The sequence below is a fragment of the Crocodylus siamensis genome, chromosome 4 (genome assembly GCF_052110815.1).
Source record: "Crocodylus siamensis isolate JL-2025a chromosome 4, ASM5211081v1, whole genome shotgun sequence".
Classification (NCBI taxonomy): Eukaryota; Metazoa; Chordata; order Crocodylia; family Crocodylidae; genus Crocodylus; species Crocodylus siamensis.
Genome location: NC_143398.1, coordinates 160,358,772 through 160,640,916, shown reverse-complemented (window position 1 = coordinate 160,640,916; position 282,145 = coordinate 160,358,772). Strand labels below are relative to the sequence as shown.

Here is a 282,145-nt window from a genome sequence, read left to right as displayed (position 1 = left end):
AAGACCCATCACACTCACATCACAGAAGGGCCAGAAGTCCAGCAAGCTGCCACCTCAGCTACTTTCAAATCACCCCTTCAAGCCTACCTTACCTGTGAGGCCTCCAACCTCCACTGTTTGGCAGTGAGCTATGACCAGCTTTTCTACTGAACTCAGCTCAATTTACTGTTACCAACCTCTAAGCATTGTTCACCCCTGCAATCTGCTTCATCCTCTTCCAGGAATAAATAGAGAGCATGGATGAACAGACTAACAGGCAGCTCAGAAGTGAGTTTGCAGAGGACATACTCCAACAAGGAGAAATTCAGAGGCCACTCTGCCTCAGGACTTGGCCTCAGCCTTGGCACCGATCATATTAATATGTTTGACAGATATATTTAAAGGGCCCTGGAAGTGATCTATTTATAGATCTCAGGGGTTGTAACTATCAGAGCAGTGCCCTTTGGATACTTTCTTCTGCTGGATGCGATTAATTTTGCCAGCATCTAAGAGGGGACAGCCTTTCGTTATCAGCTTCCTCCCAGGAACAAAGGGACCATAGTCCATCCCTATCAGCAGCAGATGTAAAGGACGCCATCCTTTCCCCATCCCTGGGATGTACTGATGTGATAAGAGCCTCAGAGAAGCTAAGTAAACAGAGAGGGAGCTGGGAGGCAGTTTGGAAGGCTTGTGTCAATAGCTTAGTGCTAATGAGCCTCTGTACAACACTTCAAGGCTTGGCACTGGGCAGAGTTACCATAGTGCCCGCTAGACCCCAGCTGTGCTGCCACAGCAGCAGTAAAGGTGACTGTACCTGGCCCTGAATAAAACTCCAGTGTTAGTACTAATGAGGGAGCACTGGTACTGGACTGTGTTCTTTACAGAGTCCCAATATGCACAGCAAAATCCTGCCTGTGGGGAACTCATAACACACTGGCTAGGTACATGTAATGTCTGTAATGGCTGGGTCAAACAGAAAAGAAAAGCCTACCCTTGCTACTGCCTAATGGAGTTACTCCACATGGTTCAAAATCACATTGCCAAAGGCCTCATGTTGCATTCCCATGAATGGTAGGTCACTGCACACCAGTGATTTAAAGAGAAATCAGAGCTGTCACAGTCTTCAGAAGTTTCCTTAACAGGGGACAGGATTGAACATACTGAAAAGGGGGTGGTGGAGGTGGTGCTCTCTGGTGGTTGATACAGGTAGTAGATAAAAGCCTAATAATGTTAACAGAGAAGTCTGCAAGGAGGCTTCAAAGTTCACAGGAGAGTTTTTGACATAGGGGACAGGGGGAGCTGTTCAGAGCATGGAGCTATGGGCACAAAGGACCCAGCAAGTACAGGGAGCAGAGGGCCTGTGGGAGAGGAAGTCAGAGAGAGAGAGAGAGAGAGAGAGAGCAGAGGGTGGGTGAATCTGCAGGGTAGAGTAGAGAAGAGTGATCTTAGCAGCTGCACTCCGGGTGGACAGCAAAGGAGACAGCAGGACCTTGCAGACTGCAGCAAGCAACTCATTTGTTTCTCCAGCACCCCCAGCCCCTGACTTGACACTGACTCTGCCAGTTTCCCCATAGCTCAGGAGGCTGGGCTGCTGCAAGCTGGTTCCTAGCCTGGTACTCACTGACCCTAGCTGCTTTGAGAGAGGGCTGAGCTGGCAGCTCTACCAAGTGGCAGAAAACTTCTTGGGCATGAGGCTGTGAAGCCGCAGACTGAGGCCAGAACTGAGGCAGAAGATGGTGTTGGCGTTATGAGCTGTAACTGCCCTCTGTCCACATCTCCCTAGCATGAAGCACCAGACCAAGAGCCAACCATGACTTTGAGCTGGAGAGGGTGGCAGGCAGGGAGATTGCTGAGTATGGTGATGCAGCTGGGGTGGTTCTCTGCCCAGAGCTTGCCCCTTAGAACCATCCCAGGAGATGTGATGGGCAATGTGACATCCCCATGGTGTCAGCAGGGTGGATCCAGAGAAGGTGGGGTTCTGCAGCCATATCCCCCTTTTTTGACCACACTGCAGGAGCAGCAGAGACTCTTCTTAAGTCTCTGTAGCAGGTAAGAATCCCCCTCTATTAGCACCCACCATTCCCCTCCATGTTCAGCAGTACCTTCCCTCGCCTCTCGTTCCCTCTTTCCCCACATACTGCTGCCACTACTCCTGGCTGCCCTGGGAGAAGGGGAGCTTCAGAGCTGCTCCTGCCTTGCTCCATCTGGGGGGCTTGAGAAACCAGACTCAGCCCGAGATAGCAGCAGTGGGTCCAGGTGGTTCCCCCCCTCTTCTGGATGTAGAGCGGAAGCAGCATGGGGTGGTGGGTGGCAGTGGCAGCTGCTGTGTGCCACCTTTCCCCCACTGTGGCTGGCTGGCGGGCATCTGTGTCACCGGCAAAGGGGCGCCAATGCCCTGGCCTCTCTCGGCCCTGCTCCTGGTAGATGGTGGCACAGAGTAGTGAAACTCTGTCCCCACTTGCCCATGTGTATCCCCTAGGCCCTTTCCAAGTACTCTGGGGGTATGTGGACCCCTGGTTGACAACCCCTGCTCTACTACATAATGCCATTCAGAACAATTTCAGTCTGAAGAACAGATCAGTGCAGCCTGATCACTGATTTCAGCCCAGTAATTTTTTTTTTTTTTGAAAATTTTTAATGTTCCAGGTCAAATTAGCCAGATCAAATCTGAATCCATTTGAATCATTCAAGAACCATACGTGACCCTGCTACTGGGCCAGTATCCTCCACCCCAGCCTGGAGCTTCAGATGCTTCCAAATCCTTTGGTAGTCATCCTATGTGCGGACTCAAACCTGGAGGCTTGGGGTTCCACCCTCATTTCATTTGCCTTCAGCCATATGGCCACAGGAGCAAGCTAGGGAGGAGTTCTCATTTCCATAAAGTCGGCGCGTAGCCGAGATCCTCCCACTGGAAACTGGCCAGTGGGAAGCTAACTATAAGGCTGTCATAGGAAGCCCTGTCCGCAAGCAGACAAGGGTGCACCCTCCACTATACAGTGCCATTTTTAACTGCATTTTCAGCTTGGGTATCAGACCAGTGTAGCTGAAAATGCAATTCATTACAGATGTTACATGTTCAGCTACACTTGATCTTAGCCCAGCATCACCAGCAAGCAAAGCTAAACCCTCACTGCGTGTTTGCCCAGGAGGAGACAACCAAGGCAGCTGGGAGCAAAGTCCTGGAGAAGGTGGCAGCAACAAGGACTGGAGAACGTTGCGTTCAGTCTTCCCACACCCGCCAGCACCCTACTGATGCCATGAGGGGGTGGGAGCCTCTTTGGCCCTGGCCTAGGAAGCAACCCCCCTAACTCAATCAGCCTTGTTCCAAGAGCCTTCAGGTTCCCAAGGGATGAGGCAGGGGGGCTGTGCCCCTCCACGGGGCCCGGAGCTCCCTACAGCGGGCTGGAGCGCTGCACACCACCCGTTCGCACCCAGGGCGAGGGCGGAAACGCCCATCACACCGGCCCCACCACGAGGGGAGCGGGAAGAGCCCCTAGAATTTTCCACTCGCGCAAACCCCGCCCCTTCCGCGGGTGGCTTCCGCCTGAATCCCACAGTGCACCGCGCGGCAAAGATGGTGGTTCCCGTGCAGCGCGGTTTGGCTCGGCTGCCCCTCCGGTTTTGCCTGCAGGTGGGTACGGGGCTTGGTCGAGCTGCACCTCCCCCATCTCCTCCTGCTCGAGGCTGCCCTTGGCTGGGGCTCAGAACATGCCACCTCCTGGTTTCTGTTTGCCTTTTGCCTGCGGAAAGGTAACAGAGCCGTTTTCCCCCCTGCCAAGACCTCGGGAAGAGCACAACAGATGGGGAGGCTTTGGGGCAGCCTGTGTGAAATCCCTGGTGTTGGGCTTGTGGATTGTGTTTGTGACCTAACAGCGTCGGTAGGATCTTGGGGGTGCAGGGTAAAATCACTGGTTGGAGGGAGGGTGGTCCAGTATTGGAACAGGCTACTTAGAAAAGTTTTGGACTCTATCCCTGGACATGCACAAGAGCAGGTGTTGTTTGTAGCCATGTTGGTCTATGATCAGGGTTCTTTGGGTTGACGTGATATCTTTTACTAGACCAACTAAACAGTTGGGAAAATTGTTCTTTGCAAGCTGCTGGGCACAAATGCCCTTCTTCAGGCATAGGGAGAGTCTGCTGTTGGCTTCTACCCCACCCAGGAGAATACAGACCAGCAGCAGACTCTGCCTATGCCTGAAAAAGGGCGTTTGTGCCCAGAAGCTTGCAAAGAACATTTTTTCTAACTGTTTAGTTGGTCTAATACAAGGTATCATATTTACCCAAAGAACCTTGTTTGCCAAAAGTAGAATGAACAGAGACTTGGCTGGGATGGCTTAGAGGAGTAGCTAGCTGTCTTAGTCTGAAGTCAGTCAGAAGGCACCTTTATAAGCTAATTAAATAAGATGTGCATATAAACAGAGAGATGGATGGAGAGCGCACTAGGTTTCATGAACCCAAGTTCTAAGATGGAAAGTTCCCTTCTAAGATGGGAAGTTCCCTTCTAAGATGGGAAACTCCCTTTTTCAGAGCACAGAGGCAGAAAGGGATCTTGGAGTCACTGTTGACTCCAAGATGAACATGGGCTGACAATGCGAGGTCACAGTTGGCAGGGCTAACCGGATCTTGTCGTGCATCCACAGGTACATCTCTAGCAGGGCCAAGGAGGTGATCCTCCCCCTCTGTGCAACACTGGTCAGGCCACAGCTGGAGTATTACATCTAGTTCTGTGCTCCCCACTTCAGGAGGGATGTGGACAACATTGAGAGGGTCCAGAGGAGGGCCACCTGCATGATCCGGGGACTACGGGGCAGACTCTATAATGAGAGACTGCGGGACCAGAAGCTGTTCAGCCTTCACAAGAGAAGGCTGAGGGGGGACTTGGTGACAGTCTATAAATTCACTACGGGGGGACCAGAAGGGTTTGGGTGAGACCTTGTTTCCCCTACCGCCCCCTGGCATAACAAGGAATAATGGCCACAAGTTGTTGGAGAGTAGGTTTAGATTAGACAGCCGTAAGAACTACTTCACAGTTAGGGCGGCTAGGATCTGGAACCAACTTCCAAGGGAAGTGGTGCTGGCTCCTACCCTGGGGGTCTTTAAGAGGAGGCTTGATGCCTACCTAGCTGGGATCATTTGAGTCCAGTTTTTTTTTTTCCTCCTGCCCTGGCAGGGGGTCGGACTTGAAGATCTATAAGGTCCCTTCCGACCCCACTTCTATGATTCTATGACTTTACTGGATTCTGTCTGGAACGGTTTAGTCAGGAACCATCCTCCTTTGAGCAGGAGACTGGGCTAGATGAGCATTTCTCAACCCGTGGGTCACTACCCAAAAGTGGGTCATAAGAATATATGAAAGGGTTCCGAACAAACTTTAAAAATGGATTCTCCTTTAAAGGAGAAAAATGCAGGAAACCACGGCTTTTTCCTTGCTGACTGGCAGAGTTCCAGTCTGCAAGGGGCTGCTTGGGGCCCCCCTATGCCTCACACAGCCACCCCCTGCCCCAACACACTGGGGGGTTGTGGCAGGGGGCAGTGAGTTGTGGGGGGGGGCACTGGGTTGGGACTGGCCATTGATGTTTACAAATGGATCCTGGTACAAAAAAGATTGAGAACTTCTGGACTAGATCACCTTGTGAGGTTTCTTCCAGCTCTACTTTCATATGATCATAAGGTCACAAACCAGTTAGTATGGTTATCGATAGCAAGGCCCCCTGCGGTAATACAGCTAGGCACTGAGAACTTACCTTGCTTTGTGTGTCATCAGAAGGTGATAATGTGTGGAAAAGTATGCATTGTACCAGGCGGTCTCTGGGGCTTACCATGATAGATCTGCTGGGATGGGATGGATTTGTCATCTTGCTGCTTGGAAAGGCCTGAATGCTTATTTTATCTGTATCTCCTCCTCAGGGTGCAGAATCCTTACTCAGTCCTATCCGGCTGGCTCAATCCTCTCTTGTGGTCCCAGTGAGAACAAAGAAGCGTTTTGTTTTCCCCCCACGTGCTAAAACAAAATATACAACTCCACAAGAACGTGAGAGGAAAATCAAAGCACAAGGGACTGTGATCCCTCATGAGGAACTGGAACGCCCAATAACTCTGGCCTGCACAGGTAGTAACAGAAAATTGTACTGGTCATCCTCCTAGTGGGTTTGATAATGGATGTGGGGGTATAACCTATCTTATTCGGAAATAGGACCTTTATTGATCTAGTTCATCAAAAAGGGCTTTTAATTTTGTTTGCTCACTTTACATCCCCCTTTGGGAGAATAGCCCTTTTGCTTGACTTCTGGCTAGTTCTCAGGGAAAGTCCCAGACTTTTAGTCTGGGTGACAGAAATCCTGTGCCCAAGGAATGGGAACAGCATGGGTGGTGGCATGGAAAAATCTCTCTACAGCAGCATAACATATTCTGATTTTTTTGGGGGCTTCCTCCAGGATTCAAAGTGTCTAATATCTAACCCAGTAGCTCTCAACCTTTTTAGACTTGAGGCCCCTTTGGTAGGTGTGAGGCACCCCTCAGAAAATGCCATCTCTTAGTTTTCATTCATTTTTTTCAGTACAGAAAAACAATAGAAAAATTCATCTGTTGCAAACACTTCAGAAAGACTGCAAGTCAGAATGGTTTTGACACTATGGATTCTTATTTGCGATCCCTGCTTTAATCTTAAAGAGTCACATTTGATTCACAGCACCCTGGTTGAGAATTGCTGATCTAACCCATTCACTTTTAATCTATCAACAAGTTGTTTATTGGTTGGGGGAAGAGGCCATATGTTGTGGAACCTGGATTGAGACCCACTCACTGAACACATTTCACACGGGCCACCAGAGAGCTGTCAGATGGCAATAGCCTTAGCTCAGAACCTGAGCTGGCTTTGAATTGGCACTCCACCAGTAAGAAGTTACCCTTCTCAATCCTACAAATTGTCAATCCTGTTTATTTCTAACTTTTCCTTTATGATTTGGGGTAAAAATATATTGAGGGAATAAATCTCTCCCTAATTGTCTAGTATTTTATCTATTTGTTTTGTTCAGTAATTAATATTCCTTTAAGAACTTAACTTGTTGCTGCAGTGTTGTACTCTTCCTGATCTCTCTCTTTCTTTCCAATACAGCTTCTATTTTTGACCCTTACATCCCTCCTGAAGGTGATGCTCGCTTGTCTTCCCTGTCCAAGGAGACGCTGAAACAAAGGACAACGCAGCTCAAGCAAAGTACCATTTCACAATTAGCGTGCGTATCTCCAGCTCTGTTCACAAGTGGCTTCTGGGTGCCAGCAGTTCCACTCAGTATTTCTTACAACAATTATATGCCATTTTATTTTCCATCTTATCTCTTTTAATATTTGAAGTGTCCCATGTCAGTACTGTTCGCTGCTGTCATGTGATGGCAACAGATAATTGTGTAGAGGCCATTGGCTTTCTCATAAAAAGTATTTTATCCTCAGGTTGCCATCTGCTTTGATGTTCAGTCTCCTGATGGACAGGATTGACGCAAATGAGACTCCCTGTTCTTGTATGTGATACAACAGTGTACAGGCCCCAGGCAGGATTGATGCCTTACTTCTTTAGGTATTCTAGGGATATTTCTGCTCCCAGAGAATTTACAGTCTAAATAGACAAGGCAGACAAGCATGTATTTTGGAGAACTGAGATTTGAGGAAAGCAAATTACTTCCTTAGTCAGGCAGGGAGTTGGAGGCAGAGGTGTGATTTGAACACAGACCTCCTGAGTCTCAATCCCAGGAGCTTCACCCCAACGCCAGCCTTACTCTTACTTTCCTTTTAGTTCCTGTGACCTCAGCTTTTAAAAGTAGAGTACTTTGATGGGAAGCTTAACTTTGGGTATGGAACAACCCTAAGATTACAGTGAGTTAAAAGGTGCTGGGGAGGGGATTTATTGCATGTCAGCTGCTCTATGCCAGATATCTATATGCCTGCTTTTGCTCTGTAGAACATGAAAGCTAAACAGGCGCATCTTATCCCTCAGAGAAGTACGGCCAATCTTCTGCAGTTTAATTTTCAATCATTGATGGGTAAGACCAGGCCCACAGTTATGGAGTAGGTGGGATGCCCCGTAAGTCCCTGCCTCCTATTGCTGTTAATTTGTCCATGCCCTTGATATGGACATGAGTTCAGAGCATGAATTGTAGGGCAAACCACTAAGCCTGTGCTGTATTGTTGTGTTGCGTATGGTGAATGGTTATTCAAAATCATAGGACAGAGCTGAGTCATAGCTTTTCATGAGTACAAGGGTACCTTACATCCCCCTGGGTCTGGCCAGGTGGGTGGTGCCTGTGTGGCCTGCAGAGGGGACCTGCTGCCCTTGCTGCGCCCCTCCCCCCCCCGGAGGCAGTGGCATGGGGTGGTGGGTGGTGGTGCTCCATTCTCGCCTTCCCATGCATACCCCCTAGCCCCTTTCCAAGTACTTCTGGAGGTATATGTACCCCCGGTTGACAACCCCTGCCTTACAGTATCAGGGAGTTTCTGATAGTTTCTCTTGGAAGCTGGGGTTAAATTGAGTGGTGCTGTCTAACCTGAGGGGTGTGAGGGATTCTGCATTATTATTTGCTTGGGGCACTGTATTTGCTTGAGATCCGTGTTCTCTGTGGGTTTAAGTGCAACACTCTTAAAACTTTACCTACCCTTGTCTTTGCAGGGTACGGACGGTGAAACAATATGATCCCAACTTCAGCGCCAAAGCCTTCCCAGAGATGGCGCAGGAGATATTTATTGAAGCCCACAATTGCCTAACCAAGTAAGATTCTTCCTGCATGTTTGGTGTCAATGTGAAGGATCTTCCTTTGCCCTGCATTCTTGTTTCATGTTTCTTAGTGTCTCCTGAGTTTTGTGTTTTCCTTTTAAGCTCTGTCTTTCCTTGCTGCTACTTCCAGGAAGAAGATGAGGTGTAAGTCACAGTGGCAGGCCAAATACTTTAATTCCAGCCAACAGGAAATTGAAAATACATATTGCCTCTGCTTTCCAGAGGTGCTGAGCACTTGCATACCCTACTGAAATATTTGAAATGGAACTGCTTGGATACTCTGGAAATCAGGTTGCTGAAACTTGATTTGATCCTAAATATCGCAATGGAACATTGATATATGCTGCTTTCTAGAGATTCAACACAGTATCTTTCAGAATTACATTTTAGTTAGAATTTCAAGCATCAGTGTAGCAACTTGAGTCAAGTGTGGTACATTTCTTTCACAGCTGCCTGTCAGGCATGTTTAAATTTGCACTTTCCTCTTCCTCTGAAATCACAGTCCAGTGCTCAGCCCTTTGCGTTTATTGGTGGATGTTTTGGAAAAGGCAGATTGCCAGAATGGATCTCTTTTCAGTATGTACATTTTGGTAACTTGATGTATTTTTCACTTGCAGTTTTAACAAGAACAAGCTTCATTCTTTGGTGACTGAACGCTGCTACCCGGTAAATAATTTGTCTGGATATTAGTACATCCTTGAAAAGGGAAGGGATCTTTAGAAACCATTTGATGACTGAACAGTGAGCTGTCTCCTTTTATTAATGTCCCTGATAAAGGCAGAGAGATGAGATAAAGCACAGCTCTAACTGGGGATTAAAGAATAGATACTTCACAGCATATGGTATATATTCCTTATTTATTTCTGCAGGGGGAAGCATAAAAGTCTTTGTAGATGCACTACTTTGGAAGCTGATTGGAGTTAAAGGGTTGCTACTTTGCTATAAGGCCAGAATTTGTTCTTAAAAAGATAGTTCAGTGGACTTTTTTTGTGGGGCCCACATGTAGGGCTTACTTCTCCCCATGAAGAGGACTTCTTGCTTCCCTGTTGATTTCAGCAGGCTCCAAAACACCCAGCCATTCATTCAGCTCTGTCACAGTAACTACGACTGGGTTCTTTGGTCAGTTAAGGAAGCTAACAAAACCATGTTAATTTTTCTTCCAATGAATATCTCCTGCGCCATCTCTAGGAAGATGCAAAGGGGTTGATAAGAAGAACAAACGAATCAGTTGGGAAAGCCATGTAGTTTTTCCTTTCCTTGAGAGGCTATTGAAGCAATGGTAGGGGACAACATAACTTAAACCTTGTATTCTTTTAAAGTTTCTCTTTACTTGATCAGAGAGAGATTGTTAGCTGTTTTAATCTGAAGTCAGGCAGATGGCAGGGTAAATGTGCACTTTATAGACCAACTGAATCAGAGATGCATAAGCAGCTCATTTCATCAGATACTATGTGGCTTACAAAAGCTTTATGCATCTCTGATTCACTTTAGTCTGTATGGTGCACTTCTTCTTTGCTTTCTGCCTTTACTTGGTTAGTAAGAGAAATACTTTTTGTATCACTGTGGGAAACAAAGAGCCCTTTAGGAAGCCCTGGTGAGATTGCTGTGCAGCAGCACTCAACACCACTCCTAAAGGGCCTAGGAATCTTATGCTTCTGCTCTCTGTTGCTGCCCTCTTCTCCATATGAGCAAAAGAGGAGCTCTAAGATAGAAGGAGGCAGAGCTTACCTCGCCCATGACCACTGGAGATGATTGATCAACTAATCCTCACACTGATCAGTGACTTTTTATTCCCTCTCTGGTAGGAAATGGTACATGGGAACAGATACAAGACCATCCGTTGGAGCTTTGTGGAGTCGTTGGAGCCTCCGAGGACCGTTCAAATCCGACATTTCACCATGGTGAACAAAGGCAACCTGTATGGGCAGGTGACAGTGCGCATGCACACCCGACAGGTACAGTCTCAGTGTGCATGGTGTCTCCTTGCCAGTTGTGCATGGATGTCTACATGATGAGTTTCTTGGTTTTCCCTACAGACCTTGGCAATTTATGATCGGTTTGGACGGCTAATGTATGGTGCAGAGGATGTGCCAAAAGATGTTCTGGAGTACGTTGTATTTGAGAGGCACTTGGTCAACCCTTACGGCTCTTGGCGGATACATGGCAAGATAGTGCCATCCTGGGCTCCACCAAAGGATCCCATTATTAAGGTAATAGCTCTGAGATCAGGCCTGCAGTTTTGTGCTCTGTGAACCATGTGATAGAGCAGTCTTTTGTGCACGACTGACTAGGGATATTGGATTTTCTGAACTTTCTGCAGTGAGATGTGGGTAGGTTTGTCTGCAAGCTGCAGCTCTTATGGACAAGAGACGGCCCATACAAGAGGCTATTATAGGACATGCTTACCTAGGGACTGGACTCCATGTTTCAAGACATCCCCTCCAAGCGTAGTCACTCCTGTCATTGTAGATGGGTCTGATGTTTTGCTCTGTTAGAGTTCTTCTGACTGGTGGCAGGCAGTCTGCTTTCCCAGGTGCATGGGAATTTGGATCCAGGGCTGTGGAGCTTCCAGAGTTGGACAAATGCTAATACATGGATTGAGGGCAGACAAGGTTCTCTGGGTGAATCTGATATCTTTTATTAAACCAACTTAGATATTTGGAAAAAAATTTTTTAGCAAGCTTCGGGTTTAAAAACCCTTCATCAGGCCAAGGAAGCATCTACAGTTGGTGTGTGCTCTTCCATTCAGGCAGACTGGTGCAAGGGTGCTGCTGCTTTGCCTTCTCCATTGCTGCAGGAAAGAGAAGGAACCATAGCAGTGCTGTGGATGCATCTCACTACAGTGGTTTCCTCTTCTGGTGGGAGGGCTGTGCACTGCTCTAATGCTCTGCTTGCTTCCGTGTTGCCTTGAAACTGCGGTCCCTGTCCCTCTGCTTATTGAGTGCAGAGTCACCCTGTAGTCAGTTCACTGCCAGGCTAATCCTATGTCTTGGTCTTTCAGACGGTGATGATCCCTGGCCCAGCCCTGGATCCCTTACAAGAATTTGATGAGCTCCAGCATGAAATTCCAAAGCCTGAGCAGATACAACAATACAAATAATGGATGAAGGGCATGGGGGCAGAGAGTGGAAACACAGTGGGCTGGAGATGGGACTGCTTCCCAGCTGTGCTATCAGCAAGTAACCTGTCTTTAGGCTTGGATTGCACCTATGTGCATGTGCCATTGGGGGAGTCCCTGCAGGGCTACTTGGAGCAAACAGAATGCTGTTCAGGGGAGATCTTCTCCATACCTACCACACACAGTTCAATGAGATGTTCCTCAAACCTTGTTATGCTTTGGAGACCCAGTACTTCAGGATCCATCACCGTGCAACCATCAATGCAGGAGCTGACTGTACATCATTGGCAACAAAAGCAACTATGGGCTGGTGTGCAAGACTCTCTCTCTATACCCTTGTTGCCTCCTTATCTTAAGTGAAGCTTTTATAGTAAGCTTATAGTGATGGGGCATGGTCACCTCTGAACACCCTGATCCTGAATGCCTGTTCTCCTTTCTTAATCTGTCCTCTCACTCCTGTGCCCCAAATCCTCATAAATCTGTGGGACTTCAGCAAATGTATTCCTAGGTCAGATGTTGGAAACTGTCTGTAGATTGTCATCTGCTTGTCCTGTCCCCACTGATGGTGATTGTTTCCAAGAAGTCTGCAGTATTTTGCTTGTAAAATAATAGAGTAATTGATTCTAAAGTTGTTGGTGTGTAAATTGCCACTTGTTGCTCAGGAGGAAGTAACTGCTGTTCAGTCTATTTCTGGAATCTATGTGACTGATAACCTGAAATTTGATCATGAGATATCGCCAGAAAGTGGTTGTGGCAGGAATAATATATCTCACATATAATTCACGTATCTTCACTCTTATAAAAGCATCACAGCACCATTTCTTTGTAAGACTGCCTTGCCCTTCTTTGAGCAAAGTAACACATTTATTTCCATTTCTCCCATCAGGTGCATGTATTAGGGGCCTTTTAGCTCCTTCCTCTTGGGACTGCTTTTCTGCTAGCTTCTCCCTGTCTTCCTACTATGTGTTGGCATTCTGCTAAAGCTGATCTTATGACTGTAAAACCCCATGATGGGCAAGTTAGGTACTGAACACACTGGAACAGCCAGGCTACAGCATTCTCTTTTGTAGGTAAAAATTGCCCTGGCAGCCACACTCAGAAAGCAGTAAAGCAAGCTTCATGGTTTAAATCAGCCATATATCTCCTATTCTAGTTGGTTTTCAGACAAAGGAAGAAATGGGCAAGTGAGTCAGAGCATGGGAGAGGAGAATTATAACTTCAACCACTTGAACTGTTTCATCTGTCCTCTCTTCGGCAATAAAAGGAAGTTTAAACTGGGTTAGATTTAACCCTGAATAAAACTGGATTATCTTACTGTGGTTTAACTGCAGTTACTGTGGGATAGGAGTGGACATATGAGCTAATTACAGGGGATCAGTTGATGTACCCTTCCAATTAATAAGTTTCCCCCTGCTGTGAAAATAGTAGAATCATAGAACATCAGGGCTGGAAGGAACCTCAGGAGGTCATCTTGTCCAACCCCCTGCCCAAAGCAAGACCATCTTCAAAAAGCTTTTGTCTAGCCGGGTTTTAAAAACCTCCAAGGATGGAGATTCCACAACCTCTCTGGGTGACCTGTTCTGGTGCTTCACCATTCTGCCTCATGAGAAAGTTCTTCCTAATATCTAACCTAAACTTCCCTTGCTGCAACTTGAGACTATTGCTCCTTGTTCTGTCATCTGCCGCCACTGAGAACAGTCTCGCTTCATCCTCTTTGGAACCCCATTTCAGATAGCTGAAGGCTGCTATTAAATCCCCTGTATCTCCTCTAAACTAGATAAGCCCAGTTTCCTCAGCCTCTCATAAGTCATATGCCCTTGCCCCTAACCATTTTTGTTTCCCTCTGCTGGACTACCTTCAATTGGTCCACATCCTTTTTGTAGTGGGGTGCCCAAAACTGGACATAGTACTCCAAATATGGCCTCACCAGTGCTGAATAGAGGGGAATAATCATTTCCCTTGACCTGCTGGTAACACACCTACCAATGCAGCCCAGTATGCCAGTAGCCTTCTTGGCAACAAGGACACACTGTTGGCTCACATTAATTTTACTGTCCACTATAACCCCCAGCTCCTTTTCTGCACAGCTGCTGCCCAGCCAATTAGCTCCCAGACTAGCAGTGAATGGGGCTCTTCTGTACTAAGTGCAGGACTTTGCACTTGTCCTTGAACCTCATGAGATTCCTTTTCGGCCCAATCCTCCAATTTATCTAGGTCACTCTGAATCCTAGCCCTACCCTCCAGCGTATCTACTCTCCGCAGCTTGGTGTCATCTGCAAACTTGCTGAGTGTACTCTCAGTGCCAACTTCCAGGTTGATGAAGTTACTGAACAAAATCAACCCCAGGACTGACCCCTGGGGCACTCCACTTGATACCGGCTGCCAGCTAGACACTGAGTACCACCTTACAGTCTATTCATACAGCCCATACTTCCTTGGCTTACCTGTTGGAGAATGTTGTGAGGGACTGTATCAAGAGCCCTGTTGAAATCAAGGTACACCACATCCACGGGTCTCCCTACATCCACAGAGCCAGTCATTTCATCATAGAAGGCAATCAAGTCGGTCAGGCCACCCACCTCACTGTGCCCGACCACGTTCCAGGCTCCGAGTGCTTCCCTAGGGAGGCCTTGCCTCCGGCTGACCCCCTTCCTGGAGCACACTCAGTAGCCTGGGGGTAACGTAAGCTGCCACCACCCTGAGAAGGGACTCTCTCAGCCCTGTGTCCTTGGGGAAACACAGGCCTAATAGTTCTACAGGTACTCAACCCAGTACAGGCACTTGGGGCACTTCCCCAAGTTGGGGGCCAAAAAGGAAAGTCTCCCTTAGTCGGCAGACATAATTTAGGCATAATTTAGACCCACCCCTCAATAAGTCTCCTACACTGGTCACAAAGGAGAACTTTATTGATTATAGGGGGTAGGGTGAAAATAGGGTACAAGATAGAGCAATATCATAGAAATCCCCTAGAGCAAAACAGTCTGGCTGAGGTAGCCTTTTGATCACACATCTGAGTTACTGCCAGCTATATATCTAACCAGATCTCAAGTAGCTTACAAGCATCATCCCGAGGCTGTTGGAGATTCCCTCTGGAGGCAGGCCGTTCCTAGCTCATGAGTTTTGGGAGAGAGAGCCAGTTTCAGATGGTAAAACTCCTCTCTAAGTCTTGAGTCCCCCACATGGCTGCTGCCCCCTCCTCCTGGGCAGTCTTAACTTATATAGCCCCTGTGATCTCATTCACCTGGTCCAATGGAGGCCAGCACCTGTTGGCTGTCGGCCAACCAATTAGAAATACATTAGTACTTGCCGGGCAGACACTAGCCCACCAGGTAGATGCCCCTCACCCAGGTAGCTGATACCAGTCGTAGGCAGAGGGAGCAGGTTTCCCGCCTCCCTCAGGAATGTATCCAGCTAAGGTTACCTAAAGAGATAGGGTAAAGATGTGTCTTCTCTGCTGGGCCCATCCTAATCAAATTGTCACAGCACAGAGATTTTGGGGAGAAACAAAGATGGCTTCCTGCCACACCACCTTCTCCTTCAAATGCTTTGAGAGATTACTTGAGGATCTGCTCCATGATTTTTCTAGGGACTGAGGTGAGGGTGACTGGTCTGTAGTTCTCTGGATCCTCCTTTTTCCCTTTCTTGAATATGGGTACCATGTTTGCCCTTTTCCAATCATCCGGACCTCTCCCAATCACTATGAGTTTTCAAAGATGATGGCCAGTGGCTCTGCAGTCACCTCAGCCAACTCCATCAGCATCCTCTGGTGCATCCCATCCAGCCCCATGGACTTATATATGTCCAGCTTTTCTAAATAGTCTCTAACTTGTTCTTTTTACCACTGTTGGCTGCTTCCCTCCTCCACAAACTGTGCTGCCCAGTGCATTAGTCTGGGAGCTGACCTTGCCTGTGAAGACTTGAGGTGAAAAAAGGCATTGAGTACTACAGCCTTTTCTGCATCCTCTGTCACTAGGTTGCCTCCCATATGGAGTAAGGGACCCACACTTTCCCTGATCTTCCTCTTGTTACTGACATACTTGTAGAAACCATTGTTTCTCTTCACTAGCTAGCAACTCCAATTGCACTTTGGCATTCCTGACTTTATTTCTGCATGCCCAAGCCATACTCTTATACTCCTCTGTAGTTGGTTGTCCAAGTTTCCACTTCTTATAAGCTTCCTTTTTCTGATTTAGCTTACTGAAGAGTTCCCTGCTAGGCCAAGCTGGTCTTCTGCCATACTTACTAGTCTTCCTGCACATTGGGATGGTTTGTTCCTGCACTCTCAGTAAGGCTTCTTTAAAGTACAGCCGGCACTCCTGGATTCCTCTCCCCGTCAGACTGGCTTCCCAGGAAGTCCTGCCCATGAGTTCCCTGAGTGAGTTGAAATCTGCTTTTCTGAAGTCCAGGCTCCTTACTCTGTTCTCCATTCTTCCTTTCCTCAGGATCCTGAACTCGATCATCTCATGGTTGTTGTTGCCAAAGCTACCATCTAATACTTTCCCCACCAATTCTTCCCTGTTTGTGAGCAACAGGTCAAGAAGAGTGCGGTCCCTAGGTGGCTGCTTCAGCACTTGTCCCCAGCACTGTCCAAAAACATCCTGGATTGCCTGCGTGTTGTTGTATTGCCCTCCCAGCAGATGTCAGGGTGATTGAAGTCCTCTGTAAGAATCAGGGCTTGTGATTGGGAAACTTCCACTAGCTGTTTGAAAAAAGCCTCATCTACCTCATCTTCCTGGTCTGGTGGTCTATAGTAGACGCCCACTACAACGTCACCCTTGTTGCTCTCTCTGACCCTAACCCAGAGACTTGACAGGCCTATCTCCAGTTTCACACTGAAGCTTTGAGCAATCATATGGCTGTTTTAAGTAAAGTGCAACTCCTCTTCCTCTTCTCCCCTGCCTGTCCTTCCTGAACAGTTTGTACCCATCCATGACAATGTTCCGGTCATATGAGTTCCCACCAAGTCTCTTATTCCAATCATGTTATAGCTCTGTGACTGTGCAAGGACTTCCAATTCTTCCTGCTTGTTTCCCGGTTTCCGTGCATTCATGTACACTACAGGCACCTAAAGTAACTAGTCAATTGCCCCAATTTCTTAGGAAAAATGAGAACACCTCCTCTCTTGCTGCCGCTTGCTTGCTCTTCCTCCAGGTCATCCACTTCCCCACCTAACTCAGGGCTTTGGTTTCCATCTCCCAGTGAACCTAGTTTAAAGCCCTCCTCACTAGGATAGTGAGCCTGTCTGCAAAGGTGCTCTTCCCTCTCCATCAGGTGGATCTGATCTCTTCCCAGCATTTCTTCTTGGAACATCATCCTATGGTCAAAGAAGCCAAAGCCCTGCTGGCAACACTACCTGCACAGCCAGGCATTGATCTGCAGGATGTCTGCTCCTGCCCAAGCCCTTTCCCTTGACTGGAAGAATTGAAGAGAATATGACCTGAGTCGCAGTCCCTTTCACCCTTACATCCAGAGCTCTGTAGTCGCTTTTGATCTGCCCAGGGTCTCCCTTGGCAGTATCGTGGATGAGCAGCATGGAGCAGCAGTTAGAGAACCAGATGAGTCTTGATAATCCCTCCATAAGATCTCTGATCTGGGCTCCAGGGAAGCAGCAGACTTCTCGAGACAAGAAGTCAGGTCAGCAGATGGATCCTCCATCCCCTGCAGAAAGGAGTCTCCAACCACCACCAACTGTTGCTTCTTAGTGTTTGCTGTCTTGATCCTTCCCACCTTGGGGAGGCCTGTCCCGTCGTCTTCCACCAATGGAATGTGCTCCTCATCTTCTGTTGCTAGGGCTCCGTATCTGTTCTTTATATAAACTGTTCCCCCCAAATGGGACCAGGTGGAGCTGAAGACTTCTGCTTGCTGACAGAAGTCACAAGCTTCCAACTTCCACCCTCCCGGGAGTCCATGTCCTCTCTCTTCTCTAGTGCTGCCTCTAGCAATTCTTCTTCCACAGTCCTGAAGGTCTCCTTCAACATCGAATTGATGAACTCATGGTGGAGGACGTTTCAGAGCCTCACCACCTCTTCCTGTAGCTCTCTTGCTTGTTCCCTGAGAAACACTACCAGGAGGCACCATTCACACTGCAGGCACTCTCCCACCATGGAGAGAGTGGTTCATCTGGCCACCACTGCAAAGACCCTGCAAGCTGCAGTCCTCACAGTGCCAAACCTGAACCTGGGTAGAAGCCTCGATGGTGAACGGTCCTGCCTGGACAGAAACCTCATAGATAGGCAGTAGCAGTGGCTCTGGCATTGTGACATCCTCCAGCCATTTTCCTGGGTTTCTTAATCTGCCTCTTTGGTCCTACTGCCCTTCTTCCAAGCACACGTTAGCTAGCAAACTTGTCTAGAAGCTGGCTTGTTTACTGGTCCTTGGCCCCAAAGGGTTCCTATTTCCCTGCTTCCTAACACCAAACTGAAAGGCTTTCGGGGGCGGGGAGGGGACAGCAAACTGACCTGCAAACTGCTTGCCCTGCTTTCTCTGATTTTTTTATGGGGGTGGACAGAAACAAAGTGTGATACTTACTAGGGTTTTTCTGGCTCTTAGCCCTCAGCATCCTCCCATTATTTAGCCAGAGTTTGAAACTTGAGCGCTTTTCCAGTTTTGGCAAAGATGCTGACACCTTCTTTCAGTTTTAACTCTTTAAAGGTGAACAGTGTCAGAGAATCTTGCAGACATTACCTGCAATCTGTGACAAGCACATGGCAAAGGAGAATCTTTTGTAATCTATGCAAGAAAGACAAGTGGGTGAGGTGGGGAATGGAGCGGAAGGTGCCTGCCTTAAGTCAGATGCAGCAGATCAGTCGCAGAACTGGGGTTTAAACCCAAAGTCTCCTGATACCCTGTCCAGTGCCCTGTTTGCTAGGTAAGGAGTTAGCAACCTATGGCCCATGGATTTGTTCCAGCTGGCAAAGGTCAAACTCAGCTCAAGGAAGCATAGGGGGGATAGGATGGCAGAGACCTGTGCTAAGTTGCCTGTCCCTTCTGCAGCACTATCCTCAGCAGCTCTCCCTGTTGCTGTCTTGTGCCTGGGCTTCCCTTCCCCTTGGCAGTGAGGGTATCTGTAGCAAGGGTAAGCACAGGAGGCTTGAGCTTTCCTGGGGATGGATTTGTGGGTGCAGCAGGGTTGCCAACCCCTGTGCAAGACAATGCTCTCTAGTAATGGATATTTGTCAGTTGCACTGACTGCTGTTCATACAGAAGCTCAGTGTCCTTTCAGGAAAACCTGACCTGGGATTTCTTCAATTAATGAGTGTCTATGAGCACTGGGAATTAGATTTGATGGCCCAGGAGGCCCCTTCCCTTCCTAAGATCCTATATTAAATGTCTTTGTGGGATGGGAGGTGGGGAGGAGGAGGGATAAATGGCCTGAGATGAGTGTTGTGCATTGAGAAGCTTCCACTAGCTGTAGAAACTGCCTGGGAATAAACTAGGATGGATGAGCTTTCCAACTGATGCTCTTTTTGGACATATATAATGCGTAAGCAACCACATCTTCCCTCCGCTTCCAGCATCACCAAATCATTAGATGCAGGGGTAGCAGTGGACATAGTCTTCTTGGACTTCCGGAAGGCTTTCGACACTGTCTCTCACCCCGTTCTCATTAAGAAACTGGGGGACTGTGGTGTCAACACCCAAACAGTCAAATGGGTCACCAACTGGCTGGAGGGCTGCACCCAGAGAGTGGTAGTGGATGGGTCCTTCTCAACTGGGAAGGACGTGGGCAGTGGGGTTCCACAGGGCTCGGTCCTCGGGCCCGCACTGTTCAACATCTTCATCAGTGACTTGGTCGAGGGGGTAAAAAGCACCCTGTTCAAATTTGCTGATGACACTAAGATGTGGGGGGATGTGGGCACACTAGAAGGAAGCAACAGGCTACAATCGGACCTGGACAGGTTACAAGGGTGGGCGGACGAGAATAGGATGGGTTTCAACACAGACAAGTGCAAAGTGATGCACCTGGGGAGGAACAACCGGCACCATACCTACAGATTGGGGAACTCCCCTCTTGTCAGCACAGAGGTGGAAAAGGATCTTGGAGTCATCATTGACTCCAAGATGAACATGGGCCGGCAGTGTGGGGAGGCAGTCAGGAAGGCCAACCGTACCTTGTCATGCATCCACAGATGCATCTCGAGCAGGTCCGAGGAGGTGATCCTCCTCCTCTATGCGGCACTGGTCAGGCCGCAGCTGGAGTACTGCATCCAGTTCTGGACGCCGCACTTCAAGAGGGATGTGGACAGCATGGAGAGGGTCCAGAGGAGGGCCACTCGCATGATGAGGGGACAGCAGGGCAGGCCCTATGCGGAGAGGCTACGGGACCTGAACCTGTTCAGCTTCCAAAAGAGAAGGCTGAGGGGGATCTAGTGGCCTGTTATAAACTAGTCAGGGGGGATTAGCAGGCATTGGGGAGTCCCTGTTTCCCCAAGCACTGCCAGGAGTGACCAGGAATAACGGTCACAACAAGCTGGCAGAGGGTAGATATAGGCCAGATATCAGGAGGTGCTACTTCACGGTCAGGGCGGCTAGGATCTGGAACCAACTTCCAAGAGAAGTGGTGCAGGCTCCTACCTTGGGGGTTTTTAAGAGGAGGTTAGATGAACACCTTGCTGGGGTCATTTGACCCCAGTACTCTTTCCTGCCATGGCAGGGGGTCGGACTAGATGATCTGCTCAGGTCCCTTCCGACCCTAGAAACTATGAAACTATGGCTTTAACCACTCTACCATAAATTACAGTCAGTTACTCTGCCCATGTCTATAGATAATATTCTTTATTCTCTGTATATACATTTTCTTACATAATTGGATGATCTCATTGTTTGACATTCAGTGCTGAGCGAAGTCACAGACTGCACACTACAGCAATGCCACTTCCTAAGGACAGAGTGGAAGTAAAGGACAAGTTTGACAAAGAGAAGTGGGAGAAAATCTCAGTGCCCAGCAACAGATCAGGGATGAGGCTGAGGTCTTCACTTCTGTTTTCTCTGGTTTTTGCTGATCCCATCTGAATGGGACCAGAGGCAGGGATAACACACAGAGGATGCCGCTGTCCTGAACAGCCCTTAAACCCAGAGGGAAGGAGAAAGGGACAAAGGACCAGGTAGCTATGTCAGTAGAACCTGCATCTCTGTCCCAACCATTCCCCTACAGGCTCCCATGTGTATATGTAGAGCTACCTGCAAATGCCACTAGAATCACTGGTGAGCAGATCATTGAACTGGGACCTGTAAAATCTAACACCAGCCCCTGCTCTTCCATATTTCTTTCCTACTGGGTAAAGCTTTGCTTTGCATTTCCCTTCCTGCCCTGTTGGCCATAATCATCTCACATTCCATTTGCCACCACAGCTGAGAAGTACCGGGTCTCTGCCTGTGGAAGATCCAAAAGGGAGGAAGATAACTGCCTTCCTCTGTGTAGTTCCCATGCAGTTTGGGGGTAGGCAGCAAACTGTGGTCCTAGTGAAAGGGAGGCTCTGTCTTGAGACAGGCACAGGGTGCACAGATAGGCACTGTGCTGACTTCCCATATGCATGTCTGCCAGGGCACCTTGGTTCCCACCCAACAGCATCTCTGATCTCCTATCCCTGGAGTTTTTCTGACTGCATATTGCAAATGCACTTGCCCTATTCACTTGTGTGAACCCACTACATGCACAGCTTGAGGAGTCCTCTCATTGCTCCTTGCATTTTTGCTCCCAGAATGCTGCTCTTCCTTCCCTCCCCTACTTCCATCTGGAGCCTTCCCTCAGGCTGTGGGATGAGGTGCTTTTGGGGCTGTGCTTCCTAATGGCAGGTCTCGCATCTCCTCCCCACAAAGATTGGTAACAATGTGTGGATGCAAGTGTAGAACACAGGGCAGTCAAGGCATCCAGCATAAGGACATCATCTGGATGCTAGAAGTGAAGGCTTGCTATAGACAGTGAAAATACTGTTGGTAAAAGCTATTACACTTCCTGGATAGATTATAGTCTGACAGGAAGTTGACTGGAACCCTAGGCATCTTTGCACAGACTGCGAACACACACACACACACACACACACACACACACACACACACACACACACACACACACACACACACACACACACACACACACACACACACACACCCCCCCCGCCCCCAAACTGGTAGTGACAAAGTGCTTTGGAAAGTTAATGGTTTGTTAGTTAAGACCAGATCCCCTTATGGTCAAATTTCTGCAATAGTAACAACAGTGCCATGTAGCTAGTCCTTAACAGAGATTTCTAAAAGCAAAGCAGTGGAATGACCCAGGGGCTAGTTTACTTCCTGGGAGGATGGGCAGAGAGTTCTGGCAACAGAAAAGAGAAGCAGCTTTGGGAATCACTGAATTGCAGCATTCAGGTTTGGGGCCACCTTCATCAGACCACAGCAAAACAAAACTGGCAGGTTTGTTTTGGATCTGTGGAAGTCCCATGTGGGCAATTTAAAAATAACCACCTTTGAATCAGGGAAACAGACTGACATGGGATGGAGTCAGAACACAAGCAGCAGCTGTTCATCCCAAGCTCTAGAGCCTGACTGGCACTAAACTGGATACCTGCAATTGCCCTTCATTAAAATTAAGATAATGGCAGCACTGGAGGAGAGGGCAGGCTGGTTGTAGGCCATGTTGTAAAGCAGCTTTCCTCCTCTCTTTAATGCCATCTTTACACTCAGTCTTTCCCTGCATATCATTGGAACTGTTGTTTCACTTGACTCTGCTCAAAGAACAATATAGAGTTTGATGTTTGGAGCCTGATCCTGCCAATGATGACCCAGGATCCTCTATTTCCATTGGCTTCAAATCATTGCCCTACCAGTGAGCTGAGGTTGCTGTTTGGTAGATGATTCCCCTATTGCCCCTATTGCCCCATTCTCCCTGACCTTGCATTTTCTCCACTTGTCATCTCAAGTCAGCTGGTAATGATAGTTCTTTACTGCAAGAACTGCCTCCTTTCACGGGTCTGTATACCACCTTGCACTGTGGAGCACTGATCTTGATTGGCGCCATACTCCCCCTCCCCCCGACCAACCATAAACAGTAGCAGTCAATAGAAAGGTGCTCAGCACCTCGTTGGAGATGAGCATTGCAGGATGGGCCTTATACGTACGAGCGGAACAGAGGGTCGGTGAATTGAGGAAACAATAGAAGCATCAATGTAAATAGCTCAAGGGATCATTATGGGTCCCCAGAAGGTGAGGATGTGGCATTTTGTGTATAAGGTGCATCTCAATCTCTGGTTTCATTTCATTCCCTTTCCTGGTTGGACCCATTCATTAAATTTCCAGTCATTCTACGTATTTCAGACCATAACTTAACGTCAATGTAGCTGTAACCTTAAACTGGTTCGAACTGTATGCATAAGGATATGCAAGTCACTCTTTGTTGTACTGCAGACACGAGTCTCTTCCTTTGACTCTCTCTCTTGGATGTAACGCTATTCAACTTCTTGTTCACCTTGTGGTCAAGACTTTTTGTTTAGTGAATTACAGATTTTGCATCACACGAGTGGTTGGTGAAAGCGGGTGAGGCTGGTTTTGAGGATGGTCTGGATACTTTGATACCATGGGTTTGACAAAGGCAACTTTACACTACCCTGCTGCTACATGTTGACAAACAGAAGATGAAATGTGCAGAGTATCACAGCTGGTTTGGGTTTTTTTCTGTGAAGGCAGAAAGTCATGACTGTCCCTTGACAGCAAGTGGTCCATAGTGTGACTTCAGTCCCAAGCATGGTTCATATCCTCTGACTGAATTGACAAAGGGTAGCCTCATATGGGACATTGTCACACGTGCAATCTACCTGTAGTTTGGAATTCAGGTGCAGCCCTAATCCACATTTAGTGGACAGGCAGCAGGCTGTTTTAAGAATTGAAGTAGTCACTGGCTGAAGGCATCTTGCTGTCTTTTATAAAAAACCACCAGCCATATCTAGCTTCCCCCTGTGTGGAGCTGGCTACTTATAGTCCCATGGACAGATGTCTGTTTTGCTTTGGCTCAGGCCCTTGGCTTCCTCTCTCATTTTTTCTGCTGATTTGTTCTTAGTGTGCATGGCATGGATGGGACTAATGTCTTCGGCTTCCCAGGGACATGCCTTTAAGTTTTGGCTGGTTTCAGTGTGATCTGTCAGAGCCCCTTCCAGTATCCATGGACAGACGTCAGCCACCACTGTGCTGCCTTTGCTGAGATGTTTGGCCATGACTGGAGCCCCTTGCCAAGGGAGCACATCCACCATTGCATTGCTGCCTCTGCTCAGGGCCCTCAGAGACTGGGAGTCAGGCAGGATGCGATGAAGCGGCTGATGTGCAGCCTGGACTTGTCTGCTTGTGGGTTTGGATAGTTGGACTGCTGATGTCTCAGGGCCAGTTGCACTGGCTGCTTCTACAGCCTGCTTCTCCATCTGAACTGATGAAGCATCTGCTACATCCCATGGACATACTTCCTCTTTAATGCTTTTTTTTCCAACAGCTCCTGGCTCCACTGCTTCCCAAGGGCAAATATCTGACCTTTTGCTCTCAGCATTGTCAGATCTCTTTGATATGATTGCCCCAGGCACGGCTTTTATAGAGGAGTTGTCCATATCCAGGCTTTCCCAAGGGCAGATGGACTCTTGCAGAGTCTTCTTCTCTAGGTTTTTATATGTGATGTCTCCAGTTTTCCGTAAACCTGGTGTGTTGTTCTTTTTGGAAACCCTATCTGTATCCTCTCTCGATTGCCCTTGATCTGAAGAAGCCCCAGTCACTTCCTGGAGGCAAATTTTGCTTTTAATGCTGGACTCAGCCTCCTCAGTTTCCCAGGGACAAACCTCTGCCCTGTTGCTATCCACACTAACTGATTTCTTTGTAGAGCCTTTGGTTGGGTCTCTGTTTTTAGGGCTGGGTTGCACAGAGGATTCTTTCATGTCCAGGCTCTCCCAGGGGCAGATGACTTCCTGCTGGCTGCTCCCCTTCTCCATGGTTTTAGAGGGACCTGTTACATTTGTAATGCTCTTGCCCCCATTGGAAGATCTCTCTTTGTCTGGTTTTGTGACTCCTTTCTCAGGAGGAACTTCGCTCTCCTCCCAGGGGCATATTTCTGTTCTAACCTTGGAGTCTGCCTCCTCCACTTCCCAGGGACAAACCTCTGCCCTTTTGCTTTCAAGACTCTCCGATTTCCTTGACCCTGCTTTACTCAGAGCAGGGCTTTGTGCCCAGGGGTACGTAGACAATGCCTCCAGATCCGTGCTTTCCCATGGGCAGATGGCCTCTTGCTGACTCATCAGCTGCAGTTTTTTAGTTGTGGTTTCTCCAGTTTTCCTTGAATCTGGCCTTTTCAGTGCATCTTTGAGGTCTTCTTTGGTATCCTCACCTGTGTTCTTTCCAAGTTTCCCCTTACCTGTTAGAGGCTCCCTTCCTTCCCAGGGGCAATTAGTTTTTCCAATGCTGGTATCAACCTCTTCTGTTTCCCAGGGACAAACCTCTGCTCTTTTGCTTTCAGCACTCTCTGATGTCTTTGAAGCTGCTTTACTCAGACCAGGACTTTGTGCCTTAAGTTTTGTAGACAATTTCTCCATGTCCGGGCTCTCCCAAGGGCAGATGGCCTCTTGCTCACTGCTCCCCTTCTCTGGCTTTTTCAATATACTGCCTCCAATCTCCTTTGCCCTGGATGTCTTTGGGGAGATATCTTTGCTGGTTTTGGAAGTTCCATCTTTATCCTTTTTTAATTTTGCTTTATGTGATGGAGCTTCAGATGCTTCCCAGGGGCATATTTCTGCTTGAATGCTGGACTCCAGCTCTACACTTTCCCAAGGACAAACCTCTGCCCTTTTGCTCTCAAGGCTTTCTGATTTTTTGGAGATATCTTTGGACAAGAAGGAGTTTCTGGACCCTGGTTTCACTGAAAATTCGTTCATGTCTGTGCTCTCCCAGGGACAGATGGCCTCTCGTTGGTTGCTTAACTTCTCCAGTGCTGTAGAGGAACTTGCTAAGGCTGCTTGTGTTGTGATGCTCTTGTCTTCTTTGAAAGCTCCACCTGTGTCCTGCTTTCTCTCTCTTTCCACTGATGGACTTTCATCCATCTCCCAGGGGCATATTTCTGCTTTTATATTTGTGTCAGCTCCTTCCATTTCCCAGGGACAAATTTCTGCCTTCCTGCTCTCAGCACTTTCTGACTTCTTTGAAGGGATTTTAAACTGACGCTGTCTTTTTATGTTGGGATTGATGATGGAAACTTCCATGTCTAGGCTGCCCCAGGAGCTGGTTGAGTCTTGAGGGCTGGACCCATTCTTCTTTTTCAAAGTTGTGTCTTCACTCCCCCTAGATCCTTTCTTTTCCCCTTTTGAAGCTCTACCTATCTGCTGTTTTAACTTTTTTTTATCTGATGGGGTCTCACTCCCCTCCCAGGGGCATATTTCTGATCTAACCCTGGAGTCCACCTCCTCCATTTCCCAAGGACAAATCTCTGCCCTTTTGCTCTCAATACTCTCCGATTTCCGTGACCCCACCTTATGCAGACCAGGGCTTTGTGCATCAGGCTTTGCAGACAATGCCTCCATGTCCAGGCTCTCCCAAGGGCAGATGACCTCCCGCTGGCTGCTCCCCTTCTCCATGATTTTAGAGGGACCTCTTGCCTCTGGTGTGATGCTCTTCTTCCCTTTGAAAGGTTTCTCTTTGTCTGGTTTTGTAACTCCTTTCTCAGAAGGAGTCTCACTTTCCTCCCAAGGGCATATTTCTGCTCTAGCCTTGGAGTCTGCCTCCTCCACTTCCCAGGGACAAACCTCTGCCCTTTTGGTCTCAAGACTCTCTGATTTCCTTGACCCTGCTTTACTCAGAGCAGAGCTTTGTGTCTGGGGGGTTGCAGACAATGCCTCCATGTCTATGCTCTCCCATGGGCAGATAGCTTCTTGCTGGCTCATCAGCTGCAATTTTTTTTCTCTTGGACTCGGCCTTTTCAGTGTGTCTCTGTGGTCCCCTTTAGCGTCCTCACCTGTGTTCTTTCCGAGTTTTCCCTTACCTGTCGGAGACTCCCTCCCTTCCCAGGGGCAATTTGTTTTTCTAATGCTGATATTATCCTCCTCCATTTCCCAGAGACAAACCTCTGCTCTTTTGCTCTCAACACTCTCTGATTTCTTTGAAGCTGGTTTACTCAGACCAGGACTTTGTGCTTTAAGTTTTGTACACAATTCCTCCGTGTCCAGGCTCTCCCAAGGACAGACAACTTCTCGTTGGCTGCTCCCCTTTTCCAGTCTTGTAGAAGAACCTGTTGCTGCTGCTGGTAGGGGGGTGCTTTTGTTTTCCTTTGAAACCTCACCTTTGTCTTGTCTTGACTTCCCTGGATCTGGTGAAGCCTCAGTCATTTCCCAGGAGCCTATTTCTGCCTGAATGCAGGTTTCAATTTCCTTGGTTTCCCAGGGACAAACCTCTATCTTCTTGCTCTCCAGCCTATCTGTTTTTTTTGAAGAGGCTTCAGATAGATCTTGGCTTCTAGTACCAGGTTTTAGTGAAGGTTTATCCAAGTCCAGGGTCTCCTGGGGGTAGATAGATTCTTGGCTGCTCCCCTTCTCCATTGTTTTGCCTAGACCTGTTGTTGCTTTTTGCATCACGCTTCTGTCCTCTTTGGAAAGCTCTTCTTGTTTTTTTGATGGCATTCCAGCCCCCTGCCAGGGGCATATTTCTGATTTAACACTGGGTTTAGCCTCTGCAGCTGCCCGAGGCTGGGCTTCTGCCTTCTCGCTGCCCACATCTGGATCGATGTTGGACTGATCAGAGATTTTGTTCTTGGACTTGCTTAGTTTTTCTGGGACTCCATAAGAGGCTGTGGACTCCTGGGGACATGTGTTTTCCCACTGGCTTCTCATCTTTTCCAGATTGCTGTCTGTGGTATCTCTTGTGTCTTTCAGACTCCTCCTTTCTGTTCTGGCACTCCCTTTACTAGATGCTGATTCATCCTGGGGACCCTCTGGTTTCCCTTTGCTTACCTGTAATGGGCATGTTTCAAACCCTTTACTGGAATTATTGTTTTGCTGGTTTGGGATTGTCTCCTGTTCTTCCCAGGGGCAGATGGTTGCTTGCCTAATGACCATTTTCTGCTGGCTTTCATCGGGCCCTTTGGCTCTGTCATTTTGCTTGGCTGTTTCTCTGATAGCTACTGCTGATGTTTCTACCACTTTGGAATTATCTCTCCTACTGCTTCGGTCTTTGTCTTTCTTTTTCTGACTCCCCTCTCCCTCCTTCTTTCCCTTAATACTGCTGTTTGCCTTTGGTCGGTTAAGTGCTTTAATGGCAAGCCCTAAGCTCTTGAAGGAGTTTTTCCGGCACAGAAGTTTCAGATTTGGGGGGGCTGCTGAAGAGGTGCTTGGTTTCTTGGAGTCTCCTGGTTCAGTGGGCTTATCATGTTGATCCTGATTGCAAGCCTCTGCTTCCCAGGGAGATATTTCTGCAGCCACAGAGGATAGAGTTGTCAGTTTGTTCTTCCCTGTAGTGGATGACATTTGTGCACTGCCTTCTCTCTGCTCACTTCTTCCCTTGTCTGCTATTTCAGCTTTCCTTGGCAGCTTCTCCACCTCCCAGGTGTTTAGGAACTCCGGGGCCTCTTTTGCATCCTTACCACCAGCATCTGTAGGAGACTGCTTTTGCTCCTGGACGTTCCAGGGAGCCACCGCGCTCTTTTCAAGGCTGTGAGACAAGCTTTGGTACCTGATGGGCGGCTCTGGCGGTGTCCTCTTGCTGGGAGGGTGAATCCTCCCAGACAAGTGAGAGCTGTCGACACTGATGCTCTTTATAGGAGCATATGTGACATGTTTCTGTGACTTGCTCTCTGACACGGGCTCTTCTACCTCCCAGGGGCAAACTTCAGCTTTATCGAAACTGTCTTGTAGGAGAGTGCTCAGAGTCCCTTCTGATACATTCTTGCTCTCTGGCTGCTTTGTGGTCTGGTTGGCAGCCTCCCCACCATCTGTATACCTCAAGCACTGCATTTCAGGAGTGGAGGCTCCCTCTTCTATCTTCTTCTCTTCTCTAGTTTGTTGGTAGCTGTCTTCCAAATATGCCCGGCTAGGCAGCAGCAGGGCCTTTTCTTTTGCACTGGTGATGACACTGAGAGATTTCTGCAGTGGGGATGGCTTTGGGTGAAGGGGTCTTTTGTCTGCTGAAAGGTTGTGAGCACTGGCAGACTTGTAGACCAGGGGGGCTGAGTCAGGGGAGTCACTGTTGGATCTCTCTGAGGCTTTTTTGGCTAGATTTTTCCTCATTAAGGAGTCCAGCAATGAGGGATCTTTGCAGGTGCTCTCTCTTCTGGGTGGGGAGCTGTCCTTGGGGTCCTGTACATGGTCATAAGTGCTGTGAGACTTCCTCAGAGAGACGGGTTTGCGCTTTGAAGGATCATCTTTCATCTTCATGCTCGAGCTGCCAGAGTCTAGAAGTCTCCTTTTGTAGGAACCTGAATGACTCCTGCTGCCTCCCGTGAGGGAGCCGTCCTTCTCTTCTTTGCGAGACATGGACTCGGGTAACTCGGTGATGCGCCTCATGAAGGAACGACCCAAGCCCTTCTTGGAGCTCCTCTTTTTCTGAAGGTGAGGGTTGTTGGCAGTCATCTTCTTTGTCTTGTGGACCTCCAGTTGCGTGTAAAGCTTCTTCAGTTCCTCCTACAGGTTATGTGGATTTAGAGAAGCCAGAGCAGAAAGGAGAAAAAAGGCAACACACACACACATACACAAATATATATATATATATATATGTTAGCTCCTCTTCAATCAAAGGGTAATAATACTGTGGGGTAGGGGTGTCTGTGAAAACTGGGCCAAGCACACCATCCCAAAGTGCAGGCCTCAACCTTTTTGAGGTGAGGAACCACCTCTGAAGGCGGTAGACGACCCAGGCCTCTAAATGGGATCTGGGCAGGGGAGGGCAACAAAGTGTTACATTTTTTACGCAAATTCCATCAAATGTTGGTCAAAAATTTTATCAAGAGAAAATATGCATTTTTCAATGGATGGATTTGCATGTTGTTGTTGTTGCCAACAATGCATGTTTTCATTTTTAAAAAATGCTTGGAAATGAAAGCATTCCAATTTTTGGGCACAAAACGGGGAGCTGTCTGTCTGATGGCTGCCACACAGTTTCTTGGGAGTTGTTGGGTTGCCTTATGTCTGTTCTCCCAAGATCCCCTGCAGCCACGCTACAGCCAGGATCCACCCTACCAAGACTATGGTAAGAGGTGGTCTGGGAGATCCGGTCTGACTAGGGAGCTGGGCCTATGGAGGAGACTGGGAATCTGCAGCAGCGTGGTGTCAGGGACTAATTTTGCTACTGCTGTTTTTGACCAGAACGTTAGAATTTTGTTTTTCAACATGTCAATATTTTCCACCGATAATTGATTCATCTTCTGATTGTCTATGGTTACAACAGCAGGGATTGCATTTTTGGAACCTTCTTTACCAGCCCATGACTTGTCCAGCTGCTGACAGGGTGGGCTGACCCAAGGGAGGGCTTGGTATCTTACTTCAGAGAGTAATGCAACTTCCCAAAGTGAGATAATACATTTGATCCAACTCAGGACTGTGCCATGTTTGCTTCTCTCTTCTCTCCAGTGGGCATTGCTAAGCCCTGATTTCCAATTGCTTGGCTGAGCTTAACATCACTTTAAGTGATCACATTAGATACCCAAATCCTATTGGAATTCAAGAGGATATTTGAAGTGCCTATGAATATCTCCCTGTCCTCCAGAAGGCACGTCATCCGCAAGACTATTTTTCCCTGTGATTGGGATTTATATAGAGGGCATCTGATGTAGCTCTGGATTTCCCATAGGGAAGGAGAAGCTCAGCTGAGGTAGCATACGGCTACCCATTGTAAAAGGCCCATTTATTTATCCAGGATATGAACCTATTGTTAAAACAAATAATTAAGGAATGAAGGTGCTGAGTCCACATGGCTCCTGATAAAGCCAACCAGACTTAGACCCTTTAGATGCTTTCTGTGTCTGAGAAGAGATTCCTTGTCACGAACCCCACCAGCTGTACAGAAAACCCTTTGCTTTTGAACAGATGCAGTGCTGTCTCCTTGAGCAAGGCAGACATTCCCAAAAGGTCTCCAGACTTGTCCTGCAGCTGTTAGGCATGGAAACAGGCCAATGGGATGCCAAGATTAAACCTTGAGGGAAGTTTGAACTGACCTGGTCCTTGTCCCTGGCTGTTAACTCTGGAGAATAATTAGCCTTACTAATTGCTTCATGACCAACCATTCTGGGACTGCTGATAGAGACAGACTGAGCAAGGTCCCCTCCCCTACTACTCCTCCACCCCACCACCACCTCACCCGAAGGGCCTGTATAACCCTCTCCACCCCTTTGGTTTTGCTTCATGAGAAAGACTGCAAAAGGCAACTCTTACTCTGCACAGTTCTGTATAGCTATCGTCAAAAGAAGGTCCTGAGTGTGCCACCCACCCGAATGTCATCGGGGTCGAGGCTGTGCTCGCTCCACGCCGATGTGATGCTGCTGTTCAGGTAGGAGCCCGAACGCCTCATGTCCAGCTCGTCCTCGTAGACTTCCGCTGCGATCTCCTCCCTCAGGGGTGATCCTGCATGCAAGAACTGAGGGCAGAGGTTGGTTATGGGAGCTTGGAGCCCTTGGTAAGCTGGTAGATGGTAGTTTCAGAGGGGTCTGAAGGATGGAGGCACACATGCCATTATGAGGGGCTGGCATCCTTTGGAAGCTCCCATGTCACCTCATAGACTTGCCTCTAACTGCACAGAGCAGGTGTCCACAAATCAACCCACCACTGCCGACCCTCAAGACTTTTCATGGACTCCCACTCCTTACATCCTCAGCCTCAACCTTTTAATTGAAAACACTTTAACAGTGTGCAGGGCTAGTGTGAACTACAGATCACTTAGCAGGGCCACTGGTGGCCTATTGACCACCCTTTGGGAACCAGTGATGCCTTTGTTCCAATGATATTGGTAAGGCCAGATCCTGTTCCATTTATGAGGTACTTAAATGTAATCCTAGCCTGCCCTCCTTAAGTCTCGTAGAAAACCATGAATGCACCATGCTGCCATTTTAGTTTGAAGACTAAGTCTTCAGAACCTAGCCATGTTTTGTCATAACTTTTCAGGGACTACTGCACCTGGCAGCACAGTTTGGGCAGGAGGTGAGCAGCCAGCAGTGGCAAAAGAGCAGGTTAGGGACTATTTAGAAAAGCTGGATATGTACAAGTCCATGGGGCCAGATGGGATACACCCGAGGGTGCTGAGAGTGTTGGCTGAGGTGATTGCAGAGCCACTGGCCATTGTCTTTTAAAACTCATGGTGATCAGGAGAGGTCCTGGACAATTGAAAATGGGCAAATACAGTGCCCATGTTTAAGAAAGAGAAGGAGGATCCAGGGAACTACAGATCAATCAGCCTCACCTCAGTCCCTGGAAAAATCATGGAGCAGATCCTCAAGGAATCAATTTCTAAGCACTTGGAGGAGAAGAAGGCGATTAGGAACAGTCAGGATGGATTCACCAAGTCATGCCTGAACAATCTGGTTGCCTTCTGTGATGAGATGACTGGCTCTTTGGATGTGGGGAGACCAATGGATGTGATATACCTTGAATTTAGCAAGGCTTTTGATACCGTCTCCCACAGGTTCTTGCAAGCAATCTAAGGAAGTAAAATCTGGATGAATGGATTGTAAGGTGGATAGAATACTGGCTGGATCATCAGTCAGAGGGTAGTAGTCAATGTTTCGATGTCTAGTTGGCAGCTGGTATCAAGTGGAGTGCCCCAGGGATTGGTCCTAGGGCTGGTTTTGTTCAATATCTTCATCAATGACCTGGAAGATGGGATAGAGTGCATCCTCAGCAAGTTTGCAGATTACACCAAGCCTGGGGGAGTAGTAGATACACTGGAGGGTAGGGCTAGGATTAAGAGAGACTTAGAGAAATTGAAGGATTGGACCAAAAGAAATCTCATGAGGCTCAATATGGAAAAGTGCACAAAGTCCTACACTTAGGATGGAAAAGTCCCATACAACGGTACAGGCTGGGGACTGACTCACTAAGCAGCACCTCTGCAGAAAAGGACCTGGGGGTTACAGTGGACAATAAGCTGAATATGAGCCAACAGTGCACCCTTGTTGCTAAGAAGGCTAATGGCATACTGGACTGCATTGGTAGGAGGGTTGCCAGCAGATCAAGGGAAGTGATAATTTCCCTCTATTCAGCACTGGTAAGGCCACATCTGGAGTACTGTGTCCAATTTTGGGCACCCCACTACAGAAAAGATTTGGACAAATTGGAGTGAGTCCAGTGGATGGCAACAAAAATGGTGAGGGGGCTGGGGCACATGGCTTCTGAGGAGAGGCTGAGGGGACTGGGCTTATTTAGTCTAGAGAAGAAAAGACTGAGAAGGGATTTAACAACAGCCTTCAACTACCTGAAGGGTGGTTCCAAAAAGGATGGATTGAGACTGTTTTTAGTGGTGGCAGATGCCAGAAACAAACAGCAATGGTTTCAAGTTGCAGCAAGGGAAGTTTAGGTTAGATATTAGGAAAAAACTTTCTCACTAGGAGGATAGTAAAGCACTAGACCAGGTTATCCAGAGGGGTTGTGGAATCTCCATCCTTGGAGGTTCTTAAGACCTGGTTTTTAAGACCTGGCTCATCCTTGGCTGGGATGATCTAGTTGGTGATGGCCCTGCTTTGAGCAGGGGGTTGGACTAGATGACCTCCTGAGGTCTCTTCCAGCCCTCATTTTCTATGATTCTATGACTAGGATCACACGCATGTGCCAAATCCACTTTGGCATCTAAGAAGTGCAGTAGGATCTGGCCTTGAGTTTTTCCTCCTCACTTAAGTCCCATCCACACACCACTTTGCTTGTGTGCAGAAGTGCTGGCAACTCAAGTTTGTGTGGCTAAACTCTGGGTAATGGGCTAGCACTCGTTTGAAGCCTAGCTTGTAAATGGTCATGAATTTCAGTTCAGGAATTCTCTGATGAAGACAGTGTCCTTGACCAATGCTGGTGTGTTGAAACTACAGTATTTCACATAACTGTGTCCCTTTCAACAAACTCCTGATGAGGCACAAGCAGGGAGATTGCTCCAATTTCCTGTCCACTTACTGGGCAGATAGCTGCATAGCCTGAGCTCTCAAGGTTCATGCATCTGGCAATTTAGTTTGTCTTGCAGTTGTGAAATGTAGGGCTTCCAAACTGCTTGCCACACAGAGCGTGCCTGGGAGACCCAGCTCCAACCAGCCCTGCTTCCCCGACTGGAAGCCTGGGGAACTCGGAGTCAAGCACTGTAGCTCCATGCTGTGAAGCTCTCGGGGCTTCCTCCTCCCTATGAGGCTCATAGTGAATCTGCTGCTTAAGCTCCAACTCATTGGGAAATGAACTACACAAAATGTTTCAATCTGGAGTAGCTTCAGCTTTTCCTTTTATGTGAGATATTTCAAAATGTATGAAGTTTTGCTCCAAAATAGAGCATATTTCTCTCCCCTTTGGAATTTCCTCTGTAACAGTAATTCTAACTCTCAACTACCTCTTAACACAGCTGCCCTGTCCTCTGAGTAGCACCACTCCTGTGCTGCCAGTCCTCCAGGATCTTCCCACAGTTCCCCTGTGCACCCAGAAAAGACGGGTTCTCTTACAGTTGACTAGGGAAGAGTTCCTAGAGTGGCTCAGCTTCCTGCAATGCTAAGAAACTGCAGAGCGGTCTTTGCTGCTGTAACCTGCTTCATTCCCTCCAGTCTCAGATTAGGGAGGCAGCACAAGGATATATCTGCCCTGCTGTTTCCAGCTTCAGCTTCTGCAAAGCATTTACCCCTTATGGCAGGGCTGTTCCCAGCCTGCAGAGCTCCTGGTGGGCCAGGACTTCTAAAGCAGGTCTTGTTGGTGGGGGAGTGAGGGGGCTGTACCAGAATCCAGGGCTACGGGGCCCCACTGAGTATGGCCATTGGCCGCAGGGGGCCAAGTGATGGCTGTGCCAGCACATCCCCACTTGCTCTGCTGCTGCCTGCCCTGCTGCCATAGTCACAACCTCCTGTACCACTGGCCCCACTGCCATCAGGTCCAGACCTGGCCCATGGGGAACCCTGCAGTCCAGGTCCAGCCCAGGGGACAGGGTGAGTTTGACACCTGGCTGGGGTCATCTGACCTCAGTCCTCTTTCCTGCCGGGGGCAGGGGGTCGGACATGAGATCCGTTGTGGTCCCTTCCGACTACAATCTATGAATCTATGAAATCCTGCCTTACAGGAAAGTATGTTCACAAGGAGCAGGCAGCTGTAAAGGGTGAGCTTATAAAGGATGAGGATTAGAGGGAACCCACCCCAGAGGGAAAAAGGCGAAAAAGCAGTGTTGCTTTTTTCAGCCTCTACAGGGGAAATACTGCAGGAAGGAGGCCAGCATAGGGGTTGGGGAGCACACAGGAGGTTACCTTCGGGATGAAGAGCAGTGCCAACGTCATGGTGATCGTGACATGAGTGTGGATGAAGAACAGTAGCAGCGTCCAGTCGGGGTGCAGGGAAGGGACCATGACAAACCTAGAGAGGGACCAGGGAGAGGCCATCACTTCCTGTTTCCTCCCTAACGCTTCAGACAGTAGACTCCTACCTGCAGTAGGTGTTATGCAGCAAAAGGCCCAAATCCCAAACCAGCTGCAGTCAAGGGAAAGAGATTGGGACTCTTTTTATTTGATCAGGACTTCAATGAGGCACAAAAAAAACTTTGGTTCTGATTCCCTGTCAATCTCCACCTTGTGCGGTCATAGACATTGGGGCCCAACATTGTGATGCCAATCTGCTAGTGTATAAATGCAAGCTATACAGCAGTGGTGAATTGGACCCCTGACATTGAAATCTGGATATTCAGTCCCTGGAATAACTTGTCACTGTGGTCGTATTAGTAGGCACCCTGAATCCCCACCAAAGTCCCATAGATTTGTATACAAATCACTTGGGCGAATTCATTGTCTGATAAGGCGTAATGAGTCATTTACAAACGTGCATGCCTACTAGATCTCAAGGAAACTTAAGCCTAATAATTAGTTGGCTTAAAGGGTCCTGACCAGCTGATGCTTGCAAAGCACTGCATACTCTGTGGCTCTTCTTGGCTCAACAAGACATAGATGATCAACTGTTCAGTGTTGCACAATTGTCTTTTTTGTTGGGATTAAGTGCAGATCAGAATGCAAAGCAGAAGTCTTTGATTATTTTTCCTCCTCATAGTCATGTCATACTTATACAGTGAACACTTTGCATTTTTTAACCCAAAAATTGCACACTAAGTATTATCTACAGAGTCAAACCATTCTTATATATAGGGAGCCAGAATGGGTACAGTTTGCATTTGGAATTTTTGTAATATATTCTTTTCTTTATTACAAATACTTTATTGTAATTTTTTTCTGTCCTGAGCCGGTGTGCAAAAGACATTGCATGAACAGCTGGAAGTGACTGAGTGCTGATAATTAACCACATGTAGATAATCAGTCACCATTCCAATCCCCTTTAAAGTGATGAGTTAACAAGATTTTACTGTATGGGTATTTCTGTCTCATGAACTGCAAACTGATTAATGAATATGGGAACAAGTCCTAAAGCTCCTCATCAACTGTAACTCAGCCCAGCTCCCATTGCAAATGTTCCCACATCTGCTTCTGTGGAACTCTGACCTCTGCCCCTGGAATGGCAGCCTGTGGGTGCAGGCACATCTACTCCAGGACACTGGAGTAGATGGATCTCAGGTTCTGATCTAGCCTGACTTCCTATGTTCAGTAAGCCTGATTCTTTCTTATGTGAATCAGAACTAACTCCAGTAAACCAGCGGTATACACTGAGGAAGTGCAACAATGGAGGCGAGAATGAATCCCAGTAAGAGTTCTATCCAATTCAAAAGCAAAACAAGTGAAGTCAGCAGAATTGGGTGTGTTTCATTAATGTATTGTCAGGCTCCTTCACTGGGCAAAACTGGGACAGCCAATCCAGTCTGGGAAATGCCCCCAAAATGAGGACAACCCCCTCCCCAGCCTGTGCTTACTCTCCTGCTGATCTGCATGTATGTATACTCAGCAGAGATTAATATCAAGGGCTTTTCATCAGTAGGTTTCAGAGTGCTTTAGAGGTGAAACTGAATCACTGACTCTGTTTTGCAGATGGGGAAACTGAAGCACAGGGGTGGGAAGTGGGTGTTTGAACTTGCTCACGTGGCCAGTAGCATAATTGGAAATAGATAACCTGCCTCCTGAGCCCCAACCCACTACTGTACCAGAAAGCCACGGTGCCTGTCTTCTTTAGATAAGAATCATCTCAGAACCTCTCCCTGTGTAGTGCACAAGGAAGCAAAGTGACTTGCCCATGCTCAGTTGGTGATGCCTGGGGACCTCCATTCCCTTTTTCTACCCATGGGAGAGCCCTCCCTCTTTTTGCTGAGGATAGAACCAAGATAGGCTGTACAGGAGGGATAGGACAGGGAGGAAAGGCGGGGGTGTGGCGCTCTACGTCAAAGAACAATTCACATCCTCAGCGAGCAGTACCAGGTCAGAGGAGGGGAAGACTGAAATGCTCTGGGTCTGAATACAAGGGGGTTGTGGGGAAAGGGACTTAACGGTGGGGGTCTACTACAGACTACCCAACCAAGGGGAAGAGCTGGACTGGGAAGCAGTTAAGTCAAATTGCGGAGGCAGTTAAGTCAAGGGGATGTGGTCATCATGGATGACCTAAACTATCTGGACATCTGCTGGGAAGAGCAGTCAGCCAGATCTGACTGCTCACGTAGGTTCCTAACCGTGTTACAGGACCTCCATCTAACCCAGGAGGTGCACAGTCCCACCAGGGGAAATGCCTTGTTAGACCTGGTCCTGGCCACAAGCGATGACCTGGTGAGGGCACTGTGGGTGCTCGATTACCTGGGTGACAGTGGTCATCTCCTGCTGGTATTCACCATCCAGCACAGGGTGGCAAAGGCCTGCAGCAAGGCAGCAGCCCTGGATTACAGGAGGGCGGATTTCATTGAGCTAAAGAGAGTAATTGGGGAGGCACTGAGGTCCCGGGGGGGAAGGGGAGTTGGGAGTCCAAGAAGAGTGGTCGTTTCTGAAGGAGATGGTCCTCCAAGCCCAAAGGGTGGCAATCCCCACAGGGATCAAAGGGGGCAAGAGTGCTCAGAAGCCCCCATGGCTCACCAAAAGCATCCAGGAATGTCTCAAAGCTAAAAAGGAGGTGTACACCCAATGGAGGGTGGGGGCGGCCATCACCAAGAAGGGCTATTCCTCTGTTGCTTGGGGCTGCAGGGGGGCAGTCAGGAAGGCTAAGGCGGAGATGGAACTGGGACTAGCGACCTTGATCAAAGATAACAAGAAATCCTTTTTTAAATACATAGGGGGTAAAAAGAAGGTTCCAGGTAATGTTGGGCCTCTGCAGGACACACTGGGAAATTTGGTGGTCCCACCAGATGACAAAGCTAACCTATTTAAGAATTTCTTTGCCTCCATTTTTCTGAGCAGGGACCAGGTCATTCCCCACACCGGGATCCCCAGTGGTCCCAGGGGAGGTGCTGCCAGGCACAGGGTCAGAGAGGACCTAGTCAGGGAACTTCTGGTGGGTCTAAACGTGTTCCAGTCAGCAGGTCCTGACAATCTCCACCCCAGAGCGCTGAGGGAATTAGCAGAGGTCATTGCAGGACTCCTGGCACAGCTTTACGAGCACTTGTGGTTCTCTTGTGAGGTGCCAGAGGACTGGAAAAGGGCCAAGATGGTCCCCATTTTCAAAAAAGGGAGGAAGGAGGACCCAGGAAATTATAGGCCTGTTAGTCTTACCTCAGTCCTGGGGAAGCTCTTTGAGAAAATTATCCAGGTGCACCTCTTGGAGGAGAAATCAGGGGAGTGTATGCTTAGGGGCAACCAACATGGGTTCATTAGAGACAGGTCCTGTCAGACCAACCTGGTGGCCTTCTACGAGCAGGTCACAAAATCCTTGGACGCAGGTGTCGCAGTGGACATAGTCTTTCTGGACTTTAGGAAGGCCTTCAACATTGTCTCTCACCCCATTCTTGTTAAAAATTAAGAGATTGCAGTGTCAATGCCTACACAGTCAGATGGGTCGCCAATTGGCTGGAGGGCCAGAGCGTGGTGGTCGATGGGTCTTATTTGACCTGGAGGGATGTGGGCAGTGGGGTCCGCCAAGGCTCGGTCCTCAGACCCACACTGTTCAACATCTTCATCAGTGACTTGGATGAGGGGGTGAAAAAAACCTTGTTCAAATTTGTGGATGACACTAAGATGTGGGGAGAAGTGGGCACACTAGAAGGGAGGGACAGGCTGCAATTGGATCTGGACAGGTTGCAGGGATGGGAGGATGAGAATAAGATGGGATTCAATACTGACAAGTGCAAGGTGCTGCACCTAGGTAGAAACAACCAGCAGCATACCTACAGGCTGGGGAACTGCCTTCTCAACAACACAGCAGCTAAAAGGGATCTTGGAGTTATTACAGACTCCAAGATGAACATGGGCCGCCAATGTGGGGACACAGTCAGGAAGGCCCACTGCACCTTGTCATGCATCCACAGATGCATCATGAGCAGGTCCAAGGAGGTGATCCTCCCCCTCTATGCGGCACTGGTCAGGCCGCAGTTGGAGTACTATGTCCAGTTCTGGGTGCTGCACTTCAGGAGGGATGTGGACAACATTGAGAGGGTCCAGAGGAGGGCCATTCGCATATCAGGGGGCAGCAGGGCAGGCCCTACGAGGAAAGGCTACGAGACCTGAACCTGTTCAGCCTCCACAAGAGAAGGCTGAGAGGGGATCTGGTGGCCATCTATAAACTGGCCAAGGGAGACCAGCAGGCAATGGGAGAGTCCCTGTTCCCCCGAGCACTACTGGGAGTAACAAGGAATAACGGCCATAAGTTGATGGAAAGTAGATTCAGGCTAGACATCAGGAGGTGCTACTTCACAGTCAGGGCAGCTAGGATCTGGAACCAACTTCCAAGGGAAGTGGTGCTCACTCCTACCCTGGGGGTCTTTAAAAGGAGGCTAGATAGACACCTTGCCAGGGTCGTTTGACCCCAATACTCTTTCCTGCCCGTGGCAGGGGGTCGGACTTGACGATTTGCTCAGGTCCCTTCTGACCCTACAAACTATGAAACTATATTCTGACTCTTACCCCTCTGCTCTAACCACTAGACTCCCTTCCAAGCACCCATGGTATGTGAGAAGAGTGAGGATCATGGATTCTGCTATATACTGCTGCTGGAATGATTCCTCAGGGCTGGGGTTTTTTTTCACTTGGAGTTAAAGCAGATGGGATTATTTTTTATGCCTCTCAATTGGTCAGAGTCTTATGAGGTGAACTGGGAGATCAGAAGAGAAGGAAGAAAGAGCAGCTTGAGGAGGTGACCTGGTTTTGAAGGTGTTCAAGCTGCCCCTCGCTCTTGATCTGCCTACAGATATTGAAACCACTAGGGGGTCCTCATGACTGGCCTCTATCACACAAGGCACAGCAGGTGTGTGAAACAAAGCAGCGGGTATGCAAAATCAAGGTCCAGCCCAAGGTGGGGAGAGACAAATATGTAAATCACCAGGAACCAGAATGATAAAGTCCTTTAGAATTGTACTCCTTCCCTCTGAACCAAATGTGTGGTTGTGGATGGGGAGTGGAGCAGGGGGGAGGTTCCTAGATAGACAGAGCAATGGATCAGTATAGCCAAGAGGCCCTTTCTCCCTCCCTTTCCTCACCTGATGACATGGAAGGCAGTGGATATGATCAATTCATTGTGGAGGGCAATGCCCATGTAGCGGGGCTCATGGAAAGCAGAGGGCACCGTCCGGGTGGCATAGCACAGGAAACTCCCCCAGAGTAAGAAGAGCATTTCAGCTGGCAGAAAGAGAGAGAGAGACAAATCAGCAATATTAAGTGCAGCACCTTTCTCTCTAGCAAGTTTACATTTTATAGCAGGATGCTGTGGAGTCCAGGTGGCACCTGGTTGATGAGAAATGGTTTAAGATTAGCTAATCCCATTTCTTTGGCTACCAAGGTGCCACGAGCCTTCTGTTCACAGGTTGGCTTCCTTTCTTGCCTGCCCTCCAAACACTGTCTCCCTCAGCTTTGGATGGACAATAAAACACAAGTGGGAATGTGCACTTGTGTTTGGGGCTACAGCCCAAATGGCCTCTGCTGCAATCCCAGGATGGCTGCCAACTAGAAGAGATCTTTTTTGGGACCGAGGAGGAGGGGGCTACCACTGTTCTGGAGTCAGCATTACAAGCCAGGCTCTGCTCCAGAGCCATCCCATGTTGATGGATTCAGGGCCAAGAAGGTGGAAAAGAGGCAGTGCCAAGGGCTTGCACATGGGTCTCTTGTCTGCCATTCTGCTTGTTTGTCTGTCCATCTGCATCTCTCTAGAGCAGGGGTGTCAGCCAGCATGCAAAGGGAATCAGAGGGCCATTCCAGTGCTAAGGTGCAGCCTTCATTGTGGTTCCCGGGTGGCTCTGACCCTACCACAGGCCAGATTCTGACACTTACCAGTACTATGTGGCACCTCAGAGCTGGAATGGTCTCACTGGTATCAGTGGGAGCCATTCAGGGACTATAATCAGCTCTGGTGTGAGTAAGGGGGTGGCAATCTGGCCCTGTGTGGTCTAGGCTGTGGCTATCCTCTCCTGGCTGAATACCCCTCTGCTCCAGAGCTGGTTCTAGCCAAGCTGAGAGGAAGGAGCACACTGAGTCTCCTAAGCTCTCTGCTTGGTGTGTGCTTGGGGCTCTTTGACCTCGTGGAATCCAGGACAGCCATCCATGGGCAAACTAAACATGTCCCCACACCTCCTTTTCTGTGACATCTGGAGCCCTGAGAGCAGAGTCTCACCCACAACCATCATGTAGTCCCACCGGTCATGGTCACAGATATAGAACTGAAGGCCCCGGGGAGTCTGGGAGCGGATCACCAGTGGGATGTTCTTATCAATGTTCTCCAGCATCCCCACTGTCCAGGCTGCCAGGAACCAGAGCACCAAGAGCAGGATCAGCCCCAGCATCTTCAGCACCCGCCCGCTGGTCATATAGGGGACTCGCTGGGCCGTACGGGAGAGGAACACCTTCAGGACCCTGCACAGCAGAGGGAGGAAGCAACACTAGCATCCAGTGGCTCTATGACCAGCTGATGACTTAACAAAGGCTTAATGTGGTTCCCAGGCTTTGTGCTGGTGCTTGTATAGGAGTGGATTTCACCCTGAGCTTTGGTATATTGTGCTTGTGCAGTTACTCCACTAAAGAAAAATCCATCTAAAGGAAGGTTATTAGAATATGAAATGCATCAGGACTAAGGCCATGCAGGTGATGTTAATTTAACTTCAAACTCCCTACCGGCAGTGAGTTCAGTAGCTAAAAAAAAAAAAGGCCCTCTACTGCTTGGAGCAAGATCAGTCACAGTATGTTTCCCTTGGACTTGACCACAAGGAATCTACAGCCTCATGAGCTTCTGTTGAGAGGAGATCAATTGAGGAGGACTGTACCATTCATAGCTTGAAGCTGGATCTGTGGGAAGTCACTATGAGGCTGACTCAGAGCGGGACAGCTGCTGCCTCAGGAGTGTGAAGGTTTTGCCTCCTGCGTTTGTACATTCAGGGCAAAATCCATCCTGGGGGTAACTCCACTGGCAGAGGCAGGGGCCAACGAGCCCCTCGTGCCATTACCTGTATAGCTTGAGGGTGATGGTCCCATAGACAATTGCAAATCCAAGCATGCGCACCCAGCGCAGGACGATACAGCGAAAAATACTTGGCTTGAAGTACAGGATAAACACCTGAGCATAGAGAGGGGAGAGAGAATGAGAGAAGTAGCTCCACACAGCTCAGATCTCTGTCCTGGGAAGCTGTTGTTTCCACTTTTTACACCTGCCCCTGGGTCTTGTTTACAATTAAGCCACCCCTAGGCCATGTGGGCAGGATGCTGGAACTTTCAAGGGGGTATGGATGACTTTGTAGGCCATGATAAAGTCCCAGAGCACCAGAACTGGATAAAAAAAAACACGTGGCTAGTCTGCACTGGCACAAAATTGCACTGTTAGGTCCTCACCTTTTTTCTTGGTGTCAATAAAGCTTGAGTGAAAATGAGACTGCAGCCCTAGGAGAATATATATATACTAGCAAAAGCAGGCAATAGATAAGAAGGATCATAAATGCTCTGGCTTCTCCTGGGAATACCATTATTCCTTGACTGCAGGGTTTCCTGCACCTGTCCCTGAGTCAGATGCTCCTAGCTAGGGTTAGAGGTAGGGGACTAGATAGATGGTGATTCCTGAGAACCTGGCCACTCCTCCTGCTTGTATCTGTGTGCTGGCATTGCCTTGCTCAGGCAGACCCCATATGATGCCCACAGGAAAACAACTCACTTTTACCAAGGGAGAAAAGGGCCTGCATTGTTGTGTCTCCTGGTGCTGTATCCTGTGTAGCTGCCAGCACATGCAGACAGGGAGGTTGAGGCACAGATTGATGACAGCCTCCCCTCAGACAATGATTCACTGTGGAAGCCAAACTGATGTACCAGAGTGTCTGACTCATGATCCCCTGCCTGAGCAACAAGGACAATACTGCCTCAGATGGAATATGACCTGGTTAGCAGGATATGTTAGAAGGGACCAGATCTGGATATCACACTGATGTGCAGCCTAGAAGCACCTAAAATGAGAACAGAGTAATGGAGCTTGGGTGATAAATTTCAGGCTCTAGTTGAGGTCCTCTAAGCCCCTTATCTGTGGCTGGATTTATGTTTTTGGGGGTCTCACACAAAGGTCTGGCCCTGCACTGTAATCTACCAGACAACCAGGCTAAAATGTGCAATGAGGATCCAGGGAACAGGGAGCAGGCTGCGTCAGAAACCAGCTAAGAGGCTTGAGGATCAGCTTCTTTTCAAAAGGTTTGTTCACTGCTCTCTGCTGTCTCTATGGCAGATGCTGCAAATCTTTCAGGAGAGAGAAGATTTAGAGGAGGATTAATTCTACTGGTCATCAGGAAAAAAGGGTTTTCAGTCCTCAAGAAGGTTTCTGCTGTGGCTGATGAAGGCCAGACTGGTGAAATTAGCAATTGGATGCCCAGGGCAAGGTCAAATTTTATGCTGCTGTTGGTGCAGAGGAGAAATCCATATTCCTACTTAGGAAGCAAAAGTGAAGGAAGCAGTCTATCTAGCAAGCACTGCTTCCAGTGCCTGTTATGCACAGCACACAGCCTTCTCTCTGAGGTGCCCCTGATTTGCATTCTAGGCTTTCTAAGGTTGTAGGAGCACCTCTTGCCTTCCCATGCAATGGCAGTATGGCGGATCCCAGGAATTGAGGAGCCTTTGATGTCAGCGGTCTATGTACAAAATGGCCCCAGTGGAATTGGAGTTGACCTGGATCTTTACTGGGCTTTTCCTAGCTACTGCTGCATCTACAGAAGTCTTTGAGTGGAACATGGGGTTTTCTCTGACAACAGACTGAGCCTTCCCACCCTGCACAAATGGGTTCTCATGAGACAGGAGGAGTGGATCTCATCCCCAGCGGGGATGGAAATAGAGGTCTTTGTCCTTCCTCTGCTGAAACAAAGGGCTCTTATCTGTCCAGGTCAGTATTTTTTAACCTCTGATAAATCAAAAGTATGTGACACTTACAATTCAAAGGCGTCTGCACCTCCATTTGAAATTGCTAAGGGGTCCGCAAATGAAAAAAGGTTGAAATCCACCTGTCTAGGTGTTTGCACACTCTGTCTTCATCATGGTACTACCTGAGTGCTCTTACAAGGCAGCAGAGGCACTGACTGTAGAAACTAGAGAGGCAGAAGAAATTGGGACAGTGGTGCAGCTTCTGAAGCTGCAGCTTGGTGATGAGTCTGCAGCAGAGCACCAGCAGGCAGACTTAGAGCATGGCCTGGGACCTGTTTTGGTAAAGGAGGGGTTTGCGTCCTGGGGTAAAAGCGATCCATGATGGATTCGACCCCATGTGTGTGACTGAGATGGAACTGCTGGGGATCTCAGGTAATATGGCACAGGGGGGGCACAGGAAGGTCTGAAAATGGGAGAAGATGAACCTACTCCCATCCAGCCCAGCCTCCTCCTTGGAGTTGGAATTACCTAGGGGAACAAAGGGAGAGAGCATTGGCATCCATGTACAAGTCAGATACTCACAGGGAAGTAGAGAAGCAGAGATCCAAAGAGGATAGTTTCTAGCAGGATAACTCCTGATGCACGGATCCTCTAGGGAGAGAAAGAGAGAGAGGCACACACACTCACATAATAGAGGACCCATGTGGTGGGGGAATGAATCATTCAAGGGCATTGTGCCAAGGCAGAGGACAGAGCAGAATGCAAACGACATATTCTTGAATGAGCCTGTGCTGTGAGGTGCAAGGTGTTCCCAGCACCCCCCACAGGTCACCTTGTAGTGGTAGGAACATGTCTCAACAAATCAGGCTAGTCTCTATGTTACAGCTTGATTCTTGGAGTAATCCCTGGGGAAAATGAAGTGAGTTGGAAGGCATTGGGAGTGGAATTAGCCTAGTGGGATGGGTGAGACAGCCCGCCAGCAGGAGGCACCTTCTCCTATCGGAACTAAAAGTAGAAGTGTGTGGAAACCTTTCGTCTTCTAGGGGAGATCTGACTCTAAAGAAAAATGGAGGTAAGTGTCAGAAGACCAAACCGGCAACAGTAATAACGAATGAGAATGCACAGCACTTCTTAAGCATTTACGAGGAATCACAGGCTGACCATAGGCCCCTCCCACCATGAGTGGAGTAGGTCAATATTTTTATCAGCCCCATTATGGAGATATGAAAACTGAGGCTTGGGGAGGAGACATGATTGATCCAAATTTTGGGGACAGAACTGAGGTCATGTGACTTCCCCTCCTGTGCTTTAACAGCCATCCAACTGCAATGCTTGGCTGTCCTCACCTTAAAGGGACTTTGGGTTAAATTCATCCCTGTACAAGGGGCCAACAAGAAGCCTTCTGCAGAGCTGGTTTGGGACCTGAGGGGTGGGAAGGTTTGGGGTCATTTTGCCTGCATAGGGGTAAATGCCCCCTTTTCTATACAGCCAGCTTCTATGCCCCCAGCCCTGGGCCTGGTAAGTGAATTACGGCAGACATTTTATGGAGAATAAGGAGCAACATGACATGGGCTGTCTTAGTTTTGGGGGCCCAGGTGAGATACTTGTGGTCTGAATTAGTAAGGGGTGTTGACTGTGTCTAGCTTCAGTTGAAGTCAGGGCTCTGAAAATCATTCCCAAGAGGGCTCACGTCAGGTACCCAACGTGACTTGGCATCAGAGCACAGGTGGGAACATAGCTGTCTCTGCCCCCATGCCTGTGCTCAGGCCACTACACAAGGTCTCTTTCTTGTAAGGTATTGAGAAGAACTCAGGCCATATGCTCTGTGGGTCCCACAGGAGGCACCGCAGAGAGGTGATGTGCCCAGGGCTGAGTATGTTTGAGTCCCTGATAGCAGAGCATAGGGGCGCCACAGTGAAACCCAGTTCCTCAGTGAGAGCTTGTTGCCTTGCCTTGCTCTTTCTAAAGTGGTAGGAGATCAGCATACTGAGAAAGACAGCCAGCATGCAGAAGGCTTGGCAAGAGAGGACGGCAGCCCGCAGGGACCAATCCTCCTGGATCAAACACGGGGTGTCGTCCACACACGTCACGCATCCCTCCTGGCAGGGGCGGCACTCCAGCAAATTCCCGGGACTCACTTCTCCATATTGAGATGAGCTTTTCTCTATCCCTGGACAGAAAGGGAATGCGTGAGAGGCTTACAATAGCTCTGTATGGCTTTTATCTCTTGCCATCAATTTCACTCAGACAACAGAACTCAGGGCTGATGTTCTTGCACCTTCCAGGACCAAACAGGGGTAAAATCCCGCTTTTCAGAGCTGGGGGCATTTCCCGCTTCCTTTGCAATCCTTTTGCATGCATGGTGCATGGTGTTTAAGGTAAAAGAAGGTGATTTGGCTTTTCTTCTGTCTTTGGCCTCTCAAGGATGCAGTGTGCATACACAGGTCCTTCCACGTGTGATGTGAAGTTGGCTTAATGAGTTTGGTTTAATTTGACCCACTAATTCCTACCTCTGTGTGTGCCTGCAGCTCTTCCTCCCTCACTGGAGTGCAGGGAGGGGCTCTGATTCTGGGCTAATGTGGGAGGTATGAGAAGCACGTTCCCCCAGATAGCATTTGGGTGGAAGATTGACCCAGGGTTAAGGCTAAATGAGGAGGTAGATCAGGCAGAACCCCAACATCCGGTCTCTTCCCTTGCATGTCATTCCAGCACATGGAATTGCAGCTGTGAGAGGGCAATACATTGGGCATGTCAGGTGCTTTGAATGCCTTGTGATTGCTAGGTATGATGCTCTGGACTTGCCGCATGAAGCAGCTGGGAAGGAAGGCTGGTACTGTGGCTAATAAGGCACTAACCAGGTGCTGGGAGGCATGGGTTTCAAAGTCTGATGCAATACTGATGCAAGTCCTCTACGGGATGAAAATGCCTAATTCCCATGCACTTCAATGGGCACCGCTGTAACCTGACAAAAAATCTGGCCCTTCCCCAGCTTTGTGCCTCAACTCCCTACTAGTAAAATGGGATAACAGCACTTCCTCCCCACCTCACCAAGGTATGCGTGTGTTGGAAGAGGGCTCAGATACTGCTGTAAGGTGGAGTGGGAAGAGCTGAATATCTAGTTTTGCCACTATATTGTAGGTGTGACTTGAGAGCCAGCCAAAGCCCAGTTGACAGGACAAGACAGAAGGCCGGGGAGAGTGGCTACCTACCAGGCTGGGCAGTGATGGGAGACCTGCTTGCACCGTAGAACCCTGGCTTGCACAGGCAGAGGTACCTTCCAAGAACAAAGCCACGGTTTTCCTGGGGGACGCACTAAACAGAGCACATGATAGCACGTAAGTTTCATGCATCCCCTGCCCTGTACAGCCCCATGCACCTAAAGGTTGAAGCTCTGGCCATTTCCAACACCTGCTGGGTGTTCCCACCTCCTAGGCACCCTCATGGACTGCCCCACCCTGTTCAGTTCAGCCCCAGTCTCCCTGCCAGTTTATTTCTGGAAAGCAGTGGTTAAACATTTAAGAATTAAAAGCAAAAGCCCAATGCTCAAATCCCCTCCTAAAACCTAAATGGACACCTAATGCTGCAAAGCACACTAATCCCCGAGAGACAAATCCCACTGAGCGATTGCTAGCATGACAGTGAAAGCAGGGTGCCTGCAGCCTGCTGAGAGCTGCCCTGCTAATGCCAGGGGGCTGCAGACCCCTTAAACCTAAGCCAACAAAGGAGAAGTAGGACAGCCTGTCTGCAAGGGGAGAGCTGGGAGTGGTTCAGGAGCTGAGGAAAGGGCTGGTGGGGTAGTGGAAAGCCCACTGCTGCTCTCATAAACCTCCAGGCAGAATAGCCGTGGGTGGTAGGTCTCTCTGGCACTCATACAAGGAAGAGGAACTGACCTTATGAATTCACACTACAGGGGTTGTGCTTCAGAGCTCCTTTGACCTTTTGGCTAGGGGCACGTGAGACTAGGTGGCATGTGAACTCCAAGGCCTCTGGGCTTGGGGCTTGCATGTAGGATGCCTGTCATGGATTTGGGAGTATCTGAAACCCCAGGCTGAAGAGTCCAGGAGGTAAGATACTTGCCAGTGGTAGCACCACACAGATGTGAATAATCAAGCTCTGCTTAGTTGACACAAGCTGGAACTAATTTGGCCCGAGATATCAAATGAAAAAAAAAAAAAGAAAGAAAGAAGGGAGGGAGGTGGTAGTGGAGGCAGAGGTAGGCAGGGGTGAAGTGGGGTGCAGTTTGTGATGAGAATGGAGACTGGAAGAGACCCTGAGTTAGACACCGAGTATAAATCTCTTCTCTAACATGCCTCCTTGCTGCTCAGCTGTAGTCTGTTGATCCAGTGTACCTGACTCTGGCATGGGGCAGAGGACAGTCTCCCCCACAACCGCCTTTATCTATTCTCTTTCCTGGCTTCTTTCCTTCCCTGCAGATCAACACCTGGTCCCCACACACTTTGGCAGACAGTTGCACTGCTGGCTCACAGAGCCTGTGGATACTGCTTTTTCCACACAGCAATTCTGCACTGCAAGGCTGAAGTCAATCTGCCCTCCTACTGCGATGGCCATGTGTCTTGTGCCTTGACCTGGCATGAGGCAGAAAGGGAATTAGGTCTGCTTAGTAATATCCAATTTCTTTTGCCATCCAGGCAGGGTCGCCTGTGCTATAAATGGAGCTGGCCATTAAAATGTTCATTGAAGCATCATCAAAATACCATTTTGCTGAAACTGAAGTTCCCTGCCAGATCATGTCCCTTTGGGTGAAATTTTCCACTGCGGGGGGCAGAGGAGGGAGGAGGATGTTTGCAGTTATTTTGACAGTGTCTTTTCTTCCAGGGAATCTTGACATTTCCCAATTTGCATCTGCTCTAGAACTGGGAAATGTTAAACTTTCCTACTTGAGAAATTCCAAATTTCAACCCTAGCTCGAGCAGTAAACTTACACCTTTTGAGGAAGAGACTATAGCAGTAGTTCCACAGCCCAGTGCAAAGCCATCATACAGTTGCTTTTGATCACTGGTCTGGAAACTGGAAACGAAGGTCCTGGAGCTCTCTGCTTTCCATCCTAGGGCTCTTCCTAGCCATGTCAAGGGCCCCATCTGTGATTTCTCCCTTGAGATATATCCAATAGGATATAGGGTCTTTGTTACCCTGTAAACCCTTTTGGGCAAGGTGGCACCTTCTAACTAGTTCAGAAAAACAAGACCTTGTCATGGCATCTGACAAAGTAGGCTATGAAAGCTTAAGTCTCTCTGAGTGTGTTAGTCTATAAGGTGCCACCCTTCCCTGCATTCAGCCTAACTTCAGGGCTAACTACCTGTCTGTGTATCCCCTTCTGTTCAGGTCAGTGTGTCAGTATGTGTTGTCTCTCTCTCTTCAGGGACAGTGACTGGTTCTCTGGGTCTGCGATTACAGAAGTAGCATTTTAACTTGTGGAACTACTTCAAAAGCAGACAGGAAACAGGGAATCTAGAACAAGCCCTCTATGCGAAAGCAGCTATAGGTGCCTCTGGGCAACTAGGTCCCAATCTCAACCCCCTGAGTCCACCAGAAGAGATGCAAAAGGGGGTGTGAGAGAAGTACAGACCAGATGGGGGGCACTCAACCGGAAACCAAGATGCCTGGGTTCACACAGATTCAAGAATTGTAGGGCTGGAAAGGACCCCATGAGATCATCTCTTCCCTCAGATCTGTCACTGCTCTGCTATGTGACTCTGGGCGAGTTGCTTCTTCTTTGTACTGCACACCCAGCAATTCAGGCCAGAGACTGTCTCTTACCACATGTTTGTACACTTGGACCCCTGGTCTCGGCTGTGGATGGTACTCATCCACTTTTGGCAATAGCAAGCTGGGGACTATCAGCTTTGTCCTGTAGCTTCACACACTGATCATGGAGGACTATGGCCACACAGGTAATTGGGATGGAGCTGTGCCATGAGTAGGAGGAGCCAAGTAACCACAAAAAAGTGTTGGCAGAGGTTGAAGCCATGGATAGAAGGGAGTGGATATGCTGGCAATAAACCATACTCACTTTGTGCGGGGTGCGGGGGGGGATGGAATAGGGGCCAGGCATAGGGGCAGAGGAGCCATGACAGACAGGAGCAACCATAGCTCATGAAATACTCCTGGGCTGTATGAACAGAGATGTCTGAGCTGTGGTGATGAAGGGCACAGGCAGGGCGGCAGCACTCTTACCCTGGGGTTCCAAAGCCCCATATGCCTCCCGCCACCTCCACCCCTACCCCGACACCCTCACTTTGCTCTTGGGTGCCCACCATCTCCCCCTCCTCTGGTATCCAGGTTCTGCGCTTTCACTCTCTCCCTGGTGGTGGTGGTGGTGGTGATGTGTGTGTGTGTGGGGGGTGTTAATCAGAGTGCATTAACCCTGCAAACACTATTAGGAGCCTTTACATAGCATTGCAGTAATTCAAAGGAAGTCTTTTAATTACACACACACAGGGATCTACAAGTCTGTGGTATTTACCCAGCATGGGAGAGAGGAGGGCGAAAAGAGAAGCAGGGCGAGGTGCAACTCATTAATTAACAATGCTAGGCCGCTTCCTTTCTTTATTTTAATGTATTATTAAATGTAAAGAAAAGGGCCAGGGATGGGGAGGGGGCACCTCGCTGTGCTCATCAGTTACCCTGGAGGCTTCAGGAGACCAAATTGGACATTAGATCCTGAGAACTGAATTGCTTAATCCCCAAATTATTAAACTAAATTAAAACAATCAGGTGGATCTCTGCCATCCTCTTCCTGTTCTCTGTATTGGCTTTGCCCTTTCTTGCTATGCAGAGGGATTTGAGAGAGAGCTCCCAGCAGGCCAGGATAGAGGTGGATGCTCAGTGTGGTGTCAGAGATGCTCCCAAGCATGTTAAGCCCCCCTCCCTGCCCCACACCTTGAAATCATTCTAATCTGATATCTCTATTCATGTAATCATGTGGGTGCCAGCTGTGTTGCTGTGTCAAAGGTGAGCTGTGGAGTGAGGTCTCCTCACTTTGTTCTACACCTGTCCCTGGCAGTAGTGTAACTAGGAGTGAATAAGCAGGGCACCAGCCCCTGGTGCTGCTTTAGAGGGGGCACCAGAATGGCAGCCTGTGGGGAGTGCATGCCATGGCAGCAGTAGGCGGGGATGTCTTTGAGTCTTGGGTCAGGTATGGTTCTCCAGTGCTGGTACCCCCAACTACCCTCCCCTCTGTCTGGGGTACAAACATTTCTAGTTGTGCCTCTGCATCTTGTTCCAGTTTTCTAGATGAAAACGGACAAGGCAGGAAGGCCTTAGAGGCTACGGGGTTGGGATTCAGGAGACCGGGGGACAGCTTTGCTTTGCCACAGGTCAGTCACTGGGGGTAGGTCTCCACTATCTCCTCACTGCTCCCAAGACCATGACTGAGAAGCAAGCTTTCTGCTTTATCACTCCAGCTGTTCTAAAAGAATGTCTGTTCTCAAAAAAACATCTTGGCAGTTGCTATTTGGAGGAGGCCCAAGGACCCTTTCAGCATCTCACTTTTGAGTGTGTTCCAGGGAGTAGCACTGGTCACTACCATCTTAAGTTCTACTTATCTTAAGTTCTGAGAACAGGGTAGCACTGAGCTCTGCTAGCTACCCCAAAATCTGTGCAGGGTCTTGGGAGGTAATGCTGAACACTGTTCTGCTGTGGGCTACCTCGTTTTACCATATTGTTCTGATTATAAGTCGACCCCGCATATAAGTTAACCCACACTTCCAGGTTCCTTTTTAGGAAAAAACAGCTTTGTCCCTGAATATAAGGCAACAACTGAAGATCAATACATTGAACTGCTGCTGTCCTTACAAAACTCCCACAGGAGAATTTTAGCTGCCATACGTTTTAGCTGGTAGAGGGAAGAACATCTCGCTCCCACAGGGAAACAAATAACCAAGGAACAGACGCAAAGGGTTAAATGCACTAAAGTTGCTAAAATAAAAGCACCACTGAAAATATTTCTGATTGGGCTTTTTTCACTGCATGCACAGAAATACTGCAAGTACAAAACTCGAGACTCTCAAGGGTCCAATTATAGGCTGAGTCCACAAAGTCAAGGGAGATCTTTATAGTTTATTCCGAGGGGAAAAAAAAGGTGGGCTTATAATCAGAACAGTATGGTAGTTAGCTTAACGCTCTAACCACATACCAATCAGGGCTTCTAGTAGAGGTGATATATTTTATTAGACCAACAAGACTTTTGCAAAAAAATTCTTTAATTGCAAGCTTTTGGGCACAAACATCCTTCATCAGACATCAGAGAAAAGGCTGTAAAAGTTCTCCTAGGTAGAAATGAAAGTTCGTATTTCATAGGATTTCACAGAGGAGTCAATAGATGGAAAACTCTTCTGAGCAGGCAGTTCTTAGCTGGTAAGGAGTCTCTCAGCTCTTGTAAGGCTCTATGATGATGCAAATTACCTTGAAACAAAGGCAGGAGCAGTATCTCAGGTTTCAGGTGGTCAGAGGTGTTTGCAATTAAAGAAATTCTTTTGCAAAAATATTGTTAGTTTAATAAAAGATACTATGAGCCCTGATTGCTTTTTTCTCTAGACCAATATGGCTACAACCTGGATACCTAACTGCATACCAGTAATTTACAGCCAGCTCAGATAGGTGTACACTAGCTGCAGTCACATCTTTGCATTGCATTGTAGACACACCCCTGGTCTCTGTGCTTTACTCATCCACCAAGTGTGTATAATAGTCTTTCCTTTGTCTGTCCTGCCTATTTAGACTGTAAACTGCTCAGGGCACGGTCATCTTTTGCAAAGTGTTTTAAAGTGCCTTGCACAGTGGAGCCCCAATCTCAACTGGGTCCTTTAAGATGTACTGTAACATATAAACAGTGGTGATTTTCAAACCATAGCTGATGTACCTACATGAAGTGTAAATATGTATGTGTGTGTGCATGCACAAAATGTGACACTTTTTTATGACTCTGAGATGTGAGGGTGGAAGCCAGGGAAGGGGAGTGCATGGGACAGTCTGACCAGGACTGGCTCCAGGTTCTGGTTAACTGTGTGAATGCACGTGCAACCATACCCGTTGTGTGGATTAACTCCTCTGTTTTGCATCAGGCATCTGGCACGTGATGGAGAAGCCAGGTCTGTAGGGTGGTGACTGACCAGTCAAGGGTCACAAACTTGGCATGGCTCTCCTTGACTTTGTTTGCCCTTTGAATGGACTCTTCTCACAGAAACCCCTCTGAAAAGAAGGGTGTTGTCCAGTATCTATGCATAGAGCTGGCTCAGCCCCTGTTTCTCCTTCTCACCAAAGAGGGAAGAATCTGTTTCAGAGCCTTTCCTAAGCCAAGGAGCAACTCCAGGACTATCAGGGGAAATGGAGTCAGGCACAATGGATGTGGACCCAACCAGGGCTGCACCACAGGGGGTAAAATTGGAGTGAGGTGGGGGCAACATTCAGGGATTGTCTATGTTCTCTAAGTCTTTAACTCTTTGGTGTGTTAGGAGTCACGTGTGGATGGATTAGGAAATCTCTTGGCTAAGCCTGCATCTCTGGTTTACTGACAGGTGGCTCCTGGAAGGGTAACTAAAAACCAGAGTTCCCACAACCAGATAGAAGGTCTCTGGGTAGTGCAGAGACATCTGTGCAACGGCAGGCTGGGAAGCCTGTGGCACTGGTCAAGAGCTTCACAGGAGCCAACTGTGGAGCCCCACTGTCCTAGAGTGGTGGCAGGCAGAGACTCAGTTTGGGGAGGGGGTGGAGCTGGGAGAGCCAGAGATGGGAGCAGTGAGCAGTCACTGGCTGGGCCTGGGGAACTTGGCAGCATGTGAGATTCAGTGTTCAGGTCCTCAAGTCACCACACTGCTCTGTTCTGAGAGTAGGAGGGGGACCCCGGTCACGACAGGTGGCTCTGAGCATCAGCAGTGGGGTGCTGAGTAGTCACTCCTTGCTCCTGCTATTAATCAGGTTAATTACAGTGGTAGCTAGATACTGGCTGAAACTGGGCCCCCAGATCATGAGTGAAGCCCCATCTGAAGGGCTTACAGTCCAAATAACCAAGGCAAACACAGAGTTGGGGGGGAAGAAAGGGACCCACCAGCAGGGCCGTCAGTGTGATAAATGGTCCATGATTCCTTTTGGGGTAGGGCTTGCAGGAGAAGAGCTTAATGGAAAGAGAAGTTGCCATTGTGGGGGAAAAGTGAAGGACGCATTGAGGCAGATGTCAGGGCAGGTGAGGGGTGTGGGCAAGGCCTGAAGGCCAGCAGTTCAATTCTAGTTCAGGCCAGGTGTACCTCAAGACTGTGACTATCCATGGTCTGTTTCAGAGGCCTGCACAGGAGGATTTGATAGTCTCAGGTTCATTTCCTACGCAACAGGAGTTGACATTACAAAAAAGCCTCCTCCAGCTGACTGATCTCAGCAGAGGCACCAAGAATCAAACAGGCCTTTGACTCTGAGTCCCCCACCCCTGCCCCCAGTGACCTCCCTTCCCAGTCAGTGTGCGCGTACATTTGATAGGCAAGGTGATAGAAATAGGTGTCATGTCAGGACCCAGGGGGTGGGTAGAGAAGGAATTGGCTCTTTGGGAATGTCTAGCCAGTGCCTTTCACCATGAGATCCTAATGGGGAAAGCAAACTCAGCTGTGATCTGACTAGTCCCTAGTTCATCATACCTGGCATTTTATATGAGCAGATATTAACTCATTCATCTTTGCAATGCCCCTGAGAGGTAGGAAATCAAGATTTTCCCCCCTCAAGAGACAGGTAAAACCACTGGGAAGATGAGGAGATTGTTTCAAAGCTGCACCATGAGGGAGTGAGAGAGCCAGGAGCTCTTGACCCTTAGCACTATACTTGTTCCTTCAGGCCATGCTGGAGGCAGGGGTCCAGGTCGTTGGGCCAGTAGCCTGCTTCTCCAGAGGCCTGAATTCCTTTTTCTTCCCTGCTACAAAGTTTATGGGTAACCCACTTGTAAGTGCATGTTTTTTGCAAAAATATATTAGCTCACTTGGGGCAGACAGCTAATCTTTTAGCTTTCAGCTAATGGCTACAGTGTCTTTCTGCTACAAAAAGCTGTTGGGCCCTTAAATGGTAATTAAGACATAGCAACGTGGGGTAAAACTTGTGGAAAGCAAGGAGATTGCTAGCTTCTTCAACTTAAGATACCACTGTTTTTTGCAGTGAAGACATCTTTCATTGCCCTGGCCCTGAACTGTCTTTGAAATGGGGATAACTGCTCTTTTTGCCTTTCAGGGAACAAAATATATTAAAGCTTTGGGGTGCCTGGACACAGGCCAGTAAAGTTGCAAAGAGATTATTCTACTCAGTGGGGTCCTTATTTGAGGGATTATGTGCAGGAGACGGCTCTGTTTCTGGTGGCTTTTCAAACGCCCACTGCATTTGCTCAGAAACTTCTAGCATAGGGCTTATTTTTGGCCAGTAGCTACATAATGTTGAGCTGCAGCATCTGGTCTGATGGCTATAAGCCACTGCTGTCTCTGGAGGCAGCTGTCTGGGAATGGAAGGGGCTTCCTAAGGAGGCATGTTACACTCTGAGTCTCATGGCCAAAAGGAGGAAAAAAAGGCTTAAATGGAGATTTGCACAATGAAGCTTATCAGCTGTGAGGCAGGGAGCAGCTGAAATAAGCAGATGGGTCAGCAGCAGAGGGGGGAACCTTGTCATATGAACCTGGGAGAGGAAGCAACACAGGAAAGAGGAAAGACTCTTGGAAGAGGAGTCAATCTGCAAGGAGGTATCATGTCATCAAGGGTTAGAAGCAAATGGGTCTGGGTCAGTCCTTGCTGAGGTCAGATGGGGTCTTTCTGTTGGCTCTAGGGAGCTCTGATCAGGACCTAGCAGCATCAGGGGAGAAAATTCAGTTACACTGTAGTTTCCATCCCCACTCTCACCAAGCTGAAATCCCATATCAGAGTGTAGGGACACCCTGGGATGGTTTAGTCAAGAAGCTGGACTTATGAGGTCCCTTCCAGTCCCATTTTCTTAGGATCCTAGATCTGAGCTGGGCATGGGAGGGACACTGTCTGTTCCTTTGTGATGAGCTTGAGAGTACCTAGGAAGTGGTTGTGAAAGCAGTGCAGGGAACGGGGGGGCGCTTTACCTGCGTGCTGTTGAGATCACAGCGGTGTGTATCCGAGAACCAGCCTGTCCCTCTGGCACACTGGTTGATGTCCACATTTTGAAGCTTGATGTCCATTCTCACCACTCCCCTGCAACAAAAGGTGCAATGGTGAGGCATGGGCCCTAGGAATACTGGAGATCTGAGCCTCATTCCACCCTCTCTTGCCACCTGTGGGGTCCTGTCATAGCCTGAGGTCAGAGAGGTCCAGAATGGGCTCTGTTTTGCACGCACTGTCCATGCTGATTTCAAATCATTCACATGCACAAGGCAGGGACTGCAGCTAAAACAATCTTTGAATGCATCAGAGCTGGAGATGCTAGGGCCCAGGAGCTCCATGCTCTCATACACCCCTGCTCAGTGCTTTGCCAGGGAGGGCACAGGGCAAAGCTGGACAGAGGCTTATTGTGCTGGTTCTACTGTCCATGCCACCTGCATAGGCACACGTATGGTAGAAGCAGGGTCACAGCCACAGAAGCTCCTGCCATCTTGGAACTGTAGTGGTCCTTATAGTTGGTCTGTGGCCTGGTATTGGGAATAGAGGATTTCTTTCACCTATGTCCCATGACTCAAGCTGTAAGTGCAGGCTCTAAGCTGAGAACAAGCGCCCAGGACAGTAGGAGGTGATGTGCTCTAGCTGCAAGGTCATTGGCCTTGGCCAGGTGAAAACTGGGTCCTAGTCTTGGCTTTGGCACTGATGTGCAGTGTGATTTAAGGCAAGTCCATTTCATTCTGTGTGCCTCAGTTTCCTGCCCATCAATTGATGTGTCTATGCTGTGTCTTATGCAGCAGGGTCCAGATCTTGACTGGAGCATCAGCTGTTCCCAAACTGTAAATAATCATCATGTTTCAGGCTGCTGCCACATGCCAATTGCAAAAACTAAACATCAGCTGGAAATGAAGTCCCCCCCTCAGGGTGAAATTTACCTGTAGGTGCCAGGTGTCATGCCAGGTGAACCATCAAAAGTAGGCCTAAGATGTGCCTGGCTTCTGTACAGCCAGGGTGGGCAGAAGGGTTCTCAACCTGTTTGCAAAGTGCATTGAGGTTTATAAAGGAAAGGGATTAGGAGTGTGCACAGAAGAGCTCTTGTCATCAGTGTAGCTGTGCATGCGTCTTTGTCTGGCTGTGTGTATGTGAGTAGGATCCAATCTGTAGGGGAGGACAGTGGGAGGTTACAAGGCAGATAAGTAAAATGGGATTCATTAGAATTAGAGTCCATCAGAGCAAATTCCCCTTGGTTATGCCTCTGAAAGCTCACTGACTTTGGTACAGTTGTGCTGCTGTAATTGAGGACATCGCAGGGCCCCCAAGCATCAGAACTAACAAGAGGCTGTCCAGTGAGGGTGAATTTAGTGATGAAATAGTTAGACAGGAAAAGGAAGCAGCCAGGGCATGGATGTGTGGATGGACAGACATGAAGATCTTCTATTACATGCGTTGATGGTAGGCAGATAGATAGATCAAGATATCTGGAGAACAATGTGTCATTACTAGAGAGATAGAGATAGAGAGGGAGGGAGTGTATGGGGATAGAGAGAAACACAAGTAGGTAGATACAGGAGGTGTATGGGGATGGATGGATGGATGGATGGATGGCTGGATATGGATCAGCATATATGATAGGCCAAGAGGCAGACCTATCCATGGAGCAACATACAGGATAGGTAGACAGCCAGCCAGTCTATACCCATGCAGTTCTGCTCAGATAGGGGCCATCCATTATTTAGTATTGGTTGCTGACCCATTTTTCATGCGGAAGATGAAAGCAGCCTCCTTTCCCTTTTGTATGTCTCTCTTCCTTGTTACTCCCAGCCTGAGACAGACAGCATCCTTTCATCTGTCTGGATCCCAAAACTGACAGGCAAGGGAGGATCCAGAGCCTCCTGTGCAGCCTCAGCTGGGCTAAGGGACTGTTTGTTATTAAACAAACACCACTGGCAGGGCAAGCAGCGTGGGCCATGGAGCAGGCCTCTGCCAGCTTCAGGCCAGCTGGCATGGTGGGCTCCCATGGCCCACTCCCAGTGCAGTGAATGGAGCTGAGATTTAGTGCCTACTGACTGCTTAGCCTGGTGATGTATCTTCAGCACAGCTGTTCCAGAGACTGCACTTCCTGACGTGGAGAGAAGCAGGCAAAAACAACTACCTTTCTATTTATATCACCTGCCTTGGGCCGCAGCAAGAAGCAGGGGTGGGTGTTGGGAGAGAGAAAAGGTGCAGGGAGAAACACAGCCTGAATAAGGGCAGCATGATGGCAGATCCCCCATCAGCTCCACAATCTGTCTGTCTAGTGCTGTGACAGACATAACTAGCTCCTGCTGCAGGCAGGAAGGTTGATGAGTTTCTTAATTATAAACATCATTTAAATGTATTTCTTGGTACTACAGTGTCTTAAAGGAACCCAAGCCTACATTGAGCTCTGAGTGTGCTGGGATCTGTTGCAGGATCAGAGCCTCAAGTCTTACATTTAGGTTATATCAAAAACATCAATCAGTTGATCCCTCCCCCCACCGAATACCAACCTTTTTAAAGAACCTAAAAGCCACAAAAGCAAGTTTCCATGGTGTTGTTAATGTCCAATGACATGAAATTAAAAGGGTGTGTACTGTAGCTTGGTGAAAGGGCATTTGACTGAAGATCAGGAGTTCCCTGTTTCAAATCTGGGCTCAAATCTCTTTCAAAGCCTATAGCCTCTTGGCAGTAGTCCATCCCTTAGAGTGCTGTAGCTGAGGTCACAAGCCCAAGACTGGTGTCCACCTGCCCTCTGGCTGCTTCCTTTGGTTTATACAGGAATGATCCTGTCTTGAGCAAGGGGTTAGAGTAGGTGACCTCCAGAGATCCTTTTCAGCCCTTCCTTTCTATGATTCTATGATTTATTATTTTCTTTTAGAAATGTGGGAGGGGAATGAAGGAATTAAATGCATCCTTGCAGGATTTGCCAACTCTACACTGCAGTCTTGTGAGATGGGCACTGATCTGGGGGCCTGCATAGAGCAGGGGGAGTCTGATTAAAGACCATAAGTGAAACCGAGGTGTTTGAAGCATCTGGGCTGAGGTAGGTATCAAATGTGAACAAAAGGCAGGAGTGATGGAAACCTTGGAAGGTTTTAGACCCAGCTAGAGAAAGCCTTGGCTGGGATGATTTAATCAGGGATGGTCCTGCTTTGGGCAGGGGGTAGGTACCTTCCAACCCTAATTTGCTATGATTCTATGATTATATGAAAGTGGGAGTTGTAAGAGATTAATTAGCTTTAGGTGTTTGCATTTATTACTTTGAGGAAAAGATAGGTGCATGCTTCTTTTATCTGGGGGACAAATTCTGAACTAGTTCCTCAGACAAAAGTCACTGTTGGAAATGCATCAGTTTTTTTGCCTGGGTAAGTCCCCAGTAAAAGCTTTCTAGCTATCTGAGGGCTTTGGTTGCTTCCTATCATCATGGTCATGAAGACCTGTCACAGAAAATATAGTGGCAATAGTAATGTCCCCAGTGTACTTTCTGGAGTCTCTGACTCTTCTCTCTTTCTAGGGCATAAAATCTCTGCTTGGAGGGACTCCAGTAGGTCTTTAAGCAGGAAAATGTACCAAGTTGTTCTCACTGATCTGACTGTAAATGGAAATGCTGTGGAAAGACTCAGTAATGCATTTAGGGTTAGATGCTTTGAATACCAGTGCTAACCAGTCCCCATGAAGGAGCAGACCCCCTGGTACCTCATTTATTTAAAGAGAGCATTGCTAAGTTGGATGAGGACCCTGATTTAAAGGGTGATCCCTGGCTTAAGACTTAGGAGCCCTGAGTTCAAGTTCTGGCTCAGTCACAGACCCTCTGTGATCTTGATCAGGTCACTGGGCCTGTAACCAAAATCCACCCAAGTCTCAACCTTCTCCCCTGAGTAGTGGAGATAGTGCTTCTCTACTGCCCAAGGTTAAAATAATCAACTCTCAGGATATGGTGTTGCTCTGGCAGCCTCTTAGGGCTGCCACTATGCCAAGAAACTGGAAAAAAGTGATTGCTTCCTTAATCTCCAGGGAAGAAGGTGTCTTGGAAGCTCTGCATAGCTAACCACAGTGGTGATCCCAGGTCTTCCCATATCAGCTAAATGGCTTCTTCATATGCAAAACAATAAGGTAAGATCATTTATGGTGAGATCCCAGATACAGGAACATCAAACAGGGATATGTCTTTAACCCCTCTCATTCCCTCCTCACCAAAGTCAGAGGTATAACTAGAGGTGGGCTGTTTTGGGGCAAAATATCTCTTCCTTTTTTTTCCCCACCAACACAGGTGTCAAGTGACCGTTTAAACACTAATTTTCAGCAGCAAAAAGAACTGACATTTTCCCCCATAGCAGCAAATCTTCGGTTGCTGCTCCTGCACCAGACATCACCACTGCTGTTTCATCCTCCCCCTGCCAGATGTGGAGCTGTTGCAGTGAAGGTGTAGGGTGTGTGGGTGGGCCAACAGGAGAGAGGCTCCATTCCAGTTCCACCCCCTTAGGCATCAGGGGTTTGTGCCCCACTTGCTTACCCCTTACTGTGCTACTGCTCCAAGTTATCAATATTCATTATAACCAAATCAGCAAATACTCATTTATCTAAGAGAGGTATCAGAAGTAACCACTGCATCTTTCCTTTGAGGTTCCTGAGAGACCAGCAACCATCTTTATATAACAGGTGTCAAACACACAAATGGTTTCCTCCTCCAGTGGGGCTCCTGGTGGGTCTGAGAATTTGGGGCTGGGGTAAGCAGGGGTTTGGTCTACTGCAGAATTTGGGGCTATGGGGCTCCATTGGAGGACAGCCTTTGGTGGAAGGGGGGCAGGCAACAGCTGTGCTGACACAACTGTATTTGCCTCACCACCACCACTCCCTCTGCCAAGGGCACACCTGAATCCAGCCTGCAAGGAGCCCTGTGGTCCTGATCCACCCTGGGGAGGTGGAGTGAGTTGGACATCTCTGAAAGACTCTATGCAAACCAGCAAAGGGCAGGGAGCACAAAGCAGAGCAGCAGCTTGGTCAGGGGGCACAGGGGAGGGAACAGAAAGCTGAGCAGGGGATCAGGTGAGGGAAAGGGATTGGACTGCAGCACTGCAGGAGGAGGAGTCTGGAATGCAGGTTAAGTGATCAAGGAGGTCCCAGGTGAGGGTGGGGATCTTTCTGTGATGACTGTTTTGAGGAGATGGCTGCACTGCCAGCTCAGGGCAGCCTCTGAAAACCCTCTACCTCCAGGAGGAGTTCTGGAGTGTGAAACCACATTCCCTGAAACACCTGTAGCTGCTGCTGACTCCTTCCTCCTGACCTGCATCAGGTCTCCTCTCAGTGCTGAATGGAGCCTGGGAGCCATCTATATAGCAACATAGGCATGCATGATCACAGACAGATAGATGGATAGATAGTGGGGAATATATGACAACAAAGGTAGAAAAAGAGGAACAGATAATGCTGGTAGGTGGATGACTATGTAACTTTTTAGCTGTTTTAGGGGTTCTGAGAAATATTCAAGTCCAATAGGGAAGCCATTTTCCTTTCACTTTTTTCAATGAAGCTTACGTCAACAATTCATGTTTCCCCAGTGAGAAGCATCTGCTGGTAGAATGACTGGTTGTGCATTTCCAGCCGTGTAGAGTGATGTATTTCATAGCACTGAGAATATTTGTTTGGGAGGGCAATCATGTGTGCGTGACAGAGAGAATGTGAGAAGCCATATGTGCCTGACTGTGTGCATGAACCAATGTATATGTGATGCTCTGTGGAATTGTATGCAGGTGTTGGAATGAGTGCATGAAACTCTGTGTGATGTATGTGTGACTTGGTGCATATACGAATGTGTGTGTGTGGGCATGTGTGTTAATGTGTCTCTGAGGGTGTGCATAAGTGGATGTGTACAGTCATTTACAAGAAGAGGACAAATGATTTATACAAGTGTAGCAACACCTTAATAGCAGGGTATTCCTTATAGAAAGCATAAACTGACATGATGCCCCAGGTCAGTGGGAATGAAACATTTTGGCAGATGTGTCACAAATTAAGCCCTGCGTGCCCCCTGAGTGCCACTCCAATTCCTTTCCCCCCCCCTCAATCTGCTACTCTGCCTTCTGACCCCTGCATGATCTGCCACAGTGCTGCCTGCCCTCTCCCACTAGCCTGCATCACACATACAGGCTGCCCATGTCCCTTGTGGCACTTGTGCCATAGGTTGGCCACCAGAAGCAAGGAGAAGGGCATATACCCAGATTGGACTTTGCCACCTCCATGCATTCAAAGCCAGGGCATGCCATCAGTGCAGAGAGGACACTGTGTAAACGACTACCACTTGTCTCTTTTATGTGAACCGCAAAGCAGCTGCCAACAGAAGAAGTGGGAGGCAGGACATTGATGCCTAGAAACACACAAAAGCAGAACGTTTGGCTTCAGGGATGGAGAAGGAAGAGGTCCATGACTCCATGAGGAAATATTAGCTACCTCAGCCCCAGGGAGATGCCATGAGCTGTTCTATTCAGGTACAGGTTAATATTGCTTTTCACAGGACCCCAGGGCAGGTCTCTGGTTGGAGCGTACCCCAAGGAAAGGTGAACGTAAACCCAAGCTCCAGATGCAGCTCTTATCTTTTCCTCTCTATCATGGGCTGGGTCAGAATCCAGTTGTTATACCCAAAGGGGTTTGGGCTCTAAATCTGCAGTGTCCCAGAGCTTGGTGAGATGCTCAGACATGGCCTCTTAAAGCTGTGAATTCAGGTCCCAGCCTGAGTCAGGACATTTTGGTTTGGAGCTCATTCACCCCATTTCTGGATAAAGATGCTAGGAGATGAGCTTTGATTTTGACCTATCCAGGTCAATGCATCTGGAAGGGACGGATTTTCCCATCAAGTATTCTACACTGTTCCTTATGAGCTGAGAGCTGCAACTCCACCTTTCCCTCACAGAGGAAGTCCCTGCCTCTGCATTGTGCCCCTGGAAAAACACTTTGGTATAAATCTCAGAGGGCTTACAGCCCAAAGATTGCCCTTTCTAGAAAGGAACCAATGCTGCCACCCATGCTGTGTAGTCCAGTGGCTAAAACATTGGCCTGGAAGTCCATCACTCTGAGCTCCATTCCTGCTTCTGCCTTTGACCCCTTATACATCCTTATGCCAATACTTAGATTAGCCAAGGGTCTGACTCCTATCAAATGAGGGTACAGCTCCCCAGCACAGTGGGGACCATCCTCTATCCTTGGGTATTCCCAGAAGAAAAATAATGGCAGGAGGACAGGCAGGAAAAGGACACGTGTAGGAACACTGATGGCCATGGAAAAGCCATGTTCCTCTCAGCTTACTCCCTCCTGCCCCTTGCTGTTGGCTACTTGCTGTCTCAATCCCTTGCTCTGGGTTGTGGCATGGGAAGACAGAGGTTTCTTTGGGGAAACCCAGTGGATCTGGCTTTTGTTTCTGGATTGTATATGCTGGTTGGACTTAGAACAAAGATGATGATCTGGAAACACACATCAGGCTCCATTAACCCTTTACAGTGCATAAGAACTGACTGCCGGGCATTGCCTTCTCTCCTTTCCTGGCTCTGACGTGGTCTCCAACGAGTCTGGAATGATGAGAGCTCGAACAGGAAAGTCTGGTGTCCCATCCCATTTAAATAGGTCCTTTACTCCTTTCTGGGGCTAAAAATAGCTCCTGTTGCCACACGTGATCCTCTGCAAAAGGAAATGCGTGAGGAGCCCGGGGCGGAGTGCTAGGAGTGTCTGTGACCACACCAAGGCTGGCATGGGGTCCCAGAGCTCCTGTCTGGAAGCCTGCAGCAGCCAACACAGAATCTGGGACATGCCCAGAAATGGGTCAGACTGTAAGACTGGGGAGCATGAGTCTAATAGGGGCACTGGTTTTCCCAGAGAGCAGAAACTCCCATATCAGGAAAGGAAGGTGCTGGTGGGTTGCAAGTGTGCTGGAATGAAACAAGACCCCCCTATCTCATACCTCACCCCATGGAAGGCACCATCAAGGTCTCAGGACACCAGATCCATGTTCCCACCCCCAGTCTGCACTCAAGACCCAGAGCCAGGTTCACTGGTGGCCCAGTTCTAGCTCTTTTGGGGAGGGTGGCCAATTCGGGGGTGGGATGTGTGCAGAGGGGGAAGATTCAGCAGTTGAGGTTAACCCATCCCAGGAGGCCTGGTGGCAAGTGTCAGCAGGTGTCCAGCACTCTCTGCTGGCAGGACCCAGGGGAGTAAAGCCCTGGGGGAACCCTAGGAAGGTTTATCAGGGAGGTGTGTCCCAAAGTATGCCTGCAGTCCTGCGATGCGGAGGACAGGGCATCCTCAGAGCTCGGCATCCCAGGGGAGGGGTGTGGGCTGGAGAACATCCCTGTACCAGCCGTGTGGGGGCCGGGAGGGGAAATTCCCTGCAGTTCTGTGGCTGAGCAATGGGGATCCCAGCCCTGCCGCAGCCCAGAGTAGCAAGGAAGATGCATACCTTTGCAGTGCTGCATCCCACTGCTTGGGCAGCACCCCCAGCTCTGCAGTCTAAGGGGATGTTAGTGGGGAGGATCCCTGCCTCTGTGCCCTGAAGGGTTGGTTACATGGGGGATACCCCAGGGGATTTTCCCCAGCTTTGCACCCTTGGGATGTGTTGCAGGGAGGGAATCTCCCTGGACCTGCACTGCAGAGATGTGTTACATGGGGAACACCCGGTTCTGTACCCCAGGCATATGACAGCTAAGGGATCCCCCAGAATTTATACTTCAGTACAGGGGATAATCCTCCTCATCCTGCAGTCTAGAAAATATGGGGAGAGAGCCCTGCATACTGGAGTGGAAGAGGGAATGTGTGTGTTGGGGGGGGGGACGTGTGCATTTGTGAGTGGGGGGAGGAGTCTCCCCAGCTCTGTGTCTCCCCCCTCCCCAAACACTCCCTGCCCCTATCCTCAGACTCCACCATGCCCCCTCCCACCTTCCTCCCCTCCCTGGTGCCACTCACTTGAACTCAGGGCTCAGGTCCGGCTTTAGCCCATAGAAGGAGGAGGAGAGGGTGACCATCCAGGTGGGCAGGAACTTGCCGTCCTCACACTCCAAGAAGGGAGGAGACCACCTGACATGGCTAGTGTCCATCATGTAGCTGTCACCGCGGTTCCACTTGGGGGTGTCAAGGCTCTGGAGGTCATTGTTGAGGACCCGCTTGTGCAGGAAGAGGGCCTGCTGGGACTTGAGGGCATTGAACCACTCATTCTCCCTGCTCAGGTTCCTCAGACCCTCCGTGGAGCCCGACAGGTCCTGCAGCAGGATCTCATCCTTCTTCTTGGTGGCCTGCAGCATCAGTTGAGGCTTGGAGGACATTGGGTGGGCATCAAAAGTCAGCACTGCCCGGTGGATTTGAGCATCCCCCTCAATGACGCTGCGGACCAGGGCTTGGTACCACTCCACATCTTCCTTGACACTAGACTCCCGGATGTCGTTCGTCTGGAAGATCATGTTGAGAAAGTTGGTGGCATGGGCCAAGGTATCGGTAGCGCCACGCAGGGAGGCCCGCAGGGCCTCAGGGGGGCTGGTAGCTCTGCCCATGTCCCACACTTCAAATCTTTGGCTGCAGTTAGCATGGAAAAGCCTCAACGTGTCCCCAGAGTGTAGGAAAGCCAGGGCTGCATTAAAGCCCTCGAGGTCTGCCTTGTCCGACTCTGGGTTGGGCACCCATGTGGAAGCTGAGGACGGAGCAACCCATTCCTTTGCCTTTGACGTCCTGGTCTTGACAGGAGGCAGCTTCTGGTGCTGGAAGATCCCTGTGCCCCATGCCAGCACCATGTGGGCACACCAGAGCAGAGGCCACAGACAGCACCCCATGGCTGGAGAAGGGGATCACGAGAGCTGATGTCCCAAAGCCCTGCAGTCAACAGGAGTTCATCTCAGCAGCAGCAGCAGGAGGAATCTGGGCACTTCTCCAGGGGATGGAGCCCAGGAGAAGTTCAGGTGCATCGGGGAAGCCTGGGATCCTCAAGGAGTGGAGGTAGAAGAGAAGATGAAGAGCGCTGGTCCATTGTGAAAGGAAGCAGCCCCAGAGCACATCTATGCCTGAGAAAGTGTCCCCTGCATTTCCTGCACTGGGCAGGACTCTCTCTCTTTCTCTCTCTCTCTCTCTCTCTCTTCCACTTGCTCCTGTTTTTTCCTCCCTGGCTGGGAGCGAAGCAGACGTCACTAGCTCCAAAATATGTCCATCTGCTGGCACTGCCCTCTCTCCACCCCTCCCCAATCACTCTGCCATGCCTGGGTCTAATGCCAGGGCTTTTCAGTCACTGCAGACCTTCCCCCCTCCCCTCACCCCACTCCCTCCCTTACACACACAAACACACAGCCGCACCAATGGAGAGAGCCCCAGCAGGCTGGAGGCAGAGAGATGGAAGGAGTGAAGAGGCTGGCAGGGAGGACCGCGGTCTCAGTCTGGCTCTGGGTGTCTCTCGCGCGCTAGTTCCATTTGGAGATACGGGGCTGGCAGTGATGCAAGCAAATCCTGGATGGGACTCCATGGCAACAGAGGCTGAAATTTTTCTCCCCCTCCACACCCCCCTCATTTTGCTTTCCCATTCATCAGCCTGGCGAAGACCATGATGGGCATTTAGAAGGTCACCTACTGCTGTTCACATTACACTGCTCAATGCAATTAACTGTTTCTGCTCCACCCGCCCCAGCTGGGATGGGGGCGGCAGGGATGGGGTGTGGGGGGGGTGGATGTTTACTCTGCCTACTTCGCTCCTGAGCTGCATCCACTGCGACTCCAGTGTCAGTGTGTGTGTGTCTGGAGCATGACAGTGATAGGTAGGGGGACAGAAAGGAGAGAGTGCAGGGCCAAGGGGCAGTGCCTGGCCAACAGGACCCAGGGAGAGGCATGAAAAGTCAGAGAGTAATGAAGGGATGGTGAAAAATTAAGAGAGAAAGAAAGAGAGATGGAAGAGGAGAAGGGAAAGGGGAAGAGAGAGGTGACCTAGGAGGACAGAGACAGGGAGGGAGGATGGGATGGAAGGGAGCCTTGTTCTCCTCTGGGAGTGGATTGGAGAGTGGGGGAAAGAGGCAGAGGATGAGAATGGGGAAGGAGAGATGGAGTGAGTAGAAAGGGGCAGTGCAGCAGGGAGCATGAAGACAGGTCACCTCCCTGCTGGCAGACAAGCCTCCCTGGCGAGTGCTTGTTCACAGTCACAGCTGCCAGTGACTAAGACGTGAGGGCTGAGCCATGCTGGAGGCTCACAGAGCACTGGGAAGACACTGGAAAGAGGAGACAGGAGTAGGGAGGACAGTGTAACCCACTCATCCATGGGCCTGGGATCTGGTGGGACCCACATGGTCAAGGCTCATGACCAGACCAAGGTGGTATCACCCATGTGCTGGTTGCTCTAAAATCAGGGATGCAGCACATTGTCATCTATGCCCATGGCCTGAGATCAGGGACTTGGGCAGGTACACAATTACGATGTGTTTGGACAGTCCTTCTGTCTTGGGGATGTGGGGCCAAGTACACCTTGGGGATATGGGGCCAAGCTGATCCTTGGCATAAGAAGGACACTGGGAGAAGAGGTTAGCATCTGGAGGACTGGAGCCTTGCAGGGGGCTGCTAGGTCAAAGGACATGAAGTTATGGGCTAGGCAGCCAGGACACCCATGCTGACATTTCTGGGCAAGTTATGTGCTGGGTCTGCCTGCATAGCCGAGGACAGGGATAAAACAGGGCCTGCCTTTTGAGTCAGGTGAAGGCAAAAGCTGGCTTTCTCCTCACAAGGTGATTGTGCTGTGCCCAGGCTGGTGGTCTCCAATGTGGATTTCTCTAGCCAGCCCTTCATCATCATTAGCTGCCCAGGCAGCACCATTGTGGTATGGACCATGGGGAAACTGAGGCATGGAGAAGTGACTTATCCTGAGTTCTGCAGCAAATCAGTGGCAGAGCCAAGAACATAGTTCAGCTCCTGGATGCATGTGGTTGTGCTGTGGCTGCTAGATCCCACGGACAGAGGGGTATGTGGCCCAGCCTGCTTGGGAAGTGTTCAGCAGCACTCTGCAGGGCTATCAGCAACTGACATCAGTCTTCCTTGCAACCTTACACCCTGCAGGCCCCTTCAAAGCTGTTGGGGGTGCTGATGAACCCCCAGCACCCCACAGGCCCCTACCTGGGCAACAAGTTTTACTCCTTTGTTCAGGGACAGGTGTGAGAAGGGCTTGGCACAACCCAGGCACCAGGTTGGGAGGGACGGGGGGGACGGACCACATCCAACCCAGCTGCCATGGGGCCTGAGGGAGTGGCAAGGCCTTTCCCTAGTGGAGCATGAGGGCCCAGGGGCCCACAGCTGGCTCTGGAGCGCTCTCCCTCTTGTATCACATCAGCCCCACAGTGTCCAACACCGTGAAGGAGTCAGGCTGAGACCTGGGGTGGCCTGTGCCCAGCACCCCCTCTCTGTGACTTTGGGGGAGCAGGGCAAAGGTCTTCTCTGGCTTAGTCAGAAGAGTTAGGGGTGCGGAAATGTTCCCTGGAGAGATTCCTTGAGAGAGGCAAGTGCTCCACACAGCCAGCTGGTCTTGCTCTGGGGCAGGTAGGAATGCAAGGAGTCTTTGGGCTGGAGGCAGGTGGAGCTTCTAGGGACTTATTACCTCCTGGCCTAACTTGGGGCCTCTATGAGCCGCTCCTGAAGAGCAAATGCACCAGGATGCCCACAGCAGCTGGTTCCACCCTGCCCCTGCCCAAGTAGCCTCTGGTTCTGCCCCTCCAACATGCTCTATCCCTTTCTGTTAGCGATGGCGATAGATAGGGGGATGCATGAGACCCCTGGCCCCTCCCTAGCAAGTGACTTCTGGCTCCCCCCACCCTGTGGGAACTTTGTGTCACCAGAGGGCGCTGCAGTGCTACAGACATTCCCATCTCCCTGCCCCTTGCAGTAAGCCTGCTGCCAACAGGTCCTGGCTATGGGCATTTCCCTTAGCCTGGGTGAGTTGGGACCTTCCAGGGGTAGGAGCAGCATGGACAGCCTCCAAACCAAGCCATGTGCAGCTAGGGCGGGACGTAATCCTCCCATATGTGTCCATGTGGCTGGGGATGTGGCCCCACCATGAGATCTGTCTGCTCTGGAGGAGCTGGGGTGAGACCTTGGCCCTGGAAATCTTCCAAAGGGCAGCCCATCCACTCCCCAGTACAACAGTGTCCCAGGGGCTGGTGGCATTCCCACTGCAGCAGCGCTGAAGTCATGGCCCCATTGTGCTGGAGGTTATGCAGGTACATGGGGAGAGACAGCACCTGCCTGGATTGTTGCACCATTTAAATAGAGCAGGCTCATGGAGCGTGGGTGGGACGGAGTTGCCCCAATGGGGAAGCTGAGGCACAGGGTGCTTAAGGGACAGATTTTTCAAGCCTTCTCCTCCCCTGGGGCCAGGTTTGCCAAGAGCCATTGCCTGATGCCTGGAGCTCTACTGAGTGATTCAGCCCTGTCCAGCCTGCTCAAGGTCACATAGCAAGGCTGAGCCACTGGAGCCCAGGACTGCAGCCAGCTCCTTCCCCAGTCCTGGCTCAGTGTCTTGACCGTGAGTCCATCCTGCTGCCTCCAGCCCAGCTGCAGAGAGGCCCCTGTCACTGTGGTCTCTCAATGTCTTTTATGGTGGGACTGCTTGGGTTCCCAGAGAGGCAGTAGTGTGATCCCAGCTTTCCAGGGAAGGACATGGAGGCACTGGGAGGTTTCCTACCCTGGCTCACATCTCCAGTGTGTATCTTCACACATTACAAGCAAATGGGGAATGCAGGTGACCTTCACTGAGCAGCAGGGACTGCTACACTGTGTGGCCAACAAGCCTGCAGCTGGAGGGATGACTAAGTACTGCCTTAGCATGAGGAGGACCCTGCGTCTCCCTGCCTGCTTATAGGAGGCCCATTTGCATTGTGCTCCACAGCAGGAATTCCTGGACCAAGGTCAAGGTTGCAAATCAGAACAGCTGCACTATTCTCTTGCTGTAGAAACAGCAGTGATGCTTGCTGTCTTCCTAGGGGCGAGGGGCCCAGCTGGCCAACTGACATGCCTGGCAATGCTGGACAAATGTGTGTGTATATGGCATGATGGCTTCGTTATGCTAAGAGGACAGAAGGTGGTGTGAGTTGAGAGCACAGTCTATTGGATAGTAGTAGGCATGTGAGTCAAGCAGGCTGGGTTGCCTGCCACTGATCCACTGTGACCTTGGGCATGTCTTTCCACCTCTGTGCTGCAGCATCCTCCTCTGTCAAGTGGAGGTCAAAATACTGTTGTACCTAGCCATGGAGTCTCTGCTGATTCCCGTTTGTAATCTGGGGCAGGGGGAACCCAGAGTCCCCTAGTCCAATGGAGACTTTGGAAACCATTTCCATTTGCCTTCACTGTTGCTGTTTCTTATCCCCTATGCTTGTAACCTTGTGTCATCCATAATCCTCCTCTTGACGTACAATGGGCTGAGCCAGTGGCTCCTGTAGTGCAGACCCCAAGTGAGCAGGGCTCCCTGAAGCTAGTGGGTCCAGCTCCAAGGATTCAGGAACGTGAGAGGCCACGTGCCCAGCCCCCAGCCCTGCTGCTCCCAGCTTAACTCTCTCCAAAGGCATCTCTTGCATTCTGTTCACTTAGCTCAAATCACATTTAATGATGGCAAATTGAATTGCCTTAGCCGTTCCATTACCCTGTTAGCAGGGCTGGGCTGGACTGTTTTTTTTCCATTAAGCCCCTTTTATGTAAAGTTCAATATTGCTGCGTTAACTGCCTGTGTTGCAGCAGTGGTAACCTCCTTGGTGTGTCTTTCACCACGACCAGTCCCTGCTGGGACCTGTCTTTTTCTTCTCATTGAATGTTGTATGCAATCTGTCTCCCACAGCAGCGGTCCCAGCATGCTGGGGAGATGACTGGTGCTGTGTGGGTTCAGAGCAAGATTTAACTTTGTGACTTTCAGTACAAGCCTCACCCAACTAAAGCAGGGGCATCAAATATATAGCTTGCAGGCCAGATCTGGCCTACAGGGCTGTTCCCTCCAGCCCCTGGGTTCCTGTCAGGCCAGGAAATTTTGGGGTGGGGCTAAGACTGTGGGATCTGGGGCTGTTGGGCATGCCCGTTGGCAGAAGTGGGGCATGCGAAGGCTGAGCTGATGCAGCCCTGTGACTGCTTGGTTTGTGGCTTTCATCTCTGGCCCCATTGCTGCTCACTACCACTTGCACTATCTCCACTGCTGCTGGCCCTGCCACCTTTGCTGCTTACCCCACTGCCGTCAAGTCCAGAGCCATCCCATGAGGAGCCCCACGGTCCAGATCTACCTTGGGGCACAGGGTGAGTTTGACACCAAATGACCTAAAGCAGTGGTGCTCAAACTTTTTCCCCCTTGGGCTGGATGGACAGTGTTCAGTCCATCTCTGGGCCCAGTCTGGCTGGTGGGCCCAATCAGGCATGCAGGGCATGAGCGGTTTGGGGAACAGCCCAGCTCTGATCAGGTCCTGTGAGGGAAGGGAACATGGCCCAACTTCGCAGGACTTGGGAATTTAGTAGTATTATTTGCCACTGCTCCCCCGCCACCAAATTTCCACACCTGCGGGGAGTCCCGTGGGCTGGCTGCTGTGGTTGAGCGCCCCTGGGTTAGACGGTGGGTTTGAATAGGGATGATCCTGCCTCAGGCAGGGGGCTGGCTTAGATGACCTCCGGAGGTGCCTTCCAGCACTTCTTTATGATTCTGTGCCATGCTCAGAGGGAGATAACTGGTATCATGGAGTGGACAATGCCAGGAGTTTCCTTTGAGGAATGTTGGAAATTCCCCTTGTTAACATTGCTCCAACCAGTTAATCGCTGTGGGGGAGCCTCAGGTGCCCCACAGCTGACATGATGAGCCCAGGGATCAAGAAACTAAAGAGGTCCTCTCTTGTTGCTTCTTCTGCAGGGCTTGGGCCAAACAACATGAAGAGGTTAAGGGAGGAAGTAAGTGAAGGTGTCAGAGACATGGGAGAGCTGAAGACACTAAATGGGATGGAAAAAACCCCCTCTGTGACATGAAGAAAGGTGACATGAAAGAGAAGAGCAGGGAACTTGGAAATGCCCCTGAGAAAACTTGGGAAGGCCTTCCTCAGAGGCATTGCATGTTAGTTGCAGCCAAGTCTGGGGATTTTGACTGGGGTGTGCCAGTGCGTCTGCTTGGACTTAAAGGTGAAGGTTTCTGGTCAGTGGGCATAGGCACGGACTTTTATTTTGTCGATAGGTGCTTGCAGGTGTAAAAAACAAACAAACAATGCCCCCCCCCCGAAAACCCCCCAAACAAAACCTGGTACTTTACTTTTAACTCGGTGCAAGCTCTCCACATGTCCAGAAGAGGCAGCGCATTGCTTCTGGCTGGCTCTACAGCATCTGTAAAGATTGGATGTTTTAGCGAGGCTTTTTTGGCACTTTTATCTAATAGCTGGTTGAATCAGCTTTAGCTAAAAGTGCCAAAACCCCCCTCTGAAGCACCTGATCTTTACAGGTACTGCAGAGCCAGGTTGAAGTCATGTGCTGCTTCCTCCAATAAAGTGATTTAAAAAAACAAAGAAACCATCTACAAGCAGCTCCATGGGTGTTGAGCACCTGTTAATTTTTTTTTGGTGGGTGCTTGATCCCCAGAGCACCCATGGAGTTGATGCCTATGTTAGAGGGTCTTTACCCACCACTCAGGGTCAGACTGATCACCATATTTGTAGTCAGAAAGGAATTTTACCCCATGGACAGACTGGTACAGACTGTGGGGGCTTTTGCCTTCCTCTGTAGTGGGCAGCATGGGCTCTATCTGGGATCTCTTGAGTGTATATTAACAACCTTTTACAGAAGTAGGGACATTGGACTGTTGTGGTCCCCTTGCTTTACCTGTGGCAGGTTAGAGTGTTATATCTCTTGTTGTGACAGGGCTGACTTTAGTTTTACTCAGAGGTTAGATTATGGATTTGTATAGGATGGTTTGGATAGGGATGATCCTGCCTCAGGCAGGGGTTGGACTAGATGACCTCTGAAGGTCCTTTTCAGCCCGTCTCTAAGATTCTCTGAGAAGCCGAGAAAGCTCTAGAGCAGGCTCTTGGTGACTTGTCATTGCCCAGATGACAAAGCTCTGTGGGCTGAATCTGGGCAGGGGTTAAGCACCTCTGGCCTTGTCTATGCAACCCTTGTGGTGTGAGGTGCTATTTAAGCACATTGTAAGAGATAGTGTGAGACAGTCTTTGCCCCCAAATGTTTACCCTTAACATAGGGAAGAAGGGGGAAAGAGAGGCAGGGAGAAGTAAATGGGGTTCACCCAGGTTACCAACAGGCTAGGTCTCTCAAGTCAAAGCACAGTGCCCACCTACAGCACCTGGTGGTCTTTACCTTTCAATGCAGCAAGGAGTGAAGAGTATGAACTTCTGGTTTATTTGTAAATGCTTGAAAGAAGAATTGCTGCAGGGAAGGAATTAACATGTTTTTGGCTCAGTAGTTAATTCAGTTTAGGGGCAGATCATAGAATCATGGAGCTGGTGGGGACCTTGAGGGCCACATGGCCTAACTCCCTGTCTGAATGCCATTCCTAAACCAATCCAGGCAGCACCCAGATTTCGGCTACAGACTGCTTGATCTTCTGCCACTGAGCTATACCACTCCCTACATCAGGGGGACTGTGACACGTTGCAACCACTGGGGTGGCCATGGCACCTCTCAATGAAGCTGCAACTCAAACTCTGGCTCAGACTCTAAGGCCTCACTCTCTACTTCACTCACTCACCATGCCTTGATCTTATTATTAGAAGTGTTTAAGGGAGGCTACCAGCAGGCCTCAGAGTAAGCCTCAATCCTACAAGTTCCCCCCACCCCCAGGGTCTCATTCCAGTCCTCCATCCTAATAAATCACTCCCAGCTTGACTAGGCACACTTAGGGAACCTGTAGCCTTAGGGGGAAATTACATGGCTCCTTTCCTCCCCTACACCACACCCCAAGCCCTGCAGGTGTTACAATAATGATGTTTGCTGTGTCAGGGCCTCGGCTGCCCTAGCCTTCACCCCTTTCAATCTCGCTAAGCCAGTTTGCCTAGGCCCACTACGCTGGATCTGCCTTTGAGGAACTAGCTTCAGTCTATCACCTTCACTAAGGGTCCCTGGCCTCTGTCTGCTAGGCCCCTGGTCCATGATGGCCATGCCCTTCTGGCACTGGGCCCCTAACCCCTATCTTGCTGGGCCCCTCTTAGGCACTGGGCCTCTGACCCCCATCTGCTCTGTAGCCTTGTACTGCCTCTCCAGGGCTCAATAATAGTTCAGTCCTTGAGCTCACCCTGGCAAGGGCTCCAGGCAATCACATGCCTCACAGGCACTAATGGGACTTCCAAAACCACCCCTGCAGTGCTCCCTGGATGGGCTGCCTTTATCTTAAAGTCACCATTTAAAGTAAACAGGGAATATTTGGGAACGAGCATGAGGTCATTTTCCTGGTGTAGAACACGTTCCTTTGTAATGTGACTGATCATTGTGGGATTGTTTTCCCTTAATTTGTCCATTTCTAGCTGCAAAGTCTGGATGTGGTACTGTGGGGTGCTGGTTTAGTGCAAGAGTTGGGAATCAGGATAAAGCTGCGATGGGATGCTGTGAGCAGGGGGAGCAGTGGAGGGTACTTGAACCTCAATTCTGCAAAATGATTATGTGCTAGTAGTGTCCTTTGTGAATATGCCTAATTGCTTGTGCCCTACAGCATGCAAAATCAGGCACCTGAGATTATAGAAGGGCAGGAAAGGTGAATGATGGGGAAGAAAAGTTAAGAATCAACCAACAGAGACTGGTAAGGGTCACATCAGGGTAACCTGCTGTTATTGCTTGAATTGAAAGCAGAGAGACTGTAAATGCAACAACAGGATCCCTACCAATGGCCTAGATTCTCATATCAAGTCTAAGACTTTAAAAAAACACCCAGGGGCTCTGGGTACCCAATCAGAGACACTGTCAAGGGGCTTGATTCTCAGAGTGCTGGGCAGCTGCCCTTTGGAAATCAGGATTAAATATGGTGTCCAGCATCTCTACTCATATTTTAATGTCTTAACTGTGTGAATGTGTGCCTGCATGCTCATGTGAACATGCATGCATGTATGCATTATGTGAGGATGTGTGCCTGAACTAGACTCCTAAAAATGAGGTCCCACAACTTTACCTATATATTCTATATGTGTGCATATGTGTATACAGGCTCACACACACAGATATACACACATAGAATATATGGTACAGGAAACCCTTCTTATTCGTGGGCTCGGCATTTGTGGTTTCAAATATTTGCGAATGCCAAACTCATATTTTAAATACACTTTATACACTTCCAGGAGCTCCTCAGGAGCTCTGTGCTTGCTGCTGGGCTCCTGCTGCCATGCCCCCCAGCCACTGGGGGCACTGTGTTCATGAACGCAGATGGGGTTCATAAACACAGTGTCTTATTCACGGATTTCGCCATTTGCAGGGGATATGAGAACGTATCCCCTGCGAATGACGAGGGTCACCTGTATATATTATGGATATGTAGTTTATATGATACATAAAGATTTAAATCTCTCTTTATATGTAACATATATATGTAATAAATGTTTGTATATATGTGTGTGTGTGTGTGTATACATACATACCGTATACCTTCTTTTTTGGCAGTCCCTCCCAGTTGAGCATGATTAGACGTCTTACTTGTGTGTCCGAAGATGACTGATGAGGCCAATCCAGGATTGACAGACCCTGTTGCAGTTTGGACATGAGTTTCCATGTGGCGTGTGTGGTATATGATATACATCCCATATATATATATATATATATATATGCACACACACACACGCGCACACACACACACATGCATATGAATATGCATTTATATTGTATTTAATGTATAAACATGTATATATTACATATGTAATGTATATGATATATATACACACATTATACATATGTATATTTATGTGTATTGATCTATCTAGATAAATATATGTATATATCTCTATAGATCTAGCTATATAGTGATATACAGGCATACCTCGGCGATATTGCGGGTTCGGTTCCATAACACCGCAATAAAGCCAATATCGCAATAAAGCAAGTCACACGAATTTTTTGGTTTCCCAGTGCATATAAAAGTTATGTTTACACTATACTGTAGTCTATTAAGTGTGCAATAGCATTATGTCTAAAAAACAATGTACATACCTTAATTAAAAAATACTTTATTGCTAAAAAATGCTAACCATCATTTGAGCCTTCAGTGAATCGTAATCTTTTTGCTGGTGGAGGGTCTTGCCTCAGTGTTGATGGCTGCTGACTGATCAGGGTGGTGGTTGCCGAAGGTTGGGGTGGCTGTGGCAATTTCTTAAAATAAGACAACAATGAAGTTTGCCGCATCGACTGACTCCTTTCATGGAAGATTTCTCTGTAGCATGCGATGCTGTTTGATAGCATTTTATCCACAGTAGAACTTCTTTCAGAATTGGAGTCAACTCAAACCCTGCCGCTGCTTCATCAACTAAGTTTATGTAATATTCTAAATCCTTTGTTGTCATTGTCATTTCAACAGTGTTCACAGCGTCTTCACCAGGAGTAGATTCCATCTCAAGAAACCACTTTCTTTGCTCATCCATAAGAAGCAACTCCTCATCCATTAAAGTTTTATCATGAGATTGCAGCAATTCAGTCATATCTTCAGGCTCCACTTCTAATTCTAGTTCTCTTGCTATTTCCACATCTGCAGTTACTTCCTCCACTGAAGTCTTGAACCCCTCAAAGTCATCCATGAGGGTTGGAATCAACTTCTTCCAAACTCCTGTTAATGTTGATATTTTGCCCTCCTCCCATGAGACACGAAGTGAGCAAATGCTGTTGGAAAAATGGCACCGATAGATTTGCTCGATGCAGGGTTGGCACAAACCTTCAATTTGTAAAAAACGCAGTATCTGCGAAGCGCAATAAAACGAGGTATGCCTATACAATAAGTGCATGTGCCCACACGTGGGGACCAGACTGTGTGCGCGGCCAAACCAGACCGCGGGACCACACCGCACCGCGAGCTCAGAGCTCCTCCGTGGGCCTAGCCTACCTCGGCGGGAGCCGGGGCGGAGCCTGAGGCCGTGTGGGCAGAGCCCACAGCTCCGCGTGAGCCAGGGTGAGTGGGCGGGGCTGCACAGCGCGAGAAGCTGGCGTGGTGTGCGGGGGCGTGGCTTCCGCGGCGGCGGCGGAAGCGGGGGGGGCGTGGCCGCAGAGGCGGAAGTGGCGGCGGGCCGGGCCGGGCCGGGCCTGGGCGGCGGGTCCGGCGGGAGGGATGCAGCGCGCCGAGCGTCGCGAGGGCGCGGAGGCGGCGGCCGCCGCGGCCTCCTACCGCGTGCTCAGCCGCCTGCTTGGCTACGGCGCCCGGCCCGAGGCCGGTGGCGGTGGCAGCGGCAGCGCCAAGGGCCCGGCGGAGGAGGGCGCGGCAGCGGGGGCCGGCGGGGCGCTGCGGGGCCCGCAGCTGCTGGTGTTTCGCGGCGGGGGGCGGCCGAGCGACGAGGCCGGGGCGGCGGCAGCGGGGCGCGGGGACCCCGGCGGAGCAGAGCTGCTGTGCCCGCGGCACCGCTGCGCGCTGGAGCCGGGCGCGGGGCACGGGCCGGGCGCGGGGGAGGGGCCGCCGCGCTGGGCCGGGCTGGAGCTGCAGCTGGCGGCGCTGGAGCTGCAGCCGGGCGGCAAGAAGAGCCCGTGCCCCGGCCCCTGCCCCTGCCCCTGCCTGCTGCCCGCCCCCGCGGCCGAGGAGACCAGCGACGCGCTGTTGGTGCTGGAGGCGTTGGAGCCCGACGAGGCCGGCAGCTGCTCCGAGGACGACCTGGCCAGCCCTGCCCGGGCACCTGCCGAGCCGCAGCCCCTGACGCCTGCCCCAGGGGGGAGGCCCGCGACCCGCCTGGCGCCGGGCATGGGGGCGGGAGGCGGGCCCCGCCGGGGGTCTCTAAAAGTCCGCCTCAGCCGCCTCTTCCGCACCAAGAGCTGCAGCGACCCTGCTGCAGCTGCTGCCGCAGCTGCCGACAGGAGGCGCTCGGGGGAGCTACCCACCTCAGCCGGGAGCCTCACTGATGTGTCCAGCGCCAGGGGCCGGGAGCAGGATGCGGGCAGGTAACTGGGTGTCCCCAGGGCCCTGGGAGAGGGCAGGAAGTCCCTGGGCTGGTTGGAGCGGTGCAGGCTCCGGGGTGTTGCGGGGGCACAGAGCGTGGGAGCCCCCTGGCAGGCTGGAAGGGGCTGGGATGCCTTACAGCCCTTGGTGCAGAGCCACCGGGAGTAAAGAGCGTTGTGGGGGCCAGGCACATACGAAGCCAGGGCTTGCGTTAGGTGCTGCAGGTGACCAGGTGTGAGGCAGATCTGGAGCAGGCACTGGCTTGTTCCCCTGGCACAGGGTAAGTGCGTTCCCCTGGGGTTGTTCCCCCACTGGGGAGGCAGGAGGAGGGCACCGAGGGCATGTGCCGTAGCTTGGTCTGCTGTCAAGGTACAAGGTGAGTGTGTGGCTGGCAAGTCTTGGGACAAGGCATTGCAGTGAAGGCTTGTGATGGGAGGCTACCAGGATACACTTTTCTTCCTAGGCAGAAGGAGGTGGCTGGTGCTGACCACTTCCTGGGCAGGCAGTTTGGCACCAAGGGGTGCTGGCCACACCGCAGAGGGCATGGGTTAGTGTAGCAGGTGCTGTGGGCTCTGTCCCTGTGCTGAGTCTCACCATTCAAGCCATGCTCTGGCAGTGCAGTTCGGGTATCTGAAATGTAGTGGGAACAGGGGTACGCTTCCTTCATGTGGCTTTGGGAGCAGCACCTGGAAAGTTTCAATCCTGGATGCACATCTAGGAGCAGGGAGCTGTTAGGTTCCTTATCTGTGGAACAGTAGGGGTATGGCTGTCTTCCGGAGCATTCATTTCCTTTTGGGGTCTGCGGCACTATTTCTGAAGCTGGCAGTCTGCGGCAGTGTTGCTGAATCTGGGAGAGCAGTGGTGGTAACACTTTGGTGGGGGAGGCAGGGAGCATCTTGGTGAGGGCTCAAGTGACTGTTTCTGGTCAGGCCAGAAGCAGTATTAATAATTGAATGGACTCCAGGAGTAGCAGTCTGATCCTTGCCCTACTACAGGCTTGATTAGCTTAATGTAGGGAAGACGGATGGAGTCACTTAAAGTATGGTTTAGGGACTGCAGTAAGTGAGCAAGAAGGTTCCTTGATCATTACTTTGGAAATAGTAACCCTTAGCTTGAAGTCCCAGTTTGTTGTAACTATGCTGCCAGTAGGCCTGAACTCTAGCTCAGCCTGATGTAGGCAGAGGTTGTAATGATTGTCCCCTTCTTTAGAAGGGTTTTTATGAGTTAAACTTAGAGATCATAGAGCTGCCTAAACTCCTGAGCTAAATCACAGTGTCAGCTTGTTATCACTTAATGCAGGTCAGCGTGTTTGAGCCATAAGCACAGTTAATGCACTCCTGTGATGAGGCTTGGGGGTTGTGCATGTGGTACATGGAAGCTGTTTTCTACAGTGGGTTATGAGCTGCATTTGACAGATGATTAAACATGCCTCAGATGGCAAAGAGATTCAAGTGGCCTGTAATGACATAATATTTTGCTAATGTACTTCTGGTTTCCGTGCTCCTTACTTTTGATGTTGAGAAGACTTGGGAGCCTCTAGGATTTCAGAGCACTGAAATAAGGTGGTATGAAATTGGGAGTTATGTCTTAACAGATTCAGAGCAGAAAGGAATGTGATGCCATGCGGATTTTACCTTTCATAGAGGAATTTAATGGTCACTGCTCCTGCAAGTCCCAGCTTTTACATGGTGTTCTCTTGCACTAATTAGGCACCATTTTAATAAAGGCTGGCTCAGGATACTGAATGTAGCTACTGTAGTGGCCTAGGGACTCATCTCTGTTGCCTGTGGCTTCTTTGGGCCTCTCTCCTTCGAGGTCCAGATGGCTTCTCAAACTGTGGCTTCTACAGACACTTTTAAGGGTCTCTCTCCTTGTGGTGTATGTGATTGGGGGCTGCATGACACCTGTATCTTGCTGTATGCAGAAGGTAATATGGTGGTAGAGCATCTGCCACTGGCTCCTATAGCTTGGCATTAGTGTTCAGTTAATAAAGAAGGGCATCTGAGACTGGTGGGCTGCAGCTCTGCCTGAGCAATCTGTTCTAGTGCTTTGAGGAGCAAGACAACTCCTCAAAAGCAGTCGTCTTATCTGTTGGCACCCCTTTGCTGTGCCAACCCTTCCTCCTCTGTGAATCTTGCCTGCTTTCCCAGCGATACCTTGGTATCTTCCCTCTTTCTTCCCAAGCTGGATGAATGTGAGGTAGAATGTGCTGGGCACTCTTTTGGAATATCAGTTCACCCCCCCCTACCCCTCATACTGCTGTTCTTGGCCACCCTTTCCAGGAAGCCTGGCACTCTTGTTACCTGGTCAGAGGTGGGCTATACAGTTGGCTGGATCTTGGCTCTTCTGCCCTGCAGAAAAGGTGGTCATGATTTTAGTCATGGTTCCAATGCACACAGTCGATTGAGATGCACCATACATTCCCCGAGAGTTTTCCTCAACTGGCCAATGCAAGCTAAAACTGCAACTCGCTTTCCTAACTGCTGCTAAAATGCGGGGGTAGACAAGCAGGTTAAAAATAATACTGGCACTGTTACTTCAAACCAGTCCTATGGTTACTCACAGCTTTGGTAGGGGGGAAATTAGTTCTTTCAAGAAAACTGGCTCTGGGATTGGGTGAAGCTGCTTCTGCCAGAGGGGATGGTTGCTTCAGTGATCTCAAAGCTGACTTGTGGTCTAATCGATGGCATCTACTCCCAAGCATATTGCTGAGCATATTCATGTTGGGATATCTGACTCAGAGTCCCTTCCTAAATCATTCCTACTCTGATTGACATGAAGTGGCACTTCATCACCCTGCTGCAGAGGGTGTTTGCTCATTACAGAGTCTCTGCTTTAAACACTACAGCTAAGCAGAATCTCCTGTATTTGAAGTTGCCGGACAGAGTTCCCTTAGCATTTGAGGATCCTCGAGGCAGCACACCACAGCTTGGCTTAGCAAGCATAGTAGAAGTGAGGAAGGAGGCTGACCCCATTCTCTAAGATCAATAGCTGGTTTTGATGAGCCAGTATAGAGGCAGACTAAAGGGAGATATACCCACGGCAGCATTTCCCGCCTCTGGGCCCCTCGGCATTTGAGGTTTGAAATCCTTTATCATGGGAGTTATTTTCCAAAGCAGCTGTGTCCCTCTGCCTCTCAGGTTAGAGGGCCTGGTTGAGGCCCATGATTCTGCACATGTATCTATGCAGGCAAGTGCTTGTCCACTTCAGCAGATGGCAGCCTGTGAAGAGTCACGGGCAAGTCTTAGGGCTCACCCACAGATATCTGCCACTTGGTGCTGAAGTTCTTCTCTTTAGATGCTCCCTAAAGTATGAGACCTGCAATCATAAACAGAAGGTACCATGTGGCTGCAGTTAGGATGCCTGGCCAGGGCTTTCCTCAAAGCCAGTAAGCTGCTTGCAATTTTGGTCCATCTTGAGGGAATTGCCAGAATGGCAACTGGAAAAGAGGCATTGAAGTGGAGCCAGGTAACATGCTCCAGGACAAGTAGCTCTTTGGGGCTTGTGCCTTAGCTGTGGTTGAACTGTTTAGTTCTTTACCACTTTAAACATATCCTTATCTTAGCTTTGTCTTGAAATGGCTGATTGTTGTTATTTTTGCTACATGCTTGTGCTATGTGTGCCTTTAGCAGCTGACACATCCAGCATAGTGTCCACATACAGAAGAGGAGTTGGCAACCTATGGCCTGCAGGCTGGATCTGGTCTGTGGATTTGGGGCTCTGGTGATGTTGGCCAGTGGGGAGCTCCAGCAGCAGTTGTCTTCCCTGAGCTGGCGCAGGGAAAAGTGCTGGCAGTGGACACTTTCCATGTGCCGGCAGCAGGGAGAAGTGGCAGCTGTGTCCTAGTGCTCGCTTGCCAGCCTGCTGACCCAAACTGTGGGCCAGAGTGGCTCAGCCTTAAAAGGTTGCTGACTGCTGCCCTAGGGCATTGTCTGTAGTGTTAAGTCAAATGAATGCAGCAGTGCTGAGGTGTCACCTGCACCTTATCACCATTCCTACTTCCCAATTTGATTTAGCAGTATTTGTTGTGCCAAGATTGAAAGACTTCTTGGAAGCGACCATTTGGGTCTGAAACACAGCAAATCTATTCCATGTGAATTATTTCTGGCTGTGACCCCACTTGATAGAAGTGAGAATACATGAGTTGTGTGTGAATTTCCCCCCCTTTGTTGCTGTAGATTGCAGGTCTGAAAATATAACTTGTTTTAATAATGGCCCAGCTGTGCAAAAAAGCCTGATCCCTGCAGTTCTGTGTGGGAGCAAAAAAATCAGGGTAACCCTATAAAGTTGTTAGCAAGCCACAAATGTGTGGGTAGGGGGTTATAATGCTATGTTCTTCCTTTAGGAATAAAAATAAAAAGCCCCTTAAGGGCTTGGTCTCAGGTTTCAGAGTAGAACAACCTGTTTTGTGTGATGTGATAAAAACGATCAGTATTTATGTGGCAGGGTTTTTCTCAATACAGTCCTTATTTGCAGAAATACAGCACTAACCACTTCCTTTGCACCTGTGTAATGCCAGCAGGATTGATGAGGCTGTTCAGGTGTAGATGAGAATAGAAATTCTCCTATAGAAGAGGTAGGGTACACCCACACATTCTGCACTCCTGTGAATTTTAATACCAGGTGGTAGGAAACAGAAGTGCAGATTTGCCCATGTTCCTGCAACAGAGAAGTTGCACATGATCAGCAAAACCCTTCACAAAATTGGCTTGGAACTAGGACTCCTCTCTCTTATCTGAGGTACTGTCTGGCTTTTTGGGAGGCTAGTTATGGGGCAAGGTAGCTTAAAGTTCAAACACTGCTGTGGACTTAAATTCTGTAATGGTTGCTCTTTGCAAGTCTGGAAGGAAGGCTGAGAAGAAGGCCCCTGGGGAACTAAGTCAGCCCTATAAAATGTGCTTGTTCAGGTTGTATGGTAGTCTTTTGATGGGAAGGTAAAATCTGGCTTTTTTTTTTTTCTCATGGCAAGGGTGCAGGAGTAGAGTTTGTCAGGCTTGGTAAATCTTCACAGCAGTGTTGCAAGGCTGCATGGAGTAACATTTTTGAGAGTACTATCAGGTTGTGATACTTGGCATTAAGTAATCTGCTTGCATGCCTGGGTGGAGAATGGCAAAGTGGTACATTTGACTTCTGTCTTCATGGTGGGGGGTGGAGGGAAAGAGCTTGGGAGGGTTAGCAGTGGGAGTGATCCTTGTTAGAAGACAAGGCTGTGGTGCTGACTTGCTGTATGTACTGCTGAACTGCCCCTGTAAAATGACCCCTGCCGAGAGGCCTGTGGAACATGTGGGGTCAGATCTTGCATTTAAGCTTGGCCAATCTGGAAACACTTTCAGATGAGCTTCTGGCAGCCATGTGCTGCTTTGTCCAAAACAGGAAGCTTGTATCTAATGGGCTTCTAGCATGAAACTCAGCTTCTGCAAACCAAACCCTAAACAGAGTGGCTTCTTCATGTAGTATCCTGGGACAGCAAGTGCCTTCCTGTGAGGTTGGGCCAGCCAACTGGCTTGGGGACTTGAAATGCTGATGTCAGCATTAGCAGTGCTGAGACGCCTGAGTGGCTGGGTGCTCTGCAGATAGCATCTCTAAATAGTGGATCATGTCCAAGTGTTTGGGAGCTTGGCCTGCAGGTGTGGGTAACCTCACTGGTGGTGTGGTTTAGCTCAGTAGCCCTCAATTGGAGGGGCTGCAATATTGGCGCTGTTGTGGGGTAAAATCGCCCTGCATGCCTTTGTTTCCAGCAGGCACACCAGAACTGAGCCAGGAAGAGCTATGGCAGAAGCAATGAGCCTGTCTGCAGAATATAATGTGGGCAGGTGTGGCTTTTTCCTGCAGCTGCTTCTCAGTTTGGCTCTAGTGTGCCTCCTGAAAAGAGGCATATAGGACAGTTCCCCCTGCCCTGTGGCCCTTGTTTCTGGGAGACACTGTGCAGAGTTGGACTGGGAAGGGCTGTGTGTAGCAAGACCATGCATGTGATCCTGCCACAGCCACTTCCTTATTTGGCACTTTCCTTATTAGAAGGCACACAGCACTTCTCCCTGGCTGTGGCAGTGGGGTGAATATAACATAATTATCTGATCAATTAATAACATATCATTTAGTAATATAATTGTAATGTTGATATTATAACATTCATAATGCATTTATATCAGTCTTTGTAAATGGGCTGCTTCTGAATTTTGAAAGGTTTTTGGAGGGGTGCCTTGAGTCTAAAAAGGTTGAGAAGCACAGTCTTAGCTGAATGGGATAAGAGGTAGCTCCTCTGCAGTGCACACAACTTCTAAGCCTTCCTCAAGAGGTTGCATATTGCTAGCTTTGAGAAAGTGGGTGTGAGTGTGGATTTAACCTGCCTGCAATACACCTGTAAACTGGAGCTGTGTGCAACTGCGAGCTATGCTTTCTTGTTTAGCTGTTGTGGCCAGCCTAGTGACATAGCACACTGTGGTACTGTCAGTTCTGAGCCAGGTTTCTTGGCTCAAGTTGGAGTCTGGGCTCCAACCTTCTTTTTTTGTTTTGTCTTTCTGAAATGAACTTGCTAATTATCAGCTTAGAGCCTTATGGGGTTTGAAGACTGGGGCCCTGCCCTCTGTGTCAGTTGCTGTACTGAAGCCAAAATACTGCTCTAGAAATGGTTTAGTATTTGAGTGCTTCCTCTTGGTCTTAAACTTAGTTGCAAATGCAGTAGCTAGGGACCTGCAGACTTCTCACAAGGTCAAACTGAGCAATTTTTTTTTTTAAACTCATGGGGAATGTGGGGGAATAGACTCACTGCCTCTTTATTCAATTTATCTCTTTTTTTTCAATAGGAAACCCAGATTGATGAGAACTCAAAGTGCCTTTTCTCCGGCCGCTTTTAGTCCCCTCTTCACAGGTAAGGATTGAAAGATGAGCTGGAAACGCTGCATTTTGTAGCATTGCAAAGAGCCTATGTAGGCTGAATCACAGATAAGGTGAAGGAAGATATTTTGATTGCTGCCTTAACACTGGGCAGGGTTCTTTCCCCCTCCCCCCTCAGGTTTAATTACCTTTAACCCTAGAATAAGAGCCCAACTAAGAAAACAGCTCCTTGTCCTCCTTCAGGATCTCAACTCCCCTATTGGACAGGGAGACAGGAACTGGAGTTGGGACTTTTTGGAGGCTTATGTCCTACCTGTTATAGGGATGCTTATACTAGTGCAGCACTTTTATGCAGTGCCCCCGTGCATATACACTGTCAGTTCTCTCTTGTTTGGAATGGGGAGGTGTTTAAAACACATGAGGGCTAACTCTGTTTTCCACTGGGGTTTTACATGGTGTAGCTACATCAGTAGAAATGTGTCATGAAGCTGGACTCCAATCTTCAGTTTTTCTCAGAACCCCTCTCTGCCTCCCAGGAAATACCTACTGCTCTTCCTTTCTGTTGTGGGTTGCTGTGGGTTTAATAGCAGAGGGTGTGTTCTGCTCTAGTTTGTAGTATGTAAGGACAGTGGATGTACTAAAGAGCCTCTGTCATGAGCGGGGACCCTGTTGTTCCAGTGACTAATTGCAGTGGTTTCTGTCCATAAAAGCTTGCAGTGGAAGTGACTGTACTTGGTTGCTCTGCACAGCTAATGCCAGCATCAGGGCTTCTCAGGAGGGGGGTGTGCTGTGGTACCTGACTGTCTCATTGCTTGGGTGGGCATGGAGTTGCTTTCTGCTGAAGGCTGCTACTCTTTAGAAGGGGAAAGGTAGGATTCCTGTGTGGGACTGTCCTGTATGAAAGACATTCTCTCTCCCTCTGACATATTACTGTCACTGGCACTGTTACAGGCAGCTGGATGCTGTGTTGCACTGTATAGTGGAATACAGCAAGTTGGTTGGTTTGTACCATTTAGACTACACCTGGGGCATTGCAGCTTGAAGTGTGTGTCAGGGGGGTACATACAGTAGTGAGATCAGATTCAGCATAAATACAAAGGGCTTCTTGTATGTCCTGACTGTTCTTGGTACAGGTATCAGGATACACTTAGGTCAGGACTGTCCAACATAAGAGCCACCTGGCACTGCATCTTGTACAGGTCATGGGCGCTGTGCTGCACACTGTGTGGGCTGGATGCTGTGGGGGCTCCATGGGCTCCTTAGGATCAGACCCACCTACCACTGTGACCACACAAGCCCTGTCCTGATGCCAACCCTGCATGGGTGATTTCCCACCCCCACCATGCTGCTGGTGCATGAGCAGCAAGCTCACTGGGTCTTCAGCTATGCTTCCCTGCCTGAGAGACCCTGGGGGCCATAGCATTGGAGGTAGTAGTGACTGGCTGGGAGCCTAGGGGCTGCACACTAACCTGTCACAGTTGAACAGTCCTGACTTAAGTAATGCCGTAATGGACAGATGGAAATGCCCGCTAGGATGGCTTGAAAGTCTGCCCTTGCTAGTATGTATGGCTTTGTCTGGAGCACAGATACCACAGCGGAGAGAGATCCCAGTAACATTTGGAAGGGCAGCATTTCCACATTCTAGCCCCTTACTGGGGTTCAAGCTGCTCTTTGTGGTGAGCAGTGAAGGCACTTTGCAGAGACTTGTCTGCATTGAAGGTCATTCTTTTGACTTTGCCTGAGACTGTAAATGAATAATTCTGTTCCCTCCCCAGCCATCCTTTAGTTCTGTGAGAATCATGGGAGCTACTGCCAGAAACTGAAGGACTGGGGGAGCACTCAAACTGTAGTGCTTTCTATTCTCTGCTCCCTTATGATCTTGGACTTTCCTGAGTAGGCATTTTCAGCCTGTGGCAGCAGTAGAGACTTGCTGCATTTTTTATCTTGCCTTGCTTGCCATGGATGTGTGTAGTCTGCATTCATTTTTTTTTAAATCAAGCATGGCCAAAGCCAAAACTTCTGTCACCCTCTTCAGCTGTTGTTAAAGAATCAGAATATTTGCTGTAAGAGTGAGTGAGTGATTAGAGATCTTGCGTAAATGCCAGAGTTATTTCTGGGGTGTAGGGTGTAGCCGTGTTGGTTTAAGTTATTTCTTAAATTGGTTTCAAGTAACTTCTTTCTTCTCTTGTTTCTCTTGGGAAAATGGAAACTATTTAAATGTGTTGACTCTGGAGTGGTGGGTTTTATAAAGGGTGTGTGTGTCCTGTCATGTTCCTCCCCCCGCTTGCTATTTTTGTAGGGTTTTGTCACCAGTTCACAGAAAATCTAAATTAAATCAGCCAAATAAGGAGGTGTTGAGATTACACTTCAAAGTAGTCTCATGTCTGGATTTTTATATTTGCTTTTGTGGGTCACTAACACCAGTATCGAGTATGCAAATCAGAAACTATTTTTTAAATGGGACTTTCCCATAACGTGATGGTTGGAGGTCATCATTAAAAACTGATTGCACCAACTTGCATGATATCACACCTGGTTTTCCTGAAGGCCTTGGAAGGAGGTCCTGGGCAGAGTAAGCAAAGTAATTCAACTCAGTAAGGCTGAGGTAGGCCAGGTTGGCAAGCCATGTGTAGGAGGACTGACGTGCCCCACTCCCCAAAGCTGGTTCATTCAACCATGGTTGCTCCAGCCTTTGATCAATCTTGTGTATATCAGTGAGAAGCACAAAGCTGGCAGGATGTGCTTGGTCCCTTCACTGCAGTTGTATTTTGCTTGTCCGTGCAAATGAGAGAGTTTCTAATTCTGTTTGGTGTTTGGAGAAGTCTCAGCCTAAATCAGCTTGTTTAAGTAAGGTGTAGAAGTTAAAGTGTTTTTTGTGTGTGGAGTGTGCAAAGATGGGGGGAAAGGTTCCCCTTTTGTATCTTTAGTAAGTGGGGTACTGCTTGTTCTGTCTTTAAAATTCCTGGGGGGGTTGCACTGGCAGTCTATAGTTTCTGGTAAACAAAAGCTGTCAGACTTCTGGTTGTCAGTAGTGTGGTATCTGGAGGATGATTGTTTTCGGTTAGGCCCCACAAGAATTGAAATCTAAGGAAGTGAGCTTCAGTTGTCTTTTGAAGTTGTGGTCCAGAACTAGATAACTCTAGTTTCAGTCTTGATATTTTACCACCTCCAAGTTGCATGTTGGTTTGACTTAGGCAAAATGTTTCAATTTTGGCAACAATTTAACTCCTTAATTCTTTTTAGAAGTGATGAAAACTTTTGTTTTTAAAGAATTTCTCTAGAAAGGAGAAAAAAATCTAATCGGAACCAAATTGGCAGCCTAGCCTCAGTAATCAGTTTGCAGTTTAGACCTTAGTAACTGAGCTTTGATATGTTCTTGTGACTTTGAAACATTTTGTTAAATGTAAAAGGGGACTGGTCACAATTTTTTTTCAGTAATAAGTGTAGCTCCAGGTCTTTTGGGACCTGGGCATGTGGAGGCTGGTGAACCAAAAAGTTGGCCCAGCTCCCTGTAATTAGCCTCTGGTTTTTACACTAGACTGACTTTAAGGGTTGCTTTGCTGTAGTAACAAAGCATTTAACCTCAACTTTGTTGAGCCTGCAGGCTACTAGCAGCCAGGTTTGCATTGAAGCTAATGGGACTGTAGTCTTTTCAGCATCACAGCATCAGGCGCTGCCTACCTATGTGCAGATCTGTCTGGTCAGCCACTTCCTGAGAACAAAAGCTAAGCAAAACTTTAGGGGAGGCTTTTGTAATTAGCATCTGAACTGAACAATTGTCGGCATCAACAATTCCTTCTATAGTTCCTGACCCTGAGTGGGGAGAGTGGTACCAAAGCAGCCAATAACATGCTACCAACCTTCCTCCACTTGAGGAGCATTTGGAGAATATTTTTTATATCAAAAGGCACTAGTGGGTTTTAAATTACAAATGTGACTTTTGTCAGATGTGGCTTTAACTCTTGGAGTCTCTCCTTGTAAGGAAGACTTGCAGGAATCTCTGAAATGCACATGCTTATAGTGCTTTGGTAAGTGCCAATATAATGCAGCAAAGAGCATTTTGAAAGCCCCTCCAGTCCCTTTCCTTAGACCATCCTCTTGATGCTGAATCTGAGTTGGGTTCAGTAGCCCATCAATATTTCCTATTTGCTCACTCTTAACTGTTATTGAGAGCTTGGCCTTTGGGCTGTCATGTCAGAGCTGATCAATGTGCATGGTGGAAACTTAATTTGCAGGCACTGTAATGAGATTGCAGTGGAGGCCTCTGACCTGTGTGGAAGTTGGCCTCCAAGCTGTTCTGAAGGTTACCAACTCAGCTTCTTGCTGCCTGACCTTTTTCTTACTCTCTTGCTCTTGGAGAAAGCTTGAACTCTAACGGTCTTGCTCCACAAATCCTTCAGGTGAAACTGTGTCACTAGTGGATGTGGACATCTCTCAGCGAGGACTGACCTCTCCTCACCCTCCGACTCCTCCACCTCCGCCACGAAGAAGCCTCAGCCTGCTAGGTACTACAAGTGCCTCCCTAAAGAGCACCCTTCGCGGTCACATGTCTGTAGTGCAAGTGGTAGGGGTTGGCTTGATTTTTTTTTTTTTTTCTTTTTTTTCTTTTTTTTTCTTTCTTTCTTTTTTGGGGGGCAGGAGGCAGGCTTCTTGACATCCTTTACAGTGGGGTGACCCCAGCTTCCTATGTGGAAAATGGTTTCCAGTGCTGCTCTAAATCAGCTGGAGCAGAGGGTTGGTGAGATGGATTCTTTCTCCCAGGTGTAGTGTGCTAACTGAACATTATTCCCCTGCTGTTGCTGGCTTCAGAGGCCACAACTCAGATGTGTAGACCCTGCATGTGGCTGCATGCTGGGCTGGCTCTGGGCTTCAGGAAGCCTGTGTCCATATTTGTCTCGTCTTGCATACCGTCTTCTGAAATGATTTGATTTAGAGATTAACTTCTTCATTTGCAGGAGCAGAATGCAAGTGTGAGTGAGTGAGAAGTGTGAGTCCAGGTACAGTGAAGACTTGGAAGTTCAGAGCATTTGTCCAATACCTGCTCTTAGGGCAGCCAGTGAAAGATTGTGATTTGTCTGCTGCTGCGCCATTCTTCTGCAGGCTGGACATGCTGTTGCTCTGCTGGCAGGCACTTGGCAGTGTAGCAGCTTGCTTGCTTTCCTGTGTTCTCAATCTTTCTTGCTTCTGTTCTCTTCTAGATGATATCAGTGGGACGCTGCCTACATCTGTCCTAGTGGGTCCGATGGGGTCTTCCCTGCAGTCTTTCCCTCTGCCTCCGCCTCCTCCACCCCATGCCCCAGGTCAGCTTAGCTTTAGCAGCAAGGCTCCATTTTTTCAGAGATCTAGACTAATTTCTTATATTGTAAACTTAAGGTTAGGTTGTCTCAAAGACCCGTGGCAAGTCTTGGGTGTTGCTTCCTCTGACCTGTTCAAGTTATGCATAACCAAGCTGGTCTTTTACCTATTGTGCTGTACACAAAGGCATAGCTTTGTTCCTTGTCCTTTTTAAACGACCTCTTTTTACATGTTGTGTGTCAGACTTTGCTCCTTAGAACAGTGTTACAGAATAAGCATTCAGGTTTGACAGATATTAGATCTTATCCACTCCCTCCCTTAGCTTCAGCAGAACTAGATTATACATCAAATGCAGCCCTGCCCTGTGGTGGCTGAAGGTTTGATGACATGGTCTAAGTGGTGCCCTCCCTCTCTGACTTGTGTCATGACTAGAGTCTTGTCTACTAGTGTCAGCAACTTCAGCACTGTTATGGGAATAGGGCTTAATGCAGGAGAGCTATTGAGACTAGGGAGCCTGTTTCTACACACTGTCATAAGTCACTTCTGGGGTTGTGCACTTACAGGGCAATAACATTTAATCTTTAGTTTCCTGTCCTCTGGGTTTAATTTTTTTAAGCTGTCAGATCTTGACCCTCAGCTGCTTTGACCTCACTTTTTAGCTGCTTTGTTTAAAAAAAAAAATAAAATAAAAAAAAGGTAGAAAAGTATAAGGTTTTCCATTGACTTCCTCCCAGCTGATGTAAGGAAATAGCTAGTAGACACTGGGTTAGTCTTCTTAGGAAATCTGGACAGTGACTCTTGCTGTGTCCTTCTCAAGGACGCCATCACTTAGCACAGCTTTCTATTCCCTGCTGCAGCTCTGCTACCCCTGTATTGTCCTCGAGAGTTGAGGGCCTGCTTGGGAAAGGGTGGCACACTGTTCTTTGGAGATGGCCCCTATTGGTAACAGTTGCATGGCACTTGTTTATTTGTTCCCCTGCAGATGGATTTCCACGGATTGTCCCACTCCGACCGGCGGAGATGGTGCCCAGCCAGCCCTCCCAGCATCTTCAGTGCCCCCTCTACCGACCAGACTCAAGTAGCTTTGCAGCCAGCTTGCGAGAACTGGAAAAAGTAAGAGGTTCACATTGCCAGGTCTATGGTTCTTAAAAACCCCTGTTGAGCAAAGGATCTCTGCTGTGCTTTAAGTCTGGGAAAAGCTCCCCCCCACCCCTTTTTTTGAATGGGGCTTCCTTAATTCTCCCTTTACAGACCTGGAGTTGGGGAGAGTGGGGGTAGGAAATACAAACTTCATTCTACCCTTTCTTTCTTCCAACAATAAATACCCCAACTCTCAATCCCCTGTTCAGGGCTCTAGATGTAGGCTGCAGCAGTGTGGTATCTCACTTAGTCTGGTAGCACAGTGATATCCCTGATTAAGGACAGTGACCTATTGTGATTCTGTCTTTCCTGGGTGGGGGGTGAAATGGTTTTAACTGCCAGAACAGAGAGAAGAGTTGGGTAGTTGTGAGATGTCACTATCTTATTTTTGGTGAATGTTTGTCCTTTCTAAGCTGGCTTCTTTGTAACAGGTTGTAGAAGGAACTTGTCACTGAAAACCCTTGTCAGCTTCAGATTGGTTTCATAGTGTAATTAACAAATATGACAGATTGCACCTTTTGAGATGGAAAAAATCACCCTGCAGAGGAAATGTTGCTGCCTTTTCTGTCACTATGGGCAAAAGCAGTGTTGAACTTTCTTAATTCTTTCTGGGAGCACTGATGCTATGAAAGGGGAAGCAATATGATAGGCAATTGTTTTGTATCTTATCAGAAGTCCAGTGATGTTCTGGTCCTCTTTTGGCAGTGTGGATGGTACTGGGGACCGATGAACTGGGAAGATGCAGAGATGAAGCTGAAAGGGAAGCCAGATGGGTCCTTCCTGGTACGAGACAGCTCTGACCCTCGTTATATCCTGAGCCTAAGCTTTCGATCGCAAGGTATCACTCATCACACTCGGATGGAGCACTACAGAGGTATGTGACTGAGGGTCTTAGAATGTCCCTGGAGGTGGCTGCAAAGGGGTGACTAAATGTAGCCATGCTTTGTCTTATGCTTTTTCTGTGCCTGCTGACCTCAATGAGAAGAGTCCTGTGGCTTGATCTCAATCCACAGGCCCCAGCTGGAAATATTTGCGTTGTCCTTTGTGATTAGGGTACCTCTCCTTTACAGAAGAATGTTCCTCCTGAAACCTTTCCTAAATGAAGAGTTGCATATGGTGATGGAGCCCTCCATACCAGCCTAGGTGCAATGACTGCTAGAGATGGTGCAGAAATTTAACAGCCCTGAATGCATGTTGGATTGCTACAGCAAGTTGTAAATGCGTCCCTCCACTTGTCTTCACTCCTGTATGCACTGTCTTCCTGTTTCCTTTCTGAAACAGTAACAACTACACTGAGAAATCCAGCAATGCAACATGGTCCCTTAGCTTCTCTTCCTTCTATGCCTTCTCTGCATGCCTTGCTTTGGGAAGCTGTATGTGGAAAGAGCTAACTTCCCTAACTAACTTCACCTAGGAAATGGGAAGAGCAGAGCTGTACTGAGATGGCATAGCTCAGGGTGTAGCTTTACGTTGTGGCACATTTATTATGGAAGCACCTCTCCTATATTCCTAGAGGTCAAGCATTTAGATCGGTTGGTTCACCTGTTAACAGGAAGGTGATGCCTTGGAGTTACTAAGTTCCTTTGCTTTTGAGGGTCTTTCACATGCTTATCTTTTGGGGCAGATCAGCATCCTCATCTGGCTAGTACTAAGCCTGCCCGTTGCCAAGCTGAGGTTTTAGTTCTGCTATTGTGGCTTTTCTATTCTGAGAATGCTTTGCATGATCTCACATCAGCCCTTCCTGCCTTGTTCAACACTAAAATGTACTTCTCTGTCCCTACATGCACATATTCTGAGTTGGCTTCAAATATGGTATTTCTATGACTTGCCTGCACAGTGTGATTTGTGAGGTTAGCAGAATGCCTGACTCTCTTGCTTTTCAGGGATAGCACCATCAAAACAGTCTTATTTTCCTGTAGCAAACTGACAGCTGTCCACTGTAGATTCCTGAGCACCTATGATGTCTTAGCAGTCAGGGATCTTCTAATTCCTTGTGGAGCCTTGTACTCAGAGGGCCATTGTTTCTTGCAAAGCAGTGTCACTGCACATTAGCTGGTGACTAATAATGGTAAATGTACATCTTTGGATTACCTCTGCCTCTCACCCATCCTTTGCAAGTAACTAGCTTCAGACATTGATTCAGTAGAGTGCATGAATAACAGTAGGAATATAAGTGGGATTGCTCATGGTTATAATTAAGTACTGCAGGTTTTCAGGCCTTAGATTATAAACTCTCCAGGGTCATAAATTAAAGTTTCAGAAGCATCAAGTTCTGCTTTCAAAACTGACCAGACATTAGGGCCACTTTCATTGGACATCAGTAGGACTTAGATTTGTGCCCTTTTGGAAAATGGTGCTCTTGAATGTCTCTGAAGATGCTACTGATTTCTTATGTCAGTGTTTGGAGTAGAAAGCCCTGCTTTCTGGCACTTTTTGGCAGAATAAATTGGAGCTCAAAGCTCCCTTGATACCCCAACAGGCAGTTCTCCAGCACCATTAAGGGGACATTATTTCCTTCCAAAACCCCTGTGCAAAGGCTTGAATTAGCTATCTTTACATTCATGGTGGGATTGCCTATGTCTCCTGCTGAATGCGCTACAGCTGTTTTGAAAATTGCAGAGCTGAGCACCTTGATAAACTAATGAAAATGACAAATGACTGGGCTGGGAGAATGGTAAATAGATAAATGTTTGACCTTCAGATTTCAGGTAGGTGAAAAAGCAGAAAATAAATTCTTCTTGGAAGCTTCTCTGCTTGTTTTTTTTTTTTTTTCTCTCCCTGTAGTGCTGACCAGCAGGGCTTTTTATCAGATGTGCTGTGCTGATCTACTGCTGCTGGCTTTGAAGCCCTTCAGAGCTGTTGAGTGGGAATTTGTAGGTCTTCTCTCCCTGTTGTTGGCCATTGCTTCCCATTGTCAGTCCCTAATTTCAGTGATTGTATTGAGGTATAATCCAGATGCATTTATAGGCAAATTCACTTAAAAATGTGCAGAGTCCAGAGGTTTTTGTGTGTTTCTGGAGCTTGTAGCCTACATTCTATGCAAGAACTTAAAGTTCTCAGCAACATGCAAGCATAATTGAGCTCTCCTGTGCATTTTCTATAGCAGTGTGATGTCACAAGACACATGGCTTAATGCAGTCCTTTTAGGGGTTGTCAGCTCTGTGGTTCTTAATAACTCTCATATGCAGAGAGGTGTCCTGAGATAATTTAGGTGCATCCCTACCAGCACCTGTATAAATGATCTGTCCTATGTAAAGCAGGTTGCACTCAAGTGATTTACTGGTCCAGATTGCAGCTTTGCAGGCCCTGCTCTGTGCTGGTGGAAACATGTCTGTCTTTGGGGTTTACAGCATAAGACTCTTGGTAACAGATGGTTGCCCCACAGTGTCTGGTGTAGCCTTGGCCATCAAAGTCAAGATGGGAACCATCACCTATGTTCATATTCTGTCAAGGGTGTTTTCCCTGCTGGGGTATTTCTAGGTTCTCACAGTTGCTCTTAGATTACTAGATCTCCTCTTTGCCCTGGCCTCAGGTTACAGGCTGAGCAGGGCAGGCAGCCAGCCAGTGTAGGATGTACAGACACTGCTCCAAAAAGCAGAAGACAGATAGATCAGCTTTTTTGGTGGGGAGGAGGAGTTGATCTGGTTGTAGGAAAAAAGCTCATGAGGCCTAAACTGGCTTCTTGGGTTTAAATTAACCTGTGCAGTCATATGTGAGGGGAAGGATGCTTTATGTATTGCTGCTTCTCAGTTTCATTGCTTGCTTGTTGGTATTGAGTGGTGGGGCAACATGGGACCTCCTGTTAATGCATCTGTGGGAGGGCCATGTTAAGGGTTCTGTCAGCACACCCCGCTGTGTGCAAGGCCATCCCCACATGGAGGGTGATAGTCCTTGAGAGCAGGAAGGGTCTCCTGAGGTTGTATTCCAGCATGTTGCCATAGGTTTGGGTGGATTGTTCTTCAAGGCTGGCACTGTTGGGGACTTTCAATGCGGCATGTTGTGAAACTGGACACGTTCATCCAGGATAGCCCTAGGTAAGAAACATGACCATAAGCTTGCAGCCTACAAATTAGGACCTCCTAGGCATCTGGAAGCTGAAAGGGAAGAGGGGCAGGAGAGGATCAGTCTGGATAGGCGTTGCATAAAATTTCTTCCCCCTCATCTGTACTCTGCCACTAGGTGAGACAGGACATGGGGTCTGACCCAGATGGAGTTAACACCCCACTGAGGTGCATGGGCTGGTTGTCTGCAAATGCTGGCAGACATCATAGTAGTGCTTATGCTTGAGTCAAGTTGGTGACCTCCCCTTTTGGGAACCTGAGTTGGCCACTCTGCTTACTAAGTGATCTCATCTTCTTCTCCTGTGGCCTTGTAATACAAAACACCTTTTTTCTATCTCTTTGGAAGGAACTTTCAGCCTGTGGTGTCACCCCAAGTTTGAGGACCGCTGTCAGTCTGTGGTGGAGTTCATAAAGAGAGCAATCATGCACTCAAAAAATGGGAAGTTCCTTTACTTCTTGCGATCCAGGGTTCCAGGTGAGTCTGACCCTTTAAGCCTTATTAACCCTATGTGGTGTGTGTGTGCGCATGTGCCTCATCTGCAGTGCCCTCTTATCCCACTTCTTAGCTAGGACTCTGATTGCTCGACCCTGATGAGCATTCTTAGCGCTCTGGCTTTTAACTGCCCCTGCAAAGCAGATCTCTGCAACTGTCAGACCACTGCACTCTTAACCCTATAGCGTTAGACTTTTTTTTATGGACAGCCTGATGAGCATGGAAGATCTCCATGCTTACTGTGAACATGGCTGCATGCACTGTGTTGGGATCTGCCTCTTCTGCATTCAGTTAAATGCTTATTAAAACGTTGCTTCCCCTAGTCTCAGCACTGTCCTTGCAGGCAGCTCCACACTCTGCACTTGTCCATTCTCCTGTAGCTCCCACCCACCTGAGACTCCTGAAAGGGAGAATGAAAGAGAGTGATGTTAAGCTGTGTGTATACACAAGAAAGCTTCTAGGCAGAAGGCTGAACATGAGTCTCAAGCACTAGCTACTGTAGATTGAACCTTGTGGGGGGTAAGCAGTGCCAGAGCACATTAACAGGCAGGTGCTTGTGAGCACAAAGGGAGCATTGTTGAGGTTTTACCAGTGCATGCTTTATGGTGCCCTGTCATGCAAGCACTCCATGATTCCACCCTGTCAAAGCTCAGCTCCTTGTGCATGTTCTCTTTTTCTTGCTGCTTAATTCAGCATGACAAGAGAGCTTGCATGCATGTGTTCTGTCACCAGCACCTTCCTCCTCTGACACATGTAGAAGCTGGTGGGCTAAATCCAAGGTGATAGGAGGGAATTACTTTTGCCCCACACAAAAGCACAGCTGGTTTTGAAATGTAGGGGGGAGGATAGTAGAGGAAAATAGAATTTTATGAAGGAGGTGCACAGTGACACTAAGATTTCAGGGAAGCAGAATATCCTGCCTGGTCATCTTTGAGCACATGGGCATAGGCAGGTGCAAAAGTGCTCTGTCCTCTGCTTCAGGCTGTACCTAGCAACAGGGTGATCAGATAAGCTTTGTAGCATTGTTATGGGGAGAGAATTTACCACATGTACCGTAGCAGCACCTGACTGAGATTGGGACCCTGTTGTGCCTCAGCCACACTGAGGTGGTCCCCACCCTGACGAGCCTTCCATCTGAACAGGCAAAGGATGGGAGAGACCGTGATATCCCTATTTTACAGGTGAGTCTTTGAGGCACAGTGTCAAATGACTTGTCCAAGGTTGTGCATACTGTTGGTGACAGGGCATTTTGTTTTTCACTCCAGACTAGAGTCCTTGCCTGGTGTATGCTCCAAGGCTATGTAGAGTTTGGCTGAGCAAAAATGTGGATGGAGGGAGGTGGAGTTAGTTTGAAATGTATATGCACACATTATGCTTGGGGTGGTGGTGGTGGCAGTGGCCATTTCACAAAACCTTTAATATGTGCCCTTATTGTTGTGTGCTTTAGCCTCCAAAATGCTTTCTTTGTAATCCCCAGTTCTTTTCTTGTATTTTTTCTCCCAAAGTGCACAGCAGTGCAGGTTTTCCTAGCTTTCAAGGAGGATAGCTTATCAGATCCACTTGCTTCTAATAAGAAGGGTTCTAGAAAATAAATGAACACCTCACTCTGCATGGGAATTAGTGCCTGGCTCTAGAACTGCCAAACCAGCCATGAAGTGTCATCTGGTCTGAGAGCTTACCATGCCCTGGTGGGAGTTACCTGTAATGCAAAGCCCCCTTATAGTGTGTTCTGTCGGGCATGGGCTTTTTCACTGGAAGAATATCTTGGATCCACATCTCCGTGTCCTCGTTAATGCTGTAGTGCAGCTAAAATGCTGCTAACTCCCTGGTGTTGGGGAGAGATGGGGGTGGCTTCCAGTGTGGCTGGCTGCTGGCAGGGAGACATATGGCTAGCACAGCATGCAAAACTCTTGCTGTGTCTCTGGCATTCCTGGCCGAGCTCCCAGGGGTTTATTCCTCTTTGGGGTGGAGGAGGGATGATGGTCCTAGTCTTCAGTTGATTCCTTTTTTCTTTGCTTTCTCAAAAGCTGGCTCTGGGCTCCCTGTTTTGCCTGGAGCAGATTGGAGTCTGCTTCTATGTGAAGAGCTTCCCTGCTTTTTCTTTAAATCCTTTCACTGGACTCTAAAGCTTCTGAGGGATGCAGGCAGAAAGCTTCCTGCCAGCAGGAGGGAGGCTAGAGTGGAACTAGTCCTAGTGCAAAAACAGACCAGGCACCATGCACACCATGAATTGGGCTCCCATGGAGCTGCCCAAGTGCTGTTGTCCTACCCTCAGTTCTAGGCTTCGGTTGTTGCCCTTGGCTTTTGGGGTGGGGAGGAGGGAATTTGAGGCAACTGCATCTCCAGAGCAGGCCCGAATGTCTGTGCATGGGCCAGACTGGAGCCAAGTGTAGTAGTATGCTTCCTACACTTGGGGGTTGAGTATTGCCCCTCTTTACACCTAACCTTCTAATATCAGGGAGCATCTGCCTCCCATCCCAGTCTGCCCTGTTAATGTTCCCATCCAGCTAAAGCTTTATACAGAGCAAAGCCTGTGTCAGCTTCCCTGCTCCCCTTTCCTCACTGTTTTCCAGTATGCCTAAAATCTGATGGATTTCAGAGGCCCATTGCTCTCTCTTTTGTAAAATGATGCTCTGTCTGCTGATTGTTCTCAGAGGGCTCTATTGGGAGCTTTGATGAATCCCAATATCTGCTTCCCTGCTAAAAATAATCGTAGTGGGTTTGGCATTAGTCAGAGGGGATTATTCACAAGTAAATCTGGGGAGGCTCCCAGAGATTGAGAAAAGGCATCCTTTCCTGCACAGCATGCCTTGAGATCCTGCAGCAGGGAAGAGAAGCAGCTGCCTGCCCCACAACATGTTGCTTTACCCAGATCTCTCATTTTACTACAGCTGGTTTACCCCTTTCTGGGTTTTTCAAAGCCATTGTATTTCTACCTATGATAAACAAGTTACCATCATGTCCTGTTCCTCATCAGGTCTCCCTCCAACTCCAGTCCAGCTCCTGTATCCTGTTTCCAGGTTCAGCAATGTCAAATCCCTCCAGCACCTTTGCCGCTTCCGCATCCGGCAGCTCGTCCGCATAGATCACATTCCAGAGCTCCCACTGCCTAAGTATGTCTCAGGGGCCAAGGGTGGGGGAGCTCCTTTGTTTGTCAGTGTAGAATGTTAATGCCCAGTCCTGTGCTCTTAAATTGCTATCATAAGTGAAAGCTCTAAAGCCGGCCATGATCAGAGCAGGAAGGGAGGGACCCTTGGGGAGGGGCACTTTGCTGCTTGTTGAGGTACCATGCTGTTAGAGAGGAGACAGTAGGCAAAATGGCCTCTGGGGTTAACAACAGCAGAACATACAGGAGTGGTGGGTGGCCCAAAAATGCAAAGCATCAGATCTGTCAGAGAAGCACAAAAGTCCCTGGTTGCGGGCAACTTTTCTCATCCAGGCAGCAGGGGCAGGGCTGGCTTTTGGGAAATAATGGAGGGGGAGGAAGAGGCATAGCTGTAGCTTTTTTTAAACACGGACTGTTGTGATATGCTATGAAAGTTTTTGCCCATGCACTTTACAGGCCTTTGATCTCCTACATCCGGAAGTTCTATTACTACGACCCACAGGAAGAGGTGTACCTCTCACTGAAGGAAGCCCAGCTTATCTCAAAACAGAAGCAGGAGACCGAATCCTCAACGTAGCGAGGCTGCCTTGTCTGTCTTGTTGCTGTCCCTGATGGTAAATTCCCCATTGCTGTCCCCAGGCATATCCTGGATGGTACCAAGATCCAGCATTGCATTTATCTCCTAGCATGTGCTTGGCCCTGAGTAGGAGAGCAAGGCTTATCCCATTAAACCAACCCCCTGAGGGTTGGTTCTGTCATTTTCCATCACTGCCCCATCCCAAACCATCTTCTATGGGGTTCCCTTCTCTGAGGTGTGCTTGGGCAGGGGTAGTGGGAAGATACCAGCTGCTTTTGACAGTGTTGGGTTCTTCAGTGTGTCACAAGCTTGTCTACGGACATAGTAGGAAACCTCAGCTGTCAGTACAGTACACAGAGGCAGAACCAAAAGTAAACTCCTGGGGCATTAGAGCATTCCCCTTGCATGTGACTGTGCCTGTAAAGAGCTTGCACAGCCCCTGCAGTCACCAGGAAACTGCAATCTTGGTATGAAGAGTGGGAGGGAGATACCTGTTCCATTTATATACAGGGTATAAATGGGAACCTGAAACCCAGAGTGGGGAGATGCCATCCTGGTAATTCTCCCTTTCCAGCCAGTTGCAGAAGTGAGCTATTGCAAGAGAATTGCTTAACAATGCAATTCCTTTAATCAAAAACAGCTCTCTCAGTGCCCAGGCAGACTAGCCTCCAGTAATCTGTCTCACTGCGAAGCATCTTAACATGCAGATGTGTGCAGAGGAATTCTAATGAGTCGTTAAATGGTATAAAGGCAGATGGAAGGTCCTGGGGTGGGTGGAAGAGATCACCAGAGATCTAAGTTGAAGATGATGATTACTTTTGTTAGGTGCTGGTTAATTGTGTAAATTCAGTTTCAGCCTTGCTGGGAGAGCTAAGGTGAGATCCTGGGGTATGGTTCATCATGAAGAATTATATTGCAAGTAGGAAACACAGCTGCCTGCCTGCCTGCCTCACTCCCAGGTGGACATTAGTCACCGAGGGCAAGGGACTGTCTGTTGCCTGTCCATGAAGAGCCAGCTTCTGCAGTTGGAAGCCAATATTTTCTGTGTTTCCCTCAGAGTGGTAGATCATCAGAAAAGGCTGCTCAACTCGGCTGGGGTCCAGAGTTCTCCTAAGGCCAAGTATTTTGTTTGGATTGCTGTCAGTGGATCCCTTGTCCTGCCTTCTAAATTGCTGCTTGCACTCAGTCATCCTCCCATCCCTGTGATGTGGTGACCACTGGCTGCTTGGGGTGGAAGCCTGGAATTTCCTTTTGAGAACAGCTAGTAAACAACCTGCCCAAACCGAGATGGAAAGAAAAGGGAGAACTTTCTTCCTTGCCTTTGCATCCTGACTGTTTGGAGCACTTGACAGCTGGATAAATCCTGACTCCTCCTGCTGGGCAGCTGATTTCTCCAGCAAGGACAAAATTGATTGGATGGAGTCTGCTACTAACAAGGGGTAGATTTACTTAGTGGAAACGGATGCTTTATTTCTTCTACAGAGGTTCTGACCTGTCCTGCTTGCTGAGGTATTATGGTAGCTTCTGCCTATGAGTTGAATACATATTCAGGGTCTTTGTACTGCACAATTATATGACTTGTAGAATCTGCCCCTCAGGGCATGTTCTCCTTCCATATTCAAGGCTCATATTTAAAAAATCTCCTTCACAGCCAAGAGGGTTAGAAACTATAGCTGAGCTGATTGTAACCAGCACAATATTTACAAAGATCCGGAAATCACCAGCCTCCTCCGCCCCACTTCTCCAAAGCAGTAGTGAGTGTTGGTGTTTGTGTGTGCTAGTAAGCCACTGGAGGGAGTGCAGCCCGTTGTTGGAGGCAGTTGGAAACCCAGAGGGCCTTCTCCCATGGTTGTTACACTGTAAACACCCTTCAGTCCTGAACAGGGAAAAAGGTGCTGCAGAATTTTCACAGTAGCCATGCTGAAGAGGCAGTTCTAGCTTGTTACCCAGCCTTGAGCCAGTGTCTATGTACCGCAGGGTGAGGCAGGCATGCAGACTGTCAGACAGGCATAGCAAAATAATCTCAGCTTCAGGTCTCTTCTCATCCCTGTCCTCAGCTCTGGCTTTATGGCCCCAAACCAGAACAGGTCAAACCTCTCTGCTGGGTGTTGTCGAAGCCTTTTCAGCTTCTGTCACTGAGGGACAGAGGAGACATCCTTCCCATTTTAAGTGTTCCTGACCACTATAGGAGTATCCAATTCAGGGCTTCCCTGCCTCTTGTGTCCTGCCTGTCTGCCTTAAAGCTGGCTTCCTGTAGGTCACACACCTGTTGTTAGTTACTCATGGGCTTATGATGTCAGGGTCCAGATGTATAGGGTCCATAGTTTATAACATGAACACTGCAGTCCTGTGTACATCCAAAAGCTTACTGCTCTTGACAAGAGATATGATGCCTTCCTATTTGCATATCTGTGACTTGCTTGAAGGATGGGGGTTTTGTCTATGATTAGCTCTCCTCCCCAAGTTGCAGGCAATATAGAGTGAGCTTTGGGTTTGTGGCATTCACAGAAATGCAGTAGCAAGGACTCATTCATAAATTCAGATGCATATGTCTTCTGTATAACCTGGCCAAAAGCTGCCAGATAAGGGCTTCTGTAGCTGGGCCCTCAGGGAAGATTTGGAGCACACACATTAAACACATGAGAGGGTAGTACTTGCTTGGCATCTCTATCCTTTCTAAGTTAAGGAGATTGGAGAGGAGGCAGATCAATCAGAAAAGCTACCCTGTGTATAGTGCTGACACTGGGAGCAAAATTCTGGGAGAGCAGGTCCCCTGAACTACTTTGAGTTAAGTGCTTGCTGCCAAGAGGTGGGTTTTCCTAGTGAGGAAGGTGTTGTCAGTGAGATTCAAAGGGATTTACAGAATAGCCACTAATTCTAACTAACTCAAATATGAAATTGGAGGACTGTTGGCAGTAATATATAACCTATTGTTGCAAATGGCCCCAGTGCAGAGGATTGGCAGGTTACCAACATAACACTCAGTGGTCTGCAGTTCCCAGCATTGCCCCTGGAGCCCTTTCTGAAGACGGGTGTTATTTCCATCCCTAGCAAGTGGTAGAATCTATGATAAAGAATAAAATCAACAGTCATATGACAGAAATATGACTGGGAAAGAGTCAGCATGGCTTTTTTGGGGGGGAAATCCTGCCTCCCCAGTGTGCTTGAGTTCTTTGGCTGTCCTAACAAACATGTGGACAAAAAGGATCCAGTTGACATGAGCTTTTTGACACGAATGCTCACCAGAGGCTTTTGAGAAACTGAGTTTCCAAGGATTGGAGGAAAGGTTCTTTTGTAGACTAAGCCGGTTAAGAGAGGAAGCAAGGGGTAGAGCTAAAATGGTCACTATTGAGGATGAAGGGAGGTCAGAAGTGGAGTCCCACAAGAGTCTGTGCTGGACCTGGTTTGTTCAACATTTTCATTGTTGATTTGAAAATGGGAGAGTGCAGTGAAATGTCCAAGTTTTCAGCTAATGGTAAATTATCTTGGGAAGTCAAATGCCAAGCTGATGGAGAAAAACTGAAGAAAGACCACACAAAGCTAAGTGAGTAGGCAAAAAAAAAAAATGGCATATGAACTTCAGTGTTGGCAAGTGCAAGGTCATGCCTATGGGGGAAAAATACCTCAATTATATATGTACACAGTGCTGGGTTCTGAACTAGCAGTTATGATTCAGAAAAGAGACCTTGGAGTCATTGTAGATAGTTCTCTAACAACATTTTTAAAACATCAGCTCAAAAAAAATTATCAAGGGCCACATTTGTGAGAGCCCTGCAGGGGAAGTGATGTTAAGGGGTAACCAACACGGGTTTGTGCCAGGCCGATCCTGCCTGACTAACCTGGTATCTTTCTATGACCAGGTAACAAAAAGCTTAGATGTGAAGGAGGAAGTCAATGTCATCTTCTTGGACTTCCAGAAGGCCTTTGACACAGTGTCCCACCCAATTCTGGTGGACAAGCTGAGGGACTGCGGCATTCACGAATGCATGGTCACATGGGTGGCAAACTGGCTCCCGGGGTGCACCCAGAGGGTGGTAGTGGATCGGTCGATGTCGACCTGGGAGGGTGTGGGCAGCGGAGTCCTCCAGGGCTCAGTCCTTGGGCTGGTGCTGTTCAACATCTTCATTAGCGATCTGGACGAGGGTGTGGAAAGCACCCTGTTCAAGTTCGCTGATGACACCACGCTGTGGGGTAAAGTGAATACACCGGCAGGCAGGGACCGCATCCAGGCAGACCTGGATAGGTTAGAGAAGTGGGCAGACCTGAACAGGATGCGGTTCAGCAAGGACAAGTGCAGGGTGCTGCACCTGGGGAGAGGGAACCAGCATTCTGGTGATAAGTTGGGGGCTGACCCTCTTGGCAGCACAGGGGCAGAGAGGGATCTTGGAGTCAGACTTGACTCCAGGATGAATATGAGTTGCCAATGCAACGAAGCAGTAGGCAGGGCCAACCGCACCCTATCGTGCATCAACAGGGGCATCACTAACAGGTCCAGACAGGTCTTGCTCCCTATCTATGCGGCGCTGGTCAGGCTGCAGCTGAAGTACTGTGTCCAGTTCTGGGCGCCACACTTCAAGAGCGATGTGGAGAACCTGGAGAGGGTCCAGAGGAGGCCACTCATATGGTTGGGGGCCTCCGTGGCCAGCCCTATGAGAAGAGGCTGAGGGACCTGAATCTCTTCAGTCTCCACAAGAGGAGACTGAGGGGGGATCTTGTGGCTGCCTACAACCTTATTAGGGGCCAGCAGCAGGGACTCGGGGAAAGTCTGTTCACCAGGGCCCCCCTTGGAGTCACCAGGAACAACGGCCACAAGCTGAGGGAGGATAGGTTTAGGTTAGCTATTAGGAAGAACTACTTCACTGTAAGGGTGGCCAGAGCCTGGAATAGGCTCCCCAGAGAGGTGGTGCTCTCACCTTCCCTGGAAATCTTCAAGAGGAGACTGGATAGGTACCTGGCTGGGGTCTTATGACCCCTCCCATCCCCAGTGCTCATTCCTGCCCATGGCGGGGGGGTCGGACTTGATCTTTCTAGGTCCCTTCTGACTCATAGAATCATAGAATCAGTGAATTTGCAGTGGTGACCAGAAAAGCTAATAATGTTGGGTATCATTTAAGAAAGGAAATGAAAACAAAGCAGAGAACATTATCATTCCACTATACAAGTCCATGGTGTGCCCACATTTTGAATAGTGCGTGTAGCTTTCATTTCCACATATCAAAAAGTATGTAGTACAGGGGTGGTGGATGTGGTCCATGGGCCATTCTATCCGGCCTGTGGGGCCCCTAGAAAATTAATTTTTATCTTCCCCTGGCTGCATGTCACACAGCCCTCAATGGCTTGCCAAAACTCAGTAAGTGGCCCTCTGCCCAGAATAATTGCCCATCCCTGATGTAGTAGAATTAGGAAAGGGACAGAGAATGGCAGCCAAGTTGATCAGGGTATGGAGTACCTGCCTTACCAGGAGAGACTGAAGATGCTGGGATTCTTCAGTTTAGAAAGGAGAAGGCTGAGGGGGAATATGAAGTTTTAAAATTCTGAAGGGCGTAGACTAAGTGAATGGGGAACTGTTATTCACCAAGTCTGACAATACTAGAACAAAGGGGCACCCCTGAAATCAGCAGGAGGCAGGCTTAAAACACTTTATTATGCAGCACATAGTTAACTTGTGGAATTCATTGCTCCAAGAAGAGAGGCAGATAATATAGCCAGGTTCAAAAGGGACTGGACATTTCATGGACCCATCATCCATGAATTTAACTACTAAATAGAATAGACAGGTGTATCCTTTGGCACTTCTAAACCAATGATGGTGGATGCCAGCAAGGGTAGGACAGGGCTAGTTCACTCTAGATGTACCTTGTTCATATGCTCTTCCAAAAGCATCCACTCCTGCCATTGTTGGAGACCGGATGCAGGGCTGGGTGTGGACCATTGGTCTGACCTCATAGTACCTCTTTTGATTCAAGAACAGAGAGAGCTGCTCCCATGGGGTCTTCTTTACTATTGCTGCTGCTGCCCTTCCACAGGGAACTGATGCTCCATTGCTATCGCAGCTTCCAGGTGGGCAGCTCACATACTGCTTCTAGCAGGCCAACTCTAATCCCTTTGCTCTCTCTCCAGTTAGGAATTTGCCTGCCAACCTCCTGTAGCATGGACCCCCAACAAGGCTACAGTGGCAAGGAGGCTCAGGAGGGAGGAGCCCGGCTCTGCAAGACCGACTTCTGCTCTTCTGGCTCTTTTGTACCCTGCCAAGAAGCACAGCGGCATGGGGGTGCGGACCTCAGCTCCCAGCTCGGCAGAGGAGCCTTGGAGGGCACAGACAAACACAGCCTCTTCGCAGAACAAAGAATGTCACAGCACTATTGACTGGTTATTTTTGGGAAAGTTTTATTTTTGATGTCTTCATTTTTCCAGCATGGGAAATACTGTCTTAAGAGTGGCTGGATTTCTGTCCCTTACCTTGAGCAAAAGGCAGGGGAAGAGAAGGGGGGCTGTCCAACAAGCTCACCTGATCCAGCCATGCTGGAGAAACTGCCTCTCAGCTCCTGCTGATGTGGGTCCAGCCCAAGAGCTGTTCTGAAGCAGACTGAGCCAGATTTGTGTGCAGCTATGTAGAATAATGGGGTGGGGGGATGGGGGGGGAGGGAGGGAGGGAGGAAAGGCGTAGCGTTCTACACAGCGTGCAGCTGCATAGATCCTGTGCTTTCTAGGGGACGAAGAGAGCCAAGCATAGCCTGAAGCAGTTGTGTTGCTTCTGGAATGTGGGGTGGTCCCATGCTTTTCTGTTGTATCCTGGGAACGAGCAGTGCATGCTCCTTTAGATCAGTCTGGAGCCTCCTGCTAAACAGAGTGGAGCAAGGAGCCTGCTTCTGAAGAGGCCATCCACCACTGGGCAAACACTGGCAGACTTCCCTGAAGAGTCTTCAGCAAAAGCCTTTGACAGTTCCTCCTGCAATAACGTGGAATCTAGCAAAGCTCTAACTACAACTGCCTCTGTTCCAGTCATCCATAAACCAAGGGCATCCCTGCCTTGCCAAAGCAATCTCTGCCTTCCAGAGCTGTGGGTCCTTTTGTTACAGCCTTTGTGCCAGCTATTCCCAAAAGCTGTGAATGAAGTGGTTTGTTTGTTTTTTAATGAAAGGAGCAGTGTGGAATCCTGATAACTAATTGCCAAGGCATATGGGACAGCTTTTGAACTGAACAAGGAGGAACCAGTTTTGATCCTCCCTTCTTTGTTGAATGGGAAGATTTAAGGAGAGAAGCCTAATGTAGTACTCGGAGACAGCATATAATTTTCACCCCCCTCTCCCCTGATTGATTCTGTATTTATAGCCTTTCTGGGGATAAACTAGGATGTTCTGTGATGCCTATTCACAGAACAGCTATCGCTGATTGGATCAGGAAGGGGGACGGGGAGAGGAGGCAGGGTTGTTCTTTCCATAATCTTGTTAAGTTCTCCATGGCTTCTTGGATTTGGCAGAGGTCATTCTCCCATCTTCTCAAGGAACCTGGTCAGTTTGTTTCCTCAGGCTTCAACTGCAAAGAAGGGACATTTGTTATTAATGGTAAAATGTAGTCTGTCCTGCAGTGAGGTTCTCTCTCCATGTGCTGTATTTAAAAAAAAAAAAAAATGGTGTTCCCCATCTCAAATCATGGGAGGTGGGGCAGAAGCAGAGTCTCCTGGCAGCAGCATGGCCCACAAGTTGAGATGGTTGTCAGCCACTGTGCAGCCTTGGTCTGCCCACCTGACAGCCCTTTCTGGTGGTCTTGCCATGTGGGTGTAGCCATTGAGGAACATGTAGGCTTTGCAACCCTCCCTAGAGGATGCTTACTGAGATTTAGAGAAAGTAGCTTTGAAAATCAGGGTTGCCTCACTCGGTAACGCCTTCCAACAGAGGTTGCTGGAGAACTGGGCCTCCCCTTCTCATTTGATATCCCTGGCTTTTTGTCTCAAAAAGAATGTGCTTATTGTACCAATTAAAGGATTAACCTCCAGATGAGGCCAACCACCAGGTTTGAAAGTGCTACTGAGTCTGCATCATAGTGGTGCATTTGTATTTTGAATGTGGGGACCAGGAGGGGATTGATACCCCAGTTAAGTCTTGCCATTCTGGGTGCCTGGCTTAGATGCTACAAGAGGTAGAACGTAGTGCACAGCCCAGCGGGTCCCATCAATGAGACTCCCAGGAGTTTTCCTCTTGTTGTGGGCAGCTCCTATGTGCCCTCATAGGCTGAGCTCTGCAGCTGACAACTGAGTAAGGGTAGAATATGCAGGTCTTCCCACACAAAGGTGGCCACAAGAGCATTGGGCAAGTGCTCTGAAGTTTGAAAATCCATCTGCACTATTTGGACATCCATGAGTGCATCTCCATCGGTGGTGGGTGTGATTGCTCTACCCAGCCCTTTGTGACACCTTGATTGCACTATAGATGGAAAATTTAAATGTTCAGCCTTTGGCTGAAAAGAAGAAGAGAATTTATTTCCCTTATGGGAAGCAGAAAGACACCTCCAGAATGTCTCTAAATCTGTGGACAACTGCAAAATGGCTCTCATTAACCAGCTGGGCATCTCTGAAGGCACTGAGATGCGAGAGCCAGTGAAGCCGATAAAGGCAAGGTTGTTGGGCTTGGCTGGCAGCTTCTCTTCTGCTGGTCATGTAGGATGCCTGGCATCGATGTGGAGCCTGAAGATCTTGAGAATCTCCTTAACTTTGAGATGGCCACAAAAATCTCCTACTCCAGGTTCTTTCTGCTGTAAGGAATGATGCAAGCTGTCAACTCAGTGCTGGATTGGGGGGAGCAAGCATGGAGAGAGAGAGAGAGAGAAATAACCAGGCTGGATGAGAGAAGGGGGAACTTGAAATGGCAAACACTGAGAAGCGGTGGAGAATCAGATGCTGGCCCCAATGGCATTGCCTGAACAGGGGAGAGTAAAAACGCACAAATCTACACCCCAGCAGGAGCTGGGTCAAAAAGAAATCCTAATCTCTACTGCTCTGACTTCTTTTTTTCTTCTCATAACTAGTTTTAATTCTCCACTCTACCTTTTCCTTTAAGTTCAATGCAACTACTGATGTTTCATGCCTGCTGAGTAGCTGAGTCTCATTCCTGCTGAGTAGCCTAGGGCAGGTCATGTATCTGGAACAGGAGCTGTCCAAGAAGAGAAGTAAACTGGTAATACTGTTGCATCTGGATTTGGGCTGCTGTGATCATGCTGTAAGAGAACATTCTCCACGGCCTGTCTGGCAACTCCCGCTGTTACTTGAAACACGTATGCTGCAGTGGGCAAGTGTTCTGGCCAGATGGTGGGTGGCTAAAAAGGGCTTTGAGGGCTACACCATGTATACCTGTGGCTCATGCTCTTGAGTTGCTGGTCCAAGTGTTGCTTTATTTTCTCTCCCTGGTGCTAAGGTCCCCTGGTTATGGAATGTAACACTGTCTGCATCTCAGCATAGGAGGTTCCTGGACTTCTGGAAACTTCAGTCTTAAAAGCAGGTTCCCCTAAAGCCATCCAAAAATTAAAAAATAGAAGCTTACACACCGAGCCATTTCTCTGGGGAGGAGTGAATGAGGTTTTACCTGGTTTAAAAAAAAAACAACAAAAAAACTGGCCAAGTATTTTCTGCAAGATTCTGTTTCAGTAGCCTCTGATAGCTTTTAGTTTTAGAAAGGATTAAAGGAAGGGGTAACTTTCTCAAGATAGGAGCATGCAGGATTCTAGGTGCTAAATCTCTATGTGGTTGTTTTGTGAGGTCACTTTGATCAGCATCAAGCTGAGGTCACTGTAGTGGCCACCCTGAATCAGCCTCTGTGTGACAGCAGCTGTTATGAGGGTGCAAAGTACCCTCCCTGTAAACATCCGTCACTGTCTTTCTACAGCATAGGTAGTGATGCCGAGGCAGAATAAGTTGCCCAGTAACCAGTCTGCTATCCACATTGCATCTCTCTGGATAATGTCCCTATGTTCCTGGAATAAATGGAGCTGTTTAGAAACCCACAACTAAAACAAGCTTGCTGTCCATATTCTAAAGTACATTCGTCTCCCTGCCAGGTTTCTAGGCTATAGTTTTTCCTGCAGGAAGGGCAGCCACCTTGCCTGCTTTTGGAACCTCTGAATGCTCATACTGCTCCAATTCAGAGACTGCTAGCCTGACAGTTTCTGGGGTCAGAAGGGACCTGAACAGATCAAGTCAATAGATAAAGCAGGCTTCTTCCCAGGTGGCTATGGCCACCCTTAATGAGTGTAGGTGGCCTAATACAGAGATCTGAAAGGTGACCATATATCCTCTTTGTCTTGTGAGTGATTCCATTGCTATGTAGGGAGGAACACTGAATGCTTTGTCCCTGTGGGAATCTCTTATTTGTAGGTTAGCAGTTTATCTTGATTTAAAGGGATGCTATCAGCTTGATTCTGAAAGTTATTTAAAGCAGCTTTCTTGTCCTGAGCTGATTCCTTTTAAGAGGCTTTTTCTTCTCCTTGGTTTATCAGCGCCCTTTACAGTAAAGAAGGGATTGACTGGACTGGGGGGGGGAGGAAAGGGGGTGAGAGGTAATATGACTATATAGGATATGAATAGGCAGTGAAATTGAGTATACGCAAGTTGGACAAAGTAAACTTGAAAAAACCCATCTACCTTGTCCATTTTGCTAGTGGAACTGGGGTCAGGACAGAGCATCCAGCCATATGTATCTGTATTTCAAGTTGATGCGGCTCCTTTAAACTTACATGGTGTAAACACCAACTTGTGCTTATTGCGTATGTGTTGCCATCCCTCTTTTCACTGCAGTGACATTTCTGGGTAGTGAAATGCTTTTGACTTGCTCCTAGGGAGCAAATCTTTAATAAACAGAAGGCAGCTGTTTCATGAGCATCAGGTGCCAGTTGCTCCTGAACATGACTTGATGTGAAAGTGGCTCTGAACTGTGCCAGGAAAGGAAATAGCTGATGTCCTCACTTGACGTGGAACCATCTTGCATGCTGGTTAAAGAGGTGTTCAAGGAAGCTAGCAGGCAGACTCAGAGTCAAAACACTGGGATTTTCCCCATGACAAGTATAAAGCTAGAGCTAGAGGCTGATGACCCTTTTCTATGGAAAGGAAACACTACAAGAAAGTGGAATTTGAAACCAAGTCATGTTTGTTTGTATCCAGCCTCTAGCCAAGCAGGGAATAGAGAAGTATTTTGTGCCTTTTGATGCTGAATCCAATCTGTACAGCATCCAACTTCCAAGTGTTCAATCCTCATTGTGATACTTCTGGTCCAGTCTTACCTCAGAAGCTCAATGTATTGAGTTTTGGGTTCTTCTGAAGGCCCACCCCAGCCCCCAGGCTCTCCTTTATAATTTGTCTAACATCAGGTGACATGTGGGTAAAGTCTTAGGACTGCTGCTCTTTATTTAGGGGGTGCTACTGCAGTGACTCCTACCCACTGCAAAGACAGTAGGCCTTGTCCTGAGGGTATGCCGCTGGCCTACTGTTCCCTCCTGTGGGGGACTGGGCAGCCTCAGTCCTGAAAGGAGGCCAAGAGAATGGAATATGAAGCACCGTGTAGGTATCACCCCCGTGAGTGAAACCTTCTTGTGGGACAGGGGTATCACTACAGCCCTGACCCCTGCCATGTGGGCTCTAATTTGTAAAAGGGTGATTTGGTTCATTCTGTCACTTGGGAATGGACTTCGCTTGTAAAAACCACTCAGACAGGAGCAAGCAGGGTGTGCGGATAGAATGATGTAACCCTCCCTCCAAGGCAGTGCGAGCTTTCCTGTACTGTGGGGACCTTAGCCCTGGGAGTGACCGATGACTGGGTAGAGTCTCACAGGATGTCTGGTGAGGCAGGAATAAGCATCTCCCTACAGCAAGGGCTTTGGCTGCCTGAGAAGGTTGCACCAGGGCAACTTGAATTATGTTTTTCAACTGCTGGCTTAAACGAGGTTAGAAAGCAGAGTAGGGACTCCGATTTTCTGAGTAGCTCATAGCAATTCTTGCCCCTTTCTTGTGGTCTTGATAATCAGCACCTCCAGAACAGTCTTCCCACACCAGTCTCACTAAATCTTTTTAATGGCTTAAGTGATGCTGGGGCAGTTTCTTCCCTCTAAAAGTTTCTAGTGTCTGCCTCCAAAATGCACCATCTTGGCAGCAATTGAGCAGAGGCGGCAGTTTGCTTGACTGGTGAATCCCATCAAATCATTCACAGTTGGGTGGGAAAAAAAAAAGGCCTGTACAGCCCCACTGTTTTCTCTGTTCTGCTATAGCTCTGCCTTGTGCCTACGGACCATTTTAATTACAGATCCAGCCCATACTAGGACCGTAAAAGGTATCAGCCTTGATCAGGGACCCACAGATGGTCTTTATCTACCTATACGGGGTGGCCCCTTTCAGTGACATCATCAGGTGTCTTGTAAGAGTTTGCACCTTTGTCTAAGCAGGACAAAGGCCTTCCCATGCATGGGCTGACCTGGGACAGGGCTCCACTGGCAAGGAAAGGTTCCACATGGCAGACATTGCTGAAAGGGACAGTCTTCCACCCTTCAAGCAGTCTGGATGTGAAGGGCACTTGTCCATGGGTAGGGGAGGAATAGCAAGGGCTGTTTCTTGATTCTTTGCAGTTCATAAGGCTTGGCTTGTCCATTACTCTGGATTATCTTGAGCAGAGATCTGGCTGCCTTTGCTGGAGGACTCCTCAGAGTTCTCAGGCAACTGTCTGAGCAGGCTGCCTTTTCTGCACCTTGTTATCTAAAACATAGGGAAGGGATTTTTCAGAGGAAGTCTCAATCAGGCTGTGCTTTCTCGTGAGCTGATCTCCCAATCCAGTCTTCTGCAAGGAAACAGGACAACAGAGACCTGACTTTCTAGCTTGAAACCGGAGCAGGAACAAGTGGACAGCATGCTCTGCTAGCAATCAGACTATGCGTCTACTCCTCACGCCACTGACTTGCTGTGTCACCTTGAGAAAATCTCTTAAACCTCTTGTGCCTGTCTTGCCCACTTGTACAGTGGGCCTAACAATGCTTCCTTTAAAGCATTGGAGAGGAGAAGCAGGCTGTGCACTAAGAGAAATGCAGACAAACTCAACCCCCCCAAACTTCCATGCCTTTATACAAAGAAGCAAACAAAAGGGGGAGGGAAAGGGGGATAATTGTTATTTTACAAGCTATTTTTAAAAACTGGAAAATAGTCAAAACACTGGATTTGCAGCCTCCATTTAAAACAAAAAATGGAGCTCCTGTAGGAGCTTCTGATAATTACTGTATTTGAGTTTGGTGGATTTGAATCAAGCCATATGTAAATCTTTTGCATAGATCAAAGGCTCTGATTTCCATGCAGTCCAGGCCAGTGGCTTCCTCGAATGGATATGGACACTTGTACATTGGGAGCAAGGGAAGCTAAGTTACCTGTGGACAAGCCAGGAAAAGGCAAGTGCAGCAGAATGGCTCCAACTTGAACCCTGGATGGAGCACTGTTAAAATGTGGAGTTGTTCTGCTGCTCTGATATGGTTTCTGGCTTGTTCATATGTAACTTGCAACCCAGCAGTTGCTGCGAGGCATGGAGCAAGGATTTTGCATGCTCCTTTCCTCCCTTCCCCCTCTCTTTTTGCAGCAGCTCCAAATGTACATGTCCATACCCTATGTTGGAATGTGCTTTGTAAAACAACTGGATAAAGCTTCTGCACTTACCAGTCCAAACCCAGGACTCGTCCGCCACCCTCCAGCAGAAATACAACTTTGCTTACTCTCTCGTTTTATCTTTTTTTTGTGCTTAATTTATTAAAATAGTTGCTGTATAATTTATTTTCATAAACTATATATAAAGTTACTAAGTGGTAAAAGCAGACTTGCAGGTCAATCTTTAAAACAAAAAAAAAATGTTGTTTTGATATAAACATGACCAATGCACTTGGAGTGTGTTGGGTTATGGGGGGTGGCGGGGGAAGGCTGGCTGTGCCTGTGGAATTAGTTCCAGAATGGGTTTGTCTGTATATATTGTATTAATAGGCATGTTTGGCCTCTTGTATGGAGACATTAGTAACTGCTGCAGGCCCCATCTGGGAAGCCGGTATTCAATTCCCAGTTCTTTTTTTGTAAATTGTCAGTGAGGGAGAGCTCTGACTTTTGTGTTTGTAACTCCTTTTTATTGTCGTTTGGACCAATGGAGTTTTTGGTTGGGGTGGGGAGCGGGATTTGAAATAAAATGTTTAGAAATTTTTCTTTGTGCTGTGTGTCTCTCATTCTGTTCTCTCTGTGTATACTGTCCCCACTACAGCCCACCCTTCAGTGAGCAGGGGTCCACAGCCTCAAGGGATTCACTGCTTCTGCCTCTCTCAGCCCAGAGTTCAGAGATCCTGAGCTGCTACCCAAGGCTGTATAGCAGACCCTTTGCCCTCTCTTGGTGGCCTGGTCCCTGTTTGCGCTGGAGTGGTATGATGTACAGGCCAACCACCCCACTGCTGTCTGTACTCCAGCTACTAGAGGTAGGGAGCAGGTCTGCCTATGTCCTTAGACCAACATGGCTACAACCTATACCCTAGGAGGGGGTTTGCCTTGTCTGCCATCCTGCCTCACTTCCTGTCCTCACAAATTTTAGAAGCTGGTATGTATGTTGCTTTTCCCAAAGTGGGAATACTCTCTGGGTAAGAGAGAAATGATTAAACAGTACAGGTAAGGCATATCAAGTGAATGATTAGAGTTTATAAAATGTGCATTTATTCAAAGAAATATCAGCCTTATTAATATTTAAAAGAACTTGATCCTGCATTTTCTAAGTCCTAAGTTACAGAAAAGCCTCCAGCAAGTGTCCAGCCTGTTAAGGGAAAAAGAGCTTACATAGGTCTCAGAAACTAAGTTTTTAAGAAGCACTAACCAAGCACTAACTGAGCAAGCTGGTAAGAACAAGAGTGGAAGTTCAAATGTAGACCTGGATTTTTATACTTTTATTACCTGACTAACAATCAGAAGCTTACTAAATCAGGCTAAAAATATTTTAAACCATGTTTCTAATAGGTTCTGCTGATATTCATACGCTTTTGTTCCCTATTTAAGCTATATCTTGTCTCAAGTTGAATCTAGCTAGCACACTGATTTTTCAAACAAGGTGGCGAGGCTCCGTGGGATGCCCTGAGATCCTTTCAAAGTGCCACGTAATGTTAGCACTGTTACGATAATCTACAGCAGTGGTTCTTAACCTTTCTGGGTGCAAGGCACCCCTCCATAGCTTATGTGAATTAAATGGCCCCCAATTTCAAAAAACAATTTACAAATTACACTGCTTACTTCCTTACACAGGGGCTAGGCAGTAGTGGTAGGGGATCATCCAGGCAGGGCCAAGTCTTGAGCCTGTCCTATCTACTTAGCTTATTTCCACATGCAGTTACTTATTTCCCAACACCTCATGGCAGCAGCCCTAGCTCCCTGGTTGAGAATCACTGATCTAGTGTGCTTATGAAAGGCAGGCAATTATTTTGGGTGCTGCTTTTAGTAACCAAATCTATTGCTACAGTGCTTCTCTGGTTTTATTTAAGTTTTCCAGCCAGGGAGGTGAAGACTATCAGCCCCTTTCACCCTCCCGGATTGTTGCTTGGGGTGTTTCCCTCCTTCTAGCACTTATACATGTAGTAGATGGAAATGGGTGGATGAGCCCCTACTCCACAGCTGCTTCCTTAGTCTATGGAAAATGCATCTTCCCACAGAGCCAGGACACTGGTACAGCTGATGGCTGAGGTTATGGGGTGCTGGAACCTTCCTCACATGAGCCATGACCTGCAGCTGTGCTGTTTGCCTGAGCCTGCTGGCTCAGGACTGGCAGTTGAGAGCTACCTGGAGCCCCTGGACCAGACTCTTCATAGTTTCATAGTTTCTAGGGTCAGAAGGGACCTTAGTAGATCATCTAGTCTGACCCCCCTGCCATGGCAGGAAAGAGTACTGGGGTCAAACGACCCCAGCAAGGTGTTCATCCAGCCTCCTCTTAAAAACCCCCGGGTAGGAGCCTGCACCACTTCTCTTGGAAGTTGGTTCCAGACCCTAGCCGCCCTGACCGTGAAGTAGCGCCTCCTGATATCTAGCCTAAATCTACCCTCTGCCAGCTTGTGACCGTTATTCCTGGTCACTCCTGGCAGTGCTCGGGGGAACAGGGACTCCCCAGTGCCTGCTGGTCCCCCCTGACTAGTTTATAACAGGCCACAAGATCCCTCCTCAGCCTTCTGTTTTGGAGGCTGAACGGGTTCAGGTCCCATAGCCTCTCCTCGTAGGGCCTGCCCTGCTGTCCCCTGATCATGCGAGTGGCCCTCCTCTGGACCCTCTCCATGCTGTCCACATCCCTCTTGAAGTGCAGCGCCCAGAACTGGATGCAGTACTCCAACTGTGGCCTGACCAGTGCCGCATAGAGGAGGAGGATCACCTCCTTGGACCTGCTCGAGATGCATCTGTGGATGCATGACAAGGTGCGGTTGGCCTTCCTGACTGCCTCCCCGCACTGCCGGCCCATGTTCATCTTGGAGTCAATGATGACTCCAAGATCCTTTTCCGCCTCCGTGCTGACAAGAGGGGAGTTCCCTAACCTGTAGGTATGGTGCCGGTTGTTCCTCCCCAGGTGCATCACTTTGCACTTGTCTGTGTTGAAACCCATCCTATTCTCGTCCACCCACCCTTGTAACCTGTCTAGGTCTGATTGTAGCCTGTTGCTTCCTTCTAGCGTGCCCACATCCCCCCACATCTTAGTGTCATCAGCAAATTTGAACAGGGTGCTTTTTACCCCCTCGTCCAAATCACTGATGAAGATATTGAACAGTGTGGGCCCAAGGACCGAGCCCTGCAGAACCCCACTGCCCACATCCTTCCAGGTTGAGAAGGACCCATCCACTACCACTCTCTGGGTGCAGCCCTCCAGCCAGTTGGTGACCCATTTGACTGTGTGTATGTGTCGACACCACAATCCCCCAGTTTCTTAATGAGAACGGGGTGAGAGACAGTGTCGAAAGCCTTCCAGAAGTCCAGAAAGACTATGTCCACTGCTACCCCTGCATCTAGTGATTTGGTGATCTGATTGTAAAAGGCCACCAGGTTGGTCTGACAGGACCTGCCACTGATGAACCCGTGTTGGTTACCCCTAAGCATGCAGTCCCCTGCTGGCCCCTCGTGGATGTGTGCCAGAATAATTTTCTCAAACAGCTTGCCTAGGATTGAGGTAAGACTAACTGGCCTATAGTTTCCTGGGTCCTCCTTCCCCTTTTTGAAGATGGCAACCACGTTGGCCCTCTTCCAGTCCTCCGGCACCACACCAGAGCACCACGAGTGCTCGTAAAGCTGTGCCAGGGGTCCTGCAATGACCTCGGCCAATTCCTTTAGAACTCTAGGGTGGAGATCGTCTGGACCAGCTGACTTGAATATGTCCAGTCCCTCCAGAAGTTCCCTAACTAGTTCCTCACTAACCCTTGGTCCAGGTGTGCCTCCCCTGGGGCCTGAGGGGGACCCAGCAGGCAGGTGACTGTTCTGGTCCCTACTTAGGAAGACAGAGGCAAAGAAATCATTAAACATGTTAGCTTTGTCATCTGGTGTGATGACCAAATTTCCCAGCGCGTCCTGAAGGGGCCTCATGTTACCCAGAACCTTCTTTTTACCCCCTATGTATTTAGAGAAGGACTTCTTATTGTCCTTAATCTGGGAAGCTAGCCCTAATTCCATCTCTGCTTTGGCCTTCCTGACTGCCCCCCTACATCCCCAAGTGACTGCAGTATAGTCATCCCTGGTGATGTCCCTTTCTTTCCATTAGGTGTATGCCTCCTTTTCAGCAAGGAGACATTCCCGGATGCTTTTGGTGAGTCATGGAGGCTTGTGTGCCCTCCTGCTCCCTTTGATCCTCATTGGGATTACCTTCCTTTGGGCTTGGAGGATCGTCTCCTTAAGGAGTGATTACTCTCCTTGGACATCTGGCTCCCCTCCCCTCTGGGACCTCAGCACTTCCCCAACTATCCTCATAGTTTCATAGTTTCTAGGGTCGGAAGGGACCTGAGCAGATCATCTAGTCTGACCCCCTGCCACGGCAGGAAAGAATACTGGGGTCAAATGACCTCCTTAGCTTGTTGAAGTCTGCCCTCCTGAAATCTAGGGCTGCTGTCTTGCTGCAGGCCTTTGCCACCTTGCGCTGGATGGTGAATTCCAGCAGGCGATGATCACTGTTGCCCAGGTGGTCGAGCACCCGCAGGCACCTCACCAGGTCATCACCCGTGGCCAGCACTAGGTCCAACAAGGCGTCCCCCCTGGTGGGGCTGTGCACCTCCTGGGTTAGATGGAGGTCCTGCACTCTGGCTAGGAACCTACGTGAGCGGTCAGACCTGGCTAACTGCTCTCCCCAGGAGATGTCTGACTGCAATTGGGTGACCCATTAAGCAGGTATTTGACTGAGCATTGCTTCTTTGCATGGTGTTTGTCCCTTCAGGGAGCAGTGTAAGAACCAGCTGAGCCTGTAAACTGGCTTCTCTTCTAGTGAGAAGCTGCCATAACTTCACCCCCTGGTTCTGCCAGGGGAGTGAGAGCTTATGTGGTAAACCCTCCACCTGCTTATGTATCTAACAGCACAAAGTTTAATCTCCTTACTGCAGCCTGGGAACTCAATGAATCAAGTCTGGTTCTTTCCTCACCTGCTCTTATTCAGCAGTCAAACTGCTTGCTGCAGGGATGTTTTACTGTTATACCACCAGGTATGACTGCTGCAGGGGAGAGAGTGGGATGCGTGTGTGGATCTGAGGGTCCTACAGAAGAATCATCTGGTTTTGCTAAAGTGTGTACATATGTGTGCGTGCACATGTATGCGGGTGTAGTGCATGCTAGATGAGAACTACTGGGCAGCTGGCAGGAGACCAGCATGGATGGCATTTGGTTGTAGATGCTGAGTGCTGGAATCCTGCTCTCAAGCAATCAGCAGGTCAGGATTTCTGTAGGCCCCTTAGTCAGCAGCTGCTCTCACCCCATGGACCATCAGAGCTCAGCCCCAAGGCTGTGCACTTCCCTGAAAAGGCTGCAGGGAGCCCCGCTGGAGTGACCCTAACCCTCTTATTGCCACAGGCTAGTTGCCTGGCACCAAAGATGATCATGCTCTGGTGGTGGGGATGTGCATGTAGCAAACTGTTGGAAAGGGTTGGAGGTGAAGAAGAGGAAGCCCAGAGGCTAAGGGAGATGAGTGCTTAGCAACAGGTAAGGGGATGGGGCATGGAGCTGTGGGCAAAGCTGGGCTAGAGGTTTATAGATTTCATAGACATTAGGGCTGGAAGGGACCTTGGAAGATCGAGTCCAGCCCCCTGCCCAAAGGGCAGGAAGTCAGCTTGGGTCATAGGATCCCAGCAAGGTAAGCATCCAATTTGCTCTTGAAGGTGTTCAATGTAGGTGCTTGAACCACCTCCGGTGGCAGGCTGTTCCAGACCTTAGGGGCTCGGACAGTAAAGAAATTCTTCCTTATGTCCAGCCTGAAACGGACTTGCAGTAGTTTATAACCATTCAACCTCGTCATCCCCGGGGTGCTCTGGTGAACAAACATTCCCCCAGATGCTGGTGGTTGCCCCGATAAACTTATAGGTGGCCATCAGATCACCCCGAGCCTGCGCTTTTCAAGCTAAAGAGCCCCGTAGTTCTCAGCCTGTCGTCGTAAGGTCTGTTTTCCTGACCTCTGATCATGCGCGTGGCTCTTCTCTGGACTCTCACAAGCTTCTCCACATCCTTTTTGAATTGTGGAGCCCAAAACTGGGCGCAGTACTCCAGCTGCGGCCTCACCAAGGCTGAGTACAAGGGGAGAATGACGTCCCGGGATTTGCTCGAGAAGCATCTATGGATGCAAGCCAGCGTTTTGGTTGCTTTACTAGCCGCAGCATCACATTGCAGGCTCATGTTCATCTTGTGGTCAATGATGACCCCCAAGTCTATTTCTTTCATAGTACTAGCCAATGTAGCACTGCTGAGCCTACAAGGATGTTGCAGGTTTTTCCTCCCAAGGTGGAGAACCTTACATCTTTCAACGTTAAACACCATCAGGTTCTCATCCGCCCATTTGCTGAGCTTGTCCAGGTCAGCCTGGATTGCCCTCCTGTCTTCTGGTTTGGATGCTTTGCCCCAAAGTTTGGTGTCATTGGTGAACTGCTGCTTCTGACTCCAATGCCCACATCATTAATGAAGATGTTGAACAATATGGGTCCAAGGACAGAGCCTTGGGGGACCCCACTGGTCACAGGACACCATGATGAGTGACTTCCATCAGCTACTACCCTCTTGGTCCAACCACAGAGACAGTTCTCTAGCCAGCAGATCGTGGTGGACCCAAGGCCACAATTGGCCAGTTTCGCCAAGAGGTGATCACAGGATACCAGATCGAAGGCTTTTCTGAAGTCAAGATATATGACATCAATCTCAAGGATGAGTGCACTGGTTTGTGGGTGGCAGCACTGAGCCAGCTGCCTGGGGAGTTGGTCCACTTTTCTATTCTGGCACCTTGCAAGCAATGCTGTAAGATGGCATGTGACTGTCTAGTCTGGGAGCTGCTGGCCTGGACTGGGCTGGAAGGGGATGAGGAGGTGTTGAACATGGAGTGGCAGAGAGCTTGTTAGAACTGGGCTAAGGAATTGCTTGAATCCAGGCCCCTTCCTGGGACTGGGAAGGCAGTGATGAAGGTCTTGGACTGAATGGGGCAGCTGATGGCATGGAAGATCTGGAAACTTAAAAATTGACTGACAGCCCAGGACTGCTTGCATGCTGTACTGGAGACCTGGTGCCAAGGGGAAATAAAAACTCTGAGGCTCTAGGGAAGGGGATGACTGGTGCATGAGAGCAGTGAAAATCCTCTCCTGGTAAGCATGGCTCTTGGCAGGGATCTGTCTTTTTCCTTACCGGGGACAAGAGGCGGCAGCAGCTTGTTAGAGGTCCCAGAACAGGGTGGGAGTCCTGATTCCTGCTTTAGGGAGATTTCCTATCCCTAGTTTTGAAGAAGACAATAGCTTTCATACCCTCTAGTTGGACAGCAGCAGCTGGCATGGGGAGTGGCTAGTTTGTGACAGTGCTCTGTAATCCTGCCTGTGGTGGGATCTCCTGCCTCTCCTTTCCAACTGGGGGATGGAGACCGCACAGGTCAGGATTCCCTGGGACAGGCCTTGGAGATGGAGCACATGCCTTTTCCCCTCAGTAATCAGGCAAAGCTTTTTTGCAGTTGGGCAGCTGACCTGTATCCAGTTGTCCCTTGGCCCAAGCCCTTTCCCTGCAGGGGTGTGATTCCTGTGGCCTGGAGAAGAATCCAAGTCCCTGGCACTGTAGTATTGAGCTCTAGGGAAAGTCTGTGTCTTGGGAGGCCCTCCTGCTGTCTGCATAGGTGCTTCCTCTTTCCTGGATTGGCCTCTCGTGATGAAAAGTCACTAGCCAAATTCTCTGCCTAGAGTTCATGCCCCTTTGGAGCCTGGCTCCTAGCATGGTAAGAGGAAGGAAGATTCTCTACTGGGCTTCTTGTGCCACCCTGTGTTCTCTCTGTGCAACTGCAAGCAGTGTAGCTGCATCTGCTAGGCAGCGGAGATGTGCTGTGCTGCCTAAAAGCTGGCACTGACTGGAGGGGAGGAGAGGAAAAAGGCTGTTGCATAAGCAGCCTTGACCCTTGCACCTGAGAGAGACAGCTGCTGGGAATGGGGCTGCCAGGACCTGTGCAGACAGTCTGGGAAGGAGGGGGAGGTGCTGAGAAGGGATTCCATCCCATCATTGTACCCTATTTTCTCACATATGCACTTCCCCCTCCAAAAAAAACAAAAAAACAAATGAAAAATGCTGCTGGAAGCTGTAATCTGCATTATATGGGAGAAATAAGGTAAGAGCAGTTTCTGCCAGTTACAGGCAAGTGAAAGCAAGAGGTGCCCGTGACCCACAGGGAGAAGAATGCTGAGCAGGCCTGGCTCCTTAGCTGCAGCTACTCAGTTACTACAACGAGGACACCTCTATATGTACAAAGTAATGCAGGGGCCAGCAACCCCTGGAATGCATGCCGAGCATGGCACACAAGGCCATTTTTGCTCAGCACACCACTGCCAACCCGGGCTTTAAGCAGCTGCTGCCAGCCATGGAGCCCAGGCTGATCCAGCAGGCAGCTGGGAGGCTGCAAGCCCAGCTGCAAGCAGACTGGGCTTCATGGGCCGGCTGCAGCTGGGAGGCTGCAAACAGCTGCTCCAGGCTCCAGCATGTCGGGACTCTGGCACCTTCCAAGGTAGACATCGTTTTTTCAGTACTCCAGCCAAAAAATGTTGCCTATCCCTGTATTAATGTGACACAATAAACTCTGGTGCACATTGTGCTGGAATTTACTGCTCCCAGGTGCTGTATTTGCCCAGGAGCACAGCACATTGAGCGAAGTCAGAGCAGCCATGGTTGGCAAGGTTCGGCCTACCAGCCCAGGGCTGTTCCAATCCAGCTCCACATGCTCCAGCCAGCCCCCCTGCAGCATGAAGGTACCCCAGTGTAGGGTGAGCCAGGCAGCCTCCACACTGAAGCATCCTCATACCCGAGCCAGCTGGGTCAGCATCTACATGTGCATTGTGCACAAAAATACTCCACAGCAGGATAAAACTAGTATTTACAAATACTAACCTGCTGTGGAGTTTATTAGTTAATAGAACTAATTAGGCAACCGCAGTAAACGCTTCCTGTAGATGTAAGCAGTGACTACAAAAAGGATTGTTTTTACTTCTCTCCATTCTGTCATTTAAGAGCAAGATGTGTAGTATATTGTGGGGGTATGTTTTATGTAAGAAAATACAGTAGTTGTAGAGCCAGGTTGGCTGCTGGCTTTTTGGTGTGTCTCCTGTAAGCATCCTGAGGAGCCCGGTTCCCTCGGAAAGATGGCCAAAAGATTACAGCAGAAATCTGGGCCCCAGGATACCTGGGTTCTACCTCACCACTCTGTGGCTGTCAGGGGACAGGACACCTGAGTTCCCACTGGCTTGGGAAGCCCCTTCACCTCTCCCCACCCTGTCAGTCCTGGCCAACACCTGGCTGATACAGTAGGGTTGGGGCCTTCAATGAGTGACCTACCCATTAGCGTGGAGGCAGGCAAGAGGCTGGATTTCATAGACATAGACATTAGAGCTGGAAGGGACCTTGGAAGATGGAGTCCAGCCCCCTGCCCCAGGGGCAGAAAGTCAGCTGGGGTCATAGGATTCCCAACAAGGTAAGCATCCAAATTTATCTTGAAGGTGTTCAATGTAGGTGATTGAACCACCTGGAGTGGCAGGCTATTCCAGACCTTGTGGGGCTCGAACAGTGAAGAAATTCTTCCTTATGTCCAGCCTGAAATGCTCTTCCAGGAGTTTATAACCATTAGACCTTGCTTTCTTGGATGCTTTCTTGTCCCCTTCCCTTCCAGCTGTCCCAATCCCTCTTTTGGCTCAGGGCAGCTGCACCCTGCTCCAGCTTTGTCTGCAAACTGTTCCCAACCCACAAGTGCCACAGCCCACCTCACTGCTCCCAGTCCCATCTGCTCCCCCAGCCATCCCCCACCCCTTCATCCCCTGCGTGGGAGCCTCCAATGCCAGCTTTGAACACCTCAACGCTGGCGGATCAAAGGAGGACAGGTGACAGAATGGGGCTAAATGCTGTCAGCTTGGAGCGCAATCACCCTCCCTGCTCCCTTCCCTGCGGCGGCTTCAGCACGTGTGTGGAGCTGCCCCAACACTCTTTAGTAGCAAAAGGGGCTGCGCTGCACCATACTGGGGCCCTTGAATCTGCCCTCAGCTTTGTGTGTCATGCCACCCACCCCCTGGGAGCAGGGGCAGGGGGAGCCTGGAGACCTGGGCAGGAGGAAGGCAATGGGGTGAGTGGTTTCTTGATCAGGAGCTGGGGGACCACAGGATAACCCCTCAAGGGTGGGATGTGGCTTGCAGGCCACCAGTTGGCCAGCTTTGTTCTAGCCGTGCTGCTGCTCCATAGAGCAGATGTGGTTGGAGGGGTGGGAGTGGGAATCAGTGCTGTGAAGGGGGGTCTCTGGCCAGAACTGGCCCAACCATGGGCCAGTGAATTCCCCCCTCTCCCCTTGTGCTAGGTGCTGGATCAGTCCAGAGGAAAAAGACAGGCTCCGTCTGCAAAGCACTCACTTGGCTGGAGCTTGCCTGAGGTCCCAGGCTGTATTTGGTGACCTTTTGCATGGAGAGGACCCTGGGCCCAGCCCTGTGGCTGGAAGCAGCTGGGTGAGCTACAAGCACGTTTTGTCCAAGCCCCCTAGCAGGGGGATGCCTCCTCCCTGTGCACAGCAGGTTGGTTCCCTGCTCCTGTCTCCTTTGATCACACCACAGCTCTGGCAGGAGCTGTTTCTAATGAGGCTTGTGTCAGCCTGGAGTCCCCACTACTGTCACTGAGCACATCTGTGGGGGTGGGGATGTTATTTCACACTTAATGGTGAAGGTGGCAGGGCACCTAGGAAACCCCGGAGCCCTGGCCCAGCCTGGTGTCAGGAGATGTCTGGGGCCAGGTGTGGAAGTGGTTTGCACCTGCCTGGAAGGATACTCTGGTCTCCAGCTCCAGTGGGTGGGGTGTTCAACTGCAGCTGGTGGAGGACTTGGCTGCTCTTGCCCCTTGGTAGCATCCAATGTACCTGTGGCTCAGCGTAGTGGTGGTGGGGGGTCCAAACAGAGGGTTTCCAGAAGGCTCCTGCAGGATCATGACCTGCCTGCCCTTGGGAAGTTGTGGGGTATAGTCCTGAGGCAGGGCAGGCTGAAAGAGCACTGGCCTGGAGGTGTCTGTGGCTTGAGAGCCCCCTGCAGTCCCTGCTCTGTGGCTCAGGGACCAGAGTGGCAGGGCCCAGGGCTGGCAGAATGAATGCATTTGGCCATGCAGCAGCCTCAGCGTTGGGTTTAGGCAGCTTGCTTAAGTCTTGAAGCAGCTTGTGGGGCCTGATCCTGACTTGGCACAAACTCCACATCGCTGGGGATGGATGGTAGAGGCGCTTGCTTGCCAGGATCTTCCTACTCCTGTGGTTTGGGGTCAGTGGGGGTGGAACCCAGATCCTTCCTGGCTCCCAGGCGTGGGCTGCAACCATTAGGCAACATGGTTGCCACCCACAATGCACTGGGAGCCCTTGCAAGGGAGTGTGGCTCTTGGCCCTGCTCCCTGGCCAGAGCTGCTGCCCGGAACTCCCTCTGCATGGTGGTTTCTGAGGCTTCTCATGCCAGAGCCCTCTCGGCCAGGCATTGTGCAGGGAACAAAGGGCCCCATTGACAGCACTGCCAGACAGCGTCTCGCAGGCTGTGAACTTTGCATCTTGTGATTCTATGTGCTTGCCCAAGCCCAGGGTGCAGAGCTGGAGCTGAGATTGCAATTTCCTGCTCCCCGCGCCCCTCCCCTCTATCAGCTGTCCCCTCCCTGGCCCTGAGTGTGTATGTGTTGGAGACCAGACAAGGGTTGTGGGGGCAGAGGGGGGGGGAGGGTTTGCCAGCTGCATGGGTTGGAGTGAGGAATCTGACTGGCAGCCTCTATGCTGATATGAGCAGGCACCCAGGCTGGGTCTGTGCCTCCCTTTCAGCCAGGCTTGCCCAGGGGGCTGCAGAGCCTGGCAGGAGCACCCCAGGTGCTTGCATCCGTGGAAAACTGCTGGGTATTGCTGTGCCTTGTTTGTGTTCCCATATGCCCACACCCACCTGTGCCCAGCCCTGGCAAGCTTGCTAAGATGGCTCCCTGCACCACCAGTGCTGGGAGGGGAGTCTTATGCTCAGCTTGTTGCTCCTTTAAGGCAAAGATTAATGAAACCAAACTATGCAAGGGGGAGGGAGCTTTCAACGCCTACAGCTTCCTGCAGGGGCTGGAATCACCTTCCTGGGTGGCAGTGGGGGTAGTGAAGTGCACTTTAAAAGTGACCAGCTAAGGAGGGTCCTTATTAGCCTGCTTGATCACATGAAATCTCACCTGGAAGGCTGCTTCCCCCATGGAAAGCTTCTGTTCTGCTGTAATTTTTACACTAGACGTTCAGGGATTGTTCAGCTTTAAAGCTGATAAGAACTGATGCAACAGCCAGAAGAAACCCTTTGTAATAGGCCCTATAACACTGAGGTGCTTGTAAGGTGCCAGTAGATGGTGCTCATCTGGGCACTCTTTGTACGCCTCTACACAGACAGCCCTTCCATCACAGAAGACTGCGGCCAACCGTACAACATGTGCAGTGAGGACTTGCAAAGGATGGACAAGTGAGCTTGGCAGGGGGAGGAAAAGGATCTTCTGCCAGGCTTTTTCAAGTGTGTGTATGCGTGGGGAGTTACTAATGCCTGTTCAAGTCTAATACTGTAATAACTAATCGACCTGTTCAGCCTTCACAAGAGAAGGCTGAGAGGTGATCTGGTGGCTGTCTATAAACTTACCAGGGGGGACCAGCGGGGAATGGGAGAGACCCTGTTCCCCCAAGCACCCCCCAGAGTAATGAGAAATAATGGCCATAAGTTGATTGAGAGTAGGTTCAGGCTGGACATCAGGAGGCGCTACTTCACAGTCAGGGTGGCCAGGAGCTGGAACCAGCTTCCAAGGGAAGTGGTGCTGGCTCCTACCTTGGGGGTTTTTAAAAAAAGGCTTGATAATTAGCTAGCTGGGGTCATATGAGCTTAAACTTACCAGGGGTCATATGAGCCCAGTATTCATTCCTGCCCATGGCAGGGGGTCGGACTTGATGATCTCCTCAGGTCCCCTCTGACCCTACATCTATGAACCTGTGAATCTATGAACAGCATGGTGAAAGGCTATCATGGCTAAAGATTTCCTACCACTGGCCCTATCGCTTTCTCTGTCCATTTTCTGAGCCCCTCAAAGAATGGCCAGTATTTAGTAAGAAAGAAGCAGAAACAAAGAACACTTTCACCGTTCTCTTTCCTTCACCCTGATGAAGGCAATGAGGTCACCTTTGAAATATAGAAATTGTCATCTCTTGGAGTTGGAGAGGGGGTGGGAACCATGGCTCATAGGGTGTAACTGATAGCTGTTCTGATCCTGGGCTACCTGCAGTATAACCGCGATATCCAGGGGCCTATGTTCTATGTCGGGGTGGGCAAAATACAGCCCGCAGGGCCCCTAAAAAATTTAGAAAATTAATATTTTTCTGCCCCTGGCTGCCTGTCATGTGGCCCTCTATGGCTTGCCAAAACTCAGTAAGCAGCCATCCGCCTGAAATAATTGCCTGCCCCTGTTCTACATGGATTTGCCTGTATTCTTATTTGTGTTGCAGGGGCGAGTAGGAGACCCAGGTATAGACCAGGCTCCCTTGGTGCTAGGTGCTGTGCAGACACAGGAGAAGATGGTTTCTTCCTCGAAGATCCAACAATGCAGGCTCCTGCACTGGTCACCTATGGTGAGTAGACGCTGCTTCCCCAGCAGCCACTAATCAAGTCCTCCAGCACCTTGCTGAGTTCAATCTGAGCACTATTAGGGACCACACCTCCACTCCCAAGACAACTGGGAATGACACCCATCACAAAACTCCAGGGACAGGTAGGAAAATGCTCTCTCAGGCTCTCAACAGGATGGGGAGGGACCTGCCAGAGGAGACGTGGTGAATGCCCAGGCAGACTGACCTTAGAAACTGCTGTAAAACCCTCCTGCTGGTGAAAGGCTTGCTACTTTAATCACCAGCTGTGCTCCCTCCCCTAGTCCCTACAGCCTCCAGCCAGACTCCACTCAGCCCAGCACTGTGGAAGCTGATCACGTACTACAGTGATGGGAGCCAATTCAGTACCCTGAGCTACACCAATGCCTGAGTGTGGCTTGAAGGGGCCCGTGACTCCTGTATGCAGGGCATGAGAAACACTTAGGGAGTCCTCTGCATGGGGATATGGAGGCTGCTGTGTGATCAGTCTCATGACCAAGGACCAAATTCCTCTTCTGGTGCCTGGGTCTGCTGGGGTGCTGATGGGCTGGGACTGTGCTGGAAAAGACCAACTGTCCTCTCTGTTGCCCTAGGAGTCTTCTAGCAACTGTCCCATAATGTCATGCTGGCAGCAGGTAGGTAGAATGGGAATTTACCCTCAAGCATGTCCACACACACATGCGGAAGTGTGCACAGGTAGGCAGCCATGTGTCATGAATGTACATGCATAGTCTCACATGTATGCATGCTCACAGCCATGTGTGGATCCCTCTGCTTGGAAACACAGAGCCACTTGCTGTTCAGTGCAGAGCCACCCCACCCCACCCTAAACTGGAGTGTGAATGGGGGTAAGGAGGGTGCTAAGACTAGGGCCGAAGGCAACTTAGCTCAGTCCAAGGGCCCTAAAGAAACCCTTCTGCCTACAGTATACTAGCTGTCTGGCTTACCCTGGGTTCTAGCCCCCTTCTCCCTCCACCAGGCTCCATCTATAAAGCTTCCTTTGTCAGAGGCGTTGCTGAAACACTCCCTCCTCCCCAACGTATAGAAGCCCCAATATGGCTGCCCAGCTCAGATCTTATTTTTAACTTCTCATTAGCATCAAAAAGCAGCAAAGTTCCTCCTGTTTCCTGGAGAGGTTCAAAGCCAGATAAGCCTGGAGACAAAAGCTGCTTTCTTCCAGCCGGCATGGGCGAGGGCTCTGCTTGCTGTATTTTACCATCCAGCACACATTCTGGATAATAGCCTCCCTGTTACACTTCAGTGCCTGGTCACCAATGCCTAGATCACCCTATGAAGCCTTCCTCCATGTGCATGAATGCACGCAAGGCATGTCTTGTTGGCTGGAGCTGCCTTTGCTGACTCTTCGTCTCCAGCTTGAAGATCCATGCCTGGTCACCTGTCACATTTTGATAGTGCTGGGCTGTAGAGTCACCAGTGCCTTGTTGTTACCCCAGTGTGCACCTCTGTCACTGGATATGGTGGGCACTGCAACAGCTCAGAACTGGTTGCAGATGCTGGCTGTCCATGCTGAGATGCTGCAATCAGTCTTGAACTTTCAGGGAGAAGAAGGGTGTGTCTGGGCTTCAAGAGTGAACATCCTTGAAGACCAGGCCTCAGATGTCTCAGGCTAGCCTGTCCCCAACACTGAGGCCGTTCCAAAATCAGGCCGGTTTCCAAAATGCTAGTGACTTGCACAAGGTCACGTGATGAGCCAAGAATAGAACCCGGGCATCCTGGCTCCTGCAGCTGTATGTTAACAACCACATCACTCATGGTCTTTACCAGTGGATCCTTCTTTCTGTGGGTGGGCATCTCTCCTGGTCTGGTTGGAACCAAAACCCTGCCCTGTCATGCGTGACGTTCTCCCCTGCCCGGGAGAAGGGGACTACGTTCTGCTGCCTGTCTCTGTTCGTTGTCCTGGTCATTTTCCCCTGTGCCAGCTCTGTGATTGAAAAGCCAAGTCCTGCCAAGCAAGCACTTAAAGAGGCGCTGGGAGACAGCACCATCGACAAATGAGAGCAGCCTGGCAAATCCCACCTGCCTGCCTGTCAGCCACCTGGCCGGGTCCCCTTGATGCAGCTGGACTGCCCGTCTCAGGGAGTCAGGGTTGCCTGCCTTCTTCTGGCCATGAGCTTGTGTTCTGGGAGTTTGTGTTTAGAAATAGTACTGGAGCACAGAGGGCAGGACCCAGACTGGAGTTAGTGACCTGCTTCCCAATGCCACTGAGGGGTGGGAGGTGGTGTGCCAGTCTGGACTCATTTTGTGTATGTCTGTGGGTGAAGGAGACAAGGCGATGGTATGTTGGGACACTTTGGCCCAGATTCACAAATCCATTTAGGTTAACTCCTACCAAGATGTCTGCCTTATCACTGAAACGGAGGTAAACAAGGTGCCTAAATCCATTTGTGACTTCATGAGACAGTGTGAAAGTGTACATATGCACATGCAAGAGCGTGACAAAACTGGGGTGTGAATGCAAGTGTGTGTGAGAAGGAGAGGCTGTTTCTGAGTGTGGGACAGTGTGGCAGTGCATGTGTGTGACCAAAGCCATTTAATCATGTTTATGTGTGTCTTACCCACCCAGTACCTCAGACAGAGACCAAGGAGAGAGAGTGAGAGAGGGAATATATGTGTGTGAGAGAGAGAGATCGTGCTTAGGGCATGTCAGTTTCTTTCCCTGTGGTGCCAAGGGGCGGTGCCCCAACTCTGGCCTCAAGGAGGGAGTCTCATCCCCTTTGGAGCCTGCCCCAGGACAGGGAAAGGTCAGTGGGGAAGCCGCTCCCAGGGATGAGGATAGCTGGTGTCCTCTGGCTCTTCATGTGGGGCCAGCTGTTGCAGCTTACTGGCAGGACTGCAAGGGCATAGTGCCTGAGTGCATCTGCTTGCATGGTCAAGCATGTCCTGAGGAGAGTAGTAGACCTGGCTTGTTTGCTATATGTGTCACCGTCACTCTGTGCCTGCTCCTTCACAGCTCTGGGGAGGCCAGCATGGGGCTCAGCTCTAAGGGTCTAAATTGCGCTAATGTATTTAGCAGCTGCACCCATGATACTGGTTGCTTCCCTGCTGCCCAGAAGGACAGTGTCCATTCTAGGTTGGCACAGAAATCCAGCTCCACAACTTCTGTGTGTCCCATTCAGGCCCAGTGGGACTTTCCAGGCTCCTGAATGTTGTGTAGTCAGGATCCACCTGGGGCAGCCAGAGTTAAGGCCTGGATAGGATTTCTCCTGTGTCCTTGGCACCAATTCTTGGCTATATCTGCCAGAAGAGAGCTCCCAGGCTTGGCTTGGCTTGGTGTGGTGCACCTGGCTTCAGTTGGCAATTCTGGCCCTTCTGGATGGGTGAACGTTTATTTTTTTCCCTTTATAAATTGATTGTTTTCAAAAATCAAATGAATCATTTTGAATGAAGGCTGACTGCTAATCGTAACAGTCCTCTCCTTCCCCCTTGCCCTGTACCTGCCTGAAGCCATCCCAGTTCTCAAGTGCTTGCTGACAAAGCCGCCTTTCCACTCCTCACAACCCTGGGCCCTTGGTGTTTGAAGGAGGGATAGGAATAAGAACCCAGGCTTCCTGAGCTCTAATCACTAGCCTACACTCCCTTTGAGGGAAGGGAATAAAAATCTTGAACTTGATCCAGTTTGTTATGCTCTAGCCATCTAGAGCTGAGATTGGAATCCAGGAATTTATTTTCCAGCCCCCGTCCTAATCAGTGACCTACACTTTGAAGACACTGGAATACTCCCCAGAAATCCTGATGCACATTCCCCCTGCTCTAATCACTAGACCCCAAAATGGGAGTAAAACCCAGGAATCCTGCCTCTGAGTCTCGTCTCCACCCCCCCACCCCCTTTGCCTAACCACTCTGACTGTGAAGTGGAGGAAGAGGGGCACTGCAGGAAGACATGAAGTTGAGCATAATAGCTTCCATCAGTTCTTCCTGCAGCTGACTCCTACCCTAGTAACCTAGTTAGGAGCTTCAGCTGCTTGGGACTTTGTTTGCTTTCTGGTCTCCCTTCCAGAGTCCAAGTGGCGGCACTGACAGGGCCCAATGCTTCATCGTTCTGCCACTAGCTGGTGGGAGACAGTTCCTGCCCCACTGTGCTTGCAAGTCTAAACACAGATATGGAGAGAGGGAGCAAAAACAGAGGCACAGGCAATTGCACAGTCATACTACCAGCCAGTAGCAGAGCAGGGCAGAGAGCCCAGGACCTCCGAGTCCCACGCAAGCAGCCTCCCCACCCCACCACGAGGCTGAAGCCTCTCTGGCTTTTAGAAATTTCCAGCTAACATCATTGTTCCTGGCACTAGCACACTACCAAGCAAATATTTATCAATGCTTGGGGGAGCTGATGCCTTCCTGTGAAATGCCATGGCACACGCCATGTGCCGCAGACAAATTACTCATGGAGGATAATTGCTGCTGTGGTAGGCGGCCGGCTTGAAATCAAGTTCATGTTCTCAGTGGGCCTCCTCCCGGCCCTTCCCTGCCAGCCAGTGATCGGTTTGGGGCAAGGTATTTGGGAGGTAGCAGGACTCCAGGCCTGGGTTCAAGCTCTGATGGCTAGAGCAGGTGGGGCGGGACTGGGAGTCAGGTCTCCAGCTTCTGTTCCCAGCTCTGTTGTAGACTTGCTGCACCTGCCTGAACCCTGAGTAGGTAAGAGTTGCCCTACCCGCCCCGTGCCTGGTGCCTCACCATGGCAGAGAGTGTGTGCTAAGGGGAGGAGTAATACATGAAGGGCCTACTCAGACTGATCCGTCTGTTACCTCTCCCCTGACAGCTTCTGGCATTCAGAGACCTAGTGTGTCCTATTTGGAGGTGGCAGCCCCCCTTATCTTATTCAAATACCTACAGACAGACCTGTCCCATGTCTCAGCCTCAATTTCCCCCCCTGTAAAATGGGTCTTAACGCAAAGGGCATGAAACCTATGAGAAAGGTGCTCTGGTGAAAGAAAGCAAGACCCTTTCCTCCTTTCTAACTGCATGGGACTTCTCTGATGACAACCAGGCAGGACTCTCCTCCCCCCACAACTTCCCTGGCCTCCCTAATGGGCCCAGAGCAGTGCAGGCTCCTGGCTGCCACACCCCACACTCCTGGGACTCGCCCCCTACATGCCTACCCCCACCAGCCTCTCACTGGGGTCTCAGTCCTGGCTTCCCCGGGCCTTGGGGCGGAGGAGGTGGACTCTGTCCCCCAAGAGGGCTAAGTCCTGGCCTCTGGGCGCAGCTCCCGCCCCTGCTCTCGGCCGGGCGGTGGGAATTCCGCCTGCGGGAGTGTCACATGAGGACAGGCGGGAGCCGCTGTGCCCTGGCGAGGAGGGGCGGGAGCTGAGGCCGGGGGCACGGATGGGGGGTTCATTCCTCCACCCAGGGTGGGGTCCAGGAGGCTGGGGGCGCTCGGGCTGGGCGGGGGGCGGCTCGGCTGGCACCTCCTGAGCAGGCCTGGGAGAGGAGATGCTCACATGACCCGCCCGCTGTGGCTGTCAGCGCGGGGGCGGGGGATGGCTGGGAGGGGGCGAGGCTCGCACACACTCGCATTCACACTCACACTCGCACGCTGGCGGCGGAGGCCGGGCCGGGCCGGGCAGGGCCGGGGCGAGCGGCATGGACCGCGCCGGGCTCCCGGCCGCCGGCGCGCAGTGAGGGCGCGGCATGGAGCAGGTAGGAGGGAGGGAGGCGCCGGCGGGGGATGCTCACGGCAGGGCGGCCCGGCCCTGCGCATGGGGCGAGGGCCAGGGCTCTGTCTGGGGGGGGGTCCGGCCAGGGTTTGAATTACGGGCGGCCTCATAAGACACGAGAGCCCCCCTGTCAGATTTGAAAACCATAAGCTGAGGGGGCTCCAATTTTATTAGGGTATCACGATGGGCAGTCCAATTTTTTTGCGCCCCCCCTCAAGAGTCAAAGTGTAATTCGGACTCTGTGCCTGGGGTGGGGTCCGGGGCTCTGGGCACGGGGGCCCCCGGCTCTGTGCAAAGGGGTGGGTGCAGCTCTGCCAGGCGAGGGCTGAGGGCTGCGATCTCTGCCTTGCCTGGCGGATGTGGGGTGAGGGTGGTGCGGGGCTGCGTGCATGGGGTGGGGCCAGGGGCCCTGGGCTGCCGCGCAGGGGCGGTGCAGGGCACAGACTTCTGGCTGTGCCACCTGGAGTGGGGAGCCATGGGGGCGAGGACCTTCCTCTCCACTGGGCACCTTCTCCTGTTGTGGGGGGAGAAGTGGGGCAGGAGCTGTCGATTGATGCTACAGGGTTGTGAAGGCGCTTCTCGCGGGGAGTGGGGTGGGGTGGGGGGCTGGTAGCGGGGGTCCAGGTGGGCGTGGCATGGGGACAGGCAGTGTGGAGGGGCTGTATTGGGAGAGGGGGATGGAGGAGGTCCTGGGGGGGCGCTGAGGATGAGCAGGTGGGAGGGAAGACAGGGGTGGGTCATGGCTCCCTCCATTGGAGGCTGGAGAGCACAGGGGGGGCTTGGAGGAAGCAGCAGGGTGGAAGGGGAGCCCCTCCCTGGCATGGGAGGCAGGAGGGATGGGTTCGCTCATGAACATTGGTGGGCACTTCCTTCACTGCTCACCCAGCAAGGTCCTGACTTTGGGACCATCTCCCCACTCCCTCCCCTACCCTGAGTCCAGATGCCACTGTGCTTCTGGCAGGGACACCTCGCTGGGTTGCACACAAGGGCTGGGCAGCATCATAGAGCAGCTTAGCCACAATGGATGCTTCCCCGGGCTGGTGTTTGTGGTCTGCGAGTGTGGAGGGGCCAGGATGCTCAAGGGATGGAGGAGCGAGCTGGCATGTTTATCACAGCTGTTCTTCCCAGGCTCACATAGTGAGCTGCAGAAGCTGGGTACACAGCTGGGAGTTTAGGCTGGAGGGTCTGTGCAGTACCCGGGAAAGCATCCTGCCAAGGCGCTCCAGTATGGGGAGTGTTTCATCAGTGACAAATTGCAGGCATCTGCTGTGGGAATGCAGTGGGATGAGATCAGGCAGAGACCCCCACAGTCTATATACTTGCCTGTACCCATGGACAGAGACCCTGGTAATCTATAGATGCATGTACTACCATTGGACAGGGACCCTCACAGTCTATACACCCATAGTGTAAGGGACTCTAACCCTTACAGTCTATACACCTGCTGCTAGGATTTGACAGAGACCCTGTGTTATATCCACCCACAGCCATTAGACAGAGACCCTTGGCATCTGTATACCCACCGCTACCATTTGAGAGACACTCGTAGCACTTAAACACAGGCACATTCACTCCTGTTAAAGACCCTCATAATCAACACCCCCTCCCCCATAACCATTAGGCAGAGACCCTTGTGATCTATATACTGACTGCAGCCATTAGACAGAGGCCCTTGTTATCTGCATACACACGCCCATTACACAGTGATACTCATCATACACACACTTGTGGCTGCTGGCATGGAGGCACACAAAATGCAAACAGACACATGCATATGAAAGAGACACTAATCATATGCTCGCCTGCCCACACCCGTACACATGCTCTTGTTAGCTCCATTCTCTGGTCCTTCATTAACATCAAGAGCTTTACAACCCTGGCCAGCACCTAAAAGATGCAGGCTCCAAGATTCTGTGTCCCCTGCAGGTTGGACCCTCCTACTCTGTCTGGCTTCAGATCCCCTGTGGGCCTGGGTGGCATCTCGGTCTGCGGTGCATTCCCACCTAATTCCCTTCTACCTTTCTCCTGGCTGTGTCAGACGTTCCTTTTCATCGCCTGCTTGAAGGTTTCAGTCTCTAACTCCCCAGTTATTTGAAGAAGTTTCTTGTCTGTGATACAACAGGAGACAGTCCCTCTCTGTCCTGTCTTACTTTTTGACCCATTGTGGGCCCTGTCTCTCTTGGTGAAGCTGGGACTATGTCCCTGGTTTGCAGCCACTGAGTCTGCATGTGGCAAGAGCTGAGCTCCACCTTTGCTGGCAGTGAAATGCCTGCTGGGATGGGGGCCCTGGGCTGGGGTGAGTGGGGAGGAGGGCAACTGGTTGTTTCCAGCAGTTTGTGAGGGAGGCGTTGGTTTGGAGTCTCCTGGGGCTGTCCTTTGTTCTTGCAAGGATTTGTTTTGTTTTGCTGGGCGGGAAGCGACAGGTGTGCAGATCTGTATTGGAAGGTGCGCCTCTGCACTGCTGTGCCATCTTCGCCCTGTTAGGAAGGGACCTATCAATTTGCACTCATGTGATGCCACACATGCATCCCTGGGAGAAGCTGACCCTTCTGCTTGTGTGCACACACAATCCCAGCAGAGGAAAGAGATCTGCTAAATATCTTACATGCATATGCATGCATGTGTTCCTGTGTGTGCACACATGCACCCCCCTCCCATGGGAAAGAGATGTTCCAGATTGTGTGCACAGACCCCAACCACCATTGAAAAAAGAGCCACCAAATCTCACACACAAGCACACTGCCCCTCCCTTGCCCCCCCAACCCTGGTAAAGAGACCCTCAGAAACGCGCACTATCCCTTTGTCCCCATCCCCAGTGGACAGCTTCTCTCTGGACTGCCATGTGATCTCCTGGCCTGCTGGACTCACTTTCAGGATTGCACCCATGTAGGCATCCCCATTGGATGGAGACCTGGCCATCTGCACCTAACCCCTTCTCTGTTCTCCATACCAAGTAGCACATGCTGTCCCTGGTGGTGCCCTGTTTTGGGCTGGTTTTCAGTCTGCCTCTTACTGGTTATGCTGGATGAGGCAGGATGTGGAAGGAGATGGGGAATTTTTCCAAGCAGCTGTGTGGGGCAAGCAGTCCTTCTCCTTGGCCAAAGTCACTGCAGTGCTGCCCCCTGGGGTGGCCTGGGGTGGAGAGCACACTTCTTTCCATTGCAAGCTGAACACTTGGCTGTGGAGTTTGAAAAAGGGGCTTGGGGATGTGGGGCCTTCTGCAGACAAGGGTTGGTGGGGAATAGTGGCTGCCACCATTTTGTAGCAATGATGTGGTGTGGTGGCGTGGGATGGGAGAGGATCTGGGCCTCTGAGGACTCTCTGTCTGTCTCACCATTAAGCCCAGCGGGGCGAGAAGCAGCTGCCCTTGGGAGCCAGGCCTTAGTGCGAGGCTCTGTGCTGGGGATGGCTGGGGGTGGGGAGGGATCTTTAGCTGGTTGCCTGTCTGGCAGGGAGGGCAGTGTTAGCAAGACAGGAAGGTGCCAGCGCTTGTATGTGAGTGGGGCTAGGGTGATGAGGTGGCTTTTATCAGCCTCTCCCATTGCTTGGGAGATGTTGCTTTGGCCAGGGAATGCTTAATGCTATCAGAACAAGCTGTAATGGGAGAGCGAGAGAAATGAAAGGCAGAGCCCCCTGCAAGCTCCCACCCTGAATCCAACAGGCAGAGCCTCTCTGACACTTCTCGCCCAGATCCAGAAGGCACAGTCCTCTGCCACCCATTTACCCAGAACCCAGGAGGCAGCGCTTCACCATGCCCTGTCCCCTAAACCCAAAGGCAGTTGTCCTCAAATTCTGCCCCACAAAGTTCAGCTCCTCTCCACCACTCCTCTTCCACCTAGCACATCCTGAATGATCCAGGAGATATACGTCCAGAACAGCTTGTGCTGCCTTCTCTGGAGGCCTTGCAGCTGCTGGAAGAAAGGCAAGGGGTTCTCCTGGGACTGGGGCAAGGACAGCAGTATGATCTTTATGGCTGTGTGTGTTGAGCATGTCCCATCACCGAGTCAGACCTCAGGCACCTGCCTGAAGATGGGCTGAGGCAGTGAATGGTTCTCTTGGAGACTGACAAACTGCTCTGGATTTGCTTCTGGGTAACTGGGAGCAGAATCCAGCTCAGAACCTGCTGATCTCAGTCTGATGCCCACTCTTGCTCCTTTGCAGTGGAAATAATGCTGCCTTGGAGTCCTGGGACCTCCTACCTGAGAGTCTCAAACCACTTCTGGTTTAAACTGGGCTTTTGAGAGAGGCTAAGGGAGCTCCTTCATATAAAGCATGTTCTTAAGGTTAGGCTTCTTAGAAAACCTTAGCTCCATGCCGTGTAGCGTTGCCATGAGATTGCTCAGCATGTTATTACAGGTGGGGAAACTGAAGCACAGGGGAGAAAATGTCTTGCCCCGGAACATCAAGTAGGGCAGTGTCAGATTGGTACCCAGGACCCTGGTATTCCTATCATGTTCAGAGGAAAAGGAAGTGCTTTGTGACTTCCGGGCATTTTGTGAGGAGAAACGGGGCCACTAAGAAACAAGTAAGCTCTTCAGGACAAGGTCTGTCCCATCATCACTGTTTGTACAGCACCCAGCACTGTGGGTCCTGCTCCATGAATGGGGGTTTGAGTGTTACCATAGTCCATTGTATAATGAGTTGGCTGGATAGCAGTAAAGTAGCCTGCCGATGAGGTGGATGAGGTGAGGGGGAGCAACATAAGGCTCCCAAGGGAAGGCTGGACCCATCTGCTAGGAGGTCACCATCCCATGAGATGTTCCTGGCCTGCTGTCAAGGAGAGACTGGAGGTAACAGCCTCAGGGGAGGTGCAGCCTTGTGGGTCTTTGCTGTGTCTCTAGCATCTCTGATGTGTTAGGAGCCCTTGCCCTTCCCAGTCCTCCATGGTCATAGCAGTGAGTTTGCTGCTGCTGCAGGCGATCAGTTGGTTGTTCTGCTCCTGTGTGATGGTAATGGTGAGAGTATTGACATGATGGAGCTGTGGTGCTGAGCAGCCCAGCCCTGAATGACCAACACCAGTGTGCAGCCTGCCAGCCAGCCTTCCCCATCTGCTCTGCCTGTCATCTGAGTTCACATTTATCTTGTGATAGTGACTGGAGGTGAAACCAGGCTGAGCCCCCATTGCGCTTGGTGCTGCACAAAAGTGTCTCAAATATATCAGATCCTCTCTGCCTCTCCTCTTTCAGCCAAATTTCTTCCCCTTCCTGACCCACCTGCTGGCTCTGTGTATATTATTAGAACCACTTCCCCAACCACTGAAATGCAGCCACCCCTGGGCTGCAACATGGCACCTATTCAGGAGCAGCGTGGATCAAAAAGCAGATTTAGGATTTGGGTTTAGGGTCCACTGGGCCCTGTGTATTCTGTGGCATCTCTGAACCAAATTTTGTGGTAATGGTTTCTTTCTGGCATCTTTGTAAAACCGTCTTTGTTCCCTTCCCTCTTGACACACCCACCCAGCTGTGGCTTACGGTGGAAATAACCTGCAAGTGGGCAGCTTGCTGAGGGTTGTTTTGGGCAGTGGGTTTTCTAGTCACTGCCTATTTCCCTGGGCCTCCGTGGGCACAAGCCAGTCTGCACAGTCCAGCTTAGCAACTCCTTCCCTTCCCTGGACAGAGGAGGGCTTGGTTCAGCAGCTCATCCTTCCAACTTCCCAGGGCTTTGATTGCTCTGGGCTCTACCCAGCCAGCACTGCTGGCAGCGCCCCAGCTCCCTGGCCGTAAAATGGACTCTTTCTATCTGAGGTACTTATCTGGCTCCCATTACTGTGGTAGCTGAGCACCTCTTAATCTTTAATGTCTTTATCCTGACAACCCCCCAGGGAGGCAGGGATATAGCATCAGCATTATTACAGGTGGGGAAATGAAGGCTGGAAAGGCTAAGAGACTTGCCCAGGGCCATACAGAACATCTGTGGTAGAGCAGGAATGTGAACCCAGGACCCCCTCATCCAGCCCTGTTGTTAGATTCCTTCCAAGGTTTACCTTCATCAGTTAAACAATTGTTAGAAAGGGCAACTTTCTGTGTCTAGGATGCTGTGCCTGTTAGTTCAGATATGTTTTGGAAAACTCCCCTTTTTATCTTGGTGACGGTAAAGCCAGGGGATGATATGTGTGTTGAAAGGCCTGTGAGTGCGGAGTTAGAACACGGGCATGATTAGCGAGGAGGTGTGTGCACACACATGTCCTGGGGGAAGCAAGTGTGTACTTCGCGTGTCTATTTTCTGGCACGGGAACTATTTGTGAATGTGTGGATGGGTCAGGCAGGGCAAGTGGAGGTAGGGGGGTGCATATGAGTTCGCAAATACATGAGTTTCTCCCTCTTTGGGAGAATCCAGAGGAGCTGATCTCCTAGCCCCTGAAATCTTCCCCCAGACTCCAGCAGTGCTCCTTCATCTAGTGACTCCCTGGTACCCAAAGGCCCCTGGTGCTGCCCATGCAGCTCTGGCTTCTATAGAAATCCCTGCTCCTGGCCCAACCTTTCCAGTCCCTTCCTGCTTCAGGACCAGAGCTTCCCCAGGCCTCCTGCTGCTTCCTCTGCAAGTGGGAGATTGTCCCAGGGACCACGTCTCAATGTGGGGAAAAAAAATACCTCTCAGTCACCCAGCTGCATTGCAGAGCTGCTTCCAATTGAGCGGCCCTGGGTGCCTTCCCCCTTTGTCCTGATTGGTTGCAACTCTTCTGGAACAGGCCGTGTTAATTTTAGGTTGTGATATAAAACAGGTTGGCATGTGGTTTAGAGCTCTGATTGGCTGGGAGGGCGGTGTATTATCCTATAATATAACCCTGGGAAGCTGGTGGATAGGGTGAGTGCTGGACAGTGGCCATGCCTGCTTGTCGTCTCTTGCTAATAATTGAAATGGCTGATGGCAGCCCAGGAATAGCTCCGGGGCTGTTGGCTGCATGGGAGAGGAAAGGCATTCCAGGGGCTCCTTCTTGCTTGGTTCCTTGCAGAATCTCCCCCACATCCATGTGGGAATGTGCTGTCACTATAGCACTGAAATGCATTCATTCAGAAATCTTCTCCCTCAACTGTGATTCCCCCCTCCCTGCTTTTGGTCAAGCAGCTTGGCTCAGCCTTTCATTCTCAGCCTGTCTATTCTGGCGTTGGGTGGGAAGGGGGTGAAATGCTCTTGCCTTTTGGACCCCCCCTCCCCACCTATGATGCATGTTTCATACGGAGGACCTTGTTTTTGTGCCTTTTAAGAGGCTGCTTTCTGGCTTATGACTGTCCCCTGGTCTGGGCTTGTCCGCAGGGCTTTCTCTTGTTTATCCGTGTTTCCCATAGCCACCGATGCAGACTTGGCAGGGCTCACAGGGATAGAAGGGAGGGGCGCTGTAACCCTTTTGTTGCTGCACAGCCTGACTCAAAATGGCTCTGGGGCCACACCCCGCCTGAGTCTGCTCCTTTTAGATCAAATGAAATATTTGGCAGGAAGGGCTTATCACTCTTGGCCTGATCCTGCCATGCGCTTCACTTTAAGCACACAAGACTTGTCTTTGATGTCAGTTCTTGCCAGGAGCAGGGCTGGAGCTCTCTGCACCCTGCAGGATTGAATCCAGCGAGACAGGAGTCAGCAGGAATGAAGGGCCAGATGCAGATCACAGCAGCAGAAATGTAAATGGGCACTGCCATTTCTCTTGTTCTCAGCCTGTGGAACGTAGCTCAGTCTCCTAAGGGACAAAATGCTTTAGGCTAACCAGAGATTTAGGGCTTGATACGGTGGTTTCTGGGTGAAACTTAATCATCTGTGCTATACAAGAGGCCAGCCTATGTGATTTAATAGTCACATCTGGCCTTAAGCGATACGAAACCAGTAGCAACTTTGCTCAGGTCAATGGGACAGGCTCTCAGCTGGTATTAATCAGCATGGCTTCACTGAAGCTGATTTATGGTAGCCAGGAATTGGGTCCATTAGAGTTATGGCAACATGAAAATGGTATCAGGGAGACCAGAATCGGTACCAAGATGTCCTAAGAGAAGCAGGCTGGGAGTAGGATGACCAAATGTCAGGGTTTGCTCCCTTTGCTCCTCCCAAAAAGGTTTTCAGCTCAGTAACAGCATTTTAATGATGTTGTGTTCAATGAAGTTTGTTGGTTGATGTACTGGTATTAACCCCAGGCTGCAAGTTCTTGGAAGATGCATGATATTCCTCCAAAAAGAATTGTTCAAAGATTCCTAAATTTCAGTATCTTCCACAGGGCTCTGTGCTCCTAAATCCTTTAGACCATTGTGAAATCTTCCCCCTAAGGACCTGATTCTTCATTGCCTTGTATAGTGGTACTTTCATCACTTCAAAGTGGATGGATAAGCTGACCGTTTTGATCTGGTAGCATTGCATGTATGCTGGTACTTTGCACCTGGTATAGAGACTGAGCTCCTCCAGGGCTTTGACTTCAGTGTAAAAAGGGAGTGTTTTCTACATGGAGAGAACCCTCTTGAGGTCCAGTCCTAGTGGAGAGAAGGCCCAGGTCATCCTGGGTCGCTGATGTTAATTGGAGTCATGTCACTTCCCTACCCCCACAACTATGAGTTGACCCTGATTAGTTCCCTTTGTGGAGCTATATATTACCATAGATTGGGTGCAAACTCTTCTATGCAAAGAGCTGGGCAATGGATCATCTGTTTTAATTAGCTTGATTCTCTCTTAAGGTCTTATTCACACAGATTTTGTGTTTGTGACTTCCCACCAAAATAGCCAGATTATTTCATCCCTTGTTTAGACCAAAATAGACTGGTAGAAAAACAACATGGTTCATCTTCAATGAATCATTAGATCAAGCTATATAACTCAGGCTTTGCCTCTAATTCAGCTCCCATCCACACACAAAATCCTTTACCTTGAGTTAAATGGTGCTGGTGTTTTTTGCTTTGAGCCAGCTGGCCTGTCACAGGAGAGGAGGTTTTAGAAGATGAAGTGCTGCTGGTGCTTGAGGTAGTGTGCAACAGGGACATGGCAGTTCATATGTTACAACAACTTATCAACTGCTAATCCAATCATTCTTTGCTGCTAATCAAATCCCTGTGTATAGCTGTGTGGTGCTGTTTCTCAGTGTGGTCGCCTTCACTGAAGCTGAGTTATTGGCAGTGAAGAAGATCATCTACAGTAACTTGAACTAAGCATTGTAGGGAAGATCAGGCCTGTGGAATGATCCTGGGCTGAGTTTTGCAATTTGTTTTTCTTCATTTCAAACACTATGATGATGTTCAGGAAATCCAGTGTAAACAGCTTTTTTCTTTCTTTTCTTTTCTTTTGGAACAAGAAAATAGTCTTCTGCAGAATGTGCTATCTAACTTAGGCTGATTGCTTCCATCGCTGCTTCTAGACCAGTGGGTTCTCAACCTTTCAAACTCAATGCACCCCTTGTTAGCTTGAGGCACCTCTTGGAAAATGTGAGCTCTTAGTTTTCACTGTTTTTGACTACAGAAAAATAATGGAGCAATTCCTTTATTGCAAAGAACTCAGAAAGCCCACAACAGGCCAGAATGCTTTTAACACTATGGATTCCTATCTGAAATCTCTGGGTTTATCTTGTGAATAATGTTTGCGCACCTAACAGTGCTAACGTTGTATGGCATGCCATGGCACCCTTGAAAGCATCTCAAGGCACCCTGGGGTGCTGCATCTCCCTAGCTGAGAATCACTAGACAGTTCTAGACAGTTTGCTTTTGTGGCTTGAACCTTAGAATATGGGAGATGAAGAAACAAATGGTCTAGAAAGAAATCTGAAACTGACTGGTTACAATGGGCGGACAGTGAACATGTAGATTAGCTTTTAAAAAATGCATCTCTGTGTTTCTGTTTTATTTTGGCCACAGTCTTCAGAAATGCTCAGCACCCATTCAGGCAGCTCAACCCTTCCAGGTGAGCTAGGTGCATGCTGTGCTTTTGCAAACCTGCCTCTTTTCTAGGTGCCTAGCCTTTCACTTCCCTGGGCCTTTGGTCTGGTCGACACTGACGTGGTTGTGGTGGTAGACAGCTGCTCCCACTGCCAAGGCACCAGAATGCACATACACCCATGTGCCTCTGGGGATTTGTACAGCTCCACTCAGCAGCTGGGCCACCAAGGCATGCAGTGCACCCTGGGAAGGCATCAGCTGCAGCGGGGGGACTGTGGCTGATTGCTCGTGATGTAGGGGTGTCCTCATATACCTCTGTCAGCTGTTGGACAGTGGCGGAAGCCTTGCCCCACTTAGCAGAGGTGAGGTACCTACCAGCAGAAAGGAGGACTCTGCCCTCCACAGAGGGGTTTTGAGTATAGACCTGACATGCTTAGCAGAGCTGTGAAGTGCTGATCTACAGTCCTTTCTCTGCTTCTTAACTCTTCAGTTTCAGATGGTAACTCAGGGGAGCAGACACCATCTCCCTCTCTACGCTATGCCTAGCACATTAAATACTCCCCTTTGTGATCAGCAGCAATAATCTTTGCTAGCAGATGTTCTTGACCTGCTGGTGCAGACAGACTGGAGGTGACAGATCTGGGGGAGGTGCAGTCTTGTGGGTTTTTTCTCCATCTTGGACATTTCTGATGCTCTAGACACCCTTGCCTCACAGTCCTTCATGGTCCTTCAGTGGGTTTGCTCTTGCCCAGGCAGTCAGCTGGTTGTTCTGCTCCTGCATGGTGGTGACAGTGGGGGTATTGACATAAGGGAGCCTTGATACTGAGTATCCCTGCCCAAGATGACTGACATTCACATGCGGCCTGCCAGCCAGTCTTCACCACATGCTCCAGTGGTTGTCTTAGTTCATGTTTATCTTGTGGGAGTGACTGGAGGTAAAACCAGATTGGGTCCTCATTGTGCTTGGTGCTGTATGAAAGTGTCTCAGGAGAGAGCTGCAGCCTCCCAGCCTCTTGGCACTCCAGAGGCCAGTGCTGCATCTCCTGCTGTTCTTGTTAACTATGGGCCTGGTTGCACATTATACTTAGAATATGTTAACTGCACTTAAAATGTGACAATACAGTATCTGGACATTGCAGACTATGCTTAATGGCAACATGGTATAGCACTTTCTTGCCTTCACTTTTTTTTCTCTTATGCAAAGTTTGCATAAGAGAAAAACAAGTGAAGGGAGTGATCCGGCAAGAGGATATAATGAGGCGTGAGCCATTTTAGAAAATTCAGGAAAGAGGGAATGGAAAAAAACCTAGGTTGGAGGTCTTGCTAAATATTGCTTAAAAATATTTAGTGGTTAGACCAGGCTAATTTTAGACCAGGTAAAGTCTATACAGGAGATAAGCAGCAAAACACATGCTAAGTGTGATCATATCATAGCAAAGTAGGACGTTTTGGGGGAGGAGTGTCTCCAGATTGTGTTAAGTAACACATGTTTAGGTATTGTTCAACTGCCCCATGGAGGTAATACCAGCATAGCCTGCTGGTTGTTGATCTCATCCCTGGCACTGCATGGGAGTCTTGAATCAGCTTTGGTATGGTCCCAGGGCTGGGATGGACAGTCAGTTCCAATGCAGTGCCAGGTATGGGACCAACAATTATCTTAAGCTGGCTCACCTTGTCCCATGTTACACTTAGAGATTGTAATAAATTTGACCATACAATGGCTGAGAACATATTCTAACAATTTAAATAAGGCATATGCTAAGTGTCCTGTGCAGTAAGGTTTTTATTGTTGGAGTGCCTAGCAAACTACACCCAGGGCCCCAATGTGCTGGGAGCCAACAAACAGAGCAAGGCAATGAGAACTCCAAGCTCTTTTGGGCAGGAGAGTGATGAGGGGCGATCCCTCCAGGGGCAGGGGGATGACACAGCTGTTCCAGCAGGCTGCACCTTGGCTGGCTGAGTTTTGGGGTGATGGGGGCTTGGAATAATGGCTTTTGGCAACAGCAGAGGTTTGAGCTACACCTACTCCAGATGTTCTTTCCTGGGAGAGTCTATAGCAGCAGGGCCTCCCGGTGTGGATGGTGCCTAAGAGATAGTGGCTGCTCCACAGAGCCTATAGTTTCAGGCAGTGACACGTAGCTGAGGGCCCCCAGTCCATCTGCAGCTCTTCAGTGCGTCACCTGTGGCTCCCAGCAGATAATGGCATTGAAGCTGGGTTTTTCCCATCTTAACTGCACTGCGCTAATTGGATTGATCCTTCCTGCAGTCACGGACTACGCAGCACTTGCTCTCTCCCTTTCAAGGGTAACTAGTGCAAGAGTTTCCTTTTGCACTGTCCTGTTTTGCTGTAGTTTGTCACGGGGCATCCATGCCAGGGTGTCCCTTGCATTACTGCGGACTGCTCCCTTGGCTCCTGAGCCAGGCAGGACTAGGGGACATAATATACTAACTGAAAGGCGTCTTCTGTGGTACATAGCATGCAGATTGTAGGGGGGAGGGAGGGAGAGAGAGAGGGGGTAGTGAGGGCTTGGGGACGGGGGCTGAGGGCTAGGTGCAGAGGGGAGCAGAGGTATGAATGTGATGTGGGCAGACAAGAAGGGGATGGAATATGCCCTCAGCCGTGAGGAGAGGCAAGACTGGTCCCAAAGCCTTGATATGTAGCACTGGGCTGGGTACAGTTTCCCTATCCACCCTACTCCATGGCACCAAGCAAGGGGCAGGTGCTGTTGTGCCAGACAACCCCCACCCCCCTTCCTCTGAGGAGCCCCTGTGGAGCTGGTGATGCTGCGCTGGTTAGGGTTCCCCTGAGGTCCTGTCTCCTCCTGCCCTCGCACCCCCCCTTTGAAGAAAATTAATTAAAAATAGCACTGGTACCAGAGGAAGTAAACAACGCAGCGTTACCATCAGCCCTGGGCTTGGCAGGGCCAAGGCAGCATTGGTGCAAGAGCACCGGAGAGCTGTAGGATGGACGGGGGGCTGGGGCATAGTTAGTGGCTCTTGTTTCCTCCAGTCAGGGCCCTGCTGGTAGAAAGACATGGGTTCTCTTCTGCTTCCCAAGCCCCCTGCCTGTTCACACCTGCCCAGCAGCAGACACTTTGCACAAGCCCTCACTAGAGGGGGCAGTTTCTCCTCTAACGTCCCTGAGCTCAGCAGCTTCTAGCCTGCCTCTTCCCTCTGCTGCCCAGTCTCAGCACCTGGTAGCAGGGACCGTCTCCCTCCCTGCCCACATTGTCCTTGCCTGGGAGGAACCTGCCAGACATACTCCCCTTCCGTCCTGTGGAGGAAGCTGACTCAGGTTGGGGATCTGCAGGGACTTCCCTGGATTCCATGCCAGGCATTTCCAGTGCCCCTAGCTCTGTGCCCAGCACCCCTCGGTCTCCATTGTGAGCTGGAACCGAACCTTGGCTCCGTATCTTGGCTTGGATCTGAGCTGTGCCTCTGCTGTTCCCACGTTGGAGCCTGTTCCTCTTAGTGCTGCAGAGTTGAGAGGGGCTTTGGGACCTGTTCTCAGCCACCGTGTGTGGGGGAAGGAGCAGCAGAGACTATTAACTGCTGCAGCCGATTGCAGTGCCCAGGAGAGCAGGTATGGAGCAGGGAGGCTGGCTCGGGGTTAAGGAATGTGCCCTGCCCACTCCAAGGGACTGAGCTCTGAGCTGCTCAGTTCTCAAGACCTTCTCACTCTCCCTGCCAGCCCCTTTTCTCAGGGCTGTGCAACAGCAGCACAGGTGACTCTCTGGATGAGTGCTGGGGGTGGACAGCCTCTCACAAGCAGGAAATACCATGACCACCAAGCTGATTTTCCCCCTGGCAAGGGAAAACTATGAACATGACAGGGGGCAGTACCCTGACCGAGGTAATGCAATTAAAATGGCACTGTGTAGTGGAGGGTTGCACTCTTATCTGCTTGTGGTCAGGACTCACAGTTAACTTCCTACTTCAACTTCAAGTGGGAGGATCTTGGCTCCCCGCCAGCTTTATGGAAATGAGAGACTCCTCCCTAGCTTGCTTCTGTAGCTGCAAGCGAAATTTGGGGGCATCCAAACCCCAAGCCTCCAGGCTTGGGCCTGCCCATAGGATGTCCAACAAAGGATCTGGAAGTCTCTGAAGCCCCAGGTGGGGGTGGAGGATGCTTGCCAGTAGCAGGGCCACATACGGTTCTTGAATGATTCATATGGATTTGGAATTGATTTGGCTGATTTGACTTGGGACATGAAAACTTTTCCATAAAAACAAACAAACAAACAAACAAAAACTCCCACAAGCTTACCTGGCAGGGGAAATACCATGACCATGATGGTGGGAGGAGAAGTATTCTGACCGAGGTAATGCAATTAAAATGGCACTGTGTAGTGGAGGGTGCACCTTTGTCTGCTTGTAGAGAGGACTTCTTACAAGAGCCTCATAGTTAGCTTCCAGTGGGAGGATCTTGGCTACATGCCAACTTTATGGAAATGGGAGACTCCTCCCTAGCTTGCTCCTGCAGCCATACAGCTGAAGGCAAGCGAAACTCAGGGACATCCGAACCCCAAGCCTTTGGGCTTGGGCTTGCATGTAGGATGCCTGACAAAGGAATTGGAAGTGTCTGAAGCCCCAGGCTAGGGTGGAGGATACTGCTGGTAGCAGGACCACATATGGTTCCTGAATTATTCAAGCAGATTTGGATCTGATCTGGCTAAAATTTTTCTTTAAAAAAAAAAAAAAGAAGCTCCCATTGGGTGTGGTGTTCCTGTGTCTCCCAGGACCAGACACAGGGATCTCTAACCATCTCCATGCTAGACCTGGGGGTCTAGCCAGGTAGAGGCACAGCATGTACCTCAAGCACCTCCCAGCCCCTTTCCTCCTCATCCCAGCTCCATGCAGAGGTTTCTGTAGTAGTTACACCTCTTTCCTAAAGCCCACCCAGGGGCTCCACAGCTGGGGAACTCCACTTGCTTGCCCCACCCATGGCTGAGCTGATTTCTGGCCCTAAGATGCATGCAGGGAGACAGGCAAGGGCTGTCAGTCTCAACCTTCCTCTGATTGCAGAATGGGTCCTGGGAGGTTGGTTGCCTGGAGCAGTTTGGAAAGTAAGTTCTACCCAGTTGGTGCCTGTCAGAAGGCTGGGAGCAAGGCTGAAAAGCAGTCGTGCAATAGCTGCAGGCAAACAAAGTGGCCTCCTGCTTGGAGTCTTCAAAGTGTTTTATAGGCATGCATGAGGTTATTAGCGCTGCTTTAGAGATCGGGAAGGTGAGGCACAGAGAGCCCAAAGTCGCACAATGGCTGAGTCTGGACCAGAACCCAGGAACCCTGCACCCCCCCCTCCCCTAAGGACTAGATCACCTTTCTTTCACAGTCAGGGCAGGAGCTCAGGAGTCCTGGCAGCCAGACCCATACGCAAAGCAGTATGCCAAGTGTTGCAGATCTAGCAATACAGCTATAGAGTCCTGATGCTCCACCTCCTCTGTTAATCATTCGATAACATTGCCACTTTTCAGTCAGGACCAAAGAGCTTGTGTGGTCACTCGGGTTCAAAGGGAAGTGGCACAGATATGTGCACACCAGTTTGTCAAGGCCCTGACATCAGTCCAATGCAGCGAAGGCATCACCCAAGAGGCAAGATGCTGCCCACTATGCATTTGTATTGGGAAGCCCCAGGCTGGCACAGATAATAGCCAAGACTATGCTGTGAGGAGGCAGGCGTGTGTGTTTGGAGGGGAGTGGAGAGTTTGTCCATTGTGGACATAGACTGATAATTTATATCCAGGATATGATCTCACTTCCCTTCTTGCAGAAGGATGGGAAGGGGCACCAGGGCCAGCGTGAACAGATGGAAAATCTGAGCAGGTGGCAGCTGGGCAGACACCCCAGCCAGACACGCCCTGTGCCCCCTGGGGGAAGCAGTCTGGCCCCTCTCCACTGAAGGGCTCTGGGAATGGCTTGAGATTAGATTGGATTGTTCCTTGCATCTGAAATACAGTACAGAGGTTTCCTGGAAAGTCTTTCCAGGGAAGACTGTGCTGAGGGCTGCAGCTGGGCCAGCGGGCAGCTGCCTCTCTCTCCTCTCCTTTATGCTAATGGTTTTGCATCACAGGGAACCCTAGAAAATGAACCTTAAGAACTGCTGCATGGGGGAAAATGAAAGGGCTCCTCCAATTGCAGTGCCTTAGAAGTCAGACAGGGCCTAGCTGTGTTGCTTCTCAGGCTTCTGCACCACTGGATTCTCACCTCGGACAGTGTTACTCTGTGGGGGGAAGGGCTTGGGGCAAAGTAAGAGGCTGTAGGAAGTGCCTTCAGTGATTTATTGCTATTTGTAGTCCTGGAGGCACCAGCTGAGATCAAGGTCCTGTTGTGCTAGGTGCTGTACGTACCCATAGCATGAGACAGCCTTCTCGAAATAGCAGCAGGCAGGCAAGCAGGCGCAGAAAAAGGGAAGTGACTTGTCTACCATCACCCAGCAGGTCAGCCGTGGTCCCTGGACTAGTATCTGGCTTAGGTTCCTAGACAACTGCTAAATCCTACTCAAGATGTGGCTGTATTTCAGAGATGGTGATCAAAGTGTGCGTGTGGGGGGGGGGGGTCGGGAGGTCCTGCTTATGTTCATGTTATGTAAGTTAGAAGCTTTGAGGAGCTTCCAGGGTGAAATAGAAAAGGGAAACATTAGGTGCTAATATCATTGGAACGTATGTATAGCAGCCTGTTGTCTGGATGGAGAAACTCTGTGAGGTATGAGCAGTATGGAGCTAATGACACACAGTTAACTGTTTTAATTCTGTCAAGGAGGAAACAGTGAACAGTGAGGGAGTCGGCAGCAAAGCGGGGACCCAGGAATCCTGTGCCATTTTTGCTGGGAAGTGATGAAGCTGATCACTGGGTCTTTGACTCTTAGGAAAGTTACTAATTGCATCGTCTAGCACCCTAAAACTCTACCAGACTTCACCCCAGTAACACTCAAGCCAGTAAAACCTGCCCCGGAAAGCATTGGCTTAGGTTGCCCACTGACATATCCCAACTTTTTCCCAATGCTGTCCCCAGAGTTGGGGTTTCAGGTTGAAGATGAAACGCAGCTGCCCTACCTGGCCCTAAGCTGTGTAAAAGGCAGCTGCAGGGCACAGGGTGGGCAGGTAAGGAAGAGAGTGGTGAAAGGGAACGAAGAAGCAGCAGTCTAGGGGGGATGCTAAGCTTTAGGGATGGAGGATTTTGGCCAGGACTTAACTTGCCAAGTGGCAGGGTCTGTCAGTCTATTCCCATTTGTATCCAGCCCCATTCATATCTGTCTGTTGGTCTGCATATTTTCATTTATATCCATCTATCAGTCCCCATTCATTTCTGTCTGTGATTGGCTGTCCGTCCATCCAACCTCCTTCCTACCCACCCACACCATGTCTGTCTGTCTGTGTTCTCATGTTCATGCCCGTCACCACAGGATTTGCCCTGTGAGACCATTTTTGACTATTTTTGGTGGCTTGAGTGGGGGCAGTGCCTATATGTCCCCTTGTCTTCCCTATGCCACCCCTCTCCCTTCACCCCATTTCTCCTCCAGCAGCTGATATAAGCAAAGCCTAAGTCCCCCCATCTCTTTTGGATTCATTTCTGAGCCCTGAAGCAACACATTGGGTGGAAATGGATTGCGAGGAGGAGACTGGCAGGAAGGGAAGGAACTGAGACAACAGAAAAGACGAGATGGGCAGCATGGAAGAAGGGAGCGAGACACAGATGACAAGGAGGTTGAAGAGAGGCAGAAATAGCAGGACAGACATACAAGGAGGGTGGTGGAGATGCAGGCCTCAAATCAGGGAAGGGGTTTGCTGGGTGCCTCAGGAATGGTGGGACATCTCTTGGCTCTGGGACAGAGAGCTTCTTCACATTTTTGGGGTGCCAGCAGGCAGGTGCACACCTTCCCATTGCACTCTCTCCAAGCATGTGTACCTGGGGAGGGGAGCTTTCTGCCTTGCTGTCCCCCCATGGGAAGGAAGTGAGCCATCACTCATATCTGACTGTTTATTCCCTCCAGCTTATACCTGCTGGGAGAGGAAAGGTTCCTCATGGCTCAGCTCATTGCTTGAGTTCAGTAGAAGTCACTGGGCACTCCCAAAGTTGTCCGGGGGAAGGGGCTGCTACATTGGCTTTCCCTGATCCGTGATCCCAAGAACTTTTGCTGTGTCTCAACTAGCACCATGAGCCATGGTGGGACTCCAAGGCTGGTCAAACCCAACCTGTCTAGCTGCCATGGGGCCAGAATCCCCACAAGAGCTGATCTTCCATGTACAACCCTAAAGAAGAAGCTGATTTTCATGTGTGCTTCGCACCCAGCATGGCCTGTTGTAGCACCAACAGCCTGATTCTCAGCAGCTGTTAGCACCCTCTGTGCCCAGCTCTTAGGAAAATTCCAGCCACTTCTTTCAGTGCCTACATGAGATGGTATCTTTCTTGACAGCCTAGCCTATCTGGTGGATGCCAAGTTTTTGAACATGTGGCCTGCAGTAGTTAAAACACCAGCACCTGGGCTCCATCCGTATTTTCACCACTGCGAATGTTGGCATGGCTACAGCAGTGGGAGAGCTCCCAAAAGTTGTCAGCAGAAACAAGGCCCTCCTCCCCCAACTCTGCATGGTTGTTTTTGTCTCAAGTTTTTTCAGCCTTGGGGGAGTCGTCCCAGGTCTGTATCCTGGCAGGGCTGACTCACCCCTTTTGCCCTTGTCAGCTAGATCTCATCGGATTTCATGCTCTTCACTCTGCGTGTGGGATCCTTCAGACGGGACCTTGAAAACCAACATCCTCTCTGTTCCCCATGGACATTAAGGATCCCACAGCCCATTTCCTAAGAACAGTGGCTTGCCTTGATCCATCCCTTTGTCTTTCTCTTGCAGCGGGCCATGAAATGCTGTCAGCTGCCATATCCCATCCCAGAGGTGGCTGCATTTCAGCCGTGCTGTGAATAGATAACTTGCAGATTGCTGTTAATTGCAACACAGCAGGCTCTGGAACAGATAGAGGTAGATGCTCTCCAAACTCATGGTAAGAGACTGTTCTTAATCTTTAGCGTTTTCAGACAAAGCAGACAGTGGGCAGAAAGGGAAATGGAGCACAGAGAGGGGAAAATAGCTTGTCCAAGGTCACCCAGCAGGTCAGCGGACTGTAGCCTAGGTTTAGTGTAGTCCAGCCAAATGCCTGATTCACTGACCCTCAGTGCTTGGCTCAGCTCTTGGCTTCTCCAGCCAGACAATAGCGTTTGCCCAGTAGAAGCTGGGTTTCTTTTCTGGTCCCTCATTCGCTCCCTAATCTTTGTGAGTTCATTCATGGGGTGAGGGGCTAGAAGAGCAGAACGCCCTCCCAGGCTAGCATTGTTCTATTTTATTTTCAGTTGAAATTTGTATTTCAGTCAGGCTTTTTTGGTGGTGGTGGTTGTGTGTGTGTTGTTTTTTTTTAATGCCTTAAGGAAATAGTTGTTGATATAAACTTTTTAAATTGTTTCATGGAAAATTTATACAAGATGTCTGTGTTTATGTTGCGTGTGTGTATGTGAGAGAGAGCGAGGCAAAGATTAACATCTTTGACCATTTACCAATCCGTGCAAGGAAAAGTTTAGTTAAGGAAGAAAAACAGTGCTTGGCAAAAGCCTGAAGAACTGTGGACCCATCTACAGCCCTTTGCTTGCCCACCCCTGATTAATGCTTTCACTACCAGAGTGGAGTGCATTTTCATCTCTAAGTGCTTTAGAAGTCTTAATTAATTAAGCTATATTATCCCACACCTCACCCCTGAGTTAGGGTTATGATCTCTGTTTTACAGATGGGAAACTGCGGGACCCAAGGCCACAAGCTCTGCTGGGTTAAATCAGTGCAAGTCTGTTGAAATAAGGATTGAGCCCAGTGGAGCATCTGGCCTGGAGAGTTAAAGGGACTTGTATAAGGTCACACACTGAGCTGGTCAGAGAGGTGGGATTGAAACCCAGCTTTCTTGCTCCCTTTCTGGCTATAGGTCTGTTGGAGAAAAGTGTGGCCTGCTAGTTAGGATTGGGGATCAGGACTAACTCCCAGTGACTCCCCATATGAGCTGAACAAGTCACTTCCCTGCTCTGTGCCTCAGTTTCCCTATCTGTAAATGTGGGGTGAGAGCTGATGAGCCCCTCACACTGTGTGGCAGGTCATTGCCCTTACTGTGTACAATGCTTTACACACTATGTAAAATGTCTCCAAACATTAGGGGCCAGACCCACAGCCACTGGGGTTCAATGAAAATCGCTCTGTTGTCTTAATCTGAGCCATGCCATTTAACACTAGAGTAAGAATTGGCTCTTTATTTTTAAAGAGATACTCCCTGTGTGGAGCTAGGTGGCTTTGAATATTCTGTGCTGCATAAAAACCAAGAAGGGAGAGGAAGCCGAAGCTCCCAGCATTCAGTCTGCCTCTCTTAGAGGCTTTGCTTATTTATGTGTGCGAATGATGAGTTTCCATGGGAACTGCTTCCCTCCCATTTCTTCTGCTTTTCTTGCTATGATTTCCTTTGGCCAGGGTGAAGGGTGTTACGATGATGATACCCAGGCAGTGGAATGAAAGGAGGCACTGGCAGGTGGTGTGATCGTGTGGCTGTGATGGTAGCTTGGGATAGTTGTGGATGGGGACTGGTCACATGAGGGGTGGCTTCAGACCTGCCAGCTTCCTGGCAGTGGGACTTATGCTGAAGCTCTTATCTTGCTCTGAGTATGTCACGTTTCATTGACATGCCTGAGGTTGTTCTGCCAGGCTTTGGCTCCCCAGTGACTGCCTCTCCCTGGGGCTGCTTTTTTCTGTTTGTTTGTACTAGAAGCTCCCTGCTAATGATACCAAGAATTTTTTTCTTTTCTCAAACACACAGAGGGCGCGTTTACATATTCATTAATGTGTTATAATTGTGGTGCATTAAGTTTAGTAACAGGTACTAATTTAATGCGCCATAATCAGTTCATCTGCATTAGTGCAGATGAACGCTTTTTAGATGATGCTTAATGCCCATTGGATTAATATACTGTGCGTTAGCGCAGATGAATGCTTTTAAAGAGATGTTTCGTGCCCATTGGACTGATTTGACTGTGTATTCATGCAGATGAATGCTTTTTGTCAGCTGTGCTAATGCGCAATAGAACAGGCAGTAAGCATTTTATGTAGACATGACCAGAGTTAACAAACTGAGCTTTGTTCTTTCAGCTGTGTGGTGGGATAGTGTTATAATCCCCATATTACATATGGGGGTAGCTAGGCCATAAAGAGGGTAAAGGATTTCCATCAAGGTCATAGGATGGATCAGTGGCAGAGCCAGGAAGAAAACCCAGGAGTCCTGGCTTTTAGTTCTCAGCTGTGAGTACCAAGACTTGCTGGTGGCCAGTTCCCAATTGTTATCACTGTAGCAGTAGTCCTCAATCCATGAGCATGTTGCCTGTGAGCCCCTCCAATGATGCTCACACCCACAGGAAATATTGCTTGCCACATCTTCTTTCAGTTGGGCAGTAAAAGCAAAGCATGATGTAGCCTGCAGCACGTTGCTTGCACAAGAGCCAGGAGAGATGGGAGACTACTGCACTATAGACTCTGAGAATTAGAAATCGAACCTAGGAGTCCTGACTGGTAGCTCCCAGTGATCAAAACTTGATCAAATTTCTTCTTGGACTAGGATGGTAACTCAGGAGTCCTGGCCCTTGGTCTGTTTTGATCTCAAGGCAAAGGCTGCCTTTAGCTCCAGCATTCTCTATGCTTGTAGCTTTTAATTTCTCCCCCCACCCAGCCCAGCCTGGATCTCTCCATCCAGAAAGGCATGGGCACTATTCCTCCCTTACTTCCCATGCCTTGTTTTGCTTTTCCTGTCACATGCCTTTCCATTTCCTCTCTGCTGGATTAGTTTGCCTGCCTCCCACTCACACCTCCCCAGAGTGAGTGATGGCAGAAAAGCTTTGTGAAAGGGGGAGATGACTAGCTCAGCTAGGGCTGGCTCTGGCAGGAAGGAAGGTGACGCTGGCAGGTTGGGCTGCATGATAAGGGCTAAAGCCCTGATTCTTCATCCGTGCTGGCCTGAATTGAAATAGCTTCATTAAAGTGATTGGAGATATGATCCTGGAAGAGGGTTGTGTCCTGGAGATTCTGCTATGAACTGATATCAGGAGAAATTAGGGGGATTAATAGTGACATTGAAACACTGTTCACTACATATTCCAGGAACTCTCTGGTGGAGGATAATACTGGCTTGCACAGCACACAAGGGGACTGATTCTCCATTTGCACAGTCATTTACACTTATGCAAAGTGGGCGTGAGAATGCTTTCAAATCAGAGTGTACTTAGAAGATGGTCCCCTAGGGCACTGGGAGTCCTCCTGGTCTCCATGATGAGAAGTGCTAGATACCCAGCCATTTATTTATACTGCTCGTTAAGCACTTGTTCCAGGAGAGAGAGAGAGAGAGAGTGCGCGAGAGAGCGTGTGTGTGTAGATTGAGTGTAGATGGAGGGGTAGGTTACTTCTGTTGCTGGTTGCGGTTTATTTCAGGGATGAGGTTTTCGAAATGAAATGAAATCATCTTCAGAATTGTCTGTGGATGCTAAGTGCACACAGTGGGGGTCAGCTTTTCAGACCACCTCTGTGAGCCTGCCCTAACTGCTGTCTGTTTATGGTACTTAATACAACCCTTAGAAACATGGCACATCCTGATATTCCACAGAGGGAGGGGCAGTGGTATCGCAGTGTATGCTGGATATTAAGTCACCCACATACTAAAATCAAAATCTGGAAGCCAAATGCCAGATATGTGGGGAGCCGGAGGAAAAGCAAGGGCAATGTTGGACCTCTGCTAAACCAGATGGAGCAACTGACAACTGACGCCCAGGAAAAAGCCAACCTATTAAATAGGTACTTTGCGTCAGTCTTTCATCAGTCCCATGGGATGCCCATGCCTGCTATGGGACAGGGAGATCCGGGTGATGGGGATCCCCTACCCTCCATAAATGCTGACCTCGTGAAGAAACACGTTGAGAAGCTGGATACCTTCAAGTCAGCTGGCCCTGACAATCTGCACCCCAGGGTACTCAAGGAGCTGGCGAGCGTCATAGCCCAGCCCCTGGCACAGATCTGTGAAAACTCCTGGCGCTCTGGTGTAGTGCCCGAAGACTGGAAGAAGGCCAATGTGGTGCCGATCTTCAAGAAAGGGAGGAGAGTGGATCCGGCTAACTACAGGCCCATTAGCCTGCCTTCTGTCCTGGGGAAGATCTTAGAAAAGTTTATTAAGGAGGCCATCCTTGAGGGACTGGCCCAGGCTAACATCCTAAGGGACAGCCAGCATGGGTTTGTTGCGGGTAGGTCTTGTTTGACCAATCTCATTTCCTTCTATAACCAGGTGACCTATCACCTGGACAAGGGAGAAGAGATTGATGTCATATATCTTGACTTCAAAAAAGCTTTTGATCTGGTATCCCATGATCACCTCTTGGCCAAACTGGCCAGTTGTGGCCTTGGCTCCACCATGATCCGCTGGCTGGGAAACTGGCTCCGTGGTCGGACCCAGAGGGTTGTGATTGATGGCAGTCACTCATCGTGGTGCCCTGTGACCAGTGGGGTCCCTCAAGGCTCTGTCCTTGGACCCATACTGTTCAACATCTTCATTAATGATGTGGACATTGGAGTCAGGAGTGGACTGGCCAAGTTCGCCGATGACACCAAACTTTGGGGCAAAGCATCCATGCCAGAAGATAAGCGTGTGATCCAGGCTGACCTGGACAAGCTCAGCAAATGGGCAGACGAGAACCTCATGGTGTTTAACACCGAAAAATGCAAGGTTCTCCACCTTGGGAGGAAAAACCTGCAGCTTCCTTATAGGCTCGGCAGTGCTATGTTGGACAGCACTACAGAAGAAAGAGACTTGGGGGTCATCATTGACCACAAGATGAACATGAGCCTGCAATGCGATGCTGCGGCTAGTAAAGCGACCAAAACGCTGGCTTGCATCCATAGATGCTTCTCGAACAAATCCCGGGACGTCATTCTCCTCTTGTACTCGGCCTTGGTGAGGCCGCAGCTGGAGTACTGCGTCCAGTTTTGGGCTCCACAATTCAAAAAGGATGTGGAGAATCTTGAGAGAGTCCAGAGGAGAGCCACGCGCATGATCAGAGGTCAGGAAAACAGATCTTACGATGACAGGCTGAGAGCCATGGGACTCTTTAGCCTGGAAAAGCGTAAGCTCAGTGGTGATCTGATGGCCACCTATAAGTTTATCAGGGTGACCACCAGGATCTGGGGGAACGTTTGTTCACCAGAGCGCCCCAAGGCATGACGAGGTCGAACGGTCACAAACTCCTGCAAGACCGTTTCAGGCTGGACATAAGGAAGAATTTCTTTACTGTCGGAGCCCCCAAGGTCTGTAACAGTCTGCCAGTGGAGGTGGTTCAAGCACCTACATTGAACACCTTCAAGAGTAAATTGGATGCTTATCTTGCTGGGATCGTATGACCCCAGCTGACTTCCTGCCCTTTGGGCAGGGGGCTGGACTCGAGGATCTCCCGAGGTCCCTTCCAGCCCTAATGTCTATGAAATCTATGAAAAGCATTGTATTATGCCACTGCGTACCAGCATCTTGTTTTAAAGCATTAGCTGCTTATTAGAATCAAATCTTAAATCATACTCTAATAGCTGGTGGGGAAAAAACATAGACTCAACAGTTAAACAAACAATGAAGTACCAAAACTGCACAGAGCTTCTTGTTGGGGCCACACATGGGCTTTTCACTTTGCTTTGCTGCTGCTTCTAAGAAATCACCAGTTGCCAAAATCAAAACTGCTTTGTCCAGGGTGAGCCTAATAATTGGTGAAAATGATATCCTCATTTTGTGGAGGGGGAACCATGGTAGAGAGATCAAGTGCCTCACTTGCTCAAAGTGATGGAGGGAGCCTGTCGTACAGCAGGGAATTGAACCCACATCCTAGACTAGTGCCTAAGCCACTGGCCTGGCCTTTGCTTGTTGAAGCCTTGAGCACTCTGAGATGTTTTTTGCCTTCCCTGGGAGTCATGGGGTGGATTAGTTTATTTTAGTGAAGTGCATCAAAATGATTAAGGATGGCTTTGATTCGGAGATACAAACGGCCGTTTTGTGGGACAGGGTTGGGGAACGGGGCAGTGCAGAAGCTGCCCAGCATTTGGTGGCTGGCCTATACATTTTCATCCGTACTCTGGTGCTGGGCGTCATTCCTGCACCCAGGGAGCTGTTCCATCAGCGTTGGGCAAAGCTGCGCCTGGCAGGAAGGCGCAGAATAGGCGAGCAGTGCCCCGTGGCCTGTGCTGGGCAATGCCAGGGTGTCTCTGGGGGCTCTTGCTCCCACTGCTCTGGCCCCTCTTGGCGTCTGCTGGAGCCTGCTACGAGAATGATGCTGGCTGCTCCTCACGTCACCAGTCCTTCCCACCCTGGGCCAGTCCCTCTGCGGGTCTGCCTCTTGCCGTCTGCCTGCGGGTCTCTGCTCCCCCCACCCCCAGCTCATTGTTTCTGCTGCTCGCTGCCCTTGCTGGTGCCTGCCTGTGCCGGCCCCTGCTCCGGCCATCCCCGCCTCGGTGCCAGCCTGTGCTCGGCTTGTCCCCGGTGTGTCCTGCTCTCTCTCCCGGGGTGTGTCCCTCTCTTTGTCTTCTGTCCTGGCGCGTCCAGTTCCTCTGCCTGTCCCGGTGCACTCCCGGGCTCGGTTGCGGGGTCCGCCTGCCTGTCTGTGCCAGCCCTGTCCTTGCCTGGTGTCCATCCGTCCGCCCGCCTGCCCTTGCCTGTGCCCGGACCTGCTCCCGCCCTTGATCGGCTTAGGGCGGGCGCTGCCCCCGCCCCGCCCCGCCAGGGCCCGGAGGAGGCGGAGCCGCGGCCGCCCCAGCCCGCTCTGCCGCGCCCGCTGGTGCCCAGCGCCGCCGGCTCCCCGATGAATGGAGTCGCCTTCTGCCTGGTCGGGATCCCGCCGCCCCGGAGCGCCGAGGTGCGGGCGCGGGGGGCGGGGCGGGGCTGGGCGCCCCCCGGGGGAGCTGCCTGAGGAGGGGTGCTGGCCAGGGGGCAGCCACCGCCGGGCTCCGCATCACGAAGGGCCCCGGGAGCTGACACGGTGCCACTGGTTTTGGGGCGGGGGGAGGCAAACAGGCGGGCGCTGGCAGTGCTAGGGGGGCTGGCGTAGGCGCGGGGCATGGGGCGGTTGCCTGCCTGCGAGGGGGACCAGCTGGCCGGCACCTGTGTTTTCGGGAAATTGGTTTCGTCAGGCGCCCAGGAAACGGTTTCTGATTTGCAGCTGTTTCCCCTGCCCCCCAGCCCCAGAACCGTGCGCTCCTCCACATCTCGCTTCCTCTGAAACTTCCAGGGGCTTTGTCTCCGCTCCTGACCTCTCTGTGGAGAGAGGTTCCCGGCCGTCCCAAGCCATCTGGCTCAGCCCGCGTGGAGTCAGATGAGAAATCCACAAGAATGTGCTGTGCCATGGTCCCCTTTGGCTGGATGAGGGTTTTTTGGTTATTTTGGCATAAAGTTTGGATGCCTCTATGCTAAGGCTCACTCTGAAACAGTTCCTCCCTTCCCCCCTGCCATTTAGACTTACCAGTTTTGTAGTTCAGTAGACTTGAAACACCTCTGCCCCTCATGGTGATAAGCTTGGCAATGACAGTTCTGCATCAGACAGGGCATCAGCGGAGCTGTAAAACCAATGGAGGATCTGGCCTACTGAATCCAGCTACACAGGGCAGAGGCAATGCAGCGTAGAAAGTGGCAGCATTATTCATGAAGTAAATCATATCTATCTCACCCCTTTTGACTACCTCTCCAGCCATCTGCCCTGTTAGGGCCAGGCCTGGGAAAAGTGGCTGAGTGTCTTTGAGGCCCCTTTTAATGCAGTGGAAGCAGAGGGGAGTATGAAGTTCAGCTCCTGTGTGAGCAGCATGCTGTGCTCATGCCAATAAAACTTTTCTGCCATGCCACGGCAAAGGTGTTGCCTCTTAAATGTGCATAGCTTAAATTGTTTGTGTTGGGTATTACCTTAGAGCAATCGAAAGGTGTGGGTGTGGGTAGGAAGGCTGTCAGAGATGGGCATGTGTGGGGTGTGGATAGAACAAGAACGCACTGAGGTTTGCACTCCAAAAGACCTGAGGGAACTCGGCTTAGAAGATTTCTTGCTTCTGTCCCTCTTGCCACTTTTCTCTGGGTGTTGGGTATGTGGATGAAGCTTAGAGGCCAGACTGGCTTTGAGATGTGAGGCCAGAGGGACATAGCTTCTGTTAATTTCTATGAAGCTTCCTCTTCCCTACCTCAGAGCTGAACTTGGTCTGTATTCCTTTGTTGCTAGTTATTTAAATTTAGCCCTTCCAACCACCGGATGGCTCTAATAACCAGCCTCTCGGCTCAGGATCAGACAGCATGTGCAAAATGCTTGGGAGGTGTTTGGTATAAAGACTGATTATTCTCATTGTATCTATTCCATTTCTTTGAAGCTTGCCTCTTATCGGTGACAGTTTGCACCTTAATATACAAAGCAGCCTGAGGGAGTTAGGCTCTCAACTCCTATGGCTCCTTTGAAATCTCTCTTTATTGTAATTGTTTTTGGAGGTAGTTATCTGTGCTTTAAAAGGGCTCCCTTCCAGCAAGGGAGGCATTGTGATCTAATGGGAAGAGAAGAGTGGGGGGTGACGCACTGGAAGTTAGGTGGCCTTTGTCATGTTTCAGATTCTGCTACCAGCTTGTTATGGGATCTTAGGCATGTTATTTTACCTTCTGTTTGCCTCAGTTTTTCCGTCTGTAAAAAGGAGAGCTGATATGCATGGCAATCCTCTGGGCGTATTGCTTATTGTGCAGCTGCGTATTCTGCAGCTGCTTGTTGCAAATTTGTTCTTAGCAGTGGTCAAGAAATGCCTGGAAAAAACTCTAGCGAGTGGGAGGAGGCCCGTCTTTTCTTGTGTACCTGCCATCTCTTTTGCCTATTTACAGTAGTTGCTCAGCAAATTTTGAGTTTCTTAATAGTGTGAGGAGAGAGATTAAAAAAACCAAAACCTTATGAACTTGAAATACAGGAAAAGTTTGTGTAGGAGCCTGCTGTGCGGTCCAGGGCTGAGCATTTGAACCTGGCACTAGAGTCCTTATTGTGTAGCTCTCCTGGCAGTGGAAGGCTGGAAAGCTGAGTCTTAAGATACATTGCCCAGCAGTAGCATCCATCACAGATGCTGCGTTGCCCTGTGACCCTCCTGTTTGGCTGGGGAACTCCCACCCATTATTAATTTTAATGTTTAACTCAGGAGCTTGCTATGCTGGCTCTCAAGCCCCTGTTGCAGGTTTGAGCTCTGGCATCTGTTTAGTGTGAGCTGGAAAGCCAGCAACCTGGGGGGCAACAGGTTGCTGTTCACCAGCAGTCTGGGTGTTTCGTGCAGTTTGAAGGCCGCTGTCTGTACCCTGATGTTGAGTTGGAACACAGTGCCTGTCTTCTTCAGCCTTGCACATGTGTGCTGTACGCTTGCTTTTTCTCCCCGCTTTTCAGAAGCAATTTTGAATGATTTTTAGTCTCCCGAGAATGACAGAATAGTAGCACGGCCTGGAGTTGGCTGATAAGAAGTTTGTGTTGCCATCCAGGCTGCAGTGTTCAAGCGTGGAAAAACGAATGGTATTATTTTACCCTGCAAGTAAGAACAGAACTTAGCTGACATGGAGAGGTGTGTGGCTTTGCTGTTGGCTTAACTTTTTGTATGTAATGATGAAGGAGGGTCCAGGTAAAACTTCTTTGCTTGGAGTAGATGGTCAAGCTTGACTGTCCCAGCAGTGCCTCTTGATGGGTGGATGTGCCTGTGTGTATTAAGGTGTCTCTGGGCAAATATTTACTGTGTTTCATGAGCCTTGAACAAGAAATATCAAGAATTAGTCATGCGGGAGTACTGCCACAGCTGACCTCTGCTTACCCTTTCCCAATGGGTGCCAGAAGATTCTTTTATGCTAAGGGTAGCTTCCTACCTTGTCTTGCATGCTGGCAGTGTGATTGGGGAGGAAGTGAGGGTAGTGAGTCTCTTCATTCTCAGTGTGCTTGCATAGCAGCTGTATAGGATGCCACGCAGGCTCTACCTTGGGTGGTAGCCCAGCCTGGATAACAGGCTCAATTGTACTCTGTTTGGGTGGGTCATGCCAGTTTAAAGGCATGGGCATGTTTCCATCAATTCCACCCCCTCCCCTTCACTCCCCCATGTGTGCACATGTGCTGTCTGCAGCTGTGAGTGCTAGAGGATGTGCATGTATATGTGTGCGCACATGTCACACAGCTGGCTGAACGCATAGAGCTTAGGGTTTGCAATATGCAAGTGACATTTGCCAGAGACATCCATGAAAGTGGCCCTTCCCAGACTGTTCTCCAAAGTTCAGAGTGAATTGCAACCAAGTTAACACACTGCAGCATATGTGCTGTAGAATGGAAATGTATTTTGAACATCTTTTTGCTGTCAGTGATCACCTGGTCTGGAAATGTTATACCTACCCTTGCTAGAAGTCATACCTAGGGACTGGATCCTGCATGGTGGTCTGTGCTGCGGGTTCCTGCACCTATGTGGAACCTCGATACAAGCGGTGAGGCTTTGTATAGGCTCAGGTCTCAGCCATGTAGAACAGCCTGTAGGATGAAAGTCTGAGGCTATGCCTGAACAAATTGGAGAGAGAAATCTTTTTACTTTTATTCCTCACTTAGGGATAAAAGTGTCATTGTATTTCCTGTTATAATTATTTAGCTCAGTGGGGGGCCAGTTTTTTGGCAGGCATGCTACAAATTAAGCCCTGTGTCCTCCCTGAGTGTCACTCCGATCCCCTTCCCTGATGATCTACTGCTCTGTTTTCTGCTCCATACCTTGTGCCCCCTGCCTGATACTCCTGGCCTGATCTGCCCTGTGTTGTCTGCTCCTTCCCTGCTGTGCCACACACATAAGCTTCCCATGCCACTTGTGACACATGTGCTACAGGTTTGCCATCACCAGCCACAGCTGGTCCATTCACCCTTGTTTGTGTACAGAGCATTTGCACAGTGATAGGGAGGAGAGATTTTTTTTTTTAAGACAGATTGTAAAACCTCAAGAGGCAGCAAGGAGATTGAGGAATAGTTGTAATCTGCAAAGTTTATTCTTAAATTCCTTATTTTAAAAATGTTAGATTACAGGTGCATGTTGTCCCATTTGTAGATGAAGATGTTACTGGTAGCATAGGCATATAAATATAAAAAGAATTGGAGCTAAGCTGAAGTGTGCCAACATAAATGCTAAGAAATCGGGCATCTAACTTGTTCTTTTAGGCCAGGTAGATACAGGTTCTGAAGTTTGCCTGAGCTGTGAATGCTTGAACGTGTTCTGGAAATAAGCCTGCTTGCTTAGATTTCTTATGGGTAATATTAGGTGCTGTACTTTAAGCTCAACAGTTTGTAAATCTTCACTATCTTTTTTCTTAACCTTTTCAAAAACCTCCGCCACTTCCTAACAGGATCTGATCCTTTTGTGACCAGCGTCAGGAGTGATTAGATCATATTTAAAGACTGGTTTCTTGGACAACTTTATGAATGTGTCTCTAGGTTCCCTCTTCAGCATCACAGAAGCAGCCTCACCCCTGACAGCATTGATCTTTATGCAGTGGCCTGTAGCTGTATTTAGAGCAGTGTTGGATATCACTTGATGAGGGAGCAGTGAAGGGGCTAGTGGTATTTCAGGCAGATTGCTTGTTTGGAGGAAGAAAGGGAAATATCCAAGGATGTGGAATCTGAAGGGGAAGATGCCTCCTAAGTCTGAAGCAGTAAAATTGAGCTGAGTCCATGGAATGAGACGTCTCTGTTTCTCTCTTGCACCATCTGCACAACATAGTATTGATAGAGGATTTTCTGTGTGATGCCTGGCCTGCTCCTGTGGTTCACAGCCTTTTCAGGCACCTATGTCTGCTCAGTTTGCTAAGGCTTTGTCTGCAGTTTGTTCAGGTTGCAGCCATCAGTGGTTGGACTTCCTTGAAGCTGCACTAATGCCAACTATGGACAAGCTAAGGTGTTGGTGCAAATTGACGTGACTTTTCCTGCCTACGCTTGCTGTTTGCTGAGGTGGTGGGTCACAGGGGTGAAGATGATGCCTAAGTTTTTGGCCATGGCAGCTGTTGCCTATGTGCTTCTTTTTGAATTTGCCTTCATTTGTCCACGATGGAACTTGATTTGAGGTGGGCTGGAGCCAAGCAGGCTCTACTGCAGCACCTAAACTTGGTTACATATGTCTGGTTTGGTGTGTGGGTGTGTTTGTGTGATGGCTGTCATTTTGGCTGATATACCAGAGGTTGAACTGGTGTCCTCCCAAACTAAAAGGCACAGGAGCTTATTCCTGGGTATGTCCTTTGTGCATTGGACACAGAGAGCAGTCTTGCCCGTGGGTGCCTGTCACAGAATCAGTGACCCTTTCAGAGGGAAGCTCTGCCTTTGGACTCCACTGGAAGAAGGCTTGTCTGGTCCCTTGTTGTGAGAGGACCTCCTGAAGCCAGACCTGGCGTGGCTTCACAAATGGCAAGCCTCTGGCTTTGAGACCCTGGCTTTTCTCTGTTCCTGGCAATCTGTAGCACCCTCACCTTGATGAGCTTCCTCTTTGGTCAGCTTCTAGGAGGGGGGGTGTTTTCTTCTTCAGAGTTGGAGTTGGGGTGTCAGAGTGCCAACATCCTAAATAGCACAGCAGACTGCTCCACTTCAAACAAGAAGTCTTTATTGTGCCACTGCAGCTCCCTCTCTCCTTGCTCAGACTTGCTCTCTGTCTTTCCCCGAGCTATCCTTTCTCTCCACACTGTCCTTCTTGGGACTCCCCTTTTCTCCCCCCACCCCAGCTCTCTTGGAGCCTCCTCACTTTTTTTTCCGCTTCAGGTGCAGTCAGCCACATCAGCACCTGTGGTTACAAAACTAGACTCTTAACCTGGGGGCACCACTCACTCAATGCGATGAAACATAAAGTCACGAAGAACTAATCAGAAAGTGGTCTCTGCTGTCAGGCCTGGACTGCTATCTGCCCCTGGGGTGAAAAGGGTATCTAGGCACCCTACTTACAAAACTGTTTACAGCAAAATATGGTCGTGCTGTACCCTCCAAAGTGTGCCCCCCCCCCCCCCAAGAACTGCAGGCTAGACGGTTCTTGGCCACCTAGCATTTTTATCACAGTGCCATTTTTGCCCCCACCCCGCTACAGAAAAGATATGGACAAATTGGAGGGAGTCAAGTGGAGGGCAGGGAAAATGGTTAGAGTATTGGAGATCATGACTTATTAGGAGAGGCTCAGGGAACTGGGCTTATTGAGTCTGGAGAAGGGGATTTAATAGCAGCCTTCATTTTCCTGAAGAGTGGTTACAAAAAGGATGCAGCTGGACTGTTCTCAATGGTGATAGATGACAGAACAAGGAGCAATGGTCTCAAGTTGCAGCAAGGGAAGTTTAGGTTAGATATTAGGAAAAAAATTCTCACAGGGAGGGCAGTGAGGCACTGGAACAGGTTACTCAGGGAGGCTGTGGAATCTCCATCCTTGGAGGTTTTTAAGATCTGGCTAGACAAAGCCTTGGCTGGGATGGTCCTCTTTGAACAAGGGGTTGGACGAGATGACCTCCTGAGGTCCCTTCCAACCCTAATTTTCTGTGCTTCTGTGTACTGTTTGATTTCAACCTTGACACAGCAGGTCTCACTAGGGGAGCCCAGCCTTCTCTCTTGTACAGAATTGGGTTGTGATAACATAACAAGAGGAATTCTGTGGTGAGATCCATACCCGCAGCAAGGGCCTGAGACTGAACAAAGGGAAAATCTGAGTTGGGGATTTTCCTGACCACGATAATTCAAAACAGCCTCCTTAGGGAAATGATGGAAACCCCTGACTTGAGTCATTTAATGCTAGCCATGACAAAACTCCGGTGACTGTATTGTTGGGAACAATCCTGCTTCCAGGCTTTGGTGGTGTGGTGGGGAGAGGGTTGGGGGGTGGGGAGGGCTGGGGAGGAAGGGACTGATGATGTCATGGGTATCCCTTATCCATTGCTTTTGCATTATGGACATTTCTGTGCAGGCTCTGGCTCTAGAAAATGGGCTGAGTATAGTAGATTTTTCACTTGAGGCAGGGACAGTTTTACTGTTCTGGGTTTGTATGGCGCCTAGCACAGTGACATCCTGGTGTGGGACTGGGACTTAGAGACACTGCAATAATCCAAGTAAAAACATGTATGTGTAATGGCACCCTGCCCTGTCAGATCCTCATTAGCAGTTGGACTTGTTATTGTTGGAGCAGTTGCAAGCACAGTGGGTTCCTGGGGGAGTCGCTTCTATTTAGGTTTGGGGTCTAATTTTTACTAGTAGCACTGTTCTTCGAGATCCAACTGGTTAGCTAGGCTCACTTTTCTCCTAGGGTGTTAATACCTGTTCTGCCCATCCCTCCTGGGAACTGACCCCTTGGAGAAGAGAAGCCATCTGGCACAACTTAAGGGACTCTAAGTCAGGCTTTCTTGTGGCAAGCTCACATTAAATGACAAAACAGCTTTGCTTTAGAGAAGGATATCATTTGCTTAAAGGCTCCCAAGCAATTTAATTGCCCAGAGTAGTCCTAGCCCTGCCCTGCCCCACCCTGACATCTTAATAAAAGAAAAATTATTTTTAAATGGTAAAAAAAAATCAATGTGACACTTCAGATGAGTTCATACTGTCCTAGCTGTACAGTTGGGTAGCTTGTGACCTCTGGCTTGGCAGCTTGAAATGCATCCAACAGGGCGTGAGTTATCTAGGTATAACCATACATGTGACTTAGCCTTACTGACCAATCTGTGCTAGTTTAATGTGGAGCATTTCTTGGGACTGAGAGTTGAAAGGAACTCGTGGTGCTGCAAGCAGATTTTGATGGTGGTGGTGATGGAGGGGGGGAGAGGGATAACAGTGGTACTCTTCATAGGACTGCGTGAGTGTGTGTGTGTGGGGGGGGTCAGGATCTGGGGGTGGGGGAAGGAACAGCAGCCTTCTTGTGACAATAGCCCTATTGACTACATTGCTGAATATATTTTCATGCTGTGTGGTAAGGATTCGCCACAGCCCTAGTGACTCACTGAGCTGCTAGGCCGGAATCTCAGCTGGTGTAAAAGAGGTGTCGCTCCATGGACTTCAGTGGAGCAATGCTGAATTATGCCAGCCATGGATCTGCTGTCTTGGAGTGCAAATTCTTATTTTTAAACTCTGAAGTCCTACAAAAGAAGAGACACAGAGAAGGGGAGGGTGGGCAGTGGAGAGAGTGAGTGAGCATTTAGAGATGGCGTCAAGTTTTTGATTATAAATGTGTGTGGGCTGAAGAAAAATGTTTGCTGCTCCTAATCTATGGAAAACATGTGCTGGCCACCATCTGCACAGCCTCATGCCACTGACTATCCCTGGCTTAAAGGTGCAGCCCTCTGCAGTTCTGGGCCCTGGCATTGAGGGGAGAGGAGCTTTCTACTGTTCTGAAGGAGATGAAGTTGGGGGACGGTTTGCCATGGCATCAGCATGAGCTACATGAGCATCTGGGCTTGTAAGGCAGTGGGCAGTCTAGCCCACCCCCAGACTTCAGGCTGTGGCTGAGACTGGAGCAGGGCAGCTCCCCTTGGTGACCCTTAAAGGAACTGGACCTCTTCCTGTGCTAGTCTCTTCTCAGCTTGCAGCTTGGGAAAGCTACTGGGAGATCTGTGTTGGAGGCCAAATGTAGCTGGAACAGTGGAAAGCAACAGCAAGGCGGTCCAAAAGATGCAGAAATCTCCCAGCAAATGGCAGAGGCCTAAGGAGCCAGGCTGCAGCTGTAACCTTCCTACAGCTACATGGGCTTCCATTGCAACACAGCCACCCTATTAATCACATACTGGCCCAGCATCATTGGCACCAGCTGTTACCAACACACTGCTTTCTGTTCAGCCAAGCCTGGAGCCCAATCCCTATTCATTTCAGCAGCCTCCGTGAGGTCAGTGGGACCCCTTGAGTGAGTAAGGACTGTAAGTGAATGCTGCAGCAGTGGGCCACCCCAAAGCAATGCAGCACCCCATCCCCCACTGATTTCCCCCCTCTGTGGCCCTGCCCTTCATCCCTGAGAGGGAGGGAATGGGAGTAGCGAGCAGCCTTCCCCTGACCTTGCTGGTTAGGATTTCCCGCCGCGATGCCACGGACAAATGGAAGCAGAGCGCAAGGTGCCTTTTCCAAGCCACCAGAGGAAATGGCTCATTGTTAGCCCTGCTTTAACAAAAAAAAAAAAAAAGAATGAGGCCAACTTCTATTTGAGGGTTTCCATGGGAAAAACAGGAAATGGAATCCTGTTACTTTTCTAGGGGCCTGCTGCCGATAAAGCTGTTTTTAGGACGGGGCTGAAGAGAAGGAGGGGAAGGAGTCGGAGGAAGAAGTGGGACTAGCCAGTGGGTCCTCATCCTCCATTTCTTGACGGCTTCTTCCCACTTCCTCTTGTGCTCGGAGATAAGCTGCTGCTAGACTTATTTAGCTCAGGGTTTCTCAATTTCTTTTGCGTATTTGAATTAAGGCAGGAGAGAGGGGGTGGGACCTATGTTCTGCAAAGTACTCCATGATCCTCAACATCTTTATCTTTCCAGAGGTGCAGAGCACCCTGCTCTGTGAGGAGCAGGTCCCTTCCACGTAGTAGCATGCTTTTCCAGCATCGCCTGTAGTGATGGATGCCAACACTCTTCACTGACTGCCTCTGAGCACCACTGCTGAAATTAAGCTACCCATGCTGGGGAGGGGGGCAGCAGATCTGTAGGTGGCACAGAAACTGGGGATGCAGAGCTTTGGTGAGAGGCACTAACATTAAACTGTAACCCTAAGGTGCAGTAGTTAGGATGGCAGTTTTGTGTGGCATCCAGGCATTGCCTACCACCCTCCAGTGTTACGGTGTAGCTTTGGAGGGAAAAGCACCAGTAACATCACATCCTGTATTGCCTTGGTGTCTCTTCTTCAGGCACTGGCCTAGCTTGACTCTGCTTAACTTGAGAAGTCTGACAAAGGCACAGCCCAGGGTGCATGTGGCTGGGGACTCTGTCCTTTTCTGTAGGCATTTATTCTGTTGGGGCGGGCCATACACATAAGATGGGTAGTAGTTATTGCTTCTCTCTGTCCTTGTTATCCTGGAGAGTCCCCACTGTCGAGGGTAGCTTGAACAAGAGGCAGATGCCTATTCAGGACAGACCGTGGGGTTCACTGGCTGCACATAGCCCTGTTCCATGAGCTATGCCCCAACAAGCGGAAAGACTCCCATTGATCCCAGTTGTCCTTGGATCTTGATTGTTGCTTTTGTACTTCCCTGGGAAAGAAAGCTGCTTGTTAAAGTGAGATCACCCTGGTGCTGTTGCACCCCTCTCCTCCTGCTTTTACTATAAGAGACACATAAGAGGGTTCTCACATGGGGAGATCAGAGAGCATGGGCCACTTTCTTCCTGTTGGTCATTTGCTATCCTCTGATATCTGATAGTGCTTTGTGTAGATAAATTGGGGGAAGGAGGGAAAGCATCTAGATCAGTGGGGGCAAACTTTTTTGGTGGGTGTTCCACAACTTACGCCCTGCAGCCACCTCAAGTGCTACTCTGATCCCTTTCCCTGCCCAGCCTGCTGTTCTCTCTGCTCCATGCCCAGTCTGCTGCATGCTACCCCCCAATGTAGAATGAGTATGGACCAGTTCTTCCCCTCTGCTTCCCTGCTGGGTCAGGATGGCTGTGCTGGGATTCAGGAGATGTGGGCCCGTGTGATCTTGGGCATGTTGTTAATCTGCCTGTGCCCGTTTCTTTATCTGTAAATGGAGATTGGCTCCTTCCTTTGTCCAGGCTGCTTTGATGGTAAACTCTTTGTGGAAAGGGCGCTTTGTTGCTAGGTGTACAGGTTTCCCTCGGTTTTGCCAACTACGGTTTTGAGTATCCACGGTTAATATTCTATATGTCATTTTGGCTACCACGGTATACAGTTCTGAGTAACCGCAATTTTCCGTGGCCACACATCAGCCCAATGTCTGTTATTTTCCCCAGAAGCTATTTTCCCCAGAAGCCTTTTGTCGTGCCAACCATGGGAACTTTTCAGGAACCTAACCCCAGTGGTTAGTGAGGGAAACCTGTCTCTGTACAGTGCCTAGCACATTACGCATCTAGCAGCTACTGGGATGCTCCTGTTTGCACCTCTCTTCTTAATAGGCTGGTTTCCTCAGGGGCACATGGCTGCCACATATCAAAGAAATAGGTACAGCGTGGCACATGATTCTCGTTTCCGAGTGGGGACAGGGATATAGAATACAAAGCATCCGTGGTCCCCAGTGTTCCCGATCATCTTGGGATCACATGCTGGCTGCCACCGAGGTGAAGCTACTCCCAGCCAGCTGCAGCTTCCACTTACAAGGCCCCGCTCTTACAGGCAATCTACCCCCACCCTCCCTTGGTGTAGAGCCTGATGGGGAATGGCAGGCAGGCTGCTCTGTAAATTAACACATTGTATTCACGGGTCAGAGAGCTCAGCACTAAGGAATGCGTGAGTGACATGTGCAAGTCCATTATTAGCACAAAACAATGAGCCAGCAGCCCCATGTACGCCCCATGCCTCATTAATTAGCAGGAAGACGGCCGCTTACCATCTCCACTGCAGCTTTTCCGTGCTCCTGGGGCGTGGAGGGACAGAACGTGGCCTTCTTGCTCTTCATTTGGAAGAAGCAAGGTGGCTGGGGTGGGAGACGTGGAGCAATGCGGGAACCTACCAGCACCTGTGGCCATGGGAAGAACTGCAGCAGGATCCAAAATGCAGGTACTGTGTGTAGCTACTTTCTCTTCTCCTTTGGGCTGGGACTTTAAAGAGGTTGGAGGCTTAAGCAGCATGGAGCAGGACTGTTTATCAGTGAAGCATGACATTCAGTGTCCTAGGATTGATTGTTAACATGTGTGGCTGTGTTTCCCTGTGGTTCATACTGAATATTGCTGCCCCATCTGAGGGAAGTGGGGTGAGGTTTTTATCTTGCAAATAGTTTTTTCTAGAATCTGGGGGCATTTCTGCACCCCACTGAGATCCCCATCCTGCTCTGGGTCAATAGTAGGGAGCAAGGCCATGTGAGTTGGCAGGGAAATCACACTGACAGGACACTAGCGCTAGTTACATCAGGCAAACCTGTGCCTGTGCAGCATGCTTGGGTAAAACTGATGTGACGTACTCCAGAAGCTGATAGGGAAAGTGCTATCATTGAAAACCACCTTGCATGCCAGAGCAGTTCTGTGGGGCTCTTGTGCTGCTCCAGACACACAGGCAGACCCCCTCTGCTAGTACAGATTCATGCAACATGCTGTAGAGGCAGCAGCAGTTCTTCATATCATAGTCCCGGGCCTTGAGGTTGGGGAGAGGCATTGTTTTCTCCCTGAAGCGAAGAAGGCTCACAGTTACTAGGCCTGTTCTGTGAGGATGGAGAGGCAGTTTCAGGAAAGGTCAGGGAATGGGAAGACACTGTCAGGCTGAGTTCCCAAATTTCTCTTGATGCTCCGCTAGTGACCCCAGCACACTGGACAAACAGTCAGGGCTGAACTGCTGGTGAGCTGTGTGCTCTCTGAAGCTGTTGCTTTTAAACATGAAAGGAATGAAAGCACAGCTGAGTTGAAGTTGACATTCAGAGCTTGGAGGCTGCCAGAAGGGAGAGAGATACGAGTTTGGTCATGATGCAAATGAGCAGGGACTGGGGCCAAGTGGGAATCCGGCATTGGCTGACGAAAGAGTACCGAATGAGATGCTGTCATGATAAAAGTTTGGTGTTGCTTAAAAGAAACAAAGCGGTTTCCTTCCCTGTGTTAACACCCAAACAGGAGCTGAAAGAATGGCAGAAATCCTGTTGGCCTTCTCCCTCCTTTTGCTGCTGTCTTCTGCATGTGATTTGCTGGGGCTTGGACAGTTTCTTCTAGGTTTCTAGTTTTCTTAGGTACAGAGGATGATCCTGGGCTGGTCAGTTGCAGCTTCTGGCTGTAGGGCAGTGATTCTCAACCAGGGTGCCTGGGGTGTCTTGAGATCCTTTCAAGGGTGGTTCAGGATACCACACAATATTAGCACTGTTAGGTTGGTGAACTTTCGCAAGATAAGCTCAGAGATTTCACATAGAAACCCATAACTGTGTTCTTTCTGAGTTCTTTGCAATAGAAAAAACGGCTCTGCTATTTGTCTATAGGCAAAAAAAGAATGAAAACTAAGAGCTGGCATTTTTCAAGGGGTGCCTTGAGTCTATCCAGGGGTGCCTCGAGTCTCAAAATCTTGAGAACCACCATTGTAGGGGATTGGGTTTCTCCTAGTACAGGGGTTTTCAACCTTTTCTTCATTTGCAGACCCCTAAAAGCATTTCAAATGGAGGTGTGGACCCCTTTGAAAATTTCAAATGGAGGTGCAAACTCCTTTGAATTCTAAGTGTGGGTATTCACATACTTCTGATTGATCATGGTCATCTTTCGCATCTTAGGCATAGTCTACAGATCCCTGGGAGTCCATGGACCACAGGTTGAAAACCAGTCTGAGTACAAGGGAAATCTTCCCTGAAGGAAATTCCACAGCTCAGGTTGAGGCATCAATGCCCCCCACTTGATCCCTGGCCTGTAGGGCTCTCAATAAAGCCATTTCCAATGTAATGGGCCATGGAGAGTCCTTTCTGCCCTCTGTGTAGTGGCCAAGGCCAGCCCTGAAGTCTGTTAGCAGGGCATTGAGCACAACAGTTGCCTTGTGGATAAGTGAGACCTATGTCCATTTCCCAGTTTTGGTACTGCCTTTCCATGTGACCTTGGGTAAATCCCTTAATCTCACTGTACCTTGGTTCCATCCCTCTGGAACAGGAGGATGAGCGTTTTTCCTCTGTCTCTCATCTGTTTGGATTGTGAGCTTTCCAGGAGAGGGACTGTCTCTTGCTGCGTGTGGCTCCCTCACTGGGAGGAGGCATGATCTCAGATGGGGCCTCCAGACAATACTGTAATGCCAGTAACAGCACTGGGGAAGCTGTTGATGAAGGACTCTAGTCCTCAAGGCTGCCAGCCCGGCCTCTTTCAACAGCATCCCCCGCAACTTGCATGTTCTTTGTTTAATCCCCATTTCTGAACCAGGATTAGTAGTTGTGACTTCCAGTTTCTCACCCCAGGCCCATTCTGTTCTCTTGCATCTCCGGATAACTCGGCAGAGGTGATCAGGATGTGGGCATGTTTACATTATAAGTGATTGAGTCAATATTTGCCTGCCGTTGTTAATCATGTCTTTATGTCAGCGAGCCGAGACAAGGCCGTTCCCTGGTGAAGCAGCCAAGATGGAGGTTACATTCCCGTCATGTTTATTATTGAAGCATTCAGAGCTAATAAATAGCCACTCCTGCCACTTTGCTGATAATGCTATATCATTAACCACAGTAAAAATCCACAGTTGTCCCCACTGATTGCATAGCCAATACCAATTCCAGCCTACTTCCTTAGGGGTCTTCCGTCCAAGTATTGACTCTGTGTGGCTCTTGAAGCCATATACTGGGAGCTTAGCCCAAGGTGGGCTGTCTGTGATATAGAGAAGAGATGTAGTCACCAGCTCAGGGAAGAGCATCTGCCTCTGCTTAAGGGGAGCTGGGACAGCCCTGAGTTACGAAGGTTGGGACGGGGGAATTTTGGGATTGATTCTGATCTCCCTGACACTGGTGCCCATCTCCCATTTCTGGCTGGGTTTCTTCTGAGCCCTCCAGGTAAGGGGAGTGATAGAGGCCTGGCTCCATGAGTGGAAACCAGATTGTGGAGGTGACTGTGCCTTCTCCTCCCCTGATATAATGACCAGGGTCTCTTGGTTCTCTCCACACTTAACAAGGGTGTGAAGGAAGAAGTGGCTCTGATGCATCACGAGCTTCTGCTGCCTCTTTGTGGCCAGCACTGGAGAGGAGGGCACAACAGCAGCATCCTCAGTTGGTGAGGAGTGTGGAGGGGTGGGATCTGGCAGACCATACTGCTTCAGACTGGAGACGGCTGGACAGGGCACGTGGGTTACTTGACCCAGACAGCACTTCCCTGACCGGGCCGCAGCAGAGCATCTTCCATACATAGCCTCGGCGTGTTTGCCATACTAGGGCTGCGTACTTGGACTGCCTCCCCTGTCAGCCCTCCAGGCTGCTGCCACTATGCTCGTCTTTCAAACAGCTGGTCCCCAGGGAAACCTCCCAGAGCAGTCGTGTGTCGTCCGTGTCCCCCCCCTCCCCCCCCCCCCCCGCACTTCCCTCTTTGTGTCCCTCCTCCCTCCATCCCTTCTATTTGTCTTTGGCCTTGTCACCAGTGGGGCTGAGTAAGCCCTTTGGGCTTACCCAAGAGGATCGCATCAACCAAAGTGCATCAAGTCCCAGATCCACAGTGTTAACTTGGTGGGTCTGAGTAAGGGCTGGTGTCCTCATCCTGTGGAAGTCTGTCCTCCGTCTCAGAGGAGAAAAGATCCCATACTAGATCTATCATTGTCCCTCCACCCCTTTCTCCTGCATTGCCCTGCTCCCCAGATTCTCCTAAATGCATTTCAAGGGGTTTAGCAGGGTGGTGCCCCTTTGTATCCTCTCCACAGCATCTTGGTTCTCTGTACCAGTACATCTTTTCCCCTTTTTATCTCCCCCCTCTCCTTCCCACCTCTGTGCTCTTCTCAGCATAGCAACCTTGCTGCGCACCAGCTGTATTTTGCCTCAGCCTGGGCTGCAGGGGTTGAGTAGCTCCAGGCATTGATTTTGACGGGAAGAGGCATAATTAATGGGGGGTGGGGGCGTGCGCTTGCTATGTGCAAACAAACAAACAGTCACCCAAATCCCTGCTGAGCTGCAAAGCTCTTTAACTGTGTTTTTGGTTAAAGAGAATTAAAATGCTTTCTCATGCTTGGGCGTTAATCCTTGTGGTCGGGCTGCTGCCAAGGCTTTGCCTCATTTGATGTGTGTGCATCTCCCGGCTGCCAGCCCATGCCCTGTCTGTCCCAGTGCAAGAGCCTTTTCCTGGCTTTGCTGTTCCTCGTGGCATGTTGGATCTCATCAGAAAGCACCTTTTGTGCCCTTTTCTCTGTTTTGTGCCCCCTCATGTTCATTTTACTCATGCAGGTCACTGGGGGGCGAGGTGACATGCCAGGCACCCATGTCGTGTGCTCGCGCCTCCTCGCTTAGTGATGGTGTTTTCTCCCAGATGTGACCATTAGATCTCATCTGCCTTCTCAGACCAGGTTCCTGCCCCCTTCTCTTCCATTAGAGCCACTGCACCTTGCTTGCAGGGATTGTGGTAGCATCTCCTGTCCTCTTGAAAGGCATCTTGGGCCATTACCGCACCCTGCCCCGAGAGCGTAAGAGCATGGGGATTGTAGTCCTGCCCTTCGCTTATCTCAAAATCGTTGTTGGGCCACTCTGTGTGTCTAAATCAAGGGTGGGAAAAATATGGCCCATGGGCATCTGCCAAGGGATTTTATCTAGCCCACAACGGGTCCCTCAGCCTTACCTGACCCAGGTGTGGGAGGCAGCCCAGGCCCTGGTACATGTGGCTAGTCCCACTGCCCCCAGGTGTGCAGCGGGGCTGGGGCAGCATGGCAGTTGGACTCAGCTTTCTGGCAGCTTCTTCCAGCTTTCACTGCCAGTGTTACCACCACTGCCAGCCCCACTGCCTGGGCATCTTGGCTCATCTGCCCCTCTCCCATCGCTGGGGCACTGGATGGAAGTGGCAGGCAGGTGGGGTCTCCATGAAGAGCAGCCTGGGAGCCTCGAAGGAAGGATGCGGTGCCCTTGGATGGGATGGGGCCACGGGCAGGCAGGGAGCAGTGTCTGGGAGTGGGACTGGTGGTTGGGGTCAGGGACCAGGATCACTGGGTGGTGACAGCACAGGGCCTGAGGTGGAGCCATGATCTGTTCCATGGATGTCCCTCACCAAAACTCCCTAAGTGGTCCTCCAGCCTCAATAATTGCCCAACATGGTCTAGATGCACATGGGTGTCATTCCACTCCAACCCCTTGGGGTCTCTGCTTATAGCCCCCCTCACGGGAACAGGAAAGCTACCTGCTTTTGCTGTATGGTATAGTGAAGTGGATAGAGCAGTGGCCTGAGAGCAGGCTGTGTCCCTGCCCTGTAGCTGTTCTCTGTGTTGAAATCCCTAAATTGTATTCATAACTTGTCTAAAGACTGAGGCATCACCCAAAACAGTTGACGACAGGGAGCAAAGGACTGAACAGAGCACACAGGGAGGGCTCTGGGAGGTGCTGTTCAATACTGGACAGTTGTAAGCATCATTCCCAGCACTGGGCAGGAGGGAGGTGAGCTGCTAACTCAGATTTTGTAGATGCTAGGAAGTTGGATTTATTTTGGGGGCTGGCTGGGTGGCCAGTCAGGTTGCTGCCTTCATCTTCAGGGAAGGTCATGGGTCTGTGATCTCAAAAAAGCTCTCTAGGGACTGTGGTGTCACTATAAAAACATCCCTAGTTCTGGGGAGTCTGTTGCTATAGTGGCCGACAGCTTTGACCTCACAACATCTTTGTCCCGAAGGAGAAAAGGGAACATGGGGGCAGATTGCAGGAGATGGCAAGGACAGCTCAGAGCACCTCCCGAGGGACAGATGCAGCCTGCTGAGTGGTGACATGCTGTCTGCGGGCATGGGTTTGCTGCCACTGCAGGGTCTACTGTTGGCCAGGGAATAATGTCCACACATCCATCATGAGAGACTCAGGTCCAGATAACACAAGGGGTGTGTGTGTGTGTGTGTGAGTGAAATCATGAGTGTGAGGACTACAAAAATTTCCCTGTGGAGCAGTTTTCCATCAGAAAATGCTGCTTCAACAGAGTTGAAATATTTTTGGAAATACAATAATTTTCCTCAAAATTCTTGTCAGCAATAAGTGGAATGTCTCACTCCTTCTTGGCTTATAGTTGGGTTTATATGGCAGTCAGAACAGTGGAGTCAAAAGATTTGAATAAGGTCATCTTGTGTCCTCAGCTTCCCCTTCTTCTTATAGTTGGGCAGTGTTCCCACCAGATCTCCCCCACCCAGTGACACCATTTGATTCCTTTTGCACTGCTCCCTAACACACCCTTAGCCAGGCATTGTAAGGGCTAGATGGAGAGGAGCAGAAGTGTAGTGGGAAGTGTGGCGTGGAGATGCACTCCACACCTCTCTTGCATACCCAATGTGCAATTGTCCATCCTGCAATTCATCTGCTGGCCTGTTGCCCCCAGGCTGTGTTGATCCCAGTCTCCAAGACCTCTGGGATGGTTCTTGCACTAATAAGTGTAATCATCCCAAAATTCCCCAGTGCAATAAAGTCAAGACCTGGATGTGCATCTGAAGAGTTAGGCGTGAGGCTGGTTTTAAATGGTTGATTCCTGAGGGGTCACCTTGGCTGGATTTGATCCTAGGGAGCTTTGTGTGTGCAAGGGAAGAAAGGCCAAAGTCTCTGGCATGCGGGGGTGCATTCTGTCCTTGGGTCCTCCCTAGCTGTGTCACTGACCTTGAATACAGGAGCAGGCTGATTCCGCTGTGCTGGACCTCTGCCCCAGGAGCTGATTGCAGTGGTATGACCTTCTTGGGGAGGTGGGGTAGTTTCCAGCACCTGCTGAGGTTGCTGTTGCCCATCCTTAGCATGGGGAGAGGATTCTTGGAGTTTTGCTTCATGAGCTGCTGCCCAGAGGCAAATTTCAGAATGCAGTGGTATCCAGGAAAGGGGGCAGGGATTGGCCGGGCACAGCCCATGCAGGAATCAGGATCCAGCCTCCATCATCCTGGATGTCAGCTCCCAGTCCCTCTAGATCTAGGGCATCTCAGATGGAAGTCTTCTCTTTGAACCGTCTCTTAGCTTCTCTGCCTCTGTCTGGTGCTGGGAGGAGACCAGGAGTGGTGGAGGTGTCTGCTGAAACATCCCAACTCATCCTGGCCCTTCACCGAGACTGGATGAAAGTGCTCACATGGGTACCTTCTTCTCCCCCTCCCACCTCTTTTGGGCTGCCCTGCATCCAGGCCCCCCATGGCAAGTACGGGGAAGGGCCCACTCTTCTGTCTAGGCTCTGGAATTCAGTCCTTGTTTCAGCATGAGCTGTATCATTCCTGGGCATCCTATGAAAATCTCATTTTTTTTCTAACCCATTTCTGGGCTCAGATTTCCCTTGCCTGCCTCCCCAATCTGTCTAGCCCTGGCTTGACACTTCCACCTGGAGGAATCCTTTCTCCCATCACAGAAAGTCTTCCTTTCCTCTCGATTCTTTCCTTGCTGCCTTAGCTCTTTCCTTCTGTCTTCCCAGGTTGTTGATAATTTCTGTGTCTTCCCTCTGGTCTAGGACCCAAATTTGGAAGAATACTGAAATCATGTGCCCTGGCTTCTCCATCCCTGTGGCAGTGTGTCTGATACCATGGCTCTCCCTCCTCCCACTCTGACACTGATCTTGGGTGAGCAGCTAGTTTTTAGCAAGCTGCTGCAGTATAGGAATTATTGCATCTGATCCAACATGTGCCACTTCCAGCCTTGTATGCTGTCTTCCCTGAATCTCAGAGATGATTCAGAGGAAGGAGCTGGGACCCACATATAATAAGAATAATCCAACCTGTGGGGAACTTCCAGTGGCTGGCTGGCACATTCCCAGTGCCGTGAGGGCTTCCTTTATTTTCTCTGATGCGCGTGGGCTCATCAGCCATTAAATGCCTCCTGCTCTTTTGACACCTTCTGAGCAACTGTCCTCAGTAATATCCAGTGGCAGGGAGTTCCACAGGTTAATTGCCTTCCATTTAGAATAGAAATCATTTCCCTTTAGCCCAGTGGGGAGTCAACCTTTTTAGGAAGTGTACCACAAATTAAGCCCTGTGTCCTCCCAAAGTGCCACTCTGATCCCCTTCTGTTGCCTGATTGGCTGCTCTGCTTTTTGCTCCCTGCCCTTTGTCCCCTGCCTGATTTGGCTGCTTTGCTTCCTATTCCCTGCTTGGGCTCCTTGCCTGCTTTGCTGATCTCTGGCCTATCTGCTGCTTTGTTCTCAGCTCCCTGATCATCTTCTGCATGCTACACACACAGACTGCTTGTGTCATCTATGGCATGCATGTTTCAGGTTGGCCACCTCTGCTTTAGCTATTTGGTTGGCTGTTCCCTTACTTCTGTGCTATAGGAAAGGACAAACAAGAACTTCTGACCTACCTTCCCTGTGCTGCTCATGATTCTGCTGTCTTCCTATTGCATCCTCCCTTGTCCCTAGTCTCAGCATTTTTGGTGAGTACAGGTGACAGCTTCAGACATCTTGGGAACCTGGGGTTCCATGTTTCTTTCATAAGATCATTCATTTTCTAGCATATTTAGGGACAGTGACAGTCAAAATTCTTCTAGGATTGAAATGGCAGGGATGGAGGTGGGAAGACAACATGGTAACTGGAGTGGTTTGAGATAGGTAATCTTGGGTTTATGTTGACTCTGGCTGGTTCCTGGGACATGATGACATAATGATCACTCAGTCACTCCTCCCTGGGCCTAGGGTTGAATGTGGCAGTTTTCATCCCCTCCCCTGCCTCGTTCTCCCTTCCACTTTCTGTCCTTTATCCTTTCTTTCCCAGAGCATGATGTTATCCTCTTTGCTGTTGTGCCAAAGGTTAGCAACAGTCATGCTGGCAGCAGCTGGGCCAGCTGCAGATATGAGGGGAACAGGATATGTGCTAGAGGGTGCCGGGATGTGGCTTGCTTTTACTCACGCAGGCTGTTGCGTGAGAGCCTGGTATTTGTTGTGGGAAGGGGCTGTGCTGTGGGAGGGAAGCTATGGTTTGTTAGTGATGTGAAATCACAGGGTTGCACTTCCCTGCTGGAGCTGACAAGACTGCAGGCCTGAAAGGTGGCTGAGTGGAGACACTGGCGAGTGCCCTTCCTGCTAGGGTGTAATGGGACTGATACAAACAGTCATCCTGAACCTGAGCTCCAGACTGCTGGCTCTATAAAGCAAGGCAAGCCTCTGATGCAAAACATGGGCTGAGTCAGGACACGAATTCCTGACTGTCACGGATTCCCCGTGCATCTGTTTGCAGTTGCTTCCCTATCACCACACAGCTGGGCAATTGTTTGCGGTGCCTGCAGGCCCTGAGGTAGGATAGATGAGGGCAATAGCTAGGATTTAGGACATCTGGGTTTGGTGCTTAGCACAAGCTTCCTGTGCAGTCTTGAGCAAGTCACTTGGCCTCTCTGTGCCCCACCAGTGAAAACAGGATTCTTAAGCTTGCTCTGCCTTGGTGAGATATTGGGAGAAATACACTACATATTGTGAGGTGCCCATGTCCTACAGTGATAAAAACGTTAGGCAGTCTGGGGTTGGGGCCCCTGGGTGCAAGGTGCTGCACACACCCCTGTCTTGTGTAACTTTGTGTCTAAGATTCATAGATTCTAGGGTCGGAAGGGACCTCAGTGGCCATCTAGTCTGACCCCCTGCCCCTGTCAGGCAAGAAAAGGGTCACCAAACCTGGGATCATATGATCCCAGCCAGGTGTTTGCCCAGTCTCCTCTTGAAGACCCCCAAAGATGGGGCAAGCACCACCTCCCTTGGAAGCCCATTTCAGATCCTGGCAAGCCACACTTTTTTCTAATGTCCAGTCTAAACCTACTCTTCAGTAGCTTATGGCCATTGTTCCTTGTTGCTCCAGGGGGTGCCCTGGTATACAGATCATCCCCTACTTCATGTTGCTCTCCCCTTATGAATTTGTACACCACCACAAGGTCGCTTCTCAGCTTTCTCTTGGAGAGGCTGAAGAGGTTAAGGTCCTTTAGCCTTTCCTGCAGGTCTTCCATCAGACAAGTGGCTCTTCTTTGGACCCTTTCCAGTTGTCCGCATCCTGCTTGAACTGCAGTGTCCAAAACTGGGCACAGTACTCCAGCTGCAGAGTACTGACCAGTGCCACACAGAGAGGGAGAATCACCTTCCTGGACATGTTTGTGAAGCACCTACATGTACATGACAAGGTGCAATTGGCTCTGCTGACTGCTTCATCACATTGACAACTCATGTTCATCCTGGAGTCAGCAGTGACTCTAAGATCTCTTTTTGCCCCAGCGGTGCTGAGAAGGTCACCCCCCAGCCTATAGGTATGATGGCAGTTCTTTCTCCCCAGGTGCAGCACCTTGCACTTGTCCTTATTGAATTGCATCATTTTGCTCTCTACCCACTTTCCCAACCTCTCTAGGTCAGCCTGGATCTAGCTGTTTCTCTCCAGGGTGTTAGCTTCACCCCATATTTTTGTGTCATCCACAAATTTGGACAGCACCCCTTAATCCAGATTACTGATGAAGATGTTGAACAGCACTGGCCCCAGAACTGAGCCCTGAGGAACTCTACTGCGCACATCTTTCCAGGTTAACACCAACCTATCCGCCACCAAAGGACCCAGCCCTGTGGCCTTTATGGAGATCAAACCTGTGACCTTGGCATTATTAACACCAACACTAACCAACTGAGCAAACCAGCCACTAGCCATCCCAGCTGGATATAGGTGGTGGAAGGTGTGTGTGTGTGTGGGGGGGGGGGGGGCGTGCACAAGGGGGCAGTGACATAGTTTTGGTTTAATGTAAGAAGCAGCAGTCCTAGCTCTTACCTTCATCACTCTTGGCAGAAGAAGGAAGAGGAGCACAATGGAGAATCTGTGGATGGGGGTGAGGGTTGGATCCTCAGAGCAGGAATTGGGTGTCAGTGCATCCCAACCCACCACAGTATTTGTGTTGCTTCTATAAATGAGTTCTTGGGAAGACCCATATGCTGCATGCAATGCTTATGGTGCTGGGTCCAGCCTGCATGACAGACCACTTCACATGCTGCATGTGTCATGTGGGGTTGTTCCAAAACCCATGGGCTGCATCATAGGGCTCCACAGGCTAGATCCCAGCCTATGGACCATAAGTTTAACATCCCTGCTTTAATGTTTCCTCTGAAGGGGAATGGAGTAGGTTGACATGTATCATACAAAGGCAGGGGAATCTGGGCTGGCTGAGGAGAAGAATCACAAGTTTAAGAGTCAAGGTTGAAGACTGGTCTGCTAAAGAGAGATTGGTGTGTCCTAAATGGGTTGGAACTGCAGAGAGGAGACTTGGATTAAATCTCAGAAGAAAACTCAATTGACAGAGCAGCAGGACATTAGCACAAGCTGCCTGGGCAAGCTGTGGCATCTCCTTTATTGGAGGTTTTCAAGAAGAGGCTGGATTGGCGTTTCTCTGGGATGGTTTAGGGGCAGTGCATCCAGCGTCAGTGCAGGGGTGGGACTGGATAGCCCCTAAGGTCCCTTCTAACCCTATGATTCTATGGTTGTATCCTTATTCTGCCCAGGTCATCTGGGCACTAACAGCTGTGCAAGGTGAGAAAAGTCCACTTTGTTTCTGTCTTTTGGGGCTAGCTAGCGGAAGAGAGCTGTGTATATGGAGGAAACTCTCTTGACTGTCCCTGTTGTCTGTCTGTCTGTCCCTGCCCCTGCTCTGCGGATCATAGGAAAGCAGGACTGAAAGGGACCCCGAAGTTATCTAGTTCAGCCCCCTACTCAAGGCAGGAGCATGCTAAGTAGAAGGTGGGGTGGGTTTACTCACCTGTCATTAAACAATCCCATCCAAGTGCTTCTTTAAACTATTTGTGAATGTTTCTAGAGATACAGATTCCACAACTCTCTTGATAGCCTGTTCCAGTGCTTTACCACCCTCATTGTCAGAAAGTTTTTTTTCTCATCTTCAACCTAAATTTCCTCAGCTGTAGTTTAAAGTGCTTTTAATCCTGCCTCCAGCAGCCACAAAGAAAAGGCTATGTTCATCTCCTTTATTCAGATATTTGAAGACTGTTATCAAATCCCCCTGTCCTTCAGGCTTCTTTTTTCCAAACTAAATGGTTCCAGTTCTCTCAGCCTTTCCTCATAAGTCATGTTTCTTGGGTCTCTGTCATTTTTGTTACTGTTCACTGGACTCTTTTCAATCCATCAACATCTTTCTTGAAGCCTGGTGTCCCAAAGTGGACACTACTCCAGGTGAGGACACTTCTATTATTACAGTGGGTAAAGTGGCTTAGTTTGATGTGAAGTGAAGCCATCTTGCAGAAATGTGGTGTCAGTATTTTCAGGCTGTCCACCTGTCCCTGGACTCCTCAGCCAAGTCCTATACAGCTTTCGGTTTGTAAAGAAATCTCTCTTCCTCCTGTAGCTATTTGAAAGAACCTGGCAAGACATGAAATGAGTTGGCCCACACCATGTTAAACAGGCTGAAATTGGAGCATAATTTTTCTCATAACTGCTCTCAATTCTGTGTGCCTTAGAGCCCAGCTCTGCAAATATTAAGCCAGGGCTATCCAACCGGCAGCTCATGGACCCCTTGCAACCTGCAGGGGGTTAATTTGTGGTCCCCAAGTTCTCACCTGACCTGGCCACTGCTCCCCACATTGCTCTGGCTTCAGCAACAGCCAGAGGCTTCAGGCTCCCCTTCCCTTTCCTGGCTTCCATTTCCTGGCCCTGCCCAAGGGGGGCAGGATGAAGTGGGGAAGCTGAACCAAGGAGCGGAAGGTGAAGCTGAGGCACCTGCACACATGGTGTAGTGGAGGAGGGGGCGCCCATGTTTGTAGTGTGTCCTGGGTGTGGGGTTTTTTTTTTGGGGGGGCGAGGAAGAATTCAGTGGCTTCTGTTGGTGTAGCTGTTATGTTCGTGTGTGCGTGTGCATGCGTGTTGGTAGGATGTTAATCGAAACAAGAGAAGTTGAGCCATTTCCAGGGAAAGGAAGGATTGGCCAGTACTGGAAATTAGTGTAGGGCTTGGAGGATTTGATTGGATTCATAGATTCATAGATGCTAGGGGCTGGAAGGGACCTCACGGGATCATCGGGTCCAGTCCCCTGCACTAGGCACGAAAGACTGCTGGGGTCAGATGACCCCAGCAAGGTGCACGTCCCATCATTTTTTGAAGGTCTCCAGGGTGGGTGATTGTACCACCCCTTGGGGGAGTCTGTTCCAGACACTGGATATCTGAATCATAAAGAAAAATTTCCTTTATGTCCAATCTGCTTGAATTGCTGGGTGTCTCTCTATGCCTTGGGTTCCCAGCTGGAAAATGAGGAGAACAGCACCGTTCTGCCTCAAGGGGGATTGTGGGGAGAAGGTCTGTGAGGAATGGGAGGTATTCTGCATGACTGGCATGCAGTCTAGAGGTACAGCAGAAAGATGTGAATGCTCATGGCATCCCCTGGGACCCTCAAGGGGTCTGAGGCCCCTGCCTGGCTGCTGCTAGACCAAGGCAGAGGATGTTGCAAGCCATGAGTCATGATCATTAGAAATACTTGGTCACTTTTCTCTCTCTTTCCTCCCACCCCGATCTTAGAATGAAAATGAATTTCTGCTCATACAGGGCCAGCAGAGGGCTCTGCTGTCCGCTGGGACTTTGTTCAGGGAAGGGTGGGTATGTGTGTGTGCACATGCATATGTGTGAGACAATTGGTGGCGTTGCATTCTGGGAGCTCGCTGGGTTGTTGCCTTGCTCCTGCTTGGCTCTATATTTAGGACACTCCTGTGTGAAACTGTGTAGTGTTTTGGAAAGAGGCCGGCGCTCGCATTCCAGCATGTGGATCTGCCCTGATGAATACCGCCTGACCTTTCCCACTTCGGGCTGTAAAAACAATACCCCAGCCTTCTCCAGCCGCCTTTCCACATGCAGCACAGTCCTTGCTTACAGGAGTCATGCAGCCCTGCGGTGCTGGGGTCTGGAAGAGCCCCAGCTCTTGTGTTTTGAACCTCTGTTCTTGTTTGCTTGCTTAACCCTCACTAGTTCCCCCAGATGCCAGGAAAGTGCATTGGGAAACCAGTTGAAGCAGATATCTGTCAGTAGGGCGGCAGTGTCAAACTTCTGCCCATCTCCCCCAGGCTATTGCTGAGAAAAGGCGTTCTGCCTTAGGCACTATCTTTTTAATAAGGAAGTGAGATGGAAAGGAGCAAGTGTGACACTCAGACTGTACTGAAGGGCCTCTTTGTGAGTGTGTGTGTTTTTTTTCCCCCCTTCTTTTTAAAATGACTCTGCTTCCTTTGGGAATCCAGAGACTCTGGGATCCCCTGAATGCTCAACATGTAGCATGTTGTTGCTGTTTACAGGTGTTCCTAGGGGTTACAGTGCTACTGAATTGTACACTAGTAGTAGTCATGGCTTCCCTAGTATACTAGTATAAAAAAAGCCATGTCAGGAAATAGCTATTGGAAACTAAGAGCTTCCAGCCAGCACTACCCAGGGCTGGATTTGAACCAGCAAGTAGCTCTGTAGCCCTATGAACAATCACCCAGCCCACTCAGTCTGCCTGCCCAGCACTGTCAGAATCAGTTGCTAAGTCCTGACTGCCAAAGATCTAGATTATCAAAGCAAGGTCTGTCCAGCTGGCCCCTGCAGTCCCTTGCCTCTGTGGTGGGTTGAAGGAAGGCCATTGCAGCAGGTAGGGTGCTGGCTTGGGACTGTAGAGATTTGGGATTAATTCCTAGCTCTGTCACAGACTCCCTATGTGACCTTTGTTAAGTCACTTCATCTCCTTGTGCCTCCCTTCCTCACCTGTATGATAGCAAGAAGAGCTCTGGCCTGCTGCCTGGGGATGTTCTGAGGACAAGTTCATTAGAGGTGCTCAGATCCTAGTAAACACCAGTGATGGTTTCTCTAGGTAGCTAAAAGCTGGCTCTGCTCAAAGGAGTGTAGCTTTTTGTTTATTTTTTAGAAAGTTGTATTGGGTAGTTGGAAACAAAACCCCTTTCCCTCTCTCATCTCCCTCCTTTCCTCCCTCCCAGCTCTATGGGCTGGCACTGACAGCTGCACGGTGGCCTGTCTCCTTTCTCAGGCTCAGCAGCTCAGCTTGTTGGGACATGTTGGGGAGACTCCAAACAGGGCAGCTTTGTAAGCTGCGTCCCACCTTGTGCAGCTGGGCAGGCTGTGGTGGGGGCTGGGAGCTGCTACCTTCTCTACAAAGAGGGCCCTGGAGGGTGGGCATGGAGGGGCCTGGCACGGGGCAGCTTGAACATGACTGTGAAACCCCTTTGGTTTGCATTGAAACAGACAGCACCTCTCTAAGGCCCAGGGTCCTGTGAGCCCCCACCTCTGTCAGCTGTGCTATGCCAGTGCAGCCAGGGACCTGGGTGGAGGCAGGGGGGACCAGATAGAGGGAGGAAGGAAAGGGGAGGGTGCAGCCTACCAAGGGCTGAAGCCATTAAGGGAGTTGGACATTCTCTCCTGTGCTTTCTGTTTCTCCATTTGCTTGAAGGGCCGCTGGATCTGTGGCCAGTAGCGTTGATGCCCACCACCGTGGAAGGGTCATCCCAAAGCTGGAGTAGATAGGGAGTTATGTACCCACGAACTTCAGTGCCTGTCCTGGCAGCACATTGCCACACCCAGGCTGGCACCCAATCTTTTACTTAGCAACCAGACCAAGGCCCACAGAATTACTAAGGCAATGCTAATGGGTGATCTTGATGGCTGGCTCACCAGAGCAGCCCAGGTTTGTGTGGGTCCTGGAGCCAACCTTTCCTCTCCCCTGTTTAGGAGTTTGTCAAGGTAGGGCTGAATTGTGCCAACAGGGTGCAATGTATGGGTGAAGTTCGCCCAAGGAAATGGGATAACTAGAAGTCTCCAGGCCTGTAACCCCAATGCGTACTGCCTTAGAAGAGGCAGTAGTTGCAGTATGCTCTCCTCTCTGTCCATCTGTCTGCCTGGCCCCCTGGCATGCATGGGTGCGCTTTGTCTTGTCTGGTGTGTGCTCACGTGTGTTCCAGATACTCTTCTCTCCTGTCCGCCAGACGCTCCCCAGTCCAGCAAGATCTTGTATACATCTGCTCTCTCTGCCTCCCATGCCATGTTCTCCCCTTTACCCTTTGTGACCCATGAAATACCTTCATTTCCCCCCGACGCACTCATCACCCAGGCATCTGGGGAGGAGGAAGAGAAAGATATCCTTGCTCCCAGGTAGATACCCAGAGAGAGATCTCAAGGGGAACATCCGTTCACTTTCTGACGTCTCTCTGCCCAGAACCTGGCACCGTTAGCCGCTGCCTGGCCTGGTCCTTTACGTAGACTGCATCTTGCAATGTTGCGGTGACTCATTCCAGCAGGCACCTCTGCCCCTTGGTGAGATGGTCTTGGCTGTATCCTGTCTACGTGGATTTTCCCAGAGCCGTTCATAACAGTGCGGCTGATGTAGGCAGGGGGAGAGCCTTCCTCATCCCCAAGCACTGCCCAACCTGGGAGAGGTTTTTTCTGCTTTCCCCTGTGATTATGGGCAGAAAGTGAAGGGGGAGGGGGGGAGCAGAGTCCCCTGGCCCCTGTGTGTGAGATGCAATGTGAGCAATGACTGGCATTTCCCCAGAGCTGCCACACATGCCTGTCCTCAGCCTCTAGAATGGCAGGAATGCTCCACCTGACCTCCTCGAGTGGGGCCTCACCCGGGCCAGGGCGCCTGGCTTGGAAAGTGCAGTGGGTTGATGGGAGGGGAAGAGCGCTCAGTACCTCTTGGGTGCAGAGCTGGGTACCTGGTTAAGGCCCCCCTTTGCAAGTCTGCCTTGGCCTTCTTATTGTCTGTAGTGATTGTTTAGAGGGCTGAAGAGCTAGTTGCCAGTTCATATCCATTATGGGAAGCTCACTGCCAAGTGCTGCCCCCCTTCATCCCCTTGTCTTCCCCAGACCCTGTCAAGTAAGCTGGGAGGCATTTTCTGACAAGTCCTCCTGCCCCCTTTTAACAGCTTGAAGCTCAGCTCTATTCCTGTCCACACCTCCCATAGTCCCAAACCTGTCCCATGCTGGGAGGGGCTGTCCCTGTTTCTTCATACCTGTAGTTCCTCTCTGCCCTATACCTGGAGGGGGCTGGCTGGGCCATGGGTTTCTCTTAACACCCCTCTCCTCTCATCTCCACAGTGATGCCTCCCTTTGTGCCAGGCCAGGCACTGGGGCTGCCTCATTTTGTTTGGGACCCCTGGCCCGCAGTGGGATGGGACACAGGATCTTTTCCATTCAGCCAGGACCCATCCCACCAAGGTCTTAACAAGCGCCTGTCCCACTGTCCTCCTCCTCTTCCCCCCCGGCTCTCCTCAGACAGCCCTGCAAAGGCAAATCCTGGTGAAAAACCAGCAAACAGGAAACCAGAGGAACAAAATGTTTCCACAGAAACTGGCCTCCTGGGTTTCTGGCCCATCCTCCCTGTGACAGACAGCTGGACCCAGAGCCTGTGGAGTGGCAAATTTTCCCTGAGCTCTACCTGCCTCCTTTGCCCATGGATCTGCTAGTGCCAGTTGTGCATCCCAGTGGGGCACAGCACTTTTAAGGGGCACTGGAGTCCTGGGATGGGCGGGGGAGAGACATACCATGCCAGGTGGGTAACAGTGCCAAGTCCCTGACCCTGTATGCAGTCAACAGCGTCATTGCCTCTTTTCATCCGCTAGGCACGCAGCCACTGCTGGGGAACATTTGCAGCCACCCCCTGAGCAGAGCATCCTGTCTCGGAGCTGACCTCAGGACCTGGTTTGTCACGCAGGTGGGAGCTTTCGCTGCTGGCGGCCCAGGCAGGTCACAGGGGAACAGTTACTGTGTTCCTCGTGATGAAGTGGATTGGTGTTGCAAAGAGGCTGTGCCATGAGTTCAAGTCCTGTTTGTGATCACCACTATAGATGGTGTCTGTCAAAGTGTGTCTGGCCTTGTTCCCCTAGTTTTTGAGCACCTAGCAATCACTTCATACATGTTATTTCCATTGTACAAGGTGTGGACTGAGGCATAGGGTATGTGATGTCCCTGTGGTCCCCCAAAGGAGGGAGAGGACAGAGTACCCAAGTCTCTCAAGTCTCAGGCTAGCACGCTTTCTACCAGGCCATGCTGTCCCCCTACTGTCCTCCTTTCCAGCCTTTCCACTTCTGGTGCTCTTCCCTATGCTGTAGACAAAAAGCTCTTCCCCTTCATTTGTCTGTCCCTGTGCATCCCATCCTGTCCCCTTGTGACTCTCATAACATAACCCCATTCTTCACTTCTGGTTTCTTAAGATCAGCCCCTTTAGCCCGCCCTTCTCTTGCCCCTCTCCCTGTCCTGAGTCCCGTTCCTCTCGCACTCGGCCTGCTTTTACCTTTTTCTCTGCTGCTCTTTTCTGTTTCCACTCTGTCCCTGCCCCTGGCAATGGGCTGGCCTCTTGCCTATAGCAAGAACGACCATTGCGGTCCAGCACAGAGGGGAGACAGGTGTTGACTTTGAGAGTGTACACACCTGACAGGTGCAGGATGGGAGGGGAAGCTGATGCACAGAGCAGGCCAGGGACTTGCCCAGGGTCAGTGGTAGAGCTGAAAAGAGAACACATGTGTACTGAGCTCCCACCCCACTTAACCATGCACCCACTGAGATGCACACTCTACTTCTCACAAAACGTCTGCTGCTGGTCTCTGCTCCACCTTCCACCAAGCGTCACAGTTATGCCCACTGCTGCAGCCCTGCCTGCTCACACCCTCTTCGCCCCTCTTTCCAGCTACATTTTGTTCCACCATTTGTCCTGCTTTTGCTGCTGTGCTCCATTGGGTAGAGCCTGGGTCTGTGCTGCTCCCAGTGTGTGTGCACCTGGTGCTGTACAAATACTTAAATACTAAATGCTCGGTTGAGGGTTCCCTCCTCCATCCACTGGCCTCTCACCAGTGACTTCTGTGGCTTTATCAGCCTGGAGGCACCAGTATACATTAGCACTTGCTTACCACACACCTCCAAATTATGGGGGTGATCCATTAGCACCCATGTGCAGGGAAGCAAAGGGTTCTGCTCAGGCTTATACCACACACCACATTTTGGTGGACAAAACCCAGGAGCCTGTCTGTAGGCTTTGTGCCCCCTGCCTCCAGCCACCCTTCTTTCTCCCTTTGGATTAACAGATCTCAGCAGTGAACTGGGCAGAGAGGTGTTTTAGGGCTTGAGGTGAGATTGTCACTCCCAAGTCCCCCACATGTGGCCTGGGAATGGTAAGGGAGAGAGCTTCCTCTGTTCCACCCTCGCTGATTCTACCTGTCCTCACCCATACTTCCCGGCCTTTCTGCTGCTCTGCTGAAAGACATGCTGTGCCTGGCTATGGTGCAATGCTAGCTCCTTAGCGCAGCCAGCACGAATCCACTCCCATTAAGCAGGGGTATGGAGAGGAGAGCTGCCTCCGGTACTGTGATTCCTTTGTTCCTCTTACATTAACATCCATGCAAGGCAAGCTGGTCCCCAGGGGCTGGTGATATGACAAGGAGGGGTTGGAGGGACAGGACAAGGTAATTTATTCACTTGGAGCGGTTGGAGTCTCTAGCTGCTTTCGAGTAGGAGTGCTGGTCGCCATCCTTGCCCGGCTTCTGCTCAAGGGAGGCAGGATTTGCTACACAGGATTAGATCGTAGGTCTGAGCCTGCTGTCCTGCCCCTGGCTGTGGCTCATGTCTGATTCAGAAGGAGAGCCCCTACCCCCATCCTTGTCCCTCCTTCACAGACCCAGCTGATTTGCAATATGGTGCATCTAAGAGGTATGGGGTTCTAAGGAAATTCCTCCTTGACCCCACTGCAGTCACCCTGGTACACCCCACAGCATTAGATCAGACCCCATCTCCCCTGGGGGCTGGAGTGGGCCCAAAGCTGGTGAAAACTCCTTCCTAATGCAAGCAGCCTGACTTGAGTGAGCTGTAGTGATGCTCCTGCCCAACAACCCTCTGGCCAAGGACAGGGATGATTGTGCTGCTTTACTGAGACAGGAACAGCAACAATCAAATGCAAGCGGAGCAGTACAGCAAAGGCTGATGGCCCAGCACAGCTCAGGGGAGGATTAGTGGCAGCTTGAAGAGCAGGGATCTAATCTGAAGCATGGTCAGTGTCTTTGGAGGTTGCCGCCTTGGACCCAGCCCTGCTTGAGAGGGGGCGGGAGTTGTTCTTGCTGGGCTCCCAACCCCAGTCCTAATAGGCAGGCCTCTATAAAAGAAGTCCCTAGCAGGGCAGTGGGCACCGGACATGATCAGGAAGGAACAGCCTGAGCCTCTCATAAGAGTTGTGGGTCAGATGGTGACAGAGCTGATTTGAGAGGTAGTGGTGGACAAGGCAGAGTGCTTGGGGGGTGGGGGAGGAGGGAAGGGGTTGTCCTAGCTCTGTCCCCAGGCTCTGTTTCCTAGAGCTGGTGATGCAGTTGTCTGGGCAAATATTGGCAGTGTGGGCACTGGGGGAATTGTTCTGCTCATGGCCCAGACAGAAAGTGGGATGGGGGGAGAGAGAAAGAGAGCAGGGTGGGATTTCCCCTTGTCTGTCCATTCCCCACTGCCAGCTGCCTTGTGGGTGAGCCCAGCTCTGCCCTGCTTCCTTTCCAACCATGGCACCTTTCCTTTGAAGATCTCAGAGTGATGGTTCACTCTCTGTTTCACAACTTGGGAAACTGATGCATAAACTAGAGTGGGTGACTCAGGCTTGTGTCAACTGGCCGATGCAGCAAGGAAACCCAGGCATCCTGAGATTACCCACTAGACAGTACTCTCTCTCTCTCTTTCCCTTTCCCCCTCTCCACGTCTCTGAGAGCAGGCAAAAGTGCTACTGCTCCGGAAAGTGAGATTAGGAAGGAAGGAAGAGGCCGCAGGCAGTTTGACGCTGGTGTCCGGGTGATCAGGGTAGAGAGGGTGGATTAGGACAAAAAGGAAAAGTCTCAGCAAAGTGTAACTTCCAATCCCCAGGCTGTGCTAGCTCCCTCGGTGCAGCTGAGGGGGTTGGCTCAGAGAGCCCAGTGAGGGGCGGGTGGGTGGGGTGATGGGCAGGGCTGACTGATTGCCCAGAGCAGCTGCAGCCAGAGCCTGTGCCGAGCAAGCGGAGAGGGTGGCGGGTGCATTCTCTTTTCTGCTGGCTGTCTGTCTGTCTGCTTCCTCCGTCAGCCTCTCTTCAGGCTGCTGGTGTCACTCTTTTCTCATGGTGACGGGGCTTTCCCATCCCATCCCCTCTGCCTGGAAAGGGATGAGTGCAGGACAGCTTTCTCAGGGTGCTTGTGTGTGTGTGGATCTTGTGTGCCCAAGCATGGACTAATCGGCATTCATCTGTGATAAGTGAGACAGCGGAGCTGCTTGTGTTCAGCTCTCCTCACCGGCAGGCTCTGCACACCAGACTTTCTGCTGAAGTTTTGGGTGCAACTGCAGGGCACAGGGAGAGAGCTTCGCTATTCCCTCCTCGCCGATGGATCTGCAAGGAATGGGTGCTAGCTGCTCTAGGGGCTGAAAGTCCATTCAGCTCCCCGGCACACTCCTGAACGAGTCTTCGCCAGTTCCAGTGGCAGCGGTCTTCCTTTGGCCCCCTGCTTTGTCAGTGATTGTCTGGGGAGAATCTCTCCCTTCCCCTTCAGCTTGATGGTGGAAGAAGGTGCAGGCGGAGGGGACAGGACATCCCGCGGCAGGCAGTGGGGACCCCGTCGTCCCTGTGCTGCGCCAAAAATGGTGGGCAAGGCCCTGTGGAGTGTGGAGCGAGCAAAGAAGGGCTGGTGCTTTGAGAGGGCCATTGGGGTGGACTGCAGCTCACCTGAGCCCCGCTGCATCTGGCTGACCACACTGCGGACTGACAACGTGGACCTGGAGCGCAGGTGGCCCCGTGCTGGGGCCACTGTCGCCAGGCAAAAATACCGCTCACGTCCCCACGTGGAGAAATGCTGCATGGTGAGAGATGCACTTGTATGCCCTTATTACTATACCCAAATCCCCCGAGCCCTGCGAAACCCTGATCTTGTATGTGTGTATGGGCTCTGTATCCTTTGTCCAGTGCTCGATGGGGAGGTGGCACCTTTTGGGGGAGAGGGGGAAGTGAGTGGCTTGGAAGCCAGGTTCTTCAAAAGCTTATAGAGGATCAGTGTTAAGAATCAGTGCAGTCACCATAGGTCTGGTGCAATGGTGGGGAAGAGCAGCTACGTGCCACTAATTATGCTTGGTGGTAACGCGGGGTTTCTATAGCACTAGCTCCCTGATGATACCTTTGTGCATGCCCTCAGGGTTAGGACATTAGGCTGTGGGACTATCTGGCTTTTCTTCCATTGCCTAGAACTGATGACCTGGGTATTTCCATCCTAGGGCAGTGTTCCCTCAGTGTGGGGGAGATGTCACCAGTATGGCTGGAGAACTGGGCAGGTGAGCAGGCTTGTATCTCTGTCTCTGTGTAAAGAAGAGCAGCTGGGATTCATCTTCTGGAAAGGAGAATGGAAGGGTCTTTCTTTAGATCTTTCTCCAGAAGTGCAGTGGGTAGGTCCATGTCCTGTCTATGCTGATGCTCTGGTTCCCTGCACAAGCTGCCAAGTTACCTTGTCAGGAACTGTCAAGGGTAGGATGTAAGATGTGCCTTTGTTCCTGAGTGTTGGACTCTGCGGGGTGGAGTATCTGCGCTGGTTTCTTTGGAGGGAGGGACACGTGACTGGGCAGAGGTTGGTGGAGTGGTATTCCTTTCTCTAAACAAAGTTCTTTACCATGCTTATGTGAGCTGAGAAGGTACTAGTAACCATACATGACAGTGGATTAAACTTTGTTGGCTTCAGTTGGAGTTTTGCCTGAGGAGAGACAGAAAGCCAACAAGAAATATGTGGGGCTGGGGTACAAAGTGAGTGTTGTGTGACAGGACTTTGGGGGGCTGGAAATGTAGGTACAAAGAGACCCCACAATTTGGATTCCAGCTGTATCCTCTTCCTGACTCCCTGTTTTGTACTGTCCTGAGCAGCTGGCTTGGGTCTGAATGAATGACCGGAGGTGTGAGGAGGAGCTTTGCATGTTAGCTGTGTGCTCAGGTTGTGCCCCACTGTCGCTTCCAAGGGCTGTCGAGTTGGCTCACAAAGGGAGACAAAATGCAAAGCAGACAGAACAGGAGTGGATCGTGACCTCAGGGCCAGCAACATAAAGGGAAGGGAGTTAGGATATCTCTGTGTTTCTGAATTGAGAATCTGCTGGCCTGTTGGTGAGTGAGTCAGTGGCGGGCGTCATGCCCAGCGCCGAGATGTCCGACTAGCTTGCACAAATGATGATGGTGATTAGTTTTGGTGCGTGTCATTTCAAAACAAAATTGGGGAGGCATTGTTAAGTTAATTAGTGCAGGGGACTGGGAATGTCAGGACTCCTGGGTTCTGCTGATTTTAGGTGACAGCATGGGCTAGTGCAGGGATCTGTGAGTGGCAGGATTCCTGGTTTCTATTGCTGACTCTGGATGAGTGCAAGGGGTGGTGCAGGGGACTGAGAATGCTAGGACTCCTGGGTTCTTTTCTTGCTTGTGTTGCTGACTTACTGGGTGACTTAATGAGCCAACTGCTTTCTTCCTCTGAGCCTCAGTTTCTCCATCTGTGAAATGCAAGCATATTCAGACCTCAGATGAAGGTGATAAATAAGTGAATTGCTCAAAAAGCCCTGGATAAAGGGGGCTCTGAGACGTTTAAGCTGCTTCTGCTTTTATGAACAGAATATAGTAAAAAGGAGCTCTGAGAAACATTGAAAGTGCCTGGTCTGAGGATCAAGACAGCAGAAAGGAGCTGCCTCTGTTTGTCTTGACCCTCCCCTCCCTTTTTGGAAAATCAGGGCATCTGATTATTGCGTGGCTTGTTTCATCACTCTTCCTAGGTGCTGCTGTGTGACATCCTCACCATCCTAGCTGTGCTACTTGTGAATGCCTATGAATTTTAGGGGAGCAGCATTAATGAGAGGGATGCAGCTGGTTGGAGCACCTCGGGAGGCTTCTGTCCTTAGTTAAAATAAAAAGAAAGGGGAATTTCTGGCTTTCTGCAGAGAAGAGGGGGCAAGAAAGCGAGGAACAAATGGGAAAGATGACAAATCAGGTGTTGGAGTGGAATGTGCATTTTGTCTGGAGGTCGTTGTTTGTATGATAATGACAGCCAGTGGTCTCATCCAGTGTTGGCTCTGCTTGTGCTGGGGCACTACTTGAACACATAATAAAAGACGGGAGTGAAGCAGAGTCACAGGAAAGAGAAAGGACTTCTCTCATCACACAGCAGAGCAGGTAATAAGATAGGCCTTATGGGTCTCAGGCAAGTGTCCTACCCACTGGGCTACGCTCTCCTGCTTGTCTTTTGTTTTGGTAGCTCTTGTGATCAGGATGCAGATAGATGCAAAAGAGCAGAAGAGAGATCAGAGATGGTGACAAAAGAACATCATAGAGACGGTGAGGACTAAAGGTCCTTGGGGTGTGGGGCACAAGCTAAATAGGTTGGAGGCAGAAGTCGGGCAAAGTGAGGCATTCAGTTTGCATGCATGAGGAAGTGTCACTGATGGGACACATGGTAAGGCAAACACACAAGATGATCTTGTCATTGCCAAAGAGACAGGTTTGTGCAGCTAGACTTGCGAAGATCCAGTGTACCTGAAGTTTCTACTGGAGCACAATATTATCCTGTGTGTGGACTGTATGACCATCTCTGGTTTACTCCTGATGCCACCAGAAAACATGCCAAGTAATGTAATGCTCAGCCTTCCTGCACAATGCTGAGATCCACTGGTTTAGATGAGCTTTCTGTAGTTTATTAGAAGTATAATCTACTGAACACTTATGGTTGGATTGTGCAGCCCTTATGATGAATAAACAATACTTACATGAGTAGCGGCATTCAGGTCAGTGGGTCTGAGTGAAGGCAGTAGAGCCACTCACTTTTAGGTGAGTGCCATTCACAGTGAGCAGGGGCTGCAGAATGGGCCCTTTGGCTCATTTTAGATGTGTGAAGCCTCAGTTATCTCTAGAACAGCTCTGTTGGGATTAATTTGGCCCCCTGATGGCTTTACCCTGTGCTAGAGGCACCAGACTACTCTTGACTAAGCAGTAGGCCAAGAGGAAGAGCTTGCCTGAAGAAAAGGGCAGGAATTGCCTGTGGTGTGGATACTGCCATGGCTACAAGGGGCAAAGCAAAGCTTGGGCACTGGGGCAAGGAATGCTAGAAGCCAACTTCCTCTCATCACCAAAGCAAGGCTAAAAAAGGAAGGCTCCTTTGCTTTCTGCTATTACTTAATTGCAGCCTGTATGTGTGGTTGGAGATAAACATATGGAATGGATATCAGCCAGGCTCTGGGGTACAAGCTGGAACACTGTTATCCTTTGGTCCACCAGAGAGTCTGATGAACTGGCTTTGTCCAGGGCTTCAACCTTCCAGTTGGGGAAGACATCCTGCCTTGTCTGTAACCTTCCTTTTCCAGAGGAACATCTTGCCAGCGCCTGGGAATATGCAGGGGAGGTAGCAGGAGCGTGAGAGACACTGGGCAGCAGAATGGCAGGCAGCTGCTACAATGGTCAGATATGTAATTAAACTAAATGCCACTTAATAGCTGTGTCAGAGACATGCTGTGTCCCTGTGGTTGGCAGGGCCGGGTGGGTAGGTTGGAGTGTGTCTGGGGTGGATGTTGCAGGTGAGGCAGCGGTGTTGGCTACGGGTGGGTGTCTGTGGGGTTCAGGAGTGCCTGTGCTGCTTCCTTTTGCTGTCTCCCCTTCTGAGGCTTGTCTGCACTAGTTAGAATCACAAGGGTGCATTCAGCTGTCAGCTTAAAAATAATCCAGCAAGCAGGCAGCCTAGACAATGGAGACCGCAGATGGGAAAAGTAGCTGGGCTGGGCTGGGGCACTCATGGGCAGCCACAGAGACAAGTTAGGATCCCTGGTGGAACTGGAAGGCTCCCTTACTTTGTCTTGCCTCAAGACTTTGGCTGATGGACACTTGCAGTTATTGGAACTGTGTAGGCCCAGAGTACAGTCCTCCAAGAGGCCTGGTAGCTATGAAGCCCCTTGGGCCTGGTATTATTCTGCCTTGCACCCCATGGCTTCTCTGGGCGTAGAGAGTGTAAAACACTACCCAGATAGCTGCAGTCAGTGGCAGGCTGTCTTGAAGGAGGACGTGAAGTGGTGCCTATACAGGGGCTTCCCGGTGACTCCTCTGTGCTTGGTACTGGTGGGTGTTCTGATGCAAGTGAGAGAGACTGTGGAGCGGTGGCTGCAAAGGCCACTGTGATATTGCTGTAGGAGTTGGAAGGGTTTTTCCTTCCTGCTCTGAATATAGATGTGAGTTGTTTGCGGTAGGGGCCAGCACTTTGTTCTATGCTGGCCAACACCCAACACAAAGGGGTCCTGGTCCAGGACCGAGGGTCCTTGTCTCCCTGCATTATATGTCATGAGCAGCAGTAGTTTCCTGCTTCTCCCCATGCGACCCACAGTGAAGCTGGATGTGACTCTGGGGCTTGGCTTGGGCTTCTCCTCTGTCTGTGACCTCAGGCTGAGGGCAGAGCTAACCCACTGTGAGTTTTCTTTTTCCTTCCAACAAGCAATCTCTAGATGGGAGTGATTGTCCTGGGCTTTTATTTTTGCTCTTCATTTTCCCAGCAGTATTTGGGGGCAGGGTGTCTTGAGGGCTCCATATAGGGTGTTGGGGAAGGCCATGAAGTGGTGGAGTTGGGATTCCCTAGCACTGTCTCCCATCCTTGCTCCCAGAGAAATTATTTGCAGGATCTTTGGCAGTGCTGCCTAATGGATAAGGGAACCTGGAATTGGCAGATCTGGATTCTGTCCCTGGCTCTGCCACTGACTTGTGAGAAGAGAGGTGGGGAGATCAGTGGGCAACTCCCTTTCTCTTCCCGTGCCTTTGTTTTCCCATCTCTAAAGTGGGGTTAACAATGCTTAACAACACTGGTCTCCTTTGTAAAAGGTTTTGAGATCTTCTGATGCCAAGTGCTACAGAAGAATGAGGTGCAGGTGGGCAGGAGATATGCAGGTGACTCTTACTCATATCAGCACTAGCCTGGGGACATCTAAGCACTGAACTGGGTGTCTCCTGAGACTGGCTTTGTATGTGAGAGGGTGGATTGTCAGAGGGGCTCATCTCTGGAAGGTGACTTCAAGAGTACCTCAAGGCATATCCAGGATGTATCATGGGGCCGGGTCTAAACCATGCCAGCATTATTACTCTGCATTAGCGTGGCATCAGTGTGTAAGCTGTAGTACCAGGAGAGCTCATGCTTTCCTCTGTCCAGTCCATGGTGTTGGAGTGGGCAACACTGGCACCTGGCCAGAGGAAGGTGAACTGTTCCTGCGTAGGAGGCTGGGCACCTGAGGGCTGGGGTTGGCATGTTCCCACAGGCCTGCTCTTCTATAGCATGATTGTATTTACCCGGCACCAGCAAAAAGGCCCACTCAGCGCAGAAAAACAGACAAAGGCTTTTTATACCCCTTCCCTTTGTGTGCCCTCTCACTCTCATTCTGCACCCCTCAATCTCTCTGTGCGTCTCTTTCTCTTTTTTTTCTTTTTGGCCTTTGTCCCTCATTCTTCCCTTCACCTTTTTACTTCCTTCCTTTCCCTCCCTCACACACAAACTAACAGGGCAGTGGGAAGACGGCATCTGAATTTCAACACTCGTCGTCCAGTGTGGGTTCTCTCTCTCCCATGCCCTCCCTCCTCCCCAAGAGGTGACTTAATTCAGCTGCCACTCAGACCATGGCACTGTGAATATTAACGAGAGCCTGACCGAGAAGGAAAAGGAGATTGAAAAGGACCCCACAGAAACCCCAGACTGGGCCCTTCTTTCCCTCCAGCTGCTGATCCACGCCAGCTTGTACAGGGTAGCAAAAAGTACTCAAGCCTCGGGCTGTTTTCTCACTAAGTTGTGTATTTTAGTAAAGTATAGCCTGCCTCTGTCCTGGCTATAATTACCCGGGGTCCCCTGCTCTACCATTTTCTCCAGTTTAATTGCGCTCTTTCCTACAGGGATGATAAACAGGGCCCTGACGGTTCCTTCCGTTGCTGGGAAGTGGCCTCTGCAGCATTGTTTCATCAAGCTGATAAGGCTCAGCCAGCTGTCCATGCCCTCAGAGCACCAGGAGGGTAGAAAGGCATCCACAGCTGTTGGGCAGGGGAGGAGAGAAGGACCCGGCTCTTGGCATTGTTCTGTGCTATTTGTCTCCCCTGCCCCACTCTGAGGTGCTGATCCTGGTCACTTTGACATCCAAGGCCAGATCTGTTCCCAGGGAAGCAGGCTGTGGTCTTGTCTTGAGATGGGCTTAGATCTTTACTGACCGGGGCTTGTGTGCCCCTGGGGAAAATTCAAGATCTTGTGAGTGGTGGAAGATATGGGAGCAGGAGCAATGGGTTGGGATTATAGTTGTGCATCTCCAGCGTAGTCCATCTGAGAATATCAAAAATAGGTCCCCCCCCAATTTATGAATCTAAAATTATAACCTGTCCCGCGGCCTTGATGTGTTATCAGCCCTAGGCTTGTTTACATGTTGGGAAACTGGGGAGCAGGCAAGGCATTGATTGACCAAAAACATATTCACAGGGCTGAGAATGGAACCACAGGCTGAGATTATCCAAGATGCCTAAGGGGTTTAGATGTTGAGTTTCTGTTCAGCTGACCCAGAACTGGATGTATAAAACCATCTGTGCTGTTTCAACAACTACCGAAACCCCATGTTCAGGCCGATTGTTGTTCTTGTTGTCTGCATCACTGTCACACCTAGAGACCCCATTGAGATGAGAGTCCCGTTGTGCACTTTACTGTACACACACCTAGTGGATAGCCCCTTTTCTGAGGAGCTGTATATGTAAGTGAGCTTTCTTTTGCTAATGTCTCTTGGGCTGTGGTGTTGCCTTCTCAATGGCAGGGATGGAGCCTCCATGGCTTGCAGTGTGAGCACTGACAGTAGGGGAGGGGAGCCAGGTATACCTGAATGTGTCTCCCTTTTCCCTCTCTGGTCTGGTGAAGTCCTGAGGCAGCACAGGGCATCTGAGCATGGTTGCTGTATTCAGCAAGCCAGTACCTGCTATCCTTTACCTCTGTCTCTTGGCAGGGTGGTGCCCACCTTCTCCAGGCCATCAGCCGTGTTAACCAACTGGAACATATGCCTTTCCAGCCAGGCTTGCTCTGGCAGAGCAGCTGCATGTTCTGGACTCTCCTGGGGTAGGGGGGATGAAGGGGGCAGCTGGGGGTCCCTTTTGTGCCTGTCTGCTGACTTGTTTTGTTTCATAGGTATCTGGGGGATACCATGTGGGATTTATCTTGGCCTTATCTGGCAGCAAGGGCTTTTTTCTGTCTGCCAGCATATCACAGGGAGGGTGTGGGGAGGGGGTTTATCTAATAGATGCAGCCTGATCAGCTATTCTGCTTTCTCCGGCTGCTTGGACACATCGGTGATGAAAGATGCCTGGGAGGAAATCTTGGGCGGGAGAGTCCCTGGAGGTGGCCTGCACCCCCACAGTCACACTGGCATGTGAGGTGACTTTAGCAACCCTTGCTGCCTCCTGCATCCCTCTCTTTACATCCTAGTTTATTTTCTCCTTTCCCCTTCTTTCTCTTTTCTACCCTCCCTCTTTCTCCTTCATTTCCAGCTTTCTCTCTGCCCCTCCCCATGTTTTCTCCACACTCAAACAATGCTCGGTGGAATGGGAGGCTGCCACAGACACTTATTGCACTGGTGCTGACCTCTGATAACCCCTCATTTATCCTGCTTCCTGCCTTTTTCCTTGCTGTTGTGACAAGAGGGAGCCAGGAGGAGTGTGGGGTTGCCACTGGGCTGTTTTTTCCTTTGGAGCAGTGACCCTTCTGCTCAGATCTGGAACAAGATGGAGTGAGGCCTCTGCATAGTGCATGCTGCTGTTTCCATCCTCTTACACCACTGCCTTACTGCCGTGTCCTACCCTGTGCCCTCCCCCCAGCTGGTATTCCACAGAGAGTTGCCAAATTCTCCTTGGGAATCCCAATTATTTGTGCAGCTGGATCCAAAGCCCTCAAACCTCCAGAGCTGTAAGCAGAGGGAGCAGTTAGTAGCCAGGGTGCTGTCATATGGCTCAGCTCACCTTGGCCCATCTTGGCTCTCTGTGTAGGCAGTTGTTCAAGTGCTCAGTGAGTACAGGGCTAATGACATGCAGAGCGTAGCCAGAGAGATGATGGGAGGGCTTCATCTCATGAATATGAGGAGCTTCATTACCAGCCCTAGGCTGAATAAAGGAGCCGCTTTGGGACCAGCCACGAAAGCTTGGGCAGCAGTGGACTGTGAAGGCCTTGTCTGTAAAAGGAGAGCATGGCAAGGCCTCTCTGCCCCTGATAGATTGCTTGGATCTCTCTTATGTCTGAGAGTCCCGTGGGCATTGGGGGATGAAGCTACGAGGGCTGGAGCTACAGCGGCTGGCCCAGCACTGATTAAAATCTGCCTCCTCCACCTGATCAGGGTCTCTTTTGGCTGTGTTTCAGAGCGACTGCCTTGGGGGATGTCTGAATTGGTGACTCCAGCCTCCCAGCACCAGTGTGCAGCTCAGATGCAGCTGGGGCACAATAAACCCATCTGCAAGCCCCCTTCTTGCCCCTGGGCAGCTCCCTCCTGCCTGGGCCTGGACTCAGCTGTGTGGAGCTTTGCCTGTCTGTGCCAGGGAAAGATCTTCAAAACAACCAAGGCCTGGGGGAAGTGCTGTAGGGGAGATGGAGCCCAGAGAATGGCTCACTGCTAGTCAAGAGTCCTGGGGCTCTCCCTGCCAACGTCCCAGATGAGAGACCCACAACCAGGGAGTGATGTGAATGGAGGAATGATTCCCTTGCCTGGGAATGTACTTTGAAGCGAGAGTGGGGCTGGACATACATCTTGCTGCTGTTCTTTTCAGTGAGGTGTGGAGCCCCTTGGCATCTGGGATGGCTAAGCAGTGTTATCTCCTGCTAATGCACTCTTCCATGAGCCTTTCCCAGCTCTTGTGTTAATGCAGACTCACTTCTCCTCTGCAAGGAAACCTACCTTTTTCCCCTCTGTTTTCCCCTTTACAGGTGGGGAAACTAAGGCATGATTAAATGAAGGAACTTGCTTAAGGTTCTAAAGGGGCTTGAGCCAGGGACAGGAATGGAAGCCCAATACCCTGAGCCTCAGCCCAGCACCCTAGCTGCAGGACCATCCTTCCTGTGCAACTCTGCTCCTTATCTGGTCCCAGCCACTGCTGTTGACCTCCAAGCTCCAGTCCAATGCTGCAGAAGTTCCCTGTTCCCCTGTGAGCTGAGTTTTCTTCTGGGTTTGCCATCATACCCTTTGTCCAGTCTTGATTTTCAATATTGTGATGCTTTCCGAGTTGTGTCACTAATGAGTTCATAATGATCCAAAGGTCCAGAGTCCCCTTGGTCCTGGTTTATTTAGGCTTAAGGCACTGCAGGCGGAGCATGCAGCACAGCACAGAATTGGGACCTGTGGGTGACATTTTCAAAAAAAACTAAATCCCGTTGAATGGAAGGGATTTAGGAACCTATCTCATTCTTGATAGGCTCTGGGACTTGTGGTCTTCAGTGCCCTAAAATTTATGTACACGGAAACACCAGGGAAAGTTAATCTTGGTATTGCCTTTTAAAATGAATTGGTTAAACTTGATCAACTCTCTGTGTAGACACACCTCTTCAGAATGGAAGGGGTCATAACTCGGTTTAGTTGAGTTACTTGCCAAAGTAAATTAAGCAAAACTGACTAAAGACCTCTTTGGTTCGAGTCTGAATAAAATACAAAGGCTAACCTGGTTTAACAATTCACTTTGCATTCACAGTGCTAGTTAATTCATATTTGTTCACTCTCTGCCTCTATTATGCTGCAATCCCTAAATTGCATATATGAAAATGAGACTTCACTTAACATTTTCCAAAGCACTTCAGCATTTAATCTCATCTCTACTCTGTGGCATGGTATTTTGAGCAGTGGGGTATCGATAAAAAAAACAAACCAAACACTGAAGCCATAGAGAACAGAACCCTCCTATAACTGCATGTTTGTCTTGCAAGTCCTACCAGGACTCATTTCTGGGCTGACTTCTCAAAAGTAGGCTCTCGCGTCTAAAGGAGCCTGCTTAAGTTTAGTGTTGATCAGTCTCTGTGGATAGAGAATCACAGCCATAGCCAATGCAGTTACCCTCAGCCCCACTTGAGTGGGCGCCCTCCAAGGCACTGAAGTGGCTGTTTGATGGGCCTGGGCCACTCGTTTGAGCGTGATGCTTGTTGCCGCACTTCTCATTGGAAACAGCCTTCCCAGTTCTCAGCAAAACCATGGGAGCTGGGCCAGTGGGAGGGCTGCTGGGAAGAGCCTGGAATTGTCATAGCTCTGTGTGTGTGTAGGGAGAACAGGCTTTCCCCAGAGGAGGGATCAGTTGGGCAGTGGCCACAAATGGCCAGAGGGTTGCGCACCCTGTAATCCACTTTGGTCATATGATAGATTGAAAGACACCCTGGAATCAAAAGAAAATTGGTCTCCAGCTGGGGGGTGGAAGGTGCAGAGTGTCTGGAAACTATAGAGTGTCACGTTGCAAGACTCAGCAGGGTGAGGTGGCAGGGGAGGAAGAATGGAGACAGAAGGCTGCAGATTACACCCTGCGCCCTCATTCCTTTGGTTGGCTGATTGAACGTGGTCAGAGGGTCAGCTCCAGCTTGGCCGCAGCACATCTACTTCCCATACCCTGCTGAGGCTATGTTCCCAGCAGGCTGTCCCCAAAGAATGAGAAGGGTTGGGTTATAAAGATCAGACGCATCTCTTCCCCTGGGCCTTGGATCCAGTCAGAGACACAGCTGAGGTGTGCTAGGCTCTTCTGTGACCTCGCTGGACAGCTGCAGTGTCCTGGGATTGCTCTCAATTGCCTGGCCAAAATCAGTTTGCTGCTCTCCAGTAGCAGCACCAAGCGGGGCCTAATGAGGTGGCACTGTCTAGTCAACCTGGCAGCTTCTGGCTTTGTTAGGGGGCAGTGGGGCAGAGAACAAAGGAGCGGTCCAGCTTCCTGCAGGAAGGGAGGGGAAGAGGAGGCTGCTGCTCCCTGGGGCCTGAGAAGTGGGATCTGCTCCAGGAAATGTTCATTACCAGTGCCCAGAATGGTGCCAACTCCCACTCCCTCCATGGAAAGGGTTTTATACCCTCCAGCCAAAGGTGCCTCACAATCCTCTTTCCACTGACCAAAGCGGTGGCTGTTCCCATGGTTAGAGCTAGAAAAGAAGGCATTTTTTGTTTTGTTTTGCTTGCTGCTCCCAGCTCCTCTCTCCTTGCAGCCTCCCACCCCCAGGTTGTGCCTCCCTGATTCCCCAGCATGTTGCTGCCTGCCTTCCAGAGCTATGCCCATTCCTCCTCAGGCGCAACCCCCACCACCCTGGCTGCTGGATCCTGTTTAGTACCTCCTGCTTTCCCTCAGACCCTCCAGGGGCTGTGTCCAGCCAGCTTTGCAGCCCTTCACTTGCTGCTCTTCCTTCCCTGCCCCAACCACTGGCCTCTCCTCCCTTTAGTTTGCCACAGTCTCACTTGCATGTGTGTGAGAGCCTTCTCCAGTGCAGCTTGTGCCATCTGGTGCTGCATAATCTATAGCGCTTTGGTCAGTGCTGCCCAACTTCCCTAGGGCTGGGGGCTGTGTGCGGTGCTGGCATGAAGCACCTGGGCTGTACACCAGGCTGGCCATATGCTGAAAAGGTGGTCCCTGTTCCCCTCTCTCCACAAGCAGTATGGGCAGCATGTAGCCCCTTACCCCACACTGCAGACAGTGCCAGTGGTATGTAGCCTCCACCCACTCCCCCGCCCTCTTCTGTTGTGCAGCTGTGGGAGAGAAAGCTGAAGGAGCCCACAGGTTGCATGTTGGCCCCTTGAGGGCCTCAGTTGCACAGCCCTGACTTTAACCATAGCTGCCCAGGCAGAGTATGTCCCCTGGTGATACAGAGACTGTATAAAAGTGCTTCTGCCAATTATAGCTACCTGCAGTTGTGGAGAGGCACAAAGCATTCCAGTGCAAGCACCTTTATACCTATAAGAAGGTAGCCTCCCTAGGTTTTGCACTGGTCTAACTGTGTGGTTTAGAAAATCACACCCTTAACTGACACACTTAGGCTGCCACAAGCGCTGTGTGACTATTGGGCCTGGGTGTGTGCCTCTTTGCCTTGCTGTTTCTTTTCGAACTTTGACTAGAAATGTGGCTCCCCCTCAAGCCAGAGCCTGCTAATTTCTCCCCTTGAATGTTGCGTGTTGTGTGAAGTGTTTCATGAGCAGCATGTAAGTGAATCAGGGTTGGTCTCTGTGTGGTAGGGTACAGGTTGGATCTAGGCAGGGTGCTGTATTTTGTAATGATGCAGTGCAATTAGGAGCCATCAGACTTGGAACTGGGCAGCAGAATACCTGGAGCAAGGAAGCATGGATGGTCCAATGGCCACTGAGCAAGGAGGTGGGAAACCTTGTGTTCATTTTCTTGGTCTGCCACAGACGTTCGTGGGTGATCTTGAGTCAGTTAGTTAAGCCCAGATCTTTGAGTGTATTGGGGCACTTCTCCCTTGTTGAAACAAGTCTTACTGCCCATGAGCATCTGGCAGTGTAGCACTGGCCTAGGCACAGGGCTGTTGAAGAGGTGAATTTGCCCGGGTTTGAAACTTGCAGCTTAGAGCCACCCTATCTAAAGGTCCATGTGGATGTTATTAGACACTGTCAAGAACAGAATGAGAGTAAATCTTTGCATTGTAGCCAGCCTTCCCCATCTCTGAGAAATGGGGTCTGATTTCCAGCGGTGTGTTCATTGCAGAATGGGATCCCTTGGCTCTTTGCTCAGCAGGCAGTTACCATTAACTGTCATTTCTCTTTCAGGTCACGTTTAGTGTCTCACTCAATCCCAAAGGACACTCCTTTCTTCCTAAGCAGGGTGGGAGTGTGGTGGTATCACTTGTGGGCAGCCACATAACCAAAGGGATGGGGAAACCTCTTGCTCTGATGCTCCGAGGGAATCTGGCTATGTCTGCAGTGAGCTTTCTGGCCTAGGAAACACTGCAGGTCTTGTCCCATGAATCATTCCTAGAGTGCCGCTGTGGGGGAAGAAGGATGGTCTTATGGGCAGGTCACAGGGTTGACAGACAGGGCTGGAGAAGGTTTGGCTGCTAAGTCGCTGTGACCTTGGGCAGGCCACTTGGCTGTGCCATGCCTCAGTTTACCCACCTGTGAGTGGGGTGGCAGTTGCTTCCTCCCAGGAGCTTGTGAGGTCCCCTGAGAACCTATAGACTTGCTACAGCATTATTATTGCTACCACCACCACCTCATAGCTTTCTGTAATTTCCTTTTTCCCAAAGCACTTAGCAGTCTACTGACAAGGGACTCTTTGAAGCCACCTCTGAGAAGAAATGTTGAACCTTTTAACTGGACATAGGAATAGTTCAGGATAAGAAATGAAGGAGGCATTCCTAGAGCATGGACTGTCTTTTCATTATATGCGTGTCCAGTGCTTGGCACAGAGAGACCCTGACCGTCAGTTTAGGTACCATAGAGGCTGAGATTGGGGACTTACTATGCCAGGGGTTGTACCAACATAGCGAAAGAATCCCTATCCCAAGGAGTTTACAGTTTTGACAGGTTGGAAATTGGAGAACAAGGGGTGGAAAAGCAGTAGCATTATCTCTGAAACAGAGAGACAAAAGCCCAAGTCCTTAAAGGTATTTAGTTCTGAAGTTCCGTTGACATCAGTGAGAATTAGGGGCCAAAGTCCTCAAAGGATCTAGACCAGTGGTGCTCAACCTCTGACCTGCAAACCAGATCCAGCCCACAGGTCCAGAAACTTGGCAGTGGGGGATTGGTGGCAGCTTTGTTGCTCCTGTCCTGCCATTTCTGGACACATGGGGACCCCCCACAGGCCGGATAATGTGGCCCTGCCCCAGCATGTGGGCTTGCTTTGTGACCTGATCTGGGCATGTGGGGTTGGGCCTGCATGTAGCTGGATCCTAGTGCATGGGATAAGACCTGCGGGCCGACTTGGCATGGGATCTGGCCCACAGGCTGACCCTACTCCACTCATCTGGCCCGTGGTGTTGGAAAGTTGGGTACCGCCCATCTAGACCAAAGTGACTTGCCCATGGTCATGCCACAAGTCAGTGGCAGAGTCAGGGTATGGAACAAGAGCCTTGTGAATTCCAGTGCAGTGCATGAACACCAGTGCTTTTCTTCCTTTTGCTCGAGCCCAGGAGGGTGAGGTGGGAATAACACAGAAATCTGTGTTGGGCTCTGCCTTAATATCCTTTCTTCTTTGTCCCCGACAGCCAACACCAGGCCGGAGAGATGGGGCCTCCCCAAATGCCAATGCCCCCTTGGAGGAGTCCTTTCCTTGGGTGGGGCCGAAGACGGTGGTGCTCCAGAAGAGCCCACAGGGGGGATTTGGCTTCACCCTCCGGCATTTCATCGTCTACCCCCCAGAATCGGCGGTCCACACCAATGTGAAGGTAATGTTGCTGCTCCATGCTCTCCAGCTCCATCAGCCCTGTGGGGGTGGGGGAAGGAACGGAGGATGGTCAGAAAAAGATGCTCATTAGGAGGAGGATAAAGGAAGTAGCTGCTATTTGATAGCAGGGACTAGACTTGCAGACCCTGGGTCCAAGCCCATATACCCTTCTCAGCAGGAACTGAGGAATAAGGTTAGTCTGGAGGGTGCTGGATAGGGTCCTAGGGTGGCAGCTGTCTTGGTCCCCTTCATATCAGAACAGGCCTGGGTGCTGCCCCCTATTCAAGAATCACTTGAATACTTGGGGGTGGGCCATATGTTGGTCATAAAAGGGCACTTGCCCTGAAGAAGCCAGTTCCTCCATCCACCTCTTTAGACCTTCAGAGATGTTACTACATAGAGTTTCCCTTCAAAGCTCTCTGCTTAAGAAGTCTCTGGCCAGAATTCTCATGTTTGTGACAGGCAGGAGACGAGCTCAGAGAGTTGGAGGGGTCCCTTTAGTCTTCAGTCCTGGGAGATCCCACAACTTATCAGCTAAGAGTGGTCTGTGGGCCTGTGCACATGGATGACAGTACAGGGCTTCTCTTGGCTTTGGTTTCTGCATCAGCCTGTCAGAGTTTCTGGGGTTTTCTGAGTCACAACTGGTATCTCTGCTCTTTGCTTTCAATTCTGGGTATTCCTCTGGAGGGCAGGAGCCTCACAGTCACCCGGTTTTCCTCCCTGCCTTGTAAAAGCAAACTCAGTGGCCTTTTTTGGGGCTCCATTGCTCTGGAATGGCTGGTTCCCTTCACTTCTTTTTCACAATTCAGCTACATAGCCCTCCACAGATGCTCTTCATGATCTCTCCAGATAGTTCCTGCTATCTGCAAAGGCCTCCATTCAGTGTGACTTCTCTCAGGCCAAGGAAGAGACAAGATGTGTCTGGCCAGCACCCCCTCTGAATCCTGGCATAGGCTGGGACTGAACCAGGTGTGTGTGCATAGCCTTCCCAGCTCAGGGGGACCCTCACCAGGTGCTTGCTCCCTGCCCGTGCTTCTGGCTATACCCAGCAAATGGGAGACAAGTTGACCTACAGGAACCTGCAGGGCAGAGGCTGTTCCAGATTTATGCTTTTATGGTTATGGAGAGGAAATGGATGCAAGTAGCCTGGAGCTGCCCCATGCCATGGTGCCTGGCCAAAGAGAACATCAGGAGCGCAGCACCATGGGCTGGTGTTATCTGGTGAAGACCCCCACCCCTAGCTTGCCACTGCTGAACACAGGTTTTAAGAAGAAATGGTCTTTGAGTATCAGCCAGTCCTGTAGGCCCCTGCTGGTGCTCCCCAGCCCCAGTAACTTTGCATAGGTGCACTGAGGTTTTGGCATATTATAGCATGAAGTTAATTCCTTAGGTGCTCCCACCATCTTATTTGCTATGATGGAGGTGGTGCCAAATGCATAGGGACAAGGAGGAGAGAAGATTTTCCTACTACTCAGTCCCTGGGTGGTGTTCTTATGCTTATGGTAGGCAGGTGACCAGAACAGACAGCTGAGAAGTTGATGCATATTGCTACAGAGGAAGTGAAAGGCCTTTGGAATGGTGCCTGTTGTGCCATGCCAGGTTGGGGGGTTTCTCCCTGCCTGTTGAGTCCAGCAATTACCTTTCCAATGCATGACATAAGCCTGTCAGTGTGGCAATGCATAACCTCACTCCCCTGATTAGCCTCTTCTTTGCGACTCTGGCCCAACCAGGCCTGCACATGCTTGGTGTTTTTCTCTTACTGGGCCCAGCAACACTTTGCTGTGGCAGTGCCTGGGCCCTGCACCTGCATGCCCAACATGCAGGTATGGATGTCTTCTTTTATTTGGTTTCCCAGATGTTCCACTGCCACTGCTTTGCAGTGTGATACCTGTTACTGCACTGGCTAGAGGGGCTATTTGGTCTCTGTACGGCCATGGGGAAGACCACTGTGGGGGGGTCTAAAGCAGGTCATAGCTTCCATATGGAACGTTGGGGTGTCAGCCAGGGAGTACAATTTGGAAAGCAGAGCCCTTCATGATACTGCACCCTCAGTCATCTGCTTTGTCCAGGAGTTCAGGATCCCCTCCAGGCTGTGAACCTAGAGTTCCCTCCCTTACAGATGCATCTTTCAGTCTTCAGGTAGAAAGGGGAGTGCAAGAGTGGTTTGAGTCTTTTAGGATCTGCTTGTAGCTGACCTTTAGGGAAAGGTTGGAGGCTAGGAGGAGCTCCAACCCAACGCTGCCTGACTGCAGGAGACCCCCATGTCCGGGTGGAGAATGGTTCCCAATAGGGGTGAACTTTGTGCGCTCTTGTGGAGCAGAGTTAACCCCTTCACCCCTGAACACCAGTGCTTGATACATGTAGCAAACATGCTCTCTGGCTACCACACATGGTGTGGGACAATCATGATTTTCTGCAGAGACGTGCAAAGCAGTGGCAGAAAGCAATTACAGTGGCAAGGTGAGGCAGCTGGTCTGGACGTAGTTTCAGGCAAAATAACCCCTGGGTTCTGGGCGAATATTAACTAAACCACTACTGGGTTTGGGACAGTTTTAGTAATGTCTGTAGGATGGGGGTGCCTCTTCTGCAGGAGTGTGTCAGAGGGTAGAGGAGGGTAGGTAGCTCCAAGTCCCCTGTTGCTGATCTATTATACAAAGACACAATAGCTTTTGGGGGTCTCTCCAGAGCTCGTCTTCCCCTTGCTCTGCAAGAAATCCAGAGTTTGAGCCCTAGATTTTTTTGTTTGCTGCCTGTGTGTAGAAGGAGATGCTGCTCAATGCAGACATGGCAGAGGAAGAAGAGGGTTTAAGTGGCAGAATATCTTTGCAACACAGGAGCTAGCAAAGCAGACAGGGATGTATCGTGATCTGGTTCCAGAGGGAGCTGCACCCCTTTCTTGGCTGCACATCAGTACATCTGTCCAGTCAGGCAATGTCATTTTTCCAGGAGAAATTAGTAGTTTTGGCCCCATCACCCCTCCCCCCACCAAAACCCTCTTTCTTCCCAGAGAGGCATGGGCCTGTCCTCTGAAGCAGGGAGGATTTGTTGAAACATTATTTGACCTGACTTCCTAGCTCTGTACAGCTGCCTCTGCTTGTTGGTGTGTGTTTAAATCCCAGTCCCCCCTTTCGTATCCTGCCAAACTGTTTGCTTTGTTGATTGCCCATGGCGGTGAATTCCACAGGTTTGCTACATGCTTCCTCCAGCAGACTGACTGGAAGCAAATTTATAGCTTTTGGAATTTACTGCCTGTCACCCTGACACTCTGGGCTCTTTGGTTTGCTGGATCAAGGGGAAGGGCTGAGGTTGCCTTAGTCAACCTGTTGTACATATATTATCATCTCCCACTCACCACCTTTCAAAGTCAAATAGTCCAAGAAATGTTAATCTCCCTGCCTTGACCTCTTAAACATCAGACATCTCAATGCCTGAGGTCTAGACTGCTCTGCCTAACTCCCTGAAATACATTAGTTTCATGAGACCTGGGTTCCATTTTCAGCTGTGACACTTACTCCCTGCATGACCTTGGTCAAGTCATTTGATCTGTGTAAAATAAAGGTAGGAAATATGTTCTTCCTCCCTTTGTCTTGCTGGTGTAGACTGTAGGACCCTCCTGGGAAGGGAGCTACTCTTTGCTGTGTGTACACAGTGTCTGGTTCAGCCAGATGTCAGCCTTGGCTGGAATCTCTAGCTGCTGCTGTATTTAATAGTGTGCGATGTGCGTGCAGGTGTTGGCAGCTTTGGCATGGGTGTGTGCCTATGGGCACATGCCTAGTTGCATGCTGGAACCATGATGGTTTTTCACACACACTTAATTTACTCCCAGTTCTTTTTAGAAAACAAGGTGCTGCCATTCCCATGGGACTTCATTCCAGGTTGGATTTGATTTAAAGCACTGGCCACAAAGCCTCGATTTAATCATTGTTTTCTACGAAAAGTGCATTCTTGTTGTTTGATATCCTTTATTAATTCAACTTCTTGAAACTGTGTAGTTTTAGAGAAAGGTAAGGGCTTGACTGTGTACACAAACTTGCAGAGAGACAATAGGTCTGATGGAATCACTAATCAGGTCTGTTATCTCTCATCTCCATATACTGCTGTTAACAAGGATGTTATCTCTGGAGACAACAAGCTCTCACTGTGCCTGAAGAAGGGTGTTTGTGCCCGAAAGCTTACAAAGAACTATTTTCCCAACCATTTAGTTGGTCTAATAAAAGATATCACATCTACTCAAAGAACCTTGTCTGCCTATGATCTCTGGAGAGACAAATCTTCAGTTTGAGAACTGAAACTAGGCATCACAGAGGTACTTAATGGGCTCTTCTAGACTGAGCAGAGTCCTACTGGGTAGAGTGGTTTTCTTTAATCTTTACTAATATATGGAGGAGCCTCTGGGAACCCCATAAGATTGGGCCCCTAATATAGCCTGTTGTGACCTATTTATAAAACTTCTAAAAAGGTTCCATGAATATATTGTCTCAAATAATATATAATTAGAAGTTTTATAAACCCTATTCCATGATGTTATCTTTGAGCTTTAACATATCTTAAATTAAAACTATATTTATATAAGTTTATTTTTTTTAAAAAGCATCTTAACAAAAAAATAAAAATCTGATTTAAATAAAAAAAATCCAGTTTTTTTGTTTTAATGTATTTTTTTAATCTTTTTATTTTTTTTATATGCCCTGTTTCATTCTTTAGGACTTGGGCCTCCCCATGTCTCCTTCATTCAAATCTCTCCTCTTCTCGTTTAGGGTTATCTGTTTAACTGCCACCCTCCACTCCAGAGGAGGCTGTATTTCACTGGTGCCTTAGGAGAGGCATATGAAGTGAAATCAGCTGGAAGAACCAGCTGGATATGATTTGATTTACCTGGTCCAATGGAGGTGGAGCAGAGTGGTCCCTCCATGCTAAGACCTTCAATCAGATTTCCTGATAAAATACAGCAGGGGGACATGGGTCTAAGTGACTGCTGCTCCTGAGCCATTTCTCTGCTAAGTCATTTCTTCCCCCTGATTGTCCTGCCTGGCTTAGGCCTTGAACAGCATCTTGCCTCCAGGTGCCTTTTGATCTCTGCACCAGCTGTTCATATTTGCAGACTCTTAAACACCCCATGATAGCACTGTGCTGTGAGTGCCCTCCTCCAGATCAGCTGAGCATTCCTGCCTCAGAGGAGAGGGGTGGGGATGGGGTGAGGCCTTGGCACTCCCAGCGCTGTCACGTGATTGCTGCATCCAAGCAGAGCATGAGAAATCTGGCACTGACACACTCACCTTGGTTGTGCTGCAACATCTGGCAGTGGCTCATGACTGCATTGCTTTATCAGGGCTTCAGCGCTGGTTCAGGCAGCCTCCAGCAGAAAGACATGGCTGTGTAACCTCTGCTGTGTTATAGCATCTGGCAACGGAGACATGACTGTGGCACCTCAGTATGTCAAAGCACAGAGCCCAGGGGTCTCCATGGTTGAAAATCCCTAGCACTGAGAGGCCATTGCATTACCTCTGCTGTGTCCCAGCAGGCAGGGTCTCTCATTCGGAGACGGGGGGACTTCCCCCTCTGCAAAACACAGAACTCGGATATAAGGATGGACATAAGGAGGACTGGAAGGGGCCTTAGCCATTAAGTCCAATCCCTGGTGGTCACATACAGCCATGTTCCCAAAAATCCCTAAAAAACCGGCACGTCAAACCTTCCAAAGGAAAATGGGGACACCAGCAACAAGAGCTAGGTAAAAGGCAGGGGAGATGAGGGTGCTGCCAATGCCCTACTAGTGCAGTTACAGGGATGTGCTGGTTAACATATGCTCTGGGGATCCAAGGAAGAGGACCCTGCCCCACCCCATGCCACAAAGGAAGAAGAACCCACCCATGGGCTTTAAAAGCTTGATGGAGGGGAAGAATTCCTTCCTGAGCCACATTGGGCAGTGGTGGGTCTGACCTTGAGCAGATGACTGAGATGCTGCAACCAAGAACATTCCAGTTTTCTGAGCGCTAGCAAGGGCACCAGCCAAAAAAGCCCCAGCCTTTATTGCAGCCATCGTCCAGTGCTCCAGGGACACGATCCCCACTCCTCTCCTCTGTCACAGAGCCAGCTCAGCACTGCCGTGCTGTCCCGTCATGCCGCCGGCATCCCAGGGAGAGAGGCGCCTCTCCCAGCCGGCCCCAGTCCCCAGCAATATTTGCTGACATCTCGTCCATTCAGATTAGGCGTCTGGTTGGGAACTGCTGTCCGTGCAGCACTGAGCTTTGTGGCCAGAGCCAGTTCTCTTGAGCTTCACAGGCGAAACTGTCAGCTTTGTCATGGCAGAAAGGAAAAGTTGGCTCTCCTGGCAGGCTGGTTCAAAGCCTCTATGGGGCTTGAAATCTCTCTTCCTCTCCTGCAGCATCAGCTTGAACCAGACAAAGGGGAAACTGTTTGAGAGTCATAGGGTCCCTGCAGCCCCTTTGCTTAAATTAACTCCACTGTCTGGTTATGGATAGGGTTTCATCCTGCTCCCTGGAAGCCTCCCGTCTCCACCTAGCTCCTTATGGGGTCTTCCTCAGTGCCATCCTAGAGGCCCCCACATGGGGGAAGAACTATCAGCATTTTCCAGATGGGGGAGTGAGTCATAGAGTAGACAAAGTGACTTGCCCAAGGTCAGTCAGGGCATCTGTGGCAGAGCCAGAATTGAACACAGGTCTTCTGAGAATCCAGGTCTTCTAGCACCTCAGGGTGTCAGGCCAACTTTCCTGCAACTCGTGTTATTCTCCTGAGGAGTGCTTTTTGGCCACCTCTTCCACACGTGAGCACACAGAGGGCTCTTGCTTGGTTCCTACTGGGTTCCTCCTTTTCCTCTGTGTGTGGAGGTCCATCATGAAAGCTTGCCAGCCCAAACGCTAGGTCTCCTTGCCAGCCATTCACCTGGGTTACCATGGAGGTGAGGGGAAAAGTGATGATAAACTAAACAAAATACACTTGTAGCATCTGTAGGGCAACAAGGATGATGGGTGGTATGGAGGAGCGTCTATAGGAGGAGAAACTAAAGAGGCCAGACCTATTCAGTTTAGAAAAGATTCACTTGAGGGGGGAACATGATAAAGGCTTAGAAAATACTAAATGGCAGAGAGAAACTAAATAGGGATTTATTATTCCAACCCTAATATTCTATGATTCGATTATTTGCTCTCTTTCACGGTACAAGAATTAAGGGTCACAAAATGAAACTAGTAAATAGTGAGTTTAAAACTAACAAAAGGAAGTCCTTTTTCACAGTGTGTAATTCAAGTGTGGAGCTCATTGCCACCAGATGCTGTGGAAACTGATAATTTAGCTGGATTCAAAAAGGGATTGAACAACTTCTTGGAGGAAAGGGGCATCAGTAGCTATTGCGTGTAGGAGTTGGGGATGCAGCCTCTGCATTAGAACTTTCTATGCCTTAAATGCTGGAGACTGCAACAGAGAGGAACAGTGGAAAAACCCCTGATTATACCCAATTCATTCTCCCTTCCAGCATTTACTCTCTGCCTCTATGAGACACAGGATACTGGGCAAGATGGACCTATAGTCTGACCCAGTAAATGTCAGTTAAGTTCGTATTCTCCCCTGAAGAGCAGACGGGCAGGACCATGCCAAAACATCGGGAAATCTCCATCCCCAAACCTTCACTATCTGCTTTATGTTTTACGTCTGTTTTGCTCAGCTGGGCAGCTCCCTGCAGACTGTCAGGTGAGAACACCTGATCCTGCCCTGCACAGGTCAGGGATGTAACATACCTGGCACCCACCCTGCAGCCTTTCGGCAAGCAAAGGCAGATATTCCTAGGAACGGATTGGGATTAGACAGCAGTGAAATGGGGATCTAAAGTGCAGCTTTGGTTGTTCCCCCTGGCTCCACAACAGTGTGAGCTGGGGCAAGCTGGGGCAAAGGAGCCAGGGCCCTGGTCTGGGGGCTGAGTTTCGATACAGTTGAGTCAGCCAGGAGGCAGACAGGAGCTATGCATTCCTCATTGAGTTTTTTGGCAGCGCTGGCAGGTGATGTCACCCCCTCTTGGTGCCCTGAGTGAGCTGAGCCCACAGACCCCAGGGGCTATTGCCTCACCTGTGCAGAGGGAGCCAAGCAGGTTGTCTGCTGCCAGAGATGAGAGGAAAGACAGGAAGCTTTCCTCTGTGGGGGGCCTTCCTACTGCACATACCCTCCCTACCCTTGGCACCACATCTCCCAGAGTGCAATGCCTGCGAGTGTGAGGCTGGGAGTGACAGCTGGCACAAAGCTTTTGCTGTTGGCACCCCTTGCCACCCACATCCAGCTTCGAGGCCTCCACAGGAAACGTTCCTTTCTCACTCACCCTCCCCACAATGCTCCCTGCGGTTTCATCTACCCAATAGCCCTGCATGTCTGAGAGACAGTAGTGGAGGTCCCAGGCTCAGCCGTGATTCACAGAGAATTTAACTTTGCTCCTTGCAGTCTGTTTCTGTGCCCTTTACTGTTGACCCCTCTGGACACGGTACCCCTGTGCCTTGGGTTTTTGGCTCCCACTGACTTTGAGGGGCAGAAGAGTTCCCCACCCCATGTGATGGCAACCCTGACTCTGCAGCTGCTAATCCTTCCACTGCTATTGCAAGGCCCTGTGTGATGGGAGGACAGGCTGTGGCTGCCTCTCCTTTGCATCTTGCTTTCTTCTCATAGCTGCTGCCCAGAGGGACACTGCCATTCTTTCCCCCAATCCCATGCCATGTCTTTGCGCATTCTCTCATCATTGCTTTATGCCTTGGACTTGCATGCAAGGAGCCAGTTGTTGAATGGGGAGTTGTACCCAGATCTCCCAGGGTGGTGGTCTACCTGCCTAGTCACCCCTCCTACCCCTGCGCTACCACCTGCTCTGTGGGTATCTCTCTCTTCTGTTGTCTCTGTGCACCCCACCTTCCCTTCCCCCAATCTCATGCTATCTTCCTTGGGGAACAATAGTTACACAATGCCCAAGGCCACTCTCCCCAGCTCCTGGTGTATTTTTATCTTTTCTTTCTCACTAGCTCTGGTTGCTTTTGTCTAAGCACTGTGGAGAGGGAGCTGTCAGCTGGGCTTGGAAATGCTTTGCCCTCTTGGAGTGAGCAGAGAGGAGGCATGGCCATTAAGACCATTATAAAATTGGAAGTCTCTTTCTTAGCACCAGTATTCAACCTGCAGGGGTGCCATCCAGTTCCCTGCTTCCCAGAGGCTGAGAACTCTGGCATCCCGCTGTGGCTTTGTAGCATCAGAGATGGGAACCCACCACTGGTGAGCTCAGGCACAGTAGCTGGGTCACTGGCTGCACTTGTAAAGCCCCCCTAGGTCCCACCAAACTGGGAAAACTCCTGGAGAGAAGCTCAGCCTGGAGGATCCTGCCCTGTCACTCCTGGAAGAGTGTGACATGATCCTATGGAAGAAACAGAAGGCAAAATGCAGGGGAGCTTGGGCAAGACTAGGGAATAATTTAGACTAGTATGTACCCCCGGTGTCAGACTGCCTGGGGTTGAACTACCATCGTGGGGAGGGACCTCAAGGTCATGTGCTCTCACCTCAGGACATCAGCTCTGAATTCAGAGGGGTTTCTTTACCTCAAGCACTCCCACCTTGGCCTTCTCACCATTGCCGAGGGAGACAGAGACTCTCCTGATATCCAGACCCTTTGTCTTCTCCCCCTCCCAGCTCTAGACCTTGTCTGCTTGCATCACGCCACACAGAACACAGAGCAGGAAGGATGGCCCCTCTGGCCAGATCCTTCACGTGGCTTCCTATCGTGAACATAGCTCACCAGAGATGATGAATGCAGTATTAGATATAGCCAGTCTCCTGACTTGGGGCTACCTTTGTGAAGCCCCTCTCCCACCTCACAAAGTCACTTGCTTGCATTGGCATGGGCTGGACCACTGCTTGTTCACTAAAGTAGCTCCATTAGCTTTGGTTTTAGTCCTGTGAAAAGGTGTTGGCTCTGACAACTGGGCAATCAGTCCCTGTGCTGGATGGGACAGGAGGCTGTACTGTGCTAGCTTAAAGGCCATCATCTTTGAGTTGTACCTCATCTTTGCATCCCCTTTCTAGCCTGCTCAACTCCATGGCCTCTGGGCCTTACTGCAGCCGACAACTCATTCAGAGTCGGCATCCTGAGGGTGTCAGAAGCTGGTGGCCCTGCAGGAGCAGGGAGCTTGTCTTGGGAGTAGGGGGTGGGAGATTTTCAGTACTGCCCAGAGGGCTTAGCTGTCCAATTCTCAGTCTCTCTATTGGGATGCAGGTGTTTCAAGCTTTTAGGTTAGTTGGTAAACAGCAACTTGAGTCTTTCTGTTGCTCTCCAGTGTCCCCTCTTGGTTGACTCAGGAATGGTGGGCATGGGGACTAGCCAGGGGGGTAACTTGGGAGGGCTCAGGGAGTAGGGGGTGGGAGTTTTTCTTGGGGCATGCCTCTTTACTTAATCTTCTGACCTTCCTAACTCACCTTTGGGGCAGTAGCTGCATTTGCTGCAGATCTGGCTGAACCCTGAGGGATTTGAATTGGTATGTTTGTCTCCTGCTAGCAGTGCCAGCTGCCCAATATGCTCCCATGCCAATCACCCTGGTGGCAGGACCATAGCTGCTCTCAGCAGGAGTCCCTTTGTTGAGTTGAGAGGGTCACTTTCACTCTCAGTTGGAAGGGTGGATGGTGGTACCAGAAGCTTTATATCCCACCTGGTAGCTGGCACAGGCTGCTGAAGGCATCAAACCCCAAATTTTGAGATGCTCCATCTCATCTCCCCGACAGCCTGGGGAGAGGAGTTGGCAGGGGTAGCACTTCCAAGGCTCCAAGTAAGCATAGCCCCAGGCACACTGCCCTAGGAAATTGGGGTGGTTTGTCCTACCCTTTTGGGTTCATTAATCATCCAGGTGGGAGCGAAGGCTTTCTCCTCCTTGCATCCATCAAAGGGCTAGTGCCTAGTTGGCATTGTGCAGAAGGCAGGGTGCCCAGCTGGCAGCTTCATTGAGTCTGACCCCACAGAACAGCCTGCCCTTTTGCCTGGAGTACTTGGAGGAGCAGGAGCTGAGCTTTGTCCCCACCCACAGCAGCTGCATAACCACTCTGGGGCTTCCTGAGCAAAGGGGGCCAAAAGGGCACGCCTGCCTTGGCACTGTCCCCTGGGCTTAGCCTTCCCTGCCCTGTGGCTGGCAGCTCAGGTGGCAGATTAGATTGGTCACTATGAAGGAAAACCCCTCCCTCTTCCCTACCCTCCCACCAAGCTGATGTGCCTGTGCCCCCGAGGAGATCCTGTATCTAAAGTTAATTTTATATCCTCCCGTTACAGTCAAGAGGCAGCAACAGGGAGAGGGGAGGAAGCTCCAACCACCCTTTTGGAAATCAGGATCTCCAGGCCAGTTCTGCCTACTGAGCCACCAAAGCCCCTGCTCCCTCCTCCTTTTGGGATACAATACAGTTTAAAAAGGAGAATCTGCCTCTGCCAAGGGTCTTCTCTTGCTCAGCTGTGACACAAGTGTTTCTGTCTTCCCTTTGCAGGAGGAAGAGAATGGAAACCGGGCAGGTAAGTGCTCTTCAGTAGCCACGCCCACCCCTGCAGCTCACATGGCCTATACGCCATGTGAATGCAAGTGTGAGAGAGTGCTTGTGTGTGTGTGGCATGTGGGTGCATGGAGTGATGTTTGTGTGAATTTATGTGAGCATGTGTGTGCATGTGAGTTTGTGCAAACCAATGTGAGGGGGTGTGTGTGTGTCTGGTGGGTGCATGAGTAAGTATGTACCTGTGACTGTGCCTGTGAGGGTGAATGAGTATGTGTGGATGAGAGGTGGGGGGATGAAGGGAGCTTCCCCTGTCATGCTGTGAGATTTACCAGCACAGACTTCCAGTCTGTCCACTGAGAAAGAGACTAGTGGAAAAAAACCCAGATACCTGCTTATTTGTCAAAAACTGTGTAGCTGGCCTCAGTGAGCAGAAATATGCACTGTGGATCTGTCCAAGGACAGTGTGGCCAGGTGGGGTGGGGCGTGTGTGTGTTTGTGTTTCTGTCATGGGGGCTCTATTCACCAGCTCCTCTTGGAGTTAATGGCCATTGAGCTGATAACACCACCCTAAATATAGGCTCAAAATAAGCTGGATCAGCGATTTAGCTGCAGCTCAGGAGGCCTGGGAAGGAGTTGGTAAAAATCTTGGCTTCCTCATAGCTGCAGACGTTCACATGGATGCTTGCAGTGAATGGTGATGGTGTGGGGGCATGTCTTGGGCTACAGGGGATGGATGGCCCCACACCCATACATGCAAGTCTGCTCCATTTGCTCTCTTTCCAGAGGTGGCATTATTCTTTCCCAGTCCCCCAGCGGCCACCCCACTGTAATTACCTCAATCTCCCAATGGGCAAGATGGCACCATCAGAGCAGAATTCAGTGAAGCCTGCCCTGCCTGCTGCTGGGGAGCTTGCTGGGGTGAGCTGGCATGTGACATCTGTTTCAGGGCGCAGTTTGTGAGGGGCTAAGGCCAGGGCAGCATACTTCATATGGGGGTCCTTAAGATCTCTCCATGTCCCCACAAATAAGCAAGGACCTTCCAGTCCACACCCCAGAGCTGACTCACTCTTGCCTTTCCCCAGGCTTTTGGGGGCTCTTGGCTGGCTCCTGGGGAGGGGAATCTGCTTATTCATAGGTTTTGGTGCTGCTAATGCTGGGATTTCAGCTGGGATCTGTGACCTGATGGAAGTTTATACCTCAGAGGCTATTGCCTTAGCTTTAACTTAGTGGAAAAGGCGGCAGCAGCATTTGGTTTGGGGGCATGTGTGGATGCCAAGTAATGCCCCCTCCAGTGCCAGGCGGCAGGAGCTTCAATACATAAATCCTGTCCCGCTTCACCTTGACTTTAGCTGGCCTGCAGCTTGCCTTTTGGACTAGTTTTCTGCTTCCTTCCCCAAGCCAGTGCCAAGTGGCGTCCCTGGCATGACAGTGATGGACAGGCACTCTGCCTTCCAGTGTCCATCAAGTCTGTCTGTGGGCAAGTGTAGCACTCAGGAGGTGGGCTAATGTCAGAGGGATGCAGGGCACTTTGGGCTGTCGCAGCTCATCCATCCTCGTTGCAAGGGCCGAGTTATTTTAGTCTTGCTCGATGCCTTCTCCATGCGCAGCGCTGCCAATGTGACCTGTGTATTCCAGTCCTCTCCTTCAGCCTCTTTATTACTGTAGTCCTGCTCCTCAGCTCTATTAGTGCCCTTCAACCCTGGCCTGCAACCTCCCCACTCCTGCCATCCCAGTCCTGGGCTCTCCATGTGCACCAACCACTCTGCAAATGCCACCCCCCAATACAAATCCCGCTGTTCCTGTTTTGGGTTCCTCACACATGGCTCTGCCTGCTACTGATGATCAACCTCCCGTGGTGCACTAGTCCAGGGACCCTATTGCACCTCCAGCAATACACCAAACTCTCTTCAGTCCTGTGGTCAATGGGGGCTGGGCCCCCAATGTCTGTAGGGTGTCATCTGAGGTCAGCGTCAGTGTTGTGAAATTCTGCTGGATCCGTCCTGGGGGGGTTGCCTGTGTATTTCAATCCAGTCCTTGAGCATCCTCATTCAGTGCTCTACTGTTGCATGTGGTGCCCTTGCAGCCTTCTCTGCATTTCTGCTCACTCTTTACCCTTCTGGACAGTCATAGAGTGGTTTGGCTTCTGGGACTGAACTTAAGTTGGACTCAAATTCTTCCAGGTGCATTATTGGGTCTACTAGGGCTTGAGGAATGGGCGTGCCCAGGGTCAGGGGGATCCATCCTGTAGACCTGTGGCTAAGGGTCGGGTGTCGGAGGGCAAGGTGGCAGGTTTGGAAGTGGCTTTCTCATGGTTAATGGAGCTGTGAATTGTGCAGAGGATAGGGCTAAAGCACAGCGCTTAGGCACTCCACCTCAAGGCAGGCGTTGAGTTAAACAGATCTGATGCAGTCAGAACAGATAGCAGTGCTCCCTGCTTGATGAGGAGCTTTCAGGTTGGTGATCCTTACTCAGTGCCAGGCCTGTGGGGCGCGGACAGGATGCAGAGTAAGAACAGACGGAGGCTGCAAAGGCCCCCAAGCAATGGGAATCTGGTGCCCTTTGGGCTCTCTCTCACGCAGGTCTTTCTGCCGGTGGATATGAAGTCTGTCTAGGTAAATACCGCCTCCCCCCACCCCAAGCTCCTTCCTCCATGGCTGTCCCCCACTCATTTCCCATTCCCATCCCATACTCCAAAATCACTTGCATCTTCTTGCCCTGACCCCAGACCTTGACAGTTGTAAAGGATTGTGGGATGGTGATGGGTCAGGACAAAAATGATGCACCTGGGTTTTGAGTCTGAGGGGGTGATAGGAAGAGAACATGTAGTTCTGGTGAAACTCTGTAGTCCTAGCCTGCTATCCCTTGGGACTGCTGACTCTGGGCTTTGTTCTTGCTCCTTTAGCTGCATCCTTTCCTCCTAGGAAGGCACAGGGCCTCCAGGAGTTCAATGGGGGACCCAGCATAAAATGAATGATCTGGGCTTTCATCCCAGGAAGAGGTGGTATGTCTCAGCCATGGTAGGGTATAGTCCTTTGGGAGGGGGAGGTGTTTAGGCTTGTAGAGCTATAGTGTGTAAGCATGATTCAGGGGTTGTTTAATTGGTGTGTGGGTATGTTCTGTATGAAGTGTGTGTGAACCCCACGGTAGATGTGTGCAAGTGGAGTGTGTGTGTGTGTGTGTGTGTGTGCATGCATGTGTGGGTGTGCTGCAAGGGGAACTCCTGTGATATGCTCCTGCTTCCCTTGCCAACCAGCTTGTCACGGTCCTTTTCTTTCTGGGAACAGGTCCCCAGCGGAGCCGCTTGGAGCCCATGGATACCATCTTTGTGAAGAATGTGAAGGAAGATGGGCCTGCACACCAAGCTGGCCTCCGCACAGGTAAGTACGGGTGTGTGTCTGTGTTTTGGCTTCTTTAGCAGTGTGAGGGACTGGCTGCAGTCTGCCCTGCACTGGGTATCACTGATTGCCACTTTGTGAGCATGGGGAATCAGAGGAATCTGAAAAAGCCAGTGGCCAAGTGCTGCTTGTGGGGGAATAAGGAGCTTGTTTGGGGAAATAACCCCCTGTTTGGTTTGGTTTTTGTCTCTTCTAATCCCATGTCTTTTGGTGAATGGGAGAAAAATAGTCTGTTTTAAAAACTCCAACGGCCACTCAAAACCCTGCATCCTTAGCTGGAGCCTGGTGGAACACTGCTCCAAGGAGGAAGATAGGCTTTTATTTTGGGTATTAAAAACAAGAAAAAAAAGCTAAAAACACTGTATCAGGGAGAGGCCCAAATTCATCCTCCACAGCCTTCTGCAGGGCTTGTTCCTCCCAAGGTCCAAATCCTGTGGGGCAGCCTGTAAAATGTAGGGCCTGCTCCAAAACCCATTGGAATCAAGAGAGAGGCTCCAACAGAGTTGGGGTCAGAGCGGGGAATAGGCAGGCACTCTCCTATATTGGCTGCAAAGCCATTTTACACAGATAGGAGGAAAGGAACTTAGGTCCTCCTAGTTCCAGCCCGTGCCAGTTCCCTCGCTTTATCTTGACTCCACTCAGCTGGGGAGCAGGGGCTGGTAATGGAGCCGAGTCAGAGTGAGAATTGTTTCTGAAATGGCAATGAACTAATGGGGAGAGGGAGCTGACAGGACTTCTAGGGTGCACAGGAAATGGCTGAGCTGTAATGGATCCTTAGTGCTACCTCCATAAACTCATGCCTGGCTTGGGTGCCTTGTTGTCATCCCCATCCCTCTGGGGTTGCCTGCACTGTTCTTGTCCCAGCTCTTCAGTGCTTTGTAAGCTGCCTTTGGGGTGCAGAGCATGACTGTCCCATCATCAGGGAAAGCTAGTAGAACCCAAAGCTAACAGTGAAGCCAGGGTGTGCTGCAGCAAGGTGTGAATCTCCGTTTCCATCTGGAGGCTCCCAGGACCTTTTGGCCCTGAGCAGCATAGAATCTGTGCTTGGGAGCTGGCAGTGCCTTTTGCCCTCCAGAAACTTTGGGGCTAATGGAAGCAGGTGTAGGGTGAGGAGTGGAAACAGTGTGTGCCTGTATGTCTGTTTCTGTAGAGAATCCTCAGCCTTTCCTCTTTTTATTGCTGCAGAGCATTTGGAAACCAAGGGTGCCTGTGCATGAGCGCGGAGGCTGCTCTGATGCACTGGAATTCCAGCCTCCTGTGTCTCATGTATCAGCATCCCCGCGCTTCAAAATGGTGATGGAGGCACTTGAAATAAAGCTTGTTGAATGAGCTTTAGTTCAAGCGCTCCCACCACTATTTTGAAGTGTGGAGGCACTGATACAGGAGATATGGCAGTGCTTTAATAAGAGTGGCTTTTGGAGTTGCTCTAATGAAGGTGTCATCTCCCACACACCTAGAGCACATGTAAAAGTGCACCAACTGTTCCTGATCGTGCCTTTGGATTCCCTACATTCCTTAGGTACCGATTTCCCCCCTTTTCCCTCCGTTTCTCATTCACTTTCTCTTTTGCCTCTCTCTTCATGCCCACCCTGTTCCCTGTTACCCAGGAGTTGCCAGAGTGTCTCTCTCCCTCTCACAACTGCAGTGTTTTGGGGCTAGGATGCTTAAACCAGAAAATGAGAGCGGTGCCTCCTGAGATTGTTTGAGATTGTTCCTATCTGTGATTTCTATTGCAGCTGACACTAGGACACTTTTAAGAGAGCTCCACTGTTCTCACCACTGGGCACAAAATAGTACAGACAGGCCTTACCTCAGAGGGCTGCCAGTCTGGAAGAAAATCATCCTTGCCTTTTTTTCAAATTTGTTCTAGACATTTCTTGCTGCCTTCAGAGTGGGGACCTTGCACAGGGTTGTGGGTGGGTGAGAGGGATCAGTCTCGTTGGACCTTTTACATGGGCCCATGTCTCGTATGACATTGTGTGAATTGGTCATGTAGATTGTAGAGGACCATGTTGCTGCTGCCACCGCCCAGTGTTGACTGTCAAATGCAAGAGCATAGAACCTGGCAGCTTGGTCCCCTAGGTGTTGGGGGCGCCAGCAGGAACTGCTTTACAGGAACTCAGGGTGGGACGGCTTTTGCCCAGCTAAAATGATCAGGAAGCAAAAGGGAAGGAAGGCGATGAGTGCATAAGATCCTCTGGGCCAGATGTCAGCTGGCATAGATTAGCACAGCTCTGTTGACAGTAGTGGAGCAGCACTGATTTACACCAATCAAGAGCCCCACCAGGAGCTTAGAGTGGTGCCAAGAGAGGCTGCCATCACCTCCATGAGTTGTATCCGGCTGTCTTGCACCAGGCACTCATTAGCTCTGCCAGTGTCAAGGCATTGTGACAGCTGCAGAGGGGAACATGTCTGCACAACAGACTGGAACAAGGAAACTACATATGTGCGTGCAGAGGAGAGCAGGTTCCTCTGCCTTATGACCTCTAGGGTCATTGGTGAGGACAGATGGGACCTCTCAATGTGCTGAGACACACTAACACTCCTGGGGCATGGTTGGACCTTTTATTGAGTGGCATGTCTTTAAGGGGTGTCTTGTGTTGCTGTGGTTACTGCAGATGTTTTTGCTCCCTGCCCCCCACCCCCCCATTCACTCCTGTGGTGTTCCCCTTCTTCTGCAGGAGACCGTCTTGTCAAGGTGAATGGGGAGAGCATCATTGGCAAAACCTACTCCCAGGTCATAGCACTGATCCAGAACAGGTGAGTTCACTCCCCACTGGGTACAGAGCAGGACACATATCCTGGGGAGAGTTCATGGGCTGAAGTTCAATGACCCTGAGAGGCTGAGACCACAATATTCACACTCACATTAGGTTGCTAAGACCTCAGTTTTCCCAAGTGCTTGGTGATTTCAGGGTAACCAGTTTGAGACCTTTCTGGCCTGATTTTTATCACATGCCAAGCACTTGCTCCTGGAGGAGGTCTCGAGTCAAGTCCATAATCCTAGAATTACAAGGATGGAAGGGATGTCAGGGGTCTAGTCCAACCCTGGCACAGGTGCAGCAGGCACTTGTCCTCAAGCATCTCCAACAGATGTGCATCCGGCCTGTAAGGCCTATCCAGTCGCCAGAAGTCACCGGTCACTTTTGAAAAGTCTTGGTCCTGAATCCATATTTAGGTAGTCTCAATTGGTCTTGCTCCAGTGGCATTGAACACTCAGCAGCCGGCACTGAGCTATGGACTCTGAGCACCTCTGAAAACTAGGCTGCCTATTTAGGGTGCCCTCATTACAGATTCAGGTGCTGAATTCTTAACCCAAGTTTAGAAACGTTTGTCTTATCTGATTGGATAGTAGGGGTGGACTGGTCAGAAGACCTGTCTCATTACAGCTGGGACTAGGCACCTCAGAGAGGGTCATGACCATAGTTCTTTTATCTATCTTCCTGGCACCTAGGAGGTCTTCATGAGCCACACACATGGCATAAGACTTGGGTGTACGCTATTTTGTACAGGCATTACATAGCTCCAGCTTTACCATCCCAAGGGCTGCATTGAGAAGGAGTATCTTATCCCCAGTATACTTGACTGCCCCTCCATTTGCTTCACATTTCTTCTCTCCCAGTCCTTCAAGGGGAGTGAGCTTCAGCAGCTCAGGTGCTGCCACCTTCAGGACTGGACTGCATTCTCCAGGCATTTGATGGGCGTTTTCCACACTATGTACTTGCAGGGAGAATGTAGGTTTGGCCTGAGGAGGGACAGGCTGGGGAGGGCGCCTCAGGTTTTCAGAGCAGCTGTAGGCACCAGGTAATTATGGTGAGTGCTAGCAGCTGTTTCCCATGTAGCCAAAAAGGCATTAAAGCAGCTGCATTCCCCAAGACCTTTGCCCTGAGGTATTACCTAAGTGGCTGGATCAGAGAAATCCAGCATGAATATGAGCCCTTTGGACATACCACCCCACCCATGGCCTTGGAAATACCCTCTGGGTGCACAGATCCATGACAGGCTGGTTTCAGGAAATCTTGCGTATCTTCTTCTATTGGGATTAGTGGTGCTGCTGCTGTTGGTACAGCAGTAGAAGGGTGTTGGGGTATAAAAGTCTGGTTATGGCTGAGCCAGCCTATATGGCAGAATCCACTCCCCCTTTGTGTCTCCAGCAAGCTTGTTAAAAAGGCTGGGGGAAAGCCAGCACGCCTCTTTCTTTACAGCAGTGATTTAATGAATGACCTGGATTTGTGCGCATCGCACCATCTAATTACTAATTAGATTATGTATGAGACAGCTGACCTGGATGGCTCCTAAATATAGCAACTGGGGAATGAACCAAGCAAAAGTGATCTGGATATGAACTCAGTATAATACATGGGCCTGGGCATTAATATGTATTTGGAAAAATATCAAGTGGCATGTCCTGGGGTAGTTGTGAGAGGGTGGGGGCGGGAATAGTGAGTACCAAACTGGGCTCTGAAGCTGAAGTGTAGCCACCTTGGGTTCATGCGGAGTTTCTTCTTGTGGCTTGTGCTTAGTGTCTGTTGTGCTCGTGGTTTGTTGAGGAGGAAATGGGCACCTTGGTGGCTGGGGCTGCCTGTAAGAGAGGGGCAGCCCCAGCCTCTTGTGGCTTGAGCAGGATGTAGGAAACTCAAACTCTCAGTTCTGGTCCTGGGTCTCAAGTGGAGTATGAGTTAATGGTTAGAGCAAGGGCACAGGGAGCTGGGACACCTAGGTTCCATCGTGGTTTCTAGGGGAGAATGTTGTCTAGTGGTTAGAGCGGGGGGCAGAGGGGACTGTTGACACCAGCCTGCTCTCTGGGCGGGAGGGTAGTCTGATGGTTAGTCTGAAGCAGGTGAACTAGGAGTCAAAGCTCCCTGCACTTTTACTGACCTAGGGTTAGCAATGGTGACTTCTGCAGAATGAGCTTGGAGGAGGTAGCAGGTGCTGTGGGAGGGAGGGAGCTACAGGTGGAGAGAGTGTCAGGGAGAGGTGACGCGAGTCCCAGGGGTAGAGCAGACATGTCACAGCAGGCACCTGTCTGAGTCAGAAGGCAGCACATCCCTGCCCAGACCAGGCCTTGGCCTTGGAGCTGGTACTGACATGTGGCCCCATGCAGCAAATGGGTGGAGCATACACAGATGACAGGGACTCCCCTTTGTCACAGATCAGCACTGCTTTTAGAGGAAGCCTTGCCTCAAGAAAGAGTCTTGTTTGGTCTCCCTTTTATTAAGAAGACCCCCTGAAGTCATCCCTGGCTTGGCATGTCAGGGGCCAAACCTGTGACTCAAGATTCTGGCTTATCTTTGTCCCTGAGTTCCCCGGTGAGCCACAGCACCCTTGCCTCAGACAACTCCTTTTTTTTGGTTAGCTCCCAGGAAAGCGATGTTCTCTTTTTCAAAGGGCTGGGGCGGGCATGAAGAGTGCCGACATCCCACAGCCGACTGCTTCAAAACAACTAGTCTATATTGTGCCAGTGCAGTGCCCTCTGTACTTCCTTGGACTTTATTCTCTCCTCCCAGGTGCTATTCCTTTCTCTCTCTCTCTGTCCTCCCTGGGACTTTCTCTTGGTCATCCCTGAAACATCCTTTCTCTACTCCCCGGCTCTCTCAGAGCCTTGGTCTTTTTCTGGCCCACGCAGTCACACTCCCAACAATGTTGTTACAAAGCTATAGTATGAACTTGGGGACGATACTTGCCCAATATAATGAAACCTACAGTCACAGGGAACTAATTAGAGAGCAGTCTCTGCAAACTGCTGCTAGGCCCAAACTGCTCTCTTCTCCTGGGGTGAAAAGGGCAGGCAAGTTATCATGTGTATCGAACTATTTACAGCAACTATTTACATCAACATGTGCTTATGCTGATCCCCTTCCAAGTGTTCACTACAAAAACCTCAGCCTCTAGGCATTAAAACCAAGTCCTTTCTGCTTCCCCAGACCTGATGCTTTCTGGGTAGGAAGATGGCCCACTGGGGTACCCGGCTGCTGCCATTCCTTCTGTGGCTAACTAGCTGTGTGCTGGACTCCCAGCGCCAAAAAGCACAAGCCTCAGCCACTAGGGCTAAAGGGGTGACTCCCCTGACTGCATGTTAGGTTGCAGCTTTCGGTAGCTGTTCTGGGGACTGGGGAACTTTGTCCTGTACACAAAGTAAGGGCTGTAGGAATGGATTTGACCACCCAGTGCCCAAGATCAACTGTACCTAGGGCTTGAGGGGTTGTGGGGAGCATTGTGTGTAGCTGGGGAACTGAGCTGGAATTTCACTCCAAGTGTCCCAGGAGCCCAAGTTGTGCCTTGATCCTGAGCCGCTGGCACTGCAGTAGTATCTTGCAGCCATCCCAGAGATGCTCAGCTCCCAGAAGTCCCTAGTGACAGATGGTGACGAGGCAGCTGGGGAAAAGGGGAATCTCAGGATTCCAGAGATAGCAGCTTGGATCCCTGTCATACCAATGGGAATCCTGAGCTGGCCCCAGCTGGGTTGCTTTGTGTTGATGCTGCTGTCAAAACCGGTTTAGCTCCATGTCTGGTTCTCGAGGAGATCCTGCCACCAGCTGAGGGAAACATCAGGCTCGGTGAAGGGAAGTGGTGGCAAAACCCAGCTTGTAGGACTCCTGGAGTCCTTACCAGGAGCTTCTTTAATGTCTGCAGACTGTTACCTGTGGAGCCAGTGAGACTACCTCCTGCTTCCTAGTCAAGAGTGTGGGCCCACATTGGACATGCTTGTGGTAGGCCTCTGGAACATAGGACAGGGGTGTCCCAATGCCTGGTGGCTGCCATTACTCCTTGTTTGCACATGGATGTAGAGCCTGTATATGATAGACCATTGGTGTGCCTGTTGCATCTGATATGCTGACACTGCCTTTCCCTTTCTCTGCAGTGATGATGTGCTGGAGCTCTCTATTATGCCCAAAGATGAAGACATTCTTCAGCTGGTGAGTCCTTTGCTAATGAGAACTCCCCCTTCTCTCAGGCCAGGGGCAGCTTTCCAGCCACTTTCTCAGGAATGAGTTATTCTGTGTGTGGAGCCTTTTCCCTCTGCAGGGGTGGGAACTAGTTTAAGGCATGTACTGGCACCCAGACCCTGCACCGAGCCCTGTGCAGAGCACTGACATGCAGGGAAATTCCAAGAGCTGTAAGCTGCGCTGCACTCCAGGAGTCCAGGAAATGTTTCACAAGTGGCTGCATTGGGCCTCTTAGAAGGAAGTTGTCGCTTAAATTTGGCAAGGATGTGGCTTAACTCAGGGATGTGTGGGCTGCATGGAGAGTTTGTCAGGGGAGATGTGAGAAGCCGCACGTCACTGGAATGCTGTCACCCTCACCCTTGATCGTAGAGGTGCAGCAATCAGAGGGATAGATAACGTTTTCCAGCATGCTGTGCTCTTTCATGTACCCCTCTCTTCCCTATTGCATGCTGAGACTAGTAATTCTCCACAGAGTGCACTTCTCCATGAAGGACAAGGGCACACATGTCATGCAGTGGCAGCTATTTGGGCTGCAGTCTGACCACTCCTGCTTTGTGCTTACGGTGTAGCTGTAGTGCCAATCAGATGTTGCACCTGAGAAGGTTGGCAGAGCCTCCAAAAAACTAATGGGATGCTGAGTGGGGCTGAACATGTTTTCTCAGGCTTCAGTGAGTCTGCTCTGGATGTAGCTGATTGTAGTGTGAGGGTTATCTGGACAGTGCTAGCACTGAAGGTTTATTTGGGTAGATTAGCTGTAGCTGTTGGTGAAGATGGAGACCTGCAAAGTCCTCTGAATCTGGACCCCTCCTTGGTTCAGAAATAAGGCAGATGGGGTTGGAGGCCAGGTCTTTAGACACCATTTGTAATACCAGCCCATTGTGATCACAGTCATTCCTGCCTAGCAAACGCCAAGCATCAGCATTTGGGAGCTGCCCTTGAAGGTGGTGTATTCTTTTTTCAGGCTCCTTCCGGGGCTGGGTAGGAAAGGCTGGATGCCTGCTATTACATTCACTTTGGAGAGGATGTGTGGGGTCCTAGCAGCTCATCCTGTTTCAAATCCATACCCTTATTCTGCCTTGGACTTACCCTTCCCCCTAGTGCTGGCCTTCACCCCTTTTGCAGCAGCTGCAAACATCCCTTGCCCTGGGAGAGTGGAGCAAAATGCAACAAAGGGAGGGGAACTTGAGTGGGATGGAAGAGGAGGGCAGGGTTTGAGTAGGGAGAAGGAATCAAGCCAAGCCTGGTTGTAACAGTGGCAGGGCAGGGTGTGTTGGGCTGGGCATGGTGCCAACGATGCAGGTGACACTAGCTGAGTTCATACTTGCAGATTCTTGTCTGTGAGAGGAATGGTCCACTGTCAAGGGCCCTGGGGCCTTCGCTTTCACACAGGATCGTTCCACTGAGATCTGCGTTAGCTTGTTAGGCTGGATGTTGGAATGGCTGGAGGCTTGTGTGAGGCAGCATCTCAGGTGACAGGAATACAAGGAGGGTCCTTTCTGACCTGAGAAACCCATCATCTCTGGGGGTCAGCATGACCCATGTCAGGGGAGCCTGGGAGCTGCTGTCTCACAGAAGGGCACAGAGTCAACCCAGCCCAGAGCCCTGGTGTGTTGGGTTTGTTGTTATGATGCCACAAAACAGTGCCAGGCTCTGGTGACACAGGACCCTTCCTCCCTTTGTCCCCCCACTCTTCCCCTTGGGCACTGGCTGTTGGGGAATGGAAGATGTCTCCTTGAGCAAGAAAATCCTGGCTGCCTTGGTGCATTTCTCAAGTGTATTTCCACCCCTTGGAAGCTCACATGTGTGTCAGACAGAATGGGAGGGGATGTGGGAGAACTTCTGTGATCCACATCTACCTCCTGGACCCAGATAGAGTCCAGAGTACCCCAGACTGGCCCAGGGACTGCGTGAGAGTCATGACCAGGGCCCCAGAGTCCCACGTTGATCCAGTGCCCCAGGCTGCATGTATCTGCTGTGTATTGGGACAGAGTCCACCCCCAGGCCATCGCTCTGCAGTACCTGGGATACAAACCCCACTGCTTCAGTACATCAACAGCCACTAGCAGCCTGAGGTCAGGAAGAAACTGCACCCCCTCAGCATTGCTATCAGCAGTGTTATTTATTCAAGAGGAAGTGGAGCCTCTAGCACTTGAATTGGAGCCTCTTTCTCCACACCTTCTAAGACAAGATTCCCTGCTTCCTACAGTTGGGATTGAGAGTGCAGTGGGAAACTGAGGCACAGAGAGAGGAATTGACTTGCTCAAGGCCCCGCTGTGGCTCAGTGGCAGAGCCAGGCACAGAGCCCCTTTTCCCTTTCCTAGGAAGCCGCTGGTGCCAACCCCATGCCTACCAGGTGAGACCGATCCCAGCTGTGATCAAGTGTTGCCCTTTCTCTGGAATTGCCCCAGGGATGGATTTGGCCCAGTGCTCCTCAGCATGTGGCAGGGTGCCTGCATGTTTGTTCATACTGAAGGATTGTTAACACTGAGGGAAAGGAGATTTTCCCTGTCTTGGAGGGATCCAGCCCACTGGCAGCAGAGGGCAGCGAGAGAGGAGCCCCAGGGACATGTAAGCAGCTGGATGCCAGAGCTTCATTTCCACTGCTCGGATTCCAAAGAAACCTTTGTGCGGGTTCCCCCGGCTGGCCGGGTTGCTTGGAGGGGTGTGTCGGCATTCCTGTGGTGTGCAGCCGGCCCCGGCAGCCAATGGCAGGCCTCACCCCCAGGCACCCTGCGTCCCGGCAGTGTCAGAATCCTCCTCCCTCCCACCTCAGGACGTCCCAGGCCAAAAAAACCCCAAACAGCTTAAAAGGAAAAACTGAGAAAGAAAGGAAATGTTAGTCTGGGCCATCCCTGCTCTTGGGGTGGAGAGAAGGACGGGAGCAGAGAGTCGGAGAAGGAGGCTGCTGAACAGAGAGAGGTAATCATTGCAGTGTCTGTGGGGGGGGTGGGGGCTGTGTTACACCAGGACCATATAGATCATTCCTTGCATGTAGATGTGCAGCATGTATGTTGTTGATTCATGATCATGCGGATTATGGAAGGGCAAAAGAGCCAGCTGGGCTGAGGCAGTGTTGTGGTGGACAGTGTATGGACAAGCTTTGTGTAAGGGGCATCCAAAGTCTGTGCAGAGGATGGAGAAAGAGTTGTGTAGTTGCCAGGTATATCTCCCTCAATTCTGGCACAGATGAAGCCTCCCAAGCTAGTCCTTGAAGGTGAGAGTTTAGCTCTGTAGCTGAAGCTTAAGAGGGTTTAAAAAAAAAAGGGTGTGTGTGTGTGTGAGTGTGTGTTAAGGGATTCTTCAGTGCAGGGAACAGGACTCTGGAGTTTCAGCCTTTTCAGCGAGTGCGTTGCAACTTCATACAGCTCCTTTTTTGGATCAGAAGGCGCCTGTTTTCTCATTGGTTGGACATGTAGCAGGATTCCAGTGTGGTGGAGGGGCTGGCCTGGGAGCAACCAGGGGCTCTGCTCCCTCCATCAGCCTCCCAAGGGCTGACTTGCAAGTCAGCAAGGGCCTTAGGGGCCAGGGGGGGTCATCCCATTTAGGTGAGGAAGCACTCAGAGAGAAAGCTTTGCGAAAAGGAAAGGGAAAATACTTCTAGGTGCTTTATCCAGGGCAGCTTTGGGAGGCAGGTTGCTGTGGATCCTAGGGGTTGGACCCTCCAGGTGATATCACCAAGGTAGTTTTAACTGCTGGATGGTTTCAGGAACTGGGGAGCCATGGCAACATATCTGGAGTGCCTGGAGCTCCCATCAGTGTCCATGGGAGCACTGTGTGTGCAGGGAGCTTTCAGCATCATACTTCACTGGAAACACTTACATTCTCATCCAAGAGCATCTGCAGGCATGGGGCAGGGTCTCTGGCACTTTGCCCCTATTTGAAGGGTGTAAAGTCTTTACATCCTGGCTGTTTTCTAGCTCTGACCCAATGCCAGCCTCCCTAAGTCAGCTGTGGGATCACAGCTGCAGCGTTGCTTTTACTCTGGAACAACCGTTGGAGTGTTGCTGTGCGGTGTTTAACAACCACCACGTTCCACCCCAGAGGCAGTTGCATTCCAGTTGCAATGAAGCAATGCCCTGCCTGTGATTTGCTTTTAATCAGATCCGGCTGGTTGTTAGGCACTGTGGGGTATCAGGAGGAAAGATGATGTGGCCCTGTCTCTGCTATCACTGCTTAGTCTTTAACCCTTTCTCTCTGGGAACAAACCTCAGGCTTGACTCCGCCAGACGCACATATGACACCATGCCACAGAAACACAGCGCCTGCTGCAGAAGGCTAAAGACCAGCTTTCCCGACCTTGTGTTGCTGGGTTGAAGCCTGGATGGGACCCATTCCAGCTCTGTAGGCCAGGCAATCAGCTCCTCCCCATGAAACCCGCTCCCTCCTGACTCATCACTTTTCTGCCTGTTCGGCTGTAGTCAACAAGTCAGCTGTGATTCCCTGTTGAGCTAGGATCCACTTTTGTGCCCTGTTTACCTTACGGTGGGGGTTGTTTCTTCTTCAAAACTGGCTTAGCCCATTGCTTCCAAGGTTTTGGGGTATGGGGAAGATATCACGGTTCAGTGACTCCGGCCTGGGTCAGCTGCTGGGCATTCTAATCCTGTAACCACCTCCCGGTCAGGGAGGTGCTCTGCCCCTACCCTTCCCACCCAGGGTGGTAGTATCTGTCAGCAACAAGGATGCTGAGTGTGTGACAGCCTTGCCTAACTAGTGTGGGTCTCTCAGCTCCAATTGCAGAGCCTCAGGTGGTTTAGAGACAGAGATCTAGGGTTCCATCCCTATCACCATCACACAGGTTGTCTGGGTTTGGTGGAGCCTTTGGTGGGACGTTTTTCTCCAGTCCCTGCAGCTTGCGAGGCATCCCAACATGGCAGCTGCCAGGGTGGCCTCTGCATATGCTGCATCTACAGAGCCCATAGCCTGAGCTTCCTTTGAAGAGCTCTTGCTCCTGCTGTCCTTCCTCTCCTGGAGAGCAGGTCAAAAGATTGCTCACTCCCCAGATGGGAAAGACTGTTCTCTGTTTTAATCCATGAGCAAAGTCATGAGGCACCTGTCAAGGGCATTGGTATCTCTGCATCGAAGTGGTCTGAGCATAAGCCTGGCCATGCTCGAGTTCAAGTCTACTCAGTTTTTATGCTGTACTCACCACTGGGACATCCGGGCACCCTTCAGGAGCACAGTAAGGAAAGTGGCCATCATTGTTATATATGGGTCCTTTCTCTCCCTGCAGGGGAAATGCCCTCCTGGGGGAAGGTTGCCCCTTTTCCTAGGATCTTCTGAGCATATTGCCTAATTGCGTCTCAGCTGTTGCACTGTCAGAGCAGTGGCAGTGCCCTTCTCTCCCTGGCTTTTACCCAGGATGTGTTACAGGGTGTTCTTGGTGTTGCAGATTGTGTTCCTTGTAGGTGGGGAAGGTTTGTAGTAGTGTTGATTTTGGGGTTTCCTTTGATTAATGATTCCATATCAATGCAGGGGACTAGATTTAATAGCCCAGGATGCCCCTTCCTATCCTATATCCCCATGAGCAGCAGCTGGCAGAGGGTGACAAACAGATATTGTTTTGTTGCCTGGCGCCCCATTTTGCAGGTGAGGAAACTCAGGCACAAAAGAAGTGACTTTTCCCAAATGTATGCATCATAACAGTTGCATGGCTGGGCACAAAATCCAGGTATCCTGACTGCCAGGCTTTCTTCTTAACCATGTGTAGGCTTTGCTTCCTCCCCAAAGGGGAATATGGCAGGCAAACATGTCTTGAGGAAGCTGGGGGTTTGCATTCTGCCTGCAGCCAGATGAGTTGACTCAGAATTACCTGTGAAAGGTGAGAAGGAAACCCTGGCAGCGGTGTGTCAGGAGGTATTTTGGGAAGGGCAGGGTAGGGAGCTGGCAGCCGCGATGATGGGAACCAGCGGAGCTGTGGGTGTTCATTGTCTTGTTCAATCAGGGGAGCGCAGGGCTTCTGGCAGCGACTAGAGAGTGTTAGTCACCTTCTGCCTCTGGAGCAAATAGCTGAGGAAGGGGATTGGAGGAAGGGAGTGTGACGAGCAGAACTGAGACAGCCCCTGCCCAGGCCAGTGTGAGGGGCCAGGTCATGATGTTCACTGCTGGTTTTAGGTGCCTCAATTTTGGGGGCCACAGAAGGAGCCCACAACTCCTGAACCCCAGAATCACCAGGGGGAATCTCAGCTTTTTGTTGAGGCACCCGCTCAGCATGGTAGGAGGGGTACGGACCTGGTGTGCTTAGCACAGCAGTTCTTATGGGCCTTTCTCCCCACAAACCACCTCAGTGCCCCATGGGCTTGTCCCTTTGCTTCCCCCTGCAGTGGCCATGAGGACTCACCTGGCCAGAGTCTTCAGTCTGGCTTTTGCCCTTGTACTGGCTCAGTCCTGTGGTAAAAGGGGAATCAGGTCTGTCGTGTGGGAGGAAGAGAGATGCACAGTGAGTGGTGCCTGGTGTTTATAGGGCAGTGTGGTGTTCAGTCACTGACAAACACCATCAGTGGCCTTGCCCACCAGTCTGCATGGGGCTTTCCCCCTTCTGGGCTGCATCCTGTCCAGCTGGACAGTTTGTTTTACCAGCTGAAACCTACTGATCCAGATGTTTGAGCTGAAGGACCTGTCTGTTCTCTGTCATTTGTACCCTGGGAGCATATCAGGAAGCCAGTGAGTGTGTAGGGAACATGAAGGTTACTGCTGCCCAGTGGACACAGCAATTGCTAGCATTCAGTTTTCCATAAGTTCTCATGTAACTGAGCAGGTCTGTCATGTGCCCTCCAAAGAGCAGCTCCAGGGGCTTGGTGCCTTCCTACTCTGGTGCCGTCATTCTGTCTATTCCTCTTAGCCCAGTTGCACTGTTGCCCATGTGACCCTCCCTGACCCCCTACAGGTATGCCTGTACTGCTTATACAGTGCTTCTGGGTGCACTCCCCATGCCTCTCTCAGCTGTGATGTGTCCTGAGGGCTTGAGTGCAGGGCAGCTTCCCTTTCTTGTTGTTGGGACTGGCACAGGTGGAGCAAGTGTGTGGGGTCCTATGGGGCATGCTGTGGAAGTGCTCTAGACCTACTCTAGATGGCTTGTTGTTCAGTGCTCATGACCTTAACCCTGTTGATCAGGAGGCAAACAGGGTGGGGTGGGGGTGGGGGTGTAAATGTCTCATATGCTTGAATCCTGGCTGCCCTAACTGCTCTCCCTCTTCTTTTCCCCAGGCCTACTCGCAAGATGCCTACTTGAAGGGCAATGAACCATATGCCGGAGGGGCCCAGAGCATCCCAGAGCCTCCTCCTGTCTGTTACCCTCGGAAGACCTACCCATTCCAGTCCAGGCCACCACCCCGGGAGGTGATGGTAGCAGAGCCCTTGCAGGGGCAGCAAGCAGACAGCAGGCCCTACCGCCCCTCATCCTCAGGCCTGTCTTCGCCCCTGCACAGCACATCCCTCACGAGCCCCATCCCCAGCTCGTGGAACGAGGCTAGGAGTGAAGCCCCTCGTGAGTTTGGCAGCACCCACTCCAGCCCAGCCCACCGGACTGAGGAGATCCAGTATGGAATGACCCAGCAGAGGGCAGGGATGCCACTGGGGAGGCCTGCCCCAGCTCCTGGCACCTTCTCGCACGTCTCCAGCAGCAGTTGCCAGGGTCCTCTAGCCCCCTCTTTGCCAGAGAGGTATGGTGTCCCTCCTGCTTCCTCCATGACCAATCATACATGCTACGGGGTCCCCAAGCACCTCCCGGAGCATCGGACTCACTGCGGGTTCAAGGATGCCCGTGATACTAGTGTGGCGGCTGCTGGCATGGGCCGCCCTTCCTGGGAGGGTTCGGGTGGCACCAAGGCTGTCAGCAGGCTGGAGTGCCAGCAGGCACTCTCCAACTGGATTTCCAACCAAGTACCACGCAGGAGTGCCTCAGAGGAGCGGAGGTATGCCATGCCTCCCCGGTACCGCAGTGTCTCGCAAGATCGCCTGGGAGATGCCCTGGCACCCAGAGGGTGGCCTCACAGTGCCTCTCAAGACACCCTGCTACAGCCCAGCCATGACAGCTGGGCTTACCGGGCGAGGTCTGATAACTACCTGGTGAGGTATGGGCGCTCCATGGAAGCACTGGAGCAGAGTGCACTGGTATCTCCACCGCTGGACCAGTGTGTATGGCCTCCAGAGAAATTCTACAGGCCCAGCCATGGGCAGGTTGCCCGAACTCAGCCTAGCCAGCCGAGTTCATATGCCCCCTCTTCCTCCTCCTCGAGAGAAGCTCCCCCCATGCACGTGCAGAAACATCCCTCCCAGCCAAACCTCCAGAGTGTGGATGACTCGGGGTACATCGGTTACAGGAGCTACAGTCCTTCCTTCCAGCGCAGGACTGGCTTGCTCCATGCGCTCTCCTTCAGGGACCCTACCTTTGGTGGCCTTCCAACCTTTAGTATATCACAGAGGCAAGGAAACCAACCAGCACCTTATACAGACAGATCCACGCCAGGGTTGTCCACGTCACTGCCGACTGCTGCCTCCCCTCGCCCAGACCCCACCTCTGGCAGTGGGCTGGAAATCCCCAAGGACCAAAGACTGACCAGCCGTGAGAGCAGTACAAGGCCTCTTGAGCCATCCCCACCTCAGGGGATGGAGCGGCTGCAGCCTGAGGCAGAGGAGAAAAAGGAGGAGGTCGTCCTCAGGCAAAAGCCACCCACTGGGCGCAAGATGCCGCCTCCCTTGAGGCAGATGAACTTTGTCTTTCCTGATGACATGAAGGAAACGGACATTTGTGACCCACCGGTGAGCAGCAAAGGAGAAATGCAGGTAGTGGAGCGGCCTGCCCGGCGGATAGCACCATTGGCAGCACCAGAAGACTCTTTGGCATCCATTCCATTTATAGGTGAGTGGGAGCTGTGCCTCGCCTGGCTCTTTGGTAATGCAGTTGGGTTCCCCCCTAGCATGCTCACTCCATCTCAAGGGGAAGAGTGCCTCTGAACGCCCAACCCTGGGGCTACCTTGGGTGGTAGGGGGATAAGCCACAATAATTGAGGGTAATGGAAGTCCAGGATCAGGAAGAGGATGCAGGCCACAATGTGTTGGGCTGATGGCCCCTGAGATGTTCGGGTCACACCCAGAGGAGTGTGCAGCAAGAGCATTGCATGTGCAGGAGATGAGTGGGGAGAAGGGTCCTCCATCCACCTGCTGGGGTAAGCCAAGGAAACACCGTGAAGCATCCTTTTGGTCAAGGGGCCAAGCCACTGGGCTCCTGTAGACTTTGACATGCAAATGGCCTCATCCCAGTGGATCTGTGTATCCTGGTAGTGGTGGGCACTAGGCTTGGAATGCTCTGCCTCCCATCCAGGCATCATCTGATTTTTCCTGATAGCTCTTACCCAGTGCTGCCCTGTTCTATGTGCCGTGGCACATCTACATCCTTGAGAGCAGTGTGGCTATTGGTGGAAGCTGGCCTCTTTTCTGGCCTGTTAAAAGTGCCTGACTGGAAGGTCCAGAGGCTTTTGCTGAGCTGCTGCTAGGCAGAGAGTGTGTCCTTCCCTGCTGTACCTATGCTTCTTCCATGAACCTGAGAGTCCTACCTCTACAGGGCCGGGCCATCTCCTGTCCCTAGAATAGATTCTGCAGAGGCCACCACTCAGAGGACCCATGCATGTACTATTGGCTTTGCTGAAGTGGGCATATTTCTGCTAGGGCCTGGCCTGAGACATATTTCCCCCCCACCTCCCCATCCTGCTTTGCATCAGTGGTAGAGCCAGTGTCACTTCCCCTGCTATGGCTCCATTCAAATCGAAGGTGCATGAGTAATATATGCGGCACTCGCCTAGGCAGGGCAGAGATGTGGTTAGCAAGGGCCGTTGCCTCCCAGGCGGTGCATCCCAGCAGTCATTCTTTCCAGCCATAGCTTAGCAAAGAGACTTGGCAAGGTCTTCCCTGGCCAGCAGCAGAGCCTGGTTTTCCATGCAGTCACAGCATGGGAGTATCTTCTAGCCAATGGCCACTGCCCATCAGGACCTAGAGAAGGGAGGGGATCAAAGCAGCCCAATGGCCTGACTGTGGAGCCACCCCAGCCTGGGGAGAGGCAGCACCAGGCTCAAAAGGGAAAGCTGAGGGGTTGGTTGAGTCCCTGCTGTCCTGCACACACCTACCTGTAACCTCCCCATGCCTGCTCTCCATGGTTCCTTCTTCATGCTTAGCCACCACTCTCAGACCTGGCAGGAGAGTCCATGAGCTGGAATTTCCCCTTGTCTTGTATTGCAGGAGCACATAGGAGCTGCAACCCAGGTTGGGGGTCTGTACTGCTGGGTGTTGTATAGACACAGTGAAAGGGTTCCTGCCCCAAGGAACTTACAAGAGAGACATGAGTGAACAAGGGAAACAGGCACACATAGGGGAAGCAACTTAGCCAAGGTCATTTCAGTGACACCGTTGGGACTGGAACCAGGCCAGTGCCTCTCCCCTCTACTGTGGGATCCTGTGCTAATCAGAACAGAGGCCCCCTGAGCAGACTGAAGCAAAAAGGTGTTTCCAGTGTGGAGCAGGATGGGACAGAAAGAGACTGCAGGGCATAGGCAGCCTCAGCTGGGAGCTGTCACCATTTTGGACATCTGGCCTGGGCACGCCCCACTGCTTTGGGGAATGCAGTGTGTAGCTCTGGGATGGACAAGTGGTCCTGCTGGGACTCAAAGCCAGAGGTTCCTGGTTAGAGGATCTTGCCCCTCTGCTCAGGTTCAGATCAATCACCATATTTGGGGTCGGAAAGGAGTTTTACCTGATGGTCACAATGATACAGATGTGGGGGGGAGGGGTGTTGCCTTCCTCTGTAGGTGGGGCATGACTCTACTTGAGATCTCTTCAGCATTTTTTAACATTTTACAGCAGCAGGACATTGGCTGCCGTGGTCCCCCTGCTTTACCAGTGGCAGGTTAGGGTGGCAGGTCTTGTGTTATGTCAGGATTGATAGTAGTTTTACTATGAGCTTAGATTATGGATTTGTGTAGGATGGTTTTGATAGGGATGATCCTGCCTCACTCAGGCAGGGGGTTGAACTGGATAACCTATGAAGGTCCCTTTCAGCCCTACTTCTCTGTGATTCTATGATTTTCCCAACACCTGGGCTGTGCAGAACCAAGGTCCTGGGGGAAGAGGTTGATCTTCCTCTGCCTGCCTTCCAGCTCTCACCCCTCTCATGAAACCTTTGTGCTGTGCTGTCCTACCTCATGTAGCTTAACCAGGCCTGTACCCAGTGGCCAGGGGGTAGCCTGGGCTTGCTCAGTGCCAGGCTCTCTCAGCCCACCGGGCACCATGCCCTCTGCTGTTTTTCCCTATGATGTCCTCAGATGGTGGCATGGCCTTTCTCCCTGGTACATACTGTCTCCCCTGCACAGAGGAGAACCCAGGTCTCACAGCACAATGGGAGCCTTGGCACTCTGCTGCCCGAGATGCACATGGGCTGGCACAGCGAGGATCCCTTGTTCTCCCTGCATCCCTCTTCAGTCTGACCATTGTTTGTCCTCCCAACTCGGACCTCCTTTGTTCTCCTTATCCTCTCTGTGGAGGGGGCCACCTCATCAGAGTGCTGGGGGCACGAGACTGCCCAGGCACACAAAAGCCTCCTTTTTAACTGCAGTACAGCTGCAGTGACTCAGGGGCTTTCCTCATCCTCCTCACCCTCTCTCTGGGGGCTTTGCCAGCACCCTCCTTTTATATCCCATCCCCTGTCCAGCTTTGAAGCAAGCAGCAGTTATATATACCTAGAACCTGATGAGCTAGCAAGCTATAATTCCCCCTTAGCGCTCTCCATCCAGCTTCTCTGGGTAGCTTGAATGTCTGTGGGCTGCTTTCCTGAAGACCCTCTCTCTCAGGAGTGCCTTTCCCTGCAGCCTGAAGGGCCAACTGCCTTCTTTGCCCTAAGCACCTGTCTTGTATACCTGTAAGCACCACCCCTTCTGGTCAGGTGGCTCCTCAGCCACTTACAGGGGTTTCCCCTTTGCATAATGGCAAGCCTGCCCTCTTCTGCAGCCCAGCACGGCAAGCTTAGCCCAGTACTCTCTGCAGTTAAAGTGACAAGAGTCACTTTGGCTTCCTGTCATGAAGCCTGAAGACAGAGAGCAAGCAGTCACGGTTCCTACCGCCCCAGAGAGCAGTGTCATCTGTTCTTTACTGCATGGCAGCACCATGTCTTGGGGCTCCCCTTAGCATCAGCTTAGGGGGTTCCTAGACCAGATGGACTGGTTCTTCGCAGGAGTTGTATATGGGATTGTGTAGGGAGTGGATTGTGGAGAGTGCAGGAGCTGGAATGGACACAGCCTGCATTCTTTAGGAGCTGCTGGAGAGGATCTTTGAAATACTGGGTCCTCAGCTGCTCTGGATCTCAGGCCCTGCAGTCCCAGCATCCTGTAGCAGGGGCCCTTGGGGTCCTTGGAGCCTGTTAGGGGTACATAAAGTTCCCATGGGAACCATTGGCAGGGAGGCATCTGCCCCTCCCTACATGGGTCTTTGCTGTGGAGTTCTGCTGTGCTTTTCACTGCCTCTAGCTTCATGGTTTCATGGTTTTCCCCTCTCTTCCAGATGAGCCAACAAGCCCCAGCATCGACCTGAAGGCAAAGCACATCCCTGCCTCCTCTGTTGTATCTAGCGCTATGAACTCTGCCCCTGCCAACACCACCAGCCCCTCCTCACCCACCTTCACCTTTGCTGTCAGCCGGCATTACTCCCAGGACTGTAGTAAGTATCCTTTTCCTCTGCCTGCACCCCCCCCAACTCTCCCCCATCCTTAGCTGGGGACATGTGATCAGGCATTCACACAAGGGGGCCAGATCAAGTCCTCCTGCAGTAACAATAGGGTGGCATTAAGGGAGCAGAATGCAAGGTGTATTTTGGGGGAAGCCCCATGCCAGGGGAGGGCCCATAAGACTGTGGTACAGCCTACCTAGCAGAGGGGTGGCAGTGCCATTGCTAGATCCATGCAAAACATCTGGAAATTCTTTGTCAGGTTTTGGCCTGGATGGTCCCATTAGAAAGGCCCCTGCCTGGAAGAGGGGCGCTTGGCCACGTCTGGGCTTCCCAGATCTGTTAAAAAAACAAACAAACAAAAAAAACTCTACTGTGAGGGAGAGGGTGCAGGCTAGCTCAAGTTCCAGGCAGCAGGGCAGCAGGAAACCACTGCAAACCAGAGCAGAGTAATTCATAGCAGCATTGTCAAGGCTGCTGTGAATTACTCTCCTCTGGTTTGCAGTGGTTTCCTGCTGCCCTGCTGCCTGGAACTTGAGCTAGCCCATCTCCTTTGTGTCTTAGTGCCCCATCTTCCCAAGGCATCCTGCAGCCAGGATTGTTGGGGTGTTGTCAGTTGAGCCCATCAGCATACTGGTTGAATGGATTCCCTGCAGGGGACCAAGAACTTCATCCAGTTTTAAGGGCTCAAACCTATTTCCATACCTGTGTAAAGCCTGTGTTACTCCACTGACTTTCTTGAGGTTATCCCCCACCCCAAGATTGGCACCAATAACAATGAGAGGACAGTCAGGCCTTACATATATTCATGCAACTTTCTAAAAAAGTTGTTAGTGACCTTTTTAGGTTGTGGGCCAGAGTGACCCCATTCAGGTCAGTGGCAGGTAGATGAATGGTTACTAGGATCCAGCCTCTGCTGCCGTTGAAGGCCCCCAGGGAATGCTGGGGAAGCCCCCCCTTCCACCCCCATCAAATGGCTCTGCAGGCTGGATCAGGCTTGCAGGCCCTAGGTTGTTTACCCTTGTTCTAAACTAGCCGTGAGACACCCAGGCTGTGCTAGCTCTTAGGGCAGCACAGGTATAGCACCCTGTAGGCATCTCCTTTCCGCCCAATACCAACAGAAGTAATTAGTATGATCCCCTCTGAATGAAGATTTTCCCACTCGCAAGGTTGAGAGTCCTGGGCTGCCTTACACTCCCCAACTCGGGTCAGTTTTGGGATGCAAAGTAGGGCTCTAAAAGTCCACTAAGCTCAAGGCATTCCTGGGGCCTGCTGGTATAGGCCTGTGCATGAGGGATGGGATGTGGACTACGTTATCTTTCCATGCATATCTCCTCCAGCCTTGCTTAGTCATGTTGCAAACTGGGAAACTGATGTGCAGAGAGGTAGGGACTGGCATTGTAGAAATGTCAGGCTGGGAGGGATCTCAGAGATTTAGTTTAACCTGAGCTGGGATCACCCCTGGGGGACCTGCATCTAACCTGCTCCTAGAAACCTCCACAGCCTCTTGGGAGCTGGCTGTAGCCCTGCCCTGCCCTTCCAAACAGAAAGCTTCTCTTGACCTGTATCACCTCTTCTTATTCCTCCCCCAGTAGACTTGGGGATCAGTTGATCACTGTCCCATGTGTAACCACCTTTTACATATTGGAAGGTTATTGTTATCCTGCCCCCCCCTCTTGCTCTCCCCTGCATTCCCTCCTTCCTGATTCTTTTTCTGTACAGACTAAACAAACCCGGATCCTTCAACCTTTCCTTTCTAACCCTCTTATCATCCTCGCTGCTCTGCTTTGGGCTCTCTCCAGCTTGCTTAAAATCATTTAGCAAAACACCAGCGGAGCCCAGAACAGGAACATAGGGCCCCTGGTTTCCACTCAGATCACTTTTTCTCCCAGAGATGGGTAGGGAACTGAGGTGTCCAGTTCCCCAGCCCTCAGTACTACCTCCTGAGCTAATCCATTTTTGGTGGTAGTAAAGCCTAGACTAGCAAGTGAGAGTTTCTCTTTCTGTCTGTCTTCCCCTCTTGGGGGAGAACTGCATCTCTCTGTAATGAGTGCCCTTTTCTCTTTTGTTTCATCCCAGGTAGCATCAAAGCCAGCCGCCGCTCCTCCTACCTCCTGGCCATCACAACAGAGCGCTCTAAGTCATGCGATGATGGTCTCAACACATTTCGCGATGAGGGGAAGATCCTAAGGTAAGGCTTGCCCCCCACCAGCTGGGGAGGGTAGCAAGCAAACAGCTCCAACCTGTCACAGGGACATTTCTGCCCTGTCCTCGTACTTTGCAAGCATCAGGGTGTCAACCCTTGTCCAGCAGCTGTGCATTATGGGAGCAAGAGTGCTTAGTTCTTCCTGCAGCCCCGGCTCTTGGCTAGTGGTTGATTTGATGGGTCAGTAACATGGTCCTTTACAGCAAGGAGGGAGACGGAGAGCCAGGCTAATCTACCAAGGTATGAGGCTAAATACTGTACTTGATAGTTGCCACTCCATATCCTTTATGCTGTGACCCACACTGGAGTTTGCCCTCATGGCTTGATGGAGGTGGCAGGTCACTTTGGAAAGATCGGTCTGCAGTGATTCACTGGAGGCCTCACAGAGAACCAGCAGCAGAGCTGGGACCTCCCAAATGGCATCCTTCCTGCAGGCCATGTTGAACATCTAAATCTAAGCTGATGCAAGGGGCTTTGCAAAAGAACCATGCAAACCAGCCCGTTGCTGTGATGCCAACTGTGGGGATGCTTTATTCCCTCTCTGGGGCAAAAGCAGAGCTGCTTACAGATACACAGCTGTCAGGCAGAGCTGCATCCATAGAGCTCCATATACTGGCTGTGTCTTCCTTTGATAGTCACAGCACAAAACTTGGGGTAGAAGCTAGGTGTCCTGAGTCCCTCACACTGGTCATGACCACAGCCACTTGCTTCTGTAGCTGCCCAAATCCCAAGAGGAGTCAGGGCTGAGGGCAAAGGGATGACAGACCCTCGTTTTGGGGAACACTTTTCTCCCCTCCCACCTGTGCACCTCCTGCCACATGCTCACTGGTGTCTGCTTTCCTTCCAGAAGGATGCCAAGCCGGGTGCCCAGCCTCCGCATGCTAAGGAGTTTCTTCACTGATGGGGTAGGTGCTAACTCTGAAGACTGGTGTTTGGTGGGGAGTTGAAGGGTGTTCTTCCATTATGTGTGTTGCTGGAATGAAGTCCTCCAGGGATGGGCTTTCACCCAGCCTCCAGCTGGGCATTGGTGCCCCAGTGCAGGAGAAGGAACCCTGCCATGTCACTGGGTGAGCATCCTGTCTGCTCCCCTCAGCCATTGTACTATGCTCCTTGCTGCCTCTTGAGGCTATCACACTACTCTGTAATGCCTCCTGCAGCATCATGGCAGTCCTGGTGATCAGGTGTTTCATGGAGAGCTGTTTGTCCCAGTCAGCAAATGCCATGGGTTGGGTACAGTGCACCCACACAGCCCAGGGTGAGCAGTGTGATGTAGGTGGGCAAAGGCTGGCACTGGCTCAACAGGGGAGTAGAGGGGGCCAAATGGCACTGATGTCAATGGAGCCATAGATGCTGACACCAACAGAAAATCTGGCCCGGTGAAAGCCTTTCAACCTGCACCTTGTGTCATGCACAGGGGTGGAGCCTGCAGATCTGCTGGGCCTATACGCTCTGTGAAGTTGTTTCACGTTGTGCAAATCATTGCAGTCTCAGTGTGGCGGCATTTGGTGCTTGCTTTGCATAGGTGTGAGTGACAGCTCCCAGCCCAGGTCAGTGTGGAATCTGTCCCACAGACTCTTGGCTGCTATAATGGGAGAAGCACAGTTGTCTCTGAAGCCCTTTGAGCCCCCAGGTTGGGCCAGTGGTGCCCCACCCTGGTGCAGATTCACTTCACACAGCTTGAGCTGCACGAGTGTCCATGGCCTTCCCTGGTGCTGCTTGGTGGTCCTCACATGAGGGAGTTGTATTGGGACAGGCTACTAACTGCTGCCTGGTGTTGCATAGGTATTATAGGGTGTACCTGAGAGACAGAGCTCTTCGCCACTGAAACCCCTATGCCTGACAGGGTGAGTGAGAAGAGAATCAGGATCTAGAGCTAAATGTTACCTCCCTGCCATCACCTAGACTATAGTGGCTGATTTCATAGTACCCATGATGACCAAGCACCCATCTCTGCATTCTCTTCTCCCCTGCAGTCTCTGGACAGCCTCGGCACATCTGAAGACACGAGATCAAAGAGACATTCAACCTCTGACCTCTCGGATGTGACTTTCAGCGATGTGAGGAAAGAGGGCTGGCTCCACTACAAACAGATCCTCACCAAAAAGGGAAAGGTGTGTACTTGCTGAACAACAGTCCTAGGCCACAGGAAGGGTGCTGGGCATGGTGATGTGGAGGAGGGAAGCCCCTTTGTGCAGATATTTGTGGTCTACCTTAAAAAAACCTTAGTCTCTATCCCCTCCCACCTGGGACTCCCAGAGTGTTTTGTAGACATAAATGAACCAAGCCATGTAGCACCCAGGTTCAGGTGGGCAGTTGTCATGAAAACTGAGGCATGGCAAGGTAAGGTCACAGGTCAGGGTCAATACTGGAGACAGGATTAGAACCTAGCAGCCCTGCTTACCACAAGGTTGTGCCCCCCTTGCAGATCCCCAAAGAGAAGCCAGGAGTCCTGTGCCCTTAGTATTCCTGCTTTAACCACTAGACTTCAGCCTCATTGCAGAGCTGGGGATAGAACCCAAGGAGTCCTGACTCCCAGAGTGTCCCAAGAAAATCTCTTTTTGCCTGACTCTCTTCCTTTGTGTTAGCCCAGGTGAAAAGGGAGAAGAGGAGGGCATCCATTGTGAAATTTAGCTTGGTGAAGGGAGCCAGGGGGCAGGGGGAAAGGAATGATGGGTGGTGATGAAGGCAGTTTCCCATGGCAGCATGTTCACTAGTGCCAGCAGCCCACAGGTGGCAAACCCCAGGAGACTGTGCTGTGCTGTGATCACATGAAGCTTGGTCTGTGACACTTCCCAAAGGGTGAGGGTCTCAATCCTGTGAGAGCAAGCAGGGCTGGAAGTGGGGGTAAGCACCAGGAGGAAGGGTGTGTAGAGGGGAGCTGAAAGAATCTGGATCCTGAGCTATAGGGATAGGGAGGGTGGGGCTGTAGAACAGCCAGGGAGATGCAGCCCAGCGAGTGATAGCTGTCAGGATGGCAGAGCATCCCTGTGCTTACAGGGGCAGAAACTGGAGACCTCCTGTGGTCTCTCGGTATCCTCAGGGGCCCTGGATGAACAGCACAGAGGAATGGAAAGCATAGGACTTGGGACCTGCTGCAATGGAGTTATCCAGGAGACAAAGGCTTGGGAACAGAGCCCTTCCCCCACTGCTCCCCAAAACTTTGCCTTCCTGGAAGCTCTGCTGTGAGCCCAGCCCAGGAGATTAACCCTGCAGCCTTTAATTGGCTGTGAATAATTGATAGGGCAATTACCACGGCAGCATCCAGGCAGGGGCTGGCATCTGCCTTAAGAGCAGGGTGAGGTGCAGGGGTAGGCATCTTTCCAGGAAGCCTTTGGCTTTCACACTTTGTGTGAGAATGCAGCAGTGTTGGGGGTTAGATTGAGATGAAAGCCCCCTGAGCAGATCCTTCCTCTAGTTCACAGGGCCAGAGGTTCAAGGAGGTGGGAGGGCTGGACCCCTGCTTGGAGATCATAGTTCTCCGCCTATCAATGAAAAACCAAAGACATGGGGGAAGAATCTGAGAGAAGGGCTAGGCGATTCCTGGTGGAATCCTGCAGGATCCCCTTGTACCCTCAGCCCCCGGGATGGATGCTGGAGAGAGAACAGTGTGTTGACCATGTTGTCTGGGCTGGGTTCTGGAGAAGGGGGTTCTGTGGTGTGAGTGTTATGCTCATGGTGCTGCTGCTGTCTGCCTCTGAATACACACTTGGAAAGTGATCTGCCCTGGCCAGGATTCATAGTATCTGGGTCCGGGTTGAGGGTGCAGTTTGCACCTGCGTGAAGTTTCTGGGGTTGTACAGCTGGCAGTGCTCTGAGCCCACGCCTACATATGGGCTCAGCATCGTTGCCCCAAGTGCCTTGCGGGCCTGGGAGTGCAGGCATAGGGGGCACTGCCCAGCATCTGCCCTAGGCCAAGGTAGGCAGCTGGCAAGGCCAGGTTCAGGGCAGTTCCTGAGAGGCAGCAGGGAGCTAGGGCTGGCTCTGCCATGAAGCTGAGTAGCGTGGTGCCTGGGTCATTGCTAGGGCTGGTGCCAAGGCTGGTGGCAGTGCCCTGTGTCCCAGTCTGGCTAAAGAGGATCTCTGAGCTGGCACTCACTGCCTTTCCCTTCTCTCTACAGAAAGTTGGTGGGGGCATCCGGCAGTGGAAGCGGGTCTTCACCGTTCTCCGTGCCCACTCCCTCTACCTCTGCAAGGACAGGCGGGAGGCCGTGGCCTACGCCCCGCCCCAAGGTGAGGAGGAGCAGCCGATCAGCATCCGAGCGTGCCTGGTGGACATTTCCTACAGCGAGACCAAGAGGAAGCACGTCTTCCGGCTGACGACCGCTGACTTCTGTGAATATCTCTTTCAGGCAGAGGATCGGGATGACATGCTGGCCTGGATCAAAGTCATCAGGGAGAATAGCAAGGCTGAGGGCGAGGTGAGAGCCAGCATGGGGCTCCTGGATGTCTCCAGGCCTCTGGCTCCTCATAGATGCCCCTGCTGGCGCTAACCTCCTTGGCTCTCTCCAACTATTTGCCTTCCACTGCTCGCCCTAGCACAGGGCTGGCCAAGGCAGCCTGTAGTTGTCCAGCCAAAAGGAGTGGCCTGCAGGGGCCCCAAGTCCCATGCTGTGCTCTGCTTCGCTCCTGAGCTGGAGGACTGTGCAGGGACTCTGGATATCATGCTCCACTCCTTCCTAAACAGCCAGCCCCCTGCTGTGTGCGGGGAGCAGCAGCACACTTGCGCCGCACAACTACATCAATGAACGGAAAGGCTCAGGCTCCTTTGTCGCACATCCTATTGGGGAACTATGTTTTTCGTGGTGGGGGCCTCTCCATTCCCATCATTTTGTCCCTTTCTTGCTCCATGTGTGGCTATTTCTCCCTCCATAGCAGGCAGTGACAGCAGGGCTGGGTGGTGTGTGTGTTGGAAAGGGAGATGTTGGCAGAAGGCAGCAGTATGCAGAGGCAGAAGCCATGGGTCCCAGGCTGCTCTCTCAGAACCCCTCTCCTGCTACCTCATGTTACTCAGGGGACAGATCTGAGCAGGCCAGGGCGTCATCTGAGCTGCTGTGTCCCCCAGTGCCCTCTTGCACTGCTCTGTACACCCTTAAGCTTCAGTCCCTGGGTGTCAAGAGGGCCTGACCTCTGTCCCTTGGAAGACAGAGATGCTGGAGATCTTGCTTCCTTGGGACTGAGCTGCACTCCTATCTGGGCATGAGGCTGGCAATTTCGCTAGTGTAGGGTGACCTCTGCCGGTCAGAGGGATAACAGCTTGCAGTTCCAGGCCACATGCAAGGTGCCTTCCATAAAGGCTGGGCTGTTATAGTGGATCCCCTCTGATTGCTTGCTGTGCAGTCCCATTTCCAGAGCAGCTCTGCCCCTTGCCTTAGGCACGAGAGTGTGATTGGAGAGAATGGAGGTTCAGGCCATAGCCTGGGGGGCAGGAGATGCCAGAGTGGGTTCAGCAGGGCCTGTGAATAGTCGCATGCAATCAGGCACTTGACCTGCTCTCCCAGCAGGAGTTGGCTGTGAGTTCTTTTAAATTATAGAGAAGATTCAGCCTGGCTCTGGCCACACTGTAGGCCTGTGACCTGGGACCTAGCTGTGCCTAACTGCTCGCTGTAGGCATGGGAGCTGCCCTATGGTCCTGCCTGGCTGTAGGTGCCTTGTAGTTTTGGGAGCTTCACTGAGATCCATGCCCAGCCATAGGCACCTTGTAGGCAAGATTGCTGCCCTGAGGTCCATGCCCAGTAGTTGGCATGCAGTAGGCACAGAAACTGCCCTGAGGTCAGTGCCTGGCTATAAGCACCTTGTAGGCATAGAAGGTGGCCCAAGGTCTGTACCTAGCTGTAGGCGTGTTATAGGTGTGGGAATTCTGCTGAGGTCTGTGCTCAGCTGAAGATGCCTTGTAGATGTGAGAGTTGGTCTGAGGTCCATACACAGATGTAGACATATTGTACATGTGGGAGCTGGCCTAAGATTTGTGCCCAGCTGTAGGTGTCTCCTGTGCTGAGGCCCATACCTGGCTGTAGGCACGCTGGAGGTGTGGGGGTTGCCCTGAGGCAAGTGCTTGGTTGTAAGGGCCCTCTGTGTGGCAGCTGCTCTTTAGGCATACTGTAGCCATGAGAGCTACCCTAATATCGATGCCTGGCTGTAGGTGCCCTGGAGGTATGAGATCTGCCCCACAATCCATGCTCAGCTAAGGCATGCTGCAGGCATGGGAACTGCACCACAGTATGAGTCTGGCTGTAGGCCTGGGAGTTACCTGAGATCTGTGCCCATCTGTAGGCATGATGTAGGTGTGGGAGCTCCCTGATGTCCATGCTGTGCTATATACCCACTGTAGGTGTGGGAGCTGCTCTGAATTCCATACCTAGCTCTAGGCACACTGTAGATGTTGGAACTACTCTGAGATCTGTGCCCTGTAGATGTGGGAGCTGCCCCATGGTCCATGGATGGCTGTAGGCATGCTGCAAGCATAGGAGCTGCTACAAGATCTGTGCAAAGATTTAGGGATGCTATAGGTGTGGGAGCTGTTCCAGGTCTATGCCCAGATGTAGGCATGGGAGCTGCCCTATGATCTGTGACTGAATGTAGGTGCCTTGTACATGAGGAGCTGTGCTGAGGTCCGCATATGCCTCAGTGTAAGCATTCTGTGGGTATGATAACTGTCCTGAAATCTGTGTCTGGTTGTAAGTATGATCTAGGTGTGAAAGCTTCCTTGAGGTCTGTGTCCATCTGTAGGCACACTCTAAGCATAGGAACAGTCCTGAGGTGCATGCCTGGCTGTAGCCATCCTGTAAGCATGAGAACTGTTCTGGGGTCCTTGCCTGGCTATAGACATGCTGTAGGTATGTGAGCTGTCCTGAGGTGTGATATGTGTCCCTGGCTGTAGACCTTCTGTAAGTTTGGGAGCTGTGCTAAGGTCCATGCCTGGCTGCAGGCACAATATAGGCGTGGGAGCTTCAGTGAGGTCTGTACCAGGCAGTAGACATGTTGTAGGTATGGGAGCTGGCCCAGAGTCTGGGCTTGGCTCTAGGCATACTATAGGAGTGAGAGATTCTCTTATATTTGTGCCTATCTGTAGGCGTGTGGTAGGTTTGGGAGGAGCCCTGATACTGGTTCCTTGCTCTAGGTAAATGTAGGCTTGGGAACTGCCCTGAATTTGTGCCTGCTTAGGCCCTGCAGGTGTGGGAGTTCCACTGAGCCCTGTGCCTGGCTGTAGGCATGCTGTAGGCACAGAACCTGCCTTGAGATGTATGTCCAGCTGTAGAGGTTCATTATAGGTGTAGGAGCTACTCTGAGGTCTGTGCCTAGCTGTAGGCACACTCTAGACATGGGAGTTGCCCTGAGGTGTGTGCCTGGCTGTTGGGGCACCACAGTTGTGGGAACTGCTCTGAGGACCATGTGTAGTTGTAGGCAAACTATAGCCACTGGAGCTGCCTGAGATACATGCCTAGTGGCTGGTGTGTTATAAGCATGGAACTACTCTGTGTTCTGTGCCAGGTGGTAGGCATGCAGTAGATGTGGGAGCTGCCCTGAGATCTACCCCCAGCAGTATGCTGTATGTGTGAGGATTTCCCCAAAGCCCAAGCCAGATGGTAGATGTTCTGTAGACATGGGAGATGCTGTAATGTCTCTGGTGTGCGATAGGTGTAGGAGCTATGCTGAGGTCTGTGCCTGGCTTTAGGCATTCTGTAGTCTTGGGAGGTGCCCTGAGATCTGTCCCTTCCTCTAAGGAAACTGTAGGCTTGGGAGTTGTCCTGTGTTTGTGCCAAGTTATAGGTGCCATCTAGGCATGGGAGTTCCGCTGATGTCCTTATACAGGTGTAGACACATAGGAGGCATGGGAGGTGGTCTGTGCTGAGCTGTAGGCATGCTGTAGGTGTGGGAACTGCCCTATGATCTGTGCCCATCTATAGGTGCCCTGTAGGTGCATTGTAGGTCTGGGAGTTGCCCTGACTAGCTGTAGATCTGTGACTAGCTGTAGATACACTGCAGTCATGGGAGTTTCCCCATGATCAGTGCCTTGCTGAGAGTACCTGGTAGTTATAGGAGCTACTCTGGGGTCCAAGTCTAGCTCTAGGCATTGTGGAGGCATGGGAGCTGCCCTGAGATTTGTTCCCAGCTGTAGGCACGCTTTAGGCTCAGGAGTTGCCCCATTATCTGTTCCTATGTGCATAGGTATGAGGTGCATAGGTGCTGGGTAGGTGTGAGAGCTGTCCTGTGGTCTGTACCCAGCTGTAGGCACACTGTTGATGTAGAACATTTCCTGAGATCTAGGTCTGCCTGTAGGCATACTGTCAGTTTGGGAGGTGACTCAAAGCCATCCCTGACTAGGCAAACGAGGTGTGGGAGCTACCCTGAGTTCATGCCCAGATTTAAGCACCCTTTAGATGTAGTTCTGCTGAGGTTCATGCCCAGCTGTAGATATACTGTAGGTGTGAAAGCTGCTCCATGGCCTGCGCTTGGCTGTAGGTGCTCTCTAGGCATGGGAGCTGTTCCATGGTCCATGGCTGGCTATAGGCAAGGTGGAAACATAGCAGCTGCCCTGTGATTTGTTCCTGGCTGCAAGCATACTGTAGGCATGGAGAGTTGCCTCAAGTTCCCTGTCTAGCTGGAGGCATGCTGTAGGTATGGAAGCTGACCTAAGGTTCATGCCTGGCTGGCATGGGAGCTGGCCCAAGGCCTGTGCCAGGCTGTAGGCACACTGTAGATGTGAGAGCTTCCATGGGAACTATGCCAGCCTGTAGGCACCCTGTAGGCTTGGGAGATGACCTGTGGTCCATCCCTGGCTCTAAGCAATTGACTTTACAGACAGTTACCCTGAGTTCATGCCTGGCTTTAGGCACCTTTCTATGTAGGGGTTCTGGTAATATTTGTGCCCAGCTGTAGACATACTAGAGATGTGATAGCTGCCCTGTGGTCTGTGCCCAGCTATATTCACACTGTAGGCATGGGAGCTGCCCTATGATCTATGTCCAGATGTAGGTGCCCTATTGGACATGGGAGCTCCGCTGAAGTCCATGTCCAGTTGTAGGCACCCTGTAGGTGTGGGAGGTGCGTTGAGGTCCATGCCCAGCTGTAGACATGCTGTAGGTGTGGGAACTGCTCTGAGGTTGTGCTTGGCTATAGATGCCTTGTAGACATTGGAGTTGCCCTGAGATCTATACCTGGCTGCAGGTCCCCTGTAAACAAGGAAGCTGCTTTGTGGTCTATGCCTGGTTGTAGGCATGCTGTAGGCCTGGTAGCTGCCCTCTTATTTGTGCCCAGCTGTAGGTACTCTGTAGGCATAGGAGCTGCCCTGAGATCTGGGCTTGGCTGTAGGCATGCTATAAGCATGGGAGCTTTCACATGATCCATATCTAGTTGTAGGTAGCTTCTAAGCATGGGAGCTGCCCTGAGGTGCATACCCAGCTGTAGGCATGCTGCAAGCATGAGAGCTTTTCTGAGGTCTGTGCTTGGTTGTAGACATGCTCAAGACATCTGGATTGTCTTGAGGTCTGTGCCCAGTTGTAGGCCAACTGTGGGCATAGGAGCTTCCCTGAGATCTGTACCTGGCTATCGGCATGCTATAGGTGTGGGAACTTCCTCAAAGTCTGTGCCCAGTTGTAAGCATGCTGAAAATGTGGGAGTTATTGTAAGGTCTGTGGCTGGTTGCAGGCATGCTATAGGCTTGGGAACTGCTCTGAAGTGTGTAGATGCATACTAGCTCTAGGCATGCTGTAACCATGAGAGCTGCCCTGAACTCCATGCCTGGCTCTGGGTATGCTGTAGGAACTGGAGATGCACCAAAGCCAAGAGAGTACTGAGTTGTATTAGCAGGAGTGTCACTTGGAAATCAAGGGAGGTGATTCTTCCAACCATTCAGCACTGGTGGGGCCTTAGGAGTGTTGTGTCCAGTTTTGGGACTCACTCTTGAAGAAGGTTGTGGACAGTTTGGAAAGAGTCTAGTGCAGAGCAGCAAAAGTGATTAGGGGCTTGGGAGGCAAGAATTATGAGGAAAGCCTGAAAAAGCTAGGGTTAGTTAGTCTGGAGAAGAGAAGCCTGAGGGGGGATTTGATAACACTTCAAATACCTGAGGGCCAGTTACAGGGGAGATGGAGATGGGCTCTTCTCTGTGGCTATAGGTTAAATGACTATGAACAATGGCCCCAAATGGCAGCAGGGAAAAATTTATGAGGGTGGCCAAGCATCGGAACAGGCTACCTCAAGAAACTCTGTAATCTCCGTCCTTGGAAGTTTTCAAGAGCATGTTAGACAGAAGCTTGGCTGGGAACATTTAATCAGCAATGATCCTGCCTTGAGCATGGGGCTGGACTAGATGACATTGTGAGGTCCCTTCCAGCCCCACTTTGCTATGATGCTATGATCTGTCCCTGGCTGTAGGCACACTGTAGGGATGGTAGCTTCCCTCAAGGTTTGTGTCTTGCTGTAGGTATTCTGTAGGTGTGGGAGCTTTGCAGAAATCTATGCCCAGCTGTAGGCATGTTGTAATCATGGGAGTTGCCCTGAGGCAAGTGCCAGCTTTTCCCATGCTATAAGTGTAGGTGATGCCCTGAGGCTTGTGCCCAGCTGTAGGCATGGTAATCACTCTATGGTCTGTGCCCAGCTGTAGGCACAGGAACTGCCCTGAGGTCTGTGCCCAGCTGTATTCACACTGTAGTTGTAGGAGCAGCCCCACGGTCTATGCCTAGCTGTAGGTGGCTTGTAGGTTTGAGGGTAGCGCTGAGTTCTGTGGCTGTCTGTAGGTACATTGTAGGCATGGGAACTGCACTGAGGCCTGTATCTGGCAGTAGGCACACTGTAAGCATGGGAGCTGCCCTGAGGTGCATGCCTGGCTGTAGGCATGCTACAAGTGTGGGAACTACCCTGAGGTCTGTGCCCAGCTGTACCCATGCTGTAAGCTTGGGGTTTGCCTAGAGGTCTTTCCCAGTTGCAAGCATGCTGGAGGTGTGAGCTGTTCTGAGATCTAAGCCTCGTTGTATGTACACTGTAGATATGCGAGCTGCTCTAAGTTTCATGCCCAGCTGTGGGCATGATGTAGGCATGGGAGTTGCCCCAGGGTCCATTCCTGGCTTTAATTATGATGTAGGTTTAGGAGTTAGTCTGAAGTCCTTACCTGGCTACAGGCATGCTATAGGTATGGGAGGTTTCCCCAAGGACCGTGTCCAGCACTTGACACACTGTAGTCATGGGAGTTGCCCTGAAGTCTTTGTCCTCCTGGAGGCACACCATAGGCATAGAAGCTGCACTGAGATCTGTGCCTGGCTGTAGGGCTGGGACCTGGCTCAAGTTCTGTACCCACCGGTAGACACCCAGTAGGCTTAGGAGGTGCCCCAAGGCCCACCCCTCATCTAGGAAAACTGTAGGCATGGGAACTACCCTGAATTTGTGCCTGACTTAGTGCCCTGTAGTCATGGGAGTTGCCCTGAGATCCGTGCCCAGCTGTAGGCACCCTGTAGGTGGGGGAGCTGCTCTGTAATCTGTGCCTGTCTATAGGTCCCTGATAGGCATGGGAGCTGCCTTGCTGTCGATGCCCAGCTATACGTATGCTGGAGGCATTGGAGCTGTCTGAGATTTGTTCCTGGCTGTAGGCATGCTATAGGCATGGGAGCTGCCCAGTGGTCTTGTGCCAGCTACAGGTATGCTGTAGACATGGGAGCCTCCACAATGTCTATGTCCGGGTGTAAGTGTCCTGTACGTGTGAGAACTACCCCAAAGTGTGTGCCCAGCTGTGGGCACCCTGTAGGCATGGGAGCTGCTCTTATATCTGTGCCTGGCTGTAGGCACACTGTAGGCTTTAAGGTATCCTTACTCTAGCCTGTCCCTGACTCTAGGCAAAATATAGGCATGGAAGCTGCCCCATGTTCATGCCCAGCTGTTCATGCCCAGATAGAGGCATCCTCTAGGCATGTGAGTTCCACTGAGGTCCATGCCCAGCTGTAGATACTAGGGGCATGAGAAATGCCTTGAGGTCTGTGTCTAGATGTAGTTGCCCTGTAGGCATGGGAGCTGCCATGTGGTCCACGCCCACTGAAGGCACGGGAGCTGCCCTGAGATTTATGTTCAGCTGTAGGCACTGTAGGCCTGGGAATTGCCCCACGGTCTGTACTTGGCTATAGGCATGCTGTAGGCATGTCACAGGCATGGAAACTGCCCTGAAGTCTGCCCAGCTGCAAGCATGCTGTAGGCATGGGAGCTGGCCCAAGTTCTGTGCCTGGCTGTAGTCATACTGTAGGTATGGGAGCTACATTGAGGTCCATGCCTGGCTGTAGGTGTGGTGTAGGTTTGGAGGTACCCTGAGTCCCATCCCTGGCTCTAGGCAAGCTGTAGGCATGGCAGCTACCCTGAGTTCATGCCTGGCTTTAGGTACCTTGTGAGCATGGGAGTTCTGCTGAGATTCATGTCTGGTTGTAGACATGCTGGAGATGTGTGAACTGTCCTGTTGTTTGTGCCCAGCTGTAGGCATGGGAGTTGCTCTATGATCTGTGCTCAGCTGTACATGCCCTGTAGGTGTGGGAGCTGTGCTGAGGTCCATGACCAGTTTTAGGCATGCTATAGGTGTAGGAACTGCCCCAAAGTCTCTACCCAGCTGTAAGAACCCTGTAAGCATGGGTCCTGCCCTGAAGTGCAAGCCTGTCTCTAGGTTGGATATATGTGTGGGAACTACCCCATGGTCTATGCCTAGCTGTAGATGCCTTGTAAGTGTGGGAGCTGCTCTCACATCCATGCCTGGCTGTGAACATGCTGTAAGTATGGGAGCTGTCCTGATGTCCCTTTTCAGCTGTAGGCATGCTGTAAGCCCAGGAGCTGCCCTGAGTTTTGTGCCAGCAGTAGGTACACTGTAGGTATGGGAGCTGCCCTGAGGTGTGTTCCTGGCTGTATGCACTCTGTAGGTGGTGGTGTTGCCCTGAGGTCCTTGTCCAACTGTAGGGATAGGAGCTGCTCTGAGGTCTGTCCTCAGCTCTAGGCATGCTGTAGGTCTGAGAATTGCTTTCAGGCCTGTGCCCAGCTGTAGGCACACGGTAGGTGTGGGTGCTGCCCTGATATCTGTCCCCAGCTATAGGCATGGGAGCTGCCTCAGGGTCTATGCCTGACTGTTGGCATGCTGTAGGTCTGGGAATTGCTTTCAGATGTGTGCCCAGCTGCAGGCATGCTGTAGGCATGGGAGCTGCCCTGAGGTCCATGCCCAGCTGCGGGCACACTGTATGCTTGGGAGGAGCCCTGAGGTCTGTGCCTGCTTGTAGGCATGCTGTAGATGTGGGAGGTGCTCTGACGTCCATGCCCAGCTGCAGGCTGCCTGAAGGCGTGGGAGCTGCTATAAGGTCTGTGTCTCGCTGTAGGTGCCCTGTGGCTGTGGGAATTGCCCCGAGATCTGTGCCTAGCTGTAGACATGTCTTGCTTGGCTATAGCATACTGTAGGTGTGAGAGCTGCCCCAAGGTCCATTTCCAGTTTTAGGCTCATAGGAGGCATGGGAGCAGCTCTAAGCTTGGGTTGGCCTTAAGGCCCACAAGATGTCCTTAGGTCTGAGTGCAAACTAAAACATCCTGTAAGTATGGAAACTGCATGGTGATCCCTGCCTAGTGCGGGGTTACTGTGATGGTGTGAGGTGCTGTAAAACCCAGCTGTGCCCAGACCAGGTGTGCTGTGGGGCTACAGTGTTTCCCACAATTCGGTGTCCAGCTCAGGGTACCCCGTAGGGGTGCAAGGTGCTCTCAGTGTCTGCCCATCTTGGGGCAGGCCATAGCAATGTGATGTGCGCTATAGCTTATGACCAGTTCAGGCACCTTGTTGGGGTTGTGATGTTGCCAAAGTTGGTGTGCACTGAAGGGGTGGAAGATGCTGGAAGATCTGTGCCCCTCTTGGGTTGTGCTGTAAGGAGGGGTGAATTTCTGTGGGAACGCTGGAGGATCCCAGTCCAGAACATGCTGTAGTTGTCCTCCCACCATGCCATGTGCACCCTCCAGGCATCCTATGTCTCCCCAGCACTGATGGAGAGTAGAAGAGCTAGAAATCCCAGCATCTGAAGGCCTACCCCCCACCCCAACCCATCGTTGCTGTAATGATGCTATAATGGTGTTTGTGGGCAGGAGTCAGTGGTATGAGATGTGCCTCCCCTGTTTCTCAGTGCAGGGATCCAGGTTCTAGTCCCAGGCTAAGCTGCTTTTAAGAACTGGGCAGTTGAACGGGCACTAAGGAAGTTGAAGCCAGGCAGAGAGGGCCATGCCCAGGGAGTGATGCTGATTTCCCAGAGACTGGGCCCTTGGGATACTGGAGTAATGAGGGGTGGAGCTTTGGCCCTGCCTACCAACACTCCCCTCCTGGAGATGCAGATCTCTGGGAACTGTGCATGTTCTCCAGAGGCAGGGGGAGGCATGAGGTGCCCTGTGGCAGGAATTTGCTCAGGCCGGTGAGATGTGTTTGTGTGTTCAGCCAGTGACCCCTGTGGCTGATCAGCACTGGCTCAGCCATGCGAAGCAAGGCTGAGATTTTGATACCAGCAGGGGTCTCTGTGATAGGGCATGGGCTAAAGAATGATAGAGCCCCATCAGGGGCTAGGTGCTTCTAGGCTGGACTGCGTTGCAGGCCTAGTGCCCCAAATGTACTGTTCTTTCAGTCCTGCCTGGTTGCAGGTGGCACAAGGAAGGCCATCAACACTCTCTTCTCATGGACAACAGGTGCCCATCAACAAGGAGCAGTAGGGGGCAAAATTTCATGGCTGTTGCATCTGGGGAGGACCTCCTGGCCCTGGCATGAGGCCTGGTGTAAGGCTCGGCTCATGGATGAGAGCGCGCTCCTTTGGGTCTGACCACACACGATATGCTCAAGCTCTCCCCTCCCTCTTGTCTTTGTGCCTCTCCAGGACCCCAGTTTTGCAAGCCAAGCACTTATCAACAAGAAGCTGAACGACTACCGGAAAGTGAAGTAAGGATCCCTGAACCTCTGCCCGGCCTGTCGGGACAGAGCATGGCTAGTGGGTGGAGTGCAAGCCTGGCACTAGGGCTCCCTTAGTGCAAGGGCTAGCTTTGCCACAGACGTCTGCTCATGTGAACTTGGGCATATCCTTAAGCCTCTCTCAAGCCTCTGTTCTCCAGTTCTCCATCTATAATGCGGAGGAGATCACAGCCCTGGTCCTCAGGGACCTGCGAGGGAACTTGCATTAGATACAGACTCTGGCCACCTCCCAGTGGTGCCCGGGGCCATGGAGGAACAATACATAGCTGAGTTAAAAGACTTCCATAGATGGGAGCAGCTGTGTTCATAGTGTTCCCTGGTAGAGAACCACTGAAGAATGCTGGGCGGTCCGAGCAGAGTCGCCGGGGCTCTCTGGCAGGGTTTCCTCCGACAGGTTACTTAACTGCTGCGTGACTCCATCCTTGCCTGTAAAATGAGCTGTGGCTCTTGGAAGGCTCTGGGTCTTATGAATCCATCTTAAGCACACTCCCTGCCAGAGAAGTGGATTGATGTAAGGCCTCGTTTGAACTGGGGCAGTTCCCTACTGGAGCAGCACTTCCACCGGCTCAGTGCTGAGCTTGGCTCAGCTTCCACAGGGCCATTCCAGATTGGGCTCAGTGCTGTGAGCCAAGGCCTAAGTCATGTGAAGTGCATCCCTGGCGGGGTTCTGTGCTGAGTCTGCTGGATCAATGCAAGCTTGATTCTTATTAAACCAGGCAGGGGAGGGGTGAGGCCAGGGGGCAGGTTATTGGGGCCCAGGTTTTGTGAGAGGGTTGGAGAAGGCTGGGCAGGCAGCTCTGTCTGCCTGTGCTCAGGGAGGTAGAATCTGGCTTGTCGTTAACCCAGGCAGAGAGGGACCTTGTGCACCATGCAGGCAGGTCACGGGGATTGCAGCTTTGCATCTCCTGTGGACAGATGCCCCCCAAGGAGGGTTGGACAGCAGGGAACAGTGGCAGACCTGGCATTCACTGGCTACACGATTAAGAGGGGGAGGCGAGTGCAGCGCTGAGCATTATGGGTAAACGCCCCGTGAGTGGTTCTCAATGTTTTTAATTTCTGTGGCTGCTCCCAGAATGCATTGTGCTGCAGCTTTGCTCTCAGCACCTGGCCATGCTGCACAGAGGTGGCTGTGGTTCAGCATGCTCTGCTTGGCTGAGGGTGAAAGGCCAGGGGACAGGGTTTCCAGTGCAGGGGCTGTCTGGGTTAAGAGTCCTCTCTGCTTTCTCCACAGCCCTCCAGGGACAAAGCCAGACTCATCCCCCAAAGGGTCTCGTGGGCTGGGGATCAAACCGGAGTTCCTAAAACAAACGGGCACATGCGCCCCCCGATCTCCAAGGCAGGACATGGCTGTGACTAAAGGTATGTCCACACACTGGCACCTCTAATGGTATGCATGGGTTGCCAGGGGTTGTATATCTCCGAGAGGAGGACTACAGTGCAGCGTACAGCTACCCGCCCAGCTCAGGCATTGGCAGTGACCTAGCTGCAGCAGCATGGAGCTCAGCATGGACTCACCTGCCTTGCATCTCAGATGGTTTTTAACCTGTGCTAAGTAGTGCCAGATCAGATATACTTAGAGCACATGCATGTGTATGTGTGGGGGTGGGTCTCTTAGGGGCTGCCTCAAAGCCAGGAGTTCATGTCGTGCTGGAGGAGATGGGTGTGAGGGTCAGTGGGGTATGTCTGAGTGAGGCAGGGGGCAAGGAAGGGAGAATGGATGTGCATGTTGTGGGCAGACCCTTTAGTGAGGGCATTGGGTGACGTGTGCCCCGGCTGAGTGACTCTCCCTGTCGGGGTACATGGTACTATGGGTATCTGTTTCTCTGGGTCTGGCTCTTTGATGACCAACTCTGTGTTTTGTTTCCAGATGAGAGTGGCTCCCAGAAAGCCCCATGGGGCATTAACATTATGAAAAAGAACAAGAAATCTGCCCCACGGGCTTTTGGAGTGAGGCTTGAGGACTGCCAGCCTGCCCCAGACAATAAGGTATATAATTTGGACCCACATCTGCCCTAGGCACCAGGAGGGAGCCAGTGCTGCTGTGACAGCCTGCTGTTTTCCCACTGCACAGGCAGGATGAGGGCAGGGGTCTGTCCACTATGAAAGAGTTAATGGTACTTATCGTCATTAGGCCTCCAGTTGAGATCCCTGGAAAGCTGAGGGTAGGCATCTGCTCATCCCAGTGCTGGAGTCCGGCTGTTTGCAGACTCAGGCAGGCAGTGGGCATGCTTGGGGAGTGACTACAGCTCCAGCAGACAGACCAAAACTAGCTGTAACCCAGCCAAGCTGGGCACTGCCAGCAGTGGATTCTTAGTGGCACAGAGCACCTTCCTCTGTCATTGGGACTGTCAGGGGTTGGACCCTACCTTGGGGACCCCCTCCAGTCTTCTGTTCCCTGCTGTCTTGTGCCAGGGTCCATGGGCTGAAGCTCCATACAGTCATGAGGAGGAGGAATTGAACAGGGCTTCCCTGGGATACTTTAGGAGGCTCTGGCCTGGCCACAGCTATGGTTTCTGGGGAATCCATTTATGTGATGAGTTGGGCAGTATTAGGTAGCAGTAGCCACAGCCTTTTGCTCTGCCCCTTGCCCTCTGTTCCCAAAAGGTCCAGCTGAGCATTACCTCCAACCTTGCCTTCCCCTCCACTCTGGGTTTGTCCTGATGGGAATGAGGGTGGAAAGGTGGCATTGACTGCCCTCACTACCTCTTGGCTGGGGTAGATCTGGCAGCTGCAGCTTGCTCGCTCCCTCCCCCCCCCGCTCCATGCCTCTCCTAACATCTGGCAGCTGCAGCTTCCAGCTGTGCCCATGTTTGACACAGTCTTAATACCTGTCAGCCCCAGTGCCAGCTCTGTCTGTCCAAATCCCACTGCCCACTTCACATCTGGCAGCCAGAGCCTCCAACTGTCTCTCTCCCTGACTCACCTCCTTTAACATGCAGCAGCTGTGATTCCAAGTGTGCCCCCTCCCCCACAGGCCTTCCCAATCTCCCATCTAGTGTTGCCTCCTTCAGGCCATCTCTGTTCCCTGCAGAACATTCCCTTGATTGTGGAGGCCTGCTGCAAAGTGGTGGAAGACAAGGGCCTCGAGTACATGGGCATCTACCGGGTGCCTGGTAACAACGCCATGGTGTCTAGCCTGCAGGAGCAGCTCAACAAGGGGGCCACTGAGATCAACCTGCAGGATGAGGTACAGAGTTGGCAAGACCCTGTCCCCTGGCCCAGCACAGCCCCTGCCCAACATGCTCCTTGTCCAGCTGCAGCATCCTGTCCTGTGGCATGTGGCTGATCAGAAATGGAGCCTTCACAAGCAACCACACACAGGGCCAGCAAAGCACAGACACTGAGAGGCAGGAAGGAGGGAGCAGTGACAGGAATAGAAAGTGGTGTGTGTGTATGTGCATACATGCTTGTGTGTGTGCTTGCATATGAGTGCCCATGGCATATGTGTGTGTGTGTGTGTGCATGTGGCAGGGGTGTACTTTGTCTTGCCTTTGGCTAGTGACCTCTCCCTAGTGGGCTGTGCTTGCCAGTGGGTTGGTGCCAGTCCCACTGCTGTGCTGCTGACACCTGCTTCTTTTCCTGTGCACTCCCTATGTCCCAGCTGGGCTGGGGGCTCCCGCTCCTGCATTTGAAATGGGGATCTCAGGTTCTGGCCCCAAACAGCCATCCCAGCTGCAACTGCTGGAATTCCTTCTAGCCTTTGGGTGGGAGAAGGGCCCGTGCTCAGACTGTCTTCTCTGTCTGAGTGTAGCAGATTCTCCACTTAGCTTGACCCCACGTGCAGGTCCCTGGGGTGTCTCACAAGACCTGGGCTCAGCGATTTCCCCCTGACAGTGCTGGGCAGCCCAGCCGATGTAAGCTTGGCCTGGTTTTGGCCTTCCCACCTCAGGCACATCATCCTCCCCTGGCTCTGAGTGTCTCCTTCTCTCCCCACAACAGAGGTGGCAGGACCTGAATGTCATCAGCAGCCTGTTGAAGTCCTTCTTCCGAAAGCTCCCGGAGCCCCTGTTCACAGATGGTGAGTTGGGTGTGCACTCCCTGTATGTACACGGATATGTGCCCCTCAGTGTTGAAGAGCTGTATGCTGGCATCCTGCTTTCCCTGCCAGATGCAACCCTCTCTCTGTCTCTGTGGAATCATGGCCCAGCAAGACCAGAGCTTGGTCCTTGGGTGGCTCTTGTATGGTTCTTGGAGAACCATCGTTGGCTGTGGCCTGAGACCCAGAAGGACCCCTCACTCTGCTGGACACTCCCAGCTGACCCCCCCTCCCTCTCTTCATTTCCTCGTGGAAAAACCTTGGGCCTTGTGGCCTTTCTGCATTTGCTGTTGCTGCCCCCATGCTGAGCCCAAGCCCATGGGTATCTCATTGCCTACAAAAGGGGAGTGCAGCGCAGTGCTTTCTTCTAGGACAGGGTCCTACTCTGGGGCCCAGGCCTATCCTGGGGGTGTCCTTTGCAGCCAGTTCTGCCTGTCTGTGCCCTGTCCTTCCCTTGTCACTAGGTTCTTATGTGTCACCTGCCTGCCCTACTCTGTAAAGGCCCAGTGTCCAAGCTGCCCCCTCTGAATTGGCAGGTCCCTATTTGTGCCTTAGTCCGACCACGCCCCTGGGTGGCCTGTCCCCCATCCTCCCTCTACCTGCTCCTCTCCAGCTGTCCTTCTGCACTAGTCTGTGTAGCCCAGCTCTCCCTCTGTCTATCCATTGCCCAGACCCCTCCATTTACTCCCTTATCTGCCTGTGCTCCCTGCAGCCAGCCCCCTCATTGTGCTGTAGCCCTTCTGTCCTTGCCTGTATTCTGTGCATACCTATGCCCATTCAGGCACACAGCCTGCCTGCCAGGCCCTTGATCCCTGTCTCCAGGTATAATGAGGGTGTTGGAGGGCAGCACTGGGACTTTTTCCGGCAGCACTGCTGAGCCTGCTGGGTGCATATCTGGCTTTCAGATAAGTACAACGACTTCATTGAAGCCAACCGGATAGAAGATGCCAGTGAGAGGATGAGGACCTTGCGGAAACTGGTATGGGAATACTGGACCCTGAATGAACCTTGTGGGGTGGGAAGAGCTCTCTGCCATCACCAGGACCACCCTCACTCCCCTGGGCAGAGAGGAGGTGCCACCTGCATCCAGAAACAATTCCCCTTCTCTTTCTGGGTTCAGCCATATCACCATGGGGGGATCCCAGGCCTTTCTGGGAGCTGGAGGAGGATATTTGCCTTGGTTCTTGTTTTGTCTGAGAGCTGCCTGAGCTGGTCTAGAAGGAGCTTTGGCTGTGATCTCCCTTCCGAGGAGATTGGGGGCGACGCTTTATGCAGCGCTGGGGTGTAGAGGGAGCTAAACCAGGGTGGGGAGGGTTTGCAGCAAGAAAGTAATGGGGCTAAGATCAACAGTGGAGCTATGAGTGGGGCTGTGGTCAGCAGGGGGTGCCAGGCCTCTTCAAGGCTGGCAGATCTCTCACATGGCAGCTCTGTGCCCTGCAGATCCGGGACCTGCCAGGACACTACTATGAGACACTCAAGTTTCTTGTGGGACACTTGAAGACGATCGCCGATCACTCAGAGAAGAACAAGGTACCATTGCTACTAACTGGCTCCAAGAGGCAGTGAGCCCATGTGCCTCCACAGTCAAGGGCAGTGGTTCTCAACCTCTTTTGGACCAGGACTCATTTGTAAATATTGATGGCCAGCCCTGACCCAGTGCCTCTCACTCCTGACCCACTGCTCCCCACTCCCAGGCCCCAGCCCCCCAGTGTGTGGGGCATGGGGTGGGTGTGTGGAGCAGGTGGGAGGTATGGGGGGGCCCCCAAGCAGCCCCTTGCAGGCTGGAACTCTGCCAGCCTGCAAGGGAGAAGCTGCGGTTTCCCTTTTTTTTCTGTTAAAGGAGAATCCATTTTTAAAGTTTGTTTGTGACCTTTTCATATTCTTGTGACCCACTTTGGGTCATGACCCATGGGTTGAGAGAGGCTGCTCTAGGGAGCAGTTCCCTTGCATTGGAGACCATGGGTTCAGGATCATGGGGCCTCTCCCAGCAGGGCTGGCAGGGGAGAACAGGGCTAGGGAACCATGCAAGTGTGTCCAGGAGGGTTTGGAAGTGAATTTCTAGAGCAGCACCACATACTATGGTGTGGAAGAGATCCCTCGGTGCTTTGCAGCCACCTGAGCTCATGGCAGCCCCTGGGCTTCACGTCTGTCATATATGCTTCTTCCACGTTTGTCATGTGGATGCAGCACACAGGGCAACAGAGGGACATATCCATATGGGAGGTCTGTGAGAGAGCAGGGGTGTGAGCCTCAGCCCTGCTGTGCCTTTCTGGACAGGGAAGCAAGGCCTGAAAGCTCACTAGAGAGGGAGGCAGCATGGGCTTGTGCTGCCCAGTGCTGCAGCAGAGACTGCTAGTGCAATTACTGTGTTGGATGTGATGAAAGTGGGTGAGAAGAGGCCATGACAGGGCAGAGGGAAGGACTGGGTGGTGTTTGCATGGCTGTCCCCTCCTGCCCTGAGCCCAAGCTGTCTGTGGAGTTAGATTCTCTTGCTCAAGTCCTCCCCCTTGGCTCACCTTGCCAGGGGTGACTAAGGTGGGGCTGGGCAGGGCATTCTAACCCCCATGTCCTGTTGCAGATGGAGCCCAGGAACCTGGCCCTGGTGTTTGGCCCAACGCTAGTCCGGACATCTGAAGACAACATGACAGACATGGTGACACACATGCCAGACCGCTACAAAATTGTGGAGACCCTCATCCAGCATGTAAGGGACCTGTGGGCAGGCCTCATCCCATCCCCAAACACTGCAAAGCCAGGGGTGGGTGATGGGAGGTGGGGAGCATAGCATGGCCTAGACCAGGAATGGGGAAAGATAGGAGCAGGGGCAGGGCAGAAGCAAGTGTGTTGGTATGTGGGGGAAGCATAGGGGCACAGAGGGGATCTGACTGGTGGGTGAGTGGAGTGTTAGTTGGGGCTGAACCACGTATATGGAGGCACAAGGGGAGGTGGGTGAGGGCTGTGGCAGGGGTACTTTGGGAGGGGCTTCTGAGGGCAGCTGTTCCTCAAAGACCCTGACCTGCAGCCTCACTCACACTCCGATCCCTTTTCTGTCATCTCCCCACAGTCTGACTGGTTCTTCAGCGACAAGGAGGACAAGGGAGAGAAGGTGAGTCATGTGGCAAGCCTGGCTTCACAGGGAAAGGGGGAAGAGGCAACAGCCTGAGGGCACCTGCCGTGTTCATGCAGGGACCTCTCCTGAGGGGACGGCGGGGGGCTGGCTAGGGAGAGCGCAAGGAAGGGTGGAGCAAGCAGAGTTCCCTCTGTCCTATGCCAGAGCATGAGTCTGGGGGACATCCCTGCTCTGGGCCAAGTGGCACCCCCAGGGAATCTCTGCCCCACACTGATGCCCTGCTGGCAGAGGGCAGAAGGGCTTTGTCAGGGGTGGGCCTGGAGGGTGGCACAGCGCTCACTGTTCTCCCTGTCTTGCACCCCTAGACCCCTGTGGATGAGAAGGAGGCACAGTCGGTGCCAAACATTGAGTACCTGCTCCCCAACATTGGGAGGACAGCAGCACCCGGAGATGCCTCAGGTGAGAGGAGGGCAGACAGGGGCTGCAATGGGGGTGGCCTCTGCTTTGGGGGCTCAGCCAGCCCCACCGGAGGAGGGACTTCTGAGGCAATATGTCCCCTATTAAAATCACTGTGCCATTCTTCCCAGCTAGCCCCAGACTGCCTCAGCAGAGAGCTCAGAGCCCCTTTTTCCCCTGGGGCAGCTGCAGGCTCTCCCCTGCCTAGCACCCCCCCAGTGGGATGGTCTCTGTACTGTGCCCAGAGCAAGCCCTGGGCTCCCTCTTTTGCAACTGCAGTTGATCCTGTAGGGGAGACAGAAACTGGAATTTCTCCCTGGGATCCCACCTCCCCTGGGTGCCCTGAGTGCTGTCCAGAGCCTGCACCAGGGCAGAAGGAGGGGTGTTCCCCTGTCCTGAGCTTGTTGCAGCCCATCACCAGCAAGAAGCTGGTGATCACTGGCCATAGACTGGGATCTGACCACTTTTGGGTACCCCTTGGCATCTCTGCTGGGAAGTGCTGGTAGAGTGGCCAGTCATCATCCCCCCACCATCCCCCTCCCCCCCCAGGCCCTCTACCCGCCTTGGTCTGATCCTCACCAGCCAGGCTTTCTCAGAAGTAGCCCAGTGCTTAGCACAGCTGGACCCTACCAGTGTCTCCTTGCTCTCTGGTTCCTAGCCAGCCACAGCAGAGCCAATGATGGGGTGGGAGCCTCTTCATGCCCATGTTTCCTCTATGCCAGCTGCCTTTCCCCGTGCCAGGGGTTTCCCTTTACCCCTCCCCTGGCTCAAACTGCAGACTTGGAAAGGCAGGGGGTGGAAATGATGGGGATTTCTTGCTCTTCCCTTAAACTTCTCTGTGCTGTCTTCTTCCTCCTCCTCCTTCTCCTCCTCCAGCGGACCTCCTGGAGATCTAGAACGGGTACAGTGGTGTTGCTGGGAGCGCTGCTCATGCACTAATTCCATGGAGCGATTATGAGAGAGTGGGGATAAGTGTGGGGGGAGAGGGGGTGCAGGCCCTGCCCATGGGGAACTTGTGAGGCCAGGTTATGGGACCCATTGGACTTGACTGGGTAACCCACGCAGGCACAGCACAGTGGCTGGTGACCTGTCCCCATGCAGTGATGGAGGCTAGGTGGGCACAGGGCCCTCCATTCCAGTGGAGTCCTGATACACAAGGTGGTGGCCCCTGTTGTGAGTTACCCGCTACTGCAGACTCCATTGCACTCGGTGCATGAAACCAGCCTCCATCAATTACAGGATGCTGAGGATCCCATACACACAGGGGGTTCCTGCTCCCTTGGAGACACCCCAAAAGCATTGGTGAGCAGCAGTGGGCCTTTGCAGAAATGCCACTTCCTCTGCCTGCTCCCAGAACAGAGGCGACTCCTTGATGTTTAACCTCTCTGCTGTCCGACCCTCCCCCTTTGGCAGTTCACACTGGCCATGTCCCAGTTCAGACCCCCAGCCCTGCATGACTCCAACTTCACCTGGAGGAGCACATGCCAGGCCCCACAGGTCCAGGGTACATGCCTTCCAGCACTGAGGGGGAGGGGATCTCACATCTTCCATGGGGTCAGTGTCCCACCCAGCTGCCCTCTCTCTCATAATCGCCGCCAACCGCTAATACCATCCCTCAGCCAGCGTGCTGGGGAGGGAGCATCTGTTGCGTGTTCGTGTGGTTCTCACCATTGCTGTCATGGTCCGCACCATGGTGGACTTGGTGCTGGCTGCATCCCATGCCCCCCTCTGCCCTTTAACCTGTTTGTGAGACTTTCCAGACTAACTTGCCTGCCGTTCCTGGGTGCACCTGTGCCCCAGGCCCCCATCTTCCCCAGCACAGTCTACAGCATCTCTGTCTCTCCCCAGCCCAGGCCCAAGTAGCCTCATTCCAGTCCTGCCTCTGCCCTCTAGTACTGCTTGTGACAATGGCCTGCACTTTGGCCTGCCATGGGCCCTGGCAGCTGTGTTCAGACTTGGATCTCTGATGCCCACAACTGCTCTAACCCCTTAGCCCCAAGCACCTGAAAACATTAGAGACTGCATCCGTTCCAGACTGACTTCCAGCCCATCCTCTCTGCCACCTGATATTGCTTATAGTGCCCAAGCCTAGGGTCACTTCTGTTCAGTGCAGGGATTATGTCTTGCCCTGTGCCCATAAGAATTTGGCCCCATGAGTCTAATCCATACTCACAGAGCGTAACACGTATTCATGTCAGAGAAAGTGCTCGCCCTCCTGCTTGAGAGGCTGTTTTCTGTAAGCCACCCAGCTTGCTTTCAGGCACTCTGCGCTCAGGGCCTCTTTAGAGTAAGGCTCCACAGCCCCTCACTTGCACTTGAGGCCCAGAAGAGATTCCCCAGCCCCCCATGCTCTGAGCCCAGCAGCACATTCCTGCCTGCAGTCACTGCACTTCCATGGCTCCATTGTCCTCCACCCCATCTGTCCCAGCACGGCACGTCCATACCATTCTCACCACCAGCAGGACGCACTTGGCTGCTTTGTCCCAGCCTCTGTGGGGGGAAGAGGGGTTCCTCTTTGGTGTTTCAAGCTGTGTGTTCTTGCCTTCTCCCACATTTTCTTCTCCTGATTCCTTCCATGGTGGTGGCTGGGGTCTGGTGAACTTTGTGGTTCTGTAATGCAGGGGTATGTGGCCCCCTCATAGGCAGACAGAGGGACTTGGAGATCTGGGTAGGGAACCCTGCTACTCCCTTTCCCATGTGTGGGATCACCCCACCACAGTTCCTTTAAACCCCCCATTATCTTGGGGAAGCTGCTGCCTGTGGGCACAGGAACTTCCTGGGGTCTGAAGTTTCCTTCAATGGGTGCACAAGGGCCTGGCTATCATGGCCCTACAGTGCGATTGACAGGGATGCTTCTGATGGAGCCGGTATCCTCTGGAGCCATGGGCAGGACCCAGCCTTCATGAGGCTGTTGAGAAGTGTCCCTCTGCTCTACGGTCTCTTGCCCCACCCCACCACACTGACAGAACCCAGCTCAGCCCTCTGACCTGCTCTCCCTGTCTTTTGTGCCTTACAGATTCAACCAACAGTAGCTCCACTAAATCCAAGGTAAGAATCCCCAAGGGGACCCTTGAGCTCTGGGGAACCTCCAGCATCCCTGGACTCCCAGCTGCTAGCAATGGGAAGAGGAGAGGAACTGGGGACGGGGGAATGAACTGTATTGTTGCTAAAAACAGAGCCATTTTGGAGCTAAGGTCTAGCAAGCCCTGGTGCCTCCCAGTCCGGGGTCAGGATCTGCCTCCCACCCCACCAACTTGGGGCAGTGAGATGCGAGAGGCTGCAGGGTTTCTGATTATGCATTAAGAAGATGGGCCTGGGGTGCTTAATTGGGTCTTAGTAGTTTTAAGGTCACCTTGAAATTCATGGGGCAGCTAGCAGCATGGTCCAGTTGGTGGAGCACTGGGCTGGGCGTGAGGATGCCTGGATTCTAGTACAAGCTAATGCTGTCACTTAGCTTTGGGCAGGTTGCAGCTACTCTCTGCCTCAGTTTTCCCTTCCACCTCTTGTCTATTTGGTATCCAAGTTTCTTGGGCTAGGAGACAACTTGGCCAGTGTCTGAGCAGAGCAGCCCCTCCTACAGGTACTGAGTGAGGACTAAAGGCTCCACGGTGAGATCTGTAATTCTGATACTGTGTTTGCCTCTGTCAAGCTGGTAAAACTCAAGCTCTTCCTGGCTCCATTTGTTGGGGTTCTGCTGTGCAGTTAAGGCAACCTGACCCAGTCCTCCATTCCCAGGCCTGTCACAAGGCGCTATTGGTAGGGGCTAGTTTTTATCCAAAATGCAGTACTGCAGCAGGGGGCATATGGCTGTGGCCACTCATGTGTTGTGAGTGAAAGCATGGAGCTGAAGGCCTGCGTGTCCATCCCAGGGTGCTCCCATACAGAGAAGGGCCATACAGGGAAGGGTGGGGAAGCACAGTGCACAGATGGGATCTGCTTGGGCATTTTTACATGGTCTGTAGAGATGTGGTTGTGGTTGGTGGTCATGGTGCTAAGCCCCATGGTGCTTCCTCCAGCAGGGCTCGTGGGCATCCCGGAAGGATCTGTACCACAAGGAGATGCTCACCATCTCCTTCATCTCAGCTGTCAACCGCAAGAGGAAGAAGCGGAGAGAGGCCAAGCGCTTTGGGAGCAGCACGGATGATGACTCGGAGCATGAAGCCACCAAGGGCGCTGGCAAGGCTAGAGGTGAAGAGGCTCTGGGAGCAGAGAGGCACGGGGAGGCCGAGGAGGAAGAGGCTGAGGAGTCGCGGGACCATGATGCCCCTGGAGAGGCTGGTGTGGAGCCCGATGCTCGGAGCCAAGTGGGGCCAGAGGCTATGTGTCTGCAACAGGAAGGCCACTTGGAGGTGGGGCTGGCAGAGGCAGAGGGGCTGAAGGGGATGAAGATGGCCGTGGCTTTGCGGAGCAGTCCCGAGCCAGCACTGGATGCCAGGTCTATCGTGTCGGGTTACTCCACACTCTCCACCATCGACCGCAGCCTATGCTCCGAGGTGCAGTCGGTGGCTGAGAGCCGCGGCGAGGAGGCAGACGACGAACGCAGCGAGTTCAGCCACGTGGAGACAGACACAGAAAGCAGTTTCTTCCCAGGACGGGCAGGGGCACATGAGGGCCTGGGAGACGTGGCAGGGGTGGGGGTGAGCAGTGACAAGGATAGGCGGGCATCCTTCAGCTCCCGCCGCCTCATCCAGTGTGACACGCTGGCTCGCAAGCGGCTCCTGCGGCCTCGGCGGGACAGCAACTCCTCAGCCAAGGGTAGTACCGAGGCTCCCAGCTCCAGCTCCCGGGGCAGCCAGGAGTCCCTGCCACCCCTGGGAGCTGCAGCAGAGAAGCGAGGCGGCTGGGCCTCAGCCCGACCCTCACTGAGAGAGCAGCTCCGTCTGCGGCTGCGCGGCTCAGCCGATGACATGCTGGCTGTGCCAATGCGCCAGCCCCACTCCCCTGAGACACGGCGCAAGAAGAGCAGCTGGCGGCGGCACACGGTGGTGGTGCCCGGTGGGCTCAAGGACCTCAACTTCAACGAGTGGAAGGAGCAGCGGGTGCCAGGCCAGGGCCTTGCTGATGGTGCCACCTCAGGGGCCAGGGGCGGTGCTGAGGGGCGGCCCCCGGAGGCAAGTGCCTCCTGCAAAGACCTACACAGGGACAACAAGGACTCGGGCCTCAGCAGCCTGGAGTCAACAAAGGCTAGGCCCTCCTCCTCCTCCTTGCTGGGGAACTCGGCACCGAGCCACCAGGGCGGTGCTGGGGAGCAGCAGCACAGTAAGGGCACTGAGGGGAACCTGGGTGACCGGGGCCCGGCTCCCAAGCGCACAGCTTCCTTGCGCTTCCACCAGTGTCTGTAACCGGCCCGGCACTCAGCCTGATGGTCCCTAGGCCCCTCTGCCTCCTCCCCCATGATGCCTGTGGCTGCAGTGGCTGAGGACCCCTCTGAGCTGGGCCTTGCCTGGACATGGGTCCCCATCATGTGGGGAGGTCGCGGTCATGGTCCTTGAGGCCAGGGGCAGCTTACCCCTTTTCTGTTTTACCCCTGTACTTCGAGCTTCACTCTCTGGCCTCAGGGCTTGGAGGCCTGGAGACACCCTGTTTCCCTGCTCCAGCCCTCCCATCCTGGGTGCTTGGGTCACTGTTTAATTTAATGACTTCCCCCACTCCCGTTTTGTATTTAATTGTGCTCCATGTAGAGCTGCTTTTATTTAATCTGTTTCCCGATTTTGAACCTCTTCTGTACCACCTCCCCCCACCTTCAGCTGCACCTCCCCAGCTGGAAAATTTCCAGGCCCAGCCTTTTCTAGTCCCGATCCTGCTATGGATGGCAACCTTTGGACCTGGGATTGGCCTACTCTTGAGCGGTCACCCCCAAGAAGCGTTTGAGCTCCCTTCAGGCCCTGTGCGGCACTGACGGTTTTCCTGAGCTTCCAGACCCAACCCTGTTCCTAACTCCTCGTGGGCGTGAGACGCCAGCCCCCACCTTGAGAGCACTTGCTTTGTGGCTGGGGGAGGGAGGATATGTGTGTTTACCTGAGGCTGTTGCTAGTGCCCTGTGGCCACTTGCCAACCCGTTTTGCTCTTCCTCCGGGTTGTGCTGGTGCCAGGGGGTCCTGGCCACGGCTCCATGGCATCATGCTCTTGCAGGTTCCCCTCAATCCTGGTCACAGAAAATGCTCGCTGCATAAATGCTGCTGAGGAGCAAGGAAATGTCGAGCAGCTGTAGAGAGAGGCCTTTAGGCACCTTCATCCATGCCCACCCTATGGCCAGTGCAGAGAGGGTCCCCACCTTTCCAGAGCCAGTGCCCTGGCCCTAGTTGGGCACGGAAACTGAGGGGGGGATGTGTGGGGGGGAGAGCGTAGGCATGGAGCTGTGACAGCTGTAGCAAAGACCCTCCCCACACATCCGTCTCCTTCCAGCAGTCAGGAGGGACTGGCAGCATTTGCATTGTGCTGCCCAGGTGCCAGGATGATGGGCACAAAACCAGGCAGCCAGGCTGGGGGCTGGAGAGCAGAGACGGAGCTGATGGCTGGCTCTCCGTCTGCCCCGGCCACAGTCTGTTCAGCTCAGAGCTCTTGTGGGCATGCATGCACTACAGGCCAAAGGCATCACTGCAGCTGGGTGGGCATCACAGCCACCAGTGTGCCGGCCCCATGGACCTGAGGTTGTTGGTATGGGCTAACGTTTGTGGTGCTGCATCTCTGCTGTGAGTGCACTCCTTGCTGGCCGGGTGACACCTACCCCTGGCTGCAGGGATCTCTCTCAGCCTGGCTCTTGCTACAACTATTTGGGTAGGGGCACAGTGACACCTGGTGGCTGCTGAGGTGAATGACAGGCCTGGCTGCTTGGGTGCCAACTCCTGTCAGGTACCTGTGCTGAACCATTGGACCTGGGGTTCATTCCCCTTCTCACACTGATCCCTGTTGTGTGAGGAGCTGCTGCTAGCCACTGTGGCTGAAGCCTGGCAGTGCCGTGGCCAGAGGACGGCAGCTTCCCCACGTGGACTCATGACAGCTGCAGCTCAGTGGCCTGGGGGTGGTGGTGAAAACTGCCCCACAATTGGGGCAAGAGCTGGGTCCTCCTGGAAGCAAGCAGCCAGCCTGGAGTCAGGCGTATCTTGGTAGGGTGTCAGTACAGGGCCTTGGCACTAGCTGGGTTCTGCACAGCCATCTGATGGAGGCAGAGCAAGCCGGGGGACAGCACTTAGCAGAGTCCTTTCATCAGCCAGAGACAGGTAGATCTGTGCCCTCACTACTGAGTATCGTGTGCATTCCCTCTGGCCCCCTTGTCAAACCAGGTGGGAAAAGCGGTGAGGGCGGGTGGGCACCGTCCTGTCTGGGGTAGCCCAGGCTGCAGCACTGGCTTCAGCAAAGTGCAGAGGCACAACGGCTACCCTGTGCTGGCTTCTCTGGGTCAGGTGAGCAACAGACACTTTCCCCATGGGATGGGAGGAGGAGGTGGCCTCTGCTCAGCCTTGTGCCCCCTCCTCCCCATTGTGTGCTGGGTATGGGATTCTTCTCACTCCCTCCTCAATCTGTGGTGCATGGCCTGTTTCACTCCCAGGTCTCCTAAGGGCCTGAGCTTCCAGCATGGGATCAGTGCTCTTGCTAGGAGCCCAGTCGCCCTCAGTGTGCGTACCACACTTGGCACCGCAGCTGTGGGGAGAAGTGGTTAGCATGGCTGCCTGTTAAAATCAGAGTCATGTTAACATGGGCCACTGCCTGGGAAGGCTGGTCCAGGGCCCTGCTGCATCTGCAGCACTTGGGGAACGCTGCATGGGCTCTCACGAGTGAGGCATACCCAGGAGGCAGGCCCTGCTCTGTGCAGAGCTGCACATCCTGAACAGACATGGAGCAGGGAGGTTGTAGGACAGCAAAGCCTGCAGCAGGTATCTCTGAGCCCAGCAAGAATAGCCATGGCTTGGCTCTCTGGCTCCCCACTCAGCCCTTGCAGAGACCACCCCATCTTCCCAGATGCTTAAGCCCTGCCAGGAAGGGCATGTCCACTGTGCTGGTGCTCCTGCTCACCTCCCACCAGGCTTTTTATCCATAACCCTTTTAAGTTGATGTAGCTTCAGCAAATGTGGCCCTGCCCCTTCCTGCCTGTCATTTCTAACTCCCTGTCCCCTCCTGCTCACCCAGCAGCAAGAAACACCCTTGTCTGCATTTCATTTAATCTCAAAAGCACTGTGGCAAATAAGGTGTGATGCAGCCACCAGTGGGGTGGACCACAGCAGCTGTGCAGTTTGGGATAGGAAGGGATTATTACCATATCCAGTGGTGACTGCCCACCGAGGGCTTCCGCTAGGTAAGGATCTTACGTAAACTGGAATTCGGTGACCATTATGCAGCCTTTCATGTGCAAAAAAGAATAAAAGTGCCATAGAAGAGCTAACTGCAGGAGTTCGGGGCCTCATGTCTCAGTGTCAGGAGAACCAAAATGGACTTTGGCAAACTTGTCCCAGAGAACTGGATCCATAGGGCGGGGGGTGATTGTTTCCCCCCCACCCCCATGCCAACTTCTAACCAAGCACGTAGACTCGCCCATTGTGCTGTGCAGTCGTCAGCAATTTTCCCTCCTTGAAAATGGTAAGCTCCGTTCTTCCACTGCTCCCTAGCCACAGCACAAATTTCTATTTTTCCACCCCAAACGTGACATTAAACCAAAATCCAATACGTCCTCTGTGTTTAGGAAACACGCTGCGCCATCTGTAGCCTAATGTCTGGCGATTGTCTTAATGAACTAGGGTACTGTCTCTCTGGAGTGAAAGTCTAGCCCCCCCTCTCCATGGGGCCAGAGTTCAACTGAAACCTGTACATAGAAATAATGTCACGCTACAACTTCCACTACAAACTGCAGCCATTCCAATGAGGCCTTGTGTGGGGGGGAGGGAAGAGGGGATTAAAAAAAAAAAAAAAAGAAAGAATGGATGGAAATGTTACTCCAGTTATGCATTGTTCTCATACTTTATGCAAATATTTGCTGTAAAGGTTTTTTTTTCCCCCTCTTTTTTTTGTAAATATTGTCTTTAAATGTGTAACATATTACAAAGAATTTATAAGGATTTTTTAAGAAGTTTTGCTCATTTAAAAGAAAAAAGACACAAAGTGCTGTAACAGTGTTGACTTTTTAAAAAAAACAAGCAAACCTCTCTGCATGTGTATTTTTTGCCCTTGATGTGTTGTCCAAGGTTGGCTATATATTCGGTATATGCAAAATGAAAAAGGAAAAAAAAAAAGCGCCAAACAACCAAACAAAAAAAGAACTTGCTTTGGAAATCGCCCTCTCAGACGTATAGTTATATATATGTTGGAAATAAACTGGTTATTCAAAGAGACTTACTGGTTTTATTGGCAAGGCCAACTGGGTTAAGAGCTCTTGGCTGCTAACATGTCCTGCATTTTTATTTTTTGTGCACCTGGGGGCAGGGGCCTTCTGCCTTCGCCTCCAGGTGAGCCATGTGCATTGGAGACAGGCTCTTGGGCCAGGGGAGGTAGTTAATTGAATTCAGGCAGAAGGCAGTGTGAATGTGGACCTTATAGACTTAACTAAATCAGAGCTTTATAAGTAAAAGCTTACTTCAATAGATGCTGTGAAGGGACTGCCTTGAGTTAGATCAGTAATTCTCAACCTGGGGGAAGGAGGGTTCATGGCACCCTGGGGTGCTGTACGGTCCTTTTAAGGATGCTATGGGGTATCCACAGTAGCACTGTTAGGTATACTAACACCTACATGTGCTTTGTAAGTTAAATGCAAAGCTTTCAAAAAGGAGTCAAATAGTGTCCAATACATTCTGCCCTGCTGCAGGCTCAGTGCTTTCCAACAGAAGGATTGCTCTAGTATTTTTAATTTTCAAAAAAGAAAAAAAAACCTGAGTGACATCAGGTTTTTGAAAGAGGGGGCAGCTGAATACAGGAGAGTTATGGAGAGGTGTTTGGCCTTTGAGAAGCTGAGAACCACTGGGCTAGGCTGCCCAGAGGCTGGAGCATTAGTGTTAGCCCCCTCAATACTCCTGTGATAAAATCATGGTCCCCCCATCTCAGTATAGTCTCAGTGACACCCACAAGACTCCTTGCAGAAGGAAAGGCTGTAGGGGAGGCTCTAGGTGTGTTTAAGAGCCACCATGGATGACTGAAACCTGAAAGGCTTTTATGCTGCCTGGTCACCTTATCATCACTGATGCTCCTTGCACACTCCCACAGTGACAGGGCTGGCTCTTCACTCCCCACTACAGGGGAGCTGTTTTCATTGCCCTGTGGCAGAAGCTGCATGTTGGATTTTTTTTGTGGTTTTTTTTTTTGGGGGGGTGGGGTGGGGAAGGGGTGAGCATGATAGTTGTCTTCCAAGCCCTCAAGAGAGGAAGCCCAGCAAAGATGGCTGTGGCTAAGGGAGGGCACCCTGGGACTGGCTTGGTGGAGCAGCGTGGATGGCAGTAGGGGAGTGAAGCAGGTAGAGAGTAGGGCTTGACTTGGGGAAGGGAGCTTTAGGCTTCTAACCTCCACTCAGGCCCCAATGCCCATGCCTTGAAGAACCCACGAAGCCAGCAGCACATTGGTCAAGGTGTTCATACCACAGTAACTAGCACCATATTCATCTTTAAGGGATGCTTAGGTATGGGAGGACCAAAAAATGCCAGTCTGGTTTGTGTGTGTGTTGCAGGGGGATGGTCCCCTGCACCCTACCCATTTCATCGCTGCCTCTCCCCATGCCCCCACCCCTCACTGGGGGAGGGTGGAATGAAAAGCAATTTGTGATGATAAATTTCCAGTAGGGCCCAACACCAAGCTTGTTAAAGACAGCAGCACTTTCCAATCCTGATGGTCTCCTATGTAATCACCCTTCCCATCTAATGGGATATTATCCATAGGGAGAAAAATCCAGGGGTCCTTGTGCTCCTCAGTCCCTTGACCAAAAGGACCCAGAGATATTAAGTGCTGGTGCAACACAGTAAGAATCATAGAAAATGAGGGTTGGAAGGGACCTCAGGAGGTCATCTAGTCCAACCCCCTGCTCAAAGCAGGACCATCCCCAACTAGATTATCCCAACCAAGTCTTTGTCTACCCAGATCTTAAAAATCTCCAAGAATGGAGATTGCACAACCTCTCTGGGTTACCTGTTCCAGTGCTTAACCACCCTCCCAGTGAGAAAGTTTTTTTTCCCAATATCTAACCTAAACTTCTCTTGCTGCAACTTGAGACCATTGCTCCTTGTTCTGTCATCTGCCACCACTGAGAATAGTCCAGCTCCATCGTCCTTGGAGCCCCCCGCTTCAGGTAGTTGAAGGATGCTATTAAATCCTCTCTCAATCTCCTCTTCTCTAGACTAAATAAGCCCTCAGTCTTTCCTCATAAATCATATGCCCCAGCCCCCTCACCATTTTTTTCACTTTCCACTGGGTGCTCTCCAATTTGTCCACATCCGTTCTGTAATGGGGTGCCCAAAACTGGACACAGTACTCCAGATGTGGCCTCACCAGTGCCAAATAGAGGGGAATAATCACTTCCTTTAATTTGCTGGCAATGCTCCTACCAGTGGTGTCCAGTATGCCATTAGCCTTCTTCAGAACAAGGGCTCACTGCTTCATCTTATTGTCCAACGTAACCCCCAGGTCCTTTTCTGCAGAGCTGCTGCTTAGCCAGTCAGTCCCCAGCCTGTACTGATGTATGGGATTGTTCCATCCTAAGTGCAGGACTTTGCAGTTCTTCTTATTGACCCTCATGAGATAGACAAATTGGACGACTGGACCAAAAGCTAAGTCTCTCTGTCTCCTAGCCCTACCCACCAGTGTATCTACTACTCCCTCTGAGCTTGGTGTCATCTGCAAAGTTGCTGAGGGTGTACTCTGTGCCATCTTCCAGGTTGATGATGAAGATCCTGAACACAACCAGCCCCAGGACTGACCTTGGGGGCACTCTACTTGATACCTGCTGCCAATTAGACATCAAGCCATTGATTAGTACCCTTTGAGCCTGATAGAAACCCAGCCTTCTATCTACCTTACGGTCCATGCATTCAGCCCAAATGTCTTTAGCTTCCTTGTGAGAATGCTGTGAGCAATGGTATCAAAAGTTACGTGACCTAAGAGAAAGGGTGAGGGTTCACAGGACATCCTGCCAAGCCTCACCCATAAATGAATTCCTGCCCATTTAGGCACAATGATAGGAACAGAACCAGCCCACATCTCTTGCAGCTTTCAGCCAAACAACCGGGGGGGGGCAACTGGGCCTGCAGGACTGTGCACTGAATTGTGGCTGTACCCACATCCCTGTAACAACACCTGGGTGCTAAGCCCACAGCAAGGCTGCCATGATGCTGTGATGGGGCATCTACTCCCCCACCTCCTCCACTTTCCATGGAAACGTTGCTGCTGACAAGGAAACAAAAGACCAAACCCTCTAGAAACGCGATGGCATAGAGGAAAAAAAAAGTGTTTTATTAAAGCCAGACACTCCAATAGAAAAAAGAAAGAGGGTTGGGAGAGTGGGGGGAAATAAAGGAAAGGGGGAAAGAAAAATAAAAAAGCAACCCTTTGTCATTTGGAATTTTCAATTACAATGATCACATTTCTCACAGAAATATCCATGGCATCCATATAGTTTATACATAGAACTACTCTACAGACAGAAGCCGGAGGAGATTTACAAAAACGTACAGAGTCCAGACCTGGCCTTCAGAGCCCGCTCGGGCATAGATATAGGATTTGTCTTTTTTTTTTGTTTCTTTTTTTTATTTTTTAAAACAGTTCACAATAAAATTCATGCTAAAGAGACACATGACCTCGTAGAAACCCCAAAACAGCAGCTAAAGAGTTTGTTTTTTGTTATTTTTTTGTCCTTTTCATTTTTTTAACCTTTTTTAAACAACATAGAGACACGTACAGCAAAGCGCGGCATGCAGTGGCGGCAGCTTCTCTGCGGAGACATGCATAATGCGGGCGGTGCTTTTATTTTGAAAGTCATTTGTTAATGTTTTTAAACAGTTTTTTCTTGTTCTAAAAGACGGCATAAAGTAGGTTTTGTTTTGTTGTTGGTTTTTTTTTTGCTTGTCTTAGCAAACGCCCTAGGATTGTTGTTCCCACAACAGTTGAGTGATGCCATGAAAATGACAGACACGCACACACGCACACGCACGCTCATGTAGGAAACTAGTCTGATCGCCAACAAGAGGGGTGGGAAATAACCCAATGGAAATGAATTGCAGAAATCAGTGCCTGTCTCCTGACCCACCCCTGACTCCCCCAACCACAGAGCTGTACAGAGCACCATCTCCCAGCAGCGTGATGGAGAACTGCACTATTGGGCAAGAATGGCCCCAGTGTCTCTGGTGCACGCCCTGCTAATACCAGTGCACAGACGGAGCATCAGTTCAACGCAGTTGGCTGAATCCAAATTAAACTGATTGAAACTAGCGCAACTCTGGGGCAGATGGTCACAGGCCCCAACAGGAACGCAGTGCCCTGCCCCAACATGGTCTTGGTGTGGCTCACCTCAGTTTGGTTCAACTGATGCCAGGTCCCAAAGGGACACTCCTAAGCTGTTTTCAGCTTGTTGCTTCTTTGCTGAGTACCAGGGCTGGTCTGCATAGAGATGCTGGGATGTAGGACATCAGGGCATGAAGCCATGTGTGAAGGGAGTGTGCTGCCTTTCTGTGCACACTCAAGGCATCTGCATGGGAAGCTACTGTGAATTCACACGTGAGCTGCCTGTATGCCAGCTTCCCCATGCAGATCAGACCACGGCTACTTCCTTCCTGAGGGAAGCCAACTCAAGAGACCTCACGCTGAGTTCATCTTAAGGCAGTGGGAGTGGCACTGGCCTAAATGAACTGGTGTCAGAAACACCTCTCATGACAGCAGAGCTTCGTTTGGAGACCAGGCCTTAATACAAGGGCCAGGGATATTACGGTGGGATATTACGGTGGAATGGATATTACAGTCCTCCCCCACCCAGGCCAACTACAATTGGTGAGCAAAAAGCCTGATCTGCCTCTCCCTGGAACCATCACACAACGTGGGTGTGAAACACGACTGCCCTGGACCAGCTGCATTTCACAATCTGTTTGCACAAAAGAAAGTGACTGCTCAGGAGGGCAGGACACAACCTAGGCACTGGGGCTCCTCCCACCAGCAAGGCCCATCCCTATTCTCACGTGGGGAGGCTTGGGAGGGTCCAGGGCTCCTGTCTAATCCCTAGCAACTGTTATCAGGTGGATGACACAGCACATGGCACTGCCCTCCCACAGGCACTTGTCCCGTGGCCAGTGGGGTGACTGCTTTTGGTACAAGCGAGGAAGGCTGTTAGCCAGTGGGTGGGACGGGACAGGGGGACACCACCTCCCCGAGAAGCTGCGGCTTTGCTACAATATTTCACTTTGGTACCAATAAAAAAAGAGTTAATGCTTCAAGTTACTTCTATTGCTGAGAGGAAGGAGCCATTCCCTTCCCTGTGTCATACAATACTGTCTGCGTTGCAGCCCCTGGAGTTGGGCTAGCTAGGAAGGATGGGGTGGCGGGGGGAGCGGGGGTGGTGTGACACCTGCCCTGCATCTGAGCAGATGCCCACTCTGACCAGGCAGGGAGCTAGGGGTGGCGAGGATTGCCAAGTCCAGACCCCATGCCCAATGGTCACTGGATGCCGGTCCACAGGGCTGCTACCACCCACACCAAGGTGGGTGTGCCAGGCTGGTGTGGAGATGCTGCTTCCTGCTCTGAGGGGCTGCTCTCCATAGTCACAGGAGGGGAATGAATCCCTCAGTGACCAGAGGCCCCTGCAGTGTTTGCTTTCAAAGCTGGCTATGGGTGGGGTGCCAGGAGTGAGCCTGGAGCTGGGCCTTTCTTGTTACCTAGAGGCCAGGCTGAAGCCTCTGCTTATCCACTTCAGACTGAAGAAAAAAAAGGGAGCTCTGTGGCTCTGATCCAGCCACACAGCAGTGGCATGCTCAGAGCAGGTCAGGGTGTGCTGGCTCAAAGATGGACCTAGGATCCCCTGGAGCCTGGGCAGAGATGAAAGCAGCCCTGCTCTGGGGAAGGGACTGGACTGTATCCAGGTTAGGGTGAGGGAGGGGCTGCAGTGGGAATGTAAAGTATCTCTAAAACAGTCACACCCTCTCAAGAGGGGCAGGGGCAGCTCCTTCCCCTCCCTAACAGCCCTGCTGGGCCCCTCCATGGGACATGCCCTTTTCATGCCTCCTTTCCTTTCCCTCTCCTCCTGAGCAGGGAAAAGTGCAGACCCCACAGCCCACCCTGTGACTGACCTCCTGCCCCGCAGAGCTTGCATAGACAGACTTCCAAGCTGAGATGCCCTAAGCATCCCAAGGGTGTTAGACACCCAGATCCCACCACAGCTCAATAGCATTTGAGTGCCTAAATCCTTTGTGCTCCTCAGAGGAAGCACCGCCTTAAGGGCCAATGGGTTTTAGGAACTGCATGCTGGGAACTGGTTGGGTTCAACGCCAAGCAGCACCCAGGCTTGGTGTCCTACAGCACGACAGGGGGCTCAAGGCAGAGATGTTTCTGCCCCTTCCCTGTGGTACTCAGTGCACTGAATAAACAGCAAGAGGGTGTAGAAGGAACTTACGGTCTCTTGGCTCCCCCACATCTATCCACACATAGCGAGAAGAAGAGGGGAAAGACAGCTTGACATGGCAGAGTTAGATCCTGTTCTTGGGCACTGAAGCCAGAAGATTTGGTGCTTCCCATGCTCCCTTGCCATGACAGCACAGGGACAGAGAGGTCCCACCAAGTCCATGGCATGTGGATGAAGAGCAGGGGCAGATGGAGCTCTTGCCAGGATGGCCCGTAGCTAGAGGCAGGTCCCTGCACTACAGAGCCAAGCTCCACCAACACAACACTGTATCCCAAGACACCCTCGCCCCTCCAGCACCTTTTAAAAGG

The 282,145-nt window shown here is 50.7% G+C and overlaps 4 protein-coding genes across 14 annotated transcripts; 3 read left to right on the top strand and 1 right to left on the bottom strand.

Annotated features, from left to right (window-relative positions):
* The first annotated feature begins 3,528 nt into the window (after positions 1–3,528).
* MRPL45 (mitochondrial ribosomal protein L45) lies at positions 3,529–13,172 on the top strand. 2 transcript variants are annotated; one of them, XM_090044595.1, is made up of 8 exons: positions 3,529–3,610; positions 5,887–6,088; positions 7,094–7,211; positions 8,636–8,734; positions 9,358–9,406; positions 10,546–10,695; positions 10,777–10,950; positions 11,742–13,172. In XM_090044595.1, exons 1-8 carry the CDS (start codon positions 3,554–3,556, stop codon positions 11,838–11,840), a joined length of 948 nt encoding a protein of 315 aa, XP_089900721.1. In that variant the 5' UTR covers positions 3,529–3,553; the 3' UTR covers positions 11,841–13,172. The 2 variants fall into 2 exon arrangements, with proteins under 2 accessions (XP_089900721.1, XP_089900722.1); XM_090044596.1 differs by lacking the exon at positions 3,529–3,610 and adding an exon at positions 3,673–3,729.
* Positions 13,173–20,637: 7,465 nt separating this feature from the next.
* On the bottom strand, positions 20,638–77,604 carry GPR179 (G protein-coupled receptor 179). Its single transcript, XM_090044593.1, has 14 exons — positions 76,651–77,604; positions 76,086–76,188; positions 73,819–73,887; positions 65,455–66,460; positions 56,481–56,589; positions 47,601–47,703; positions 46,344–46,561; positions 44,974–45,042; positions 42,510–42,619; positions 41,684–41,922; positions 40,557–40,695; positions 35,263–35,368; positions 31,284–31,430; positions 20,638–29,482 (listed from the first exon to the last, which is right to left on the bottom strand). Exons 4-14 carry the CDS (start codon positions 66,309–66,311, stop codon positions 23,819–23,821), a joined length of 7,761 nt encoding a protein of 2,586 aa, XP_089900719.1. The 5' UTR covers positions 66,312–66,460; positions 73,819–73,887; positions 76,086–76,188; positions 76,651–77,604; the 3' UTR covers positions 20,638–23,818.
* A 75-nt stretch (positions 77,605–77,679) lies between these two features.
* SOCS7 (suppressor of cytokine signaling 7) lies at positions 77,680–113,559 on the top strand. 4 transcript variants are annotated; one of them, XM_090044589.1, is made up of 10 exons: positions 77,682–78,573; positions 85,375–85,439; positions 89,806–89,910; positions 90,604–90,705; positions 91,683–91,813; positions 92,546–92,714; positions 96,248–96,376; positions 99,372–99,507; positions 99,957–100,114; positions 106,198–113,559. In XM_090044589.1, the coding sequence occupies exons 1-9, from the start codon at positions 77,756–77,758 to the stop codon at positions 100,075–100,077; spliced, it is 1,776 nt and encodes a 591-aa protein (XP_089900715.1). In that variant the 5' UTR covers positions 77,682–77,755; the 3' UTR covers positions 100,078–100,114; positions 106,198–113,559. The 4 variants fall into 4 exon arrangements, with proteins under 4 accessions (XP_089900718.1, XP_089900715.1, XP_089900716.1 ...); XM_090044592.1 differs by lacking the exons at positions 99,957–100,114; positions 106,198–113,559 and adding an exon at positions 97,537–97,575 and having other exon boundaries at positions 77,680–78,573; positions 99,372–99,504; XM_090044590.1 differs by lacking the exon at positions 90,604–90,705.
* Positions 113,560–132,943: 19,384 nt separating this feature from the next.
* On the top strand, positions 132,944–275,583 carry ARHGAP23 (Rho GTPase activating protein 23). Of its 7 annotated transcripts, none has more exons than XM_090044587.1 (24): positions 132,944–133,073; positions 206,833–207,012; positions 218,511–218,535; positions 221,798–221,890; positions 224,590–224,668; positions 228,771–228,825; positions 236,059–237,712; positions 241,396–241,551; positions 243,637–243,748; positions 244,611–244,668; positions 245,737–245,874; positions 247,882–248,181; positions 258,613–258,674; positions 259,936–260,063; positions 260,572–260,690; positions 261,736–261,891; positions 262,644–262,722; positions 263,646–263,719; positions 264,181–264,270; positions 265,319–265,444; positions 265,805–265,846; positions 266,176–266,269; positions 269,283–269,314; positions 270,283–275,583. In XM_090044587.1, exons 1-24 carry the CDS (start codon positions 133,065–133,067, stop codon positions 271,606–271,608), a joined length of 5,187 nt encoding a protein of 1,728 aa, XP_089900713.1. In that variant the 5' UTR covers positions 132,944–133,064; the 3' UTR covers positions 271,609–275,583. The 7 variants fall into 7 exon arrangements, with proteins under 7 accessions (XP_089900713.1, XP_089900712.1, XP_089900711.1 ...); XM_090044586.1 differs by lacking the exon at positions 132,944–133,073 and adding an exon at positions 151,904–151,923; XM_090044585.1 differs by lacking the exon at positions 132,944–133,073 and adding an exon at positions 158,758–158,866.
* The last annotated feature ends 6,562 nt before the right edge of the window (positions 275,584–282,145 follow it).

What these genes read in the sequence shown, in the direction of transcription:
- MRPL45 (XM_090044595.1), top strand. Translation starts at nt 3,554, where the DNA reads ATGGTGGTTCCCGTGCAGCGCGGTTTGGCTCGGCTGCCCCTCCGGTTT. An exon ending in CCCTCCGGTTTTGCCTGCAG is followed by an intron (nt 3,611 to 5,886) that starts GTGGGTACGGGG and finishes TCTCCTCCTCAG; the next exon opens with GGTGCAGAATCCTTACTCAG. An exon ending in TGCGCATGCACACCCGACAG is followed by an intron (nt 10,696 to 10,776) that starts GTACAGTCTCAG and finishes TTTTCCCTACAG; the next exon opens with ACCTTGGCAATTTATGATCG.
- SOCS7 (XM_090044589.1), top strand. Translation starts at nt 77,756, where the DNA reads ATGCAGCGCGCCGAGCGTCGCGAGGGCGCGGAGGCGGCGGCCGCCGCG. An exon ending in CTTGCGATCCAGGGTTCCAG is followed by an intron (nt 96,377 to 99,371) that starts GTGAGTCTGACC and finishes GTTCCTCATCAG; the next exon opens with GTCTCCCTCCAACTCCAGTC. An exon ending in CCAGAGCTCCCACTGCCTAA is followed by an intron (nt 99,508 to 99,956) that starts GTATGTCTCAGG and finishes TGCACTTTACAG; the next exon opens with GCCTTTGATCTCCTACATCC.
- ARHGAP23 (XM_090044581.1), top strand. Translation starts at nt 192,182, where the DNA reads ATGGTGGAAGAAGGTGCAGGCGGAGGGGACAGGACATCCCGCGGCAGG. An exon ending in GCATTACTCCCAGGACTGTA is followed by an intron (nt 241,552 to 243,636) that starts GTAAGTATCCTT and finishes GTTTCATCCCAG; the next exon opens with GTAGCATCAAAGCCAGCCGC. An exon ending in AGATCAACCTGCAGGATGAG is followed by an intron (nt 261,892 to 262,643) that starts GTACAGAGTTGG and finishes TCCCCACAACAG; the next exon opens with AGGTGGCAGGACCTGAATGT.
- GPR179 (XM_090044593.1), bottom strand. Translation starts at nt 66,311, where the DNA reads ATGGGGTGCTGTCTGTGGCCTCTGCTCTGGTGTGCCCACATGGTGCTG. An exon ending in GACCTGAGCCCTGAGTTCAA is followed by an intron (nt 56,590 to 65,454) that starts GTGAGTGGCACC and finishes CTTTTGTTGCAG; the next exon opens with GGGAGTGGTGAGAATGGACA. An exon ending in TCGACCCCGATGACATTCGG is followed by an intron (nt 29,483 to 31,283) that starts GTGGGTGGCACA and finishes CATAACCTGTAG; the next exon opens with GAGGAACTGAAGAAGCTTTA.